Source organism: Myotis myotis, unplaced genomic scaffold, assembly GCF_014108235.1.
Source record: "Myotis myotis isolate mMyoMyo1 unplaced genomic scaffold, mMyoMyo1.p scaffold_m19_p_13, whole genome shotgun sequence".
Classification (NCBI taxonomy): domain Eukaryota; kingdom Metazoa; phylum Chordata; class Mammalia; order Chiroptera; family Vespertilionidae; genus Myotis; species Myotis myotis.
The window spans coordinates 50,732,361-50,964,000 of NW_023416317.1; the positions used below are offsets into that span (position 1 = coordinate 50,732,361).

Below are 231,640 nucleotides of genomic sequence, written 5' to 3' on the forward strand. Positions count from 1 at the left end.
TGAACCCCCCTTCCAGCCACAGATCTCGGGAGAAACTCAGCTGCCATCAGTAATGGTCATCCTTGGCCTATCTACGTTACCCCTAAAGATGTTGCTCTATCTAAGTAGATCACTTTTTCACTGTTCATGCAAGAACATTTGGAAAGCATACAGGAAAAAAATCAGCCATAATCCTAATCCCAGAGGTAACTCTAGTGATCTTTCCGAGTGCCCAGACATCAGCACCCATAGCTTTTCCCTCAGTGAGTCGTGTTACCATGACTCCTGGATGCTGAAGGCTCCCCAGCCTTACTTTGCCCTCAGGAGCTCCTAGGGAGGCTCCAAGTGTTCAGGGCAGCTCTGGACCTTCCTCTCCAGTGTTCCCTGGGGAGCAGAGCCACAGTGTGGTCCTCGCGGAGCCCCCAGGATTTACCTTTTGCCACTCTTGGTGGTGGTGGGGGGCAGTCTTTGGGTGGGGGGGTGTCTCTGAGTAACACAGTGCATCATGGGAAAAGCCTCTGTTCTCTCAGGCCAGGCTGGTGACTCAAATGTGCTCACCACGCCCCCATCTGATCTTCACACCCCTTTCACCTTCCTTCCTCCAGTGTCCACCTCCACATAAGTGACTTCCCAGAGGCCCAGATAGCTTCCTCTTCTTAATTCTGATTTCCTCTGGATTAGACAATAAGACATTAATACCATGTGACTTTGTTGGATCCTGGTTCAAGCAGACCCATTATAAAAACACCATTTTTTTCATATGTCTGATTAATATCCAGAATCCTATATAATAAAAGGCTAATATGCAAATAGATCGAATGGCAGAACAACCGGTCGCTATGACGTGCGCTGACCACCAGGGGGTGTGTGCAGAACATGGCGGGCATTGGCCACAGTGGGATGGTGGAGCAGGTGAGCAGGGGCACCAGACCAAGGCAGGTGCCAGTTGCTGTTATCGGGGCGAGCCTCTGGTGGTTACTGAAAATTCTTTTTTTTCAGGGGGGGGGGGGGTGTATTTTTTTATTTTATTTTTTTTAATTGTATTATTGCTTAAAGTATTACAAAGAGTATTACATATGTCTCCTTTTTTTCCCGCCCTTAACAATCCCCCGGCCTCCTCTACCCCCCCAGTGTCTTATGTCCATTGGTTATGCTTATATGCATGCATACAAGTCCTTCGGTTGATCTCTTACCCCCTCGCCCCCGCCTCCCGCCCCTCAACCCTCCCCGGCTTTCCCACTGTAGTTTGACAGTCTGTTCGAGGCAGCTCTGCCTCTGTATCTATTTTTGTTCATAAGTTTATAATGGTCTTTATTATCCATGAGTGAGTGAGATCATGTGGTGTTTTTCCTTCATTGACTGGCTTATTTCACTTAGCATAATGCTCTCCAGTTCCATCCATGCCATTGCAAATGGTAAGAGTTCCTTCCTTTTTACAGTAGCATAGTATTCCATCATGTAGATGTACCACAGTTTTCTAATCCATTCATCTACTGATGGGCACTTAGGCTGTTTCCAGATCTTAGCTATAGTGAATTGTGCTGCTATGAACATATGGGTGCATATATCCTTTCTGATTGGTGTTTCTGGTTTCTTGGGATATCACTGAAAATCCTTTGCTCTGGTGCACTGTGGTTCTGCCTGGCACTTGCACCTGCTGTGAGCACCAGCCCTGCTTGCACCCGTTGCTGGCAAAGCTGCCACTCATACCCACTGCCAGCGCCAGCCCCACTTGCACCTGCAGCTGGCGGCGGCGGCTCCCGGCCCTGATCGCCGCAGAGGGCTTTTCCACCTCCCCCTGCTCCCAAGGGATGATTGGAACAGCAGCCACCGTTCGCACCCGGTGCTGGTGCCGGCCCCAATCGCTCCACGCCATCAGCGAGTGAGAGTGGGGCAGCGCTGTCAGTGCGAGGGAGCAGTGGCAAGAGCGGGGCTGTAGCGGGAGGGGCCGGGCAGGGGCACGGAGCCTTGCGCCTCTTGCAGCCTTGCGGCCCTCAGTTCCTTAAAAGGTGCACGAATTTGTGCACTGGGCCCCTAGTATTATATAAAGGACTATATATAACTCAAAATCAACCCAATTAAAAAATGGACTAGGGGCCTCAATAGACATTGCTCCAAGGAAGATAAACAAATGCCTAGTAAGTATATGAAAAAAATGCTCAACATCACTACCCATTAAGGAGTGGTGTCAGAAGAAGCTTACTAAAACAGAAGATTTAAGTAAGATCCAGAGTCTCATAACATAGTACTCAAAGTGTCCAGGATTGAAAACCACTATGCTAAGAACCCGGAAAATCTCAACGTGAATGACAGCGACAATCAACGGATAATAACACCAAGATGATACAGACATTGAAATTATCTGACAAGGATTTTAAAACAGCCGATGTAAAAATGCTTCAATGAGCAATTACAAACATATTTGAAACAAATGAGAGAAAAAAACAGTCTTAGCAGAGGAATACAAGAGATGAAGAACTAAATTGAAATTTTAGAACTGAAAAACAAAAACAAAAAAGACACCTGAAATACAAAGCTCACTGGATAGAAAGGACAGAGGAAAGAATCAATGAACTTGAAGACTGAATAATATAAGTCACCCAAACTAAACTACAGAGAGAGAATCGGCTGAAAACAATAGAGTCTTGGGAATATGTAAGACTATAAGAAAGGATCTAATATTTGTGTCACTGGAGTTCTAAAAGAAGAGAAGATGGCGGGGCTTATTCAAGTAAATAAGGCTGAAGATTTTCCAAATATGGCAGACATAAACCCACAGACTCAAGAATCTGATCAAATCCAAACTAGGGTAACCCAAAGAAATCCATGCCAAGATACATCATAGTCAAACCTCTGAAAACTGAAGGCAAAGAGAAAATCTTGAAAGCAGCCAGAGAAAAATGACACCTTCTCTAGCATGGAAAAAACCATCTAAATGATATCAAATATCTCATCAGAAGGAAGTGGCACAGCATTTTTAAAGCACTCAAAGAAAACATTGTCAACTCAAAATCCTATATCCAGTGAAAACCAGGAAGAAGAAATCAAGCCCTGGCCAGGTAGCTCAGCTGGTTAGAGCATCGTCCCAATATACCAAGGTTGTGGGTTCGATCCCTGGTCAGGGCACATACAAGAATCCACCAATGAATGCATAAATAAGTGGAACAACAAATCGTTCTCTCTCTCTCAAAAAAAAAATTGTTTTTTAAAAATCAAGACATTCTCAGAATTAGAAGAACTACTGAGAATTTATCAACAGTAGACCTACCCTTAAAAAAGTAGCTAAAGGAAATTTTTGAAACAGAATATAAATGATTTTAAAAGAATCTTGGAACATCAAGAAGGAAGAACAAGAGAGTAAAAATTAAGTTAATACAATACGCTTTACTTCTCCTCTTGAGTTTTCTAAATTATGTCTGTTGATTTAAGCAGAAGATTCATGGTTGTGTGCAGGATAGAGTAGGGAAGTTGATAAGCACAGTGGTAATTTCTGCTTCCAGCAGTTGCACAAACGAAACGAAGAAATGAAGTAACTGCTGCCTGGGAGGAGGAACTCTGCAGTCCCCACGATTTCCTCTTTCCACAAAAGATCAAAGCCCATGAGGCCCAGTTCAGTGCCCCCTGTCCTGCGCCCTCATACATTTTATGTAGATAACAATATTTAAGATAGTCATAAATACGGGAGAGGAAAGGGACTTAAAGGGAAGAAAGGTTTCTATACTTGACTAAAACTGGTAATGTCGAGACAAGCAGAACTAGGTAAGTTATATACAAACAATGTTATACCTAGGGCACCTACTAAATATCTGTAGAGATACTCTCCAAACATCATAGGTAAATCAAAATGAAATTCTACATGAAATGACCAAAATTGTAGAATGGAGAATAGACTAGTGATTGTCAGAAGTTGGGGTTGGTGGAGGGGGGGCCGGGTTGTGGGGTGTGTTATGAAGAGGTAGGGGAGGGAGGTCTTGAAGGTGTTGTAATAGTTCTGCATCTCCTTTGTAGTGGTGGTTAGATCTACACAGGTTATAAAAATGGCAAAGAACTGTACAGACACATTGTACCAATGTCAAGTTCCTGGTTTTGATATTGTACTATAGTTACAGAAGATGTATCCATTGTGGGAAATACCCCTGCATTATTCCTGCAACTTCCTGTGAATATAATTATCTCAAGATAATATGTTTTTAAAAAATTTAACATAAAAATGAAAAACCAAAGCCCCTGGTTGCGTATGCAATAGTTAAACCTTAATTTTCCAATTTGTCCCCCCAGTTTTATTGAGATATAATTAACACGCAGCACTATATAAGTTTAAGCTGTAGAGCATAATGACTTTACTTACACATATTGTGAAATAATTACCACTAGTTAACATCCATCATCTCATACAGAATCGAGAGAGAGAGAGAGAGAGAAAAGAAAAAGTAATTGTTTTGCCCTGTTGATGTTTTGCCCTTAACAACTTTCAAATACACCATGCAGCAGGGTTAATTATAGTCATCATGTTGTACATTACATTCCCAATACTCATTTATCTCATAACTGGAAGTTTGTACCTTCTAACCATCTTCATTCAATCCCTCCACTTCCCACCCACATCTCCTTTTCTGAGTTTTATTTTTGTTTGTTTTTTAGATTCCACATATAAGTGAGATCATTCTATGTCTGACTTGTTTCACTTAGCATAATGTTTTCAAAGTCTATGCAGTTGGCAGGATTGCCTTTTTAATGGCTGAATAATATTCCATTGTATAAACAGCTAACCCTGCACATCTGTGGGTTCCTGATTTTGAGTTTAACCACAGATCAAAAAAATACAATTAAAAAATGTAACACTGTCGCTGACGTATACTATGTACTTAGGCCTACAATGGTTGTGTCAGGGCTAAATATCTACAGTCTTTTTTTTCTTGTCACTATTCCCAAACAATACAGTATGTATAACAACTATTTACAGAGCATTTGCATTGCGTTAGGTATAATAAGTAATCTAGAGGTGATTTAAAATACATGATAGGATGTGTGTAGGTTATATGCAAATGCTATGCCATGTTATATAAGGGACTTGAACATCTGGATTTTGGTATCTGGGTGTGTGTGTGCGCGCGCGCGTGTGTGTGTGTGTGTGTGTGTGTGTGTGTGTGTGTCCTGGAACCCATCCCCTGTGGATACTGAGGGATGACTCTATATATCACAGCTTCTTTATCCACACATCTATTGCTGAATACTTAGGCTGTTTCCACGATTTGGCGATTGTAAATAATGCTGCGATGAACATGGAGGTGCAGATATCTCTTTGACATAGTGTTTCCATTTCCTTTGTATATACACCCATACGTGGAATTGCTGGATCACATGGTAGCTCTATTTTTAAATTTTTGAGGAGCCTCCATACTGTTTTCCATAGTGGCTGTGCCCATTTACAAGCCCCCTAACAGTGCACAGGTCTGCCCCGCTTTCCACATCCTGGCCAGAATTTAGCTACTATCTTGTTTTTAAAAAAGAATACTTTTTATTATAAAAATGATCATTGATAACATTTTTATGCACTAGAAAAGTCTAACCATTTCATTTGGTTATGTTTTTTGGGGGCCAGTGTTTTATTGGTCCAGGTCAAAAGCAGAATATAAACACAAACTAAGCAGAGCTCTGCCCTCAGGGAACTTAAGGCCCAGCTGGAAAATAAAGGAACAAACGCAGAAATCTGAATAACTCAGGAATCAGACAACATAGTCCTCTACAGAGACACGCTGGCTTGCACCAAAGGCCCCTTGTAGACAGGCCCCTGTGGGCCAGAGGCAGGTAGCCTTGAGGTGGGCGTTGAATTGTGGCAGAATTGATGGAGTAGGGACTATGAGACAAAGAAGGAGACTCAAGCAGTGAAGGGATAAATGAGACAGATAGGGGAAGTGAGGGGCACCTCTGAGGGCTGGGAGACTGGTAGGACGGGACCCTCCAGGAAAGCAGGCTGTCAGCGGGTCCAGATGTCTGGGCATGGGAGGATTGGTAAACCCAGGCTGTGGAGATGAGTTTAAGTGATGATGTGCATATAGGTTAGGGAAGTTGATAAGCACAGTGATAATTTCTGCTTCCGGCAATTGCGTAAACAAGACTGAGAGATGAAGTGACTGCTGGCTGGCTGGAGGAACGCTGGGATTCCTAAATTTCTTCTTTTCTCAGATTTGACTTCACTAGGCCCATTGCAGGGCCCCCCTCCTAAGCACTCATGCACCTGTTCAACCTGCAGTTACCTAACCCTGGGGTCCTGAAGGTGGGCCAAGTCCAAGAACCCAGGAGGTGAGTGTGATGTGGTCTTCGCCATATTAGGCTCTTCTGATTGAGTATCCAGATGTGAAAAAAGTGTGTTTTTAGAATATCAGCCTCATTCACCTCAAAAGTTACCTTCTTCCCGAGCAGCATTGCGCAGGAAACGCGAGCCACATGTGCATTTACTCAACTTTATTGTTTTAATCCTCATCTGAGGACATGACTCCATTGATTTTTTTTAGAGAGAATGGAAAGGAGAGGGACACACAGGGACCAAACCTGCAACCGAGGTACATGCCCTTGACTGGAATTGAACCTGGGACCCTTCAGTCTTTTGGCCGACACTCTATCCACTGAGCCAAACTGGCTAGGGCCATACATATTTTTTAAGTTTGTAGTAGCCAGGTTGAAAAAGTAAAAACACGGGACTCTTTCCCCCTCCCCAGTTGGAGTCTGTGCTGTGAGATTCTTTCCCCTTCCCCATGTGGGTGTCTGTACTTGCTCTTCAATAAATTTCCACCTTTGCTATAACAAAAAAAGAAAGAAAGAAAAAAAAGAAAAGAAAAGAAAGGAAAAGTAACAACAGGTGAAATTATTTTTAGTATATTTTATTTAACTCAATGCATCTAAAATGCAATTTCAACATGTAATCTATTAGTATATAGAAACAATTGATGAGATTTTAATTTTTTTGTCTTCAAAATTCAGAGTGTGTTTTACGCTTACAGCACATCTCAATGTAGGCTAGTATTCAATAGCTACAGGTGGCTAGTGGCTCCTGCATGGGGCTATGAAGCTATAGGAGCTTGTTACTCAAAGCGTGGTCCCTGGACCAGTAGGATTGACCTCACCTGTTAGAATAAGGACTCTCAGGCCCCACTTCAGACCTAATTAATCAGATTCTGCACTTTAATAGGATTCCCGGGTGATTCATAGATACAGAAAGATTGAGTAGCTCTGCCCCATACATTTGGCAAGACAGGTCTAGGGTCCAGCTATGACTTGGAGCTATTGGGGTCTCTGTTCCAGACCACCAGGATAAAGTGAATATTGCAATAAAGCAAGTCATAACCTTTTTGAGCATCTTACCTCAATTTGTTAAAAACTCAATATCTGTGAAACACAGTAAAGAGAAGTTCAATAAAACGAGGTATGCCTGTACATGGGGTTTTGGCTACCAAACATCAACACTTCTCCTCCTTATCCAGGTTCCGTGCCAGGATTTCTCTCAGCCCTGCTCCAGACTCAGATCTAAATAAGCAGCAGCTGCCACCGTGATGCTGAACACTGTGATTGGTTCAGGCATGACATGTGACCCAATCTTAGTTAAGCGGACCCTGGAAATCTGTTGATAGATTCCATTGTGCTTGAATGAAAAAGGCTGTTTAAGGTCAGGACCCAGCTTGGAGCATTGTGGGAAAGCCTGCCAGGATGCGAAACTTGTGACTAGAGGGAAAAACGGGTTCGGATGGCCTCATGTGAGTCCCTGCTTCCAGCCTTACAGCTTGACTTTTCAGACTTGTGAACCAGTAAGTTCCCTTTGTTTCAACTAGTTTGGTTGTGCCCTGTGGACATGGCTCAGTGGTAGAGCGTAGACCTATGAACTTGGAGGTCGTGGTTTGATTCCAGGTCAGATCAGAGCACATGGTTGGGGGCTCCACCCCTAGTAGGGGACATGCAGAAGGCAACCAGTCAGTCAGTGATTCCCCCTCATCACGGATGTTTCCATCTCATCTCCCCCTCTAAAAACAAAACAAAACAAAACAAAACACACAAACACAAAAACTAGTTTCGGTTGTATGCTAGTGAACTACCATACTCCTCTTGTATCCAGAGTCACTGCCCGACTGTATCTCCTGCAACATTCTACCTATGCTCTCAAGGAGAACACAGTAGATCAGTTAGTGGAGGAAAAGGCAGCACAGACTTCTTTTACAGATGAAGGTACACATGACCAGCCATGAGTGGTCAACTGTCAGTAGTGAAGGGACAGCCTCCAGTGGGCAGCACTCTGCTGTTCTATTGAAGGTACAGATCTAAATTGACTAGAGGGCAGTGGCTACTAGGATGGCCAACTGGTTAAGAATTTGGAAAGAAAAGGATTAGACGATGAGTGACTAAGAGGTCTAGCGGAATGATGGCCTTCTTGCAATACGTAGAGTATAAACGTGTTCTTGTCCCCCATAATACCCGTGCAAGGGCATCTGTTTCAGATGAGATGCTCAACAATCAGGAGACAAGGTGGCCCAACCTGTGGACATGGAATGGCCTCTTCCTCAGGCACTGGTGCTTGGCCAATAGACCCATTTACAAAGAGGCCATGCTGGCAGGTAAGGAACTTGTGTGGGGGCTCAACAACATAGAGTTGCCCTCATCAAGCTGGTCAGGCTACTGCCACCATTTTCTTCGTGGGAGGAGGTTTTAGCTACAAAATAAAGATTCTTTATAGATACAAGTCAGTGCAGGTTGCCTGTCTCTTCTTAAATAGCTTTGATAATTTGTGTGTTTCAAGAAATCTGTTCATTTCATCTGAGTTGTTAAATTTATTGGCAGTAAGTTGTTCACAATATTCCCATATTGTCCCTTCAATATCTGTAAAAACTGTAACGTCACCTCTCTCACTCCTGATATTGGTCATTTATGTCTTCTCTCCTTTTTTCATGACCGGTCAAACTGTAGAGCCTTTTCTCAAAGAATCAGTTCTTGGTTTCATTGAGTTTCTCTATTGTTTTTTGTTTACTATCTTATTGATTTCCACTCTGGTAATTATTATTTCTTTTCTTCTGTTTACGTAGAGTTCACATTACCTTTTTTCTATTTCTTTTTTAAAAAATATATTTTTATTGATTTCAGGGAGGAAGGGAGAAGGAAAGAGAGATAGAAACATCAATAATGAGAAAGAATAATTGATTGGCTGCCTTCTGCATGCCCCACACTGGGGATTGAGCCCGAAACCTGATCATCTGCCCTGACCAGGAATCGAACCATGACCTCCTGGTTCATAGGTCAACAGTCAACCATTGAGCCGTGCCAGCTGGGCCTTTTTTTTCTATTTCTTAAGATGGAAGCTGAGGTTATTGACTTGCGACTGTTCTAAAGGGCTGGCTGTAACTGGACGCATTATATGCCTGCCCTATCGTTTAAAACACAAGAAAGGTTGGGGCAGGGATGCACATTTACTCACCCAACACTCAGGGGAGCAAAGACAACGTAGCTTTTTTTCTATAACCTAATCTTTCCCATGAGCCCCCACCCTGTTGAGGGAGACGGGGAGATTTAGGCTTGCCAGTAAACAATATATTAGATAATTTTGGCTCAAACAGCATCTTTGGGGTAACGTGGTCTCTCTTAAGTAAATGCTACTTCTCGGGTCTCTTCCCCTTTCATCTTTTCAAGACGGTGTCTGGGAGTGAGGCACCCAGGAGAGGAGCCGCCCACACCTGACTCTGTGGTAGGAGGGAAGGACCCCTGTGAGCAGGTTCTTGACATGCTTGGCCTGATTCTGAGTTCTTATAGTTACCTGGTGAGATGCAAGGCCCTCATTTGGCCTTTGGGGTGGAATACCAGCACCCAGAGCCGAAGTCTATCGTCCTACTTCTGCAGCCTTTTCATTCCACCTCTCTGTACAAGCCTTGTCATTAACGTCTCATGCCTTCATGGGGCACGTGGAAGCTTTCATTCTCCTGCAGACCACGTATCGGCTATCACAGACTGGACATGGCATCCTGGTGTTCATGGGCCTAGACCAGTGATGGCGAACCTATGACACGCGTGTCAGAGGTGACACACGAACTCATTTTTTTTTTGGTTGATTTTTCTTTGTTAAATGGCATTTACATATATAAAATAAATATCAAAAATATAAATCTTTGTTTTACTATGGTTGCAAATATCAAAAAATTTCTAGATGTGACACGGCACCAGAGTTAAGTTAGGGTTTTTCAAAATGCTGACGCGCCGAGCTCAAAAGGTTCCCCATCACTGGCCTAGACTCTGCCCTCCATCATTTCTACATGATTGCTCCTACAGTATGTTGGACATGATGCAAAGCCAAGTGCAAGTCTTCTCCCAGTGACTTTTAGCCGCCCCCAAGTCATCCCCGGGGAAGCGGCCGACAAGCTCTGATGTCTTTGGGTCTTCATAGCTTCCGTCTCTGTCTTGGATATTCTGTAGCTTTCCCCCTTCAAGATTAGGATGTGTTGGGAAGATGGGTAGGAGAGGTCCTTGGCACTCCTTCCTACCTGCCTCCTTCCAAATTTGCTATCCTTTGCACCTGGTTAACACATTGTACACACCCTATGCACGCACGTTAACAGGTGAAATTACCCACCTGCACACTCAGAAAACAAACGTTTGTTGTTGTTGTTTTCCAGCTGCAACATAATCTGCACAGCTTTACTTCCTGAAGACTGACTCGGTGCTTGTGCAATAGGCAGTTAGTTCCTCATCGTTTCCTGCTTTCAGGCTGTGTCCCAGGCCTAGTGGTGCATGAGAAGACTCAGTATAGCACTATTCTTTAGTACAGGGGTCCTCGAACTACGGCCCGCGGGCCACATGCAAATACAAATATTGTATTTGTTCCCGTTTTGTTTTTTTACTTCAAAATAAGATATGTGCAGTGTGCATAGGAATTTGTTCATAGTTTTTTTTTTAAACTAAAGTCCGGCCCTCCAACGGTCTGAGGGACAGTGAACTGGCCCCCTGTTTAAAAAGTTTGAGGACCCCTGCTTTAGTAGCTACCACAAAGATGCCACATCTTCCCAATTCTTTTCCTCTCTGGGATTTGGGTGGGTTAAATTCTTGGGCAGGGCGTTCTGTAGGATTCTTTTATGTGATTCTATGAAAGGAGTTAATGTGGACTTTATTATTCTCGTGTCCAACTAGATGCTCTGTGGGAAGATGGCATGGGAAGATGAGGGGCTTTTTGGGTTAGCATTTACTCAAAGACAAAGTTACTTCCAAAAGACTGAGCCAGAAGAATGTGAGAAGAGTAGAGTAACACCTTCTCTGTCTGCTGGGTGGGGTGGCACAGCGTAGACTGCTGTGAGGTCACAGAGAGCCCTCCCTCTGCTTCGAACCAGGGAAGTAACACCGATTCTGGAGCCCCGGTCCCTGTGGAAAACAGTTTCCCCTTAGACAGACTGCTCACAGCTGTGCACGTGGAGAATCACTCACAAATGTCTGTGCACTGCATTTCGTAGGGCATTTGATTGTCTTCATTGCTTGGTGTCCTGAAATTTCCAACTCAATGCCCAGGCAGTCAAGGGCCTCTCTAGTTTTGGTAGACCTGAAACCCAAATTCACTTGATCACGTTGGGTGCTAAAGGCAAACGAGGCTTCACAATCCCGCTGAGAATCAAAGAGAGAGCCTTAATTTCCTTAATCAGCTTTTGCAGTAAGACATTAGGTAGTGCTACGAGCAGCAGTGAGTCAGCAGCGGGATAATGTGAACCGAATCATGCAGATGGTTGTTGAAACCTGCTTTTCCTGAATAAGCGGACCTGAGTCAGACACACATCAGGCACTGCTGCTTAACCTCCATTCCCATAATGCTTTAGGAATGCTCTGTTCCACCAACTAATAAATAACAGCTGTCAGTTACTGAACACTTATCACAGGCCGGGTACTGAGCTAAGCATTTCCAGGAATTTCTGGAGGCAAGTTCCTCTCTCTCTCTCTCTCTCTCTCTCTCTCTCTCTCTCTCTCTCTCTCTCTCTTAAATTGATTTGAGAGAGAGAAAGGGAGAGAGAGTAATATCAGTGTGAGAGAGAAATATTGATTGGTTGCCTCCCACATGAACCCCGAGCAGGGATCAAACCTGTGACCTGGGTATGTGCCCTGACTGGGAATTGAACCTGCTACCTTTTGGTGTATGGGATGACACTTCAGCCAACTGACCCACCTGACCAGGCATCTTTTTTTTTTTTTTTTTTTTTTTTTGAGGCAAGTTTCTTAACCTTTCGAATTTGTTTCCTCATCTGTAAAACTGGCATAAAAATCTCACAAGGCTATTTCACTGACTACATGAGGATTTTGTTTTGTTTTGTTGGTGTTAATCCTCACCGGAAGATAGTTCTTCAATGGAATTTTTAGAGAGAGTGGAAGGGAGGGGGGTGGGAGAGAGAGAGAGGGAAGAGAGAGATATATTGATGAGAGAGAGACACATGGATTGGCTGCCTCCTACATGCACCCCAACTGGGGCTGGGGAACGAGTCTGAAACCCAGGTATATGCCCTTGACCAGAAAGCAAACCCCGAGACCCTTGAGTGGACTGACACTCTGACCACTGAGCAACACCAGCCAGTGCTACATGAGGTATTGATATTAGCACATTGCCTGGCCCACTACAGGCACTTATGTCTGCTATGAAAATCTTATTGGGCTTTTAATCTGAATTTACATTATGAAACTAGGTATTAAATTCCACGCTGTCCACATTGATTCAGTTCAGAGTGAGTTTAGAGAGTGAGGGATACCAAGTTATCAGAGGATAAATAGGAGTATTTCGTTCCTGAGCGCACTAGCGAGATAGCTGGTGTCTTTGAGTGTTTTTATAAATGACACCCCTGCCTCAGAGACTCTGACACTCCTGCCTAAGGTTGAGAATTAAGCCTAGCCGGTTTGGCTCAGTGGATAGAGCGTCAGCCTGCGGACTAAAAGGTCCCAGGTTCGATTCCGGTCAAGGGCATGTACGTTGGTTGCCGGTACATCCCCGATGGGGGGTGTGCAGGAGGCAGCTGATCGAGGTTTCTCTCTCATTGATGTTTCTAACTCTCTATCCCTCTCCCTTCCTCTCTGTAAAAAATCAATAAAATATTTTTTAAAAAGATTGAGAATTAAATGGTGTATACATTTTTGCAACTTTTCCTAAAAAGTAGAGAAATGTAGCTCCTCGTAAATTTTTGACCGTCATCATGCTGGCAAGGTTTATGTTGGGCAGAAAAATACCAAACCCCAAACTCTACAAAAACCCTTTACTCCCTTTTCTAGCGATAGGGTATCCCCCCCCGCCCCCCGGCCTCATGGGTGACCCACAACCTAATTTGAAATGCAGAATATTCACAGCAAGAGAAGACTGTGTACAAGGCAGCACAGGCTACGTGCCCAGAAATGAGGCGGTAAGTGTACATGACTTCCCTCAGGGCTGGAGCAATCTCAGAAAAAGCCTTCGAAGGAGGGGGAGGCGCGGGTGACCCATCAGCTGAACCCAACCCAGCCGAGCCAGTAAGACTTGGGCAGGTGCAGCAGAAGAGAAGAGGATTCCTGGAAGGAGGAAGGGCCTGAACAGTGGGACAAGGGGAGGCACAGTGAAAGCAGGTGGACGAGAGGGTTGGAGTCCCCTCAGTTTGAAAGAAGGGAAGTAAAAACCGCATTTATTGCCTGAGACATGAGAAACCACAATTTAAATTATGAAATATACTTTAACAGAGCACGTATATGAATAGTTGAGCACTTATGTACCCATCATCAGGTTAAAAACTAGACCTGAATCTTGTAAGTCTTCGTTGTGTCCTACCCTAGTCACATCACTTTCCTTTCCCCTAGAGCTAACTGCCAAACTAAATGTCTTTGTTTCTTTGCTCTTCTTAAGTTTTTAAAACAGAGAAGTTCTATTGTGACTATTTTTGACCTTTTTGTGAATGCAATCATACTGTATGCATTCTGTTACTTTGGTTTGACTAGCATTGTTTTGAGGTTCAGCTGAGTTTTTTAATGCAATTATAGTAAATACATTTCTAGTGTTGTTTAGTATCCATTGTATGAATATTTTTACATTCTGTTCAGGTGATTTCCTTTATTTAGCTATCACAGAACATGCTGATATAGGTATTCTTGTATATATTACATGGAATATATGAACAAGAGTTTGTTTAAGGTATACTAGTATATGAAGGAGTGGAAGAGCCGGGCTATAGGGGAAGCACAGGTCTTGTTTTCTAGGTAATACCAACATGCTTGCCAAGGAGGTTGCATCAACTGACATTCCAACTAGAGGACCACGGTTTTTGTCGTTCTTCATCTTGGCCAACACTTAGTATTCTCTGGCTTTTGCATTTTGCTCTATCTGGTGAGAGTAAAATGGGATTGCATTTTAGTTTGAATTTGCATTTCTTTATTAATGCAGCTGGAGTTTATGTTTATGGGCCCCCAAAATATTTTTATGGAATTGATCTTATTGAATTGCTTTAAAGAATTCACATTGTTAGTGTTATACAGTATTAGAATACTTTCTCATAGTTCAAACAATACACATAAATCAAATGTGTACTATACTTTCATGGGTCTCCCAGACCTGTTTTACAAATTTACATATATGTATGTTATAGACTAACTAGAGGCCTGGTGTACGAAAGTTGTGCACGGGTAGGGTCCCTAGGCCTGCCCGGCCATCAGGGCCAACCCGGGCCTTTTGGCTGCCAGCTGGGGCCTTCCTGTATTCTGCGTCACCCCCTGGTGGTCAGTGCACATAATAGCGAGTGATCGAACTCTTGGTCTCCTGGTCCACTCCCTGAGAGGACACTCTGCATATTAGCCTTTTATATATATAGATGTTTGTGTCTCCCACAAATTCATATATTGAAATTCTAACCCTCATCCCTCAATGTGATATTGGTAGATGGGGCTTTGGGAGGTAATTAGGCCATAAGGGTGGAGCCCTCATGAATGGGATTAGTGCCCTTATATGCAGAAGCAGAGAGCCTACTCCAGCCCTCTGCCATATGAGAATGTAATGAGAAAACAACTGTCTATAAGCCAGATCTGCCAGCAGCTAGATATTTAGACTTCCCAGACTCCAGAACTGTGAGAAAAAAATGTTTGTGGTTTAAGCCACCCAATCTATGGTAATTTGTTATGGTAGCCAAATAATGCAGAAAATCTAATTTATCTATAACTGGCTTGTTTACCTTAATTGCTTGCTCACTTAGCTTGAGCTCATCAAGTTGGCCTGGTGCCAGGCTTGGTGAACCTGAAGCTACTCTCTGGTTCAAAACAGCTTGCTGCTGAGACTCTATTTTCTGCACTTTCCTACAATAACCTGTGCACCCACCTGTTTCTTTTCTTTTTTCTTTTTTAATATATTTTATTGATTTTTTACAGAGAGGAAGGGAGAGAGACAGAGAGTCAGAAACATCGATGAGAGAGAAACATCGATCAGCTGCCTCCTGCACACCTCCCACTGGGGATGTGCCCGCAACCCAGGTACATGCCCTTGACCGGAATCAAACCTGGGACCCTTCAGTCCGCAGGCCGGTGCTCTATCCACTGAGCCAAACCGGTTTTGGCAGCCACCTGTTTCTTTTTTTTTTTTTTTTTTAAATATATTTTATTGATTTTTTACAGAGAGGAAGGGAGAGAGATAGAGAGTTAGAAACATCGATGAGAGAGAAACATCGATCAGCTGCCTCCTGCACATCTCCTACTGGGGATGTGCCCGCAACCCAGGTACATGCCCTTGACCGGAATCGAACCCGGGACCCTTCAGTCCGCAGGCCGACGCTCTATCCACTGAGCCAAACCGGTTTCGGCTTGTTTCTTATAGGCTCTGAGCATCTGTCACTTGGGACATTTATTTCCTGGGCCTCAAGGTATCAGCTTTTCACCAGGCCCCCAGACTCCTAGCTTGTTCACATCACCTCTACTTTCACACTCCAACTATTTAATCATATGTGCCTGGCACAAGGCAGGAAGCACACCTATGTGAGGCATGGGTGTCATCATAACAAAAGATGACATTACAGTCCATGTGACACGTGATAAGGGATAGATGGGGGGAACAGATTCTAGCAGTCTCCAGTGGTTCTGGCACTGACACGGAACTGCTGAGAAAATCAGCTTATGACAGAGACATCACATGTTGCTTTTCTTTATATTCAGATTTCTCATGGGGTGCATATTAATTTCCAGACTTCAAAACTTTCATTGATGGAGCCTATAAAACTTGAATGATTACAACTGTAATGACCACTTCAAGGCCTCACTAGTCTTGAAATCTGTCCTTTCTCCCAGCCCCCCCACCCTGCCTCCCCCCACCCCCTACCCTGCCAGGTGCCAAAAGCAAAGCACAGCACAGGTAAGTTGCTCAAAGGCAACAAAGGGAAGCATGACTACGCTCTCTCCTGGTTTACACACTGTAGTAGATGCTGTCTCCGCTGCTCACGTCCTTGGGCCTTATTCTGAAGTTTGCTTTCAGAGCGTTCTGGTACGGGAGGAGGACTGCCTATGGCCCTTGCCTAAGTGCCTTCTCTGACTCAGGAGTGTGCTTTCCCCAGCTGGGAGCGGAGCAGAGGTGCAGGAGCATTAACACGCTAAAGAGGGAGAGGAGTTGATGGGCAAGTGCCTCATCTTTCATGCCTGTCAGTGGGCAGCTCTGACGTGTGTTCAGTTTCTCAGACAGTTCCCAGCAGGGCTGAGCCCACATGATAAGCCCTCACCAATGTGCCCTTTAAGGACACTCCTTCCTCTCCTGTCTCACTCCTTCCGAGTGCCTCTTGGAGTCACCTCCTAGATCCATTATTGGTATCTCAATCCTGGTTCCGAGACGGATTTTTGGGAGGAACCCCAACGAAGACAAGGACTCCTTTGAAAATGTGGAAAAACAAGGTCCCTCTCCCAAGGAAAATAAACCTACTCTGAAGAAACCTAGATAAGATTTGGTGGTGTTTGTTTTTTTAAATTCTCACCCGGGGATATTTTTTCATTGCTTGTATATAGAGTGGAAGAGAGGGGGTTGGAGGGAGGAGAGAGAGAGAGAGAGAGAGAGAGAGAGAGAGAGAGAGAGAGAGAGAGAGAGAGAAATATCAATGTGAGAGAGACACACAGATTGGTTGCCTCCCACACGTGCCCCTACTGTGCCTGCAGCCAAGATATGTGCCCTTGACCTGGAATCAAACCTGCGACCCTTTGGTGCATGGGCCGATGCTCTAACCACGAGCGACCGGCCAGGGCAAGATTTGGAGGCATTTTAATATTAGGACCAGGGTTCCAGAACCACTCTAGCTTTTCTTCCCCCGCTTTCCCGAAAGATTACTGAGGGAGCCATATATAAGGGTCAGCAGCCTAACTAGTATGAGATTATTAGTAACTTTGAAGTGTCTAAAGCCCCTTTATACCCTGTTTAAAATTCTGGGTGTGTGGCTGGCTCCTCCCCCGTTTTTCTCCAAACTCCCTAACGCATGACAGAAGAAAAGGTGTCGGTAAGCAATGGCTGACACCTGTTTCTACAGCAAGGCTTCTGCTGTGCTTTCAGACCTGGCACCTCGGGCACCTTCGCCGGGACTGCAATCTCCTAAACTCTCATTTTCCACCTGTTGGAATGGTGTTATCTCTGCAGGGTCTGGTGCAAATGCCACCACCTCCATAAGTCGTTCTCCGGTTGCACCAACCAATCAGAAACCTGCTACCAGCTCCGTTCCCACAGTTCCTAGCGATGGTTTGGTTTCCGGTCAGCCACCTGCCTGCCCCCGCGGACCCGCCGCAGGGCTTCCAGCGCCCCGGGAAGGGCTTCCTTAAGGACTACAATTGGTCTGAAACGTGTTCCGCTGAGAAGAGTTTTGCACCGAGCCCAATCCATGTTGATACCTTTGAGAATAGGTTTTTATTGACTTCAGAGAGGAAGGGAGAGGGTGAGAGAGAAACATCAATGATGAGAAATCATTGATCGGCTGTGTCCAGCACGCCCCACACGGGATCCAGCCCGCAACCCGGGCAGGTGTCCTGGCCGGGAATCGAACCGTGTGCTCCTGGTTCATAGGTCCACGCCAGCCTGGGGTTGATACCTTCATTTCCATTTTACCAAGCGCGTTTAATTTTCACCTTGTGAATTTCCCCAATGGCCTAAGGCTAAGCGGTCAACCCGAGAAAACAAGTTCAGTGAGGTCACACCAAAGGCAAAGCCCTGGAAAAACGGGCCAAATCTCACTTGTTTCACGGCCTAGGATGCTTAAGGGGTGGGGGTGAACCCCAACTTTCAGAAGCCCCCCCAAGTCAGATGCTCTTTTGAACTCCAGACCCAAAGTTGAGAATGGAGAGAATTCGCTCCCGGCCCAATTAGGTGGCCGAGAGAACCGCGAGGGGTTAACGCGGCGAGAACTTCCTCCTGGAAAAAAGTGTCGTCATGGGACAAGCTTCCAGTTCCACTCCGTACGTGGCCCGGGCCTTTATCCTAGTTGGCGGTCTTCCAGCGCCCGAGGCCACCCCACCCTGCTGCTCCCTCGGGCTTCTCCACACCCAGCGGAACCGTTTGCACGTCTCGAGGGTGTGACGGTGACGCCGTGACGTCGCTCGGAGACGGGCCGCGAGCGGAGTACGTCCTAGCGATCTCGAGGGACTGGGGCCCCTGGCGCAGAGAAGCGCGCTGAGGGCACGGGGGCGGGACTAGCGTATGACTGATGTCCACACACGCCTATCGCCTTTCTGATTCCTTCTCAAACAAACCAATGAATGCGACCACAGAGACGGCAACGTGCCCCCCCGCCGCCAGAAGTGGCCCCGCCCCTCCCCTTGGCCGCCTTTGGCCGCCATGCTTAGTGTGGCCACCTCGTCTGTGCTACTTGAGGGCCTTCTCTGGCTCTCCGATGTCCTCGCTGGACCCCTTCCTAAGCAACCCTGCCATTTCACTGTCAACTTGCACCTTCTCGGGCTTCTTGCTTGCTCCCTGCTAATTCAGCCGCACTTGATATGGCGGAAGGGGGCGGGGCCGAGGCGGGGCGTGACCGGCGCGGTGACGTCAGCGCGCTGCGTGTCGGCAGGTGAAGGGAAAGTTTGGCCCGTGCGTGGGGCCGGAGTGGAGGGCGGGACAGAGGGGCCGGGCCCAGGCGAAGCTCCAGTCGCTGCTGCAGCGGAGGCCCAGGACGGGACTTGGACCGGGCCGGGGAGTGCCGGACGCAGAGGAGCAGGAGGCGAGATCCGCCGGAGCTTCGAGCCCCCGCCGCTTCGCCGCGCGGTGACCCCGCAGCACCCAGGCGCCCTGCGGACCTGGTTGTTCTCGAGGAGATTGGTGGGGTCGCGGCGGCAGCGGTTGGGGGTGGGGAAAGGCGCGGCGAGGAAAGGAGAGAGGTCAGCGAGTTGGAGGGAGGACCGAGAGCTAAGCTGCCGTCATGTCCGAGGACTCGAGTGCCCTGCCCTGGTCCATCAACAGGGACGATTACGAGCTGCAGGAGGTGATCGGTGAGAGCTGGCGCCCCTGAGTGGGGAGGCACCGCTCTGGGCAGCGGGTGACACGCGGGATCGTGGAGACCCGCGGGATCCTGGGCACTAGCGGGAGCTCGGCAGCGCAGGACGCACAGATATGAATGGGCGCTCGTGGGGCCCCCGGGTTGGTGGGGCGCGTGGGTGAGGCTCCGGGTTTGTGCCGCGCGGGAGGGGATATTGAATGACGCGCCCGTGGGGCGGGGTTGGGTGGGTTGGAGGGGCTCCGCATAGACGGACGCAGTGATAGATGTTTGAACCTGAGCGACAGACGTCTCCTGGGGAGGAAGAAAAGTGCAGGCTTGTCAAGGCTGCGCAAAGAAATGGGGTGTTGGAGTCGAGACACAGCCACCTACCTCCGTGGGGGATTGTGGGATCGGGTGCTTTATAGTTCATTCCCGCCTCGGGGGAAATGCCCCCGAAATGCCGGGCGCCGCTGGGGTGGAGCTGGGTGGGGATCCCCTCGAGAGGAAGCTGCAGGTACCGTTCTGAGCAACGTGGACACAACTTCCTACCGCTGGGGACCGACTCTCTGTCCGGGGAGACAGACGTGAAATAAGTAGACAAATGAAAACAATTACAGGCTTTTGGCAAGTGCTGGGAAATAAGATGTTCTGGATAAGGAGTGACCTGGAGACCTCCTGAGGGCGATTTCAAGGAAAAAAAGCCTTTTTCTGCGGCGTTGGAGCCGAGCAGGGAAGGATGAGGAGGAGGCTGAAGAGCCTAGGGAAGATGGTCCCTGCCCAGGGAGGAGAAACGGCAAAGGTTCCGAGGAGCAGGCCAGCTTGATGTGTGTCAGGAGCCGAGGGGCAGAAAGAAAGGAAAGGGAGAGGCGGGACCTCAGGGACCTTCGCAGCCCTGGTAAGGATTCTGGAATTTGAAGTGTTACTGGAGAGCTTCAGGCGGGGACATGGCATCGAGTGGGCCTGGCTGCTTGCTGTGTGTGGAGTGGATTTGAAAGGGGTCCAGGAATACCAGTTGGCAGGGCACAGAACTTGCGCGGAGATTGTCCTTCTCCGAGAGGCACGTGTGATGGGGGATGATGAGGGAGGTGTTTGTTGGAAAACAATACTCCAGTGACTTTAGAAATGAAAAAAGGGGTGGGTGTCCTTAAACAGAAACCCGGTCCAGCGGACACGAGCAGACCCCTGTTTATTGAAGGAAGGAGGTTGTCTCCTTTGCTACATCAGCATCCTGTCCTAAAATTAGTTCTATCGCGGAGACGGGCTGGACGCTCACTAGCTGTCATGGGGGGGTGAGTGTTTATTGTACGGTATCTGCGTTTTAGAGAAACTTGGTCATGTTTCTCTTTTCCACTTGCCTCGTGTTTCAGAACAAATCTGGGCTAAGTTTTGTCTGAAAGACATCACATCTTTTCCCTTAAGCCGCTTCATGGGCCTGTGTGCTCCTTACGTGCTGTGTCTTGACATGTGCGGGTTGGTTCGCAGGACAGCTGCTAGCTAGGGCTCTGCCTCCATAGACGGCTCCGGGCCCCTGAGAGTTTCATGCTGAAGGAAGGGACTAAGGGGGAGATCCCAAAGCAGTGTCTGAAACTAAGAAAGCGTCCCTGTGGTGGTTTTAGCAGAGGAGTTTTTTGCTTTCCTTTGGGTGGACATCTTTTTAGGGGGAAGAGGATGCTTGTGGTCATTCTTAATGCCTTTGCTATTAAGGTGGCATCAGAGTAGAAATTTGGGGACCAGTAGGGTGTCCGGGAATGGAGACAGGGGAGTCTCAGTCCTCTGGGGTAGGGTTAGTCTTGATCTCATGCTCAGAGTGGTCCATGGATAAAAGGTTGAGAATGCCAATGTTAAGATTTGACCCCTTATTTTTTAAAATAACTTTACTGAAGTATAATTTAATACCATAAAATTTACCCATTTTTAAGCATGAAGTTCAGTGATTTTTAGTAAATTTACTGTGTTGTGTACCAATCAGCATAATCCAGTTTTAGAACATTTTCATCACCTCATTGAGATCCCTTGTGCCTGTTACAGTTCATCCCTGTTCCCACTCCCAGCCCCAGGCAACCACAAATCTACTTTCTGTCTCTATAGATTTGCCTTTTTTGGATGTTTCATGTAAATGGGATCATATAACATGTGGTCTTTTGTGTTTGGCTTCTTTCATTTAGCATAGTACTTTAATTGTTGAAAATAATTGTATGGAGGTATAAGTTATATACCATAAAATCCACCTGTTTTAACTGTATTGTTCTATAGGTTTTTAGTAAATTTACAGAGTTGTTCAATCATCACTACAATCCAATTTTAGAACATTTTCATCATTCCAGAGAGATGCCTCATGTCCATTTGTAGTCACTCCCTGTCCCTACCCCCTACTTCAGGCAACCACAAATCTACTTTCTGTCTCTCCATATTTGCCTTTTCTGGATTTCCATATAAAAATAATCATATAATATGTGATTCTTTGTGTTTGGTTTTTTTTATTTGACATAATTTATTTTTGAGGTTCATTCATGTTATAGCTTGCCTTATAGTATATATTATGCCTCTCCCCTCCCCCCTTTTTTTTGGCTACCACTTGCTGGACATTGGGCTTCTGTTTTTTGGCTGTGAGCACTTCATGTGAACATATTTCATTTTTCTTGAGTGGAATTGCTGCATCAGAAGGTAAAGTGACTGTACCATTTTATATTCCCATTAGTGATGTATGAAGGTTCCTATTTCTCTGTACCCTTGCCAGCATTTGTTGTCTGTCATTTTGGTTGTAACCATTCTAATGGGTGTGAAGTAGAATCTCATTGTGGTTTTTTGCATTTCCCTGATGACTGATGATGTTGAGCATCTTTTCATGTGCTTGTTTATTAGCTTTCCATATATCTTCTTTGCTGAAATATCTATTCAGATCTTTTGTCTTTTCAGGTTGTGCTTTGGGTTGTGTTCTTTTTGAGCTATAGGGGTTTGTCTGTGTATTCATTCTGGATTTGAGGACTTCGTAAACTGACACATGATTTCGAATATTTTCTCCCAGTCTGTAGCTTGTCTTTTCAGTTTCTTTCTTTCTTTCTTTTTTTTTAGAGTACTTGATATTTGATTTTTATTTATTTTAAATTTTTAAAATTTCATTGTTTAAAGAATTACATATGTGTCTTTTCAGTTTCTTTTTTTTAAATAGTTGATGTTTTTTAAAAATATATTTTATTGATTTTTTTACAAAGAGGAAGGGAGAGAGATAGAGAGTGAGAAACATCGATGAGAGAGAAACATTGATCAGCTAGCTGCCTTCTGCACACCTCCTACTGGGGATGTGCCCGCAACCAAAGTGCATGCCCTTGACCAGAATCGAACCTGGGACCTTTCAGTCTGCAGGCCGATGCGCTATCCACTGAGCCAAACTGGTTAGGGCTCTTTTCAGTTTCTTAATGGTGTCTTTTAAAATATAAAAGTTGCCCAGCCAGTATTGTTCAGTGGATGAGAGGACCTATGAACCAGGAGGTCACAGTTCATTCCTGGTTAGGTCACATGCCTGAGTTAGAGGTTCGGTACCCAGTCAGGGTATGTGTGGGAGGCAACCAATTGCTGTTTCTCTCTTACATCGATGTTTATCTCTCTCTCTCTCCAATCAATAAAAGCATTTAAAAAATACAAAAGTTTTGAATTTTTTGTTGATAACCCTTTCTGATGTAGTATATACGATGCTGATGTTGTATATACTGTTCTTATAACGTTCTCCCTCTCATTAGTAAGTCCCTGCCACTCCACTCCTCACACACTCTCACCTATCTTCCCAACAGAGAGGAAAAAAAAGATTTTCCTTCAACTACAGCCTAGTACTGGTACAAGTAGCAAGGCGCAATAAAGCAGTGTATTCTTATTCTAATGTTTCTTCTGTACTGAAATGTTTGGAATACAGGATTTTGTAATAAGCTGTGGTCTTCAAAATAAATTCTTTGTTGTTTTCAGATTGCACTCAGTTATTTTCGGGAAACAAATGCTTGGAGTCCAAAAAAGATAACGCTTGGGGAGGGAGAGGTTAATTTGAATTTTTTATTTTCTTTTTTTATATATTTTATTGATTTTTTACAGAGGAAGGGAGAGGGATAGAGAGTTAGAAACATCGATGAGAGAGAAACATCGATCAGCTGCCACCTGCACACCTCCTACTGGGGATGTGCCTGAAACCAAGGTACATGCCCTTGACCAGAATCGAACCTGGGACCTTTCAGTCCACAGGCCGATGTTCTATCCACTGAGCCAAACCAGTTAGGGCTGAATTTTTTATTTTCAAGGGATTGTATTAAAAGGAAACTAGAGGCCCGGTGCATGAAATTTGTGTGCAGATAGGCTCTCTAGGCCTGGCCATGGGGCCTTCCGGCTGCCGGCCGGGGCCTCCCTTCATTCCGCACCTCCTCCTGGTGGTCAGCGCACATCATAGCGAGTGATAGAACTCCTGGTCTCCCAGTTGAACTCCCGTGGGGACACTTTGCATATTAGCCTTTTATAGTTATAGATGGTATAATGATGTCTTTCTGACCAAAGCACATTATATTTATTTGAACTGTAATTTTTTTTCATGTATGCTGCTTAGTACTGTATTTGTGGGGTTAATATTTCTTAATATTTCTGTTTTGTTTTCTCCTTTTCTGGCAAAATCCTATAGAGAAAAGAAAATTTCTTAATTCAAACAAAATAAAAACATACAGATTCAGAATTCAAAGGACTTCCTTTTAAAGAATTTTATTATCTTAAACATTTTTTATAAGATTTGAATTTCTTTAAGTATATTGTAACAAATATTAGTATTGGTCTCTCTATAAATCATCCATCTTTTCAGTGTTTTCGAGCTCCTTTCTAACCCCTATTATTGCGTTAGGATTCTGACCAGGTGTTCAGTAGCCACACATTTTGATGTCTATCATAGTGATTTCCAAATGCAGGTTTCAGGATCCCACTCTAGCCCCCTGCATAAGTGCGAAAGACACTTGCTCTATCAACAGTGATGCTTAAGCAATGGTTAGTGTATTTTTTCCCCATGATTGGGAGACTTAATTATGGCAGCATTTTTAATAAGGCCAGCTTTGTGCCAACAGCCTCATAGGCTTGTATCAAACAGGGATTGCATTTGGCTACATGTAATGGAAAATAAATAATAGTAGCTTAATAAAATACGTTCCCCCCATTACACATAACAAGAAAACTGGAGTGGCAGCTAGGTGCCATCCGACACCCAGGCTCCTAGTTTTCACTCCACTACACTTAGCACATGACTCTCATTCTCGAGCTAATTGCTCCACCTATATAGCCGCGAGCCTGTGTTCGGGCTGGAAGAGTATGGCAAAAGGACAAAGGCACGTGACAACTTAGTTGGCACCCTTTCATAGGACTTACTTTCCTGGAAGCTTTACTCGGTGGCTTCCATTTCTTTTATTGGCCAAAACTGTGTAATTGGGCCATTTGCAAGGGGGGGCTGTGAAATGAAGCTTTTTAGCTGGGCACATTATTACTTCAAACAAATTTAGGTGAAAGTTTTGTTGTTGAAAAATAAGGGGAAATTGTTGGATAGGCAACTAAAAACGTGGGCCTCGGTTTTTTGAAAAAATTAAAACCGTTAAATAAGACATTTCAAGTAAATAATTTAACCTGACACATAGTATTCAGTTAATAAATGTTAGCTTTAACCTAAAGGGGCAGCTGCCTACCAGTTAAGAGCATGGTGTTGAAACATCATGTAGTTCTGGTTTCTAGGTCCTACCCTGCCTCTTACTAATTTATGACCTAAGTCTTACACTTGCTTACATTGCTGTTCTTACACTGCTTTGTAAGATCAATAATACCTAACTCATGAGATTATTCTGAGGATTAGATGAAAAACAGCAGCACAAGTAAAGAAAGTGCTCAGGATAGCACTTGGCACACTGAGCAAGTGTTCAATAATGTTAGTACTCACGGTCATCGTGAGGAAAGGCCCATAATACTGGGCTGCTTTTGTGTTTGTTCTGTCCCAAGCAGGTCATTATTTTTTTCTTGAAAACGTATGCTACTACTTGATTGATTAATTTGTTCAACAAATAATGAACTCCTTATGGGTCAGGCACTGTTCTGGATGCTAGAGATAAGCAGTAAAACAGAGAGAAATCCCTGCGTTTTGGAGTTTATAATCTAGTGGTGAAGAACAGATAAAGCCGGGAAAGGGGTGGGGGCTGCCAGGGATAGAGGCAAGTTTTAAATAGATCAGGACAACTTGGGCTGCTAGGTGGAGAATGGTTTTGTAAGGGTTCAAGGTGGAAGGAGAGGTTACCCAGGGGAGAGACGCAGTTGTAGCGGGGGTGAGAAGCAGTCAGATATGACATATTTCAAAATTAGAGATGTGTGGTTGGATGGGATGTGAGAAGATGTGAAGGTTTTTGGCTGGAGCATCTGGAAGAATGAGTTACCATCTATTGAGATAGGAGATCACAGGAGTGAACAGGAGAGAAAGGGATGATTCATTGCAAAACCATCCGGCTGATTGAATACTTACTCAAAGCATCTGGCAGTGTGTCTTTATTTCCATCACTGTATGGAGAGAATAGCATGCCGTTTATGATGACTGTTCTCACAGCTGTTTCTCCAGTTCTAGGAGCTTTAATTTTCAACATGACTCTGACAAGAGGCCTTATTTAGAAAAGGGTTTACAAAATTGTAAATTCCTGTATTTTCCATGGTTCAGGTGACAATGCTTTCGTCATCTTTCATAATGAACAGTCTAAGCTAGCTCTTTAGTAAATGTAAAACCTTACTAAAAAAAATACTTAAAAACGGAATCTTTAGAATGTGTATCTGATATAGTGATGGCTGGTTAACATTTTGGGAGAAAATATCTTCAAATGATTTGGTTCATTTGATAGGAATAATATCCTTTTTTTTTTTAACTTTCTCTTTTATTTTTTTAAAAATATATTTTTATTGATTCCAGAGAGGAAGGAAGAGAGAGAGAGATAGAAACATCAATGATGAGAATCATTGATCCACTGCCTTCCTCACGCCTCCTACTGGTGATCGAGGCCCCAACCCCGGGCATGTGCCTTTGACCGGAATCGAACCCAGGACCCTTCAGTCCACAGGCTGGTGCTCCATCCACTGAGCCAAACCGGCTAGGGCTTTACTTTCTCTTTAAATACCTGGGTGTACTAAAGTGGAGGGAGACACAAAGGTTTTTAGTCCCCATCATGCTTTTGGGCATCTCCTTTTCTGTCTCAAGAGATGAAGTTACCCAATTTGAAGGATTTCAGGAGAAAGTTCATTCATATTTTTGTGCATTAATCCACTCTGTTGTATAATGTACGCTAATCCTGCAGTTAACTAACTATAGAGGACAGAAGAGTGTGAGAAGTGGGGATGAAGGGAAATGGTGCATTGAGACGCACAACAGTGTAAAATGGTGAAAGTTTGAATTAGGATGTTTATTAGAATTGTTTTATTTATACTTGCCATTTTATAATCTTCACATCGGGCTGATGCTTATTAGAAGGCATTGGCACAGTAGCTTTCACACCTTGACTAAACCACTTTTAAGAGATACATTTTCTTTTACTCTGTTCAGTGCATACTGATGTGTTCTATTTGGTTCTATTTACTCTAAGAAAAATGATGGTTGAAACCAGTAAGTTGACTTGTAGTTTAAAAAATTCCACACAAAGGGACCTACTTTAAAGAAGAGATGAAATATTTTGAAAATTCCTATCTCTAATCCTGTTCGGTGCAGCCACTGTGGAAAGCAGTGTGGAGTTATTAAAAAAATTAAAAATGGAACTGCCCATGGCCCAGCGATTCCACTTCTGGGAATATATCCGAAGAAACCTGAAACATTAATTCGAAAGAATATATGCATCCCTATGTTCATTGCAATGTTATTTACAATAGCCAAGATCTGGAAGTAGCCCAAGCGCCCATCAGCAGATGAGTAGATAAAAAAGCTGTGGTACATTTACCTAATTGACTACTACTTGGCTGTAAATAAGAAGGAAATGTAGCCCTTTGCGACAGCAGGGATGGACTGGAGGGTAGTATGCTAACTGAAATAAGACAGTCAGGGAAAGACAAGTACCATATGATTTCACTTATATATGGAACCTAATGAACAAAATAACGAAAACAAAATAGAAATGGACTCATAGATAGAGAACAGTGACGGATGTCAGAGGGGAAAGGGGCTGTGGGACTGAGTGAAAAAGGTGAAGGTATTAAGCCAAAAACACAAACAAACGCATAGTAACGGACACCAGTAGATTCACATAGTTGTGCAATCATCACCGCTCTAATTCCAGAACATGTTCGTAGCTCCAGAAAGAAACTCCATACCCATTAGCAGCACTCCTCATTCCCCTTTTCCTCTGACCCTGGCAACCACTAACCTATTCTCCATGTCTGTTAGGTTTACTGTTTCAACAGTGTTACGTAAATGGCGTAATAAAATATGTAACTTTTAAGATTGGCTTTTTTTTCCCACTCAACATAATGCCCTTGACATTCATTCAAGTAATTGTGCATTTCAGTGGTTTATTTTTATTGCTGAGTAGTATTCCTCCGTATGGATTAACCCGCATTTGTTTAACCATCTGTTGAAGGTTTTTGGGTAGTTTACAGCTTTTGGTTATAAATAAAGCTGCTATGAACATTCATAAATAAGTTTCTGTGTAAACATACGTTTTTATTTCTCTGGGATAAATATCCAACATACAAATGCTGAATTATATACAAGGCCATTTTTAGTTTTAAAAGAAATGGTGAAACAGTTTACCAGAGTGGCTGTACCAGTTTTTCTATTTCACCAATTAGTGTATGAGTGATCCAGTTTCACCATATCCTCACCAGCATTTGGTGTTCTCATTAAATGTTTTCCCCCAGCCATTCTGATAGGTTATCTCATCTCCATTGAATTGCTTTTGCACCTTTGGCAAAATCAGTGGGACACATTGGTGTGAATGGGTTTTCTATTCTGCTGTGTGTGTGTATGTGTGTGTGTGTGTGTGTGTGTGTGTGTGTGTGTGTGTGTAGCCTTCTGCCAATACTGCACGGTCTTGATTACTGTTAAATATGAGTCTTAAAATTGGGAAGTATAAATCCCTTTGTTCACATTTTTCACTATTGTGTTGGCTAGTCTAGAGTCTTCCATTTATATATACACTAGAGGCCTGGTGCACGAAATTCATGCACTGAGGCAGGGTGTGTGTGTTTCTCAGCCCGGCCTGTGCCCTCTTGCATTCCGGGAGCCCTCGCTCTTTACCACCCGCCTGCTCGCTGCTCCTTAGCACTGCTGTGGAGGCAGGAGAGGATCCTGCCACCACCGCTGCACTCGCCAGCTGTGAGCCCGGCTTCTGGCTGAGCAGCGCTCCCCCTGTGGGAGTGCACTGACCACCAGGAGGTAGCTCCTGCATTGAGCGTCTGCCCCTTGGTGGTCAGTGTGCATCATAGCGACAGGTCATTCTGGTCATTCCGCCGTAATGGTCACTTAGGCTTTTATTATATAGATTTTAGAATAAGCTTTTGTATGTGTACAAAATACATTGCCAGGATTTTGATAGAATAGCATTAAACCTATATGTAGTTAATTTGGGAGTATTGACATCTTTATTGTGTTGAGTTTTTTAAATTATTTAGTCCTTCTTTACTCTGTTTAATTGGAATTTTGTAATATCAAGTATATTTTTTCTGTTCAGATTTTTTTGAATTTGTACCTAAAGACTCATTTTTTGGGATTACTTGTTAATGTTATTGTGTTTTAAAATTTTGGTTTCCACTTGTTTGTTGTTAGTTTATAGAAGTGGAATTGGTTTTTGTGTGTTGATCTTATGTCTCGCAACCTTACTAAACTCTCTTTTTAGTTCTAGGTACTTTTCTTGTAGATTCCTTGGAATTTTCTTTATAAATAATCATGTCATGTACAAATAGGGATAGTTTTATTTTTTCTTTTCTGGCTGTCTTTTATTTATTTCTTGATTTATTCTGGTGGCTAGGACTTCCATTACTATGATAAATAAGAGTGATGAGAATGGACATCCTTGCCTTTCCCCTAGTCTTTTAGGGAGAGCATTTAATTTTTCATCATTAAGTATGTTGTTAGCTGTAAGGTTTTTTTGTTGTTGTTTGGTAAATGTTCTTTATGAAGTTGAAGAAGTTTTCCTCTATTCTTAGTTTGCTGAGAATTTTTTTATCATGGCTAATGTTGGATTTTTTTTTAAAAAAAATGTTTTTTTTGTATGTGTCAATTTATATGATCATATGATTTTCTTCCTGAACCTGTTGGTATAGTGTATTACATTGATTTTGATTTAAAAAAATATTGTACCAGCCTTGCATATCTGGAATACGTACCACTTGGTTGTGGTGTATTATCTATTGCTGAATTTGATTTGCTAATATTTTTTAAGAATTTTGCAGCTAAGTACACGAGAGATACTGGTTTGTGTATTCTTGTGATGTCTTTGTCTGGTTTTGGTCTTGGTAATTCTGGCTTCATAAAATAAATTGGGAAGTATCTTTATTCCATTTCTGGGAAACATTGTGTAAAATGGCTATTAATTCTTCTTTCAGCGTTTGGTAAGATTCTCCATTGAAACTATCTATGGCGATTCTTTTTTTTTTAATCCTCAGCTGAGGATATGTTCTTAAATTTTTTTTGTTGTTTTTTCAGAGAGAGAGGATGGAGGGAGGGAAGAGAGAGAGAGAGAGAGAGAGAGAGACATCAATTGGTTGCTTCAGGTATGCCCCAAGTGGAGATCGAACTAGCAACCTAGGCATGTGCCCTGACTGGGAATTGAACCCGAAACATTCTGGTGTTTGGGATGTCGCTCCAATCAACTGAGCCCACCCAGCCAGGGTGTGGGGTGTGTTTTTTGTTTTTTTATAGAACTTTTATATTACAAATTTGATTTTTAAAAATAGTTACAGGATTAGTCAAGTTACTTACTTTATCTTGCAGCTAAGTACACAAGAAATACTGGTTTGTGTATTCTTGTGATGTCTTTGTCTGGTTTTGGTCTTGGTAATGCTGGCTTCATAAAATAAATTGGGAAGTATCTTTGTTCCATTTCTGGGAAACATTGTGTAAAATGGCTATTAATTCTTCTTTCAGCGTTTGGTAAGAGTCTCCTTTGAAACCATCTGTTAAGATGTTTAATATCAGAATATTTTATCTTTTTTGTTTGTTTTAATTTATCTTTATTGTTGAAAGTATTACAGATGCCCCCTTTTCTCCCCCATTGAACCCTTCTAGGCGGCACCTGCCTCTCGCCCCAATGTTGAAGCATTTTTATAACAGCTGCTCTAAAATTCTCCAACATGTGATTCATTTTGGTGTTGGCATCAGTGTGAATATCTTTTCTCATATAAGTGTGGGTTTTTTTCCCCTTGGTATGACATGTTATTTTTGTTTTAATTGTATTCCGTACATTCAGGATACTAATGTTAGGAGACTCTTGGTTCTCTTTAATCTTCTGTTTTAGTAGGCAGCTACTCTATTTAGGTTTAGTGGTAGGCCCTGGCCTACTTTTGTGAGTTGTGTAATTCCTGTGATAATTAAGTTTTCAGAGCTCTTGTAATGCTAGTCTCTTCTGCTGTATGCTCGGGCACCTCAGGGACTCCTGTTTGATCTCTACACGTGTTACGTGGGCTGACTGGTGGGCGTGGGTCCCCAGTTCTGCTGCTGCTAAGGGCAGATTGGCTGGATGTTGCCCCAGGTGTGGGTTTGGGACCTAGCACCCCTGTGGTGGGTCTGGCTTACTGCTGTCTGGGTCCGGGTGGCCCCTGCTGCTGCTGACTGATGCTGTGGTCGGTTGGCTGCCTCACTGTCCTGGGTAGGGATGGGGATCTGTCTCCCTCTGGGTCTCTGCCTAGCTTCCCTTTTCACAGTCCTTTGGCCAGAAAGCAGGATCTTCTCGTTTGTCTGTCTGTCTGTCTATCCCTATTGGTGGTTTCAGGTTGCAGGCTGTCCTGGAGCCCATTCATGGATATTTGGGCGATAAATGGAAAACCCAGTGAACTCACAGTGGTGCTTTTCCTCACACTCTGAGGTCCTTAGCCAGTTCACCTTCTTTCTACATTTCATAGGCACTTTATGATTGTGGAGTTATTTCCAGGGCATTTAGTTGTATTTAGAGGCAAGGATCAGAGAAATGTGGACCTATACCATCAAATTCTAGAACTGGAACCCTAGCAATTTTTTATTTTTATTTTTGGTACTGGTATTTACTGGCAATTCTACGAAATAGTTGAGGCTTTTGCTTTTATAGACACCTAGCTTTATAGAATGTTTCTTTGCATCTATTGAGTGTAGGAACAAGATAAGGCTTAACTTCTCATTTAAATTGTGTGGGAATTTGAAATGTCATGTATTTATCTACCCATCTATTCATTTACTCTTTTATGTATTTATCTTTAGGAAGTGGAGCAACGGCTGTGGTCCAAGCAGCATATTGTGCCCCTAAAAAGGAGAAAGTGGCCATCAAACGGATAAACCTTGAGAAATGTCAAACTAGCATGGATGAGCTCCTGGTATGCACGTTTCATATTTCTTCAGTGGAGAGGTGTACTCGTGTACATTCATGTTGGAATGGGAAATAACTTGAAGTTTTTTTATTCCTTTTTTAAAAGTATGTGATTTTTTTTCATTAATAGTAATATTTATTATAAAACATATAAAAATTCAGGTAAGTAGAGAGAGAATATATAGTTACTAGAGGCCCGGTGCACGAATTTATGCACCAGTGGGGTCCCTTGGCCTGGCCTGTGGGATCGGGCTAAAACCAGCTCTCCAATATCCCCTGAGGGGTCCCAAATTGTGAGAGGGCGCAGGCCAGACCGAGGGACTGGAGAGGGATGTGGGAGGTTGGCCAGCCGGGGAGGGACCGCGGGAGGGCTCCAGGGCATGCCTGGCACGTCTTGCTCAGTCCCGATAGGCCGGACCCCAGCAGCAAGCTAACCTTCCGGTTGGAGCGTCTGCCCCCTGTTAGTCAGTGCATGTCATAGCAACTGGTCAACCGATCAACTGTCTGCCCCCTGGTGGTCAGTGCACATTATAGTGAGCATTTGAGTGGCCTTAGCATATCATTAGCATATTACGCTTTGATTGGTTTAATGGATGGCCGGACACAGCATATTAGGCTTTTTATTAATAGGCTAATCCTCTTTCTGAAATTAACACTGCTATATAATCTTTCAGACTGCACATTTAAACATCTCTTTATATTTATGATAATGTGAATCATATACTTGTTCTTTTTTATTGAAAAATTTATCACAATTTTTTGTGTCTAAATATGAATTAATATAATTTTCAATATGTGTGTAGTATCCCATTGAGTAAGTAGACCACACTTTACCCTATCCTCTGGTATTGGACCATTACCTTGCTTCTTCTTTTTTATTGTTATAAAGGATACTTGCTTATTTCTCTCTTTCCTAAAAATAGTATCTTGCAATTGTGATTCCTGGGTCAAATGGAATATCCATTGATGGGAGATGAGAGATAGAATGACCCAGGCAACACTGGCTTCCGTAAAGGCTAGGGAAAGGGAGAAGAAAGAGAGCCCCAAGGATCCACAGCCTTAAGAGATGTTCTCTGGCATTGAAAGCTAGCCGCACAGGGATTGTTTTGTACTTTTATGCACCATGACACCCAGAGTAGTTTTAAGTATGTAGTAAATGTAGTAGTTTTAAGTATTTCAGCAAGGGAAATAAGATAGCTTTTCAAATCATTCCTTTTTAAATTTTTGATTTTTTTGGCTTAAAATGGACTTTATGAGGTTTCTCCTGAAGATCAAGTGACATAGTACTTGAAAACTTTATAAACTGCCATACAATTATGAATTAATATTGTTATTTTATTAAGTAATTTCTCTGAGATCATATACAGCTAGTGATAGAGCAGGATTAGGACTAGGATGATCTGACAGTCAGAAGTTTTTTTCCAGTGTCTCAGATTAGATTTAACTTCTGGGGTAGTCAGTACAGAGTAATAGGGAATAATTGAAATAAAAGGAAGAGAGGGAATAGAATTCTATGTTGAACTTTTAGAAGATGAGACAAATGTGTTTCTTCAGGTGTTGGTAATGCATGACAGAAGCTCAGGAACTCGGTTGCTGGCATGATCTAGAGCTGTCTTTGGTGGGAGAACCCACACTTGGATGGAGATGCTGATTGAAACCCTATTTGATGAACTTGGGTTTACAAATGCCAGCAATACCTTAGAGCATCATTTGGACATTTGAACAACAGTGATCATAAAAGAAGTCTAAATTGTAAACTAAGTCTGTTAAAGAAAAACAATATTTTTAATTTATATATTAAGCCTGGAATTTGAGAAGCCCAAAATGAATTTCTACCATTTGCCAGTTAATTTACATAATACATAATGCAAAGATGAATGAAAGTTTTATTCATTACTTCATGATTACAGAAACTGAGGCTCAAAGTTTAAATAACTTGACTAAGTTCACATGAAAGTAATAGCAAACATCTTTTCAGTGGCAGGCACTGACGTGTACTTTAACCTCACAAACACCTCTGTGAGATAGGTAGTTGCTGCATTTTATTGCAAGGCAATAAATCATATGATAATGGCAGTCTGGATTAAAAATCGGGTCTTTCTGACTAAAGTCTATTTTCTACTTCATATAATACAAAATGATTATAATCTTAGTTCAAAATTAGAAAGAGCATCTCTTTTCAAATATAATTTGACATTCTTAAAAGTAATAGTTGTATTATTACAATAGGGCCTTACTTTTAGAAGAAAGGAAATTTGATATAACTTAATTAAAGGAAAAAACATCAGTTAGATCTCCATAAATTTTGGCCACATATTCCAGTAAGCTTTATGTTACAAATGTAGTATTTATGTATGTGGCAAATAAGTAAAGGTTGGGGGAAGTGACTGTTAGTAAAGCAATTTTAAGATAGTTGGCTTTTGTCGGGGAGGGGCACAAAGGTAAGATCCCACTAAGCCCTGCAGACACATGAGAAGTATCAATAATGCCGGATTTATTTGTGGCGTTCATGGTGTCAGAGCCAGCGGTCGGAGTGCCAAGGGCTCCATCTCTGAGAGATAGGAAGCCCTTCAGTTTACCTTAAAAAAACCTAGTAGGTCAACACAGTAAACCTAAGCTGTGGTGATTTCACAGTAACTTCATTATAATGCAGAAGGCGCTCTGGGCTCTCCCGCGAGTGCTGACTGCAGGGGTGCAGCATATGTGACAGTTATTACTGAGGAGGCAATATGTTCTCCTCTCTCTTGTCAAAATGTTTTCTTGTCTGATAACCTTTGCTAAGTGTGATGGGAAAATCAGCTACCAGATCTTACATTTATTTTCTCCAGACATTTTATCACAGGCTTTTCTCTAACTTTCTATTTTGAGATCATTTTAAATTTACAAAAGAGTTGCAAAAGTGGTACAGAAGTTTCCATATGTTATTCACTCAACATCTCCTAATAGTAGAATAACCACAGTACAGTTATAAAAACTGAGGAATTAGCTTTTTATCGTATTTCAGACCACCACCGTCTCACCCAGATCATGGCAACAGCTTTAAACAGAGGCTTTGCCCCTGGTCCTGCTTTTTCTCATTGATTTTTCAGAAGGTAGCCAGAGTGGGTGTTATGAAAAAAGAAATATAGTTAAACCTTTGGTTCCTTTACATTGCCCTAAGGATGGAATTTAAAATCTTGAATATAGTTAAAAGATCCTTTTTTATATGGTCCCAGGTAATTAAACAATCAAAACTGGTACAAACCTACTTATCTTTCTTATTTCAGTGTCAGTGAAGTCAGACTTGTTATAGGAAGCCTTCCCTGATGATCACTCCTATTTTTTGATAATTTGCCTCTCGGATAAAGTCATGTAGTATCTTGTACCTCCCCTATCAAACTGTTCTTCGGTCTGTGCTGTAAATTAGTATTTGTCTTACTTCTTTACCAGACTACGTTTCCTGAGGGCTCACCATAGTGACCAGGCACCTAATATGCCTGGCATACAGTTGGCACTTGGTAAATATCCGTTGAAAGCATGAAGTATTTACCCCAGACAAGTTTACTCATTGCATCCTATAATCTTCCTTGCATATTTCATCTTTTTTAAAATAATTATATGTGCATTTCACCTGTACCGCTGTGAAATCTCAGCACATATATGTGCTGTCCTATGTATTCCCTCTCATATGTACTTAGCGCTTCGAACCCTGTATAACTATGTTAGTGGGCAGGTGCTTAGTTTAGTTCCTTCTTCCTTTCCTTCATGTTTACTTAGCTTTTAGTACAGAAGATTGTGCTGGTGACTTGGGGGTTGCAGCAATACATGCAGCAGGTCCTTGCCACAAAGCAATTTCCATTCAAGTAGAGAAGATGAGGAAAGAAAAACTGGCAGTTATTGAGCACTTCTTATCAATCAGGGATTATGGGCAACTTTTACACAATTGATTTTACTAAACAAATACCAAGGTCACAGGGCAAATACATGAATCAGTAAAAAACTGTATGAAGTGCTGTGGGATTCATTCATTCAACAAATATTTATTGAAGGTGTGCCAGGCACAGTGATAAGTGCCAGAAATACAGAGTCTTAGCTCTCCTTGACTTTCCAGTTTTATGAGGGATACAGAAACATAACCAGGGCAATTACATAAAGTGTGCCAAGTTCCACGATACTTAGGAATCCACTTTTAAGTACTTGCCTTCTAGGAGCTCTCTGTCTCGCAAGGAGGGACAGACAACGAAGGCCCCGGGTACTATGATATAAGGATATATACAGGGAGCGTAGAAGCCAAGAGAAGGGATACCTAACTCAGCCTGGGGATCTGGGAGTTCAGAAGGAAGCATTGGCGGGTTTAGCTAGGCAGAAATAATGAGGGGACGGTATTTGAGGCAGAGGGAGCAATGGGGTTAAATGTCCACGGTTAGGAGAAGCTTGGCTCACTTGAAGTGACTTGGCTGGATCTTGGGACGGGGCTATGTTGGGGTGTAAGGATGCGGGAGTAGGAATGAGACTAGAGAGGTAAGCAGGGCCCTGATCACACAGGGCTTTAGCAGGCATTTATCATACAAAACCTAATCTAAATTCACTAATGGAAATTGTGTAAGCTTAGACGTTTGGCTCAGATTTCTACTTTGGATTTAGCTTACGACCTTGCCCTGTTTCAGTGTATTTCTCTTTAGAGTGAGAGTTGTTAATCATTTCACAAAAATGGGATGAAACAATATTTTGAAAGAAAACAACAACCTACAAACAAACATAGTAATTATCCTTTCTGTCTGTAAAGCCAGATTTCCCAAGATGGTTCTCCAAGGGCACCTTGCAGTAAAAATATGTGCCCCCGGGGAGGCCTCTGTGGTCCTGTGCCAGGCCAGGGCGTGGTGCATAGTCCACGTTTCCGGTTTCACAGATTACTGATGCAGTGAGTCAAGGAGAAGAGTCAGAATGGACTGAGGGTAACTAAGTGGTTCTGGTTGTAACTGTTCACGAAGAGGTCAGGGCCATGGAGATCCCAGGAAGGTCGTGGCATAATCTTGGGATTCCCAGGCTGTATTCACTAACTTGTAGTGTTGTTTCAGGCCTGCATGTAATGAGTTACCATGTTTTCTCTTCTTTGTAGAAAGAAATTCAAGCCATGAGTCAGTGCCATCATCCTAATATTGTGTCTTACTACACGTCTTTTGTAGTAAAAGATGAGCTGTGGCTAGTCATGAAGCTGCTAAGTGGAGGTGAGTAAAATGCAAGGAGGTGTTCATTTCCATAGGTTGGGAAGTTAATAAAAATGTTCTTCGTTTCTATTCTGGTTTGGTTTTCATGGATATTTGCACGTGAGGAGATACTGAGCATATAGTGTCTGTTAACAGTGCTAGTGTATGAGGTGAGACAGGTCTCACGGATTGCATGCAGTTGTCATGCCTCTTAAGTTTGTCTTCATCTAGGATGGTTCCCTCCTGCTTCCTCTCTTCCATGACATGAACTTATTGAAGGATCTGATCTAAAAGGTCTAATGGTAACTATTTGTAGAATGTTCCACATTCTGGATTTATCAAGTTGTTTCTGTATGGTGATGTTTAACTTGATTTATATTCCTCTAATCCGTGCAAATCGAAAGTTAGATCTAAAGCCTTGATTAGATTTAAGTTGAATATTTTTGACAGGTGTTTTGTAGGTGATGCGGTGTACTTCATAGTGCATCACGTCAGGAAGGATTTGTTATCTAGTGTATCTTTAAAAAAAAACACATATTTTTATTGATTTCAAAGAAGAGGTAGAGAGAGCAAGAGAGAGCGATGGAAACATCAATGATGAGAGAGAATCATTTGATTGGCTGCCTCCTGCACACCCCCTACTAGGGATTGAGCCCACAACCTGGGCATGTGCCCTGACTGAGAATCAAACCATGATTCATACGTCGACCCTCAAACCACTGAGCCACCCTGGCCGGACATCTGGTATATCTTTAATGGTGATGTTAATTTTGATTGCTTAAGATTATGATAACCAGGCTGCTCCATGGAAAGGTTAACTTTTTTTCCCTTTGTAGCTAGTAGGTAATTTGTGAGATAATATTTTGACACTCTGAGTATTTATTTCCCCATAAGTCTTTTATCTAATGATTTTAGCATTCAGTAGCAATCCTGTTTGAATCAGTTCATTTATCAGGAACAGCAGAATGGTGGTTTTTCCTTTATTGCATCCTTTCTTTTACATTTATAAACTGGCATTCTTCTGTGTAAAAGAACCTCACCTTATTAACTGGGGTTCTTTGATTAATTTGTATTGTAATCTCTATATTAAAGAGTTAATTTAATAATCAACTCCAGTGGTGCCAAATGAGAGGATCCTCCCACCCCCCATTGGTTAAGGCTGTCATTTAAAAAAATATTAATAGTTACATAGGCTCAAGGATTTTTATATAGTCAGTGTATTTCAACAAATGATAATCTTATAAGTACCGCGCGCTAACCGATTGCGCCACTGGAGCTCCGGCAACAAATGATAATCTATTCTTTTGATGCTCAGGTTGCCCAAAATTTTGTCAGTGGGAGTCCCCTCAGTCTTTCTCTTGTGTCCTTTTGACATGAATCCATCAATTTTTGATAACTTCCTTGTTTTATGGTTCAAGATTTCCCAGGCTCAGGTTTCTATTGCTTTTCTCAGACCCAGAGCCAGCCAACATTCTAAGGATCTCCGATCTTTTGTATAGGGGATGGTATTTAGAAAGCCACTTGGATGCTTGGGATGCTCTTTGCTGCTACTTTGTCATTTCTTCTAGTTGAAAGACCTTGGAAATGTATAAATAAGTCATGATTTGACATTAATGCTTCCAATTCCATTTTAATATTATAGACCAGCAGTTTTCAACCTGTGGGTCGCGACCCCTTTGGGGGTCGAACAACCCTTTCACAGGGGTCGCCTAAGACCATCGGAAAACACATATATAATTACATATTGTTTTTGTGATTAATCACTATGCTTTAATTATGTTCAATTTGTAACAATGAAATTGGGGGGTCACCACAACATGAGGAACTGTATTAAAGGGTTGCGGCAGTAGGAAGGTTGAGAACCACTGCTATAGACCTTCAAAACTTTCAAATTACACTTGAATCTCATTTCTATTATACAAAAAATCTTGGTCCCCAGCATTAATATGATTAATTATGTGCTTTATCCTGCAGTAAATATGCAGTCATTTCTGCTTTAGTCCTTAGAATAAAATGTAAGTATTGTGATTATAAACAGTGGGCCCTTGGCATGTATAGATTGGACATTTTGTTACGGTTACCTGAAGGCCCATGCATGTAGTAAAGCAGACATTTTGCTAAGGCATGGATCTGAATCCTGTGGCGGGAGTGGGGTGGAGCACCTGACTTTCCCATCACTAGCCTTCTTGGTTTTGTCTGCATATGTATTTTGTATGGGAGCATGATTTTCCATTTTAGAATGCACAGGTACAGTGGAGAGAGTCCATATTTGTTTGCAATCTTAATATGTCACCTTATTAATCACTTTACTTCCCCAGAGAAGTTATAAAGGAAAGAGCATAGGCTTAGAATGAAATTTTAACTTTCCTACTAGCAGTTATGTGTCATTGGGCAAACTATTTCAACTCTTTGAACCTATTTACTTGTTTGTTAAATGAGGATAACTGTCTGCATTTCAGGGTATTGGGGAAGAGTGAATGAGATGGTAAAGCCTCCATCACCATGCTGACATGTAGTAAGGTGCACAAGAATTAGTCATTAAGAAGAATAGTCCCTTGTTACTTGATGCTTTTCAGTGTAGCCAGAATCACCTTTTTGTTTCAATCCCATTAGTGACACTCTGGAGGAACTGGATTGCTTTGTTAAGGGCCTTGTTCATACGATGGTTGGAAGCCTTGCTAACAGCAACCACCTTTCAAGATGGTGGTCAAGCATGGTTCTTTCAGTATGGACAGATATGGGAATATTAGGTAATTCTGTATCTTTCGTTATTGCTCACTTATTGCATTATTAATTTACAAAATTGTATTATACAAAGTTTTTAATGTTTGCTAAAAAGTCCTCTGATGAATAGGAATAAATTGTCTGCTTAATTTTTTCATCCCACACTTGTATGCCAGCCTGTTCTTTCTGCTAAACTCCTAAGCAGAATTATATATATAACTCCATGTTCTCTCAGTGAGTAAATGTCCTGAACACAGAAAGGGCAGGACATGTTTCTGGGTGGTACCTTTTATTATTTTTTAATTTTTATTGATTTCAGAGAGGGAGTGGGAGAGAGAGATAGAAACATCAATGATGAGAGAGAATCATCGATCGGCTGCCTCCTGCATGCCCCCTAGTGGGGGTCAAACCTGCAACCCACGCACGTGCACTGACCTGAATCGACCCCTGACCCCCTGGTTAATAGGTTGACACTCAACCTGAGCCACACTGACCGTGTTGGGTGGTGTCTTTTAAATGTACGACCCTGTCCTTCCTGGTCCTAGGACAGTGCCCATTTTTTTAGCCTAGCACTTAGCAGATTTCCTGAAGGATAATTTTCAAACATTAACTCTTTTTTTTTAGGCATTAATTATTTTTTTTATAACTACTTACAGTTTTATGAGTCAGTGTAATCTTACATCTAAACATTTTAAAATAGTAATAATTTTGCATTTTTTTTAAAGAAAATGAAATCTTGCTTTTGTAGTTATACAGTGAATACACATTTAACCTTTAGAGATACATTGTGCAATATTAGAATATAGTAGGTAGAACTAAGCACTACTTTAATTTTTTTTTAATAGGAAGAAACTGTATCAAGATAGCTCAATTAAAATTCCATTCATCAAATACTTATTGGTCACCAATACGTTGGTGAATCAAACCGTTGGTCCTTGCTCTTATGGATCTCATAGCTAGTAAGGAAAAATTACAGTTAAATAGTTGTAAGTGTGTAGAGTGCCATGAAGAAGTATTCGGTGCCATGGGAATAAGTCAGGAGAACTTAACCTTATTGAGGGAGATGGATGTGGTGGGGTTAACAAAGACTTCCCTCAGGACGTGATATTCAGCTGAAACCAGTGGAGATGGTATCAGAGGAAGGATGGAGAAGGGATCCGGGTAGAGGGAACACTGTACAGAGAATTGTCTGGAGGCAGGATGGAGGGGTGTGGTGTGTCTTGGGAACTGATGAGGGAATCACAGCTGCAGCAGGGAGAGTAACAGGAGACCTTTTGAAAATTAAAAAATATATATAACCAGAATTGACAGAAAAGTGTATAGGCTACCTTCTTTCACATCAACCTTTTCAGCCAAAATATTAAAAACAAATGCATATTTTTGATTTGGCAATATTGTACTGTTGTAGAATTTAATAAGCTAATTAAATTGTAAAATGAATTGCAACTGTCACTCTCAAACCCATCAACCATGTGAACATCATAGTTAGAATAAGTTTCAGTGTGTCAGTATTATTATTTCATAATGTTTCCTTGTAACTGTAATATCCTTATCTTTTGCTAATTAAAACTCTGATATTGAATAATGAGATTTATTAGTATAGGACGTTATGTTTAGAAATTAGGAGCACTTTTGATCCACATAGCTATTTCTACAATTTATTAGCACCAAACTGCAATATAAGATTTTTAGAAATCAAAGCAATTAAGAAAGCTTGGGAAAGGAAAGAGAAAAGGTGCCTGTAGGCTTAGATGCTGCAACCTGCTGAGGCCAAGAAGGGGAGACCTTTCAGGACCAAAATTTTTCAGTCAAGGGTGATGATCTTAGAGTGACATCAGAGGAATGGCGGTATGAGGACACATCTTTTCCTCTTCCCCTGACATTTCAACAAGTTAACCATCTATAATTCAACAAAGAAGTCCCTGCTCAACACAGATGCACACCTGAGAGACCCGCACACTGATGCCTAAAGGTGGGCATCCGGGAATAAACGAGGAGATGGGAAAGGAGGAAAGCACAGGCTCAGCCATGCAGCTGGGAGCTTGTGGCTCAGCTGGGAGCTCGCAGGCCAGCCAGGAGAGGGGAGAAAGCCTATGGTAGTAGGCACTTCCTTCTGCCAGGAGGAATAGAGAGAGAGAGTGTGTGTGTGTGTGTGCTTGCGTGCGGGCGGGCAGCCCAGTAGGGCGAGCTGCTGTGAGTAGAGCAGCAGGGGTGAACAGTGACTAAGTCTGCAGATGCCTGACAGAGCATGGGGTTCTGCTGTGCTCCCCACTGCTGGGTCCGGCAGTGGTGTTTCAGACAAAGAAAGGAAACCACAGAGCCCTGCCACTGCTTACACTTGCCCCCCCCCCCCCCCGCCTCGTGCCCTTGGAGTTGGCTCCAGGAGCATATTATCTATAAACCAAGAGCTGTTGCAATAGAATCACTGCTTCCCCCTGTGACTGATCTCCAGGAGAGGTGCTTGGGTTGGGACCTTATGGAGGTCAGGGGTCGCCATCAAAACCCACCCCCAAACAGTACTGCAGTACTGTCCTAAGGAAGCCAAGGAGGCTCAAATCTGGGAGACTTCAGAGGTAAAAATCTTGCGATTCAGCACCATCTACTGGAACATAGTAGAAGGACCTCTTCAGAGATAAATGCAAAAGCAAAGGAGGGCAGTAGATTGAGTGAATTGTTGAGCATAGCAAACAGAACAAACCAGTTAGAGGAAAGAACTAGTGATATTAAAGATAGGAATCAAGAAATGATGCAGAGGGAAGAAGAGAGACCCGAGAATAAAGAAAAATGAAAGAGCACTACAAGACTCTATGACTCCATCAGAATCAGGCATTGTGGAGGAGGAAGAGAGGGAGCATGGAATGGAGAGTCTACTAAAACAAATGGTGGCTGAGAACTTTCCAAATCTATGGAAAGAACTAGATCCTGAATCCAAGAAGCAAACAGAACATTTAGTTACCTCAATCCAAAGAGGCCTTCTCCAAGGCACTTGGTAATGAAGCTGCCAAAAATTAATGAGAAAGAAAACAATCTCAAAGTAGCCAGGGAAAAGAAGGATGTGACTTACAAAGGCAAACCCATCAGAATTTCATCTGACTTCTCAGCAGAAACTACAAGCCAGAAGAAAGTGGACCAAATATTCAAATGTCTGAAAGAGAGAAATTACCAGCCATGAATGATACATCTGCAAAATTATCCTTTAAATATGAAGGAGAAAAAAAGACATTCCCAGGCATACAGAAACTGAAGGATTTTATCACCATAAAACTTTCATTGTAGGAAATATTCAAGGGAATTATTCTACCTGAAACAAAGAACATTAAGGTCACAACACTACAAGTAAGATCATCAAAAAACATACAGCATAAACAGGAATAATTTGTGACAACAAAAACATACAAGGGAAAGGGGGAAGGTCCAAACTGGCAAAGAAAGATGAAGATCAGATGTGCTCAAAAGGAAACTCAACACCAAACAAACAATCCAATCAAAAAGTGTGCAGAGGACCTGAAAATACACCTCTCCCAAGAAGACATACAAACAGCCAATTGATATAGGAAAAGATGTTCAACCTCCCTGGCAATCAGGGGCAGTGCAAATAAAAACTACAATGAGATCCCACCTAATGCTTGTAAAGAGTGGCCATTAACAACATGACAGACAATAACAAGTGTTGGAGAAGTCATGGAAAAACGAACCCTCATTCACAGCTGGTGGGAATGTCAACTGGAATCATCACTATGGAAAGCAGTCTGGTGATTCCTCAAAAAATTAAGAATAGAGCTACCATATGACCCAGCAATCCCACTCCTGGGTATATACCTAGAAAACTCGAAATTGTGTATTTGGAAAGATATGTTTTATATACCCCTATGTTCATTGTAGCATTATTCTCGTTGGCCAAGACATGGAAACAACCAAAGTCCCACAGTAGAGGACTGGATAAAGAAGATGTGGTACACAATGGAATAATAGTCAGCCGCAAGAAAGGATGAAATAGCTCCATTTGCAACAACATGGATGGACCTTGAGAACATTATGCTAAGTGAAATAAGTAAGAAAAAGCTAAGAACCATATGATTTCACTCATGTGGGATATAAAACTGAAACTTATGAACACAAACAGCAGAATGGTGGTTGGCAGAGGCAAGAGGGTCCTAATATAAGGTGACAGGAGAAGATTTGACTTTGGATGGTGGGCACATGGTGCAATATACAGATCTTACAACACAGAAACCCACACATGAAACCTATAGGTTCACATGTTGACCAATGTCACTCCAATCAATTTAATTAAAAAAAATAGATGATGATCTTAGTGGATTGATCATCCCTCCACTTATAAAATTATATTGCTGGAGACTGAACTAGAAAAGACATTGTTATCCCAGGGGCTTCATATGAAGCCTTGTTCAGAGTATCTGTTCTGGATGTAGCCTGGGGATGTGCATTGCTTTAACCTCCCCATTGATCATTAGATGATGTGCAATTAATAAAAATCTAAGATTCTGAAAAGGAGTTCCTCTTTCAAACTTCTTAAACTTTTTATGTGCCCTAGGGTTTCTGTTGATCCATTTCCCTGACCCATCAGCCTGAAATTCTAGAAAGTCAGCAGTCGTGCCATATATATCTCGGCATTTTCTGTGGCACCCAGTTCTAGATACTGCATGTAATATGTTTTAATTGTTGAATGAATAAATTGTGTTAACTTTTAATTCCTAGTAGAAATTTCTTCCTTTGTATTTCTAATTTAGATATTCCTTACGTTACAAACATGTAACTCAATTGGCATTTATACAGCTATCTTCTTACTAAGCATTTCTTATGTGGTCTGGATTTCTCAGAATAATGAAGTATGTGGCCTGTTAGTGTAGTCACTTTGTTTTGGGGATTAATGTGTGATTGCTTAAATTTAGCAGAACTAAAATTATCCCTTAGTCCTCCCCCTTTGTGGATGTCTGGTGAAACCCAGCATTAAAGAGAGGAAGTGAGGTAATGTATGGAGAAGTTACCGAGTATCTGGAGCCTCCCTGGTTCTTTTTCTACAGAGAGTAAACTGCTTGCCTCCTGCTGGTGATGCAGAGAGTGGCTGGCTTCCAGAGGGGGAAGGGCGGGTCTGGGGATCTTATTCTCCCTTATATGAACTTTCAACCAGTTTTCCCGTTTTCAACCCTTTCCTTCAGTTCCCCCTCTCTTCCCCTTTTGTGGTCCTTCTATTCTGAGCCTTTCTGAAACTCTAGGTAGACATCACTTTTTCCTAATTGGCATACCTTCAGTAGGCATTGAAGTTTCAGATCTCTCCACTCTGCAAAAGTAGTCAGTTACCTTTTCTTTTTCTGTTTTCCTTCTTCCAAAAAAATTATTGTCTCTCTTCTGTTATCATTCTTTTTCTATTCTTTGTTCTGGGTTTATGCCTTTTTTATTTTTTTAAACATGAAAACTGTTTGTTTGTTTGTTTTTAAATATATTTTTATTGATTTCAGAGAGGAAGGGAGAGGGAGAGAGAGATAGAAACATCAGTGATGAGAATCATTGACTGGCTGCCTCCTGCACGCCCCCAACTGGGGATCGAGCCCGCAACCCAGGCATGTGCCCTTGACCGGAATCGAACCCAGGACTCTTCAGTCCACAGACTGGCACTCTATCCACTGAGCCAAACCAGCCAGGGCTTTATGCCCTTTTTAAAAAAATCAACTTTAGCCCTGCTAGTGTGGCTCAGGGGTTGAGTGTCAACCCATGAATTGAGAGGTCACTGGTTCAGTTCTTGGTCAGAGCACAACCTGGGTTGTGGGCTCAATCCCTGGGTGGCGGTGTACAGGAGACAACCGATCGATGTTTCTATCTCTCTGTCCCTCTCTCTTACTCTAGGTAAAGACAATAAAAACATTTTTTTAAAAATCAAGTTTATCAAGTTACTGGAAATTCAAGTGGGAGCTAAAGTGAACATGGGTTCAACCCTCCCATGTTTTCATCTAGACTGCTTCTTTTCACCTATTTGGAAGGACATTTTTTTCCTTTTAAGTGAAATGTAAATACCCACCAGGGCAAGTTGTCAACAAAAGTGGCGTTTGTTTTCATTTTAGTTTTGGTCATGAAGGTCTTATGCCAAGAAATGGGCATCCAGTCTTTTCAGTGCCGTTCGTGTTGTGTTTCAGAGTTCTTGGTACAATTTCTAATATTGGAGATGGTTTTATTTTGGTTCTGTGATCTTCCTGAGCCATGTGCTGCCAGAAGTCTTACAGATCTCTAGCAAACTGTTACAAATTATAATAGTTATGGTCGTCAGCATTCTATGATTTAATTACGATATGGACACCTTCCCCCCCCCGATTTTTAGTAGGAGCATTATTCCCCACCTTGGGAAGAATGGAATTGATAATACATGTGGGCTATTATTTAAAGAGAACTACCATTTTAACTTTTCTTTGCCTTTCCTATTGTATTTCTTTTTAAAAAATTTTATTTCTATTATTTATTAATCTGAAACATAATTTTAGCTCTTAAGTCAGTTTGAATACACATACGATTTTTTCTTTCCAAGTATTTATTCTGTAATTTGACTTGCATTTCAATTTTTTTTCCTCTAGTCACATAATATTGTATATGCTAATCTGGTATTGGAACTTAAATTGGTTTGTGGTACCTTATGTTAAAGTGTTAATTGATGGGCGTGGTTAACCTAAGTATTCTTCAGAGGTGGTTAAAAGTTCTCTACTAATTCTCATAAGTCTGAAGAGGATGCTTGTTTAACACTACTGTTTGGATATTAGCAGGCTACTTTCTGTTTTAGATTAGAATTGAGAATAAATTATTAATCTTAAACTTTTGTATTTCTTTATATTTGCTGTTTTTTCCCTCTATTTCCCAGACAGTTTATCAAAAGGTTTACATATAATTTGATTTCAAAATGTCTCTGAATCATTGAATTAGTTAAAATTTTATGGAAAACTGTCTTTTGTTTTCAGGTTCTGTTCTGGACATTATTAAGCACATTGTGGCGAAGGGGGAACACAAAAGTGGAGTCCTAGACGAACCTGCCATTGCTACAATACTCAAAGAAGTGTTGGAAGGGTTGGAATACCTGCATAAAAATGGACAGATTCACAGGTACGTAAAAGGCAATTCCCTTATCTTTTGGATAAGTGCAGTGGTAGTTGTGCTATATCATTTCATTGAGGCCACTTCCTATTCTTTTGTAGAATGAATCATAATCTGAGTGTTAACATGGTTCTTTGCATTACTAGTTTTAATACATTGTGGTTAGGGTTTTAATCACACAGCTAGTATTTTAAAATACAAAAACAGGGAAAATTCCCAATTTCTTATCAGGAGGCAGTCACTGCAATCACTGATAACATTTTTGACTATTCCTTCTTAGTCTCTTTCATGTGCTAAAAAATATTTAAAATAAACCTGTATATGTAATTTTGTTTCTTTTACATCTTGAATATTTTCTCAAATTATTAAAAGCTCTTTGTAAAATAATATTTTAATTAAAACTTTAAAATAACACTTAAATAGCTGTGTAACACAGTTATACAATAATAGTAGGGGATTTTAATATGCCACTCAGGTTAGTGGCTAGATCATCCAGACCACAGAAAATTAACATGGAAATAATGACCTTAAACGTCACATTAGACCAGATGGACTTGATAGATATTTATGTAACATTTCACCCAACAAACACAGAATACACATTTTACAAGTGCATACAGAACATCCTCCAAAATGGGTCATATATTAGGCAGAAAAACAAGCCTTCATACATTCAAGAAAATTGACATCATATCAAGCATCTTTTCCAACCACTATCGCATAAAACTAGAAATCAACTACAGGAAGAAAACTGGAAAAAAACACAAATACGTGGAGACTAAATAGCATGCTATTAAACCAATGGATCAAAGAGGAAATTAAAACAGGAAATAAACTATCTTGAAACAAATGAAAACACCAACTTTTCAAAACTTGCAGCAAAAACAGTTTAAGAGGGAAATTCATAGCTATTCAGGCTTACCCCAAGAAACAAGAAAAACTCCAAATAGCTCTAACTCTACACCTAAATGAACTAGAAAAAGAACAAATAAACTCAAAGTAAACAGAAGGGAAAATAAATAGAAATAGTTATGATCAGAGCGGAAATAAATAAAATAGAAATATGTAAAAAAAAGAAAAAGAAAAATCAATAAAACTAAAGTTGGTTTATTGGAAAGATAGATAAAATTGGCATATCTTTAACCAAACTCATCAAGAAAAAAAGAGTAAGAGCCCAAATAAGTAAAATTACAAATGAAAGGAACGTTACAACTGACATCTCTGAAATACAAAGAATCATTAGAGAGTAGTACAAACAATTATATGCCAACACATTTTTGACAGTGTAGAAGAAAGGGTAAATTTGTAGAAGTATATAACCCCAGATTCAATTATGAAGAAATAGAAAATCAGAACAGACAAGTTACTAGTAAGGAGACTTAATCAGTCAAAACCTCTCAGCAAAGAAAAGTCCAGGATCAGATGTCTTCCCTCGAGAAGTCTACCCAAATTTTTAAGAAACTAACAACAATCCTTCTCAAACTCTTCCAAAAAATAGAAGAAGAGGGAACACTTCCAAACTCATTTTAAGGGCTGGCATTTCACTGATACCAAAGCTAGACAGGACACTACAAGAAAAAATTTACAGACCAATATCCCTGATGAATGTAGATGCAAAAATCCTCAACAGAATATTAGTAAACTGAATTGAACAATGCATTAGGATCATACCATGATCAATTGGGATTTATTTCAGGGATGCCAGGATGGTCCAACATTTGCAAATCAATCAATATGATATACCACATTAACAAAATGAATAATAAAAATCTTATGATTATCTCAATAGATTAAAAAAAAGCATTTGACAAAATTCAACATCCTTACATGATAAAAACTCTCAACAAACTGGCTATAGTGGTAATGTACCTAACATAATAAAGACCATATATGACCAACCCACAGCTTATGTCATACCCAACAGTGAAAAGCTGAAAGCTTTTTCTCTAAGATCAGGAACAAGACAATAATGCCTACTCTCACCATTTTTACTTACTTATTTTTATTATTTTATAAACAGGTGTTAAATTCCTATAGCATCTCATCAACATTATAATGAAATGATGTTGAATGAAAGACATTAATACAGGACCTGCTGTAGTTGATAACAATACTAGTATATTGTATTATTGCAATTTGCTAAGAGAATAGAATTTAAATGTTCTCACCAAAAAAATGTAATATGTAAGGTGATAGATGTGTTAAGTTACTCGATGGGGGTGGAGTCCTTTCTCTGTATATACCTATATCAAACCATCACATTCTTATACTCTTAAAATATCTTACAGTTTTGTCAGTTATACCTGAATTTTTAAAAATCACCTACTAAATCCCAATCCCTCAACAAACAGACAAGCAAAGGCCCAGAAAACTAACTGATTGAAGATCATCTACCAAGTTGTAAAACTGAGGTTTTAAGGATTAATTAGAATATGGAGGGAAAAAGCAAGTTTTTTTGTAGATAAGCAAGAAAGGTGCTAAGAGTTCCGAATTTCCAAAACCAATCTCAGAATTCTCCTTGTTTAGTAACATTGATTTAAAGTAGTTTTAATAATTAAATAAATATGTCAAAGTGAACTCTCCCCCCCCCCCCCCAAAAAAAGAAATGTTAAATATTTAGCTTAAGATGCCTAACTGTAGTGCATTTGCCAGCTTCTGTTTTGATTTGTTTCTTCTCTTGCCCTTTTTCAAATTTTCCATAAATTATGCTGATTGATGAGTCATAAAAATGTCATGGGGAGAAACTTGTGTTGGGTATTAATGAGAAAGTTAAGCATGTCTATGATATTCCTTTTAATTTTAAAAGGAATTTGTAACTTTGGTGCAATAGTGACATGTGAGGAATGGCATGAAGCCGAGAAAAACAGAGCTCACCTTTCTTGCTATTTAAGGGTGGATGGAGGATTTAACTCTCCCGGCTGCTGGGTTGCTTGCTATTCTTTGTGGCGAGTAACAACAGTTCTTTCATCAAGGACCATATTGACGCCAGATATTTAGTTACAAATCTTCTTCTTGAAAGGTCAGTTGTCCTGCTGTGTGTGAGTTGTCCAGGGAGCCCTTTCACTGCGTGGCATTCCTCTGCTTTCACTCCTGGAAGCTGTTCTACAGATTGCACTTGTGGTTTCAAAAGGGAACAGGAATTGATTATCTGGTGAATCACTCCGGAAAGGCGAAGGTTCTGCTGAAAACGCATGACTGTCTCTTCATTTATGAAAGACAAAAACTTAGAAAACATCATTGAAATAGGCAAAAGTTCACACTGCACAAAATGTATATGATAAAAAAACAAGTCTTCTCAATATCAACTGTGACTGAATTATGTTGATACCATGTACTCTTGACATGATGTGATGAAAATGGCACTTTGCTTCTGTGGTTTTTCTTCCAAGAACTTATAACACCAGTCTAATCACGAAGGAAACAAACAAATCCATGAGATGATCATCCTATGGAATACTAGACCCTTATTCCTCAAAATTGTGAAGGCCATCAAAAACAAGGAAAGTCTTGCCGGGTTGGCGTGGCTCAGTGGTTGAATGTTGACCTATGAACCCGGAGGTCACGGTTCGATTCCCAGTCAGGGCACATGCCCGGGTTGTGGGCTCGATCCCTGTGTGGGGCATGCAGGAGGCAGCCGATCAATGATTCTCTCTCATTATTGATGTTTCTATCTCTCTCTCCCTCTCCCTTCCCCTCTAAGATCAATAATAAAAATATATTAATAAAAAAATAAAAAAAAAGGAAAGTCAAACTGTCACAGACAAGGGGAGCCTAAGGACAAATGACAATTAAATGTAATATAGTATACTGGATGGGATCATGGGACAGAAAAAGGGTATTAGGTAAAAACTAAAAAAATCGGAATAAATGGTAGACTTTAGTTAATAGTAACACATCAATACTGGTTCATTAATGGTGGCAAAAGTGTCATACTAATGTAACATGCTAATAATAAAGGAAATTGAGTATAAGGTGTATGAGAACTCCTCTGTACTATCTTCTCTTCTCAGTTTCTATGTAAATTTAAAACTGTTCTGAAAAAAGTAAAATAGTCTTCTTCCTTCCCTGAACCTCTAGAGCAGCGGTTCTCAACCTTGGGTCGTGACCCCTTTGGGGGTCGAACGACCCTTTCGCAGGGGTCGCCTAAGACCATCGGAAAACACATATATAATTACATATTGTTTTTGTGATTAATCACTATGCTTTAATTATGTTCAATTTGTAACAATGAAATTGGGGGTCACCACAACATGAAGAACTGTATTAAAGGGTCGCAGCATTAGGAAGGTTGAGAACCACTGCTCTAGACCAAGTATGTTCAACTCAAAGGCTAACACGGGCCAAATAAATGAGATTTAAGTTTATGTGGGCCACAAAAAAACAAAAGCCTCAATTTTCATAGAAATGTAAGTTTATTTCAATAGAGACATGCTGAATACAAAGGGCTGAAATAATTGAGTAATCGTTAACATAAGATAATAGAACATTTTAATAAAAATTAATTTTTTTCTTGGAAATTATCAGACACTGAATAACTGCACAAATTAATAAGCGCAATGCAAATAAATCTATTTTTCTTGCTCTCGGAAAGCGAAATATTTTCTGTTGCGCACACCAAACAAGTCAGTACAAGACTAATGATGTGGCAATAGGCTGCTAAAATACTCGCTGCTAGTATTAGTGGAGAGAAATGGTACACCTGCGTGTAAAGCACATAAGGGAAATGAATGCAATAGGATTATAGTAATCAGTCATTAGCGAATGTTGTAGTTCGTTATTAATAATTATGTATAACAGGATATTGTAAAAATTAAGTTGTGAAATTTTTATTAAAATGTTTCTTATATACTGTTATATTGGCTGGGCCGCAAAAATATTCATTGTGGGGCGCATGCGGCCTGCAGGCCGTGAGTTTGACATGCATGCTCTAGACCAGCGGTTCTCAACCTGTGGGTCGAGACCCCTTTGGGGTTCAAACGACCCTTTCACAGGGATCACCTAAGACCATCGGAAATCACATATATAATTACATATTGTTTTTGTGATTAATCACTATGCTTTAATTATGTTCAATTTGTAACAATGAAATTGGGGGTCACCACAACATGAGGAACTGTATTAAAGGGTCGCAGCATTAGGAAAGTTGAGAACCACTGTTCTAGCCCCTGGTCTTGCCATTTTCTTGTGACTCCTTTGAGAGAGATTTTAGGCCAATATAACATAATTTATATATCCTTCTTTCTGCTTAAAAAACAAAAACAAACCCAGGCAAATGGCAACATACTACATATAATATTCTTCACTTAAGAATGTATTTGGAGCCTGGCTGGTGGTTGAGTCAACCTATGAATCAGGAGGTCACGGTTTGATTCCTGGTCAGGGCACGTGACTGGGTTGTGGGCTCGATTCCTGGGGGCATGCAGGAGGTAGCCAATCAATGATTATCTCTAATCATTGATGTTTCTATCTCTGTCTGAAATCAATCCTACATAATAAAAGCCTAATATGCAAATTGACCAAACAGCAGAATGACTGGAGGAACAACTGGTTGCTATGACGCTCACTGACCACCAGGGGGGCAGAGGCTCAATATCTTTATGCTATAATCATAGAATAATCCCTATTTTCGACCACATACTGACCATTTAAAAATTTTGATCATATGTTAGGTTTTAGAAAAAAATCAATATATTTCACAAAGTAGAATTAAGTGAGAATCACATTCTTTGGTCACTATTATTACCCAATCAAACATTTAATCACCTCAGGCTTTAAAACTCTATGTAATTCTAGCTTTCTGTTTATAATGGTTGGATTCTAGTACAAGTGACTAAAATTTTTAAAAATTTACTATTGGCCTTAATACCCTTTAATGCAAAATAGAGCACTTCAGTGGCTATGCTGTATGAATATAGTGAACAGTTTCTTAAATTATGTGACTCCAAAGAATACATGTTATTTTAATATGTAATTTTTGTTTTTCTTAAAGAGATGTGAAAGCTGGAAATATTCTTCTTGGAGAAGATGGTTCAGTACAGATTGCAGGTAATGATTAGTATTTTTTATTTTGACTTAATGCTCAGTAGAACTACATGACCCATCTTTACATTTTCTGGATCATTTCTCATCAAGCACCCTATATTGGCACATCCCTGCTGACTCTCAAGATATTCTTCACTTCTCAATATTCATTTTCAATCTTAGACGTTTTTCTGACTATTACTCATCACCTTCTAGTTATCGACTCCTTATCCCACATTAGGGTCTTTTTCTATGGTTTCTCATAGCATTCTGTACAGTTTTTTAAAGGAGAGGTAGTCAAGAAACTGCCTTATGTTTAAGAATAAATATGCTATAGAGAGGTAATCTAGAGCTGCTTCTGTACTGGGGGACATGGGGTATTTGCCAATTAGGAAGAGTCATTTGAGAGGTGGAAGTGCGCTTTTGGGAGATCAGAGCTGAAGAGTTGGAGTCCAGGGTCTGCCAAAGGTGGCTATCCTGGTGAAGTAACCCTTGCTTCAGGCCGAGACTCCAGAATGGTGGAACCACAGGCTTGTTGAGCAAGCAGATGGTCTGAGAAAACCTCAGTGTAGTCCCATGTACACTGTTGCAACAGTCTGGTGTTTGGCAGGAGGAAGATAATCACTCAAAACTTAATTCTTTCTTCATCATTAAAAGATAACTTAGGTACACATTTTCATGTCGTAAGGTAAGGGAATATTTTAACCAAGCCACATGATGTTCTAATATAAAGGAAAATATTGATAAATTTGATTCTTAAAATTAGCAACCTTTATTCATCAAAAGAGGAACCAACAGTGTATCACCTTGAATAAGTAAAAAGCAAACCACAGGGTATAGAGAAGATATTTGCAGCATGAATACTGATAAAGGGCTCAAATTTAGAATAAATAAAGGACTCATTAAGAAAAAAATCTGATTAGAAAATAGACATAAGGCTTCTCAAATGAAGACATTAAAACATAAGTATAGCCCTAACCAGTTTGGCTCAGTGGATAGAGCGTCAGCCTGCGGACTGAAAGGTCCCAGGTTCGATTCCGGTCAAGGGCATGTACCTTGGTTGCAGGCACATCCCCAGTAAGGGGTGTGCAGGAGGCAGCTGATCGATGTTTCTCTCTCAACGATGTTTCTAACTCTCTATTCCTCTCCCTTCCTCTCAGTAAAAAATCAATAAAATATATTTAAAAAAAACAAAAAACATAAATATAAAAGGTGTTCAGCCTCACTAGTAATCAATTAAAAACGAAGTAGAGTATCATTGGGATACCATGTCATACTGACTCAGTTGGCTTACAAATCTAATAATACCAGTTGTTAGTTTGGATGTAAAGCAAGGAAAAAATCTCATACTCCGATCATGAGAGTGTAAATTAAGTTAAAGATATGCATACCCTAAAACTTTGGCTTTTAGATGGCATGGCCTAGAGAAACTCATGCTTACATGTGCATGGTGCTCATAAGCATTGAGAAAGTTTAAAACATCCCCCAGCCCTTCATTAGTATACTGGATAAATAACTTGTGGTTAATTTATACATTAGAATACTATCTAGTTGAAATTGGGTAGAATTATAACTACATACAACAACATTAATAAATTATAAAGACATAGGATGAAATAAACCAGTCAAATTATATTACAGGGGCCCGCAAAAGTAGGTTTACAGTTTGTATATAGAATGTGACTCCATTATATAAGTTTAACATCAGGGACAATTGTCTATATTGCTTAGGGAAGCAAAACGAGGTGGAAGAAAAAAATAAAGGAGAGGACTGTGATAAAATAGTGAACAGAATTATTACCAGGAATCTGTCTTCCCACCTGGACGGCAATTGAACTGGCAGAATCTGATGCACAGTGGGGTTCTCGAAAACATTTTGTCCGTCATTTCATTATAATACTAGAGGCCCGATGCATGAAATTCATGCAAGGGGCTCGGCTCTCGCATCCCCAGCTTCGTCCAGAAGGTTGTTCGGCTGTCTGGTCTAATTAGCATATTACGCTTTTATTATTATAGATAGATAGATGAGATGCTGTAGGAACTTAACTCTTTCTATATCAATTAGCTTATGGTAAAATTGGCTTCGTTATACATTGTTTTACTTAAAGTCACAGAACCTGTTGATGTTAAGTGAGGACTTACTGTAACTGTTTTGGAATTCTGTGGACCATTAAAGGCTTGAAAATTCTAGGGAAGGTCTTAGATTGCAAATTGTGCTTAATTTGGTCAATTTCAGAGCCAGATTTCTCACCCATCAGCCACTGTATGCAGCTGTGCATTTTTTGGAATGGTTTGCACACAACTTGTGGGAATCATAGTGGGCAAAAATGATCTGTTCTCCAGATATCATGCATCTGTATTCTGATCAGTGATTGCTGCTTCAGATCTCAAAGGTGCAGGCAAAGAGGCAAACAGCCATTATGGTTGTTATACACCCCCTCTCCCTCCCCACAGTGATTTCCAGGCAACTTAATAGGCCAGCACCCATTTTCCTTCCCTTCATTTTTCTCGTCTTTCCCCTTTTGGAGCCAGACATTAAAGACTAGGACATTAAAAAACACCTACATTTACAGGGAAAATTGGAAAATGACTGCACATGCAGAAAAGATCTGAGAAGACCTTTAAGTTTACATCTCAGGCTGATGCTTGACATAGACACAGTCTCCAACAAACAAAAACATTTACAAAAAAAACAGCAAACCCTGGAAATGGGGTAGAATCTGATCTCCACAGTTGCCATATTATCAGATTTAAATCTCCAGTTTTCAACAACAACAAACTTACAAGGCATTTAATGAAACTGCAAAGTATGATCTATTCAAAGGGAATACATAAGTCAACAGAAACTGTCAGTGAAAAAGACCTGAAGGCAGATCTGCTATACAAAGATTTTAAAAGAGCCGTCTTAAAGGTGCTCAGAGAAGTAATGGATGCTGTACAGAAACCAAAAAAAACCATGTCTGAACAAAATGGAGCTATTAATAAAGAGAGAACACCTAAAAGAAACCAAAAAGAAATTATGGAGCAAAAAGTACAATAACTATACTGTGACATGAAAAATTCACTGGAAGACTCACTTGCAGATTTGAGTTGGCAGAAGAAAGAATTGGTGATCTTGGAGGAAGGGAAATGAAAATTAGCAATATGATGAGTAGAAAGGAAAAGGGCTGAAGAAAGTGAACAGAGCTGAGGGAGTAGTTAGACACCAGTAAGTGGACCAACATACACTTTGTGGGAAGTCCAGAAAGAGAAGAGAGAAAGGGGCAGAGAGAGTATTTGATGAAATAATGTCTGAAAACTCCCCAAATTGGATGAATATAAACATCAAAGAAGCTCATTGACCACCAAATATGAAAAACCCTAAAAGACACATTATAATCAAATTTATGAAAGCCAGGGACAAGAATCTTGAGAGCAGCAAGAAAGAAATGACTTGTCACAAGGGATACTGAATAATGTGGTCAGCAGATTTCTTAGAAACTACGGAGGCCAGAAAGCAGTGGGCCGATATATTCAAGTGCTAAAAGAAAAGAATTCTCAACCAAGAATCCATTATCTGATAAAACTTCATCAAAAGTGAGGGATAAATAAGACATTCTCAGATAAATAAAAGCTGAGGATTATGTTTCCACTTGGCCCTCCCTGCAAGAAATGCCCAAGGGAGACCTGCAAAGCGAAATGAGAAGATGCTAGACAATAACTCCAAGCAGGATGAGGAAATAAAGACCTCAATAAAGGTAAATACATGGGCAAGTATGAGAGCTGTTATTATAAGTATTACTGCAACAATGGTTTGTAGCTCTACTTTTTGTGTTTTCTACATGATTTAAGAAACTAATACGCTATTGAAAACAGTAATTGGTCTAAAAGTTAGTATTACAGTAACATTAGTTTATAACTCCATCTTGTCTACATAATTTAAGAAAGTAGTGCTTTTAAAAGAATTGTTCATTTATGGTTTTGAACACACAATGTATTAAGATGTGCTTTTGTAACATCAGTAATCAAAAAGGGTGGGAACAGGGCTATAAAGGGGAAGCGTTTTTCTGTCTTGAAGGTAAGTTGGTATAAATTCAAATTAGAGTGTTATAATTTTAGAATGGCAAGTCTAACCCCTGTGGTAGCCACAAAGAAAATAACTGTAGAATATAGACAAAAACCAACTAAACACAAAACACAAAAGTAACGTAGGAAATGAGGGACAAAACTATTAGATATCAGGAAAATAAATAATACAATGACAGAAGTTTCTTCATATCAGTAATTGCTTTCAATGTAAATGGTTAGCTCTCCAGTCAAAAGGCGGAGATTGACAGAGTGGATAAAAAAACACATGATCAAAAAACAAACAAACAAACAAAACACATGATCCAGTTATATACTGTTTATACAGGTTTTCCCACTACCTGATGTAGAGCACTTTTATGAAATCTTTCGTAAGCCAAAATGGCTTAAAGCAAAGAGAATCTCCTGCTTTCAGAATGTTAACTTTAGCCACTTGATCTCACAAAAAACCTACATTGGTATAGTAATGGCTTTTTTTTGTAAACGTGAAAACCTTCTTCAGGTTTCTTTTAGTTAGTGAAAACAGGTACTCATGTAGTCTTTCGTATTATGCAAACTAGAAAGTGGGGATACCTTTATTGTTAAAATGTCAGTACTACTCAAAGTGATCTACAGATTTAGTACAATCACTATAAAAATCCCAATGATTTCTTTTTTTTTTTTTTTTGTAGAAATAGAAAAACCTATCCTAAAATTCATATGGGATCTCAAGTAACCTCAAATAGGCAAAACAATCTTGAAAAAGAATGAACAAAGCTGGAAGAATGACATTCCCTGTTTTTAAGACTTATTGCAAAGCAACAGTAATAAAAGTAGTATGTTACGTATGCCCTGGCTGGTATGGCTCAGTGTTTGAGTCTTGACCTATGAATTAGGAGGTCACAGTTTGAATCCTGGTTAGGGCACATGCCCAGGTTGCTGGCTTAATCTCCAGTAGGGGGAGTATAGGAGGCAACCGATCAAAGATTCTCTCTCATTATTGATGTTTCTATCACTTTCTCCCTCTTCCTTCCTTTATGAAATCATTTAAGATATATATATTTTTTAAAAAATAGTATGTTATGGGCATAAAGATAGTCAGAGACAGATGAAATAGGAAAGAGAGCTCAGAAATAAACCCTCACATACAGAGTGTGGCAAGAAGAGGTTTATGGTTGTTTGTATGGAAAAATACAATAATCTATAATAATAAAAGGGTAATATGCTAATTAGACCAGACATCATTCCGGGCATCCTTCCAGATAAAACCAGGGCTGGAGCAACGCCTGGGTCCTGGGTGCCTGCTGGCGGCCGGAGGGAAGCCCCGGTTCCGGGTGCCAGAGGGAAGCTGGTGCTGGCAGCTGGGGGATGAGAGGCCTACTCTTGACAGATTTTGTGCATCGGGCCTCTAGTTAATAAATAATAGTGCAAGAATAAATTGTAGTTCTCATACTCACAACTGTAAATCTACTTTTGCCCACCCTGTATATGGTTAAATTGTTTTGACAAAGATACCAAGTCTATTCAAGGACAAATGGTGATGAGAAAACTGCATACTTTCATGAAAAAAAATTAAGTTGGACCCTTATCTAACACCATATACAAAAATTAACTCAAAATGGATCTAAGATTGAAACATAAGACCTAAACAATAAAATTCTAAGAAGAAAACATAGAAAAATAGTTTTATGACATTGGATTTGGCAATGATTTCTTAGAAATGATGCCAAAGGCATGGCTTAACAGAAGAAAAAGTAGACAAATTGGCCTTTATGAAAATTAAAAATTTTGTGCGTACACACTACCAAAAGAGTAAAAGGCAACCCATTAAATGGGAGAAAATATTTGCAAGTCATATACCTGATAAGAGGCTAATAATATCCAGAATTTACGGAGAACTCCTAAAACTTAACATCAAAAAGAGCAAGGTTTTAAAAAATGGATTTGAATAGACATTTCTCCAAAGAAGATAAACAAGGGGCCAGTAAGTACTTGAAAAGCTGCTCAACATCACTAGTCATCAGGGAAATGCAAATCAAAACTACGAGGAAATTTCACCTCACATCCACCAGGATTGACTATCAAAAGAAAACCCCCAAACCCAGAAAATAACAAGGATATGGAGAAATTTGAATCCTTGTTCACTGTTGTTGGAAATGTAAAATGGTACAGCTGCTGTGGAAAACAGTATGGCAGTTCCTGAAACATTTAAAAATACTATATGATCCAGCAGTCCACTGAAAGCAGGGACTCAAACGGATATTTGTACACTCATTTTTATAGCAGCATATTCATAGTGGCTAAATCATGGAAGCAAACCAAGTGTTCCATCAATGAAATAATCAGTACCCAAAATGGTATATACATACAATGGAATATTATTTAATTTATAAAGGAAGAATATTCTGATATCATACAATATGGATGAATCTTGAGGACATTATGCTAAGTGAAATAAGTCAGTTATAAACAGAGAAATGCTGTATTATTTCACCATATGAGGTACTTATAGTCAGAATCATAGAGACAGAAAGTAGAATGCTGATTGCCAGGGCTGTATGGAGAGGGCAGTGAGGAATTATTGTTTAACTAGAGGCCCAATGCATGAAATTCGTGCAAGAGTAGGCCTTTCTTCCCCCGGCTGCCAGCACCGGCTTCCCTCTGGCACCTGGGACCCGGGCTTCCCTCCAGCCCTGACTTTGTCTGGAAGGACGTCTGGCATGACGTCCAGTATGACTCCAGTCTAATTAGCATATTGCCCTTTTATTATTATAGATAGACTAGGGGCCCGATGCATGAAATTCATGCAAGGGGCTCTGCCCTCACAGCCGTGGCGGCTTGCCTCAGCCCTCGCAGCCCAGCTTCGCCCGGAAGGAAGTCCAGGAGGTTGTTTGGCTGTCCGGTCTAATTAGCATATTATGCTTTTATTATTGTAGATGAGTATGCAGTTTCAGTTTGGGAAGATAAAGTGAAAAGAATGGAGTGGAGCAAGGAGGAAAACCTGACTACGATGATGTGTCGGGGTGGAGAGGAATGGAATGAAGGACCTGTTCAGCTGTGTTTTAATTTGGTCCAGAAGTTCCGCAGAGGCTCAGCTTACTCTCTAGGTGGCCCAGGTCTGCTGGGACGTGTCCTTTTTGCTCCTTGTGTAGCCATGCCCGTGCCCCTGGCCTTTGTGTTTCTCTACTTGAGTAAAATTTGCTTTGTTCTCACACGCACAAAAAAGTTTAGCAAGAAGAGCAGAAGATGTCATGCTGTTTGCATATAGAACTATAACTACATTATATTATTTTCCTATTTATTTATGTTATTTACTGTACTTTTAATGCCTTGCTGTTATTTTCTCTGTTTCAGACTTTGGTGTTAGTGCTTTTTTAGCAACTGGTGGTGATATTACCCGAAATAAAGTGAGAAAGACCTTTGTTGGAACCCCTTGCTGGATGGCACCTGAAGTTATGGAACAGGTACTGTGTGTTTTACTTTTTATTTGTTTATTTATTTTAAAAATATATTTTACTGATTTTTTTACAGAGAAGAAGGGAGAGGGATAGAGAGTTAGAAACATCAATGAGAGAGAAACATCGATCAGCTGCCTCCTGCACACCCCCTACTGGGGATGTTCCTGCAACCAAGGTACATGCCCTTGACTGGAATCGAACCTGGGACCCTTCAGTCTGCAGGCCAACGCTCCATCCACTGTACCGAACCGACCAGGGTGGTACTGTGTGTTTTAAAATGGATTAGGGTTTTGTTATGAAATTGAAAAACACTGAGTAATGTTTGCTTCTGTTGGTATACTAGGTTAGGTTTGGGAAATACACAAATTTGATCTTTGGTTAAGACTTTTGTCCTCCTTTAAAAGAGAACTAAAAAAAAACAAACACAAAAACTAGAACTTTACAAAGGACATATGCAACTAGGATTTATACTAAAGACAACCTAAGGAATAATATAATGAAGACTGGTTTAGTAATATTTTTCTTAGTACAAATTATATGATCTAATCTTTTTTTTTTTTTAAATATATTTTACTGATTTTTTACAGAGAGGAAGGGAGAGGGAGAGAGAGTTAGAAACATCAGTGAAAGAGAAGCATCGATCAGCTGCCTCTTGCACATCCCCTACTGGGGATGTGCCCGCAACCAAGGTACATGCCCTTGACCGGAATCGAACCTGGGGCCCTTCAGTCCGCAGGCCGACGCTCTATCCATTGAGCCAAACCGATCAGGGCTGGTTTAGTAATATTTTTCTTAGTACAAATTATATGATCTAACCTTTTTTAAAAAATATATTGATCTCAGAGAGGGAAAGAGAGATAGAAACATCAGTGATGAGAATCATCAATTGGCTGCCTCCTGCACGCCCCCTACTGAGAATAGAGGTCGCAACCTAGGCATGTGCCCTAACCAGGAATTGAACCCTGAATTGAATCCTGGTTCATAGATCAACACTCAACCACTGAGCCACACCGGCCAGGCAGTATGACCAATTTTGTATTTTTATCACAGGTGTTTTTCATATTTTCATATGGAATTCATTAACCTTGCTTTTGTTTACCTATATAATATTTCTTTAATTGAATGTACCATATTTAACGATTTCCCATTGTTGGTGAACATTCATTCAGTTTGGTTCCTTTTTTTTTTTTCTGTTCCCAGGTATATTTAGCTTTTGCCTGCTTTAGGTTATATGATTGGTTTAAAACCTATGAACACTTCCATGGTTCTTGACACATATTGGAAGCTACTTTTTAAAAGTGCTTTTAGGGTGGTAAGGGTAATCCTGTTCATCTCTCTGTTTCCTACAGGTCCGAGGGTATGATTTCAAAGCTGATATCTGGAGTTTCGGGATCACGGCGATTGAATTGGCCACGGGGGCTGCTCCTTATCATAAGTATCCGCCAATGAAGGTGAGGCTTATACCCCAAATACTACCCCAGCTCCTGTCCCAGTTCCATTTCAGAGCCTTTCTTCATTTGACATTTTTACTCATGGAATTATGCCCTGCATTCCTTCTAACTCCTGGAGCAGTTAAAATCTGTAGTAGATATTTGGTATTTAGTATTGAATGACTGTACATTGTAGTGGTACTCTTTATATGATGACTGTCCATCTCCTGACACTAACTGGTTTGATATTAGGGTCTGATGCCTCTCATTTTAGTGTGTGTTCCTTACAGTCACCTTTAATAGGGATGAACAGCCTTACTGGGGATGGTGATCGTTTCTACTTGATAAGGTTGTTGGAAGGGTTATGAATTAATAGTAATTGTAGCTGACATTCATTGAGCACTTATTTTTCCAGGCACTGCTTTAAGTGCTTTTTGTATCTTAAATAAGATAACCCATGCAAAGTGTTCATGTGCCATACATATGTATTATTTTTAATATTTGATAAAAGTTTGCTTAGGACACTAAGCAGCTTTTATTAAAAGCCTATTATTATTTCCTAATGTAGTAGTTACCCGAAATGTAGTCATTAATCCTGTGCCTAACATTAGGAACAGAATGAGTATTTTGTGTTTAAGATGGTGCTGCCAGTACTATTGGTAACCATTTTTATCTATGTGACCCTTTAGTTGTAATATGCACATGAATTCTGTTTTGTTTGCAGTTATTGTTTATAGTTCTTCTTGCCACTTTATAAGATATTCTGTGACTGTTTGAAATGGCAGACCACCGTTGTGAATTGTTATATTGATATTATTCACACCTGTATGATTTTGGTGTAATGTAGAACCTCTAAAACAGTGGTTCTCAACCTCCTGGCCCTTTAAATACAGTTCCTCATGTTGTGACCCAACCATAAAATTATTTTCTTTTTTTTCTTTTTTTTTTTTAAATATATTTTATTGATTTTTTACAGAGAGGAAGGGAGAGAGATAGAGAGTTAGAAACATCGATGAGAGAGAAACATCGATCAGCTGCCTCCTGCACATCTCCCACTGGGGATATGCCCGCAACCCAGGTACATGCCCCTGACCAGAATCGAACCTGGGACCTTTCAGTCCGCAGGCCGATGCTCTATCCACTGAGCCAAACCGGTTTCGGCCATAAAATTATTTTCATTGCTACTTCATAACTGTAATGTTGCTACTGTTATGAATTATAATGTAAATATCTGATATGCAGGATGGTCTTAGGCGACCCCTGTGAAAGGATCGTTCGACCACCCAAAGGGGTTGCGACCCACAGGTTGAGAACCGCTGCTCTAAAAAGATGTTATTTTGTTCCCTTTAAGGATCTAACAATGTGGAGAGGTACAAAACCAGTAAAAGATTATTATGAAAAAACCTCTCTCTCTCTCCATATTCAAAACATATCCTATATAACAAAAGGGTAATATGCAAATTGACCAAATGTCGGAATGACCAGTCGCTGTGATGTGCACTGACTACCAGGGGGCAGATGCTCAATGCAGGAGCTGCCCCCTGGTGGTTGGTGTACTCCCACGGGGAGCGCTGCTCAGCCAGAAGCCGACTCACGGCTGGCGAATGCAGGGAGAGGCTCCCGCCTCCACTGGGGCTCCTGGACTGTGAGAGGGTGCAGGTCAGGCTGAGGGCCTCCCCCCCTGAGTGCACGAATTTCGTGCACTGGGCCTCTAGTACATATATATTGACCTACATGTTTGGTGGGTGCAATTTTGATTCTGTGAAAGGTAAGTGATGTTTAAGGTCATAGTTTGCCTAAAGGTTGAAGATTCCTAGGAGAAAGTGGATATTCACAAAACTTTTAAGAATTTTTTTTTTTTAATATGTAACTGTAAGGTGGTAGGCTGATTTTAAGCAAAAATATATATATATATATATCTTATTTTTATTTATTTTTAAACTAGAGGCCCAGTTCACAAATTCATGCACAGGTAGGGTCCCTAGGCCTGGCCAGCAATAGGAGTGGATCGAGGCCTTCATTTTGTGCTGCCCCCTGGTGGTCAGTGCACTTCATAGCAAGCGATCGAACTCCTGGTCTCCTAGTGAACTCCCAAGGGGACACTTTGCATATTAGCCTTTTATTTTTTAGTGTTGACTTTATGTGTAGAAAAATGGCTTATGCTTTTATAAAAATAGTCAAACAGTATAGTAAAAGAATCACCCAAAGTCCCATCACATAAAAATGACTTTCATTACTTGCATCTCTGTGCATTAAGCTAGTATGTTGCCATGAAAGTCCAGGAAGGAGCAGATGGACAGGATAGTCAAGATTGTCAGTTGCTGCGGGAAAGGCAGGAAGAATGAGAACTAAATAAAGCTCCAGCTTTGTTATCTAGGACATCATTAGTGATTTTAATGATAGAACTATCTGAGGAGTTCTGGGAAGAGAAGGCCAGATAACAAGGCATCAAGTTGAAAGAGAGCCATGAATAGGTAAAGTCAGCAAGTTCACACTCTGAATTTTGCTATGGTTTTAATTTTTTTAAAGGTAGTTTGGCAGTATAGGAGTGGGGACAGAAGACATGAAGAAAGGAGTCTAATTAAAAGATATATAGTATGGATACAGTTGAGCTCTAGTAGGCATAGCATCTGGAAACTTCCTGTAGGATATTGTTTATGTGGATAACTCTGGATTCTGAACAACTGGTCTAAATGTGAACTTTTGGAAAATAATATCTGCTCGTATGTTGGGGGTTGTCCATATTAAAATGTCTTGGCCACAGCATTTAATTTTACTTTACTGAGTCTTTAGAAGTTTTTATTATATTGAAAACTCTTACAGGTTTTGATGTTGACACTGCAAAATGATCCTCCTTGTTTGGAAACTGGTGTTCAAGATAAAGAAATGCTGAAAAAATATGGAAAATCATTTAGAAAAATGATTTCATTGTGCCTTCAAAAGGATCCAGAAAAAAGGTAAATGTCAGATAAGGCTTACTTTTCTCTTCATCTAATATGTTACTAGGAATCACATACATACATGCACAGAGAATTATTTGTGCATATGAAAGAGAGATGAACATATAGAGCAGTGGTTCTCAACCTGTGGGTTGCAACCCCTTTGGGGGTCGAACAACCCTTTCACAGGGGTCACCTAAGACCATCGGAAATCACATATATAATTACATATTGTTTTTGTGATTAATCACTATGCTTTAATTATGTTCAATTTGTAACAATGAAATTGGGGTCACCACAACATGAGGAACTGTATTAAAGTGTCGCGGCATTAGGAAGGTTGAGAACCACTGATATAGAGGATAGAATGAGAAGGTTCAGAGTGTGTGTATGTAACAGACACACACATACACATATGTATACAAATCTACATATATGTACCTATGGACTTTATAGGAAGGATTAGAAAGAATGCGGAAGATAAAATATTCAAGGAAATAATAGCTGAGAATTTTCTAGAATTGATATACCTATATCCTCCGGTTAAAGACCATCTCCCAAAATTCCAAGCAGCATTCCCCTTTTCCACTTGGACACATGGTCATGAAACTACAGGACAATGAGGCAAATAGAAACTCTTAAATGCACCCTGAGGGAACAGATTACCTCCTGAGGAATGGCAAGTAGACCATTAGCCACTTCCCCAGTAATAACAGTTGATGCCAGAATATACTGGCATAATGTTGAGAGAAAATAACTTAACCCAGAATTCTCCAACTAATCAAATTAACATTCAAGAATTAAGCATAGAATTAAGATATTTTTCAGACAAAGATTAAGTTTTTCAGTCATGTTTTAGTACTTAAAGAACTCTTATAAATTGTATTTAGAAAGAAGGAAACAATCCTAGGAGAAGGAATAAATTATAAGAAGCAATGTTGTGCAAACAAACTATGGAACCTATTGAAGACCTGAGTGAATGAAAAAATAGGACTGGTAGTGACTGTTGTCAGTGTGCGTTTATCCTGTCTATTACTCTTTATAGACATCCTGGTTCTCAAGCGTGCGTGCGCATGGGAGTCACCTGGAGAGTCTGATCAGCTAATGACCCCTGGTTCCGCTCTAATTGGTGTGGGTGCAGCCTAGGCAGCAGGATTTTTTCAGCTCCCAGATATAATGCACGGCAACATTTAAGAACCACTGTTTTTAGGGAATTGACCAGGTGATCCTGAACCTTAGAGAAGTGATTTGCTTAGAATTACATGGTAGGTGTGTGGTGTAATCAGGACCAGGCTCTTAAGTATAGAATTGCTTGTTCTTTATTCTCAGCCACACTCAGTTAAAAATTTGTAAAGTTGGTATGATGCCTTTACTCAAAGGAAATAAGACTCTGCACAGTTGAGTAAAATTGAATTTAGATTAAATTTGGGGAATATCTATTAAGTGTAGAGTATTTTTTAAGTGAAGTCTATTTTTAATATGTTAATAAGTTGAAGGCTAGCAAGCAGCCATATAGCAAGAAGCAAAGGACTTTGTGAATTTAGATTTTTTTTTTTTCTTTTAAAAATACTAGTTTGATTGTTGACACTATTATAGATGTCCCCATTTCTTCCTACTTTGCCTAGCTCCACCCAGCGCCACCCGGCCCCCTAACCCCCTGGCTGTCACCACACTGCTGTTGGTGTCTAGATGTATTTTTATGCCTTGTTAAAGTAAACATTTTCTAGCCTACTTCTTGGGAAATAATATTAAATAGCAAACGTATTGGAAGCCACTGAGAAATCATGCTTCCAAAAAGAAATTTCACCTAATGACTTTGTCAAAGAACCTGCAATAATTATTATCAGGACATTTCTACATGAGTTTTTATTCTACTTAATGTCTTATACCAAGTTTATCATAGTTTTCTCAGCTTTGAAGATAAAAACCCATATTATATTTGAATTAATTATAAAAGCTTTCTTTTCTGGTTTTAGACCAACAGCAGCAGAATTGTTGAGGAACAAATTTTTCCAAAAAGCAAAGGTAGGAATTTCTAACTTTTGATTTTTGTGTTCATTTTCTCTTCCTCAGCTACCTAAAGTAGGTTCACTGCTCAGAAGCTGTACTATGTTAATATGGTTGTGTTTAGAAGAATGGTAGTAGTAGATCAAATAATTGCAGAGGCTGCCATTTATACAGTCTTTTGTAATTTAGATACATGATTTAGAATAAGTAAATTTATTTTTCATATAAATTAATTTAAATGTCAATAGATTAAACTTATAACAGGAACAATGAATGTTAAATTTTGCCATTATAAATATAATCTCTGAAAAATACTGAACTCTCATTTCAGGGTTTACTACTAAATTACTAAACATCTCATTTCCTAAAGATTTCTGATAAGTGGGAATTTACTGTATTTGGAAGTATCGGACCATGATCCCAAAGGACATATGGTATAAAGCAAACTTTTCATAGATAATGGTTCCTAACAATACACTAAAGCTCTGTGGCACCTTATAAACCCGTGTTAGCAGTATCCGAAGGGAGCTTCAGAATAAAAAAATGGAAGCGTTTCTTGAACTTCTTTATAAAACATTTAATTTGTCACATTTTAATTTGTGTCAATAAAAACTTCTTTGTCAATCAAAACTTGTTATAAGAAAAAATACTTATTTTTCCTCTCCAGAATAAAGAATTTCTTCAAGAAAAATTATTGCAGAGAGCACCAACCATTTCTGAAAGAGCTAAAAAGGTGGGTATTTAACTCGGTTTTCCTGGGAAATTGCTTTGAGTCGATTTACTTTTGCATTTTGAAGGTAATACTTTGTTGCCCTGGCTGGTGTGGCTCAGTTGGTTGAGCGTGGTCCCATGAACCAAAAGGTCACTGGTTCGTTTCCTGGTCAGGGCACTTGCCCAGGTTGCAGGTTCGGTTCCTGATTAGGGTGCATATAGGAGGCAACCAATTGGTTTCTCTCCGTCTCTCTCTAAAAAAAAAAAATCAATAAAAAGTAATACTTTGTTAACAGTCTGAGTATTACTCATTTTCTTTCAACCCTTTCTTTAGCATTCTTTGATACGTTCATTCAGTAAATATCATTTATCTACTGAATGCCTACATGAATGAATTCTACACTGTGTTAAATCACTATTTGCAAACTAGAGTGAGTTGTGAGGTTGGGCTCTTCCTCACACCATACAAAAGTATTGAAGATACCACTTCATATCCACTAGGAGGACTAATAAAAAAGACAGACAATAACAAATATTGATAAAGGTGTGGAGAAGTTGGAACCTCACACTTTAATGGAAGTGTAAAATGGTGCAGCTCCTTTAGAAAGTAGTTTGGCAGTTCTCCCAAAGGCTAAACAAAGCTGCCATATGACTCAACAGTTCCACTTCTTGGCATGTCTAAGAGAATTGAAAACATGTACACATAAAAATATGTACACAAATGTTCATAGCAGCATTATTCATAATAACTAAAAAGTGTAAAAAACCTGAATGTCCATCTACTGATGAATGGACATCAGTATGTAACATGTCCTGTATCTGTTTAATGCCATAAGAAAGAATGATGTATTGATACATGCCATAACAAGCATGAGCCTTTAAAAAATTATGCTAAGTGAAAGAAATCAGGTACAGAAGGCCACATATTGTGAGATCCCACTTATGTGAAATGCCCAGACTGGCAAATTTATAGAGACAAAGTAAATTAGTGGTTGCCTAGGACTGGAGGGATTTTAGAGAAATAGGCAGTGACTGATAATGAGTATGGGTTTTGGAGGGTGGGGTGGGAGGAAGTGATGAAAATAACCTAAATTTCATTGTGGAGATGGGTTCACAACTCTGAATAAAATGATTAAATTATATACCTTAAATGGGTTAACTGTATGGTATAAGAATTATCTATAATAATAAAAGCATAATATGCTAATTAGACCAGATGTCCTTTCAGACGACCTTCCAGATGAAGCTGGGGCTGTGAGTCGGGTCCTAGGTGCCAGAGGGAAGTTGGTGCCGGCAGCCGGGGGAAGGAAGGCCTACTCTTGCACGAATTTCCTGCATTGGGCCTCTAGTATCTCAATAAAGCTGTTACTGAAAAAAAGCATTTAGAGAATTGCAGCACCACCAACATAAAGCTCTTAGAAATTGAAAACATTATAGAATAAATGAAAAAATTCAGTACAAAAGCTGTAGAGTCAAGTTTAGGATGTTTCCCAGAAAACAGAGCTAAAAGGTCAAGAAATAGATAACAAGAGAGAAAAGACAAGAACAGTAAAAGGATCATTTAAAAAGATTCAACAGATGAGTAAAATGAATTCCAGAAAAAGAGAACTAAAAAGGGGAAAAAAAAGAAAACAGAAGAAAGGAAATTATTGAATAAATAATTCTGGAAAAATTCTAAAACTAGAGGTCATGAATTTCCAGATTGAAAGCGCCCAAGTATCGGCACAATGAATGAAAACAGGCCAACACTGAGGCCCACCGCCATGGTCACTGAGAACACTGGAAGCAAAACGCTTGTTGGAGAAGGAGGAATGATCACAGACAGGAGCAGGAGTCAGGGTCAGGGTCAGGAGTCAGGACGACCTCAGGAGCGCTTCTGGCAACCGGATCACACTGGAGCAGTTACGCTCAACATGTTCAAAGGAAATAATTTCTGATCCAGACTTTTTCTTAACAGGCAAACTGTCAGTGAGATGCAGAGATGGAATAAAGATATGTTTTAGAAATGCATGGCCTTAGTAAGTGAGCCAGGCTAATGGTGGGGAAAGTGCCTAAACTAAGAAGAGGGAAGTCACATGATCCAGAAAGCATGGTCCTCTGGATGATGGTAGAGGGAGATCAGAAGTACTAGACGTGGTGTGAAACCTTCCTGGGGGAGCAGATGAGGAGGCTCTGGTGGGAGTCTTCCTCCAGAAGATGACGCTGATGCAGAATACCTACTGTGCATGAATGTGCTGGGAGGAGACGTACATAGCTGGGAGAGAATCGGGGGATAAATTTGACAAGTACTCAGAGATAAGCAAATATTAACTCCAGGGAAAACAAAAATGTTATGCAGGAAAGAAAAGTAATTATAATGCACAGTAAGGCTCAGCCATATCAATTATGTAATCAGGTTATGTAAACACTAAATATTGATTTAACCAAAATAATATATCTTGAGAAAAGAGTAGAGGGGTGGTAATAGGGTTAAATTCTCAACTTCCAAAGTAAGAAGTCCAATAGATAATTCCTAAAATAAGAAAATGAGTAATAATGAAACCATGTTACATAGAGAGATGAAAATACAATCCAAAAGAATAAGCTAACATGAGTTGAAAATGGTTGCTTATGATAAATAGAACGAAAGATAGGAGATTGTTGTTTTTCTTAACAAAATTTACACAGCTATAGGGCTCTTAAAATTGTACAGGTATAATTGTGATTTTTAAATAAAATTATGACTTCACATAAGGACTTGGATGATGTTCGAGTTCAGAGCATAAGTATAGGGAGAGTAGTGGTTGTGAGTAAAGAAAGAGTGGAGATTACGAGCAGGGCTGAGCCGGCGAGGGCTGGAGGGTGCTTCCAGGAGAATGATTATCTGCTGGGTTGAGGTAGTATACGGAGAGGAGAATATGATTGACTTTTCTATATAATAAATGTCAACGTTAGCATAACTTACATCTCTCTTCCAATGAGCAGGTTCGGAGAGTACCAGGCTCCAGCGGCCGTCTTCATAAGACAGAAGACGGAGGCTGGGAGTGGAGTGATGATGAGTTTGATGAAGAAAGTGAGGAAGGGAAAGCAGCAATTTCACAACTCAGGGTAAGTTTTATGAAACTGTATGCTTCAGCCAGAGCTCTATCTTTCTGTCTGAAGCCTTTGAGATAATACTGCATTCTATAATTCTGGTCACCCTACCCACCTAAAATATAAAAAACCCAAGTGACAGAATTTTCTTGAACAACTTATCAATATCAGGAGCCCAATTGATTTTACATGGAGAAGTGAACTGGCAGGTCTGTTTGAATATGATAATATTTAGGGCACGTACAAATGACCCAAGTCTAGAGATGAAAACTACAATGTCCAAGATGAACGTACACTGGGTGGGATTAATGGCTAATTATGCATTGCAAAGAAAAGATTAGTGAACTTGAAAGACTAATAGTAATAGAAACTTTGACCCTGAGGTCTGCTAAACTCCTATCTGAAGAGTAATAGTGCATCTCATCTCTTCTTATAACTATTTGATATAACCTTGTTGATGATGATGATGTGTGTATGCTAGTTTTTGCTAGAGTGAAAATAGTCTTGTTTTCATTTGTTTTATCACTGTTGCCTAAATTTAATGCCTGAAATGATTTTAGGGCTTACCCCCAAGAATAGGAAACAAACACAAAATTAAATGTATAGACTATTGTGATGTCTGAGATGGAAAATAGATCGGATGGGAATAGCAGCAGATTAGACACTGTACAAGAAAAGATTAATGAACTTGAAGGCTAGCAATAGAAACTGCTAAATGAAACTGAGGAAAGAATTTATAAAAAATGAAGAGAATCAGTGAGCTAATACAAACATTAAGCAGCATAATATACATGTTATTGGAATCTCCAATGTGTGTAGAAAATATTAATGTTTGAGGTCATTACAGCCTTGACTGGTCAGAACCTTTTGTGGGATGAGCAGTGGCTAGTGGCATATCTTTGCCTGCTTTTAAGAACGAAGGTTTCTTGGGGAAATGGCTGATTACAGGGCTTTCACAGATAATATACAAGATGAATCTGGAATACCTTCTTTTGTCAGAAAGTAAATATTTTTTATTAAAACAAAAAAATCATAATAATAGATGAGCCTGGTTCACGGATCTCCCAGTGGCCAAATCAGCAAGAATTTAATCTTTAAAACCATTAAGTGCAGTAATAAATTATAAATAATTTATTAAGTCCACAACAATAAATGGGGGAAAGGAATGGTTTTTTTCATTGTAGTGAACTGCCATGCCAGTGCTGACTGGTAAACGTTGAGGAGTGTTGTACAGGGAGAATTATCATTTTACAGCCACCATAAAGCAGTCATAAAGATTAGATCAGGCAAGGATCATCAACAGATGCTAAGTATAGGAGAATATTTTGATGAGCAAGATATTTACATGGTTTTAAAGTGTCTCTTCACAGAGTACCTTTTAGTTGCAAAATACAAAATAGTTCCTGCATACTGGAGAAATCAAAAATTGCCCTGAGTAGATGATTAACATCACTAATGAGGGGCAGACGAGCACGTGCTTCCCTAAGATATGAAACCCTAGGAAGGACACAACACTGTAGAATTCCAGCTGTGAGTTCATATAATTAGTCTAGATCAGGAGGAACCATCAGACAAACACAGATCAGGAGCATTCTATTCAAATCAAGTGTGTGGGGGGTATTCTTCAAAAATATTTATGTGCCAGATAGAAGCAACCTAAAGAGACATGACCGCTAACTGCAATACATGACCCTAGAGTTTATCCTGTACTGGAAGAAAAACAGGCTATAAAATGAGGTCTGTTGAAAAAAGTTGGATTATGGACTATAAATAAAAGTACTATTGTTAAAGTTACTGAAGTTCGTAACTTCAGTAGTGTTATGTAAGAGAATATCCATATTGCCCTGACCGGTTTGGCTCAGTGGATGGAGCGTCGGCCTGCGGACTCAAGGGTCCCGGGTTCGATTCCGGTCGGGGGCATGTGCCTTGGTTTCGGGCACATCCCCAGTAGGGAGTGTGCAGGAGGCAGCTGATTGATGTTTCTCTCTCATCGATGTTTCTGGCTCTCTGTCCCTCTCCCTTCCTCTCTGTAAAAATCAATAAAATATTAAAAAAAAAGAGAGAATATCCCTATTAAGAAATACAATAACTATTCAGTGGTAAACAGCTATTTATTAATAACTATTATTATCTATTAAAGAGAAAGTGAGCATTGAAACAATAAAGCAGATGAGGAATAAATACTATTAATAGGTGAATCTGGGTAAAGGGTACACTGGTGTTCTTTGTATTGTTCTTTTTTTTTTTTTTTTTTTAAATATATTTTATTGATTTTTTACAGAGAGGAAGGGAGAGAGATAGAGAGTTAGAAACATCGATGAGAGAGAAACATCGATCAGCTGCCTCCTGCACATCTCCTACTGGGGATGTGCCCGCAACCCAGGTACATGCCCTTGACCGGAATCGAACCTGGGACCTTTCAGTCCGCAGGCCGACGCTCTATCCACTGAGCCAAACCGGTTTTGGCTGTATTGTTCTTTATGTAAGTTTGACATTTTTTCCAAATAATAACATTTTTTGTTTTTTTTTTAACAAGGTTTGAGGTTGGCCATATACTTGCTGTGATACATTAGCTATTAGCTAAACCTTGATTCTCCTTAATAAAATGGTGATGAGAATTTTAAAACAAACCCAAACTGACGTTTTAATTAGTCTAAATCCATATTTGGTAATTTACCATAAATTGGTATTTGTTTAGAGATGAAGTTTTTGGGTTTTTTTTGTTCCCCAGTAGTATCCAGAATTACTACTAACTGTTTTGATTTATTAAATAACTTTAGCTTAGATTTTCATATGGTAGGTTATAATTGGTTTTTCAATTTTGGCTCTAGAGTTTTCTTCATTAAAGCCCATAATCATAATTACCCTGTGTTGAGAATTATTAAATATTAGCTTGAAGGTTGGCATTTGGTCTGGTTTATTACACACATAATATGTTCATAATTAGTAGAAAGTTGTGCTTTGAAAAATGTGATCTTCCTGCTGTCTGAGAACTCAGTCTCGTTATGTTTGTTTATAAACTTCAAGTTGTGAGCTCTTCAGGTACCATCAGTACAGGCCACCTGGACAAAGATTGCAATAGTCACGACAGTTTTCTTTTTCCTGAAAACTTTCACGAGAGTTGCCGGTGAGTGAATGTGTGGATCGGAAGAAATGGAGTTCACTTGCGGTTCAGCTTTCTGTGCAGTTTGGAACTGACCAAGGAACCCGAGTTTTGAGTTAACAAGGCTTCTTTTTCTGTATTTCTTTTAGTCTCCCCGAGTGAAAGAATTATCAAATTCTGAGGTAAGTAGTTGTGATTATTGAATTGTTAAAGAATATAGGCTTTTGTTTGGGTTTGGTTTTAATGTTAAGCACATCCTATATAATAAAGAGCTAACATGCTAATGAGACCAAACAGCAGAACAACCATCCCGAAGACCGTCCAGACAACCTTCTGGATGAAGCCTGGGCTGTGAGGGCCGAGGCAGCCGGCGCTGAGTGTTCATATATTAACATGTATCAGAATTTACTTCCTTCCTTTTAAAGGCTGAATAATATTCCATTGTATGTATATACCACATTTGTTTATCCATTCATCTGTTGGTGACACTTGGATTGCTTCCATCTTTTGACTATCCTCCTGTATAATAAAAGCCTAATATGCTAAGTGTCCGGTCAGCCATTCAACCAATCAAAGTGTAATATGCTAATGATATGATAAGGCTGCTCAACTGCTCGCTATGACGTGCACTGACCACCAGGGGGCAGACAGTCAACTGGGTCACTATGATGTGCCACCAGGGGGCAGATGCTCCAACTGGTAGGTTAGCCTGCTGCTGGGGTCTGGCCGATCGGGGATTGAGCGAGATGGGCCGGACACGCCCTGGAGCCCTCTCCAACTGGCCAACCTCCCGTGTCCCTCCCTGGCCCCAGTCGGGCACTGGTGGGGTCCCTCGGCCTGGCCTGTGCCCTCTCGCAATCTGGGCTAAGGAACTCCCTCCCCACCTCACCCCGAGTTCATGGATTTCGTGCACCGGACTACTAGTTGTTAATAAAATTCCTATGAAAATGGCTGCACAAATACCTGTTGAAGTCCCTGCTTTCAGTTCTTTCAGGCCTGTACCCAGAAGGGAATTGCTGAATCCTACGATAATTCTGTTATTAAGTTTTTGAGGAACCACCATACTGTTTTGCAATGCACAAACTTACAGTTTCTCCACATCCTCTCATTACTCTGTTCCTGTGTTTATTTTTGGCAAACATGTATGTGCATGCTTCATTTTAAAAAGTGTTAATAATTATATTAAGATTTTGAAAACTAATCTTAAAGTTCTGTTTTTCTATCAAAATCCAGAACCAATGAGTAACTTTTAATTTCCTCTATATGAAACTAAATGAACACAAAATTTTACTTCCTGATCTCCTTGATTTTGCTTATATATTATGAGCTGTTAGACCTCTCTTCTTGTCCTTCTAATTTTTTTTCTCTTTTAACTCTAAATTTGATTTCTTTTCACTAACTTTTCTTCTCCAAGTTACATAATTAAAATGTAGAAATATTTCAAACATGCAAAATAACATATATAATGTCTATGTTAGTCATAAAGTTTCATATCCATTTTGAAAAGCATTTCAGCTATACTAAGGAATTACTGGCTGATTGTCTTTCTTTATAAGTAATGGAAAGTCCCTAGACATAGAAAAAGGTAGCTTGTATAATTTTGTATTGCATACTTAAATTTGTATTTTGAACATGCTATTTTGCTGGGCAAAGGGTGCAGAATAGATGTGGTTAAAAGTAAGTATGATACAATGAACTGCTATATTGAAGAAGAAGAAAAAAGTGAACTACTAATATATGCTGCAGCATCACTGAACAAACTATGCTATGAAAGAAGCCAGACACAAAAGAATGCATTGTTTTTTGAGGTCCAGCCAACCTTGCTCAATGGCGGTGAATGAAACATTATTCAAGGATATTCATTCTGTTACAGCTGTTTCCAACAACAGATCCCGTGGGTACTTTACTTCAAGTTCCAGAAGAGATTTCTGCTCATCTACCTCAGCCAGCTGGGCAGACGCCTGCACAGCCAACTCAAGTCTCTCTCCCACCCCCCGCAGAGCCAGCAAAAACAGCTCAGGTAAAGCAGGGGCATGCATTAGTGGTTAGCCTCTGGGAAGACGTAAAAAGCAGAGAGGAATGTGCTCATATAATAAGGTGACCTTATTATATTAGGTGGTAGATTTTGAAACAAGTTTGAATTCTTTTCCCCCAGTTTTAAATGTATGCAGATAAGAGAGTTTTATAAGGATCACAGAGATTTTTAAGCAAAAAAAAAAAAAAAAATGTTAACAATGGAAACATTTCAAACATCAAAACTTGGGGGTTAATGTTGTCAGCCATTTATTAGATCCTTATTATGTTTAACTTCAGAATGCAGCTGACAGTTATCTTGACACTAGGAAAATTGTCGACTGTTCTCTTTTTGTTCACTTACGTTTGTGTTATTTATTAATACTGTCTACAATCCATGATTTTCCAGTATTCCTCTTTTTAAGATATTGGTCAGTTTTATGGGGGTTGACTTTATTAAAATGAGGGAATGTCATCTGTAAATCCACATACTCCGGAGCACACAGACTTATGAAAGCAGCGGGGGGAAGTTGCTGCCTTGGAGTGCGTGTCCTCCCACAGCAGGGAACGTCCTCGGGACCAGGATGGCCTCACCTGGCGATGGAGAAGCTTGCTGCCAAGTGGACGGTTCCTCTGCAGATGAGCAGCAGTCACCTCCATGCGTAGCAGTCCTGGCAGTGACCCTCTACCTTTCAATGCTTTTTAGGCTCTGTCTCCAGGAGCAGGTTCACAAGAAACCAAGATCCCCATCAGCCTAGTACTAAGATTAAGGTCAGTCGACGTTTTGTTTTGTTTTGTCTTCTGAATACTCTGAACACGCTCTTTTCTCTTCGAAAGTTACTCCTTGTTCCAATGGTCTGTGCCCAAGAGTAACCAGATAGGCTTGCGTGTCCTGGCACCGGGTGCATTTGCTTGCAGGTGTATTATTTCACTCTGAAATAATAGGAGCAGCGTGAGGCCTTGGATGTTGACAGCCACCTGGTACATACTCTTCATTGTTTCTCCACTAATTGTGCATTTGCAATGTAGGTCGTTCAGATTAGGAATATGGTCTTTAACCGAGGAACGGTTTTAGGGGAGTAGCACTAAGTGGGCTTATCTGAAAATTAGTCTTGTAATTGTGACCATATCAATAGCATGGACTCTGAGACCAACTAACCCAAGAGCGGAGTGCTTTCTGACTGTGAGAGAGCAAGTAAAGGCCTGCTCCTTAAAAGTGGAGGGGACTTCTACGTGTGTAGTTTTGTCTGTTTCTCTGTTGTACAGCAAGTGCTCTCATGGATGCTTCTTGGTGGGGCTGCAACAGATTGCTCGCAGGAAGTCCATGGTGGCGATCTGTTCATTTTAACCCTCTCCCTTTGCAGGTAGTTGGGTTAGGATTCCAGAGCATTCTTATCAGAATAGCTGTGAATGTTGTATTGCTATAAAGTCTCATTCTACTCATAAATGAACTTTAAAAATGTATTTATGCCCTAACTGGTTTGGCTCAGTGAATAGAGTGTCGGCCTGTGGACTCAAGGGTCCCGGGTTCGATTCCGGTCAAGGGCATGTACCTTGGTTGAGGGCACCTGCCCAGTGGGGAGTGTGCAGGAGGCAGCTGATCGATGTTTCTCTCTCTTCGATGTTTCTAACTCTCTATCCCTCTCCCTTCCTCTCTGTAAAAAAAATCAATAAAATATATATATTTTTAAAAATCAATAAAATATATTTTTTTTAAAATAAAAATTTATTTACTGATTTGGGGAGGGAGGGGAGAGAAGAGAAAGAGAGAGAGGTTTTTTGTTCCACTTATTTATGCATTCATTAGTTGATTCCTGTATGTACCCTGACTGGAGATTGAACCTGCAACCTGGTGTATCAGGATTAGGATGACACTCTAACCCAGTGATGGCGAACCTATGACACGCGTGTCAGAGGTGACACGTGAGCTCATTTTTTGGTTGATTTTTCTTTGTTAAATGGCATTTAAATATATAAAATAAATATCAAAAATATAAGTCTTTGTTTTACTATGGTTGCAAATATAAAAAAATTTCTATATGTGACACGGCACCAGAGTTAAGTTGGGGTTTTTCAAAATGCTGACACGCCCAGCTCAAAAGGTTCACCATCACTGCTCTAACCAACTGAGCTACCTGGCCAGGGCAGAAAACAATTTAGTTTTAGAAGCATCACATGAGATGGTTCAGGCCTTCTTAAACTGTACTAACACTTTTAAAAGGCTTTCACTAAATTATATTGACTCATTCCTCCTTCCACATATGAATTCCTAGTCATCCTCTTGCTATGACCATAATTAGAGATAGACGTAGCAAGAGCTGTTTGGAGAATGCTTTGATTTTACCACTAGGAGCAATAAAATTATGCCATAAATGTGAGGAAAGCAGATCTGGTTACCTTTTCTTTACAAAAGCCTCCTCAGTGTACCCTATCTCATCTCAAGTAGTTCGGAATTAATAGAGTGTCTTAGTAATCTCATCCTATTTTAATTGTACTTAGAGAATACCACTTGTCTCTTTTTGAAAATTTGTTATGCTGCCTTCTAGCAGTCAGTAGACAGTACAAAACTTCTACTTGACGTGTGCTCCAGGAAGGTGGAAAAGGTACTTGGAAGGGATGCAGTTAGCTTTCTAGAGGGTGGTTTCTTAATGGACTGTGTTGCAATCCTGTTTATGGAGGAGGGGGCTAGATTCTTCTCGCTGATGAAAACTTTGAGGTTAAATGATGAGGTTAAAGACAATATTATTGTCTTTAAAGGTGTTGGTGCTTGACATGTCAGTTAAATCACTAGTGATGCTAAATGTTGGACCTACTTTTAATCAGCTTTCAGAAAGAATAGATTGAACAATTATACAGTCAACAGATTATATATATATATATATATATATATATATATATATATATATATCACTCTTAGCTACTAAGGAAGAATATGGAAAAAAGAGAAAATGAAATGCCTCACTTGATAATCAAGTCTGGGTTGGAAGTTGATTTGGATTATGTACTAATAGCTAAAATCAAATTTCAGGCAGTATACATGCAGAAGTACAAGTTTGGATGCAGGGCGCAGAGAAGGCGGTGCAAGGGTTGAATCACGTGGGGGCAGGTTGTGTTGGAGATGGGTAGCTGTATTTTAAGCACAGTAACAGGAACCTCCTCAAGTATTTGCCAATAGTCCTAAGCCCTCTGCATTGTTTAGATAAAATGGATTTGGGTTCTAAGTGATCAGACATGTCTGCCGTTAGACATAATGTTCTAATTTCTCCACCTTTAACCAGAACCTCCAGGGAGCCTGGTTAATTTCAGTACGGTCTATGTGGTATATGTAACTTTTCCTTGCCCGTCACGTATGAGGATCTGTGGAGTCAAATGTTAACTCTTTGCCGATATGGGCCCAGTTGTTTTCCCATCTCCTTGGACTGCCCAAATCCTACCCATCCATTAAAACTTACTTCTGATTTTTTTTTCTCATCTCATTAGGATTAATGATATGATCTTTGGGAATAAGACAGTCTTGAGGCACAGCTTTCCTAATATATGTTGGCAGAGTCTGTGTGGGTAAATTCAGAAGTTGATTTTATACATCCTCTTTTTTTCATAGGAATTCCAAAAAAGAACTAAATGATATTCGATTCGAATTTACTCCTGGGAGAGGTAAGTCATCAAAAAAACTGGAGCTAAAGTAACTGCTGCTTTGTTTAGTGAGAGGTGTTGTGAAGGTTTGTCCTTGAAATATGTTACGTAAAGGATGATAAAAATGTTCCAGATTGGGGGCATATGAATAAAATAATGCGCTTCGTTACTACTAACCTCATTCAGAAAATCTAGTGCCGGTGACCCTTGAATAGCATGGGTTTGAACTGCGTGGGTGCTTATACACAGATTTCCCAATGAATACTGTAAATGTATTTTGTCTTCCTTGTAATTTTCTTAATAACGTTTTCCTTTCTCTATTATTAGACTGCAGCATATAATACATGTAACATACAAAATATATATTACTTCTCTGTTTATGTTATTGGTAAGGCTTCCAGTCAACAGTAGGCTATTAGTAGTTAAGTTGTGGGGATAGTCCAGAATTTCCCAATGCACTGCTGGTCAGAGCCCCTACCTGCCCCTCATGTTGTTCAGTGGTCATCTGTATAATACAAACAGTAATTAATACAGTTACTGTTGGCCAGGCTTGTGCTCTGATAATGTACACTATCTCATTAAATTCTCAAAACAACCCACTACATAAAGATTACCCACATTGTATGGATGATGAAATCAAGAGACAGGTGAAGTAACTTGGCTGGGAAGAGGCGTAGCTGGAATTCAAACCCATATCTGTCAGAGGCAAAGTTCTTGCTCTTATCACTGGACATGGTTATCCTCATGACAATAAAGAAGAAAAAAACGAGGCTTCCAGACTCGTCTCTCCCAAGGCTAAAATTGAGCCTGTCGTGCAGTTTCTGGCCATGAACTTCTCCCTGGAACATGGCTTATTGCCTTCGTTACTCAGTGTTCAGATCTGGGGAGTGGCCAGCAGCAAACAGATACCTGTCCTTTGTGCCATGCTTAATCTTCTTGCTGCCTTATATCATCAGCAACTGACTATGGAAGAGAGTAGATGCAGATGTACAGAGGGGTAGTCGCTCTACTTTTTAAAAACCAGGCAGGGTCACATACTTAAGAACTAATTCAAATTGCTGGTTGTCTGCACAAGTGTGTGCATGTCCCCTCTGAGGGGCTCAGGGTTCAGCCCTTGTCGGGGAGCATCATTGACTCAGTTGGGGGTGAGGGTAACTGGGGATACTCTGTCTTCATCTTTTTAGTTTCTCATTACAATTGCTCAGATTATAGCACCCAACATAATTAGCTATGAAGAAAAGCCCATCATCATCATCATAAAAGATTTCAGCAAAAAGTTGGGAGTGTGATCCCAAAAACAATAGATTGCATTTTATTTTTTCAAGATTTAATTGAGAGAGAAAATAAATCACTGTTTTATTAGCCCTGGGGATGTGGCAGGTTTGCCATCATGTCTCAGAGCTCATGAGGCACAGGCCAGGGCTGCCCTTGGACCAGGCGTCTCCTCAGCAGCATCCCTGGCAGGTGCTCTCCCACTGAAATGACACCATTATTGAGACAATTATCTTTACCTTGAGCTCACATTTGCTGTCTGGTTGTATTGCTTTTGCCCTCCGGCTAGACCTGTGAGAATTCCTCAGTTGAGATAATCCCAGGGCTTAAACCTACGTGTGTGGGAGGAAGACCTCCCCCTGCCTCCTTGGTTCGGTAGATTTAGTAGCTGAAGCCTGGCAGTGCCAACGCCTGCTCGGAGGGTTAGCAGTGACGTGCCGCGCAAGAAATGGAACACCTCTGCTTTGTCCTTGCAGATACCGCAGAGGGCGTCTCTCAGGAGCTCATCTCTGCTGGCCTGGTGGATGGAAGGGATTTAGTCATAGGTAACTCCACTCTGCTCTACCCTTCCCCCCGTCTCTGTCTGTGTACTTAGGACCAAGAAAACCAGGCTTTGATGCCACTGAGCGCATATCAGTGGTTCTTGGAATGGTCCTTGGCTTGGCTGAAATAACAAGTATTGGGCACAGTTCCTTACAAAAAAAGAAAATGTCACTCCTGAGTTTGTTTTGTGACCTTTGGTGATAGTGAAAAGCCCACCCAGATCGCTGGGAGACTGGTAGAAGTGATGACAAAAATTACAAGTTAAAGTAAGCGTGGCCATGTCCAATCCATTTTGGAGGATGAGCGCTACCCTTGTGGAGCTAAGAGGTAAACAGAAATCTTTAGAGTTAGTCCTAGAAAAAGCAGGCAGTAAGATAATGCACAGTCAGCTTTGGGGAGTGATGAAACTTTCTGCTTCCATTTTAATTGTACATAGGAGATTAAAAACTACCATTTAAATTCTTAAAATATGGCTGAAAATGGATCGACTAAGCTCATTACTTTTTCTGTTTGATTGCAGTGGCAGCTAATTTGCAGAAAATTGTGGAAGAACCTCAGTCGAATCGATCTGTCACTTTCAAACTGGTATTCGTCTCCTCCTCCTTATTAAACCATCTTCCTTTTTACACACCAGTAGCCCCTGCATACCAGCTTCCATATTCTCTGGGTGATGAGAATTTTACTTTTATTTATTTATTTAAATATGTTTTTATTGATTTTAGAGAGAGGAAGGGGAGAGAGAGGAGAGAGAAACATCAATCAGCTGCCTCCTGCACACATCCTGACCGGGGATGGTGCTCTCGACCTGGGCATGTGCCCTGACTGGGAATTGAACCTGCGACCTTTCTGAGCCACACTGGCCAGGGCTAGGTGATGAAAATTTTAAAATATCGTGGATTGTGTTCACTTAGCCACTCCCCAAGGTCCTGGGCTGAAGTCTCCCTTTGAGTGGCCCTCTCTTTCTCTGCCCTCCCAGGAAACCTCCTACCCCAGGCCCTTGACTGTGCTCAGGAGAGATTGTGAGCTAATTTGACTCCAGCCCCATCCCTTCTGGAAGAGATCCCTTCATCTGCCTTCTGTTTCTATCCCAGGGACCTCTCCCCTACTGCCTGCATTCCCACAATCCCCATATCAGTTTTAATTGCTACCTGTGATTTGTTTATAAATAGCCACAGCTTCTCGTTTTGTTTGATTCTTAGGCATCTGGTGTCGAAGGCTCAGATATTCCGGATGATGGTAAACTAATAGGATTTGCCCAGCTCAGCATCAGCTAAATCACAGCCCTGGACGAGGAGGCCTCAGAAGATTCCACACATGCGTATCTCTGTTACTTCTGTGGCCTAAACCCACTACTGCCAAAGAACCCAGCAACAAACTTCCCAGCTAGGAGTTTTAGAGGTCTTTCCTCATGTTCGTCCTGCCATCATCCCCCCCGTTTCCCACAGGGAAAGAAAAGTTGGATCACCAGTGGCCAGCATCCCCTTACAGAGTTCCGTTAGTCAACTTCCATGTCTCTATCTTCCTCCATCTGCGAAGTGGCCCGCGTGCCTCAGCCCAGGAGGAGATCTTTCAGCTCATCTTGCCTTACTCCATTGATGGCGCTGGGTGGAAAGTAGCAGCTGTGTCGGGCTTCCTCGTGCCGCCTCTTCTCCCACACCTGACAGGATGTGGGCACCTTGGGATGTCTCTTCACCCCACAGGAGTAGCAATTAAAAGTTGATTGTCCAGCTGGAGCCCAGAGAATTTAATTTAGGGATTTTTTTTTTAATCTGATGTGAATTCTAGCAACCTTTGTTAGGAAAAAGCACAGCCTCAGATGGAGGCAGCCTAAACCGTCTTCGAGTTTTGTTCATGATGTTTCTAAGCGTTTTGCTGAAGCTGCTCTCAGGCACCCTCTTCATTATTCCCTCCAGAAAGGGTTGCTAGCCTTAACTTCAGCTGGTGCAAAACATCTGACTGTAGTCGAACTTCAGCCATCGGATCCTTCGAAGTGGAACTTGGAACTGTTTTTAGAGAAAATACCAAGTATCGGCTTGTTAAAGTGAATTTTCCCAGCAGTGGTTTTTGGACAGAAAAAAAAAAAAATCATAACTCATATCATTGTGGAAGTTATTTATTTTCAGAATTTAAAAAATTAAATTGAAAAACTGCTCCTCAATCCTCCCCTGAAAATCAGTTTGCCTGGCCTCCAAGTCACGAGGAAATGCAAGGCTGAGATTTCTGCAGCAATAACGGAGACGCCACTGCGCTGGAGAGGCCTGCCTCCGCCCCTCGCCTGCACTGACCTTCGGAGGGGGTCCATCCTGCGGTGCACTGACCCTGGCCCGAGGCAGAGAGTGAAACCACATGTGCCGTGACTTAGGGTTTCTGACAGACAGTATTCATTTGATTTTCTACAGAAATAATGTAAATTATTCTTTAGGTTTTAAAAAAGAGCACTCATAATGCAATTTGTGAATAATCAATGGGGTTGATTTTTTTTTTTCCTACTGTTTCACAGTCAGCCTTTGTCTAATTGCAAAGAGCCCTCACGCGTTTTGTATATGTAAGGGATCCTCAATCTGGCCTTACACCACACACAGAGGGGCTCTGGCCCCAGGAAGCGGGGAGAGCTGAGCTGCCTCTTAGGGAGTGGCTCCAGCACGTCCAGCATTGTTGGTCTGTGAATAGCAAGATTGCTTTACCTGGTTTTCTCGGAGTGTCTCAAGGCTCTCCCTACAGGTGACATGTCACAGCTCTTGTTTCATCCGGAGCTTGTAGTTTTAGTCACGGGCTTTCTTAGCCTACCCTGGATGCAAAAGCATGTTGGGAAAGGGGTGGATGTTGGGGAGTAGGAGAGAGGATGGGTTTGAGACGGAGGTTGGGAAGAAAGTAGATTACGGATCAGACACCAAAGCCCATGGTCCAAGCAGGATTGTTAATGGGAGAGAGCTTGCTGAGCCTAGGAAGAGGAAAGAAGGTTGATCAGCTTGCTGGGAAAATATTTACCTTTTCCTTTCTTTTTTAAGAAAATGTATTTATTTTTTTTAGAGGCAGGTAGAGGGAATAAAGATAGGGAGGTAGGAATAAGTTTGAAAAAGAGATAGTGTCCTCTTTGGCACAAGACTAGTAGCTTACCTAGAGTCTGTGTTTGGGTGTCCAATAAGCCCATCATCATCTACTTGTTTATGAGTCCAAAGGGTGTGGCCTCACTGTCGTGGCTTTCTGTTTGTAGGCGATTAAAGCCCAGCCGGGGGGAAGCAGCAGCCCATCCTCCTGCTCAGCGTCTCCAGCCAGCCATTACCTTTGGACGGCAGTGGGACAAGCACGGCAATGGAAGTGGCTGGGGCTTTCTCTTTGCTCCCAGTTCATTGTTTGCCTGCTGGGAACGAGGAGTCACCAGGCTGCAGGCCAGCGTTCGCTCTCGTGCATGCGATATGGTGGACTCCCTTTGCTGCCTCGCGCAGTGATGCTGAGAAAATAAGTGAACAGAAACTTCCAGGTGGGACAGCACGTGACCTAGTGAGAGACCTCGCTCCTTTCCAGGAGTGGTGGGTGGTTCAGGGTACACCCTTTTCCCACGGTCCCCAGGACCCCTGTGGTAGGGACTGACTTCAGCACAAGGTAACCTGTGCCAATGCTGTTTGTGAAATGTATGGTGTTTCTAAATGACTATTGGATTTGTTTGTTTTTTTTGCTTACGTTTTGAACCAAATCCTAGAGCCAGCTAATACTATTTAATAATCTGGAGGATAGAATAATAGTGTATCAATAAACGGAGGTTCCTCCTTACGACGTGTGCTAGATTATGGAAGATGTAAAATATTTGACTCACCCCCACCCCTTTTTTGACTTTGTATTTTGCTGCATGTTTCCTTCATTTTTAATCAATAAAGAGTAAATTGTCTGTGGTGGTGTAAGGAATCTTTACTTTAGTAGCGGTGAGTGGGGAGGAATGGGGAGTGGGTCAGAGAGTCTCTACTATAATTTTTCTTAAAAATGCGGAAAAGCGAAAGTGCACATAAACTTTAAACAATGTATATGACCTACAGAATCTTTGTACACATGGGAAAGCTGGAATCCCAAAGGGGAAAGAGAGAGGATCCACCCGAAGAAGTCTGGCAGAATGGGATAGAGAACGCCGTACATTGATCTTTTCTGACTTGATCCTACTTGTGGATGTGGGCAGGGGAGGGATGCTTGAGTCAAGCTCGTGAGAGTTCCTTTAGGAAAGTTAGAGCAGGGCTGAACTTGTCTCCATTTGGCTTTGAGATTGCAATGGTGGGGTTTCATAGAAGATTCTAGGCCCCTCTATTCCTCCACCTCCTGGAGAAGTAATCTCCCTGAGCATAATCCCTTCCAGGAAGGTGGCCTTTGACCAATGATAGGACTGCTTGTGGGTCTTGGTCATCCAGAGCTCAAGTCCTGGAATTGGCAGTATCAGAGCTGATTGAGTTTGCTTTTAAGATAAGCAGGTCATAAAAGTGGACTCTGACTATTGTGGGGAACAGAGAGGGGGTGCTGGTTATTCAAAAGTGACCCTGGTGTCTTGGGGACGGGCACAGCAGGAACAGCACCCCTCCACTTGGCAATTCTCTCGAACACGGTCAGATCTTGTCGAGAGAGAGTGGTGATGCTCAGTGCAGCAGTTTACTGGTCCTTTCTTCGGGCCACCTCATCTACCCCTTTATTTTATAGAGAAGTTTTAGTTTCATAGCAAAATGGAACAGAAAGTATAGAGTTTCCATCTACTCCCTGAATCCATACGTGCACAAACTTCCCCGCTATCAACATCCTGCACCAGAGTAGTACATTTACTGCAGTCGATGAACCTACATTAATCAGTTACTATCACTCAAAGTCCAGATTCACTCTTTCTGTTGTGCATTCAATGGATTTGGACAAATATATAATGACATGTATCATCGTTACAGTATCGTACAGAATAGTTTCACTGCCCTGAAATCCTCTGTATTCTGCCTGTTCATTCTTCTCTCCCCTCTAGTTCCTGGCAACTGGTGATCTCTTTACTGTTTCCATACTTTTGCCTTTTCCAGAATGTCATATAGTTAAGATCACACAGTATTTAGCCTTTTCTGAATGACTTCCTTCACCTCGTCCTATGCATTTAAGGTTTCTCCATGTCTTTTCATGGCTTGTTAGCCCATTTCTTTTTAGCACTAAATAATGTTCCCTGTCTGGATGTATCACAGTTTATTAATCCATTCACCTGCTGGTTGCTTCTAAGTCTGGGCAGTTATGGGTAAAACTGCAATGAACATTCATTTTGTGTGGATATAAATTTTCAACTCTTTTGGGTAAATATCAAGGAACCCAGTTGTGGACTGTATAATAAGAAAGAGTATGTCTGGTTTTATGAGAAGTCACCAGCTGTCTTCCCAAGTGGCTATACCATTTTATATTCTCACCAGTGAAAATAGATTTGTCTGTACTCATGTGTGTGTGTAATGGTATCACTTTTTAATTTGCAATTCCCTAATGACAATCTTGAACATCTTTTCATTTGCTTATTTGCTATTTGGCAATATATATATATATATATTTGATTTCAGAGAGGGAAAGAGAGAGAAATGCCAATGATGAGAGAGAATCATCGATCGGCTGCCTCCTGCAGGCCCCCTACTGGGGATCGGGCCCATGACTGAACTAGACTCCTTCCAAGACCTGGGTCTTTCATCTGGTAAGACTTCTCCCCGGGGTAAAAGATGGGAGGATGGGCGCCTTTATCTTTGGGAGAGTCCTCTTTGAAGTCCTGCCTTTGTTCGTCTCACAGCTGAGGCCTGTGATAGAGAGACTTGGTCCTGTGCTCTTTGGTTGTCACTGAGCTTGCCTAGGGTCGCTGGGGCTACTCTGGGCAGCTGCATTTGTTTTTCATCTTGGCTTGTGTTTGTGATTGATTCCTTGATTAGAGATCAAAATATAGCTCTTGGCTCCTCTGTAATTGCTTTGTATTCTTGAATTGTCTTCATTGCTGAAAATGAAAAGCTTTTATGCCCTTGATGTGTCCCCTGACCTCCGTGCTGCCTTGGGATTGACTGGTGTTACACACCACCAGTACCAGGACCCACAGGAGAAAGATGAGATGATCATGAGTCAAGAGGCTAGGTTGGTCCATGGACAGATGTAATAAATCTGCAGGCTGGGTCCTTGCAGCTCTCCTGACTTACCCTGCTCTGCTAGCGTGGGCTGGTTGCTAGAGGGACTTCTGTGTCCCTTTGGGTATCGCAACTACTCTCAGAATGTGGATTCTATTGTGATGAGGGGTTTGAACTGGGTATGGGTTGTTTAGGATGTGGCTGTTGGCGGGGGTGTAGGGGGGCGCTGGATACTATATAATGTTTGGGTAAAGCTCTGTCCTGCGTGCTGGGCCTGGGAGGTTTCCAGTGTCTAATAAAACATCGTCTGATTCTGCAAGCCCGAGTGGACTAGTATTTTCATCATCCTCCATCCTTGACAGGGAGCTGAGGTGTGAAGGTGCAGCTGAGTGCGGCTGGGTTAAACATTAATGCCGCCGTTATCACAGCCAAGAGGAGCAGGGAACCCTGGGCCAAGGTGCACAGCTCTCTGCCGGCCTCAGGCGGAGGACGTGGTGGCCAATAGACATGGCTCAGTTTTCCGAGGTCTTGGCTGAAATAGGCGACTTTGGTCGCTTTCAGGTGCAGCTGCTGCTGCTGCTGAGTGTGCCCAACTTCCTGACCGCCTTCTATATGTTCGGCCAGGTCTTCATGGCCCTGGAGGAGCCCCACCACTGCTCAGTGGCCTGGGTCAAGAACCTCACCTTGAACCTGAGTGCTGCCGAGCAGCTGAACCTGAGCGTGCCCCTGGATGCTGCGGGCAATCCCGAGCCCTGCCGCATGTTCCGGCCGCCCCCCGACGGTGCCAGCCTGGAGGACATCCTCAGCCACCGCTTCAATGAGACACAGCCTTGCGAGGCGGGCTGGGAGTATCCCGAAGACAGGCCCCTGTCCCTAAAGAATGAGGTAGGCTGCCTTTGGGGCTGGCTGGCCACTTGTTTGGGGTCTGTCACTTCCTCTGCCATACGCCTTGCCCTCAGTCACTGGTGTTGCTGCCTTTGTCTTGCCCCTATGCCTGAATGATTAACCACTGATATGCCTGTTTGTCTTTTTGCCAATTCCCCTGTTTTTCTCTCTGTCCTCTGCCTCTAGGCCTGTCTACCTCTCCATCTGTTTCCTCTGTCTGGTCTCTCTGCCCATCTGCCTGTCCCTTTTTGCCTATTCTTTTGTCTGCCCTGCCTGTCTGCCCAATCGCCTGCCTTTCTTCCTGTTCCCTCCTGCTTTTCTGTCTTTATCCTTTTCCCTCCCGTGTTCTCAGTCCGCGCCTGCGTGTACACCTGCGTGCCCATCTTCCTGTGTTTTCCCAGTGCTAATCTCTTTCCCTGTCAGCTCATCTGCCTTTCTGCTCATTTGCCTTGGCTTCCTACCTGTTAGCTTCTCTCTCCCGGTCTCCTCCTGCCGACCCCTGGGATGCTGGAGGACGCCCGTGACTCTAGGACTTGTCCTGTTGAGTACAGGTCATTGTTCTTGCTCAGTTCATTCTCCCGGAGGGACCCAGGCAGAGAACAGAAAGATCCCCACTCCAGCCGCCTCCGATTAAGAGGACCCCTCGGCAAGCATCCTGGCCCACGCTGTTTCTTCCTAGATGGCGGGGTGGGTCTCAGAGTGGGGGTGGGACTGGCCATGGAGCTGGGACCCACGCGGCTCCAGCTGTCCAGTGCCCTGCAGGAGCGGGACCGGGGGCGGAGGGGGCGGGCACGCCTGAGAGGATCAGCACAGCTCTCACCTTCAGGTGGAGGACGCAATCTGGAATTCAGAGATTCAACATTTATTTTCCCCCAATGGGTAAAAAAGATTTCTTTCTTAGAAGCTCTCAGAGGCGAGTGTTTTACCCAAACTTCCCTTTAATATGTGACCCTAAACCTGCCCAGAGCCCTGGCGCCCGAGGATGTGTTTTTCGGTCTTCGTTGGCCACCCCCCTCACCCCGCCCAGAGGGAGAAGACAGCCAGGCGCTCCCCCGCCTCTGGATCGCGTCCAGCTAGCCCCGTCCACCCCTCACTGGCCTCCCGTCTCCCCAGCATCACCCATCCCAGGTTCCGCCTTCACTGCCTCAGATGCTGGGGGGTGTGCCTGCCTCTCCACGTGCCCATGAACTCTGCCGGGCGGCCAAACAGCGCCATCCTAAATGCCCAGGCAAACATCCAGGTGGCTGGAAGCCCTGCTCGCCCTTGCCCACAGCCTGTGCAGGACTGTGCTTGGAGTTTTATTCAACCAAAGACCCCTGAGTATGCACCGTGGGGAACAGTCAGCGGGGGAGGCACCCTGCTCCCTTCTGCCATTGCCCCGATGCTCAGGGGGAGACCTGGCTCCTCACTCAGAGAGAAAGGGCGCTGGGCCGGAGGCTAGAAGTTGCTTCCTCCGAATGAGGGAATGGGAGCTTCCGGAAGAGCTGCTGTGTGAGCTGGGCCCCCAGGTACCAGGAGGGTGAAGTGGAGTCAAGCTGTGTGCAGGGGGCACAGAACTCCCCGAGGGGCCCTCACATCAGTGGGGTGAGGGGTGATCACATGGACTTCCTGGGTGGGCACGTGCAATAGACATGTGTTCAGAGTTACATGGACATGCATGTTATTCCTGGGGGTTCCAGTCTGTCTGTCTGTCGGGTTCTCTCTGTGTGTCTCCGGTGCATTGCCTCCACCTCCTCCCCCACCATGTATGCGTGGACGGGCTCTCCTCCATCCTAACCTCCCCCCGCCCCTTAGTATTCTGACTGCCTGTGAATGAGGACAGCTTCGGGGGGGGGGGAGGTGTTGTGCTGGATTTTGCTTCTGGATGAGAGGACTTGGGAAGCCCGGGAGGGTCACAGGGGTTTCTTGGCTGTGAGGAAGAGGCCCGCTTTGTGGGGGAGCACCAATTAGTGCTTCTGTCAGAGTTCCCCAAACTCTGCATCCTTAGCGTGTTGGTAATTTTTCTTGGCATCTCTAGATACCAAGAAATACATAACTCTGCAAACAACTCAAGCATTTATGTTCTAACAATTTAATAACTGTTCTTAAAAATTAAGACACAGATTAAAAGGACACCTTTTTATTTCATTCTTAAAGAAACACAATTACTTACTAATAGGATGTTTGGGCCTATTGCAGTGATGGTGAACCTTTTGAGCTCAGCGTGTCAGCATTTTGAAAAATCCTAACTTAACTCTGGTGCCATGTCACATATAGAAATTTTTTGATATTTGCAGCCATAGTAAAACAAAGACTTATATTTTTGATATTTATTTTATATATTTAAATGCCATTTAACAAAGAAAAATCAACCAAAAAAATGAGTTCGCGTGTCACCTCTGACACGCATGTCATAGGTTCGCCATCACTGGCCTATTGGGAATGGCACACTTTTTCAATCCTTGAACACCGCCACCCTCATTTTCGGATCCACATAGATTTTCTCACGGTGATTGCTTTTTCTCATAGCAATGGACAAAAACACAACTTCCCATGGATATGAGCCACTGAGAGGAATGTAACGTGACCTCGTGTTGAAACAACCATCCTGAGCTAGTAGTTTATGTGATATCAGAGAGATGTTACGTATTGCTGTATTTTCCTTCACTAGTTTAAATATCATGCTACACTCATGTTCCCGGGGGTACCCTGACACACAGTTTGGGAACCGAGGGCACCTGCCGTGAGCCTCCGTAGTGGGCGGCCTAGATGATAAAGGACTTGTCCCCAGCTGCCGCTGGAGTCATATCTGCCTGTGTCTGCCTCAGTTCAACTTGGTTTGTGATCAGAAGCACCTGAAGGAGACCTCGCAGTCAGTGTACATGGCCGGCCTCCTCATCGGCGCTCTCATCTTTGGGCCCCTCTGTGACTGGTAAGAACCTTGATGAACCCATCCCTTCCCAAGCCTATCCCTTCCCTCGCTCACCCTTCCCTAGCCCACCCCTTCCCTAGCCCACCCCTTCCTTAGCTCATCCCTTCCCTAGCCCATCCCTTCCCAAGTCTATCCCTTCCCTAGCTCACCCCTTCCCTAGCTCACCCCTTCCCTAGCTCACCCCTTCCCTAGCCCATCCTTCCCTAACTTATCCCTTCCCTAGCCCACCCCTTCCCTAGCCCACCCCTTCCTTAGCTCATCCCTTCCTTAGCTCATCCCTTCCCAAGCCTATCCCTTCCCTAGCTCACCCCTTCCCTAGCTCACCCCTTCCCTAGCTCACCCCTTCCCTAGCCCATCCCTTCCCTAGCCCATCCCTTCCCAAGTCTATCCCTTCCCTAGCTCACCCCTTCCCTAGCTCACCCCTTCCCTAGCTCACCCCTTCCCTAGCCCATCCTTCCCTAACTTATCCCTTCCCTCACTCACCCCTTCCCTAGCCCACCCCCTCCCTAGCTCACCCCTTCCCTAGCTCACCCCTTCCCTAGCTCACCCCTTCCCTAGCTCACCCCTTCCCTAGCCCATCCTTCCCTAACTTATCCCTTCCCTCACTCACCCCTTCCCTAGCCCACCCCCTCCCTAGCTCACCCCTTCCCTAGCTCACCCCTTCCCTAACTTATCCCTTCCCTCACTCACCCCTTCCCTAGCCCACCCCCTCCCTAGCTCACCCCTTCCCTAGCTCACCCCTTCCCTAGCCCATCCCTTCCCTAGCTCACCCCTTCCCTAGCCCACCCCTTCCCTAGCCCACCCCTTCCCTAGCCCACCCCCTCCCTAGCTCACCCCTTCCCTAGCCCATCTCTTCCCTAGCCCATCCCTTGCCTAGCCCATCCCTTCCCTAGCCCGTCCCTTCCCTAGCCCGTCCCTTCCCTAGCCCATCCCTTCCCTAGCCCACCCCCTCCCTAGCTCACCCCTTCCCTAGCTCACCCCTTCCCTAGCCCATCCCTTCCCTAGCTCACCCCTTCCCTAGCCCACCCCTTCCCTAGCCCACCCCTTCCCTAGCCCACCCCTTCCCTAGCTCACCCCTTCCCTAGCCCATCTCTTCCCTAGCCCATCCCTTGCCTAGCCCATCCCTTGCCTAGCCCATCCCTTCCCTAGCCCATCTCTTCCCTAGCCCACCCCTTCCCTAGCCCACCCCTTCCCTAGCTCACCCCTTTCCTAGCCCATCTCTTCCCTAGCCCATCCCTTGCCTAGCCCATCCCTTGCCTAGCCCATCCCTTGCCTAGCCCACCCCTTCCCTAGCCCATCCCTTCCCTAGCTCACCCCTTCCCTAGCTCACCCCTTCCTTAGCTCATCTCTTCCCAAGCCAATCCCTTCCCTAGCCCATCCCTTCCCTAGCTCACCCCTTCCCTAGCTCACCCCTTCCCTAACCCACCCCTTCCTTAGCCCATCCCTTTCCTCACTCACCCCTTCCCTAGCTCACCCCTTCCCTAGAGAACCTTTGGCACCAGCACAAGGGCCTCAGGGTGGGACCGTGTATCCTCCACACACAGAGAGCCCAGGGCAGGGCTGAGTCTCCCTCTCTCCCCTCCCCTCCGAGATTCCCTCCCGGACCTGTCCCCTCTGTACCGTAGGATTGGTCGCAAAGCCTGCATCCTGATCCAGCTGCTTCTCTTCGCCATCATCGGCCTGGCCACGGCGTTTGTGCCCACCTTTGAACTCTACATGGTCCTGCGCTTTGCTGTGGCTACAGCCGTCTCTGGCTACACCTTGACAAATGTCACCCTGCGTGAGTATCTGGCCTGCAGCCTGAGCCACAGGCGGAGGCCCTGGGGACAGGCCTCATCCCCACACTGCCTCAGGGGGCCTTGCCAGGGACCACACCTACAGGGTCACACCTGTGCTTCCGGGGCTGGGACTGAGGCCCCTACGCTGACAGGGTGGCTTCTGGGGAGATGGGGGGTGTGAGGGCAGGGCCTGGCCCAGTCTCCGCGTCTCCGTTCACAGTTGCAGAGTGGGTGGGGCCCTCGAGGAGGACTCAGGCCGTGGTCCTGGCCCAGTGCAGCTTCTCCGTGGGGCAGATGGCCCTGGCCGGGCTTGCCTATGGCGTCCGTAACTGGAGGCTCTTTCAGATCGCAGGCGCCGCGCCCGTCCTGCTGCTCTTCTTCTACTTCTGGTGAGGAGGTGCTTCCCAGAGCAAGCACCCTCGGTCAGCCGTGCTCCACGGGCTTAGAGTGTAGACTCGCATTCCTCCCATGGGCCGCTCAGGGACACGTCTGGGAGAGCGGCCTGCCCAGGGCATGGGGCTCAGTGTGCACTGGAACGGCCAGGGAGGCTCTCGGGTACTGGGGGGCTCTAGGACTTCGTGCCCCATACTCACACCCGTTCTTGACCTGCAGGGCTCTGCCAGAATCTGCCCGCTGGCTCCTGGCCCGGGGGAGGGTCGAGGAGGCTAAACATGCCATCCAGAAGGCGGCCTCAGCCAACCGGCGGAAACTCTCCCCAGAGCTGCTGAGCCAGGTACTCAAGGCAGGGCGCTGCCTGCCCCTGATCTGACCCACAGACCGTTCTGCCGGCCTCACTCGGCGTCTTCCCCACAGCTGGCCCCAGAGAAGACAGGCCCCTCGGGGAACGCCCTGGATCTGTTCAAACACCCCCAGCTCCGGAAGGTGACCCTGATTCTCTTTGCCGTCTGGTGAGGGCACTGGGGCCATGCCCCTCCCTGGTGTGTGACAGAGGGTGTGGGACAGTGGCTCTCTGGCTGGGATGGGCTGCTCGGGAATGACTGGGCCTCTCCCTGTCTGGCTAGCCCAGGGGTTCTCAACCTGAGGGTCGCGACCCCTTTGGCGGTCGAACGACCCTTTCACAGGGGTCACCTAAGACCGCCCTGCATATCAGATATTTACATTACGATTCATAACAGTAGCAACATCCCTGCCCAAGGCATAGCCGGCGACGGCAGAAGTCTACCTGACGGGGACTTCTGACCAAGTCAGGCCCCCTCTCTGAGTGTGATGGTGTCTCGTCACTGAGAAGTGAGAGAGGGACCCTTGGATACTTTGCAGGTTTGTGGACAGTCTGGGGTACTTCGGCCTGAGCCTCCAGGTGGGGGACTTTGGCCTGGACATCTACCTGACGCAGCTGATCTTCGGAGCCGTGGAGGTGCCCGCCCGCTACTCCAGCATCTTCATGATGCAGCGCTTCGGCCGCAGGTGGAGCCAGATGGGGACTCTGGTTCTGGGTGGCCTCATGTGTATCAGCATCATCTTCGTCCCGGCAGGTACCTGCACTGGCTCTCCCCTGGCCCCGCCCACCCTCCCTCACCTGTGGCCAGAGGCCCATGGCTTCTCTTTCTGGAGCGAGGGCTTCCTTGGGGTTAAGTGTCTGGGTGCGTGGGGCAGGGAGCAGGGCCCAGGGGATGGGCTGTCTGCCCTCCGTGTGGCTGACCAGCCTCCTTCACCAGACCTGCCCGTAGTGGGCACCGTGCTGGCCATCGTGGGGAAGTTCGCCACAGCTGCTGGGTTTACCATCTCCTACGTCTACTCCGCTGAGCTCTTCCCCACCATCATCAGGTAAGGGCTGCTGGCACCGTTCCCCTCCTCCGCTCCGAGACCCTGATGTTGGCCATCCCTCCTCCGCCCTCGCCGCCATCCACATACAGCTTTCGGGATGGCTCTGGGCAGCCGTGCTGGGTGGGGGCCAGGGCATCTACAAATGTCATCCAAATCCAAGTTGTCCCAGGCTGGTAGCAAAGTAAGCCACGCCCCGGCTGCGTCGGGACTGTGCCATGGGATACATCTAAGAATGAATGGCTCCGAAGAAGGAACCGTCATGTGGGGGGAGGGGTACTCAGGAGGGGCAGCCTTCGCCCTGAAACTGGACAGCTGGGCAGGAGCGCAGCGGCTGACAGAGAGGCCTGGAGGTGGCAGCAGCCTTGAACTCTCAGTAGAGGAAGACGGGGGCGGGGGGGGGGGGGGGGGGGGCTGGATGCGCCTGGAGGGCCTGCAGGCCTGGGGGGCCATACAGAGATCTGGGCCCTCCCAAGGAAGTACGCTGAGCTGGCGCTGCAGCCTGGCGTTGAGGCCAGGTCCCCAGCTGGCACGGGCTTCCCCGCAGGCAGACGGGCATGGGGCTGGTGGCCATCTTCTCGAGGATCGCGGGTATCCTCACGCCCCTGGTGATGCTGCTGGGCGACTACCACGAGGCCCTCCCGATGGTCATCTACGGCAGCCTCCCCATCGGGGCGGGCTTGCTCTGTGCGCTGCTGCCCGAGACACGCGGCCAGACCATGAAGGACACCATCCAGGACCTGGACCAGGGCCCCCAGCCGCGGTGAGCAGCCCGCTTTCTCTGCAGCCCGGGACCCTGGCTTCCCATCAGTGCCCTACCTCAGCAGCCCACACCTCTGCCTCACCACCCGTCCATGGCCGCCTACAGACCAATGAGGGGGTTTAGGAACCACAGACATCTGACTGGCCTTGGGGTTAGATCCCCCTACTTCGGGGAGGGACACTGCTATGGAGTCACTTCTGGGTCAGCCAGTGACGGCTTTTTGCTCCCTCTAGGACTAAGAAGTTAGCGCCCGCAGAAAATGAAACGGGGGCCTCAGGAAGAACTCCCAGTCCAGGGGAGGCCTCTGTGAGAAGCACGTCCTTCTGACCTCATTCCCTGGACACCGCAGGACCTGAGAGCAAGGCCGGCTTTGCTGATGGAGGCAACACACCAGGACCCGACTCCAGCACCAGCACCCCCCTGGGACGGGGCCTCTCCCCTTCTTATCCCTTGAGCCCCACCCCAACACCCTCTTCTGGGTCAGGGTCTTCGTTGTAACTTGCCCTCTGATAGTCTTGTGGGGGTACAGCTCCCCTGACCCCTCCATCTCTATGGCGCCTAGAGGTGGTGGTAGGTGCTGGGCCCGTTTTCCTCTGTGTAAACCCAGCGTGGACGCATCCAGCAATCCTCTCGGATACCTGGACAGTTGTCACTCATGGTTCTCAGCTATGAAGCGACGGACAGTTCTGTTTTGCTTCCTACTTGGTTACCCCCATGGAGTCAGTCCCAAGCCAAAGCCTTCTCTTGGGGACACTGCACCGTCTTTCTTGGCACAGCGTGGCACCGGGCAGAGCCGGGAACGGGCCAGTTCAAAGTGGAAGGCGGTTTTCAGCTCTAAGATGCGGGCCCTTGCACCCCTTTGAGGCGCACTGATCTTTCCTGAAAGAGACTTACATGGACCCTCTATTGGCACAAGCAAGATGCAAAATTCACCTATTGCCTCCCGACAGGTCTTCGGAGACTCATTTCTGTAGGGACTGGGGGCCCCCGGGGAGAAAGGTTTTTCCCCCTGGGTGTATTACAGCGTGCCCCGTGGCTTCCTCTGGCCCATGGGTAGATGCCCCGTGGCTTCCTCTGGCCCATGGGTAGATGCTCGTCTTTGGGCGCTTGCTGGTGTGAGATCAGCAGCTGAGACCCCCGAGAAGACATGCAGCCTGATGTGGACTGTGGGCGGCCTGGGCTGGGCTGGGCTGTTCTGCCTTGGCTGGGGAGCCCAAAACAGCCCAGATTCGGGGTGGTGCTAGCAGTGGGCCCACTGCTCATGCTATAGCCAGCTTTGTGGAAGTGAGCGCAGAGCTCCCATCTCAGGCTTGGGTGCAGGAGCCCTCCTATGCTGGGCCTCGGGCTTCCCATTTTCAAATGGATGATTTTTTAGGTCCCTTAACACTAATCAGCAAGGACTCGTCTTTGGCGGCCCTGCCTGGCAGTGTCCTGGGTGTGAAAGGCAGAGGGCTTCACAGTCTGCCCCCAGGGTCCAAGGAGATAGGAAAGGAGGGCCACCCTCCACCCTCAGGACACTGCCAGGCACTGGGCTGGACTGAGTCCTCAAGTGTGGCCCTGACTCAGCCACCCTGGACATTGCCTCACTCACTGCCCACTCACCCACTCATCTGTCAGGGAGGGGTTAGCGTCTCGGTTTCCTTGGCTTCTGCCCAGGAGGAGCCCCCTGGCCACCAGGCTTAGTGCCTGCCCTCCTCAGAGAGACCCCTGAGATTGAGCCCTGTGCTGTGCATCTTGTGTTTCCTATGTCACTGTCAAAGGCTAAGGCACCCGCACTTCCCCTGCCACCTCCTCTACTTTGACACTGTCCTCACCGAGTCCAACCCACCGACCTGGCCTTAAGTTTACCCAGTGCCATAGGTGGGTGGCTTTCAACAGTAATTTATTTTCTCACAGTCCTGGAGGCTGGAAGTCCAAGATCAGGGTGCCAGCAGCGGCAGGTTCTGATGAGGGCCCTCTTCTTGGCTTGCAGGCAGCCACCTTCTTGTGCTGCCTTCACATGGTCTGTCCTCTGTGTGTGGATGGAGGGTGCGAGATCTCTCTCCTTCCTAGAAAGCCACTAATCTCATCAGGAAGGCCCGCCTTCATGACCTCATCTAACCCAAATTACCTCCCCAAGGCCCATCTTTTTTTTTTTTTTATATATATTTTATTGATTTTTTTACAGAGAGGAAGGGAGAGGGATAGAGAGAAACATCGATGAGAGAGAAACACCGATCAGCTGCCTCCTGCACACTCCCTACTGGGGATGTGCCCGCAACCCAGGTACATGTCCTTGACCAGAATCGAACCTGGGACCCTTGAGTCTGCAGGCCGATGCTCTGTCCACTGAGCCAAACCTGTTAGGGCCCCAAGGCCCATCTTTACCTATCACTGGGGTTTAGGGCTTCAACATGGAAATGTGGGGGACTGGGGGAGGACACATTGTCTATAACACCATCCACTGGGCCCTGTGGTCTGTAGACCTTGTTCTGCCTCCCCACCTCTGTCCTCAGATTTGAGGATGTAAGCCATCATTTTCATTTCTATGGAGAGATAGACATCATTTCTCTCTGTTGCCAGCATCCTGTACGTTATCCTTTTCACCCTTTAGTTGTGCCCCAATTTGCAAAACCACAGCAGCTAAAGAGCCCAAACATCTGCCTTTTCTCTCCCTGCACCCTAGACTGCTGGGCACTGCAGGGCACTGCAGGGCACTGCCGCCACGTCTTTTCGGTGAATGAGCTGCTAGTCATCAGCCTCAACTGGGCCTTTTACTGCACCCAGCTTTCCCACCAGCTTTTTCTAATCAGCTTGTTTTCCAACTCTCACCAGTGGCTTTTTCTTTTCATATATATATATATATATATATATATATATATATATATACACACACACACTAGAGGCCCAATGCATGAAATTCATGCAAGAGTAGGCCTTCCTTCCCCCAGCTTCTGGCACCAGCTTCCCTCTGGTACCCAGGACCTGGGCTTCCCTCACAGAGGGAGACCCTACCCACCTGCCACAGCCCACTGGTCAGTGACCTGGGCCTCCCTCTTTGGGGCGATCATGGAGCCCCCCAATTGATTGCCCTGCCAGCCTGTGGCCTGGGCCTCTCTCTGTGGGGCAATGGCCGGGCCCCCGACCAATCGCATCGCACCCGCCTTGGCTGGCCTGGCACCAGTGGGTGTCATAGCATGGTCCCGGATGGTTGTCCAGATAGCCGTTCCACTGTTTGGCCGTTTGGTCGATTTGCATATTACACTTTTATTATATATATATATATATATATATATATATTAGAGGCCTGTTGCATGAAGAGATTTGTGCAATAGGCCTTCCTTCCCCTGGCTGCCAGCACCAGTTTTCCTCTGGCACCCGGGACCCAGGCCTTTGCTCCAGCCGCAGTGGAGAAGCCACGCCTCTTCAGTCTTCAGTTGTCTTCAGTCTTCAGTCTTCGCTCCTCGTGCCTGCATATGCAAATTAACTGCCATCTTTGTTGGGTTAATTTGCATACTCATCCTGATTGGCTGGTGGGCATAGCGGAGTGACACCAATTTGCATGTTTCTCTTTTATTAGTGTAGATACTAGAGGCCTGATGCATGAAATTCGTGCATGGGTAGGGTCCCTAGGCCTGACCAGCAGATCAGGGCTGATCTGTGGAGCAATCTGTGTGGCAATTGGGGCGGGGGGGAGCCCCACTGGCACCTGCCTTGGCCAGCCTGGCGCCACCTGCTTGCCAGCCAGCCCCGCCCCACAATCTCCCTGCTGCCGCTGCCTGTCACCTCCTTCTGCCAGGGCAACCAGAGGGGCAATTGGGGGCCCCACTGGCACCTGCCTTGGCTGGCCTGGGGCCAGCAGGCTGGGGGCAGCTCCTGCATTGAGCGCCTGCCCCCTCATGGTCAGTACGCCTCATTGCGACCAGTAGTTTCACAGTTTGGTCAATTTGCATATTAAGCTTTTATTATTTATTGATTTTAGAGAGGAAAGAAAAGGGAGAGATAGAAACATCAATGATGAGAAACATTGATCAGCTGTCTCCTGCACACCCCCTACTGGGGATTGAGCCTGCAACCGGGGCATGTGCCCTGACCCGGAATTGAACCGTGACCTACTGGTTCATAGGTCAACGCTCAACCACTGAGCCGTGCCGGCCGGGCTCACCAATGGCTTTTTCTAACCTCCCATCTGCATCCCTTCATTCTGCCTCCTAACAGCCTCTCCTCCTTCCAGAGAAGGAGAAGCCATCCTATGGCAGCTCCCAGACTTCTCACCACCAGTCTTCCACCTCCGCGCTCTCCCCTCCCTCCGGTGGCAGTGGAAGAACTGCCCTGCACAGAGCTGCTAGGGGGCCAGGCCCGAGGCTCGGCGCTCACCGCTGCCCCCAGATCTGGGAGCAGCTGAAGGGGGTCCTATCCCCCCTCTGCCTCTCCTCCCTCCCCCACCGTAGGCCTGGGGACTGAGGACAGGTGAGTTGTGTCTGGACAGATGGAAGATCTTCCCTCAGTGGAGGTGGGACCTTTAAGGGGAGGGCAGGGGCTCCAGGAGCCGGGAACAGTCTGCACAAAGGCCTGGAGCTGGCTCATGTGGAGACTTTCCCACCTGCCTTGCCCCAGTCTCTCCCTGGGGTCTGTGGCCAGCTATGCCCCTGGAGTAGAATGCCGCTCCTCACCATGCCTACCCCACCCCCTGCCCCATTGTGACACTACTTCCTGGCCACCATTGGAACCCAAAGGTTCTGCTGCCAACCACCTGGCTAGGCCTGGAGTATGCTGAGGTGGGTCCTGGCTTTGGTTTGTGGTTCCGTCTCCAGGGAGGCGGGACGGGGAGGGTGGCAGTTTTGATGACACCTGGCAAGTGTGGGCCCGTATTCTCAGCACAGATGTGGACAGGAGCCTGCCAGGACCGCTCGACTGTGTGGAGTCTGTGAAAGGAGCAGGCTGCCCTCACGGGAAGTGTGGGTTTGGGGTGGCATCTGGCCATTTCCTGCCTCAGATGGAGCATTGCTTCTGGCTATATGTTTATTTCCCAGGCCTCAGTTTCCCCTTTTTCTGTTGTTACTCCTCACCCAAGGATATTTTTTCTATTGATTTTTTGTGTGTGTGTGTTTTTTTTTAGAGAGAGTAGGAGGGAAGGAGGGAAGAGGGCGGGGAGAGAGAGAGAGCATTGATGTGAGAGAGAGTCATAGATTGGTTGCTTCCTGCATGCACCCTGAAATGGGGCTGGGGATCAAACCTGCAACCCAGGTAGGTGCCCTTGACCGGGAATCGAACCTGAGACCCTTCAGTGTTTGGGCCGATCCTCTAACCACTGAGAACACTGGCCAGGGCTCACTTTCCTCTTTTGTACATTGAGAATCAATTACCTTGGGCCTGTCCACCTGGCAGGCGACCTGTGGGGTCAGTAGAGGGAGCAAGTGCTCCAGGGCCTTGCTGACTGTCAAGAGCCCCATGGGCATTCAGGTGATGCTGGGGGACACTGAAGGGAACCCCGAGGGCAAGGTGGGGACAGCTGGCTCCTCAAAGCCAGAGATCTGTGGGCAAAGCAAAGTGCCCTCCCTGGGAAGCCTCCTCCATCCACCTCTGCCCCCCTCCAACCTTACACATGTATGCACCGTATTAGTTTCCTTATGCTGCTGTAACAAATGACCACAAATTTAGTGGCTCAAAACAACACACATGTATTACATCGCAGCTCTGGAAGGCGGAAGTCCAAAATGGGCCTCACTGGGCATGGGGCATGGCGTCAGTCAGCAGGACTGCGTTCTTTCCTGGAGGCTCCTGGGGAGCATTCGTTCTCCTACCCTTTCCAGCTGCTAGAGCTGCCTGCATTCCTTGGCTGCCCTTTTACATTCCCAGCGGCACTGTACAAGGGTTCCAATTTCTCCACTTCCTCAATAACACTTGCTGTTTTCTGGTGTGTTTTTTTTAAAAGTATTAGCCACCCTAATGGGTATCTTTGCACATATTAAAATATATTTTTATTGATTTCAGAGAGGAAGGGAGAGGGAGATAGAAACATCCTATATAGTAAAAGGCTAATATGCAAATTGACCAAACAGGAGAACAACCAGTGGCTATGATATGCACTGACCACCAGGGGGCAGACACTCAATGCAGGAGCTGCCCCCTGGTGGTCAGTGCGCTCCCACAGGGGCAGCGCCGCTCAGTCAGAAGCTGGGCTCATGGCTGGCGAGCACAGCAGCGGTGGCTGCAGCGCTAAGGACCCCTCAGGGGATGTCTGACTGCTGGCTTAGGCCCACTCCCTGAGGTCCCGGACTGCTAGAGGGTGCAGGCTGGGCTGAGGGACACCCCCCAACCCCAGTACCCAAATGTCGTGCACTGGGCCTCTAGTTAATGATGAGAAAGAATCATTCATTGGCTGCCTCCTACACTCCTCGAACCCACAACCCAGGCATGTGCCCTGACTGGGAATTGAACCGTGACCTCCTGGTTCATAGGTCAACTCTCAACCACTGAGTCACGCTGGCTGGGCTCACCCTGCTATTTTGGTGCCTCACTGCATCAGCTCCATCTCTGTGGCCTTAGTTCCTGGCCACTCCTGATCCAGATTTGGGAGGTGTTTTTGGTGCTGTTTTCTTGAAACAATGTTCCCTGGAGAACTCTACTTTTGCAAGACTGGTAGTGCCTTGGTGTGTGTGTGTGTGTAAACTAAGTTTCAGCAGCAGGGAAATTGTCGGAGAACTCAGCACTTAGCAGGACATTGTCTAAAACATTCAAGAAATAGGAATGGGCGGGCCAGTGGGGGACAAATTAACTAAGAAACTTCAGAAGCAAAGGGGGGAGCTACAGAGAACATCAAGGTTGGAATCCAAATTGTTCTAAGACAGGCCAATTTCAAGTCAGTGGCTCCACGCCAGCCCCTGACTTCTGGTTGGTAGACACTGAGCTGCATCCTTTCTCTGAACAGATGACACATGAAGACAATTCAGTGGAGCTCCAACCCCGGTCCTCTTACAGGGACTTACCCCAGCATATGGCAGCAGAACAACCCCGTTCCTGGTCTCTGGACTTGTTGTTACGCAGGTTGAGGTCCATAGAGAGCAACCAGGGTGACAAGTTTGCCAGTATCATGGAAGCGATGGGGAAGTTTGGCCCCTTCCAGCGAAGGCTGGTGGCCCTGTCCTTCATCCCCAACCTCCTGGCGGTCGTGTTCATGTACGCTGACCTCCTCGTGGCCGCAGAGCAGAAGGCCTATTGCAACACCAGCTGGATTCTGGCCGTGGGCCCTAACCTGTCAGAGGCTGAGCAGCTGAATCTGACCCTGCCCCGGGACATAAATGGCAGCTTCCTGACCTGCCGCATGTTCCTGCCTGTGAACTGGGATTTGGATTCCATCATCAAGTATGGCCTCAACTACACACAGTCGTGCAGCCAGGGGTGGGTCTATCCTGAGAGCAAGACGCGATCAGTGATCAATGAGGTGCGACTTGTCCTGAGTTGCCGGTAGCATGGGCCCAGAGATGTGCCCCACCCCTCCCCAAACAAGTGGAGAAACTGAGTCTCAGGGAAGGGAAGCAGTTGGCCCAAGGTCACCGTGCAGAGGAAGGGCCGAGGCAGAAACTTTGAATTCTTGCTTCCCAGCTCTAGCCTCGCCCATCTTAGCCAGAAAGCTAGAGTGGATTTGGGGGTAGGGACAGAGGCAGGGTTTGCCATCTGTCCAAGGAGTTGCTTCTGCAGTTGTGGCTCTGCCCTCTGAACTCACAGAAGGTAGGGAACTGGAGAAAAAAAGCAGTCTCAGATGCAACCTGGGCCCTTCAGAGCACAGACCTGCCAACCTGAACCTCTGGGCTGGAGCCCAGCATCTGCATTTGGGGAAGGGTCTTTAGTGATGTTGGCCTTTAAACAGGGACCTCTCCATCTACCCCCTATCTTGGCTCCGCCCCTGGTCCCTCTCTTCAGGCCTAACTCCCAGAGTGTGCCAGATGCAGGATGGACGGCAGGGGTGACAGCTGAGGCCTGCTGCCTGTCCCTGTCCCAGGCCCCTTCTGCCTAAACGCCCACCCTGGGAGGAGACTCCGTCTCGGGAACCAGACGGCTGGCCCTAGGCGGAGGCCTGTGGCCAACCCCTGCGTGTAATCCCCAGTTTGATCTGGTGTGCGGTGAGGAATTTTCCCCGGAAGCCGTGCAGTCCATGTTCCTGACAGGCCTCTTGACGGGGGCGCTCATCTTCGGGTTCATAAGTGACAAGTGAGTCTCCCAGAGTTTCTTCTGGTCCCTAGGGCGCCCCTGCCTCCTCCTCATGGGCACGCAGAGCTGAGTCTCAGACTGAGGGAGGCAAGGGTGGGGACACTCTGGAGGCCCATGGATGGTTCAGGACCTGGCCCGAGTGTTGGGCTGTGGCCAGACTCGGAGGTTCATGCGCTTGACACAGCCTTCCTTCGATGCCCCCAGGCTTGGCCGCTACCCCTCCATCCTGCTGTCGAACGTGGGGATCATCGTCTTTGGCTTTGGGACAGCTTTCGTCAACAGCTTTCACCAGTACCTGTTCTTCCGCTTCGGGGTGTCCCAGGCCCTGGTGGGCCACAGCATCACCAGCATGGCTTTAAGTGAGGCCAGGCTGCACGGACGGGGTGCATGGAGGGGAGTGTGCACCGGGAGGGCGGGATTTGAGATGATGGGGGTGGGGGGGAGGGGCCACGAGCCTGCAGGACCGAGTTGCCATCCAATGGCACATGGAGCGGAGGAAGCAGCCTCCGCCTCAGGCTGCCTAGAGGGACAGAGAATGTGTGCTCAGTCTGAACTGTCCCACGCGGGGCTGGGCGTCTCAGAAGGCTGGCTGCAGGAGCCGCCCCAGGGACCCCGCGCCAACCCGGGTGTGTCCTCTTGGCTTCCGCACAGCTGTCGAGTGGCTAGTGGGCGAGCACCGGGCCCACGCCATCATCCTGAGCCAGTGCTTCTATTCCCTGGGGCTCATTTTCCTGAGTGCGTTTGCCTACAGCTTTTCCAACTGGCGGTTGCTGTTTCTGTTGGGCACGGCCCCCGTGTTATTCCTCGTCTCCTTTATCTGGTAAGCCGTGGGCCCGGGGCAGGCCCGGGGCAGGCCCGGGGCAGGCCCGGGGCCGGGGCCGACGGACTTGGAGATTGAGGGTTGGGAAGGATCCTCGAAGGGACGGAGTGAGTGGATGAGATGAGAGAGAGCCAGGGCAGAGCCTCTGGAACCCCAGCATTAACCCTCCTCAGAAGAGACCCTTAAAGGGACGCCGGAGCCGGTCAGAAAACCAAAAGGCAAGATTCAAGGACAGGAGTGGTCAGGGTTGAGGGCAAACAAAAAAGAGTCTCGTCAAGTTGGTCTTGATAACCTTGAGTTGACTTCCCTGGAGCAACAGGGAGTTGAGGAATGAGGAGGGACTGAAAAATGGAGCCACTTAGGGGACAACTTTTTCACAGTGTTGGGCTGAACTCCCAGCGATGTGGATGGGCTCTAATAAAGGGTGTGGGCATGGAAGACAGTGCCCTCCGTGTGCCTGGGTAGGTGAGGATGACCCTGGAGATAGAAAGTAGTTGAGCTCTTCAAGGTGGCTGAGAGGAAAGACACTGCCAGGCAGGGGAAATAATGGCCAGGGTGGCACCGAGCAGCTGCGGGACCTGTGTGTGGCTTAGGAAGGGGAAGGGACGAACTTCCAAGGAGGGACGGAGGACATCTTGAGGTTGACGGTCACCTTCAAGGCCTCCGTTATCTGAATGACCTCATGCTGGGACAGGATGGCCACCCCTGAGGCAGAGATGGGGCCCACTTGGGTGTCTGGGGCATCTTGGAGTGATGAATAAAGGAGGGTGTGCCATGCAGGATTCTCCCAGAGTCCCCTCGGTGGCTGTTGGTGAAGGGGAAGGTGGAGGAGGCCAAGCACGTACTGCGCTATGCAGCGGACATGAACAAGAGGACCATTCCTTTAAGCCTGTTGGACAAGGTAAGAGGCCTCGGGCCCAGTGTAGGGCAGGGCTGGGGGTTGTGGAAGGGCCTCTTCCCGCCTCATCCTTTCAGGTGGGGCCTTGGCCCAGAGGGTGTCTCTAGCCCACTGCTTGAAGGGAACAGTGACAGCAAAATCAAATCCCGTCAGGGGAAGACCAGAGACCAGGCTGGCACTGTGGGGGCAGGGCCTTGTGGGTCTTGTAGGGGTGGGAGCAAGCTGGGGTCCCCGCCCTGCCTCTGGCTGGTCCTGTTTGTCCTGTAGCTACAGGTGCCTGGAAAGAATGTGACCAATGCCTCCATCCTGGACTTCTATAACAATAGTCAACTGCGCAAGGTGACCTTGGTGATGGGCTGTGTGTGGTGAGTCCCCAAGGCTGGCCAGCAGGGACTGCAAACAGAAGTGCATGCCAGGAGCTCTGGTGAAGGAATGGGGCATGGCCTGGCTGCAAGGGAGCAAGGCCTAAGGACCGGGCGTGGCCGGTAGATTCCAGATCTGTGTGTATTTCTCCCTTCCATTCCCACCCTGCACCCCCTCCTTCACTTCTGTCTTCATTTTGCCCCGTCTGCATGAGGGTATCTGTGTGTGTTCTCTCTCTCGTTCTCTCTGAGTAGTTATCTTCCGGTCTCATTCCAGGTTTAGTGTTGGTCACAGCTATTCTACACTGACCTTGAAGATGAGGGATTTTGGTGTGAAGTACCAGATGAGCGCGATAATTCCTGGCATGATGGGGATGCCTGCCCGGCTGTGCAGCCTCTTTCTCTTTGAGCATTTTGGGAGGAAGTGGACTATGGCTGGGTCTCTCTTCCAAGGCAGCTTCCTGAACTTGCTCATTCTTTTCATCCCCTCAGGTACACCCCCTCCCCCCTCCCCATGCCTTCTGTCAAATCCCTCCCTCGTGCCTCTTGCCCTGTCTCTCCAACAAGACAGCCTGGGAGTCAGCATCCTACACCTACAACCTACCTTCTCTGCAGGGGCCCAGGTACCTCCAGAGCAGGCACTAATCGCTAGAGCACTGCCCTCCCTAGGCAGTGGGGTCCCCAACACCAGGCACTCACAGCTCTCAGAGGCCTGGGAGAGGGTGAGCTGTCTGGAGTAATCGTCCCTGTGTGGGCAGGAGAGTGGGCAGCCTTCTTCCACTTGATTTCAATCCACATTAGATCAGGTGATGCATCCCTGGGTGTGCACAGATGCATCAGTGCACCGGAAGGTTGCTGGTTCGATTCCTGGTCAGAATATGTGGGATCAACCCCCCATAGAAGGTGTGCAGGAAGCAGTTGATTGATGTTTTGTTCTCATATCATTGTTTCTCTCTCTCTCTCAAAAAATCTATTTTTTAAAAATCTTTAAAAAAACCATGTGAACAGTTCTGGCCTGTTTGGCTCAGTGGATAGACTAAGTGTCAGCCCATAGGCTGGAGGGTCATGGGTTCATTTCTGGTCAAGGGCACATACCTTGGTTGCAGGCTCAATCCCCAGCCCCAATGGAGGCAACCAATCGATGTGTCTCTCACCTCGATATTTCTCTCTCTGTGTCTCTCTCTCCATCCCTTCCACTCTCTCTAAGAATCAGTGGGCAAATATCCTCAGGTGAGGATTAACAAGCAAACAAAGGGGGAAAAAAAGTGAACAGATGCAGCAAAAATAATCTTTCCACTGCTACCCAAGGCGTGGCCTCTCATCTGTAGCCTCTGATTGGAAAATGCCTGTTAGCTGTAACTTTACCAGGAAAGCAGAACCTGCCCGCTGAACCCAGGGGCACAGCATCCTGGTGTCCCATAGGCTCAGAACTAAAGAAGGAAAGCCAGGGGTTTGGGAAGCTGGCAATATTTTCAAAATTTCAAAGAGCCCTAGGGCAAATGAGTAAACCCCCCCTCCACCACCACCTCCAGGTCAGCTCACAGGGCTAGAGAGTGACAGGGCTGAGGATGTGGACATTAAGATGTCAGTTTTCGCCCAGTCAGAATTGCTGCCCACAAGGACCCCCTCAGCTGCTGGGGCTTGGACTAGGGCCACTGTGTCCAGGGTCTGCCTCAAGGGGGCTCCCTCTCTTTCTCTGAGGGTTGGAATTGTGAGCCTCTTGACTGGGTGGGACCTTCGTTCTCTGAGACGTTGGTAGTGTGGACTGGCTAAAACAAAATGGTGAGACAAATTCCTTTTTCAATTTCTATTGCTTGGTGTTGTTTTTGTTTTTGTTTTTTTAAGTGAGTCTATAATGCGTCAAGCAGAAATGTTTAAAATTCTCCAACCAGTGAGAGAAACTAGGACTGAATCCCCGCTAGATATGTCTGCTCTCATCCCAGGGCCAAGAAAAGCTGGGCTCAGAGTGGGGAGTGGGGCCGACAGGACCAGGATCCAGCAGAGGCTGACGAGGAGGGGTAGTGAGCCCTCAGCTCCAAGTGGCTTCCCCTGCCTGAGGCATGGCGTTTCCTGGTTCCTTTCTCCCTCTGCAAAGGCACCTAAGGATGGGGGTGTTTCTGGGGGAGGATGTGGAAGACAGGAGACTGCCTGGAGGCACAGGTGTGGGGGCCGAGCCCAGCAAAGTAGATGCTGTGACCTCCCATCCTACCGGCAACTCCCCCACTGCTGGCTGGGCCTCCGCAGACGGACCCTCTCCTCTGACCACACACCTGAGTGGGCTGGCCAGGCGGTGGGATGGACTGTTGAGATGCCTTCTGAGAGGGGTTCAGGGAGAGCTGATGGGCAGGCCTCCCCTACCTGGCCTGATGGGAAGATTGCCCCAAACTCAGGTGGTCACATTGTCTGGCTACAGAGTTGAAAACCACGCTGATGTTGTTGATCCTGGTGGGACAAATCAGCCTGACCGCCTTGATCACCTTGTTCTTCGCCTACGGTGCCGAGCTCCTGCCTACCATCCTCAGGTACGGGCCTGGTGGGAGCAGGCCATGGGGGTGAGAAGGCGGGACAATGACAAGATGAACAGCAGCGGCTAAGCTTGGGCATTCACCCGGTGACAGGCAGCTTACATGGATTATTCCATCAAGCCCTCACAAAAACAGCTCCCAAACACCATCCTTAGCCTACGTAAGACAACAGAATCCAAGAGGTAAAGGCACTGGCTCAAGGTCAGACAGAGCGAGTGGCAGAACTAGCACTGGCCCCAGGCAGTCTGTCCCGGTGTCTGCCTCGCACGGACCGGCTGGGCCGTGGCTGAGTCTCAGGCCCTTCACCGCGGGAGAGCTCGCTGATGGCCCAGTGTCCTCCTACCCACGCTCTCCCTGCACACCCCCTCAGGGTTGCGTGGGTCTTACTTCTCCCACTCCTGACCCCACGAGGTAGGCCCAGAGGAATGACTACCTGCTTTGACCAGCAGAGAACTACACTCTCCCAGGTCACGCTGGGTGTGGGGACAGGGTGGAGACTGGAGGTTGTGGATGGGGGGAGCTGATTCTTCCAGCCTTTGGGCCTCCGAGGCCCCTTAGACAAGCTCTGATCTTTCCTTCCAGGACGACGGGTCTGGGGCTGGTGACTCTGGCCTGGGCATCTGGATCCTTCGTGTCCCTGGCATTCATCACCTGGAGTCCCCCCAGCATCACCAATTATATTGGCTGCATCTCAGCCATTCTGTCCTTGTCCCTCTTCTATATGCTTCCAGAGACGCAACATCTGCCCCATTCCGATACTCTGGATCACTTTCCCTTGTACAGAAGGAGGTAGGTGTGTGTGAGGGCTTTGGCCAACACAGGGCCTGGTTCTCAAGCTCTGAAAGTATGTCAAGTGCTGTCCATTCCTGCCCCTGTGCCCAAAGGGCCTGTGACGTAAGAGCCACCGTGTCCACAGCTTCTTCCCGCTCTCCTGATGCTGCCACCCAACTCTACCCATCCCAGCCCCTGCTCTCCCGCCCAGCCTGGGCCAGGTCCTTTCCTCTCTGTACCTCCTGGAAGCCTGCCTGGCCTTGAGCGCTACCTTATAGATGCCCTGGGCTCCCTGCCCTCCCAGGGCGAAGGGCACCGGCTGAGATCAGCTCTCTCGGCCTCAGCAGCTCAGGTCCCTGTTTAAGAACTAGGATCTACCCCATCCCCTTCGTGGGCACCCTGGTCTCCTAAGTGCCCGCTGGAGAAGACTTGTGATTGGCAGAACCATCATTTCTGGGATTTGGGCCAACAGAGTGCATCACTCTCTGCAAGCAATAGTGCGGGGTCCTCCGCTCATACCACAGGGGTCACTGCCTCTCTCGTTCTCCTGTCTTCCTCCCCACCATTCTCCTCAGACGCTCATTGGCATCACCAGGGTTGGGCTGTCAGTGGTAAGAGCCAGCGATAGTTTATGGCAGTGGTCGGCAAACTCATGAGTCAACAGAGCCAAATATCAACAGTACAACGATTGAAATTTCTTTTGAGAGCCAAATGTTTTAAACTTAAACTATATAGGTAGGTACATTGTTATTAACTTAATTAGGGCACTCCTAAGGCTTAGGAAGAGCCACACTCAAGGGGCCAAAGAGCCGCATGTGGCTCGCGAGCCGCAGTTTGCCGACCACGGGTTTATGGGGAGATAGACATGCAAAGAGTTATCACGAATGGTCTCTGACAGAGGGATGTCAGGACCTCTAGGAGCCCCAGGAGAGAGGAACGTTCATGTGGGGAGGTGAGGCAGGCTCCCCAAGGAGGTGACATGTGAGTTGGGCTTTGAAGGATGAATAGGAGTTTGCCCCATTAGACAAGGGGAGTGCAGGGCAGCAGAGCGACCGCACAGTCGCTAAGAACACAGGCTTTGGAGCCGAGGGCCTGGATTGCTATCTCTGCTACCACCTCCTAGATGTGCACAGGGAAGTTACCGAAGACCGCTGAGATTCTTCCTGTACCTTGAGTTTCTTCGTTTGCAAAATGCAATGATAACATAGTAATCACAATAGCTAACAGGCATTGAACATGTATCACGTGTCAGGTCCTGTCCTACACATGCCTTTTCACACTTTGTCCTAACCACCACTGCATACATGGTAGGTCCTGTCACTATCCCCCGTTTTACAGGTGAGGAAACTGAGGCACAGACAGGTTAAAAACATATGTAGCCCAGCCTTCCTCTCTCTCAGGGTTTTAGGGAGGCTGAAACCCACATAGAGCTTGGCACTGTGTCTAGCATGCGGCAAGCGCTCAGCAAATGGTGGTGGTGAAGATGGTGGGTAGGACCCCAAAGGCACAGGAGAGGGAAGGGTCCGGCTAGTGTCAGGAGATGGAAGTGGCCCGATGCTAGAGGCTAGAGGCCAGGGTCCAGCGCAGGCTCACGACCTGCAGGTGTGGGAAAGCCCCACCTCTCAGGAAGGCAGAGCCAGTCATCCCACTGCTGTGGGGAGGGGGGGCCGCCCCCGAGTTGCTGCTTTTTTTAGCTCCAAAGCGTATGACTCATGACTTGTTCTCCAATGGCTTGTTCAGGGGCATGAGCAGCAATTTGAACAAAGATGACTTGTTGGCTGAGGCTAAATTATATGGTGGAGTGAGTGAGGAAGTGGCAAAGAACACCCTTCTCAATGCCATGATGGAACCGGACCCAGCCTTGTTCAGCACACCTTCGAGGAGCAGAGAAGCGAGCACAAGCAGTCAGGATGCCTGAGGGCCAGGCCCTCGGACGATCTTGGATGGAGTTGAGTGGCTGAGTGTGGGGCCGTGAATTTCAGGCCACAAATTCTGGGCCAAGTTCAGCCCGGGGACAGGGTCAGCCCTGCTCGGAGGTTAGCCCTGGAGATCCAAAAATAGCTCCTCTGGGGGGAGCTAAGGCGTGATTACTTCTAATAAAGGTACCACGTTAGACTTGAGATGGCTCGGTCCAGTTGGTGTTGGAGAACCTGGAGACCCAGGCCCAGAGGACGGCTCATCCAGAGTCCCTGTTGTCTTTAGTTACTCCCTGGGGACAGCAAGGAGCTCCCTGGAGGGAGGGTGCGGTGGGCTGAGTCTGTGAGGGCCAGGAGTAGGCAAGGGCAAGGCTGCACCTCCACATTGCCATGTCCTCTAGCCCAGGCATCTGCTGGTGTGGGTGCACTTGCCGCTCCAGTGCAGGCTGAGGACACATTTCAGTCCCACTGGGTACACCTGTCAAGACGGGGCCGGGAGGTGAAGGAATGAGAACTCCCATCTGTACTATTGCATTGGGCTTTCCCTCCCCCTCCCTCCCTCCCTCCCTCCCTCCCTCCCTCCCTCCCTCCCTCCCTCCCTCCCTCCCTTCCTTCCTTCCTTCCTTCCTTCCTTCCTTCCTTCCTTCCTTCCTTTTCTTTTTTGTAGAGCCAGATCCAAAGTCAGTCTGACTCCAGAGGCTGCTCTTTTTTTTATATATAATATATTTTTACAAGAGGCCCGGTGCATGACATTCATGCACTGGGGGGTGGGGGGGGTGTCCCTCAGCCAGGCCTGCGTCCTCTCGCAGTCTGGGACCCCCAAGGGGTCCTTAGCGCTGCCGTGGAGGCGGGAGAGGCCCCTGCCCCTGGACTCACCAGTCGTGAGCCCGGCTTCTGGCTGAGTGGTGCTCCCCCTGTGGGAGTGCACTGACCACCAGGGGGCAGCTCCTGCATTGAGTGTGAGCCCCCTGGTGGTCAGTGTGCATCATAGCGATCGGTCTTTCTGTTGTTCGCATATTAGGGTTTTATTATATAGGATTGATTTCAGAGAGAAAGATAGAAACATCAATGATGAGAAAGAATCATGGATCGGCTGCCTCCTGCATGCCCCCCACTGGGGTTGGAGCCCACTACCTAGGCATGTGCCCTGAACAGGAATGGAACTGTGACCTCTTGGTTCGTAGGTCAACACTCAATCACTGAGCCACACTGTCAATTTTTTTTTATATTGTATTGATTTTTTACAGAGAGGAAGGGAGAGGGATAGAGAGTTAGAAACATCGATGAGAGAGAAACATCAATAAGCTGCCTTCTGCACACTCCCTACTGGGGATGTGCCGCAACCAAGGTACATGCCCTTGACTGGAATCGAACCTGGGACCTTTCAGTCCCCAGGCCAACGCTCTATCCACTGAGCCAAACCGGTTACGGCCAATTTTTCTTTTGATTTTCCCAAATAAGCATGGCCTTGGGGATTACCCATCTCAGCCTCCTTTAGGGGGTACCTTTCCTGATGGCACCAGCTTGGCTGACCTCTGACCTCCATCACCCTGGGAATAAGTCCCAGACCCTAGCTCACAGTCCCCACTGCCGTGAGGGTGAGTCTGCCCTTCCCAGCGTGGGGACCCCCTAGGCAAAGCCCAGGAATCCTTACCATTAGCCAGATGGAAACCTTTGGGTCAGGTCCTAGGCTTTACCTCCTGTCTCCCTGGAAGGGGTGAGGGGGGTGGTTCCTGAGGACAAGGCTTGGCTCTCCCCCTCCTCTCTCTGCCAGTTTATTGGCAGATCAACTTGCAAGGGAGGAGCTAACTCCCAGGAGCTTCTGAGAGCACAGAGAAGGGAGCGGGCAGGGGGGCCTCAGGTCTCCTGGGTGGCTTCTGGCACCCAGTCCTAAGCTTGCTGCTTTGAGCGTGTGCTCCCCAACGTTGGAACAGCGAGAAGCGGGTGCCCTTGCCTTCTCTTTCAGTGTCATTTTCTGGTCTCTCCATTGTTTCCCAAGTTTCCCAGGATTGCCCAGACAAAAGGTCTCGTAAAGTGTTCAGAGGACGACAGGATGTTTTCAAGGCCCCCCTTTTCTTTTTCCGGGGGACTTCTCTGTGAGCTGTGAGGGCAAAACATTAGCCACGTTAAGCACCTCACTTCAAATTACTTTGCTGGAAGGATTCAGCCAGCGCTGCAGGGAACAGGAGCAGGAGATGGGCTAGGATGGAAAACTGACGGGGCTGTGTTGGGGGCTGCAGGACGAGGCTGCTGGCCAGACCTCGCACCCCTGTGTGACTCAGATTTTCCGTACGAGCCAGGGTTATCAATCATTTCCAGACAGGACCTACCTAGTTTATCCAATCCACATAGATTAGGACCTGGAGTTTGACATTATAGATATTTTTTAATTAATTAAAATTTTGGTTTACAAACAACAGAAATTTATTTCTCATGGTTCTGGAGGCTAGTAGTCCAAGACCAGGGTGCCAACACAGTGGGTGGGAGCCCTCTTCCCGATTCACAGCCAGCGCCTTCTTGCTGTGTCCTCACATTACAGAAGGTGCAACATCATATATTTTAACAGGCTAGACCAGTGATGGCGAACCTTTTGAGCTCGGCGTGTCAGCATTTTGAAAAACTCCAACTTAACTCTGGTGCCGTGTCACATATAGAAATTTTTTTATATTTGCAACCATAGTAAAACAAAGACTTATATTTTTGATATTTATTTTAGATATTTAAATGCCATTTAACAAAGAAAAATCAACCAAGAAAATGAGTTCGCGTGTCACCTCTGACACGCGTGTCATAGGTTCGCCATCACTGCGCTAGACCCATGCTGTCCCATACAATAGCTCCTAGCCCAGTGGTTCTCAACCTTCCTAATGCCGCGGCCCTTTAATACAGTTCCTCATGTTGTGTTGACCCCCAACCATAAAATTATTTTTGTTGCTACTTCGTAACTGTAATTTTGCTACCTACTGTTATGAATCGTCATGTAAATATCTGATATGCAGGATGTATTTTCATTGTTACAAATTGAACATCATTAAAGCATAGTGATTAATCACAAAAACAATATGTAATTATATATGTGTTTTCCGATGGTCTTAAGCCACCCCTGTGAAAAGGTCGTTCAACCCCCAAAGGGATTGCGACCCACAGGTTGAGAACCGCTGTCCTAGTCAGATACAGCTACAGGGGCTTGAAAGGTGGAGAGTTGGAATTGTGTTGTACTATAAGTACAGAAAACACTGGATTTCAGTGACAGTACAAAAACAAAACAGGAAATATCAGTATTTTTTATATTGCTTATCCTATATCATAAAGAGCTAATATGCTAATTAGACCAGATGGCAGAATAACCTTCTGGAACGAACTTCTGGAACGACCAGTGGGTGGGGGGCGGGTGGGGCCACCGGGCCGCAAGGCAGCCCAGGCTGGGAAGGCCAGCTCTTGCATGAATTTCGTGCATTGGGCCTCTAGTCTATATATATAAAAGGCTAGTATTCAAAGTGTCCCTTTGGGAGTTTGATCAGGAGACTGGGAGTTTGATCGCTCGCTATGATGTGTGCTGTCCATGAGGGGGCAGTGCAGAACATGGTGGGCCACCGGTGTGGTGGGGCATTGAGGGAATGAGGGAAGGAGGGGGTGGGAAGGGAAGGAGGTGGGGAACCTGATCAGCCCTGATCACTGGCCAGGCCTAGGGGACCCTATCCATGCAAACATTTCAGGCACTGGGCCTCTAGTATGTAAGAATGATAACCTTTGGGATATATTGGGTTAATAAGATATTAACATTGATTGCACCTATAAAAAAAAAAAAAACTTTTAAAAATGGGATTGGCAGAAAATTTAAAACTACTTACGTGATTTGTATTTGTGGCCCACATTCTATTTCTACTAGATAGTACTAGCCTAGAACCTTCCTTTTATTGGTCTCACACATCATTCAAATCACACTGGTTTGTAGGTGTAATACTGAAAGGGAAATGTCAAAATTGCATGAAGTGTCACTGGTTGATAAAGTGTCCCACAGGCCCTGGCCGGGTAGCTCAGTTGGTTAGAGTATCATCCCCCCAACACCGGTGTTGTGGGTTCGAGCTCCAGTCAGGGCCCATACAAGATGCAACCAATGAATCCATAAATAAGTGGAACAAATCGATGCTTCTTTCTCTCTCCCTTCCTCTCTCTCTTTAGAGTCAAAAAGAATTCCTTTCAGTCTCTAATAAAAATGTGTGAGAATGTGCACTTACCTCTGAGTACATCCCAAAGATTGTGATAAGGATGTTCTCATCCTCCTGCTTCCTATATAGTGTGTTGTTTTTGATTTCCCCTTGGACCCCTGATTCCTTAAGAGACTGGTTTAAAAGTCCTAAGCACCTTGTGACCCCCCATTATTACTGCTTGGTTGGCTGGTTTTCTTTTCTTTTAGCAGAAAAGTTAAACGTTCATCAATACAGAGTTAATTAAAATGCAGAGGTCCCCTGCTAACCACCAATTTCTAAACCCCTCTCACAGACAGTTGTTAATAACTTAGAGTACGACTTTCCAGAACTTTCTTTTGTGTATACAGGGCTACTGGATTTAATTATCGGCCTCACACACTCATGTACTGGGGGAAAGACAGGTGCCAAGGGAGGAATGCTATAAAACCATAAAAATGGCCCTGGCTGGTATGGCTCGGTTGATTGGAGCATCATACCATACTCCAGAAGGTAGTGGGTTCGATTCCTGATCAGGCCACATGCCCAAGTTGTGGGTTTGATCTCCAATCTCTAGTCAGAGGCAACTGTCCACTCAATGTTTCTCTCACATCTATGTTTCTCTCTCTCTCTCTCCCTGTTTCTCTCCTCCCCCGTTCCTCTCTCCCAGATTAATGAAAATAATAAATAAAATCAGAAAAATGGAAGATATCTACAACAATATTTAATTTTCCTAAAGTCAAATTAGCTTCTGAGGTGAGTACAAAGACATATACAACAGAAGTATTCACACTTGTTAGAAATAAGCACTTCCCCCCACACACACACAGAACTCTTTGGAATCTGTTTTCCTTAAACATCAAAGTCCATCAAATTTGTCTTCAGGTTTAAAAACAAATTCAGCTTTAAAAAAATCTTAACCTCAGTTGCATGAGTGACTTATTTAACTGGAGACAGGACCCAGCCCTCACCCTCCAACTTGGACAAACAACTCTGTGTGATGTTGGCCCTGGGGCTATAGTTCAAACATCTATTTTCAACTCATAACAGCTTCCCACTGTCCTGACGAAGATAGAATGGAAAGAAGATTTACTTATTTCTGACATATTCCAAGATGAAATCTTTTATAAAATTTCAGACAGATATGTATAATAAATTAGTGAGCCTAAATTATAATTGTCTACTTTATTTCCTAATTTCTGATTATTTTTGACTTAGTGATTTTTATCTTAGAAGTGTAAGGGATAGAGATTAAAGCTACCAATATACTTCTAACTTTTCTCTCTTTTTAAAAAAAATACGTTTTTATTTATTTTAGAGAGAGGAAGGGAGAAGGATAGAGAGACAGAGACATCGTGGATCCGCTGTCCCCTACCCCCTCTGTGGTCCCCCTACTGGGGATCAAGTTCACAACCTGGGCATGTGCTCTGACTGGGAATCGAACCCACAGCTTCTTGGTTCATGGGTTGACACTCAACCATTGAGCCACACTAGCCTGGTGTAACTTTTCTCCCTTAAAACTACTCATTTAGAAAACTATATATAAGTCTGATGTCCACCCAAGTGTCACAGAGAGCCTGCATAGTAAAATGTGGAGTGAACACACCATTGACTATGACAGAGCACTTAGATACATCCAACTAGATCCGGTTTCCCAAATGGCTGGACTTCATGACACTCTTAGAATCTCAACAATTATTTCACGTACTCCTAGGACAACAGAAATGCGAACGGTTCTGTTTATTAGGTAGTTAGGTGCAAACAGGTTAATACATCTAAATGCCCTAACAAGTTGGTAGCTGCTTGAAGAAAATAATACACGTAAACTGGAGGAGAAAATATTTCATTTTTAATCAAAATGACTTCCCAAGGGGACGTGTGAGCCTGTGGGGCGCTATGCAGCGTCTCAGATATTGGGATCAGATGGGATACCCATCCTTGTTTTCTGTTTCACCTTGATTTCCCCGCAGTACTAGTTCCTCACTGCAGCCGCGGAGAGCGCAGTGTGGCCAACACAGGGGGGAACAGCCCAGAGAGGCGTGCAGCGCAATCTAATGCTGGGCTGGGAGCTGCCTCCCGCTAGCAGTGCACGGGTGCCTGCCAGACGCTGAGTATCGCTGTGTCTGCTTGGAAGAGTAAAAATATCCCGCAGCACCCTTATGGGTTCCCTGCAGCTTCTCAGGCACGCGGTCTGGGAACCACAGGATTAGATATACATATAACAACAGAAACAAAGCCTAAAAGCAGTGCTGCATAAAAAAGATCGTACAAACTATGGCCTGTGGGGCACCCCGGGTCTGCTCTTGCAAGGTTTCCATGGCCCGCCTCCTCACTGCTGAACGGGGGACAGGCTTCCTGCAGCGCCTAACCCTGTTGCACGTCAGCTCCCAGGAAGGTCCTTCCATGGGCTTCCGTCGGCCCCCTCCCTCATGGTCTCTTCTTGTGCCTTGACGTGTCCTTTGCAGGTGCCTCTGGGGGTCTCCGGCTGTCCCACCCTGCATCCTTTCTACACAGTCTAGGTCACTCCCTTCGGGACCTGCTGCTCATTTCCAACCCATTGTCTTCAGCCACACATCCAACGGCTTGTTCATCATCTCAGACATCCACAGGCATCACCAACCTTCCGGGTCCTGACTAAACTCACCTTCTTCCCTCCGGCCTGCTTCTGCATCCATGTCTCCTAACTCCGAGAATAGAGCCACCCTCATCTGGGCGTGGCCTGTGGTCGATGGCATTGGTGGCCATGGTTCTCCCTCCTCCCCGTGTCCCACCTTTGCCAGGTCTCATTCCCACCACTTGCCCGTGGGGGTCAGAGAGGCAGAAGTGCAGATGCCATTTCCAAGCCTAGACCTGCAGAGGTCTCACACGTTTGCCCTCGCCCTCTTACGCTCTGCTGCTTTAGGAGAGGGGCATGCTGGGAGTACTCTGCTGGTCCCAGGAAGAGAAAGATGAGAGACACGCAGCAGAGCCACCCCAACTGGCCCTAGTCTAGGTCAGCTCACCCTCTGCTGACCCGCTGACGTGTGAGGAACAACAAAAGATTGTTGTTCTAGCCACCAAGTTTGAGGGTGTTTTTATGCATCAACAGTTAACCAACCAGGTCACCTAGACCAGAAAACTGGGCGTTGTCCTTGACTTCTCTCCCTCTCTCAGTCCACAGAGTCCCGGAGCTTCCTAAATATCTCTTGAGTCCACCTACTTCTCTCCATCCATTAGCACCTCTGGCCTGGGCCAGGCCTCCTGCAACCACTTTGGAACCAACTTTCCCTTCCTTCCCTTGGCCCCCATTCTCCGAGTAGTATCTTCTGTGCTCTTCCTAGTATGCAAATGGTCACGTGACTCCTCTTCTGTGGCTGGGCTTTGCCCATTTAGAGCCTGGGTAAGAGACAGAGCCCTGCCGGAGACTAAGAAACGGTGATATAAGAGACGTCCAAGCCAGCGGCTTCCCAGAATCCCTCTACCGCTGGGTGCCCCTTTTCAGGACATCAACAAGGAAGACAATAGGAGAGGCACTGACAATTTGGAATTAAGATATCTGTCTTCATTCCTTGCTAATGATCAGATCTTATGTAAGTAAATGGGCTTTCAGACCCCCAGTCTTCTCTGTGGCCACAGTGAAAGGGCTATTATATCAGGAGAAAGGACGAGTCACCAGAAAGGCAGAGGTGCCACAGCCCAAGAGGAAGGCACCCTGAGCAAGACAATGCCTCCCTGTGAGGCCTTGAGAAAGGAGCCTGAGAAAGCCTTCCTGGGACGTTTGTGTATTGCCACCGGCCTTCTCGCAAGGCTGCCCAGCAAACTGTCCTGTTTAGTGGTTAAATGTGGATTCTGGAGTCCAACTCACTGGCTCTGGGCCCAGCTCTGCTGTGATCTTGGGACTTTGGGTCAAGAGGAGGATCTGGGCTCCAGGCAGTTCAGAAAGAGAGAGCTAGGTAACTAGACCATTGCATCTGGGGGCTGGGAAGCTCCGGAGAGGACCACCTCTCCTAGGTGGGTGTTGGCAGGACTTGGGAAGAAGGCAGTCCTAGGGACAGAAGGACATGGCCCGGTGGAATGAGGGGGAGGGAAGGTGTTCCAGCTCCAGGAGGAAAGGGAGTGCCTCTACTGTAATCTCGGCTCTCTCTCCCCCTTCACCATGCTCTGGCGCCTCAGGAGTTCTGGTTTTGGATACAGAGGTGGAATGTGGCACATGGGGAGACACTCAGATTGGCTGGGTCAGGACAGGGCCTGCTGGAGCCCACTGCCTCCAGCCCAGGGCACCTTTCCCTGTGACCCCAGAGTCACCCCCATGCGTGGGCATCTGTTCCAGTACCCAAGGTCTCCAGGCCGAGGGCCACCAGACATAGGCAGGGGCAAGCTGGCTTAAAGCTGGATGGGGAGGAGGGACAGGGTAGGGGCTTGGTGCGAGCGGGTTGCGTGCCGGGAGCCGGTCCATCCTTGCTGTTTCAAAGGACCTGGCATATATGGCATACTGTTCTTAAAATGTTTGCTCACCTTCTTGGCACTATGTGTTTTAACCAAGGTCTCTTCTCTGAGAAAGGTTGTTTCCCCAGGTAGGGATTTTCCCCTGAAGTTAGGGAGGGAATAAAACCCCTCAACTAAGTGCCAGGCGGGTAATTAATCACTTTAACTACGAACAATCATGCTTAAGCTACATAATCTTTACTCCCTGGATTGGAGATAAGAAACGCCCTAACCTTTGGAATAGAGATTGATAGGATTGAATCAACTGGTATAAATACAGTTGTAACAAGACAACAGTAGACAGAACTCAGAAGACAGAACGAAGAAGACAGAACCTACACAGAACTAGAGACAGAAGAACTTCGCTGGAGAGAACATGGCAAAAGATCCTGGACTGAACCTGACTACAGAAATGGGCAAGAGAACCTGACTAGAACCTGGTGACTGAACCTGGCTGGAGAACCTGGACTGAACCTGGCTGGAGAACCTAGCAAGAGAACATGGACACAGAACCTGGCTGGAGATCTGAAGCAGAACTTCGCTGGAGATCCAGACCAGAACTTGGCTGGAGATCCTGGCTGGAGATCCTGGCTGGAGATCCTGGCTAGGCTGCTGATCACCTGAACACTGTCTCCGTGTCCTTCCTTCTTCGCCGACTCCGTCTACACCTTTGGGGACCCCTGGACCCGCTGGGGTTGGGCCCCGGCAGTTGCGGTTGCTCAGAGCGCGCCTGTCCAGTGCCCTGGTTCAAAGTCCCAGCGTCCCAGGCCGGGACCGGCGCGTCCGCGCCCCCGTCGCCCGGCAGGTGGAGCCAGAGCACAGCCGGCGGGTGACTCGGTCCAGGAGTCCGGCCGGGCGGGGCGAGGGGCGGCCCCTGCGTCTCTGGGCGTCGGAGCGCGGCGACAGTCACGCCGCGGGAAGGACGGACGGGCGCGCGCCGGAGCCTCCGTGGCCATGGCCGAGCCCGCCGCTCGCCTCTGCTGCCTGGGCTGGGACTTCAGCACGCAGCAGGTACTGTCGCGGGGCCGGGGCCGGGGCCGGGGCCGGGCCGCCGCCTCCGCTTCGCCCGGCGGGTTGGTGGGGACCCCGGTGCGGGGACACCCAGGCCAAGCCGTGGGCGCACCTCCCTCTCGGACTTCTCGGGGACCCGGCGCCCCTGCGCGACGACGCCTTTCCCGTGATACCCCTCCCACCCCCACTCCCGCTCGCAAGACGCGGCAGCGATCCGGCCCGTACCCCGCCCCTCCCGGAAACGGCGGCCCCCCTCCCCCCCGCGGCGGGATCCTGGGGGCGCGCGGTGGGGAAGTGCCCAGGGGGGCCGGGAGGCGCGGCCACCGAGTGATGGGACCCCCGAAGCTACTCAGCCAGTGCAAGAGGGGGGGACAGGCGGACGGGTAGGTGAGCACACAGGCATAACCGGTGGCCTGGAACCAGATTACCGCTTGAATTTTTTTTTTTTGGTGAAATGGAACAAAGTATCCTGAACTTTGTTCCATCCTGGGTTGGCACCAGCCCGCCGGGGTCAGCATGCCCAGCAGTGGTGACAGAGGACGGGCTGTGCAGTCCCCAGGACGCCATGGACAGGCAAGCAGTTAAAATTGGCCAAAGGCGCCCCTTCTTAACTTGGGGAATCAGCACAGTTGTAGTCAAACCTCTCTTCTCAGATGGGCTAGGGAAGGCAGACCAGTCCTCGAGCAGAAAGTCTTATGGGACCCTGGGTAAGGCTGGTTGCATTAAGACCTCAGTTTCCCCATATGTCTGGGAAAGGAATTGTACCCCTGGGTTTGGAGGTCTGCTGCTTTGCGACACAGTCTGTCTCCGGACCATGGCCATGCCCTGTGGGAACAGCCCAGGGGCCTTGCCTGGCTCTCAGATCCCTGCAGACATGGTCCCCCAGAGGCATCTCCAAACCCTAGCCTGCCATTCCTTCGCCTCTAGGGCTTTCTCAGGCCTCCTGGCCAGGAATCAGTTCATCTGTGAACATTTTTCTCTAAGAGGGTCTTGGCTTTGGGTGTTTGGTGGACAGAGATTCCTTGAGCTACAAAGGTGTTTCAACGCAGTCTCAGCTTCATTGTACTAAATCTTGGGGCATGTCCCCAGGTGAGGCTCGGTTGCCACGGTTACAACAATGCACCCCAGCCTTCCAGAAGGTCTCCAGGTTGAACCCCTCACTTCACCTGATGAAGTTTGTCCCTGGCCCTGCGTAGCAGCTGAGGGAAATTCTCTGCCCCATCGTCTCGAATGCTTTGCAGGTGAAAGTGGTTGCTGTTGATGCAGCGATGAATGTCTTCTATGAGGACAGCGTGCATTTTGACAGAGACCTTCCAGAATTTGGGTATGTACCTCGTGTGCATGTTTCTCTGTGTGTGGGGTATTGGTTTGGGGGAGCCCCCACTCAACCTTTAACATCCATAAACATACTATTCTGGCTTCATCCAACTGCAGGAGTTGTGGTCTTCAGCACCCCTTTTTCTATGCCTGTAATGCTCCCTCCTCCATTCCTTTGCAGTTCCATTCATTCATCCATTCATTCATGCATATAAGCAGTAGGTACCAATCAAGACTTTGCATCAGATACTGTGCTGGGTCTGAGAATTTTATATAAAAGGAGTCATATACTCTTTTTTTAATCTGACATTTTAATCTACACTAATAAAAGAGAAAGATGCAAATTGACCATACCTTTGTGATGCCCGCCAGCCAATCAGGCGTGAGTATGCAAATTAACCTGCCATATTTGTTTGGGTTAATTTGCATACATAAGCCTGAGTGGCTGGTGGGGGGCGGGCGGGATGCAGGCATTCCACACTGTCCTAGCCGCTCCGGGCCTCTGGGCAGCGTGGGAAGGCGGAAAGGTGGCTCTGGGCCGGACCAAAGGCAGTGCCAGCAGCAAGGGGAAGGAAGGCCCATTCTTGCATGAATCTTCATGCATCGGGCCTCTAGTTCAATACAATCATTTTGAGATTCATCCATGTTTATCAGTAGTTTGTTCTTTTTATTGCTCAGTAGTATTCATTGTATGAATGGATCACAACTAGTTTATCCATTCACCTGATGAGAGACATTTGGGTTGTTTCCAGTTTTTTATTATTATAAATAAGGAGGCTGTGAAATTCACATACAAGTCTTGGTGTTGACATAAGCTTTCATTTCTCTTGGAAATGAAATACCCAGAAACGGCTAAGTTGTATGGTAGGTGTATGTCTAACTTTTTAAGAAATTGCCAGTTCTCTTCCAAAGCGGTTGTTTTAATAAAAATGTTCTGTTAATAGGCATTGCATGTAGTTGGTACATCATTCAGAAGAAACAAAAGGCCTACATTGAAAAGTTTTAAACCCTCTATGATCTCATCTCTTCCCTCCTGGCCTCTTCTACTTCTTTCGTTAGTTTTTGGTGTATCCTTCCAGAGTGTCATATGGAAATATCAGCAGATAAGAATATTCTTATTTTCTTCCTTTCTTCCACAGAAAAAAGCATACCATATATAGCATTTTGCACTTTGCTTTATTCATTTCACAGTCACTTGCCTGTGTTTTCCATGTCAATACGTAGAACTGCTTTGTTCTTTTTATAGATGCATTAGAGGCCCAGTGCAAGAAATTGTGCAAGACCCAGACCCGCCCTGCGCGAGCCACGGGCTCCGCCTCTGCCATGCAAGCCGAGGGCCCGCCTCCACCGCCCCAGCCCCACCAGCCCTGTGCGAGCCCGGCCTGCGGGAGGTGCTCCATGCACCTCCTGATGACCAGTTGTTTGCTTGTTCCGCGGTTACAGCGTGATGACCACAGGCCTTTTATGATATAGATAATATTCCATTGGGTAAATTTACCATCTCCTGTGTAAGGATATTGGGTTGTTAGCAATGAAAAATGATGTAGTGAATTACCTACAGATGCTATTACAGATATGTACTAGTGTATCTGTAAGACAAAATTTTGGAAATAGGATTGCTGGATCAAAGAGCAAATAGATTTATAATTTCGGAAGATGTAGCCAAATTGCTTCCCGTAGGGATTGTATTGATTTGCAACCCATAAGCAGTGCATGAGAGTGTTTCCCACAGCACTGCCAATTCGGGGTGGCCATAAAAGAGATTGTGAATGAAGCTGAGTGTCTTTTCATCTGTTGAAGACCTACTCGAATTTCTTTTTTTCATGAATTTATTTGTCATGTCCTTTGCCCATTTTTCTGTTGGATTGGTTATCTATTTCTTATCAATTTCTAGGAGCTCTTCACATATTAGAGGAATTATCTCTCTTGTTACATGAATCACAAATATGTTTCTCAGATTTTTGTTTGTTTTGACTTGTGTATGGGTTGTTGCTGTTGTTGCCATACATGGGTCTTTGTTTTCTATGCCATTGAATTTCTCCATCTCTTCCTATTCTAGATTTTTAGTCATACTTTAAAAAGCCTCCCTTACTCAAGATTATGAAGGAATTCACTTATATTTGCATCTAGTTCTTATAAGATTTCTGTTTTCCAATATAAAAGTATTTGGGAGTTTCTTTAGGTACATGGCATGACATTTCTACATACACTTAATTTTTTCCCAGATGACTCTTCAGTGGTTTAACATAATTTTTTTAGAAGCCCATCATTACCTCACTGATTTGAGATACCAGCCTTATCATATGCTAAATTTCTCTGTGTGTTTAGGTCTATTTCTGGGCATTTTCTTTTCCTTGATTGGTTAGTGTGTCTGCTCATGAGCCAGTAACACATCGTTTTAATTATTCCAGCTTTAGAATAGGATTTAATATCTGGAATTGTTGGTCCTCTCTGATTGTTCTTCTTTTTCAGTTTCCATGGCTACTCTTTCTCGTCCTTAATTGATGCTTACTTTAGAATCAGCATTTAATGTTCCAGAAAGCAAAGTTATTAATATTTTTATTGAGATCACATTACATTTATAAATTAACTTGGAATTGACAAGAGGTCAAGTCTTCCTGCCTAAGCTCAGACTGTGTTTTCCCATTTGCTCAATTCTTCTTTTGAGCACTTCATGTATATCTTAATATGCTTAACATAGGGATTTTGCACATTGCGGTATATTGCAGAAATGACCATAATCCTCCATGCCTCCCTGTACCGTGCCCTTTGCTATGTGACTTTGCAGCTCCTTTCATTAAGAGATGGAGTCCTTTCTCCACCTGTTGATTTTAATCAGTAGAACATGGGGGAAGTAACATTGTGCCAATTCTAACCCCAGCCCTCGATTGGCTTTGCATGCATCTACTCTCATTCTTGGAATCCTGTACAGCCACCACATGAACAAGCTCAGGCTAGACTGCTGGAGATTGAGGGACCTGTGGCCTCATTGCCCCCATATCCCCAGCTAAGAGAAGCAGAATTCAGCCCCCAGAAGCAGAGCCCTCTAGCTACAGTTAACTGATGACAGATGCATGAGTGAGACCAGAAGAACCAACCAGCTGAGCTCAGCCCAGTGACTGACCAACAGAAGTGTGAGCTAAGAAGTTTCAAGCCATTACGTTTTGAAGTGGTTTGTAATGAGGCAAAAAGTACCCAGTGCACATAGTTATTTTAAATCTTATTTCTAATTAGATTGTCATTTTGGATGAGGGTCTTGCAGGGGTGAGGAGGAGCGGGAGAGGGTTTCAGGTAACCTTCCACAGATTGTAATCCAAGGACTCAGTCTGATAGCCAAGAACTTTTCTCACAGGTGCAGCTCCTCCTGTAGCCACACCTTCCCCTCTCCAAATGCAATGGATTTGGGAGGGCTTCTCCTCCAACCCCGTGCTCCCCCAGTCCCTTCTTGATCATTGCACCAAGTGACACCAGTGCCTGCCTTCCAAGGCTTGCTTTTGCTGGTGCTTTCTGAGAATTGCCACTCTGAGCAATTTCCATGGTTTCTCTTTCCATCTCACTCAGCATTCATGCCTGTTCAATCTAGCGTCCCCTCTTAAGGTTGGAGGAGGGGGAGTTTCTGCCTCCACTGGAGTTACCCAGGATCTGCTACCGCTGGGCCCCTGCCCCAGCTCTGTCCCTCATCCTCTCTTGTTCTCCTTGTAGGACTCAGGGTGGAGTTCATGTTCACCAGGATGGTCTGACAGTGACTTCTCCAGTCCTGATGTGGGTCCAGGTGAGCACAGGGATCCCTGTCCCTCTCCTGTCCCCCGTCTGCCTTACCAGCAGACCTGGTGACTTGCTAGGAAGCCCAAAGGTGAGAGCATCTGTTGAGGCCAAGTCCTCATGGGAAACTAGAGGCTGTGTGGTTCCTAGGGCCAGGCCCGGCCTCAGCTGGTGTCAGTACTGAGCTGAGAGGACTCGCAAAGGGCTTCTGGGTTTGGGAACCATGGCAGCTGGAAAGTCCAGCCAGTCTCCACCTTCCAGATACCACAGAGCCGACCTTTCCCAAATACTCAGGCCTGTGACCACCCTAATGCCCTGAGATCACACACAGCCTTGGGTTCTTACTGCTTGGTCCCCAGACCCGTCTTCTTCCAGAATGGTGGCTGGTGACCTGCCCCATCAGGTTCACGCAGGCCTGCCCACTCAAGACCAATGAGAAAGGAAGATGCCTGTTGCCAGATCCAGGTGACCCATGGGGCCACAGGACCGAGGGTGTGGACCGCACAGGCAGGACCGGGCTGGGAGCTGCCTGATACGCCCTATGGGACGCAAAGCCCTGAAACTGGAGGCCAGCCAAAGGCAGCACTGAATGTGTCTGCCCAAAGCTTTTTCAATCCTCCAATACCCGTCTAACCAAATTCCTGTAGGAAATTCTTTCTGTTGAGATAACTAGTCTGATTTCTTATTTATCAGCCTGACCCTGACTCACACTGGAGGACGGGGGTCAAGGATGACTTTCCACCAGGCAGGCTGGCCAGAATGTGCTTCAGGGGGCTGAGCCAGACCGAGGGGCAGTGGTGGAGGGGTTGGAGGTGACAGGCAAGAGTTGGTGTCTAGAGGTCCCAGTGATGAGGTCCAGGCCTTGATTTGGGGGTGAGCAGTGGGTAGAGAGCCAGGCTTGGGGTTGGGGATGGTTTGGGGGTGGTTTGTAATTACGAGCAGCCTCTAGGATTGGACAAGCTCTAGTTTTGCCCATCCTTGCCCCAGCTGCATCACACTCCCTGCAGGGGGTTGGCAGGCAGAGTTAGAGTTGACAGCCACAGCCAGGATTGTGAAAGGAGCCCTCCCTGCCCTGGGTGGGATGGCGGGGTCAGCCTGGAGCTCAGGTGGCTTCTCTGCCCACAAGGAAACCCCTGCCTGTGGTGACTCTCTAATTCTTGCTAGGAAATCTTAGGGGAAGTGTCGAGCTCTGCTGGGCACTGCCATCTGTGCCCCCCGGGGGGTCTTGCGAGGAAGAAGATGCCAACTGGATGGAGGATGGTGGAGGGGTTGGGATAAACGGCCACCCCCTGCCTACTGCCCCTCCCGCCTGGACATGGGGACTGTGGGCCTGGAGCCCCCTTCTGGTGGGAGCCCTCTGCTTTGCTTTTCACTTCTCCATGGCAGTGAAGTGACATCATCAGTATGGTGATGTCACAGATCAACGAAACCAACATTTGAGCTGCCGTGCTTTCTCTCTTCCCGAGTGCTTGGACGTCACACATTGCAGAAGCAGAAGTTAAGGATTAGTGGTTAGCGCTTCCGTTTTTTCAAAATAGCTTTGGCATAGCCCTGGCCAGATGGCTCAGTGGGTTGGAACATCATGCTGTACATCAAAAGGTTGCGGGTTTGATTCCAGGTCAAGGCACACACATACCTAGGTTACAGGTTTGATCCCCGGTCGGGGTGCTTACCAGTCCCTGTGTCTCTCACATCCATGGTTCTCTCTCATTCATTGTATCCGTTCCTTCTTCGTCACCTCCGCTGTACTGGCAAGCCCTTCCGTGTCAGTTTTGAGGCTTGTGTGGTTGTCTGGTTCCATGGATCGCTACAGTCACGGTGCATTGTGTTTTTCTTCCCAGGCTTTGGATATCCTCTTGGAGAAGATGAGGGCTTCGGGCTTCGACTTCTCTCGAGTCCTCGCCTTGTCTGGGGCAGGCCAGGTCAGTCTGCAGCAGCCCGCACGGGCCACGCGAGGGCAGCTGTCTTGGGCAGGGGAGCCGGTGCCGAGGTGCCCGCTCCCCGAGAGGGAGGGTGCTCGTCCTTGAGACCCACTGACACATTTCATTGTTGTAAAAGCCCCTATAGCCCTTGGAGGGTATAGGGCTTGGCTCCTTGCAGAAGGATCTGAGACAGTTCTTACGATTGCGCGTCGCATGAAATAGGACAGTGGGTGAGGAGGAACGAGGGGATGGAGGGAATGGCATGAATTTGTGATGACTGGGGCACTAAAATGGCATTTCTATTTCCTGGAGGTAAAACCAAAGGCAGAAATTATACTAACAATGGTAGCAGTTTCAGTAGTAGAGGTGCTACTACTACTACTAACAATGAATGTGTGCTGGCCGCAGTGCTGAACCTATGATATAAGTTATCTGAGTCCTCATACCATTTCTACAAGGTGGGATCCCGGAGTGGTCAGCACAGGGGTTCTGGGTTGATCCCCAGCTCTGCCATTTTCGGCGGTGACCTGGGACACACCACCCAGCTCTCTGCTGCCTCCTCACCCTCATCTGTCATAGGCTCAATGTGAGTGTTAAATGCGTAAAATTTAACAGTGCCTAAGTATGTAAAATCCTAAGCTTTAGCTACTACTTTTATTGTCATTGCCATTGACATGGGGAGGAGTGGGGGAGTGGGCCACAGAGAGGCAACGTCACTTGTCTAAGGTCACTTCGCCCCCTGCTGGATTAGCCCTCATTAGGGAGTGCTCACTAATTTTTCAGAAGACGCCTCTTCCCCCTGACCGGACAGGAATTGATTGCTCTTGTCCTTGTTAAACTAAGCAGATTCCCTGGGTGCTCTTGTCTGCTCCTCACCTGATCCCGGGCCTAGACACCCTCTCCCTGCTGGGCATCCCCTTCACCCCCATGGCCGGGTGCCCTATGACCACCGCAGACGTACCACGACCCAGACTGAGCACCCATCTGTCCCCATACGTCTTCCTCGGGCTCCCTGCTTCAGGTGTCATCTTCCCACCCCCACATCCAAGGGTCCCCACGTTGCTTTGTACACGACTCCTGAATCTACCACCTCTTCTCCAACTCTGCTTCTGTTGCCCAGGCCTAGTGCCATCATTTTCCTCTGGGCTTCGGCTCCAGCCTCCCTACCTGCAGCCAACCTTCTCCAAGGTTCCCACGGGCCCGTTCATACATTCGGCCCTGCCACATCCCGCTAAGCCAGAGTCCCCACACCTCCAGGACGAACCCCAACCTTCTGAGCATGGGCATCGAGGCCCTGATGCTGCCGCCTTCCCCTCCAGCCCCATCACCCACCTCCTGCCCCAGCTTCAGGCCCACTGCTTAGAATGCCGCCCTTCCCTCCACCTGGCCCTCCTGTCTGTTCCCACAGCCCTGCCTGTACCACCAGGGTTTTCTGATTGTACATGTGTATCTTCTTTCCTGACTCAACCTCAGTGTCCTGCAGAATAGGGACAGTACTGTCTGATGCATCTGTCCTATGCCTGGTATGATCTAGGTGCTCAGTGTTTGTGGAATGAATGGATGGGTAAGGAGGGGTGGGAAACGTCTGGCCCGCAGACCATAGAAGACCTGCAAAATCATTGGGTCGGGCCCTGCCAAGGCATTAGGGGCGAGCTAACTAAATGTTCGACCAAATAGAGCAGGCTCATTTTTAAGTTGATAATTTTGTGTGGTCCGAGAATGAAGTTATAAATATCCAAGTGGCCCTTGGTGGGAAAAAGGTTCCCCACCCCTGGAAATGAATGGATGAGTGAATTTCAGATAATACTATGCGCATATACTTAAATCCAGTTTTACAAAAGCACCAATATCCAGACTGACCGTTCCTTCTTGGAGTCTTCCTACAAGTTGTGAGGTGGACGGGGCAGAGTTCCTCCCCATTGTATAGACAGGAAAACTGAGGCTCCCGAAGAGGATGAGCTCTGTGGAGCCCAGTTCTTTGCGTGTGGTCTCGGGTCTTTCTGTGCTTTCTGTGTCTCCTGAAGGCTGTGACACGTGTGGCCTAATGAGCGTGTATTTGGCTTTCCCTGGACAGCAACATGGAAGTATATACTGGAAAGCTGGGGCCAGTCGGGTGCTGACAAGCCTGTCACCAGACCTCCCGTTACACGAGCAGCTGCAGGTAACTGGCCAGGATGGGGGAGTCCAAGAAACTTCTCTAGAGGGGAAAGGAAGGCCCTGAGGTGTGAGGCTTTGAGCATTGTCGGGGGGTAGGAAGGTGTTTGGGTGGTAGTCCTGTGAGTCGGGTCTGCCCTGCCCCCCTGCAGTGGGCATACCTGGTGTCTGGACAAAGGGTCAGGTGCTAGCAGCCCTCATCACACGGTCCCTCCTGCCCAGCCCGACTCCGGCTCATGGTCCCTTGGGAATCTCCTCATGGGGCCGGATGCCTCCTGATGCTGGAAGCCGGCTCTGGCTTCTCCTCTCCTCCCAGGCTCCAGGTGCCCCGGCAGAGTGGCACGAATCCTTTCCCGCCCACATCTAGCATCGCCTGGGGCACTTGGGCATCCTCCCCAGAACCTTCCACCTTGAGCTTTCTGGGAGAGATCCCAGTGGGCCAGGCTGAGGTGTGGGCATGGTGGGTTTGCCCTTAAGCCTCCCAAGGTCATATCCAGGAAAGAGGCGCCCACACCTGCTCAGAGGTGCCTGCACCAGCGGGCAGAGCGCAAGCCTGAGCCCTGGCCCCTTCTCTCCAGGCCTGTTTCTCCATCCACGACTGCCCGGTGTGGATGGACTCCAGCACCACAGCCCAGTGCCGCCAGCTGGAGGCCGCCGTGGGCGGGGCCCAGGCTCTCAGCTGCCTCACCGGCTCCCGTGCCTACGAGGTGAGCAGGGCTTGCCTTGGGCTGGGTTGGGCTGGGGCTGGGACCGGGAGGAAGGTCTGGTAGTTGGCTCCAGTCCCTTTTTTCTGGGTGTCTGGGAGGACACAGCTCGTGGCCGGTCCCTGTGGGGATCACATGAGGCCGGGTGGGGTCACAGAGGAGCCAGGACTAGGCACTCTGGTCCCGGGTTCCGATCAAGGCCGTCCTGCCTCCTTGTGCTGCCCGTCAGGCAAGGGCAGGCCTCCCCTGTGTGTGCCCAGGTGTGAACACGGCTGTGCTCCTCACGTCAGCCGGGGTGACGATGGTGCCTTGCTTTCAGCCTCTCTCACTCAGGTTTTGGGTAGTTTTGAAGCTAAAAGGACTCAGTGTTTGTAAGACAATACAGTTCCTGGCAAAATGAAAAAATAAAAAGAGTGCCTGTTTCCTGCTGGCCTCAGCGAAGGCCCCACCCCACCCACGGGTGGCTGTCACCGGCCCAGCCCCAGTGGGGTCATGCAACCCTCGCTGGAGCACAGGTTTTGGGGACAGGGCCAACCCCACTGGGGCCACCTGAGGTCAGAAGGATGTGGGTGGGGAAGGGACCCCCGAGTCCCCTGCACGGGTGCTGTGATCAGAGCAGGCCTCGCTGCTTGTCAGTCCCGAGTGAGGCTTGGTCACTCAGATGGCCAGCTGGTGCCAAGCATTGCTGAGGCCTTTTGAAAGTCTTCACGTACTAACGGATTTCCAGAGCATGGAGCTGCTCATTCCACGTAGGATTTGGGTTTTTAAGAGTTTGCCGTCTTTTTTTCAGCGATTTACAGGAAACCAAATTGCAAAGATTTACCAGCAGAACCCCGAGGCCTACTCACACACGGAGGTTGGTTAAACGTTCCTACTTGATTGAAAGTCACAGTTGAATTCCTTTTCTAATACTTATCTTTACCAGAAATACATCTCCTGTGCATTGATGGGAAAAAACACAGACATTGATTAGCGGACATTAAAAATGATACATTCACTTTGCTTCTTTTTCTCATTTGGAAAACAATTTGCTTGTTTCTGTGGCTGGGCCCAACGGGCCTTTTTAATCTTGGAAGTTAACATCCAATTTACATTATAATGATTCAGGATTACTTTGCAGCATTAGCCATGTAGGCTGTGGGCAGGGGTGGAAAGCCCGCTCTGAATTCTGTGGGAAACACAGGACAGAGGTGGCTGATGGGGGCAGGAGGTGTGGGCGTTCTCTGCCCTGGTCCAGGGGCCCGTGGTTCCCTTGTGGAAGCAAAGACCCCCCCAGCTGACATCTAAAATCTGTTATCCGTTCCTGCAGCTCCTGTCTGGGCCAATCGAAAGCTTCCTAGGGGCCGGCTTTCACTGATTCTTGCTCTGAACCCTCAAGCGTCTTTTTGGGGTCTGAGTCCTGCGATCACACATCCCACTTCCCTTGTGACTAGATACAGCAGTGGTTCTCAACCTCCTGGCCCTTTAAATACAGTTCCTCATGTTGTGGTGACCCAGCCATAAAATTATTTTCGTTGCTACTTCATAACTGTAATGTTGCTACTGTTATGAATCGTAGTGTAAATATCTGATATGCAGGATGGTCTTAGACGACCCCTGTGAAAGGGTCGTTCGACCGCCAAAGGGGTCGTGACCCACAGGTTGAGACCCGCTGAGATACAGCGACCACAGAAGAGGAGGCAGGAAGTCGGCACCACACTCCCTGGATGCCGGGTGGAAAACCCGCTCCCCTGAGTGTGCCTTTCTCTGTTCAACTTGACAGTTGTATGGACTGTCAGAACCTGTGGGGTGAGATGCCACAGCCATTACTGGGGCATCTTGCTCACAATATAAAGCTCTTCGTGTGTGTGTGTGTGTGTGTGTGTGTGTGTGTGTGTGTTGTGTGAGAGAGTATTCAGTTGCTTAGAGCAGTGGTCGCCAACCGGTGGTCCGCAGATCCACTGGTGGTCTGTGAGGTCCGAAAGGTTGGCGACCGCTGGCTTAGAATATATGGAAGTGAGTCATATCTCAGTTTCCTTCCCTTACAGAGAATTTCCTTGGTCAGCAGTTTCGCCGCTTCCCTGTTCCTGGGGTCCTACTGCCCTATTGACTACAGTGACGGTGAGTGGGCCTGCGGAGTCCTGGGCGTGTGCCCGTGCAGGGGGCGCGCAGGCAGCGGGAGCCTCGTCCACCTGGCCGGTGCCAGTCTTTCAGGCCTATTATCTGCTGCCAGGCAGGGAGGGTGTTAGTTACCTTGCTGTTGGCAGCGACCCGAGCACTTCGCTGCTGCAGGTCACAAATGTTTCTTTGCCCAGGGTCTCTGAAGGTCAGGAATGTGGGGGCAGCTTAGCCGGGTGGTTCTGGCTCAGGAGCTCTCGTGAGGGGGCGTCCAGCTGGCGTGATGGGCTGGAGGATCCAGGTTCACACACAGGCCTGTTGGTCAGAGGCCTCGGTTCCTGGGGGGCTGTTAATGACAACACGGCTGGATTCCCCCAGGAAGGACTGACACCCTAATCTGGGAATTGAGGTGCCATCACTTCTGCCCCTGCCTACGGTCGCACAGACCCACCCAGGTGTGGGGAGGCGAGGACCTCCCAGGCGTGAACACCAGGACTCGGGTGTGAGCCGGGGCCAATCTTGATATTGACGTTTTTGTTCACATTTGGGAAACTCCTGGGAGTTGTGAGCTTCTGGAATGAAAACCTGAACAAAACCCAGACAGCATGGCTCAGGTGGTTGAGAGTCATCCCGTGCACCAGGAGGTCGCCGGTTCAATTCCCAGTCAGGGCACATGCCCAGGTTGCAGGCTCGGTCCTCAGTTGGGGGTGGGGGGAGGGCGTGCAGGAGGTAGCGGATCTACGTTTCTCTTTCATCGATGTTTCTATCCCTCTTTCCCTCTCCCTTCCTCTCTCTGAAATCAGTAAAAGCATATTTTAGAAAAATAAAATAAAAAGCCTGAACAAAACTAAATGGAAATGGTAGCAGGGAGGGAGGAAGGCTGGGAGGAGGTACGGAAGGAACTCTTGGGTGGGCCTAGGCTGCAGGCGTGACCAGAAGCAGAGGAGGATGTAGAGCAGGAGCCCAGACCCGGGAAAGTGGCTTCAGAACAGAGTGAGTGCTCTCAGCCCCCGGGAATCCAGCTGAAGTTTTCGAGTGCTGTCGTGTTCCAGACGTTATTCGAGTTTTCAGGGTGGAAAAATGGGGCGGCTAAGGAGTGCCCCCCACCCCCCAGCTTCACTCACAGTCTGGAGAAGTAAAGGCCCCTGCAGCTAATGGTGTAGAACTCAGATCAGCAGAACTTACACGTGGACGAGCGGGGTGTGCACTGTGCTCCCCACCTCTCCCTGAGGCAGAGTGCCTCTGGGGCAGGTCACAAGCTGCTCACTGCTCCCGTAGGCACGTGGGCACGCCGGAGGGCCGCGATCTTCAGCCTCCGCTGGGCCTTCCGCTCCCTCACCCGAGGAATCACCCCCTAACTCACCAGCTGCCTCTCATGGGCAGGTGACTCCATCCCTGCCCCAGCCCCCTGTCTGCCTCCACCTGTGCTCCCGGTTCCATCCCCTTCCCCATCCCGAGGAAAGCCTTGGGAGAAATAGATCGTGGTAGCCAAGACGAGGTGAGCTCAGGGAGGAGCAGGAGGAAGGGGAGGGGTGTCTGAGCGCTCTCCCCGAAGTTCGATGTGGTTGGGAAGTCCCTGAGGGCTGGCCCACATCAGCAGTGGGCTACCTCTGAGGAGACAGCTTGAACTTCAGGGGACACAGAGCAGTTCCTTGTCAACATATTCTCCTCCCCTGGCCAGGCCGCGGCCAGGTCTGGGAGCAGCAGCTTTCCAGGTAGCCGTGGTGTCTGAGCTGTTGAGGAAGTATTTGGAAGAAGCGGTGGTGGGGCGGGGCCTGTGTTTCCCGGGGCCCTGCTGGCGGCTGGCTGGCTGGGTCCAGCGTGACCCAGGCACATGGTACACCTTCCGCTGGTCCAAGTTTGCTGCGAGAGCATGATCCGCCCTCCCAGATCTGTGCATTTTTGCAAGATGTTTCTAATTCTTGTTTCCTGCCGTCCATAGGTTCTGGAATGAACTTGTTGCAGATCCAGGACAAAGTCTGGGCCCAGGCTTGCCTTGGTGCCTGTGCACCCCATTTAGAGGAGAAGCTGGGCCCCCCGGTACCGTCATGCTCAGTTGTGGTAGGTCCTCTTTCCAGGGACGTGGCTCCTTTAAGAGCTGGAGGGAACAAACCTTTCTTCCCAGACACCAGGAAATCTTACCATGTATTTTAAACTTTCAGGACTAAAGTAAAGTCAGGGGAAGGGGGAAAAACGCTTGCTTTTCCTGACTGTGCTTTCTAAAGATTACGCATCTGTCTAGAGGGGTCCCTGCCCTCTGGTCCCACAGCAGCTCGTGGAGGCGCCCGAGGGCCCTGGTTCCTGGGGGACCCCCTCCCAGCACTGCCTTTTGGGTTTATTTTATTTAGACCGTTGACATCTGCGTTCATGTGTCCAGTTATTTTTTTTTAATGTTTATTAATTTTAAAGAGAGAGGCAGGGAGAGAGAAACATCTGTTTGCTGCTGCTCTTACGAATGCATTCATTGGTGGTTATTGTATGTGCCCTGACCGGGGATGGAACCCCCAACCTTGGCGTAGGGGGACGATGCTCGAACCAACAGAGCTCCCCGGCCAGGGCTGCCCAGTGGTTCTTAATCCGATGGCTGGGCCCGGTAATTCATTTGCTTAGTTTTCATGCTACATCCAGAATTTGAAGCTCTCGTGACATGTCCAAGTTGCAGATGGGCTTGCTCTGGTGACCTTGGCTCTCAACATCAAGTGGTCTTCGAGGTGGTGGGATGACCTGTCCGGGGCTCCTCTGGCCTTTTGTGAACAGGAGGGACATCCCGGTTTGCCACAGGGAGTGATGCGGCTCCGGGCTGTGACCTGGAGCCGGTCCCAGTCCCGTGGCCTGCGGGTGGACGCTGTGCTGGGAAGGCGGGCTTGGCCTCAGCAGAGGGTCCCGGCTTTTCCTCCTCAGGGGCCCGTTTCTTCCTACTACGTCCAGCGCTACGGATTTCCTTCGGGATGTAAAGTGGTGGCCTTCACTGGGGACAACCCAGGTGAGTTCCTGGCGGGTATCGCTCCCCAGGGAGCCTGCCTTGGTCCATAGCCTGGCCTCTGTGAAGCCCCCTGGGGTGGAGCCCTGCCCTTCCTGGCTGCAGGCTCCACTCCTGAAAGCTGGCCCCCTGGACTTGCCCCACCGTGGCCCTGCCTGTCCTCAGGAGCCACAAGGCCGCCTCCCCGCCCAGGAGAAAACTGACAGTGATCAAGGAAGGCAGTCCTGCCCACCGCTCCTAGACCTGCCGTTTCTGGTCCAAGCTAAACCTCCCACTCCCTCTAACCCTTCCTCTGGGACCTGGCTTTGAGTCCCTAACCTGTCATTTGATCTACGGGCTTATTCCTCATGCACACACCTTGTTTTCCTTTCAAAGTGAAAATAAGTTCATTGAGTCTCCTTAGGACAGTGATGGCGAACCTTTTGAGCTCGGCGTGTCAGCATTTTGAAAAACCCCAACTTAACTCTGGTGCTGTGTCACATATAGAAATTTTTTGATCTTTGCAACCACAGTAAAACAGAGACTTATATTTTTGATATTTATTTTCTATATTTAAATGCCATTTAACAAAGAAAAATCAACCAAAAAAGTGAGTTCACGTGTCACCCCTGACACGCGTGCCATAGGTTCGCTGTCACTGCCTTAGGAGCATGTGTTAGTTCTTACTCCTCTCCCAACGAGAAGAACGCCCGCCCGGGAGGATACTGGGCTTGCTTCTAACCCCTGAAGTGTCCACTTCTGGGCACGTGTGAGCTGAAATGGCAAAGAAGCAGCTTTCTATCCTTTTCTTGGACTTTGGTTTCAGGCCAGTCCCTCCCTGAGTCTCATCTTCAGGCTGCTGTTGCTTTAAATAATACATTTTTTGCACCTTCATTAAAACAACAATAACAGGCAGACGAACAAAAGCTTATGCTGTTGTTTTATTCACAAGGGATGCCTCTTCATTGCAGAAAAAAAATGAAATACTGACAAACCAAAGGAAGGATGTAAAAATCATCCATAAACAGTTAAAATTGGGCTGGAACCAGCCACTTCCCTAAAGCAGTCCAAACTCCCCACCCACTGAAGGCCTGACAGTAGAAGTGATGGCTGTCCTTCCGACCTTCTTTTTATGTCCAACCCACCAGGACAGGCTTGTGTCCAACATTTTCATGGTTGTCTCGGTGCAATTGTCCCAGCATTGATTTCCCCAGTCCGCTGTGGTGGAGGTTGGTGTGGCTTCCGGTGCAAATGCTGAGGTGCACATCCTGTGTTGAGTCTTGTCCCTGGACTCTGGGGCCTAGAGGATACGCTCTCGGGGGGATTCCTGGACCCAAGGCTCTGACACACACTGCTGCTTGCACCTCATCAGCAATATCTGAGTCCACCTCTTCCCACACTTCTCCTTTCACTCATTCATTCATTCTCCCGATGTTTAGTGAGCATCTACTACGTGACAGGCCTTCTTTCAGTTGTCAGTGAACAAGGCAGATCGAGATTGCTGTGTAGGCCACATAACCCGGCCCTTTCCCTACCCCTGGGCCAGGGAAAGCCCCTCACTGCCGCCTCACGTCTGTCTTTTTCTGCCGTATGTGCCCTGGTGTCTTGATCTGGCCCCCTCTGTTTTCGGCGCTCCTGGGAGCCCCTGACGGTGGCTGGGGAGTGTGGACTGCCTTAGGGAAGAGGTCCCAGCCCAAATCAAAGGCCCTGATCACAGAGCCTCCACTCTCTCCCCCCTGGGACTTCCTTTGGGGACCTCCTGAGCCCTCAGCTCACCCTGTTCCTGCCTCTACCCTTAGCATGTGGGTTCAGGGAGGGGGGTGGCGGCTGTGCTCCCATCTGGGGGGCGATTGTCGTTTGCTCCCTGGCTCCGAAGTGTCTAACCAGAGGCTCCCCTCCCATCCTCAGCATCGCTGGCCGGCATGAGGCTGGAGGAAGGTGACATTGCGGTAAGGTGACTGCTCACGCCCACAGGTGGAGCCAGCTCTGTCTGCCCTGGGGTTCATCGTAGTTGCCTATCAGAGGGCCTGCTGGTTCCAAAAGGCAGCGGAGGGAGGGGACAGGGAGACCCAGGGCCTGCCCACATCTTCTCTCTTAGAAGGCCATCTGCCTTGGCTGAGTCCTCTGCCCGCCTTGACAGTGGCCAGTCCTGGCGGGCACAGTGGCAGAAGGTGTGAGGATGTGAGCTCCCCAGTGAGAAAGGCAGACACCACCCAAGCCCTCCTGGGTGTAGTGGGCAGTCGCTTGGGGAACTAGTCATCCATCACCCACACCATTAGTTAGACGCAGTTGTGGTGAGTTCTAGAAGGTCAGCCCATAGGATCCGGGACAGCCTGTATCTGGGGAGCTGACCTTGGGCTCCTGTGGTGTGGGAGGGTCAGAAGAGGTTTCTCCCCGGAAGTGGCCTTTACTCCGCGGTCTGCAGCACAAGGAGGGAAGCGTTGGGGTCAGGGCGGTGGAGCTGGGCAAGGACGGGGTACCTCACCCTGCCCATCTCTCCTCAGATCAGCCTGGGCACCAGCGACACCCTGTTCCTCTGGCTCCAGGAGCCCACGCCCGCCCTGGAAGGCCACATCTTCTGCAGCCCGGTCGACCCCCGGCACTACATGGCGCTGCTGTGGTAGGTTGGGTGGGGAGGAAGGCCGTCTGCCCCCATCGGGAGCACCCCAGGTTGTCCCACTGAGCAGGCTCCTGTGGGCAGCTGAGACCCCGGACGCACTGGGTCCTGCTGACACAGAGCTGGGTGGGAGCAACTCAGGACCTGGAGTCCCCCAAACCCAGGTCCCAATTCCAGCCCTAGCACCCACACCCTGGGTGCTCAGCCTGTGTGTGGCCTGGGGCAGACGCCCTAGCACAGTGGTTGGCAAACTCATTAGTCAACAGAGCCAAATATCAACAGTACTTCTTCAAAATAGACTCGCCCAGGCCGAAAACCGACTTCTGCGCATGCGCCACGAAGTTTCAATCGCACTGTACGCGCGCCCGCACGTGGTATTTTGTGGAAGAGCCACACTCAAGGGGCCAAAGAGCCGCATGTGGCTCGCGAGCCGCCGTTTGCCGACCACGGCCCTAGCATGTCTGGGCCACGCTTTGTTCATAACCCGAGGAGAAGGGGAGCGTTTACTTTGTACTGTGATGACGTGTTTGGCACATGGTCGATTCCGTTCCTACAGGAAGGGGGTGCGCTGAGCACAGGCCTTCAGACACTTGCTGAAAACTACTGAGGGAGGTTTCTGAGCCTCTATGCCCCAGGAACTGCTGGGGAATATGTGGGTCTAGCAGATCTAGCCAGCCCCTCCCCGTTGTGCAGGTGGTACCGCGTGCAGAACCCCAGCTCCCTGCCCCTCTTGGGGCTCCTCTGTGGCAGCCTCCTCTGTAAACGGCCCGAGACAAGTGCGTTTCCAGGTGATTCCTGGGACCTGAGCTGGGCCTGGTACTTGAGGGAGAGCCGCAGATCCCTGCCACGCAGTGGCTGGGGGTTGTGGTCCAGCCTGACCTGCAGCTCCTCTTCTTGGCAACACGTGTGTCCAGTCAGCGAGCACTGGGGCGCTCCCTCAGGGTTGTGTGCACTTCTGCAGCTTTAAGAATGGCTCGCTCATGAGAGAGAAGATCCGCGACGAGTCGGCTTCCGGTTCCTGGAGCGAGTTCTCGAAGGCACTGCGGTCCACGGAGATGGGGAATGGCGGAAACTTGGGTAGGCTGGTGGGTGCTGCGCAGGCCCGGGGAGGGGCAGCAGCTGCCTGTGGAAGGGGCAGGGCCTGGCGCCCCGTGAGTAGGGGGAGAGGAGGGCCAGGGAGAGGCCCAGGAGAGCCCTGTGTGTCTACACTTGTGCTCCATGGGCCTGACAGCTGGTCTGAGACCCTGTGTTCTGAGTGGAAGATGGGGCCATCGCTGCATCTCCTGCCCACTTGGAGCGCCTGGTGGCAGCCTCAGCGGTGGCAGCCACAGTGCCTGCTCCCTCCTGGTGCATCCTGTGCACAGCTTTCTGCTGCAGGCACCAGGTCCTGTTAGGAAAAGTGCCCAGCGTCTGGAACAGGCCTCTGAGCAGGGAGGGGGCGTGGGCAGGTATTTCAGGGCTAGTGGGGCAGCTGCCCGTGGCCTGGCTGCCAGGTGAGCATAGGGAGAGCTGTCTAAGGAAACTTGCCGAGGCCTTTCCAGATGCCCTCTGTCCTGCCGGAGGGCAAGGGACTGAGAGTATTCGTAGATGTCCTCCCGTGGGTGAGTGGGGCCCAGCGACAGAGATGTGGGGTCGCTGCACCCCGCCCTTTTTCTAAGTCTTGAGACGCCCACCTTTTGCTTTTGATCGCTGACGGCTAATCTCTTCCTGGTCTGTTTCAGGTTTTTATTTTGACGTCAAGGAGATCACCCCTGAAATGATCGGGCGTCATAGGTTTAGTCCAGAAAACCGGGAGGTATGTGCTACGTGTATTGGAGCTGCGTCGGCTCCAGTTCTGAGTGTTACATTTAACAGTTGCCTATGGAATGATGCTCCTTTTAGGGGCTCCATTCATTCACTCATCCCTGATAAAACAAACGTTTTTGAGCCTCTGGCCGGGTAGCTCAGTTGGTTAGAGAGTCGTCCCAATACGCCAAGGTTTCGGGTTTGATCCCTGGTCGGGGCACATACAAGAACCAACCAATGAATGCATGGATAACTGAAACGACAAATCGAGGTCTCTCTCTCTCTCTCTCCTCTTCCTCCCCTCCCCCCCCTTGCTCTTCCCCCCTCTTCCTCCCTTACTCTCTCTCAAATCAATTAAAATAATTTATTTTGATGTGCCAGGGTGCATGCTTAATGTGGGGAGTCAGCAGCTATGCCTGAGATCCACTGGAGGCCTGAGTCATGCATTCTGAGCCGGGGTCATTGGTTAACATGCTAACACACACATGAGTGGACAGTGAGAGCTCCTCACTCCGTGCTCGCTGTCTCCTGGACACAGGTCCCAGCGTTCCCTGCGGATGTGGAGATCCGAGCACTGATTGAAGGACAGTTCCTGGCCAAGAGGATTCATGCCGAGGGCCTGGGCTATCGAGTCCGTAAGTGAGCGGTGGCGGGCTGTGTTCTGGGGCGGGAGCCGGGGTCTCGCTCGCACCGCGGGGCTTGAGGTCCTGTTCGGCCGTCAGACGTGGCCTGGCGGGGTCTGTCTGTTAAGGCTCCATCGCAGGGGCCTCAGGCGGGAGAGAAGAGGAGCCTGACCCTGGTGGGGCCTGAAAATGAGGTGACTGGCTCTTGTGGGCAACCCACACGAGGGGACAGGTGTTCCTGTTTGCCCGCTCTGTCCCCTGTAGCCTCATCTCCAGGCCAGGAGCTATAGGACTTGACAATCTTTCTTTCTTTTTTTAAAATATATTTTTTTCTTTCTTTTTTTAAATATATTTGTATTGATTTCAGAGAGGAAGGGAGGGGAGGAGAGAGATAGAAACATTAATGATGAGAGAGAATCATTGATTGGCTGCCTCCTGCACGACGCCCACTGGCGATTGGGCCCGCAACCAGGGTAGTGACCTGACCGGGAATTGAACCGTGACTTCCTGGTTCATAGATAGACGCTCAGTCACTGAGCCACACCAGCCGGGCTCGGCAATCTTTCTGTAACCCTAAGCTCCAACCTGCAAACTGAATGTCTCAAGACCTGGGCCCTGAGGACATGGGCACGCAGGTGGGATAGGTCTGGGCTGATGCCATGGCTGGACCTTGACCTCCATCTCGCCTGCCAGGTCCCACCTCCCTGGGGGCACAGTTCTGGGCATTTCAGTTCGGATAGGGAGGAGGGGGATGTGGAGCCACTGTCCACACTGAGAGGTCTGGGACAGAGCGGCAGAACCAGGGCTCGGGGAGCCCATGGGGGAGAAGGGGGTTCCTCAGAACTCGAGCTATGGAATGGGCGGCTTTAGGAGGTGAGTGAGTCCCCCGTACTGATGGCGTTGGTATGGTCTGGGGTTTTGCAAGGAAACCAGGTTTCTAACATGTATTTGTCCCTCTGGGCAGCAGCGGTTGTCACTAGAGAAGGTAGAAAACTGAAGCCCCTTCGCTTGGCCTCCTCTGGGCACTTTCATGGGCAGTCTAAGTTCTAGGCAGCATGTGTTATGCTTTTGAACCCACCAAGTAAGCAGATATTAAAAAATAAGCATCAGGGAGACCTTTTGAAGACCTGTTAGGCAGCACCTACTAAGCTGCAGGCACAGCCCTCGGCGAACGTGTGTCAGAAGTATGTAAGCGTGTTCTCCAAAGACGTGCCGGAGACCATGCATCAGGGCTCTGTGCTTGACGCCTCACATGGGGAACAACCCAATACCCGTTGATGACAGCCAGGATCCGTGCCTTGTGGGCGTTCACACAACGTGATAGTACACAGAAGTGAAAAGGGCCTGGCCTCAACCGCATGGGACAGAATCGATCTCACCAATGGAAGTCTGAGCAAAAGAAGCCAAAACCAAATACATGTGGCAGGATCCCGTGTACACCAAATTCGAGAGCAGACACAGCTGTTTGCTGTGGTTGGAAGGGTTCTCTAGCTGTCAGGAGGGGCAGCTGGGCGTGCAGGGAGAGGCAGCGAGGGCAGGGAGTTCCTCCTGGGCTCAGGAAGGTAATGCGATCAAGCCATCATTCCCAGCCTCTAAAGCATTTCCTGTGCAAAACAGCATAAAGTTACTTATCCTCTTAACGAGCCTAAAAGCACAATCAAACCTGTTCGCCAGCTCTGCTGGGTTCCTCTCCAACAGGATCATGTAAATGAATGAGCTTGCTCCCCCTACACACACACCTACACTCCCCCCCACACCCTCCCAACGCCCCCCGCAGCACTAAGAGGCGTCATCTTCCTGCTGCTATGTGGATGGACCCGCTTGGGTTCCTTCTTGATCAGCCCTAATCTTGTTAAATAGTGTTTAAAGAGAATAAAGAGGCACTTGATGTAGGGCTGGTTAATAGCTCCTAACATTTATTAAGCACCTACTGTGTGCCCAGCCTGGTTCTAAGCACTCATTCCTTATTAACAGCAGCGCTCCGAGGTAGGTGCTGGTATTACTCCCACTTCCCAAAGTAGGAAACGGGTTAGGTCGCTTGCTTAGCACCTTGAGGCTGGCAGAGCTGCTGAACCAAGCTTCTGGCTCCAGACTCTTGGTTCTTTTTTTTTAAATTTTTATTGATTTCAGAGAGGAAGGGAGAGGGAGAGAGAGAGAAAAACATCAGTGATGAGAGAGAGTCATTGATCGCTGCCTCCTGCATGCCCCCCTACTGGGGACTGAGCCCACAACCCGGTCATGTGCCCTTGACTGGAATCGAACCTGGGACCCTTCAGTTCGTAGGCCGATGCTCTATCCACTGAGCCAAACCAGCTAGGGCCAGACTCTGAGTTCTTAGCTACTGGCTACAGATGCTTTATTTAAAGAACCATCGCTCTCTTGATGTTTAGACACTGACAGACATGTACCCATCTGCACTGGGCTAACACCGTGGTCCCTTTCAGCTTATGTTTCTGTGTATATATTCATTTTGTTGAGGTTGGTTTGTAAAAGCAATAAAACCTTATCTTAGCAAGTTTGGAAAGTAAAGAAAACGACTTAGAATCTCCTCTTCCAGCCCCTTGCACCAGCTGGAAGTTCTTCCAGTCTTCTTTATGGGCTTATTTCTATCTTGCTATAGTCCTGCTAGTGTTTCCTTTGTGCATGCAATCCCTGAAGTTTATCAAAAGCCTTCTTCATGGTGCTTTCCCTGCAGTCAGGCAGAGAGGCTATTTTTGTTTCATTTTTAATATATTTCTGTTGATTTCAGAGAGGGAGGGAGAGAGAGAAACACCGATGATGAGGGAGAATCCATCAGTTAGCATGAGCCCTGACCAGGAATCAAACTGTTCATGGTTCATGGGTCGATGATGCTCAATCACTGAGCCACACCGGCCAGGCAGCACACAAGTCTTAAAGAGAATGCTTCTAGATGTTTCTGTTAAGAATGATGTGTGTTGTACATTTTGGACATATGGCCTTCATCCATTTAATTAAGGTCCCTTCTTCCCTGTTTTGTTGAGAGATTTTTAGTAATTAAAAGAAAAAGATGATGTTAAGAGGTGGGTAGGCAGCAGCCGCACAAGCTGATTATAGGGGACAGAACCAGCTTGGGGTCTCTCCCCCCATCCTCTGTGATAAGCAAGAAGCAATGGCCGACACAAGCCCTTTGTGGCTGAAGAACCCGGGGAACGGCCAGTCATTTTTTTCTTTCTCCTTGCAGTGCCCAAGACAAAGATTTTGGCCACTGGAGGGGCATCTCACAACGGAGACATACTACAAGTAAGTGTTGAAAGGATCTCTCCCATATCTGTTCATTCTTTTTAAAAAATTGTTTTGTTTTGTTTTTTAAAAATTGATTTCAGATAAGAAGGGAGAGAGAGAGAAACATCAATGATGAGAGAGAATCATTGATTGGCTGCCTCTTGCATGCCCCCTTACTGGGGCCCGCAACCCAGGCATGTGCCCTGACTGGGAATCGAACCGTGACCTCCTGGTTCATAGGTTGACGCTCAGCCATCCAGCCACACTGGCCGGGCCCATGTCTGCTACTTCCAAGAGCCAGGCATTCAGCAGGAGGAATGCCTGTTCCCACTCCTCCCCTCCCAGGAAGCCAGATCCGCTGCCTTGCAGCTTACACTGTGAGCAGGTTGTCTTAGACTCGGGAAATCCGCTCCCTGTCTAACTCCACTCTCTGATCCCAGCACCGGCCTCTGTAGTCACATGGAAAGTGCCTGTCCCACACGTCAAACCTGACATCGCATGCCAGTGTTCTTGCCTTCCTAAAAGCTTCTGCCTTCCAGTGTAAAGATCTCTGATTTCTCAACCATTCCTCTTGTAATACAGTTGCCGGACTTGGTCCCGGTCTTTCTGATCCTCCACGATGCTAGAAATATGTGACCAAAATTGGATCAACCTGCAGATGTCTGACAATCAGGCTGTTACATCTTGGGGCTGAGTATTTTGGGATGTAGCCTGAGGCTGCCTTAGCTGTTTGAATAACTGCATTGACTCTTGACTTGTAATATACCTGCCTTAGGTAAGATTCTCTAGAAGCAGAGTCTGAAATGGGCATTTCCTATAAAGTGATGTGTTGAGAGAGTTCTCCTGGGAGAGGGGGTGGGAGATGCAGGCAGGGCAGAAGGGCAAGCAAGGATGTGCTTTTGGCTGGCGTCGGCTTCAGCTCCATCCCGTGGGGAGATCTGGAACAGGAACTCTACCACAGACTTGTTTTTGTTTTGGGGTAAGGGGGCCTACTGGCCATCCTGGGAAAGTGGAAATAACCTCCTGTGAGAGGCAGCCTCTGTTCAGCAGGGAGTAGTTCTTTTTTTTCTTTTAAATATATTTTATTGATTTTTTACAGAGAGGAAGGGAGAGGAATAGAGAGTTAGAAACATCGATGAGAGAGAAACATCGATCAGCTGCCTCCTGCACACCCCCTACTGGGGATGTGCCCGCAACCAAGGTACATGCCTTGACTGGACTCGAACCTGGGACCCTTCAGTCCACAGGTTGATGCTCTATCCACTGAGCCAAACTGGTTAGGGCAAGGGAGTAGTTCTTTTAAGTAGGGACAGTTGTGAGCCATTAGTAGCCAATATTCATAGCATCTGGAGAGGGGTGCACAGTAGGCCAGTCAGGGGATACATATGGGGTATCAGTGGCATCTACTACAATATCTCTTTTCAATTAAGACCCTCAAGTCTTGCCCTAGCCAGTTTGGCTCAGTGGATTAAGCGTCGGCCCACAGACTGAAGGGTCCTGGGCTCAATTCTGGTCAAGGGCACGTACCTCAATCGCAGGCTCGATCCCAGGGTGCCTGTGGGAGGCAACCAATCGATATGTCCCTCTCACATCGATGTTTCTCTCTCTGTCATTCCCCCTCCCTTCCACTCTCTCTATAAATCAATGGAAAAATGTCCTCTGATGAGGATTAACAACAAAAAAGACCCCCACGTCTTTTCCATGTGAGCTCCTCTTAGCACATGCCTCCCATTCTGTGTGTATGCAATTTATTAGGAGGATCTGAATGGAAAACTTTGTATTTATTCCTATAAAACATGCCCTTTTTCATTGGGTTTGGGCTTGTGAATATTAGTCTGATACCCAGCCGTCTCCACCTTGACCATTTGCTAAGCATACTTCCTAAATCTTCCTCCTTGTCTTTGATGCCATGGTTAGACAGTGCGGGGACAGCCTGGAGAGCTGTGGTCCTCCACTCGAGGCTTCCTGCAGGTCATCCGGACCCTTTTATCACGGGCACGTGGCCAAGTGCACTTCCTTTAAGGCAGTAGAGGTGTCCTGGGAGGCATCAGAAGATGGATGAGGGAAGAGCCGGAAAATGTGTGCCAGGCTCCCCGTGTTCCCTCTGAGGAGTGACTCGCCACAGTCAGAGCCTCTGTCCTCTCCAGGTGCTTGCGGATGTGTTTGGCGCCCCGGTATATGTCATAGACACCGCCAACTCAGCCTGCGTGGGCTCCGCTTACCGAGCTTTCCACGGTAGGTCGATGGATGGGGGAGAGTGGGTGGGCACTCACTGGGCTGAGGAGGGTGGAAAGGGGAGACTGGGATGTACCCAGTCTTTTGGGACATTGGAGTCTTGTCGGCTGTACCTTCATTTTTCTCCCTCCCAGAAGGCGAGAACCAACCCCAATTTTCAGTCCCTTTATCCTCTACGTAAAGTGGGGAAGGAGTAGCAGGGTCCTGAGTGAGGCCTGGTCAGGATCAGGCTCAGCACAGGCTCATTGGGAATGGACGTAGGCATACTGAGGGCACGAGTGTCTGGGTGTGGACAGCTGGTGGGCAGGAGATGTGGATGAAGCCCAGAGTCTTTTCAGCAAGAGCCGGGCGTTGAGTCAACCGCGACGGCTTAGGAGCCAGGCGCTTCAGGACCTTGGACAGCGCCCTGTGCGTCTTGGCTCTCATGGAGGCCTCTCTCACACCCCTGGTAGTAAAGGAATCCCCCCACCTGGGGGCGTTGCGGCAGGAGCAGCACGTGCCCACAAGAGCGTTCTTCCTTCCATTTGGTCAGTTTTCTCTGCCCCCTGATGGCTCAGGCTGCTCCTCTGGCTGCCCATGTACCTTAAGGGCTTTGTCTTTTCCCTCTAGAGCAGCGGTTCTCAACCTGTGGGTCGCCAACCTGTGGGTCGCGACCCCTTTGGAGGTCGAACGACCCTTTCACAGGGGTCGCCTAAGACCATCGGAAAACACGTATATAATTACATATTGTTTTTGTGATGAATCACTATGCTTTAATTATGTTCAATTTGTAACAATGAAAATACATCCTGCATATCAGATATTTACATGATGATTCATAACAGTAGCAACATTACAGTTAAAAGTAGCAACGAAAATAATTTTATGGTTGGGGGCCACCACAACATGAGGAACTGTATTAAAGGGTCGCGGCATTTGGAAGGTTGAGAACCACTGCTCTAGAGGTTCCATTCTTCACACGTTTACTTTTAACTTTTTAACACACCTTTAAAACATATAATATGTAATACATTTATTTTTTTAGAGAGTGGAAGGGAGAGAGAAATAGAAACATCAATGATGAGAATCATTGACCAGCTGCCTCCTGCACACCCCCTACCAGGGATCAAGCCCGCTGTGTGCCCTGACCAGGAACTGAACCATGACCTCCTGGTTCATGGGTTGACGCTCAACCACTGAGCCCCTCCGGCCAGGCTTAACACACCTTTTAAAACACACATTTCCTACTGACACTGAGGGTTAATTCGGGACCATGTCCTCCTCTTAATAATGACCTCTTTTATTCCCTTCCCCCCACACCCATCCGCCTCACAGCACTTCACACCGGCTCCTGCCTCATGATCAGTGGACACTTTATTTCCAGATAGTTATGTTTTCGGTTAAAATTTACATCGTATTGGGTTTTACTTGCACTTACCTATGAGGTTTTTTTCTTTTTTTTTTAACTCACTGCAGTTTCTCCGTTGAGTCTATGCTAGTTTTTTTGTTGAAATATACAACCTAAATACGTTTTTAAGAGGGAATTCAGTAGGTGATAATTTTCTGAGGCCTCACATGGCCAGCAAGAGCTTTGCTTTGTCCTCCCAAAGAATGTGACCTTGGCTGGGCAGAGGACTCTAAGTTCAAAATACTTCGCTTCAGGACTTTGAAAACACGTCCACAATCGTCCAGCCTTCAGTGTTGCCCACGAGAAGCCTGGGTCTCCCTCCTCCTCCTCCTCCTCCTCCTCCTCCTCCTGCCAAAGCAGGGAAAGAACTCCTTTTTGGGGAGGACTCTGCCGCTCTGCTGCATGCGTTTCTCGCCCATCTTTCCTTTTCTGTGCCTACTTAGTTGCCAAAGGTTATCTGGGGCATTGCCCTACTCTGCCCCCAAAACCAAAACCTGAACTAAGACCTAGCACAGGGGGGGGGAATGTCCGCCCCGCGGGCCACATGAGGCCTGTGAAATCATTCGGTCTGGCCGGGCCAAGGCATTAGGGATGAGTTAATTAAATGTTAGACCAAATATAGCAGGCTAATTTTTTTTAAAATATATTTTATTGATTTTTTACAGAGAGGAAGGGAGAGAGAGATAGAGAGTTAGAAACATCGATGAGAGAGAAACATCGACCAGCCTCCTGCACATCTCCTACTGGGGATGTGCCCGCAACCAAGGTACATGCCCTTGACCGGAATCGAACCTGGGACCTTTCAGTCCACAGGCCGACGCTCTATCCACTGAGCCAAACCGGTTTTGGCATAATTTTTAAGTGGATAATTCTGCATGGCCCGCGAGTGATGTTATCAATATCCAAATGGCCCTTGGCAGAGAAAGGGTCCCCACCCCTGTCCTAACATATCAGTTCCCACCCCGAGGTGCCTCAGCCACTTCATCTAGAGACCTCTTCTCCCCGGCTGGGTCCGGGGATGAGTTTCACACGCAGCAGCCCGTGAAGGGGTGGAAAGGGAGCTAGATCTTTTGATGAGTCTCGCCGCTGGCCACCGCACCACTCATCCTCTTCGCTCATCCACACAGCTCCTAGTGGGCGTCCTCCAGCCCTCGGATAGAAAACGCCTCGCCTCTTCCGTGGGCTCCTTCACTCCTGGTGGGGTTGTTTCCCTGTCAGTCCGATGCTCCTCCTTAAATGGCCTGCAGACCCCTCACTGTCTCTTGCCCACCTGCGGCAACCTTCCCTCTTTTCCAGCACTGCCACGCGTTTGCTTGGTGAGTATGGAGTGCCTCCTGTATGCAGGTGGTGTGCGAGGCCCCAGGCGCCAGTGGAGACCCAGGCCCTGGCCTCACAGAGCAAGGCAGGGACCGCCATCACACCTGTGGCCGGAAACTGTGAGAAGTGCCCTGAGGGAGCCGATGGTGCTGAGAGGCGGAGGGGCCGGGGAGGGAGCCTCCCAAGCCAGTGCGGTTCTTGGCCGCCGCTTATCCGAGGACAAAAGAATAAGTACATGGAGAGAGAAGAACATTCCACCCAGTGAAAAGGCTCTGAGGCAGGAGGGATTGAAAGCCACGGGCTGGCTCGAATGTAGTGAGTGATGGAGGCGATGGGAGGGATGAGTAATGTGAGGAGGAGAGGCAGGCGGCCCTCCCCTCTGTTAGATGCCAGGGCTCAGCCGAGGACCGACAGGTCTGTCAGTGAGCAAGACAAACCAGGCCCTGCTGAGGAGGCCTGCACTTGAGATTTCTCTCTCCTCTCTCTCTCTCTGTGTTAATGGTTTTTTCAGGGCACGATCATATGACATAAGAATGACCCAGTTGTAAGTATACAACTCAGTGATTTTTAATAAATTTACTGAGGGGTGCAGCCATCGCCCTAATCCCGTTTTAGAGCATTTTGTCGCCCCAGAGAGAAAATGCTATTTCCGGTTAGTGTCCTGGTTTGCAACATACACTGACGTGAACTGAGCTTTCCTTTTCTAGGCCTCGCAGCTGGGACAGGCGTGCCCTTCTCGGAGGTTGTGAAGTTCGCCCCAAGCCCCAGATTAGCTGCTACCCCGAGCCCAGGAGCTGCTCAGGTGAGAGGCCATCAGAACTTGCTTATAGCATTTGCACTGTGAAAACCAACCGGGTTCTCCCCTTGCCCTCTCAAAAGGTAAGTTTTTCTTTGTCACCTACGTTCAAGTGGGTGTGCTCAATGAAAGGGTTTTGTTTTTTTTTTTAGTTGTCAAGGAACCAGAGTAAAAGAAGCCGGGTTGTCAGCTGAGATTCACAGATACCAGTGACTGCTGATTTTACAGCCTCAGGGGTCAGATAGATTGCTGGGCACATCTTCATGGTTCCGTGTGCCTCAGGGCAGGCCCTTCCGTTTCACCAGTCACAGAAGCCACAGAAAGACTGTCGCTGAAGCACAAGGCTGTCTAGCACTCAGATCTGAAGTCTGGATCCTAGACAGCCAGCCGTGCAGTCCCTCAGGCCAGGAAATCCCTGTGTGTTGGCCCCCACGGTTACAGGTTAGGTTCCCGGGAAAGCAAACTGTCAGATGTTGATTAAGGATGCAGGGGACTTAGGAGGGGCTACTCTTGGGACTCTAGTCTGTGGAAGGGAAAGGAGGAGGTGAGCTGCAGGGCAGTCCCAGTGGAGCCCTCAGCCATCCCTACAGGAACTTCTGAAGCTGGGATGACCCTTTAGAGTTTTACCCAGTTGGGGTACGGGGCCAGGCCTTTATACTCCATGTCAGCCAGTCATTGCATGCAGGCTGCAGGCCATCCCAGGATGGGGTAAGGCAGCCCTCCATGGCTGAAGCCACCCCCAAAGGGGGCTGTCTGCTGAGGGCTGGGGAGTAAGCTCTCCGTTCCTGAAGGGCAGTCTGGGTGGTCTGCCACAGCATGGGCCCCACCACTGTCCTGTTTGCAGAAGGTCCTTGCAGCCGAGGGTCAGGGCGGTGCAGGCAGAGGGCTTTATTATTCACGGGGGTCCAGCGGGCAGCGTGAGCTTCATGTTTGCTTCATCCTGAAGTGTCCTGGGGTGATGCGGAGTGGGCCCAGGTGGATACTGTGCCCGCACTGTGTCTGTGTCACAACGGAGGGACCCTGAGCTTAGAAACCTGTAACCTTATAAAGGAGTGGCAAGCAATGCTGTCCAACCTTTGCCCCCAAAGGAGTCACTATCTTTGTTATCCCAGACGGCAAAAAAATGTTCCCTGTGCCCCCAGAGGGTGACACTCTCTGTGTCTTCAAGGCTGCTGTATAAACGTCCTTGGAAAGATGGTGGGGAACAAAAGCTGTGACATGTAGAAACACCACTGAGAATTGTTCCCAGCATAGTTTGGAAGCAGAAGCTCATACTTTCCAGGTGACAGGGTAACCCACACACATAGGTGTACCCAAGATTTTATTTACTACTAGAGGCCCGGTGCATGAAATTCATGCGGGGGGGGGCGGGGGGGGGGGTGGCATCCATCAGCCCGGCCTGCACCCTCTCCAATCTGGGACCCCTCGGGCGATGTCTGACTGCTGGCAGTCGGACATCCCTCTTGCAATCCAGGACCGCTGGCTCCTAACTGCTCGCCTGCCTGCCTGCCTGCCTGCCTCATCGCCCCTAACCACTCTGCCTGCCTGCCTGCCTGCCTGCCTCATCGTCCCTAACTGCTCGCCTGCCTGCCTGATCACCCCTAACTGCCTCTGCCTCAGCCTCTGCCAGGGCAACTTCATCCAGAAGGACGTCTGGAATGATGTCTGGAAGGTTGTTCAGCACATTACGCTTTTGTTATTATAGATTGTGTGCCCTTGTGTTTAAGAGACAGCTCAGTGCAGTAGAAAGATCCTACATTGAGATAAAGGAGCTTTGGGTTCTGAACTTATTCTGCCTCTCCCCACCATCTGACCTTCATGTGACCTTGAGCAGCACTCCTCCTCTCTGAACCTCTGTTTCTTCATCTGTGAATCGGGGGCGACATCTGTCCTGCCTACTTTTAAGCTGCCAATTGTGAGGCTTAAGGAGCAGCCTTGACAATCGTGGCTTTATTATATAGCAGGAGGTCTGAAGGTCATTGCCAGTGTTGGTTCAATGGCTCAGCAGTGCCAGGGCTCCGCGCCATGATCCCTGAAGTTCTCCAGATCAGCAGTGGACAATGGGAACCTCATGAGAGCCACCTAGGTCATCTCAAAATTTCCAGTAGTCTCATTTTTTAAAAAGGTATAAAGAAAGAAATGACAACTTTTAATAATATTTTATTTAATCCAATAAGTCCAAAATATTGTCCTTTCAACACGTAATCATTAAGAAGAAGTGCTAATGTGATATTTTGCTCCTTTTTTGTCTGGAGCTTCTGACATCTGGCGTGTGCTTAGAGCACTAGCTGCATCTCAAGTGCGCACAGGCCCAGATGGCTGGTGGCTCCCGTATTGGATCCTGCAGCTCTAGACGTGTCCCAGATGGTGGCGGGGTGTCTGCAGCTGCTCCAAGCATCGTGTCCCCCACCACCGCACTCACTGGGCAGAGTCTCTCCTCACACACTTCTCAAGACATCCTGGTCTGTTCCCCTCAACTCCCCGACAGGCTACAACTTGGTCACATGGCCAGCCGTGGTTGTAAGAAAGGCTGTTGCAGGGTCTGGCTCTTTCATCCTCTCTAGGATGCCAGGAAGCAGGTAGTTGGGGAAAGCTAAGGAAGCAGGTAGTAAATACTTGCGTGCAGCCACGCCCCCTGGCTTGAGCATGGCCGGTCACTAATAGCTCGTGGAACTCTTTACCCCTAAAGCCAAGTGCAACCTCAGAGTCCTTCTCAGCACCAGGTTGCAAGCAGTGACAGGTCTCTGACTGTTGGCAGAAGTGACGTATTTGCAGGCTGGATTATAAGTTCCTGGAGAACAGGGTGGCAGCCCGTTTTCTCTCTGCGCCTCAGAAGGGCTGTGCTGTAGTGGAAATTCAAAACAGTAGCAGTGTTGAGTGTTTTCTCTCTGGGCTTAGCTGAATGTTGCCATTTCTTTCCTGGAGAGGAAATCGGGGAGTCCTCACGTCCTCTTGTGTTTGCAGACAGAGCTGCTCTAGCTGCACCAAGAGTAGGTCCTTATTGCACAGTCAGTTACCGAAGTGCTTGACTTGGAGCTGATGAAGCCAAATGAAGCGGGACTGGGGCTGGCTGGAACTGGTGGGGTGTGTGAGTCCCAAGGAAACTGGTCCTTTGGTCTTAAGCGTTGCTTGTCTGTAAGGTAGCGTGCGCTCATATGGAGCGCGCCGTTTCTCAGACCGGGCTTGTGGAGCCACAGGAGAAAACAGCTTTAAAAAAAAATGAATAAAGGGTAAGATGATGGGGTTTATTTCTTTGTGGTCCTTTTTCCCTGGTTGGTTTTTAGGTTTGGGTTTATTATACAGCATACTGTACACATAATTTTATATATATAGTATAATAATTATATAAGACATATGTATATGTCACATAGTAATCATATATATACACACACACACACACACACACACTATATAAAATTCTGCATCACCACATAGGTATTTACATTCTTAAAAATGCACATACATGTTATCTTTAACGACTGCATAATATTATCTCTGGCTAATGAGCCATAATTTACTTGAGCATTTTTCATGTCTTAGAGCAGTTGCTTCTGATTTTTCAAACATTATCATCAACTCTATGTGGGTAAAGGGTTAACAAAACCTTTTTTCTATTCTGTTAGCTTTCTAGCTCTGTTTCCTTTGAGGCTCAATAAACTGGAATGAATACAGTGTGGTGACTTCTCCTGGGCATGTCTCTTGCCTAGGGCGTTGTTGCAAGAAATGCCTCTGTGGGACGTGAAGCTTGAAAGCCCAGGTGGTACTTGCACCGGCTCAGTGTGCATTCCATCTCTTTGCACCTGAGCTATAACCTGGAGGGAAAGGAAGGCAGAAGGCAGGGAGGCTAAGAGACCCTTGTCTGGGAACCTGTGCGAACTGCATGCCCCTATATGGCCTCCCATTGAAGAGGGCACCTGCGGTCACTGTGCCAGCAGCTGTGTTTCCCCTGTATCCTCTTGAGAGCCGACGTGTGGCCCATGCTAGTCGTATGAGTCTGAATGTTCCGTGGTGTCTAAGGAGACCTTTGGTGGGCCTGTCACGCTACATTTAGGATTATTGCCTTAGGAGAGCTTTGCAGAAGTAGAATCACTGGGTCAAAGGCTTACGGGCATTTTCAAGCTCCTTGAAACAGGCATCAAGTCAAGTTGATTCCCAAAAGGGTTGCACCAGCAGCTTCCACCAACATGTGCAAGGAGACAGCCATGTCCCAGTCTCTTCACCCGAATTTGTTTTTTTAATTTTGTAGATTTGATAACAGAAATCGGCTTCTTGTCATAGTTTGCATTTAAAAAACATTTTAAACTCCAGGTTTGAGAAGCAGTAGCATGTCCTTTCTTTTTTTTTTAATGGTTTGACGCTTCCTTTCTTTTGCCCGGCAAGAAAATTAAATGGCAAGTAAATGGGATGTAAAGATTTTAAATTTCAAGATGCAAAGAGATGGAAGAGGCCCCTCCCCTTTCTCTTCTAAACTGCTCTTTCTGCCCCTGCAGGTCTATGCTGCCCTCCTGCCAAGGTACGCCCAGCTCGAGCAGAGAATCCTGTCCCAGTCCCAGGGGCTCCCGGAGTGAGTCCTGCAGGCCCAGGCGCCTGTGGACCCTGCCGGCTCCCACTCGCTGACCCCACTGGGAGACGTGGCCCTGGACAGCAGGGACCCTCTTCCCTGTTCTGGGTGCCTGGCCCCTGGCCCCTGATGTGCTCCAGCCCTGTCCGGGGCCACCTGGAAGCCTGTCTCGCACATCTTCCTAACATCAGCAGGCTGCTTGTGTCCCTGTGTGCTGTGCTCAGGGCAGGAGAGCATCCCTTTCCTGTCTTCATTTCAGGAGGCAGGATAACACGGAGCCTGCGATATCTCCAATAAAGACTGAATTTTCCTTTCCTTTTTTTTAAAAAATATATTTTTATTGATTTCAGAGAAGAAGGGAGAGGGAGAGAGAGAGATAGAAACACGAACGAAGAGAGAGAATCATTGATCGGCTGCTTCCTGCATGCCCGCTACTGGGGATCGAGCCCACAGCCGCAACCTGGGCACATGCCCTGACTGGGAATAGAACTGTGACCTCCTGGTTCATAGGTCGACGCTCAACCACTGAGCCACAGTCAGCTGGGCTGACAATTTCCTTTTCAAAGGCAGAAGTAAATCTAATCCAAGGAACTAAATCAGCAAAATAGGGAAGAGAATGCCATCCCACAAACCCTGACCCCAGCCCATCCTCTTCTCCAGTCCTGGCTCTCTGGCCACTTGGAAAATTGTCTCAGAACGACCAACTACAAAGTATCCTAGCTAACTATTACACGTTAAAGGTGAGGGGGGTGGGGTATCTCTAAGCCAAAAGACCTAGTTTTTTACAAGAAAAGATCAGGTTGGTATCAGACATCTCAAAGAGTAAGTAGCAGTGGAACAACATTTTTAAGAAACTCAAACTAAAAATATGAAATAAGTGTGTAATACCAACTAAGCTGCCCAAGTATCAAGGATAATTTTTAAGAAGTTTTATTCATGCAAGAGCTCAGAAAGTAACCCCTTGGGATTCTACTAACTGACAAGCTTCATCCAACGAGGAGATGATTGGTGAAACTAAAGCACAAAGACTGGTAATGATCATTGAGTATCTTTAATTTGGGATAAAAGACCAAAATGAAAGTGGGGATAAGGGTGGAAGAATAGCATCAAATGGTATATGGTTTGACAAGGTAGAAGTAACACAGCTAAGTGAATGAAAAAGGAGAGAGGGAGAGGACCGTACGAAGAGCTCTTCGTTGCAAAGGCAATATGTGTGAGTCAGTATCAGTTAAAGTTGACAGGCCAAATAGTTATATATAGTTATATATAGTGAGCATTATATAAAGACAATGTGTATGGTATTAAAGGTAATCAGTAGGATGAAAATAGGCATCTCCTTCAATGCCCACACACACAATAATACAGGGGACAGAGCACATAGTGAGTCATAAAGATCACACATTAACCAGCAAAGAAAACAGTATTTTGAGTATTTGAAAAAAATCAAAATAGGTAAACTACTAGGTAATAAAAGGGGGAGAAAGCAGTAACACAAAATAAAAATAGTGAAAAATAAACGTTGAAACAAAATTTTTAATTTTAAGGACTACTTTGCACAATTTCACAAATACATTTGAAAACCTAGAAAAAATGGTAAACACCTAGGAAAATAGGTAATTTACTAAAATGACTCCAGTAGTGACAAAAAGTTTAAGCAGACTAATTTTCATAAAAGAAATGGGAAAGATTATAAAAGAACTACCCTATAAAAAAAGGCACTAGGTTAGATGGGGTCACAGGGGAATTTTACTTCATAGACCAGTTAATCCCTGTGCGACAGGATGATCCCAGAACCCTGGAAAAGAAAAAACTCTTCCAGATCATTTTTTATGAAGCGAATATAACATTGACCTCTATACTAAGTTGCAAACGCCCCAATTCTTCACTTCTCTCTATAGCCATGTATTTTGCTATGGAATTTTGTTACGCTCTCCTCTCTGACTGAGCTCAGCTCTGCGGGTTTGGACAAGGGGATTTTCACAAGCATGATGTAAGCCAGGGCTTGGAAAACCCTTATGCATTGCTCTCGCTCTGCTCTCTGCCTTTTTCATGAAAGTCTCGTGCCTAAGCTAGCCTGACCAAACCCCTCCTGAATCAGCCAGGGGGTGACTGACTACCCCAACATGTGAGTCCAGATGAAACCTGAAGAAATGCCCAGCAAGCCCAATGTACATCACCAGCTTACAGATTCATGAGCTAAATAAATACGATTTTAAAGTGTGGAGATTACAGTGATTTATTACACAGCAATAGATAACTGATATAAAAATTGGTGCCAACACAAAAAGGAAATAAATGTGACCTTGAGACTGGGCTGTGGTGGAGAGAGGAAAAACGGTGAAAAAATCCTTACAGGAGTCTGAAAAAAACGCAAGGTAACTGAGTACTCAGGTAACGTGGAAGATAGAAAGTTGACCTACTGGACATTGGGCTTGAGAAAAGAAATTTCTAAGCAGAATGTTAAAAGTGTCAAACTAGCCAGATTCAAAGTAGAATTTAGAGGGGATCTACAGATGCTAGAATGAAGAAAATAACTTTCTCATCTTTGCCCCTTTAAGCCAAAAGAGATTATCAAATATAAGATATGGCTTCAAAAAAAAAAAAAATCAAGGACTCAAAGATACTTTGCTGAGCCCTCTGAAAGACTCAAGGCCCTGTCTTAGAACCTTTCCAGCTGATTAAAGCGACTTTCAGGAATCATAAGTTCTTGTCCCACAGCATTCTCTCATACCTAAAGTATCAGGGGTTAAGTTGAGAGAGAGAGAGAGAGAGAGGGAGAGAAAGATCTCAACAATAATTCTGGGTGTGGCTTTTGGTGCATAGAGCAAGTTCAAATCAGACACATAAAATCCACAGAACATAAAAGTGATGTCAGTCTAGACAAGAAGGGACCAAATGTGAAAAGATTTGGGCCCCCAACTATCTATGGGCAGGAAGCAGGCTGAGGGTGTTGCTCTAAAGGCCTATGTCCCAATTCCCTCTTTAGTGATGCTCAAGGAGGGCAATGCAAAGTGAAAGCTGTGGTGGGCGAAGCCAAGAACCGGGGAGCACAGCGGATGCCACCTTCAGTGTGGCAGACAAACTCTCATGGCCTGCATGGTCCCTGCCTTCTGGCAGTCACGCCCTGGTGTACTTCCCTCTTGAGTGTAAGCAGGACCTGTAACTTGCTTGCAATAAATAGGATATGACAAAGGTGACGGATGGTATGTCATTTCTGTAATTCTAGCACATAAGACCGTAACGTCCATCTTCCTAGCAGACAGGAGTATTCCGCAGTGGCAGTGGCGATTGTGAGGGGCTCGAGGCAGAAACAACCTTACAAACAACCTTACTGTATCTGAGGACAGAAAGCAGCAGTGCGTCCTGAATGATAACGGTGAGATGGGAGAGGAGAAAGGGTCAATTCTGTAGAGCTTTGTTAGCCATCATAACGGGAAGCCCTAGGAGGATTTTAAGCAAGAAGTAATGTAAGTTCCACTTTTAAAATTGGTATTATTGATTTGGGAGAGAGAAAAACAAACACATCAATTTGTTGTTCCACTTATCCATGCATTTATTGGTTAACTCTTGTATATACCCTGACCAGAGATCGAACCCTCAACTTTGGCATATCAGGATGACACTCTAACCAACTGAGTTACTGGCCAGGGCATGAGTTCCAGTTTTGTTTTTTTTTTAAATATATTTTATTGATTTTTTACAGGGAGGAAGGAAGAGAGATAGTTAGAAACATCGATGAGAGGGAAACATCGATCAGCTGCCCCCTGCACATCCCCTACTGGGGATATGCCCGCAACCCAGGCACATGCCCTTGACCAGAATTGAACCGGGGACCACTCAGTCCGCAGGCCAAAGCTCTATTCACTGAGCCAAACCGGTTTCGGCATGAGTTCCAGTTTTAATAGATCATTTCAGTTTCTGCAAGTAAAATGTCTCATAGCCAGGCAAGAATGGAAACAGGTGACCAGTTACCCATTTCAGTTCACTGCTGTTGCAATGGGCCAGCTGCCAGGTGTTGGGTGTTGATGGTATACACTTGTATGTGCTGGATCGTGGAAGCCAACCTGCTGATGGACAATATGAGAGGAATCAAGAATGACTCACAAAGTTTTGATTTGAGAAATTAGTTGGTTATGCCATTGAGTTAAATAGGGGCAAAGGGGGAGGAGTGGACTGATGGGGAAAATGAAGACTTCTGCTTCGGTTAGGTTAAGCTTGGGATGCCCGAGAGGTTGCCAAATAGAGATGGCAAGTAGACAGTTGGATATACGAACTTGGAGCTCCCAGAGACATCAGGATGGAAGACACAGATGTGCTGTCAGCTTGGACCACTAGGAGTTCTTACTGTGGTACCCTACCTAGTGTGGAATAGAAAAGAGGAACCAACCAATCTAATTGTTGGCAAAAGGATTATAGTTGACTAGTGGCCCAGTGCACAAAATTCATGCACATTGAAAGGGAATTAGAGGAAATATTTCAATATTGCTATTTGCCCTTTATAATAGAAGTGTCAGAGATGAAAGAAAATTAGTAAAATGTATATGAAAATAATATACAAATTTATTAATAAATAAACAACAACAGTGTCACATCCCCAGCGGGCACCAGGTGGGGGACGCAGCCTTACATCCCCCAGCCTCACCGCGTACGCAGCCCCACCCACCCGTGCCTGCTGCGTACACAGCCTCCTGCTGATTGGTTGTTATGGCGTGAGGGCATCACGACAATTTGCATATTAGCCTTTTATTATATAGGATCGCTTCCAGTAGAGGCAGTGATTTATCTTCCTTAGAAAAGACATTACAGCAGGTTCTTATATAATAGCATTTTGTTCAGTGTCATTTTGTTAGAATGTTGATAAGAAAAAAAAGTTCGATTCCCAGCAGGGACCACTGTCTGTGTGAAGTTTGCATGTTCTCCCCATGTTTTTGTGGATTTTCTCTGAGTACTCAGGTTTCCTCCCACACCCCAAAGATGTGCACGTTAGGATGAATTGGGGTCTCTGCATTGTCCCAGTCTGAGTGAGTGTGGAGGTATGTGTGTGGTCCTGAAATGGAAGGGTGTTTGCCCAAGGCTGGTTTCCACCTTGTGCCCTGAGCTGCTGGGATAGGCTCTGGCCATCTGTGACCCTGAACTGAAGCAAGCAGGTAGGAAAATAATCGTACTTGTTTTTTTAAAAATATATTTTATTGATTTTTCACAGAGAGGAAGGGAGAGGGATAGAGAGTTAGAAACATCCATGAGAGAGAAACATTGATCAGCCGCCTCCTGCACACTCCCCACTGGGGATGTGCCTGCAACCCAAGTACATGCCCTTGACCGAATTGAACCTGGGACCCTTCAGTCTGCAGGCTGACGTTCTATCCACTGAGCCAAACCAGTTAGGGCAATCGTATTTGTTTTTATTAATCTTTCTTAAATGTATGTGTAGCTCACATTATCTCAAATTCTGGTATTAGAACTATTTTGGGGGAGTCTTTATTTAAAAGCTTTGGTGATGTTTTTGTGACCAGAAATATACCATAGGAACTGAACTCCTGTGTATATCAACTAGCCTCTGGTAAAACTGGGTCCATTATACCTTGTTTTGCTTTAAATCCTTGTTTCCAAGAACCTTTCTTTGATGGTAAGTGAGGCCTTACCGGATTCAGGAGATGGAGTTGCTGCCCTGTGTCTGTCAGCATAGCCTCCGGTGGGATCACCAACCCCCCAGTACACTGCTCCTTGCTTGGCTGCAGCCCATTCAATCCTGCCTTACAAGCTGTCATTTCCACACAGAACTTTCCGGGACCGGAAGGGACCTTTAGGAACCCAGCAATCTTTCTGGGAAGTGACTCTCAAGTGTGGCCCCGGGTGCTTTGGAACCTGGAGGTGGGGGACCCTCATCCCAACTCCAATAAGGTGATGTACGTGGTGGACTCTAACATCAGATTGTGTCTGAGTAAGGTTTCGGCTGCGTAAAAACCGCCAAGCACGGAGGGAGTCTCACCGCTTCACTTTCTGCGGCAGCAAACAAGATCCGAGAAGTGAAATAACACCGGCTTCCCCGCACCGCCTCCCTCCCGGCCGCTCTTGCCCCGCTCCTGCCCGAACTGAAGGCCATGACAAGTCAGGAGAAGAGGGAGGACAATTTCTGTACCCAAGGGTCCTCACCCCTTCCCCGAGCTGTGACGGGCTTTCCCTCTTTAGCCGGGAGCCACGCCGTGACCTCTCCAGCTCGGGTGGAGGGATAAGGAGGGCGGAATCTGAGCTGGGGAACGACCGCCCCAGGGAGGAACCCGGGGGAGGTGCAGAGGGCAGCGAAGCCGGTCTCCGGAGACGAGATCTCCAACCGCGGGACCGGACGCAACTGTGAACGGTTCCCGTGGGGCAGATTGGCGCGCGGGCGGGTGGGGGTGGGGGTGAGAGTGCCGGGGACCCTTGGAGTTAAGGGTCGGGAGGCAAGTCGCAAAGGCCCTTTTGGGTCCGCTGCTGCTCTGCGTGAGGAGCTCCGCGCCCTCCCTCACTTGCGTGGGTCCAGCTCCAGGATCCCCCAGCTGTGCCTTTGTGTGTGTGTGTGTGTGTGTGTGTGTGTGTGTGTGTGTATGTGCGTGTGGGGGGGTGATGGTGGTGGCGGGGGGACCTGGGGTGCAGACGTGGGTGCCCACTCATTTCAAAGAAGACAGCCTTATTCTGCTGATTAGTTCGCACGACTCTCCAATGGTTCACTGTGCCTCTCCTAATTCAGGGGGGTAACCAGGCCCGGAGGGGAAGCCAGGCTAGAGTTCGGGGCTTCCCCCCCCATTCCGGGTCCCCGGGCAGCGTGCGCTCGGGAGCCTGGGCTCCAGCGCGCGGAGCAAGAATTCCACGTGCGGTGGCCACGAGGTTCCGTGGCTCCGGGGCCAAGCGGTCCAGGGTCCAACCGCGTCACCTCTGCACGCGCGCCCCGCCCGGCGCTCGGGTCCCGGGGTTCCCGCGCCGCCCCCGGGAGCGCGCGGGCTGGGGGCGGGGCCTCTTTGTTGTTGTTTCTCTGGGCCCCGCCCCCAAGGGGGGCGCGGACCACGCGGCCGGAGGACCCGCCTCCCCTCCCCCTCCCCGCCCAGCTCGCCGCCTCTTTGTATCCAACATCCGGGTTTCCCCGCTGGCTGGTCTCCGCGGCCGCGGCTCAGGAGCCATTTTGGACGCGGTTCAGCTCCCCTCCCCCCGCCCCTCCCCCCGTCCATGGCCCCTCCGGACTCGGCCCCTGCGCCCGGGGCCCGGGCCCAGCCCCGCCACGCCATGCCCGAGCCCGGCGCCCCCCGGCCCGCGCCCCGCCGCCGTCCCCCGGCCCCCGCGTCGCCCCGGAGTCCGGGCCGCAGCCTGTGCCGCCCGCAGCGGCCCTGAGCCCGGCCCCGCCGCCCGGCTCTCGGAGCCCTCACGCTGCCCGGGACGAAGGCGTAGGAAGCGCGCGGGGAACGAGCCCACAGGAGGGAGCGGGAAGGAGAGCGCGGCCGCCGCCGGGCCCCGTGCGCCCTGGGAGCGCCGCGCGGCCCTGCCCGTGGGCTCCGGGTGTCCGCGGGGCGGCGCCGCGGAACATGACGGCGCCCTGGGCGGCCCTCGCCCTCCTCTGGGGATCGCTGTGCGCGGGTAAGAGCGGGCGCGGCGTGGGGGGCGCGGGGAGGGCGCGCGGGCCGGCGCGCGGTGTGTACCCACAAAGGGCGGGCCGCGGCCTCCTCCGCGCCACCTGCACCAGCTCGCACCTCCCCGGGCGGGGACTCGGGGCGCGCGCCCCGCTAGCTGATGTTGGGGGACCGTGTTATCTGTGCGGCGGTTCGCGCAGGCGACCCCACGGTGGGGGCCGGGACCCGGAGTCCCAGGGTCGGGGTTCGGCGACGCGGGCGCAGGGAACCCCGGGAGAGGAAAACCGGAGTGTGGGAAGGGCGCCAAGCGGGGCGGGCAGATCTGATCCGGGGGTGGCGGGGTTGTGGGTGCAGCAGCGGCTGTGGGAAGCGCTACGCGACCCTCGCAGCCACCAGGCGTAGCGAAGGGGTTGCTGTGCGCAGCTCGGAGTCCTCTGCACCCCATCCCACCAGAGTCTCGGGTTCCGCGCATGGCGGGCCTCTGGCACCGGCTCCCACCTGCGCGAGGTGCAGCCACCCCGCGGGACCGCTTTGTTGTGGGCGCCGGGGAGGGGTGGGGAGGTGGGGCGCGAAGGAAAACCAACAGGTCTCCGTTCCTTCTGGCCTCGAGGAAGCACGTGGCGGGGGTGGATGGCCCGCGCGGCTAGTTTGACTTGCGCGCGCGTGGTTGAGAGTGTGCGGGTTCTGTTGGGGAAGCGATTTGTCCCTTACGGCCCGAGCACCGGGTCCCCTCCTTTAGCGCTGCTGGGGCCCGCCCGAGCGGGGTGTGCGCGCAGGGATCGGCCCCGCGTTCGGGTTGGCTCAGGGTCGCCCTGGAAAGCTGGAGGAGCCGTGCACTGAAGCTCCAGGGGGAAGCTCGGGCCGTCGGGCGGCTGATGGGCCGCTGTCGGGGCGCCGGGCCCCGCGCGCCTTTGTTCCCAGCCCCCATTACGCATGCAGCGCGGGCCCCTCGCCGCCGAGGTGGCCGCAGCGCGGAGTCTGGGAAACCCGCGGAGGGCGGGGCCGGTCGTGCAGGGGCGGGGCTGGGAACCCCGCGCGGCTGCGGGGGTGGGGACACGGGATCCCCCATCCCGCCCGCCCTCCCTCTGTCAGTCTCTTGTGGCGATGTTGCTTGAAGTAGCTGTCTACTTCAAAGCAAGCAAGTTCTCTTTGCGGGGCTCGGTGCTGCGTAGCCTGGGTGTAGACCAGAGGATAGAGACCTCATTGGTACCCGGGCACTCTTTTTAAAAAAAATATATTTTATTGATTTTTTTACAGAAAGGAAGGGAGAGGGATAGAGAGTTAGAAACATCGATGAGAGAGAAACATCGATCAGCTGCCTCCTGCACACCTCCCACTGGGGATGTGCCCGCAACCAAGGTACATGCCCTTGACCGGAATCGAACCTGGGACCTTTCAGTCCGCAGGCCGACGCTCTATCCACTGAGCCAAACTGGTGAGGGCCAGGGCGCTCTTAAAGGGAGTCTCATGGCTCTCTTGGAGCAGTTTCCTGTGTGGTAGAAGCAAAGTGGTGGTGTTGAATGTGTCCCCCTTTCTGCCCCTGATCCCTTTTAAGTGCTGCTCTGAGATGCTTTTTCCCAAGAAAAGGAAGGTTTTGGCCTGTAGAGGGGAGGGTGGCAGCCAGCCGACTCAATAGGCACGCACAGCTCACCTGTCTGGCTCTAGAATCTTCCTGGACATCCCTGGGATCTGTCTCCTAAATTGTCTCACGGTGGTCTCACGGTGGTCTCACCGGTCCTCACCCTCCTCACAGGTTAGGTAGGGCAGGGTGGGTCCTGTCCTCCCCCACCCAACACTGTATTTCCCTCCTCTTCCCTCTGGGTCTCCCACCTGGCGTGGGCAGCGCCCTGCAAGGTGGGGCAGCTGGAGTTAGACGGAAAAACAACCACCTGTGTTCCTGCCCTGGGAGGAAGGTGGGGGTCACACCTACCCGTCCTGTCTGCCCTCTGGTGGCCACTGTCCTGACCTTTGAGGACCGTGGGGAGAGCTGCCCCATGCCCAGGGGAATGCCACAGGAGCTCCCGGCGTCTGCCTCTGTCCGTACTGTACCTGGGCCAGACCAGGGCCCGTGGGACCAGGTGGAGAGTGTTCTGAGTGGAATGTCAGGAGCCGCTGGCTGGAAGGGAATCTGACTCCTGTCTGTGCTGTCAGGAAGTGCAGGCCTCGACTGCCCTAGTCTGCCCTCAGTTCGGCCACTCTCTGACCCAAACATGTCCATTTCCTGGGGAGAGAAGTGTGTGTGTGTGTGTGTGTGTGTGTGTGTGTGTGTGTGTGTGTGAAGTGATGCTCGGGCCCAGGGCATTGGTAGCTGTCAAGAGCACAGACCACAGAGCCACAGGCCTTGAGCGCCCTCCACAGGGAAGGGTGTCCTTTGGGAGGAGGGGGCACCCGTCTCAGCAATTAGAGTGCCCATCTGCCCAGGCCCTACATCTGGGTGCAAACAAGACCTGGAACTCCCTGGTCTCTGGTGTAATACCTTCGGGGTCTTTCTGGGCATGGAGATCCCCAGTTAGCACTGGACTTCCCCTGGCATCTCACCTAAGGAATTCCTTTTCAGGGACACCCATGAAGAGGGCCCCGTGCTACACCGTGGTCCTTTGTATCATGTGCTCCTCTGGGAATCTGATGGAGGAGGTGTAGACCCTTTCCCTAGGAAAATTCAAATGTGTATGTAGGTGTGTACACATGCACTGAAACATACATGCAACTCGCTGTTTTGCACCGATGCCGGGAAACTTGGGCTCCCTGGGTTGAATTCTGTGAAGTCCTGGCTGCCCTGCACATACCCACTATACCAGTTCCGTGCTGTCCTTGGGGGATACTGGGCACGTCCCCACCTTGCTGCTTCGATTTACCCTGTTCTGGCCACTGGATCTCTGCTTTTTGTTCAGACTCTGCCCAATGTTCAAATTCCAGCCCTGGCCTTCCCCTTCCTCCTCCTCCTCCTCCTCCTCCTCCTCCTCCTCCTCCTCCTCCTCCTCCTCCTCCTCCTCCTCCTCTTCCTCTTCCTCTTCCTCTTCCTCCTCTTCTGGGAAGCCCTCCCCTGAGTGCCAATACATTTAGCTCCCTGCCTGGGAGCTCAGGGTAGTGCAAGTGGGAACCACGGGACCTCAGATGGGAGTTAGGATCCACTTGCAGTTTCTAGCCTGTTACCATAGCCTGGGACCTGTCGGTCTGGGGAACACCTACGCCAATGGCACTGGATAGACAGCCCTCAGGCAGGTCCTGGCTGGGTGGGCCTCATTCTAGAACAGGGCTTCTCAGCCTTGACACTGTTGACATTTGAAGCTGATGACTCTTTGGTGTGTATGGGGAGGGGGTGCTCTCTTGTGCATTGTAGGATGTTTAGCAGCACCCTGGCCTCTACCAGTAACTGCTAGTAGCACTTCTAATCGTGGCAGCTGAAACCGTCTCCAGGCATGGCCAAAAGCCTGGGCAGAGGGGGTGCAAAACCACCTCAGGCTGAGAATCGCTGATCTAGAATGTCCTCATGCTTTTAAAGAGACAGTTTTGGGAGATGGGGTTCATGGCTGATGCCTCCCCCGGCTCCACCCCATCGGATTCAGGCTAGGAGATCCGTGCCTCCTCGCTAAACCTGCTCAGCGGGGGAGAGTTTGGTTGGAGATGTGGTTCTGGAGTACCGCTGGCCACCGAAGAGAATCCTGGCGTCCTTGAGTTTTCCCACAAGTGGTTCAGGTTTCAGGGAGGCGGTGGTTGTGGGTGGCCGGGCAGCCTGCCCGCCCGCACCCGCCCACCGGCCTCTGACGGTCGCCTTGAGGTTTGCACTCGTGCCTCTCCCTCCCACACGCGCAGAATGTCAGGAAGGGCCTGTCGCTGGGGCCTGGGAGCCGCCGGAGCGGAGGCTGTGTGCGTGGGCCCAGAGGAGCGCCGGGGGCTGTAGCCTGCCGCTGGCATGCCCTTTCCCCTGAGCGGGCCAGCTGCGTGGCGCCCCGATGAGCCGCAGCGGCTGTGGGCCTGGAGCTCCGAGCCTGGGGACGCCAGGGCCAGGGGTCAGCCTCTCCCTAAAGGTATGGGTACAGGTCTCTACCCTGGCCTCAGGGAGTTGGAGGGCAGGGCCAGGCTTCCTCCTGTGGACCCGGGAGGTGTGGATAGAGCTGCCCTGACCCCAGGGGTTGGGGGCGCCTGCTGGTTGGGCTTGGCAGCCCCTGTGTGCTTCCCACTCCTCCCCGCCCTGCTCCTGGGTCTGCTCGGAAGGGTTTTCTGGGGGCTCTGCTGTGATCTCAGCGAGATACAGCTCGCTGCACTGGGAGCTGCTCAGGGACTGGGACTGGGATCCGCCGGTGGTGGAAGCAGCGTCAGTTGCCAGGTGCTCCGCATCCCTGGGGTGGGAAGGGGTGGACTTCCTAGTTCCATCTCTTTTGCTGTGTTTCCAAAGGAACCTGGTTGCCTTCTCAGAATTTTTTATCTTCTATTTCTTCCCTCTCACTCTCATCACCAATTCTTTGTTCCAGAATAGACACCCCTCTGCCCCCCCCCCCCCCCCCCCCCGGTGTAGGGCCTCCTTTTTGGTTTGTCTTTGTCTACCAGACTCACAGGGCATCCCAGCCTGCGTGGTGCTTGCTCCTTGAGGTCCTGGTGGTGCCACTTCCGGAGTGTGGGGTGGGGGTGGCAGAGAGGAGATGCTCCTGCCTTCTGAGTCTTTGCTTTTTAAGTTTCTCAGTGATGTCTTCGTTTGAGACAATGGTGGGTGCTTGAAATCAACTGATGATTCAGGCTGGTACTGTTGGGGGTCATCCATGCCTCTCCCTGAACCAAGATCAATATCATGCTTCTCACCTTGAGCCACTTGCTTTGCCCTGCTTTTTGCAGCCTTGCTCTGCACCTGTAAGTGCCTTTTCCAGACTCTCTCAGGGGCTGGCAGCCTGACCCGACCCGGGTGTTTCCATTCATGCGCACGTGACCGCTGGGAGCTGGTCCTGGGAGAAGCCTGCTCCGCTGGCAGGTGTGTGTCCCTCCTCCCAAGGGCCCTGCTCTGGGGGCCTGGCTTGCTGCACAGTGGGTCTTCTCTCAGGCCAGTTTCTGGGCCCGAGAGGAGATGTTTTGTGAGGTGAGCTCCTGCTCTTGTTTGCATACGTTCCTCTGCCCCACTATTTCGGTTCTACTCTGACAACCAAGGAGGCTAAAATTAGTTCTGGGGAAGGAAAAGGAAGGCTGGTTGGAAACCCAAGCCCTTGGCTGGGGGATGCAGGAGGCTGCTTCCCGGGTTTTGTGGCCGAGCATTGCAGGAGATGTGATCAGACCAGCTGTTGTCTGTCCGTCTCAGGAGCGGGAGGGGCCCTGTTTGCCTCCTAGACCTGAACCAATGAAAGCAGGAGGCTGACTGGGAAGCTGACTCTGAGCATTGATGCTGGGGTGATTTTTCCTTCTGGCTTGTATGGTGGTGCGCGTTGTTTTCAGGTATGAGGGCAGTGCCTTTACCTGTCCGAGTGTCATTGACAGCCCTCTTCCTCTGCCCCCGCCCACTGATTCAGAGCATGCAGGAGTTCTCAGAGCCCCGGACTGGTAGCCCGGGGCGGAGAAACCCTTATTTGATGTGCTTTTTGGGAATTTTCTTCTCACCAAGTTTTGACGTTCTCATCACAAACCAGGCAGACTGGGAACTGCTGGCTTCTTCGGAGTGTGAGTTAGAGGGGAGCCCTGTGGCCCAGGTCTCATAAGGAGGCCCAGCTTCTCTGTGCCCCGAAGATGCAGGGCATCAGCCTTCATCTGCTCCCGGCTTAGAGAATAGAGCAGCAGGGAAGTTAGATGAATTGTTTTGATTTCACACCTGGTGTGGGTCCTCCTCTGAACCCTCCACCTGAGAGTGGGTCCTGGAGCGTCACTTGCGGGGGGAGAAGGAAGCCAGAGCAATGCAGTCCTGTCTTCCCTACAGTGAAAAGTGCACCCCGACCTCTCGCCCACACCTCTCCTGGTTAGCTACCCTGGGGCGTCGCTTGGAGGAGTAGAGGTCACTTGGGCCATGACTTCTCTTCCCATTGTAAGTTTTGTTAATTTTTGTTTTCCAAATAATAGACTTACATTTAATGGCAAGAATTTAGTTGTTACAGATAAAACTAGGTTCTCCCAGCTAAGTCTCCCTCCAGAAGTGAGCCATCTCAGGTTGTTGTACATTCTTCTAGACATCTTACTTGTGCACCTAGAGCTGCACATGTGCTTAGAGAAATAGAGAGGGTGGTTCTTTAACCTAACATGCTGTTACCTTTTTAAAACATCTACTTGAACTGTAAAATACATATATAAGTGTAATTGTCATAGGTGACAGCTTCGTGCATTTTTCACAAACGGAACACATCTATGTAGTGAGTGTCCAAGTCAAGAATCAGAAATTTACCAGCCTCGTCCCCGACCAAGCCCCCTGGCTGCATTCCACTCTCCATCCCTCACCCCTAAGGGTAACTACTGTTCTAACAGCATAAGTTAGTTTTACCTGTTTTGTTCTTTGTATGGGTGGAATCGTGCAGAATGAACTGTTTTGTGTTCATCTTTTGCTTATCATGTCTGTGACTTGCATCTGTGTTGTTGCACATCATGGCTTTTTAAACTCAGAGATACATTTTGGCAATCGTTTTAATACATACGGATCTACCTCGGTCTTTCTAAGACTTTGTATGAAATTTCAAAGTTTGGCCGTATAGACTCCATTTTATCTTGTCTCTCACTGATGGACTTTCTGATTGTGTACAATTTATGCAGGTTGTTTCTCGAGGGTAGAGGACAAGAGGAAGAATTTCTGGGTGGTAGGACATGCATATTTAAAATCTTAATAAGTGCTGAGAAATGGCTCTGTGCTGTTTTTTCCCCGAGGCTACCCAGGTGGTGGCAGTGGGGTGAGGTGCAGGTGTCCCTCTGCAGTCAGTGACCTGTGAGCACCCTCCCCTGCAGAAACTAGATCACAGAGGTAGGAAATAGCCCACTGCGTGAAGGATGCCTGGACAGGGGCGTGTTCCCTTCCACTGGCTAGTGTCTCCGGAGAGCCAGGGGTGCTGGTCCCTGTGTCTGAGTCTGCTGGTGGCTGTGCTGACGGAGCCTGGGGAACGAGAGGATGGAAGGTCGGGGGCAGTGGACTAGCAGGATCTGGGTTTGCTTGTGTGTGTCTGTGTGTGCTCACTCGCTGGGCTCCGTGCTGCTTCCAGCCGCCAGAGAGACGGAGCCGCTTGCTAAAGGTTGCTGAGGAGTTGTGGGTCATAGGGCATTAGTGGTGACCCCGGTGAAGATCCGGCGTTCACATGTGGTGATCACCGTGGAAGGGGGTGTGGGAGAAACCTGTAGGAGAATTAGTTTAGTCTCCTGAGAAGTTGCTCATGAAAGAAGGGGCCCTGGTGAGCCTTCATTTCCTGGCGGAGAGTGTCTGCCTTGTTCCCTTGCACAGCCTTCTGCCTCGGCTTGACGGAAGAAGTAGGGAAGACGATTTGCGATGACTTGCTCTTCAAAGCGCTTGCTTTCCCAGCCTCCTCCTTCAGCATGGTGTCTGCCGTTTCACGAGTTGTACTGCGATTCCGGTGTGAGCCCACTGGTCAGGCCCTGCTTGTGGGTGTAGGTGACACCGGATGTGAGGTACTGTTTCTAGGCAGAAAGCTTTCCCACGCTGTCCAGGTGGTGCGCACTGTCTGTGTGTCAGTCTGCTAGGACGGCCGAAACAGAACATTTATTTTCTCACAGTCCTGGAGGCTGGACGCCCAAAACCTAGGTGCTGGCAGGGTTGGTTTCTGATGAGGCCTTTCTCCTTGGCGTGCAGGTAGCGGCCGTCTTGTTGTCCTCTCACATGGCCTTTTCTCTGCCTACATACACTCCTGGTGCCCCTTCCGCTTATAAGGGCACCAGTTCTGTTGTATTACAGCCCCACCCTTGTGACCTCATTTGACTTAATTGATTCCTTAAAGGCCTACCTCCCAATATGTTACATTGGAGGTTTGGGATTTAACCTATGAGTTTTGAGGGGGCAGGGGTGTACATAACAGTCTGAAATAGTAAAGTTGGTTGAAAGTGAATTCTCTTTTCTTCTTGAGTTGCAGTTTGGAATGGAAATTGCATTTTTCATGACTCTGCCCTAGGGTCTGTGTTCTTAACACTTTCCATGGGCAGTCTTATCTGTACTGGTGATCTCTGTCCGTGTGTGTAGATCTATCTCTCTGGGTATAATGTGATCCTGAAGATATGTCTAAAAGCTGGGTAAAGGCAAACATGGAGACTTCCTCTCTGACAGTCAGAAACAGCTTTCTGAAGGCATCTGGAAAAGCTGGTCCGATTCAGCAGACGTCTCTGGTTGAAAGCATTGCAGAGCTAAGAAGCTGGCCAAGACCTCGCAGGCCAGGGTCTGTGGGAAGAGAGGCCCGGGGTGGTGTCTTTGACATTTGAGTCTGTATTCAGTCCTTCCTGTGGGCAACTGAGAGGCTGAGAATTGCATTTGATAGCCTTGTGGGGCTAAGAAGACAGGAATTAGAGTTATGAACAGAGAGTGGGTATAGTGCTCACTATACCTTCTTCTGGGTTCACACTGCAAAGACATAGGGGTGAGAGGGAGCCAAAAGAAGACAAACTCTGAAGTTAGATTAAGATGTTTTAGAATTTAGGTGCCCTTAGCTGCTTTCCAGAAGCACATATAGCATCATTCAAGGAATATAACATCATTCTAGGCTTCAGATTATTTCCACAAACAATTTTGCACATATAATGACTAGCTGGTCATCCTATATAACAGGGGTCCTCAGACTACGGCCCGCGGGCCACATGCAAATACAAATATTGTATTTGTTCCCATTTTGTTTTTTCACTTCAAAATAAGATATGTGCAGTGTGCATAGGAATTTGTTCATAGTTTTTTTTTTAAAATTATAGTCCAGCCCTTCAACGGTCTGAGGGACATGAACTGGCCCCCTGTTTAAAAAGTTTGAGGACCCCTGCTATATAATAAAACCCTAATATGCAAATTGACCAAATGGCGGAATGACTGGTTACTATGACATGCACTGACCACCAGGGGGCAGACGCTCAACGCAGGAGCTGCCCCCTGGTGGTCAGTGTGTTCCCACAGGGGGAGCGCCGCTCAGCCAGAAGCCGAGCTCACAGCTGGTGTTTGCTGCCCAGTGGTGGGAGCCACTCCTGCCTCTGCTGCAGGCGGGTGGTAAGGAGGGAGGGGTCCCAGACTGCAAGAGGGATGTCTGACTGCCGGCTTAGGGCCCTAGGGATCGGGCCTAAGCCGGCAGGTAAACATCCCCCGAGGGGTCCCAGACTGTGAGAGGGTGCAGGCCAGGCTGAGGGACTCCCCAACCCCCAGTGCACAAATGTGCCCCGGGCCTCTAGTTTTAAATAAATAGTCAGCAGGCACTTTGCGGTTGAAGCAGACCTGGATGAGCTCCCAATGGACTTAACATGCACATCTTTACCTGGGTCGTGGGGAAGATGGTGGCGATGCCACTGTGTGGATTGAAGTAGTGGAGTCATGAACACAGGCACTGGGTGGCTCCTCCGGGCACCAGCAAACTGCAGGGCTGCCTTCCGACGGGGCAGGGCAGGGAGCCTAAGGCAGGAGCCCCCCGGAAAGGCAGCCTGGCCACTGTCTGTCGGGGGTCAGCTGCCTGTCCTGTCTGGGCAGACCTGGAGCTGGACAGTGAGGAGACCATGGGCTGCCTGAGTCCTTTTTGGCCACCTCTCAGGCATGGTGGCTTCTGGGAGGGTGCACCTTGGCTGATGGGTCCCCAAGCGCACAGGGCTGGGTCCCACCTTGGTGCTGGGTCCATCCTTTCTCACCTGCGTGGGTGGGGCTGGGACCCTGCTCTCTGGGGGGCCTCCAGGAGCCAAGGGTAGAGTGCAGCGGGGCCGGCTGGGGTCCACAGTTCCTCGGGGAGGCGTCAGCTGGCTGGACACACCCCAAGCCTGGAGTTCATAGAACCCCAGGGGGCACATGACCACTTCAGCTTCAAACCTTCCCACCAAGGCTCTGTCTTGATCGCCCCTCCCTTCTCCATCTGTCCTTCATTCTTCCCTGTCCCCAGTGCCCTTTGAGTCCTTCACAGCGGGATCCTGGTAGGATTTCTCCCGTTTCTCCCCTGCGCATAGTGGGTGCAGCCAAGGCCTCCTGGACTGGGGACACAGACCTCCCAGCACTTTTCCTCGCCTGTCAGAGCTGGTCCACTGAGGTCTTGCTCCCCTGCAGGCTGTTCAGAGTGGGATCTGCGTGTGTTCTGGTGGTTTGTTTGCTTGTGTTTTTTGGAGGTGCTGTGTGTCCGGGAGTGGTGTGTCCCCGCCTGCCTGGACTAGGGCTTGGTGAGCGTGGGGGCTTCTTTCACCAGTGTGTAGGCCCCTGGGAACATAGGGGCTACCCATGGGGACAGTGCCACTTGTATACCTGGTTCCTTTGGAGGCCAGCGGTTGGGTTGGCTGTAGCTCAGGGATACAGTGAGCCCCTTCCTCACCCGGGTGCGTGGGGAGCATGTGCCTCCCGTCGGGGCCAGCAAGTATCAGGGGGCACCACAGGCGCCCCAGTCCCGGGAGCACAGCTTCCTCTCCTGCAGGATGGGTGGGTGAGCTGGAGGTCGGGAGCCTCCTGTGCATGGGTGCCCTGGCTCCGCGAGTGGGGGCTGTGCCTATTAAAAGCAGAGGCGGCCTTGTGGTTGGAGTGTTGCCAGAGGCTATAAATAGCTGAGTGTGTGCAGAAGCAGAGCTTGCCAGGGAGGAGGGAGGCAGGGGGAGGCCCCTGGGTCTCCAGCTGGCAGCAGAGCCTGGGCGTGGTGTGGGAGGGGCCTGGGTCTGCCATCAGGTCCCCCTTGGGCTCTGAATGCCAAGCTCTTGCAGGCGTGGGTGTGCACACTTCCCGCTTGGTGGGCTGGGGGCCCTGGGGGGCTCATGTTGTGAGGGGTTGTCCTGGGCAGCAGGGGCGGGTATGGCTCTAATATGCCAGCTAACACGCCCGTGCCGGGCACTGTCCTGACCACTCTGAAAGTGCACGAACTCATCTCTTGGAGCCGAGCTAGAAGTATGTGCCGTTAGTACCCCCTTTTCACGAGCAGGAGCTGGGTGGCTTGGTAACTTGCCCAGGGTCATACTGCTCAGAAGCATCAGAGCCAGGAATTGACCGAAGACTGACAGCTCATGGTTGCATTTTTTGGCCACGTGTAGGAGGGTCTGGTCAGAGGGGGGTTTGGTGGCATCCCACATCTGTGTGTCCTCCCCTGGGGCTTGAGATTTGGAGTTCCCAGCCCTGTGCGCTTGGGTCCTGCCCACGGTAGTGGCCATTGGGGGTCCCCGCCCGATCCGGGGCCTGGGAGAGGGGCTGGACCACTCTCGGTATCTGTGGGCCTCCCTTGTTCTGGCTCCTAGCCTTGCACAGGGGGCTTGTTGCTTGTTGTCAGAGTGGAGATGGAAACTCCTCAGAGGACTCGAGAGTTTGGGCAGCAGGCCACCCCTTCTGTTGTCCCCTCCCTTGGAAACCCTGCCCTAGCCAGGAACTAACTATGTCTTTCTGTCCGTTCCTTGGTCCTTCTATCCATCCATCTCTCGTGTCCAGAACTGGTCCTAGCACTCAAGACAGCCAAGGCTTCTGCCTACATCAACTTTGCAGTCTCGCCGGGGAAGCCTGACATTTAAAAAGCAGTTGTCGAGCACATTCTAATATTCTACTTCTTCTATGAGCTTTCATGATGTGACTTCCTCCTGGGGATTAGCTTTGGTGACATCATTTTTGCTCTCTTTGAATGTCTGAAATACTCCCTTAACAGCAGTCCAGGGTGATGAGCTGGATTTTGGAGGAAGCATGAAGGCCTGTGGCAGCAGCGTTGACCTGGTCTCCAGGGAGAGGGACGAGCTGAAATGTAAAGGGGAGAGTGGGGAGCATGTTGCAGCCAGAGGTGGTCGCTTGCACTCAGCCCAGGAGCCCAGCATGGTCAAGGCCTGGTCGTGTGGTGGCTGCGGTGAGGAGCAGGTGGGCAGTGCCCAGCTTCCCTGTCTCCTCATGAGTCTCAGTCCCTGGGGACCCCTACGGAATTGCTGCTGGGAGTGCAGTGGGCCCCCAGGCTGGGGGAGGAGGCCCCGTGCCCTCTGGACTGGGGGGGGGCGGGGGCTTTGCATAGCCGGGCGCCCAGATGCTGTAACTGGTGGGTAAGGGTCTGTATGCATTGTGGAAGCCAACCTGGGTCCTGGTCCTGGTGTGCTCCCTCAGCCTGTGGTCCTCCGCCCACCCTGCTCCCTCAAGTTCTCCTCTCGGACCTTAGGTCCCTTCAGCTGGACGCAGGGCCTGGCTGGCGGGGCACCAGTGTGCACCCTGCAGAGCCCCTTTGTGGGCCCTGTGGACCAGGCTGGGTCCCAGCTGCCTGGGAGTCAGGAACCCACTCTTCTTTCTTGTGTCTGAGTCTAGGCCCCATGGATTCGGGGCGTTTGTGCCCCCCCCGCCCCCCCCCTCACCGGGGGTTAGGGTGAGGTCTTCTGTTGCTGTTCCAGCCAGCCTTTCAGGCTGAGTAATGGTGAGGCAGGGGGTGCCATGGACCGCTCCTCCCGCCTTCCTGGGGCTGTAGGGGAGTCCAGCAGGGGTGGTGGCAGGTCACCAGCTGGCAGTAGGAAGGTGGAGAGGCTAGGAGGGAGCTTGGTGCCGGTGTTAGGCAGTGAGGTTGTAAGGGCTGAGGTTTAAGGGTACCTCTTAAAGACGATGGCAGGGCACTCCCAACCCGAGGCCTGGGAGCATTTCAGCCTAGACATTGCCGGGGGGTGGTTAGACCTGGGAGCCAGCCTCCTTTGGCCTCTCCTCCTCCTTCCTGTCACAGGGCTGTGGGGGGTGGGGCAGTGGGGCAGATCTGGGGGCTGGGACTGGGGTTGTTTGGAGGGGATGGGTGAGAAGGTTGGATTTGGTGAGTTCCAGGCCACGTTTGAAGGAGCAATTGAGGATCAAAGTTTCGGCCTGGATGGCACTTGAGCAGGGGGCGCAGGAGCGGGTGGGCAGGGGGCTGTGGGGGATACACCAGCAGTGTCTCCCTGGGGGACTGTGGTGAGCGTGGCTTGAGGCAGAGACAGCAGCAGCCGGGGCTGAGGTCTATAACAGGGTCAGCTGAGACAGGGGTGATCGAAAACTTGGATTTGCCCCAGTTCCAGTTGGATAGGTCTGGGCTGAACCCCCAAACCCCGCCTGCACACGCAGTGCTGCTGATGTGCACGAGGCTTTGAGGGCCCCTCTAGTCATTGCTGCTGTAGGGGAGCAGCCCCCACCCAGGAGCCTCAGGCTTCGGCGGAGCCCCCTTTGTTGCATCTGGCCGTCAGTCTGGGTGTCTGTTTCTCCGAGCTGTGTTGTTAGGTGTGTGGCCGCCTCCCTCTTGATTGGGCCAGGGGGCCGTTGCAGGAGGGAATGGGATGGTGGAGGCGGGTGCTGGCTGGCACATTAAACGAATTGGTGTCGAATGGGTGGGTGGCGTGGGGCTTGGCACCCACCCCCAGCCTCCCTCAGGGTGGCCTGGGTCCAGGACAGGGAGCCGAGGCGGGTGGAGTGCTCAGCAGGTCTCCCTCGGGGTGCCACGCAGGTTCCGGGCGCAGCGAGGCCGAGACGCGGGAGTGCATCTACTACAACGCCAACTGGGAGCTGGAGCGCACCAACCAGAGCGGCCTGGAGCGCTGCGAGGGCGAGCAGGACAAGCGGCTGCACTGCTACGCCTCCTGGCGCAACAGCTCGGGCACCATCGAGCTCGTCAAGAAGGGCTGCTGGCTGGACGACTTCAACTGCTACGACAGGTACCCTGCAGCTCCCCTCCCCGGCCACCCCCTCTCAGCCTCGCCAGAGCCGCCTGCCGGCACCCTGCCCGCTGACCGCACGGGTCTCAGGGTGTGTGAGACTGCGCCTGGCATTTAGGGCCGGGCGGGGGGGTGGGGGGGGGAAGGACAGGGGCTCTCGAGAGCTGGGACACGCGGGGTGCTGCAGGGTCCTGGCCCTGAGGAGCTCTGAGTGACTGTCCACCTTGCTGCCCCTCCCAGACTCTCGGTCCCACTTGCCGGGAGGTGGGTGTACACTGTCCCCCTGGGGTTCCCCGTGAGGCTCTCTGTCGGTGGGGTGGGGTTTGGCTGGGCCTCCGCTGAGGGGTGTGTGGGAAACTGTGCCCCCAGGCAGGAGTGTGTGGCCACCGAGGAGAACCCCCAGGTGTACTTCTGCTGCTGTGAAGGCAACTTCTGCAACGAGCGCTTCACCCACCTGCCCGAGGCGGGGGGCCCGGAAGGTGAGGGCCGAGGGAGAAGCAGGCTCGGGCCGCTCCTTGGCCCGGGAGGAGCGCTCGGCTCCGGAGTTGGGTGGGGCGTGGCTGCAGGCCTCTCTGGCCCTAGAGGTGCAGGGGTGGGCGGGCTGTGTGACGTAGGGCTCCGTGTGTCCCCCAGTCACGTACGAGCCACCCCCGACAGCCCCCACCCTGCTCACGGTGCTGGCCTACTCACTGCTGCCCATCGGGGGCCTCTCCCTCATCGTCCTGCTGGCCTTCTGGATGTACCGGCACCGCAAAGCCCCCTACGGCCACGTGGACATCCACGAGGTGAGGCGCGGGCTCCGGGCAGGGCAGGGTCGAGGTGGCGAGGCCAGGACAGACGCTTTAAGCCCTGATCTCCCCCAGGACCCTGGACCTCCACCCCCATCCCCTCTGGTGGGCCTCAAGCCACTGCAGCTGCTGGAGATCAAGGCTCGGGGGCGCTTTGGCTGTGTGTGGAAGGCACAGCTCATGAACGACTTCGTGGCTGTCAAGATCTTTCCACTCCAGGTGAGCATTGGAGGGGCTCCAGGCCGTCCGGCTGTGCTGTGGCCTGAGCTCTCCTGTCCCCGGCAGTGCAGGCCCCTTGTCGGTGGGGCGAGAGAGACGTGGGCCCCCTTGGGCGCGGTGACATTCACTGTGCGGCTAGGTAGGGCTCTGCAGAGCCACTCTGGTTCTCAGGGCTTTGTTTTCGACATCAGGATCTGCTTAGAGCTCCTGGACACCAGGCTCCCCAAGCAGTGTCCTGAGACCCTTAGCAAAGCCGGGCCCAGCCGTGTCTCTCGTGTGTGGGGTGATACGGGGCCACCCGCTCCCCTCTCTGGACCTCAGTGCGCCCGCTTGTGAATCAGGCGCTGAGCCTTAGTGACCTCGGGGATCACGCCTGGCCTCTGCTCCCGGGCCCGGCTCGGTGCGGGTCTCTGCCTGCCTCCCTTCCAGGTGCTGAGGCTGGGGGCGTGGGGAACGGGGTGAGGGCGGTGGCTGCAGGGGGGTTCAGCCGTGTCCCTGCCTCAGGACAAGCAGTCGTGGCAGAGCGAGCGGGAGATCTTCAGCACGCCCGGCATGAAGCACGAGAACCTGCTGCAGTTCATCGCGGCCGAGAAGCGCGGCTCCAACCTGGAGGTGGAGCTGTGGCTCATCACGGCCTTCCACGACAAGGTGAGCTGATGAGCCGCGGCCCGCGGAGGTGGACGCCCAGGCTGGGTGAGCTCGACCGCGGCCCCTCCCCTGCCGGCCTTCCACAGGGAGGGACCCTGCCATAGGTACGGACACGAGTGCCTACAATAAGAAGCCCTAACTCTGGGGTACATTCTTATGAATGAGAGTAGTGGCTTCATAACTAAAACCTCTGACCACGCCCCCCCCCCCCCCTTACTGGCCTCATATATCTTCTGTATCAACTTCAGCCCCCCAGGGGGCGACCCCAGCCGTCAGGCCCCTGAGACAGCCTCCCAGGCTGGGCTGGTCCTGCCCTGTCCCCAGCACCTGTCCCCATGTTCTGTGTGTCTCCTCTAGGGCTCCCTCACGGATTACCTCAAGGGGAACATCATCACGTGGAACGAACTGTGTCACGTGGCAGAGACCATGTCCAGAGGCCTGTCGTACCTGCACGAGGACGTGCCCTGGTGCCGTGGAGAGGGCCACAAGCCGTCTATCGCCCACAGGTACCTGGGTTAGCAGTGGACCCTCCTGGGCTCGGCCTGGGGCTGCAGAGAAGGTTGGAGGGCGAGAACAGGGCCTGGGGTGGGAGGGGGCGTTGTGTGTGTCCTCAACTTCAGAAACACGCCTGGCTACTCTGTGGTGTGTCAGAAGTGACTGGGCGCAAAGACCAGGGCCCACCTGCTGCCGCCGCTGCTGCTGCCTGCTGGCCACCCCTGTTCCGGGCCTGGCCTGGCCTCCAAGCCGGTTTCCCGGTGCCCTCCAGTGGCCACATGAGGAAATGCCCACTCCACTATGGAGAGCTGGCTCAGAAGTTGTGTTTTTGGTTCCAGTCTGTACTGTGAAAACACTTCTGTGTATGTGGCTTATGTCTGTTGATGTTTGCTGTATTAAAGCACCCACATCCCACCAGCTGTCAGAGTGATGACATCACATGTACGTGGTCTCTGGGAAACTACTCTTGAGAGAATGAGCTTAAGAAAGCCAAATAATAGATGGCTGTGAGCATAGTTTTGTCCTTGCAGATCCCCCGAAACAGTCTCAGGGACCCTCTGGGAGCCGCTGTGTTTGCTCCTCATCTTAGTGGGGTGCCTGGCAGCCAGTGCCCCAAACACTTAGAAGTACCCGCCCGTTTTACCCGCTGTGCCGCCGGGAGGTGGCTTTTCTCCGCCCCGGCTCACAGAGGAGGGAGCAGCAGTACAGAGAAGCCGAGTAGCTTAGCCGTATCTAGTTTAGTGCGGTTCTGTGGCTATGAGGGAGGGGAATGCGAGGGCCCCTAATGGTACTAACAGTGATGTCATAAAAGGTTGACTGTATGAAATTGCCATTTTTGTAGGTCAAAACGGTTGAATGTCGACTCTTCCATATGGTTCAACCTAACAGTAGTGCCTAGTAAGTGTGCCAGGGGCGTCCCCGAGCATGTAGTCCTCACACCAAGGCAGAGACAGGCACTGGGGAGACTGAGGACCAGAAGTAGCTGCTTGTGCCAGGTGGGCTGAGCGCGCACAGCAGCACCCTGCTCCGCGCCTGCCTCCGTGGCGGGCGTGGGCCCCTCGGGCCTGAACGGCAGCCCAGGCAAGCTCAGCGTCTGTGCTCACTCACATCCTAAACACTATAGACCCTTCTCAGGAAACACGAATCCAGGTCAGGGTGCCGCCCTCAACTCCCTGCGAATGCAGGCCTGACCTCTGACACGGGACTGGGATGGAGTTGGCCCGGCCACTGAGGGCAGGTGTCGCTCTGACAGCTCCGGGGGAAGTGCAGTTATGGATGCTCGTGCCAGCGTAGCGGGGGGGGTGTCCTAAAACCGCCCGCCTGCAGCTTCGTGGAACTCCGCCCTGGTGCTGACCCTGCTCCCAGCCAGGGGGGCGGCCTGCTCCGGGGTCTCTGGCGGCTGTAGGGCAGGGCACCGGCTCTGGAGCCTTGAGAGCCAGGACGGGAGCCCAGGAACAGGTAGGCTGGACCGGGTGCTCGTCTTCATCTCAGCCCACTTGTCTCCCCAGGGACTTTAAAAGCAAGAATGTCCTGCTGAAGAACGACCTCACGGCCGTGCTGGCCGACTTCGGCCTGGCTGTCCGGTTTGAGCCGGGGAAACCTCCCGGGGACACCCACGGGCAGGTAACGGACTCGGGGTGCCAGAGGGGGTGGCATTGCCCTTGTGGTGCTCAGCTGGCAAGGCGCAGGAGCCAGGGTGGCTGCGTGAGCCCAGAGCGCCCCCAGACCCGCGAGAACAGGGCTCATGCACCGCCAGGGAGAGCATGGCCTGGGCGGCGGCGAGGGAGCCGGGCCCGGCAGCTGGGACGCGCCGAGGATTCCTGGTGGGGGTTTTGGCCGCTTGTCCTTGTCGCCTCGGTTTTACTCTCCCTTTTTCTTTTTAGTTATAATTATTAAGCAAGATAACACAGAAATAAATAAACTAAAAACCCCAACCCAACAACGTAGAACAAATAAGTAAAAAATTAAATCATTCTAAAACAGTCCCTGTTTGTTTATTTATACACACACACACACACACACTTTGGTTCTAGAGAAATCAGGTGCTTTCTTTTTCCCCCCTGTTCATATTTTTAAGTATCGTCCTCCCCCTTTTGTTTTTGGTGTTAATCTCAGTGAAACACATCTGTGTGGCCCGCGGTGTTGACGGGGTCGAGGCGGCAGTCCCAGGTTAGCTTGCTGCCGTCTCGGGTGTGTGACGTGTTAAGCGATCGCTGCGGAACAGGTTACACCGGGACCTTTCGTGACCCTCTCGGGAATGTGGTGCTCCGTGCCTGGCCGTCACTGTCGGCGCCTGCTCTGAATTCTGCCGCCGTGGCCCATCCGGTGCACAAGGGATGTAGCTCCCTGTCCGGTTGTGAGCGCATCGAGCGTGGCTGTGACTGTTGGCCCTCCCCGTCCTGTGTAGGTGGGCACGCGGCGGTACATGGCCCCCGAGGTGCTCGAGGGGGCCATCAACTTCCAGCGAGACGCCTTCCTGCGCATCGACATGTATGCCATGGGGCTGGTGCTGTGGGAGCTCGTCTCCCGCTGCAAGGCCGCCGACGGTGAGTCCGCCGGCCCCAGCATCCTGTGGGTGGGTGGGTGGGTGGGGAGCAGCGGGGCTGGGGTGACCCGCCCGGCTCGTTCTCACCCCCAGGACCGGTGGACGAGTACATGCTGCCCTTTGAGGAAGAGATCGGCCAGCACCCCTCGCTGGAGGAGCTGCAGGAGGTGGTCGTGCACAAGAAGATGCGGCCCGCCATTAAGGATCACTGGCTGAAGCATCCGGTGAGGGCCTGGGTGGCAGGAACCCGAGATCAGAGGGGCATGGGGCAGAGAGAGAGGACGCCTCAGGCAGGACAGCCCCCCTCTTCCACCTGCCAGGCCAGAGGCCACTCAGTGCCTTTCCCCTCCCGCCAGGGAGCGTTAGGTTCCGTGCTCTGCAGGGAGGCGGCTCTGGTTTGCTGGGGCAGAACCCAGGTTGCCCTGTGTGGGTCAGCTGTGCCGTGGAGCCTGATGGCCCTGAGCCTGCCCAGCTGGGTTTGAGTCCTGGATTTGCCCATGAGTGGCTGGGCGACTTCGGGCCAATGGCTTTATTTCTCTGAGCCTCTGTCTCCCCAGGGTAGTAATAGATTTAATGAGTTATCATTAGAAATCTCTTGGCAGGACACCTGCATTGTATAAGCATTGAGTATGGGTTTGCTCTGGTTAAATATTCTCTGTTTTCTGCCGTCATCATTTTCTGGGCATGGGCTGAGCAGCGTGGCATCTGGGCTCCTCCACTCTGGGCACAAAGACTCCAGCTGTGTCAACCATCTCCTCTCTTGGCAGGATACTTGCCTTCAGCTCCATTGAGCCCCATCCCCCTGCTCACTCCAGGGTTAATTCAGAAAAAGGACAGGCTTGGGATCACTGGGGCTAGCACTGTACCACCCACACCATCCGGGGTCAAGCTGCCCAGGCCACGTTCAGCTGCCACGCTGCTCCCTGGAACCCAGGGCTGCAAGTGGGGAAGATGGGAGGCTGGGCCGGAGCCTGCCTCTGCCTCAGACTTTCTCAGTCTCCCAAGGCGGAGGTGCTGGGGCAGCCGGTCCCGGTCCTTGGCGAGGAGTCCAAGGTCCAGTGAGGCCGCGGTGTGGCCAAGCAGGCCAGAGAGCTCCTGGATGTGGGCATTCTGTCCATAGTCTGCCTTTCCCAGCTCCGCCCAGTTGGGTCCTGCATAGGGTGTCATGCCACCACGTCCTCGAACTCGGGGAGCGGCCCCAGGGGCTGCGGGGCGTGGGGTGGGACAGTGCCCTCTGGTCTCCACTGTGACCACCGCTTTTTGGGCCCTTGCATGACTTGTGCTTCCTGTAAGATTTTGTCTGAACGTCACTGTGTCTGCCCCAGGAGGGTCCTGGTTCCCCCGCTTCCTACATTGAGGTTCAGGGGACCTTCCTGTGCGGGAGGCCGTGGGCTCAGGATGGTGCCTTCTGCTGATGGGCAGCTTCTGGGGTTGGGATACCCGTGGGCTCTGCCTGACCCTGGGCAGCATCACCAAGCTGGCTGTCCCCCAGGCGTGTCCTCCCGCGGGGCGCTGACGGGGCTGTTTCCCTCTCCCCCACCCCCGTGGTGCAGGGCCTGGCCCAGCTCTGTGTGACCATCGAGGAGTGCTGGGACCACGACGCGGAGGCTCGCCTGTCCGCGGGCTGCGTGGAGGAGCGGGTGTCCCTGATCCGGAGGTCGGTCAATGGCACTACCTCGGACTGTCTGGTCTCCCTGGTGACCTCCGTCACCAACGTGGACCTGCCCCCTAAGGAGTCGAGCATCTAAGCCCAGGACGCGAGAGGCTCTCCAGACTCGACGGATCTGAAGAGGAAAGGAAAGAAAAGAAGTGTTTTGTTCCGCAAGTCCCACACCACCAACAAACACATAAAATGCAGCTGCTATTTTACCTTGACTTTTTATTATAATTATTATAATTATTATTATTAATGTTATTTTTGGGATCGGATCAGTTCTACCAGCACATTGCTCTACTGTATCGCCAACAGCGGCCGCGCCGGCCGCGCCGAGGTGCTGAGCCGTGAGTGCGGAGCCAGCGCCGAGCCCGGAGCCTCGGCCACCCCGTCCCCGGGGTTCGCTTCTCCCGCCTTCTCTGTGTTCGTCGTCTCAGCACCTGTGACACCAAGACCCCATCTCCTGGGAGTCTTAGGAAACTTAATGCTGCAAACTCTTCGGAGAGGAACCTTTGAAGACTGTTACATCAGAACACACCTTCCTCCAGAGGAGTCCCCCCTCCCTCCCTCCCTCCCTCCCCCTCCCTCCCTCCCTCCCTCCCTCCCTCCCAGTGTGTTTTTTCTCCTTTTTAGACAGCGAGTTTAAGAACAGCAGATGTGTCTTTCACGGATTAACGGGTGTCGTCCTGACCGAGGCCAAGCTGGGAGGAGGAGGAGGAGGAGGAGGAGGAGGAGGAGGAGGAGGAGGAGGGTGGGCGGGCGAGTTGGAGGGGGCAGTGCGGTGGGGGACGGTCTGGAACAAGCTACACTGGACACGACACATCCGCAGCAGCACCCTCTGCCGTGAGGCTACTTCTCAGGTAACCAGGAGTGAGGGCAAGGGCCGCGCGGGGGCCGGGCATGACCGCCCAGGGCGGGATTTGGAGGAAGTCTGGCGGCGGGCGCAGCTGGCCCGTCGCGGGCCCTGGCCAGGTTCTTTCCACCCGCTTGGACTTGGGCCTCAGACAGGACGCTCCTTTCTGCCCGTGTTTTCCGGGTAGGTAGGCGGGAGTCACGGCTCAGTGCGGACACTCTCCGTGAGGCGTGATGCTGTAAATGTCCTGCAAGGAGGAGAAGCGGGAACACTTCGCTTCCTCCTGGAGCAGTTCAGGGAAATGCCCGCAGGGCGCGCCCTCACGGCCAGGGCCAGAGGCATGGGCCGGAGCCCGCTGAGGCCTGCCCCTCCGGAGACCCTGAGGTTGGGGCGCCGGCGCCACCCCGAGTGGGGCCGGGACTGTCCCCTCCGTGTGGCTCGTGGATGCGCTTTGTCCAGACCCTTCACGCGGTGCATATCCCCAACCCGTTCTCTCTGACGCCACCACCTGGCTCTGGTCCGCGGAGGTTCCTAACGCTGCTGTTTCAGCATTTGACTTCTTTTTTTAATTTATGAGACTTGCAGAATCAAAAAACAAACATGAAACACACACACACACACACGCACGCTTTGCTATGTGGCTTCCGAGGTTTAAATTGAAAAAGAAAACTTCACGACCACAGACCACCTCAAACCAGAAATACCTCAGAATTTTCTACTTGTGTACGTTTTATTATATATTTTATTAGTTGTGTTGTCTTGTAATAAGTATATTTTAATGTAAGTTGGCTTTTATGACGAGAAAGTTTAAAAGAAATAGAGAAAAAGAAAAAAAGTTGGCGCCTCCTAGCTAGTGCTACGTGTACATAGTCGTCGCCACCTGTAGGCCGGCCGGCCGGTTGTGCGGGCCGAGCCGGCCTCCATCACGCGTGTTTGTCACGGCTCTTCCTTCTGGTTTCTGTAGGCCATTTTCTCTAAAGCGATCTCTTCATCTTGGGGTGCGGGGAGGGGGGGAGTTGGAGGGCGATGGGGAGAGACTGACCTGGGGAGCCTGGGAGGGGCACCTCGGGGGTATTTGGGGGTTCAGAGGTGTCCCTCCAGCTGATGGGTTGATGTTCAGAAGGACAGGTAACCCCACTGTAACTTGGTAAAACGGTGGCCCTCAGAGACCCGCATGCGGTCATTTTACTTGAGACTTCATTGCTTGAGGACGTGGGCAGCTGTGATCTCAGAAGAGCCCGGAGTTGTCCCTGAATAATCCCACTGTGACTCGGGGTGGTGTGTGCCGGGGGTGGGGGGGTGTCTGGAGTTCCCACCCGAGCTCGGGCATGCTGGGGGTGGCCGTGCCCTCTCCTCCCCCTGTTTGCACGGGGGCGTGGGAGGCGAGTGCTTCCCTCCCAGAGCTCAGTGTTTGCTTCGTGGGTCACGGTGGGAGCCGGCTGAGCTGGCTGCAGGGACAGGTCTTCTTGTTGTTTTGTTGTTGTTTGGGGAAGCTATGTTGTTGTTTACTTCTAAAAAAAACCCTATTTTGTGCTGTGGTATTTTTTCCCCCTTGGAATCATTTTTTTAAACAGCAAAGCAGGTCTTACAGCAGTTGCTTTTCTTTTTCACTGATTTCTTTAAGAAGCTTTAAACTATTTATTGAAAAGTGCCATATCTCATTTCCGTAGCGTTCTGCTCAGGCAGGGCCGGGCGTCCCTCCTTCCCACCCTCGGAAACCAGGGGACCGCCCGCTCATGTAGCTGCCGCCCCCGGGATGACGGGCCTGTTTCTGCTGGGGCGTCGCCCGGCCTCTCCTCGAGTGGCCACTTCAGATGCCCTCTGGGGGCTGTTCCTTTTGTGCGCTGGCCGGCTTCGTGGGAGAACAGTTCGGGCCTGGCTGTGGCGGGCTGAGCCACGGCCCTGCGTGGGGACCTGCTGGTCAGGATGCCTTCCTGGCGGCCTGCGTGCCTTTTATCCCGGGTTCGGGGGGGGGGGGGGGCTCCCTCCTTGCTGACCCTGCGCTCAGCCACCGTGGCATCGCTCTGGGGCCTTGGCACCAGGATGACGTGTCAGGAGATGGTCCTGTTGGGTGTGGCCGGGGAGAGGGGAGCGGCCAGGGGTCTGCGCCAGCTCTGTGGGCTTCAGGCTGCCTCTCCCCCTCATGCTGTATTCCCGGCGGCTGCTGCTGGAGCAGGCGGGTGGCCTCTCCCTGGGCGAGGCTCGGCGAGCCTGCGTCTACCTGCTGCCTCAGATCAGGGGCTTGTCTGCTGGCCGAGTGCTCTTTGTGGAGCGTGCCATCTCGAGCCCCGTTTGTGTTTATGGGGTTACAGGGCCTCTGGCTTTTCTCTTCCCCACCGAGGTTTCAGGTGACGTTCACTTCCCGGAGCTCAGGTGGCTCTGGACGACGGTGGGAACGGAGTCTGCGTCCCTGTCCCTCCCACGGGGGGGAGGCGGGGGGGCTGACCCACCTGCAGTGGGAGGCGGCACGTCCGGGGAGACGAGGGGCCGAGCACCCTCGCCCTCTCCTTTCTGGTGTCCCGTCTCCAAGCTGGTGTCCAGGCGCCTGGTTGTGTGGGACGGGCTTTAGGGAAGAATGTGTTCTGTCTGCAAACACCCACGATCCCTGTGGGAAGACATCTTCAGCCAGAGAAGTCCAGCCATGAGCAAGGGAGAGGAACCGGTGGGGACAGAGGCACGGTTCACAGCGTCCTGAGGGGGCTCTTCACGAGGGCAGTGGGCGGGGAAGGTCGGGAAGGGAGCCATTAGCCATCCTGAGGCCGGCGCAAGCGGGATTTTCTCCCGGGGCCGCTGGTCCCCATCAGGGGTCCTTTGAGCGAGTTCCTCAGGGCAAGGGCTGTAGATGGACGTTCTCAGGAGGAAGGGAGACCTGGCCACGAGGGAAGGTGGGAGCGTCACCAACCTTTGTTCCTCAGCACGGCCTTCCTGGCGTGCTGGCTTCAGCCCTGCCCGTGGAGGGCTTCCCTGTGCACCAGCCGCTGCGGACTCAGGATCCCTCCTGTCCAGATGTGGCCATGGGTGTCCAGCCTTGAGCATCTTTGGGAGGCTCCAACCCCCCCCTCCCCCCCAACACACACACACATCTTTTCAAGCAAGGGAAGGGTCTCATCTCCAGGCCACTGAGATAGTTCTTCTGTGGCCCCTAGGGGCCAGGCTAACTCTTGTCATGTCATGTTTGGGAAGCAAAGCAGGTGATCCTATCACCGTTCTCTCCAGTTGGCCGAGTTCTTGCTCCCTGCTGCTGCCCTGCCACCGTGGGTGTGGTGTTTCCTTGGTGACATGCCCAGCTGAGTCTTGAATGTCCACCACGTGCTGCGTGTGGCTCAGAAGGCCAGTCAGGTGGTCCCTGTGCTCTGAGCCACGAGGGCAGGGAGGTGGCTGTGCCGTGTAGGGTGGGAGGGCTGGCCGGCACGCTTGCAAATGGAATTTTGCTCTTTTCAGAATGCCGGGTGGCATCCCCGGCACCCACTGGTAATACAAGGTTAGAGTAAGCGTACGTCGGTCAGTTTTAAGAATCGGTACTAAAAGCCCAAGAGCCAGGCTTTATTCCTGAGGACTTGACTCGCTAGAAAAATACCTGGTTTGTAAAGCATTTTCCACAACTTAACTCCGTGTGATTGTCAGTGTCGGTCGGCTGTTTCCGTCTCCTATCGGGTCCTTCACGGCTTCTGTTTGGAGAGGGAGCCAGGCACGGTTCACATTTCAGGGCCACGGACCGCCTTCCTAAGCAGCACAGCGAGCTGACTCCTCCCCCCTCCCGCGGGCGAGCAGTCAGAGAGGAGACGGGTGGCGGCTCTTCCTCCTCCGGGCGATGTGAATTCTCCTTGGTCAGTGGCTGCTTACACAAGCTGTGAACTAGTAAGATACTCAGCAGCGCATGTGTTCAACCCAGTCATGACGGGTTCACGTCTCGGCGAACTGTGATGTTTCCGGTAAAGAAACGGGCCCGGTAATTCAGTTGATGACGTTTTTCATCTCCTCTGTCTAGATGTGTGCGTGTTTAACGAATTCAGGGTCATACCCATAGTTCTTGTAGTAAGCTTCCTTGGTCGTTGACTTGTAACCAGCAATTCACCTATGAATGTATCCCAAACCCTTAGGAGGCTTGGAGAAGTTTTTTAAGATAATGATTTAGTTTTGTAGGAAAAATACACTGAAGTTTACAACACCCATTTTCCCCTGGAAATTCAGTTGACTCAGCCACATTGTCACAAGCAGTCATCCAATGACAGTCCAGACGATCTAGTGGGATGCTTTTAATATTCCTTCTTATACTCATTTTGGGTCTACTGTAATCTTCGGTTCGGACAGGAGTTTGAATCTAAAGGATTTACCACTGTCTGTGTTGTTACCAAGCTTTTGCGTTTTGTGAGGGTGTCTTCCAGGTATGAATGAAGCAGGACTTCTGACCGTGGCACTCCCTGGGTCCCTGTAGTGCCAAAACCAGCGATACTTGATTTGCTCCTTCGGCAGCTTGTAGAGGTAACACTAGTGGCTTTTCCTCGTGAATGAAAATGCCCATTTTCTAAACGCCAGTGTTTGGCGACGGCCCTGGCGTGTCTCCGGGTTGCCTGGGGTCTGGGCAATTCCGAGAACTGCAAGCCCACTACAGGACACTAAAGAAATAGACGCATGGACATACGTGTGTTTGCAGTACGTTATACAGATGTGGGCTCTTCTGGACACCGGTGGAAAAGTGTCACATCTTCAAAGTTTACATTTTGGGCTCGGCGTTACGAGACACAGGGCCCGTTGGCTCCTGCCGTCCAGGCAGGCGAGGACGGGTGATGTTGCAGGTGGCGTCCTGCTGTCATCTGCTGTCGGTTGGGCGGGGCCCCTGCCCTGTCCGTCCCCATCACGTGGGCATCGGAATGTGGTTAGCTAGCACTGTAAATAAGAGAGTAGGTTCTATAATAGACGACACTTGAAATTTTACTTTAAAAAACCTATAGCTCTACATATGTATTTAGTTATATCACCCGACAGACCCTTCCGCGCAGCGTGGAGATTGTTTTATACCAGATTATTTTTATAAAGCCTCATGAGTTTGAGGAAGAATGATGTAGTAACCACAGTGATGAGCTTTACCTCTTGGCATAAATGTACACTGGAGCAGGGGTGGCGTGGAGCTCTGACTGGGCCCCCAGCTGGATTCTCGGGAGACACTGGCGGGTGGGAGTCCAGTGATGGGTCTTGTTGGGCCAGAACTCCACTGCGGTTGCGTGATGCCTGGCGGGGCTGCTTGCAGAGGGAGGAGGGGCCCGGGCAGAGGCGAGAGGAGCCTTGCGGTGTTTCACATTGGCGCTTCCTCCCGACATTTCTTCTGAACAAAGGGGTTCTGAGGTTAAAAACCAGTTTGTAAGCTCCTGCCATAGGCTGCGGTCGTGTGAGGGTGTTTGGGGGAACAGAAATTGAATGGGGGTGCAGATTGGGGCAGGTTGGGACTAGATTTGGTGATAGGAGTAATTCACCAAACTGGGTGATCTAGGACCAAATTATCCCGTTTTGCAGGATAAAATTGCCAGTTGAGTATTTATTTGGAAAGAGGGGGAGGGTGGAGCGGGTGGTCTGTGGGTTCAGTGGTCAGATGGGATGGTGAGCTGCCAGGCACAGCCTGTCCTCTCTGGTCAGGGCGGTGGGGAGGTGAGAGGGGGGTAACTCGCTACTTTAGTCCAGCGAGTCAGCCGGGAGCCCGTGGGGAAGCTCCGCTCGCACCAGCAGGGCGTCCTTCTAATGTCTGCTCAGGGCCCTGCTCTTCCCACCGAGCTCAGCATCCCTGCTGCCACGCGAGGCGTCTTCATGTCCGCCTTTTTATTTTGGGCTAGAAAGTGGGTGGTTATTTGGGTGAGCCTCGCTGATGGGGAAATAGGGGGAGTGAAGAAGGAAGCTGATTCTTTGTCTCCGTAACTGGCAGCGGAGGGCCTGTTCCCGGCCCTGGCTCAGAGGCGCCCCGCGTGGGCCGGTTTGTCAGGGAGGCCCTCCTGCGTCACCGTAAGCCAGCTGTGCTTCTCATCATTCTGGCGCAGACTGAAGTTGTACACTGTGCCTGTCCTGTACTTGGAAAGCGTTTTACTCCAGCAGATCAGTAGCACCCCGGGAACCCACCATCGTTCCTCTCCGTGTCCCCGTTCCTGCGCCCTCCTGCCCCGTCTCTGGGAATGTAATTCTGTTGTGCCTTTGTTTTCGTCACCTGCCTCCCCCTAAAAGCAACTGCTGTAAGCTTTTTTCCTACTTGTCTTTTCTAGCCCAAGCCCCACCTTTTTCCTTTTTTCCCGGCTGTCATCTCTGGGTGCAGTTTCTGTGCTCCAGGTACTTTAAGAACCAGTTACCTCAGACCTCATGTCGAACAGTGTCACCCTCCAGGCCCTCGATAGCGCAGGCTTGTCACAGACCCAGGCAGGAACCCTGCCTCGTGTGGGCACTTCTGTGTTGTGAAGGGAGCTCTGTGTTGTGAGGGGGGCGTCTGGCAAGCTCCCCTGCGGTCGGGGGTCTGGAGTGGCATCTGCACGGTGCTTCCTGAGTTCCTCTTCGAATTCTGCCATTTTCAGTATTCTCGCGTCTGGACGGGCAAAGGGATCCCACGGACTGGGCTTGCACACCCATTAGTTCCAAAGATGAGCTCTTGGTAACACATTTCCAGTCGCTGAAGCTCAAACGCCGAACATTCCTTTCAGTGGCAGGCGTCAAACCCACCCTCCACCGCAGTGCATTTGGGGAAGATGTCTGTGGCATATGTTGCTGTGAAATTAGGCCTTTGTGGGATTGGCTGTTTGTCATTTTGATGTATTTTAAATAAATATATATATTTTTTAAAGAGTCTTTTTTACCAGTTCAAAAAGTTTAATTAACCAGCAGTCACCACATCTGAATTTTCGTCTCTGGGGCATGGACAGCAGACCAAGATCAAACGCGGTAACAGCCGAATGACTGTGGGCGTATGACTGTGGGCGGCCTGCAGGTGTGGGGCCCCGAGGCCAGTGTTCCCACTGGGTCCCGACTCCGCCCTCACGGTGTGTGGTCTCTGCCCTGCTCCGCGGACTGTCGCGGACTGTCGACTTGAGTCCCTGCAAGTGCTTTAGCCCAGATGGGGTTTTCTCCCAGCACTGCCGCGAGTCGTGTGTACGTTTAGCCAAATAATTTCTCCTTAAGGGAAAAACGCGCTCGTCCGAATTCTACCAGCAACGACAGAGATGAGTGTAGGAAAGATTAGGCAACAGTTGGGTTTTGATTTGGGAAGCATCCATGTCGCTGTCCCATGCCATCTGAGAGCCGGTGATCATACAGATTCCTGGGCGATCTCAGCTGAAAGTGTTGAGACCGTCTGCGGGGGGAGGATTGTGAAAATGCCAGCGGCTTTCCCCCCCTGTCCTCCCCCCCTTAGAATTCTGTAAAAAGGCAAAGGCCATTGAGTGGTACTTGAGATTTGAGGGTGAGGGTTACCGCAGATCAGAAACGTATTTCTAGATTTCACTTCCACACCACAAATCAACACAATGCCATTTTCAACTGTAGAAAAGAATCTGCTTATGCATTTGACATGATCTTAAGGGCAGCGTCAAAGGCCGAATTTTTCACCTGTTAATGTTTCTCCACATTTGTCCTTGAATCTGAGTCACTCTACAGTACTGTAAACTTAACTTCGCTCGAGTTTGAAGTCAATTCTTGTGAAAAGAGCTCCTGCATGTAACAGATCCGGAAGGCAACATAGCGGCAGGGTACAGAATTTGCTGGACCAATTCTGGAACCAACAGAAAGTGTCACCTCTCATTTGCCATCTTATATATCAGTTTTACCAGCGACTTCTAAATTTGTACATTATTTGTAAGGAGAAGGAAAACCCTAAGACCTGTCTAACTTAGTGGAGAATGTGTGTGTTGGGTTTAGGATGATAGCGAAGTCTTATTGAGCTGTGTTATCTAACTTGTATATAAAAACATTGTAATTATAAAAGTTTGGATTCACCTGTTTCTTGCAGTTTTAAAACCAGTAATTGCAGACTCTGGAAATGTGACTCGTCTATGATTTAAGGCTGTTAGAAGCGAGGAAGCTCTTCAAGTGCTAAAACGAAAGACTTCTAGTTTTTGGCTCAAATTCAGTTAAGTACTGTTCGTATACCAGGATATGTGAGATGTAAATGTAATAGGTCACTTTCACCCTCGTAGCTATAAAATGAAATTTTTGTAGGACAGAAATAGCTTGTACTACTGAATTAACAAAAGTCTTACTGAAATATCATGTTGTTAAAACTATATCTATATATATATATACAGAATTAAGTTTGTTGCTGTTACCCTGTCTGGATTTCAAACCGTGTGCTGATATATATGTTACACACACACATATATATATCATATGCACGCACACATCGAAAATGGCCTAAAGCAGACATCCATGTAATTACAGTTGCAAAATGAAGACGTTTTGGAAAGAACATTGTATCATAGTTCATTCATTTGCAGTGGCTCTTTGTTCCTCTTTCCTGTGGTAATTTTAGAAGTGAGTGTCAAGTTTGAAATTAGCTCTACATTGGGGTTTTGCTGCTTGAACTCTGCACTGGGTCCTCAAACCGATGTGAATGTAGTCCCTCCCTCCCCCCTCAAGGTGTGAAGAAGCAGCCACACCCCAACAGAATAGGAGGACAAATTTAGAACTATTTCAAGTTTTATCTTTTTTTTTTGTATATGAAAATGAAATAAAATAATAATAATAATTTAAAAATCCTGTTGTCTCAATCACTTGGCAGGGGATTGAAGTTTCTTTTCATGGGGATTCGGAATAATTAAAAGGGTGCCCTCCCACTTACAGGGCCGACTCGGACACCTGTGAGTTCCTACTCGGTACATGTGGGGTGGTGGGTGGTTGCGTGCCTAGTCTATCGTGGTCCTGTGGGGAGGAGCTAAGCGGGGTCTCCATCTCCACCTTTTCGAAGCCCAGGGCCCAGGTGGAGACACTGGGCTTCTAAATGAACTGTCTTGGGACTTTGGCTAAGTTCCTTAGGGCAGGGGTATGTTTTCCAAATCTCCCAAGATCCCCCCACCTATATGCCAGTCTTATACTTTACAGGCAGTCCTGAGCCATATTTTTGTAAGCAGAGCGGAGTGCCTAGAAAATGGGTTTCATGCAGGACCGCTGCCGAATACACGCTCTGTCACTCCTAGCCGTGGCTGAGGACCAGGCTCACTTGCTGCGCTATTCAACCACAGAGTTTTGGGGCACCACCCCAGATCTGAATTGGCAAGCCAGCTCTCACGTTTTGGAGTGCCTGACTTCTCTCACTAAGTGAAACGTAGCCTCTACTACCTAACAAAACAAAAACACGGAAAGCCCCAGAAATCACCCCACTGCTTTCTGCAGTGACATTAAAAAATTTTTTTTGGCCGGCGACTAAAACTTGGTAAGGGGAGAAACACCAGCTTTGAATCCTGGTGGGGGTTGATGCCTTTTTGTTTGCCCCTTTATAAGGACTAAATAACCTGCTTGGAATTCTTGGGGACTAATTTCTAATAAAGGAGCCCTTTACTTAGGGAGCAGTTGTCCAGCGTTTGGTTGATGTTCGCTTTTTCAGGTTTAGGAAGTTCACCTTTTATGAGTGAGTGGCCCCAGTGCTGAGCACAGAGGAGAGGAAGGCAAGTTTTTGAATGAGGACCTTGGAGCTGGAAATGCTGGAAGGTTGGTCTGTAGGAGTCCTACGGTCAAGTTTTCCCTCCAACAAAGGAACTTTTTCACTAAAAAAAATTGGACACAGAAGGTGGTTTGGGGGTGGGAGGGAGGGAGGCATCCATACCGCTGCACTCTGATTCAGGATCCTGAGCCTAAATGTTGTACCAAAATTAAAGGAATTGAAGCCCCGGCCGGTGGGCTCAGTGGTTAGAGTGCTGGCCATGCAGTGAAGGGTTCTTGGGTTTGATTCCCGGTCATGGAGTACTGTCTTGTCAAGGAAATCCTTAGGAGGTGCGAAGCTATTTTTATTTTTTTAAAAAAATATATTTCTTTATTGATTTCAGAGAGGAAGGGAGAGGGAGAGAGAGATAGAAACATCAACAATGAGAGAGAATCACCGATCAGCTGCCTCCTGCACACCCCAACCCGGCATGTGCCCTTGGCCGGAATCGAACCCAGGACCCTTCAGACCGCAGGCGGACACTCCATCCACTGGGCCAAACCAGCTAGGGCGCGAAGCTATTTTTGGAAGTTATGATCTGTATGCCGTGGCTTCAAAGCCAGGTGTCCCGAAGACATCCAAGGTGGCACAGGCTTTGGAGTCAGACCTGGGTTAGAATCTCGCTCTGAGGACCTTCGTGTAGCCATGCGCAAGGGGCTTACTCATCTATTAGGTGGGGCTGGGCTAAAGGTATTTTTTTCCCCTCGGGACTGGGTATACACATGACTGAGTTCAAGACCTTCAAGTGGAACCAGGGATGGAGGGGGATGCGGTTGGGCCTCCCGGTGTGTCACCAGGGGGCGCGCGAGGCCCTCCGCGGAGAGGGCGCGCGCGCGCGTGCGCATTCCGGGCCTCTCGGGTCTCCGGAGAGCCTCAGGTTGCGCACGCGCGTCTGGGTCCCGCGGTTGGGATTGGCTTTCAGGCGGCAAAGCCGTGTGCGCGTGCGTGCAGCCCCGGGCCGCGGCAACGATGGCTGCCAAAAGTTTTGCAGCCCGGCTCGCTCGCTCTCGGCGCTTTTTCAGCGGCTTCGTGGCCGGAGCTGTGGTGGGCGCCGCGGGAGCCGGGCTCACGGCCTGGCAGTTCCTCCGGAGTCAGGGCACTGAGGCTGCGTTGGCGGCGAGGGAGCCGGGAGGTGAGCGGGGCCTGCGTCCCCTTCCCCTTCCCCGACCCAGGTGTCTGTCGGGCGCGAGTCCATGTCTCCCTCCTCCCCGCGCGGCTCCCTGCTCGGCCTCCGCTCCCCGCGTCCCCCTAGCCTAGGCTGCCTCTCCCACCCACTTCCTTCCCCCGGGATTCCATCTCTCCTTGCCCTCACCGTGTTCGTCACCGTGTGCGTGAGTTCCTGTCTGCCCGCCCCGGGTTGCTGGCTCCGGAGAGGCGGTCGAGGCTCTGTCCCTCCTCACTCCGGCCGCTGGCGGGTAACGTGATGGGCGTTCACTGAGTGCGGAGGACGGGTGAGCGCCCACGCCGTGCTGCTCTCAGCGTACGGTTCGCAGGAGGAAGGCCAGCGAGCCCGTCTTCAGAGTCTGTCCGAACCCACGCCCGCAGGTGGGCCCGGTCTTACCCTTTCCCCCGCGAGCTCATTGAACGTGCTCCTCTGAGACTCGGGTTAGCAAGAGAGCTAGTCCGTGTATGCAAAAAGCCAGCGACCTCGGTGCCTGAATGATGCCTGAATGACCGGTCCTGTGGTGCCCACTGCAGCCCACCAACCAGGCGGATCAGGGGCGGGCGGCCAACCTCCCCTGTCCCTTCCCCGCCACCGGCCAGGCCCTGATCAGCCCCCATTGGGGCAGCCGGCCAGACCTGACCGTGCATGAATATTTGTTGAAAGACTGGAGAAGGCACCCAGGCAGGTTTATTTTGAAACTGAACTCCCTGTTGAACGCGTGCGGGGTTTCTCCCACTAGGAAAAATACCAGGTTTACTACTGTCTTGCTGCAGCAATACCAGAACCATGAGGCATAATGTCAGTGAATGAAGACCTTTAAAAAAATTGAAGCCCAGGTCGATGTGCTCAGTGGTTAGAGTGTTGACCATGCACTGAAGGGTCTTGGGTTCGATTTCCGGTTAAGGGCAGGTACCTGGGTTGCAGGTTGGATCCCCACCCTGGTTGGGGTGCATGTGGGAGGCAACCAATCAATGTGTCTCTCTTTCTCTCCCCCCATCCCTCCCTATACACTTCCTCCCTCCCTCTCTCTAAAAAGCAATGGAAAAAATATCCTCAGATGAGGATTAACAAATACATAAATAAATTTAAAACGGCCGTGCTTTGGTCCTCACATTAACTCTCTTAAAAAAATGTATTTTTATTGATTTCCGAGAGAAAGGCAGAGGGAGAGAGAAACATCAGTGATGAGAGAGAATCACAGATTGGCTGCCCCTACTGGGGACCCAGCTGGCAGCCTGGGCCTGTGCCCTGACTGGGAATCCAACCGGGACCTCCCTGGTTCATAGGTTCCTGCCCAACCACTGAGCCACGCCAGCCAGGCCCCATTAACTCTTAAGACATCATGAGTAGGGCGGCTCATTCCCATTCAGTCATGCCGGTGACTAGTAATGACAAGAGTTGTTCCTCTGCTGCTTTTGTATACACAGTACTTTGTGGGGCAGCGATTTGCAACTTCGATGTGAAAGACCAGTCAGATCAGGTCCTTATTTGAAAGTGAAGGAGAGAGCTGCAGTTTATCTTGCTATAACTACACAACTGGATATAGGCAAGACCTGCCTTTTGTCTCCAGTCTCTTGTCTGTGTTACAAGTAATTGCAAAAACAAGATCTCTTGGTTGATTAACTTTTGAGCCGGTCCTTTGTAAGTCTTGCCCCTCTTCCTTTACTTACAATTTTTTGTTCCTAATAAGAGTCACTAACTGGGTTATTTTTGTTTTTCGTTTTTAGGTTCTGCAGAAAAGGCTCTCTTGGGACAGTTTGGGTTTCCTCTAACTGGAACGGAGACGAGGTGTTACACTAACCATGCCTTGTCTTACGACCAGTCGAAGCGGGTGCCTAGATGGGTTCTTGAGCATATATCCAAAAGCAAGATCATGGGTAGGTGGTTAGAAGTGAAGGCATCCCTGGAAGGTGTTTCCAGATGTGGAACACGGGGCATTAGCGATCAGCTCAACCTTTTTCACGTGACAGCACGTTTAGAAGATGGTGTTTGTGTAGCTCACTGGATAAACGGACCCTGTCTGGCAGTCAGGGAGCCCCCGACCCTTCCCAGCTGCCTCAGGGGCTGAGAGGATCCATATGTTGACACATAAATATGCCATCAGTATTGCTGCAATAAGCAACATCCATTCGTTATCTCCACAGCTACTTTTAGTGTGTCTGACACGGCTAAATCTTGGGGATAGAGGAGTGACCATGGCACTTTGAGGTGGAGTGGGTGTGGGTTGACTTACCAAACAATCATGAATGTGTAATTACAGTTGGTGATAACTTTTCGGAGGGAAACGTGATTGTAGTTTGGGTTTGTATAATCAAAGAACAGTGGAGAGTACAAGGGATCATAACAGGGGAACCTGATTTTGATTAGCGAGGCTTCTCTAACCAAGTGGCCTAAAGGGGGGATGGCAGAGGAGTCGGGGGGCCATGCGATATGGAGAAGAGCATTCCAGGCAGAAAGAAAAGCACAGTTGCATCTTTCAAGGCCCCAGTATGAAGAGTTGTGTTCGTTTGGGAACTAAAAGAAGGCCAGAGTGGCTGCAGCAAGGGAGGCCACGATGTGACATGAGACTGGAGAGGTAGGTAGGTGTGTGAAGTCTGTTCATGTGTCCTTAAGTCTTGGGAGATTCCTGTAATTAAGACGGCCAGGTCTTGATATTCAATGTCAAATTGATTTCTGGGTAGATTATTTCAATTTACACTCCTGCCATCACTATTTGTCCTCTCTCAACCCTCACCCATAATGGGCATTATTGGGCTTTACCGGTTTGATAGCTGGTTTTACTTGCACTTATTGGTTGCCAGTGAGGGTTAGTATTTTGTGAATTATCCTTTACTATTTTCAGTTGGGATACTCTTTTTTTAAAAAAAATATTTTATTGATTTTTTACAGAGAGGAAGGGAGAGGGATAGAGAGTTAGAAACATCGATCAGCTGCCTCCTGCGCGCCCCCTACTGGGGATGTGTCCGCAACCAAGTTACATGCCCTTGACTGGAATCGAACCTGGGACCCTTCAGTCCGCAGGCTGACGCTCTATCCACTGAGCCAAACCGGTCAGGGCGGGATACTCTTTTTTGAATTGATTAGTAGTAGTTCTCATATATTACGGATATTGCCTTTTGTCATAGTTTTATTCTTATTTGTATTTTGCCTTTTAATTTGCTATGTGGCCCACAAGTTATATCTCCTTTGCTTTGCAGCATGTGCCATCTTTATGTATATAAAAATGCTGCTATTAAAATGAGTGTGTGCCTCCATAGAGTGCACACCAACCAGCATAACAGCAGGAGGCTTGGAATGTGTTTGCCGCCGGAGAGAAGCTGATGAGCAGTTATCATAGCAGTTGAGACTTGATTATAAATTTGCATCAAGGGAAACTCATTTGATTTAGTCTTAAGCCTAATGAGTTTCCTTTAAATGCAAAAATTTTCCTAAGATAATAAGGTATTTTGGCTTGTACTAATTTTATTCTGCCATTAAGTTATTTCTTTCAGGGGCATGTAAGAAAAGCATTGAGTTTCATATAATAAACCCATGAGCTGTGTAAGGTTTGAGGAGGTAAAATAGAGCCAATTACTTATATTTGAAAACAGGAAGGAATGTACCTGTGATTTACTTTAGTTTAATGTAAAGTGTCTTGTTTTTAGTAATGATGAAGTTAATCAGACTAACTCTCCTGCTAAAAACAAGAATGTTATTAGAGGTATGTAAGAAGTATATTTTAAAAAATCACACACTCATGAAAATGCAGAGTCAACAGGATAGTGGAGAATTGCCAGGCTATATATCTAGAATATAGTTTGCATTTCAGATTTGCCAAATTGTTCCAGTTATGTTCTTTACACAGCTTCTTTTGGATCCAGTATCCAATTATGAATCACATAATACATTTAGTTGTCATATGTCTCCAGTCTCCTTTAATTTAGGATAATTTCTCTGCCAAAAAGGAATAGAAATGTCTTTTATGACATTGACATTGACTGCATGAATTATTGGTGATTTTCATCATTAAGATGGCGGTTCCCAACTTATATTTGGGAAAAAGCCAGAATCCAGAGAGGTAAGGGCAGTCCTGGCAAACCAAAGGCAATGTGCCTTTGGTTCTGCAGCCTTATAGGGTGAGGTGGCCTGAAGGCAAGACCTAGGGTTCACCCAAGGTAGACTGTCTTATCGGAGACCCTCCCAACATTAACCTAGAACCCCAGAGGGCTGCACCCTTAGGGAAGGGTAAACCAGAACTAACTTGCCTGCCCACCATGGGGGGCTACATGGCAGGTTGTCTTGCCCTGAGCAGAGAAAGGCTAACAAGTAGAATAAAAAGCTTCTTCTGGGGAAGTTGAGGCCGAAGACTGCCTGAGCAGACCTGTAGCCTGAAGCCATGTAGCCTGGATTGCTCAAGGAAGCTTAAGTCCTGAGCTTGGTTTGAAATGGTCCTCCACTGCTGATGCCTCCAGACACCTGCTAGAAGAAATGAATTTATATGCATGCTCCAGAAGGCATCTTCATCCTAGGCCTTTAGAAATTCCCACAAATGATTTTTCAAGGGCAGTGAGCATCAGGCATGCAAGGAAGCGATTTCAGTGGTAGTGACACTTGGAGAAGTTTACTAATAATTCTTCTGTATACCCAGTAACTTTTTCTTTATGAAGATTCTAAAAAGCTAGGTATTAGATACTTTACTCTGAACCTTGGAATCTAATAATTTAAAAATTATTCCTGGCTGAATGAAATGACATTGCAGTCAGTAACTTTATTGATCTCCATTTTACTTTTTTTTTTTTTTTAGTAGCAGTCTGAGTATATTCCATCTATCCTCATAATTGTTGTAATTTAATAAGCTCTGTCCTAATGATAGAAAATGTAGAGTTAGGATTTGCTGATGTCCACTGTGGCACACTATTCCAGAGGTATCAGAATATAAGTAAAACTGAGATTTCTTCTCTCCCATGTGGTACTTAGATGTTTTATTTCTGGAATTTTTTGGATTGAGCTCATAACTTAAATACTTGTTTTGTCATGGCTTAAGAGGCAGTAAGCAAGATATCAGAGACACTCTCCCCCTCAGCTAGGCTGTGCCTGCCCAGAACAAATTGTTTTGTGTCTATATATATCCTTTATTTCAGTCCATGTAAACTTGTCAAATACAGTCGTACAAAATACAATATATGGCGTCTTTTTAAAAAGCAAGAATTTATTTAGTAGCTAAGCTTTTTATTTAGACAGCTCAGCTATTTAATTGGTTATTGTTTTTATGTAAATACTATTCAGGAAATATTTCCCCCTTTAACTTGAAAGGCTAGAAACAAAAGTATATGAGATAACGACACTGTATGAAAAGCATTCTTCCCTAGACTAGTCCTTGCTCAATTCAGATGAAGTATCTGAACTATCCCAGGAACTTGAGACATGCATGCGGTCACTAACTACTAGCTGCTCAGAGAGAGACTGGCCAGAGCAGCCAGCTTGCCTTGCTTAGAGAATTGTGAGGGACATTGGTCCACTGATAACGTAGTCATTTGTGTGGTTTTCTTCAGGTGCTGCAGACAGAAGGAACTGTAAATTCAAGCCTGATCCCAACATCCCTCCAGCCTTCAGTGCCTTGAACAAGGACTACATTGGAAGTGGGTGGTCACGAGGACACATGGCTCCAGCGGGAAATAACAAGTTTTCATCTGTAAGCATGTTGAGGGGGTGGGATGGGAATGTGGGGCTGGCATTGTACTGGGGGACGTGGAGATTAACCATCAAGCAGCCAAACCTTAAAACTTGAGATTTTCTATACTTTTTTTTTCCCTCCCTGACTTTATTTCTTGCTCAGATGCTGAGACATTTTTAAACAGGTTGAGGAAAACTAAAGCCATGTAAAAGGGAACTGGAAAGCCAAAAGGAGCTAAAGCTACTCGTTTTTATTTTGAAAAATGTCAGACCTGTAGGAAAGTTGAAAAGAGAGTACAGCAAACACATTTTGATATTTACTTTACGTGTGTGTGTGTATAAAATTTTAGCCGTCAACAGACATCATAACACTTCATTTCAAAATATATGGCTTAGGAGATTGTATCATTTAAGAAAGAATATTTGTAGATATGACAAGAGTGTCATTATACCCAAAAATGTGTGCATATGTGTTTTTGTATATTTGTACAATAATTTCTCATATACAGTTTGCATTTCAGATTTGCCAAATTGTTCTAATTATGTTTCTTACAGCTTTTTTTGGATCCAGTATCCAATTATGAATCACATAATACATTTAGTTGTCATATGTCTCCAGTCTCCTTTAATTTAGGATAATTTCTCTGCTAAAAAAGAAGATAAATGCCTTTTATGACACTGACATTTACTGCATGAATTGTTGGTGATTTTCATCATTAAGATAGTGGTTCTCAACTCGAGGTACTGATTGTAGTCACCTAGGGGAGTTTTAAAAATTCCTGATGCCCAGGGCTGTAACCCAGAGCAGGTAAGTCAGAAACTCTGGTGGTGGAATGCAGGCATCCTCACTTGAGGACATACTTAGAAGAAGGGAGAGAGAGAGAGAGAGAGAGAGAGAGAGAGAGAGAGAGAGAGAGAGAGAGAGAAAGAGAAACATCAACTTGTTGCCCTCTGTATGTACCCCAACCAAACCCACAACACAGGTCTGTTCCCTGACTGGGAACCTAACCAGTAATCGTTCCGTGCACAGGATGGATGCTCAACCAGCTGAGCCGCTGGCCGGGCCAGGCATCCATGTTTTTAAAGTTCCCTGGTTTATTCCAATGTGCAGCCAAGGGTGAGAGCCACTGCTGGAAGAGGAGGTAACTGGCTTTGGCAGTTAGTGTAGCTCAACGAAAGGAAATATACTTACAGAGCTCTGTGTCTATGGGTCAGAAGTGCAAAATGAATGACACGTAGTGGCCAGAACAAGAATGTTTCTCTGCACCTTTGAACTGATAAGTTGTACTGTGCTACTTAAATAAAATTCCTAAAAGTTGACCTTTGAAAAATTGTCAGAGGCTTAAAACCAGAATTTAGGGTAAAACTCTTCAGCTTCATATTGGAAACTTTTAGTTCTTAGAATCTACACTATAGGTTTGAATTTTATAAATTATGAAGAAAGCTAGCACACCAATCTTATTTTGAATAATCATTATTGAACTTTGTGTCCCGGCATACCTCTGGCTTTCCTTTATCTAAATAAGTTAATTGCTTAGAGCTAACACATGAATAAGGAGCTGGTGTTCTCTGCTTTGTAAAGTCTCCGGGGGAGAAGGCATTTCAGTACAAGTGACTCTTGTTATTTCTTTTCACAGAAAGCCATGGCTGAAACCTTCTACCTTTCTAATATTGTGCCTCAGAATTTTGATAATAATGCTGGATATTGGAACAGGTGAGGTGAGAGTTTTAAAGGTGTGATTCTGTGGGAGATGAATGATGTGAGGAGAATTTGCTAGTTGCTTATCAGCTGTTTCTGTCTTTGTTTATCAAAAGGTATTTCTACTGGAAGTACTTTCATGAAGTACTTTGGACTAGTTTTCTTTGCTGTATTTCAGGAGTATAGTTTTCTATGGGAGAACAGACTTCAAAACATAGCCAGTCATTTTCATTCTTTTTATTTTATTTATTTTTTTACAGAGAGGAAGGGAGAGGGATAGAGAATTAGAAACATCGATGAGAGAGAAACATCGATCAGCTGCCTCCTGCACACTCCCCACTGGGGATGTGTCCGCAACCAAGGTACATGCCCTTGACCGGAATTGAACCTGGGACCCTTGAGTCCGCAGGCTGACGCTTTATCCACTGAGCCAAACTGGTTAGGGCCATAGCCAGTCATTTTGATCATGTTTGCCATTGGTAAGAAGTCAAATTCTGGAAGGAAATACTATTGCTAAGGCATAAAGTATTTTTTTAATATGTCCAGAAAACACTATGTTTTTCTCTACTTGTATTTCAAGAGTTGCTAGCTTAAAAAAAAAAAAATTGGTACAGTTAAATATAACCATTAACCAGTTTTAAGTCTGTTCTGTCAGGGTATCTCTTTAAGCATTTAAAACTAGCACTGAATGAGACTGTTTCCAGTTGCTGTGTTTTCCCCAAGTAGTACTTTTGTGGAATAAAATGAAGTAACTAAGAGAGCACCTGCACACTACAGCTGACTGCAGTGGTTATCAGTTGGGGCCGCATCTGTGTCATCTACGTACCTCCCCCCCTACCCCCCCCCCCCCACTTACTCTACTCAGATTAGTGTAAGCAGGTCACAGATATGTTATTTTACTATTTCACTATATATTTTTAAAAGATAAAGATTCTTTTAAAATATAACTATGGTACTATTATTGCCACCAAAAATTAATAGTAATTCCTTATTACCAATTTTACAGTTGGTGTTCAAATTTTCCTGATTGTCTTTAATTTGTTGTTGATTGGTTTGAATCAGGCTTTAAACAAGGTCTACATGTAGATTTGGGTGATATTTTTCTTCACTCCCTTATAATTATAAGTTTCCCTTTCCCCCTTTTTTTCTTGTAAATTATTTGTTGAAAATCTGGGATATTTGTCCTACGGTTTCCTTTTCATATTCTGTCTGATTACAAACATATGGAAGTGTTTAACATCCTAAGAGATATATTTTGGGGAGGAAAACTCTACTTTGTTATTGGGCATACATGCTGTGACTTTACTTTTTAGATAATGAAACAGGAATGTGAGATGCATTGTTTTCTCATGAAGCTCAACTGCAGTATAAGAAGTGCATATTGAAACCACTGGCCATTTTTATCCAGGAAATGAGCAAAAACAGTTTTTAAGTGACACATCCCAGTGGTAAAGATTGCTGTAGAACTGCTGTGTCATTTTGCAGTTTATAGAGTAAAGTGGAACAATTCCATTAAAAATATTAGTAGGACATATATATCAAGTGTCATTAAAATACTCAGTAAAGTAATTTTGGCCCTTGAAGTTTATCCTAAGGAATTAATATAATGTTGCATTACATAACAAGTGTTAGGATAAACCCAATTGCCCCACAATAGGAAATTATATATATATAAGCCTAAGCGACCATTACAACCAGTCGACTGAAAGACTGGTCACTATGATGTGCACTGACCACCAGGGACAGATGCTCAATGCAGGAGCTGCCCCCTGGTGGTCAGTGTGCTCCCACAGCCAACCGCCTGCAGCCAGCCAACCTCCCGCAGTCCCTCCCCCCGGCCAGCCAGCCCCAGTCGGCCCTGATCGCCCACCAGGTCAAGGAACCCCACCCATGCATGCACGAATTCGTGCATTGGGCCTCTAGTACTTAAATAAAAAGATCAACTTAGTTGGAATGACACTACATTCTTGTGAAAGTTTAAGAACTACAGCATAGAAAAATAAGGAAGAAAACAGAACAAAATTTCAGTTCTAAAATGAACACAGTGCACACAGAGTAAAATTTAGATAATTGTATTCATGTGTGTGATTTTTAAGTTTTTTTGTGTGGTAAACAAACTGGGAACAGCATTGCTTACATGCTTACAATGTTTTGTGCCATATCTTGTTTATATTAATGTCTCTAATTAAGTATCCTTGGCATCTTTCCTAGGGACTTGGTATGGTTTGCTTCTTTTCTACGTTTAAGCCTGTGAGAATATCATACATTTTTTTGGCATTGTTTTTCAGAATAGAAATGTACTGTCGAGAACTGACAGAGAGGTTTGACGATGTTTGGATTGTATCTGGACCGTTGACCTTACCTCAGACTGGAAGTGATGGAAAGAAGATAGTTAGTTACCAGGTAGGGACATGTTTTAACATTCAGGCTTATGCTCTTTGTATGAGATTATAATCTCCTGGTTTTCATTTCACTTATTGAACAGAATTAACAGTTATGTTTGCTAGCTATAATTTAGTCCAAGCTTTGCCTGTATCAGAGGTTATAAGCTGAGGCTTTATTTGGTTTGCATAGGATGTTGTTTTGAACTAGTTGATAATGTTTAATAATTGGGAGTTGTCACATAAATCCAGATTTCAGCTTCCCCTAAACACGTCAGCTGACTCGGTCACACGTGGCATGGATTCCCACAGGCACGCTCACTAGATGAGAGCAGCCGCTTGCTCCTGGGGCTGGGCGCATGCTCTTCGGTTCACCGTAGTCCACCCGGCCCGTTTCACCATTTACATTTTCCCTTTAGCCCTTGGCCATTGAGTTTATAATCCTGGGCCTATCGAAAATATAAAACCAGCATTTATAGTATCATGAATGTGTAAGTAGTTTGTTTGGACTTGTAAAGAAGTAGATATAATCCTGTATCATTACGGCTATGCCACTTGAGATGAGTATTGCCACAAGCAAAAAACTGAGAAGTGGAAAGTAAGGTGGCAGTGTACAGTATTATAATTACTGTTCTTAAAAATGTAATACTATGCTTTTACTTTCTAATTCAGAGCATTTAACCTTATCACTATTTTTTTTAAAAAAAAGGTAAATCAGTTTCTTCTTGAGACATTATTCTTGGAGCCCCTGACTTCCTTTCTAATTTAGACTACTTGTTAACTCCCTCCTTCCCTCCCTCCCTCTCTCTATCCCTCCGCTCTCCCTCCCTTTTATTCAACAAATATTTCCTAAGCTTCCAAGATATACCTGGTGCTGTTCTGTGTGCTTCTGATACAGCAATAAGCAAGGCTGTATGTCACATGGAGGTTACAGTATAGTGGAGGAGGTACACCATCAACAAAATGCCCAGGAAAAATAAGACCTGTGGAGAGTTATAGTCGGGGAGGGAAGGAAAGGCTGGGCCACTCGGGGAAGTGAGGCTGAGCGGAAATCTCAGGGACATGACGGAGCAACCCATGTGAAGAGTTGCCAAGCAGGTGCAAGACACGGGCGCGATTTAGCTCAGTGTGTTCAGGAACAGCTAGAATGCCAGTGTGGCTGGAGCCGAGAGCGCACTGAGGGGAAGGGGTAAGTCACGGAGGGAGGCACTGGGAGGAAGTCTGGGTTGTGTTAAGTGAGGTAGGACACTTGTAAGGTTTCCATCAGGACAGTGGCATAATCTCGTTTACATTTTTAAAGCCCAGGCTGGCTGCTGCACGTGAAGAACAGGAAACGAGGTGGAAATAGGGGACCAATTAGGCGAATGGAATGGTCTAAATGAGGAATAATGACTTGAGTAGGGAGGTGGTGGTAGAAATGGTGAGAAGTGGTCTGATGTAGGATGTGCCTTGCAGGTAGAACCCGTGGGGCTTCCTAGTGGATTAGTAGTAGAATAAGGGGGAAAGAGGCAAGGATAGCACCTAGGTTTTCAGTCTGAGATCATGAAGACCAGAGTGGGGCAGGTTTAGGGGCTAGATAGAAGTTGGGTTGTGTTTTGGCTGTATGCATTTGAGATTGCTGATGTGCACATGGAGACTGAATAGTTAGGCTGTGAGTTTGGATTTCAGAGGAGAGGCTGTTGGGACTGGTCAGCACACAGATGGTATTTAAAGCTCTAATGAGATCATGTGAATGAGTATAGATAAAAGAGGACAGATCTGAGGTCCGGACCACAGAAAACTCAGGCCTTTAGAGCAGCGGTTCTCAACCTGTGGGTCGCGACCCCTTTGGCGGTCGAAGGACCCTTTCACAGGGGTCGCGTAAGACCATCCTGCATATCAGATATTTACATGACGATTCATAACAGTAGCAACATTACAGTTACGAAGTAGCAACGAAAATAATGTTATGGTTGGGTCACAACATGAGGAACTGTATTTAAAGGGCCAGGAGATTGAGAACCACTGCCTTAGAGGTTGAGAGGAGGAGGATCGCCCAGCAAGGGAGACAGAAGGAGCAACCTCTGAGGCAGGAGAAGAATCAGTGGGGTCCCACATGGCAAGTGACGGAAGCACTTCAAGGAAGGAATGATCCGTGGAGAACTGATGCAGGATGCAATCCAGGATGATGCATTTAATCTGAAACAGTTAGTCCTGCAGCCTTTTTGTCTTTAATGACGTTGACATTTGAAGAATACAGGCCAGTTTTGCAGTATGTTCTCAAATTGGGTCTATCTGTTGTTTCCTGGTGGTTTGGTTCAGTCATGTTTCTGGCAGAACACCACGGCGGTGCTCCTGTGTGCGCCTCAGTGCGTCGTTTCAGGATGCATGTGATTTGTTTGTCCTGCTATTGACGATAATAGCCTCGGTCACGTGGTTAAGGTGGTCTCCTGCAGATTCAGTCACTGCTCAGTTACCATTTTCCCCTTTGAAATGAAGTAGTGATCTCTGGAAATACTTTGAGACCATGTAAATTTTCTTCCCTTCACCTGCTAGTTTTAGCACCTGTTAATGATTCTTCCCTGAATCAGTTATTACTATAATAGTTGCCAAATGACGATTTTCTAATTCTTATTCCTTCTGCATTTTTAAAAAATCTTCACCAGAGCATATGTTTATTGATATTAGAGAGAGAGGAAGGGAGAGAGAGAGAGAGAAACATCTATTGGTTGCCTGCCACACTCCCTGACTGAGAATCGAACCCGCAACCTTTTGGTGCCTGAGACAGCGCTCCAACCACCTGAGCCACCCCGTCTGCTTTATTAGTTGACCTTCTACTGAGGAGGAGCTTAGCCTTCATATTATCAGCGTGAACTCATGGGCTCTTAGTTTATTCAGTGAGTTTTAATCAGTTTACTGTGTATTCATTTTGATGCTCAGGTTTTCCCATATTGGGCAGTGGAGCTCCTCCCAGCTGTCGCCTGTGTCCTTTTGACACATTCTAATCATTTTAGCATTTCCTGCTTTCTGGGGTAACGTGATTTCCCAAGCTCATCTTGGCCAAACTCTGGGATTATCCGTTTTTCCGAGAAGCCCTCGTTCCTTTTAATGGAGGTTGGTATTTAGAAACCAAGATCTGGATGACAAGTTGATTCTTGAGTGCTCGGTCGGCTGTTTGGCTTGTCATGTGTGTTCACCACATTTATTTTTAGCCTTTTATAATAGGCGGGGAGAGCCTTAAGAAAGAAGCATGTGAATTCTGTTGCTTTAGTGGCTCGCTATTGGGAGCCTTTTTTCTCCATTTTCCATTTTTCTCTGGTTTTTGAGAATGAGATTTATAGTTCCTGGTCATAAAGAAAGCATACTGTGTGTGTGTGTGTGTGTGTGTGTGTGAGAGAGAGAGAGAGAGAGAGAGAGAGAGAGGGAGGGAGGGAGAGAGAGAGAGGCGGGGAGGTGGATGTGAATGTAAAGTTGAATGTTAATAGGAATCTATATTTCTAGTGAGGCATATAGTTTTTCATTCTTTCTTGGAATTATATCAAAGTAAAATATACCTTTATATATTTTACTTTTTACTAACAATTTCTCTGTAATCAACTAACAGCTTTTGTTAGATTTAGCATTATTTTTCAAATGGAACTTGCTTTCAGGTGAAATTTTAAACTTAAAATCTTTAGCATATCAGCATATATCTATGTCTATATCTAAAGCAAAATATAATCCCTGAGTAAATTGGAAAAATTGTCTCAGAGCTTGGCACTTTAATTGGGCTAGAAATTTTTTATGTGTGTATGGACAAAAAATTTGGTTAAGGAAAACAGACATGGGAGGAAAACAGAAGACAGAGAAAAAGGTAGGATGTGTGCTGAGAAGCAGCGAGCTCCTGACATTTGGGTTGGAGCGTTCATATTAGGAAAGAGACAGAAATAGAAGGAAAGGTGGCTGGGGCCAGGTGTTAAAAACCTTGAGTGCCCAGGTTAAAAGTTCAGCTGTTTGCTAGCAATTCACGTAAAATAGTTGTGGGCAAAACCATGTCCGTTAGCGATGCTGAGAGAGAGGGCCCAGCATTGCCCAGCCCGAGATGGCGGTCTGTTCCTCCAAGGAGTAAATACTTGAATTGTGAATTCTTGTTTCCCAGGGAATTCCCAGTGCCCAGAAGCATTTTGTTTTCTCAGATCCCGCCTTTTAATATTTACTGCTTATTTACAAGTATTCTCTGAACCGTATCTTAGGAGAATGTACCTAATAAAAGTAAGGGTATTTATTTAGATTTCTATGTAGCATGAAGCATACATGTGTATACTTTGGAGGAAATGCAGCACATGAACTGGTATTTATTGAGGGCCATATAGACCACACTATAAGTAGCTCTATACATCTCTCTCATTCAGTCCTCACAAACAGCCCTCACATCCAAGTAGTCATCTTCTGTAGGTAAGGAAATTGAGGTTTCGAGGGGTCAAGTCCAAGTCGCATAGCTAGTAATTGTCGAAGGCGAGATGCAGGCGTGGGTCTGCCTGCTTGTGTGAGAATTGCCAGTTATTCGGAGCACTGTTCTCTGAAGCTCTCAGAAGTCTCCCGAGGGGTTGCTGCGCTCTTCATATACAGAAGCTGGAGGCCAGGAGGTAAAAGATAGTGTGGCTGGAGAGCAGTTAGGAGTGATTTTTGCTAGCGCACAAAAATAGCAGAAAATGGGCCAAGAGGAGGATTCCTGACAGGCAGGCAGAAATGTCCCGAAGAATATGTAGGGAAGGATCACAGCATCATAGGACTTGCGTGAATGTGAGCCTCAGGGGATGTAAGTAGCAGTGATTTTACCAGAAGTGAGTCACCTGACAGCTCTAATCAGAATCACCCCCTTTATTATAGCTGAGGCCATCCATGTGCTCGCTCTGATGTGCGTGTTTCCAGAAGAGACCGATTCCACACAAGACAAACACACCGGAGGATTCTGGCCTGAGCATTCTAATTGATCTGACAACAGAGTGAGCTTCAGGTTTTATGACCCGGTGGTGCTGGTAACAGGTGCTCAACAGTCTGTGTTCCCTCTGCAGCATTACTTACCAGCTGTCACCCACTCCTGGAGCGCAGGGCGTGGAACACATGCCCAGGGATCTTAAGGCATCACTTGAAGTGATCAGGGAGTAATTTAAAAAAAAATTCCTTTTTTATCTTTAGGCAAACCTTTTCATTTTTGTATCTGTTTTAATTGAAAAATTATCTTACTGGTTAATATTCAAGTAGAATTGACATCTGGGAAGACAGGGTTTGTTTTACGGTGATGTGGCAGTCCCGGTGTCTTGCCCAGAGCAGGTACCCCAGTGGGAGAGGCCTGTCTCCCAGGGTTTGCACAGCTGCAGCACCTGCAGAGACTTTACAGATGGCACACGGGCTGGCCACGTTCCTGCTGACTTTCCACACTTATGTGAGTCCCTCTTTTCTTGTCCTCTGTCCTCTCAGGTATGGAGTCCCGATTTATGGCATGACTAGAGGCCCAATGCACAAAATTCGTGCAAGGGGCTCGGCCCTCGCAGCCCTGGCTTTGTCCGGAAAGTCATCCGGACAGTCGTTCTGCTGTTCGGTCTAATTAGCATATTAGCTCTTTATTATATAGGGTCATGGTTTCTTTCACTTGATTGGCATGACTTTTTTAAGGGCTTGGTCTCTCGATGTGTCCAAGAGTTTTATTTTTGAAACCCCAGTATCTTATGTCTGTCTGGTTCTAGCAGGTACAGATGTTTTTCTCACGATCCCACTTAGTAGTTCACCTGAGGCCTAGTTGATGTGAAGAAGGGCAGACTTAGACTGGGTATTATTTGCTGCTGGTGTCTTTGGTCACTGATACATCACGAAGGCCCAGCTCTGTGTGTGTGGATTTGGGGGTGGGGATGGAGGTGGGGGAAAGCAGCAGATGGTCATTTCTGTCTCTTACACGGAAGGAAACACACCCAGGCCAGCACAGACTAAAACTAACTTCAAGTCCCGAGTGAGTGCCAGCGTATAGTTGTATCTCTAGTCACTCCCAGCTGATTTCCAGTTTTTGTTACCATCTGATAACAGTTCAGTGCTTTTTGGTATTTGGACAGCAGCAAGGATTTCTTTGTAAAGTATTTTTATACCGAAGTCGTCTGTGGAAAGGGTTTCGTTTGTGTTAAGTCTTCGAGTCCTCTGCTTAGGGCATCATTTGCATCCATGCTTTCTCCTCCTGAAACCTAGTGGCTCCCTTAACTGGTCTCATCTCGCTCGACCCAGGTTTCCCCTCGGTCCCTCTGCAGAACTATCTTTTGTACCAATTGTGTTCTTGTCTTTTGAATGATATGCACTACAAAAATAGCTTGTTTATTGAAGTCTTGCAGATTTAAAAGTCTCCTTTTTCTAATGAACATGTCTGTGTGTCTTCATAACTATCCTCTGAAATAGGCAGTTGGGGTTATTACCTATTTTATGAATCAGTGAAGACGATCCTGGTGGGCGAGTCTTACAGCTTCAGAAAGCCAGGACTGAGCAGGTCTCTGGGATTTAGTACCCTACCACTAACTCTGCTTCAGTACCCTCGTAGTGTCCAGAAACACTTTCTGAAAGTCTTCCAGTTTCCTCAAAAGTGGAAAAATTTATTATGTAGGTTGAATTGTCTACAAAGAAGATGGTAGCTCTAAAATACTTCAGGATTGTTTTTAAGTCTTAAATTCAAGAAAGAAACAATGGGCTTTCTCAATTTCCAAATAGGACTGGTTTCTGTATTGTCTTAAAGATGTTTACTTCCTGAGAACAAAGCGGACTGAATCAAAAAGGATAGTGAGTGGCTAGGTTTTCATTTTTCTCTTTATTTCCAGGGATAGTGTTTCCCCTCTTTGTTGAAATAGTGTGAGAAGGTCGTGGTGGGAGAATCACGCCTTGTGCGTAGCAGGAACTTCTTGGTCTCTGAGGTTCCTCGAAAGCAGTGCTAGAGGTCCTCTGGGTGTTGTGAGAGTTTTTGAAAACCTAATAGAAATGTTATATTTCCTTGAGGTAAAACGATGGCTCTTAAAATGTCAAACTTACTTGCTTTGGGCTGGAATTTAATGAACTGGATTAGAAGCCCTGGTTGGCAGCAGATGAACCTGACCAATTAATTGTTTTTGAAAATCGCCATTTGTTTGTAGACAGAGAGCCCCTGAGGAGAGAAAACAATCAAATGGTGTCCAAGGTTCCTTTCGGTTGGTCTGAGAGCTGTACTGTAGTGAGGGAGGATGTCCACCAGGTGGCACCAAGGATTTGCTCAACCTCAGGCTCCCCAGCTAGTGCCTGGAACGCTTGATGCCCGTATAAACTCCCCCTGGTTCAGCTGCAGCTGTGCGGGCCGTCCTGGTCCCTGACTTCCCTGCACCGGCCCCTCAGGGCTGTTGCTTGTGCTCTGTAGTGGTGTCTCACCTCATCCTACCTGCAGTGAAAGCTGTGTGTGGATTCCTCCTAGAGATGGGAAGCTTCTGGAGAGCAGGTATTTACTTTAAAGCTTTATCCCTGTGTTTCCAGCAGTGCCAGGCACAGGACCCTGGGGTTGCACAGTTGAATTAACATCTGCTGGTGATCTCTGGGCTCATTGTAGACCTCCATGGAGTTTGCCTTCAGTGTGTTTTTGCCTTGAAGTGTTTTCCTCCCAGCTGCATACATGACTTGTTGGAGGGGGTGGGGGTTTTGTGTCTATAGATTGTATAATTTCATAGACTTTAAACTGCTCCCTGATCAGCCATTTTCACTAACTTCAGAGGCAGTTAGTTATAGAAATCTTTCCTGGGATGGGTCTTCCCTGCGGCTCTGCACGTGGTGTTGGCAGTGGGACCTCCGTACGTGCCAGACAGCAGATGGCCACGGAGCTCTCAGGCTGCGTGCCATGTAGGTAGGAGCCTGGGGAAAGCAGAGAGAGCCCTCTGCGGCTCTCGGCCCTCTGCCTCATCTGGCCCCGCAGGGCCCCCGCACCAGCAGGGTTGCTCGGGCAGGAGGCCTGAGAAGGGCAGGGGGCTCCGAGCACAGTGGTGCTGGATTGTGTTGTTGTACGAGAGGCCATTAAGGAAATGCATGTGCAGGTTTCTTTCTGAGAAAACAGATGTGGCTTCTAAACCCACTGGAAGGAGATTTGAAGGTCTCATCACAGTGTTATTTTATCACGATAGCCAAGCTTCACGAGCAGCCATGTTGTTTCCAGGCCTGGCCCAGGCCCTCTTGCTGTGTGGACACCTTTGCAAAGGGTTTGATTTGATGACCTGCAGAAGCTGTGTCTGGCCCCAGCGTGTGCAAGCCTCCCAGCATGCAGCGTTTACATTTACTTCATTTTAAAGTAAAGGCTGTTTGTTGAGCTCCCTTGTGAATTTGATAAACTAAGAGCATCTTTTGATTTCTAGAGCGGGAGTTCCAAGCTGGCAGTTTGACCTTTAAATGTTTAGAGACCAGAAGTTCTGATTGTGAGATGAAGTGACAATTACAGCCTTTCCTGTCCATTGAAAACCGAGGACTCTGGCATCCCTTTGTCCTACAAACAGAGCAGGGCTGTGACCCGGCTCTGGGGTGGCGTTATCTCTAAGACTGTGATCAGACACTGCCTACTAAATGCTCATCTTCCTTGTGAGTCTGTATTTTGGTTTATTTTTACCTTTGGCAGTTGAATGTAAGTTCATTGTGATGGGGTATCTTGTCAGTGCATTTTTAGAAATGCATCTCACGTTTTCACAGGAAACATTTGGGAACTGCTAGCATCGATTAGCATCACTAATAGGGCTGCCTTGTTTTTAGGTGATCGGTGAGGACAACGTGGCGGTCCCCTCACACCTTTATAAGGTGATCCTGGCTCGCAGAAGCCCAGAGTCGACGGAACCGCTGGCACTAGGGGCCTTCGTGGTGCCCAATGAAGCCATTGGCTTCCAACCTCAACTCAGTGAATTCCAAGTGAGCCTTCAGGACCTGGAGAGATTGTCGGGACTGGTGTTTTTCCCTCATTTGGACAGAACGAATGGTATCAGGAATATCTGTTCTGTGGATACCTGCAAGCTCCTGGATTTCCAGGAGTTCACTCTGTACCTGAGCACAAGAAAGGTTGAGGGAGCCCGATCGGTCCCCAGACTGGAAAAGATCATGGAGAACCTGAAGAACGCAGGGATTGAGCCCGATGATTATTTCATGACCTGCTATGAGAGGAAACTGGAAGAACTCAAAGCTAAGGAGCAGGCAGGACTCCCGGAGAGAAAGCCGTCCTAGTGTTCACCTCGGAGTGTGGTGTTACTGCAGTGAGACACATGCCCTCTTCAGGCTCATGTATTTGAGAGGCTTGCTTCTTTGAAAAAATGATGGAATCCTAAATTTAGGACTAAACTCCCTAAAAGACGAAAGAGCTAAACCTTTTTGGTTAGTATTTTATTTGATGTGGAACTAACTTAAAGGAACTGCAACACCTGTTGATCCGGGTCAGCCGGAGGACTGTGTGTGAGATGGCGAGATCGTGCCCCTCGGAGTGTTCTGTATGGGAAGCATCTTACCTTCTCGTCTCCGGGTCCACAGTCTCTCATGCATCAGCTCGGCGCTCTTGGAACCCAGCGTTGTGCTGCGTTTTCCTTCTTAGGACCTGAGTGGGTCTTAGAGAAGCTGTTGGAGTGCCTCTGTGTTACCCTGTCGACAGGATGACGCTGGGCAGGGCAGAAGCAGATTTACGGTTGTTCATACAATAATGTAATAATAATACAGATAAACTTTCGCATACTCACAACTGTAGGCCTGCTTTAGGTCACCCGTGTATTTGTTTCTGGTTGCTCTTCTCATGGGCCTGCGATTTCTGCCGTAGGCCCTCTGAGGTAAATACCACTCTCCTCGTTTGACTCGTGAGGAAATATGTGGGTAAATCCAGGGTTTACCTTTCTGAGGAAGTGACCCCCCAGGAATGAGGCACAAGGACTAAGAAGGAGCCACGAGGTCCGTTCAAAGCTTCCCCTACACACAGGCTTTGGACTCAAATACGGGATTTGCTGGGTAAGAGGCGTCTGGTTTCTTGTCTGTCCTCAAGCCAAAGGGGCTTCACTGTCCCCTGGCTCCCGCCCTCTTTAGCTCTTTGGGAAGAGAGAGTCACCGGGATTGGAAGGTTGGAGGACGTCTTTGTGGGTTTAGCAGAGTCCCTGCTGGCCTGCGGAAATGCAGCTCCTTTCAGGCTCCATGGTGCCCAGTGCGTGCGCTCCTTGCTTTCCAGCTGAGCCTTTTGTTCCACAGATTAAGGGACCCAGGAAGGCTCTGTGCACCGACTCACCTGCTCATGCTTTGTGCCTGTGTCTGCCTGGGTAGCGCAGGGCAGGTGGTGTTTGCGCCAGTGGCCCAAAGGCAGTTATCGCTGGGGGAACGTGTTTGCTGAGCCAGATCCCTAGACTGGGGTTTGCGAGGCATCTGTCATGGGCGTCCTAAGGATAGGCAGTGAGATGTCAAATCAGGACCCAGGAACTTGTCTGAACGTGCTACATCACTGCTGCCGTTCCAAGTGGTGTCACCAGAACAGAAATGTCTCTCACGAAAATGCCAAGGCTTTAAGGTAAAGGCAAGATGACAGGGATGAACCGTGTTCTGCTTTTTTTTGTGGCTAAAGAAGAAGTGGGGGGCCGACAGAACAGGGTAGTCTGATTAATACCGTCCTCTTAGCACACTGTTCCCCATTAGCTGTGCCAGCCTCTCCCCAGGGGTAGAGAGCCAGCATGTCACTGTGACCAAAACAGCTGCTACTTTCCTTGCTGGCGAGGTGACAGAGGGTCCCAGTGTTTCTCCAGGAGCCTGAGCAGGGCTCTGGGGAAGAGGTCCTGGTGCCCGCCGCCCGCCCTGCCACCGTGCTGTTCGGACCTGAATATCCACAGCCGCCGAGCTTCTGTCCTTGCTGTGCAGGGACTCATGACTTTTAAGTCAATATAGTATCTTAAGTGTTTACTCACTTTGTAAAATACTACCTGATCATTGTGAAAAACAGAGATAACTGGTTTAGAAAGTGCAGTGGCCCTATCATTTTACATGTAGACGTTTTGTTGGTATACAGTGGTGATGTTTGAATGGCCTCAATGTTTCAATTAAAAGTCCCAGCAAAACAAACTTTAAAATGGAAATACTGGGCAGAGCTTAGAATTGCTCTGGATCAGCCCATTTCAGCCTCCCCCAGTGGGACTGGGATTATCTGAACCCAGATGCACAGACCCCCTGGGCCTCTCCATGGCATAGTGGCCTCGGACGCACAGACCCCCTGGGCCTCCCTGTGGCCTCGGACGCACAGACCCCCTGGGCCTCTCCATAGTATAGTGGCCTTGGGTCCCCACAGACTCCCTGGGCCTCCCTGTGGCCTCAGATGCACAGACCCCCTGGGCCTCTCCATAGTAGAGTGGCCTTGGGTCCCCACAGACCCCCTGGGCCTCCCTGTGGCCTCAAATGCACAGATCCCCTGGGCCCCTCCATGGCATAGCGGCCTTGGACGCACAGACCCCCTGGGCCTCTCCCCTGCATGACGTGTGTCCATCTGATCAAAGGAGCGCCTCACATGGAACCCAAGCGTATCACCATCCAGTCGTCCCTTCCTGAGTTCTGCCATATTCTCAGGCTGAGCCTGGGACCCTGCCTTCTGCTTCATGTACACCCAGGGATTCTTTTCTCAGGGGAGGCTGCAGGGGGGAAGGGCCAGTCCCGTCTGGTGGGCTCTGCTGCTGGAAGCGTCTGGGTGAGGGGCTCACTCCCTAATCAATGTCTATCCCTCGCGACATTTTTATTTCGGTCTCTGGATTGAGACTGTGACACCAATATGTACACATAACGCAATTACAGGGATGTGAGGGAAATGAGCTTCTCCCGTGTAACTTGCTAGAATTCATTTCAGTGGAGCTGGTCAGGGGAGGCCTCGTGACAAGCACGGACCTCCTGCTCCCGCTGCCTCCATGCCCAGCCTCGGTCTGGCCTGCTTTTCTGGATGTCCTCATGGAGATCATCGAGGAGTCCAGCACTGACTGCTCCAGGCCAGCCCCACCTCCAGGGACCCACCCCGGGGTTAGAGAGGGCCGAGCAGGACGAACGGCGCTGTGACATGGCTGTGTGTGACTGGATGTGCTGGATGGCTTCTCCTGTGAGTTCCTGAGTTTGCCAACACGGCCCAGGGACTGGTCGGCCCCTGAGTGCACAGCACCTTATGGGGCGCTGTGGCCTCTATCGCACCCAGAGACTCCAGACCAGAGCCTCAGCCGCGAACACCGCCCCAACACAGCCTCAGGCTCTGCAAGCCACTAGCCAGCCTCATGGCGCTGCAGGCTCCCGGGCCACACGGGACCGCAAGGCTGTCTTGTCTGTGGGCCTCACGGGCTCCCATCAGAGCCCAGGTAGCTTACCTCCCCCCACCCCATTTTTTGAAAAATTTCAAGCGTATGAAAAGTTGAAAGAAGAGTACAATGAATGCGCTCGGCCTCAATATTTTCTCCTTTGCTTTTTAAAAATTCATTCATTGTTTTAAAAAAAGTTGTAGACATGCACTTCTCTCTCTAATACTTTGACCTGTATCACCTCGGAACAAAGCCACTCCCTATATTTCCAAAATACTATTAGTATCACATGTAAGAACATTACCAAGAATTCAGTATTATCTAATAAACAACCTCTCTTAGAATTTGCCCGGGTGTTCCCAGAATGTCTTCATATTTTTTAAGACATCTAGGCCTCAGTCGTTTCATACGTTGTATTTTGTCTAGTCTCAATCTAGAACCGCCTGCCTGGCGAGCTTTTCCAATCCCACGCTTGGAGATTTTGATTCAGTAGATCTGGTGTGAGGCCAGAGTCTATATTTTTAAACAAGCAGTACTGGCGGTTCTAATGACCGACCGGATTTGGAACCAGACCATGCCCTGCATTGCCCCCCCCCCCCCCCCCCAGACACACATTCCCCAGGCAGGAGTCCTGTGGCAAGCAGGTGGTCTTGTGAGCTTGTGAAATATCAAGGAGAACTTCCCCCCATCCCTTTTGTCCCCCAGGTACCCAATTCGCTGTGTGGTAGAGCTTCATCACATTAAGCCGAACCCCGCCCCCCCGCCCTGTATAACTCCTACCCGTCAGTTACAAGTCCCGGGGGCCGTTCCAGGCTCACAACTAGCTGGCACTTGCTTTCACCTGATAGTCCTTTAGAGCTAGGAAGCTCCTGAAGACATCAGGCCTTCTCATTCCATGCTCAGGCATCCTGGATTTCAGACCCTAACCTTGGCTGCACATTAGAATCACCTGGGAATCTTTTTAAAATCCTGATTTCTGGGCCTCATCCTCTGGGAATTCTGTTTCTCTGTTGCTAATGTTGTGGCCTCACCCCATAACAAAGAAACAGAATTTCCGGAGGATGAGGCCCAGAAATCAGGATTTAAAAAAGATTCCCAGGTGATTCTAACATGCAGCCAGGGTTGAGAACCACTGCCCTACACCATCCTGATTAAGGCCCTGGTGGCGTGGCCATCACGTCTGGGCAGAGCATTCAGGCTGCGGTGAGAGTGCTGACCGAGGGGATGACCTCCCTCGTGAGGCCACCATCTTCTCACTTTACCCTTGGTTCGCTGGGAACCTGCGCCTGCTAACCAACCGCCTCGGGTCTTTGTCACATGATCTACTTTCAAATCACTTTCCCATCAGGCACTTACATAGACAGTTTTTGGAACACAAATACGGGATTATGTGTATGCCCCGCTGTTAAGATTTCATTTTATTGCAGTTTCTACTCATCGTCAAGCACGTTCACATTCCTGATGACCCCGATTTGGCCATCTGACTGTTAGCTATGCCTCCCAGCTTTGAGATGGCAGATTGGGTAAACAAGCCTTCCACGTGTCCGTTAAAAACATGGAACGAGCCAGAGCCAAGGAAGATCCCTTTGGTAAAAAAATTCATTTTACCGAGCGACCTGCTTTGCACACCCAGCAGCCTTCACGGGATAATAATGTGCTCTGATATTTTCTTTGAGTTCAGTTCTCTCCTATTTCTTGGGAAAGAAAAACACTAAATTGATTGCACGATGCAGAAATAGGTCTCCATCAGTTTACCTGTGAGCCACTGTGGGGCAGAGCGCGCGCCTGCCGCATCTCTGGGAACACAGCGAGGCGGGCCAGCGCCTGGACGCCTGTGGCCTGTGGGGAGGCACAGGCACCAGCGGGGCGGCCTTTGGCAACGGACTCCATCGGAGTCGAGCTCCTCATCTGGGGACAGGTGAGGACTAAGAGGACAGGGAGTCCGGCAAGCCCCCTGCTAAGTGGGAGCCGGTTGTTGTGAATTCTTTTTTTAATATATATATATACATACATACATACATATATATTATTGATTTTTTACAGAGAGGAAGGGAGAAGGATAGAGAGTTAGAAACATCGATGACAGAGAAACATCAATCAGCTGCCTCCTGCACACCCCCTACTGGGGATGTGCCCGCAACCAAGGTACATGCCCTTGACCGGAATCGAACCTGGGACCCTTCAGTCCGCAGGCCAAACCGGTCAGGGCTATTGTGAATTCTTGGGAATGATGACCAGTTACTACCATAGACCATGTGTCCCCCCCAAAAAAAATTTGTATGTTGAAACCTAATCCCCAATGCGATGGTCTGGGGAGGTGGAGCCTTTGGGAAGTGAGTAGCTCTGCTCTCATGAATGGGATTAGTGCTCTTATGGAACAGGCACCCAGGGAGCCCCTCTGCCCCTTCCATCATATGAGGGGACACGGCGGGAGGACAGCAGAACCAGAAAGCAGGTCCTCACCAGACACCAAATCTGCCAGCACCTTGATTTTGGCTTCTCCACATGCAGAACGGAGAGAAAGACACTTCTGTTGATAAGCCACCCCGTCTATGCTATTTTGTTACAGCAGCTCGCGTGGACTAAGACAGCCTGATGGAGGTCATCTTGTCCTGTGAGGGCAGGACAGAGCCTGACCTTGGTATGGGGTGAAGCCCTGGACCAGGCGGAAGCAATTCTGTCTGCCCCCGAGCCTAGGACTACAGTGTGTTGCTGCCAACCTTGGGCCACCAGAGTTTATTCAGTCTCCCACTCAGGCAGCTGCTCGTCCCCCCGTTTCACAATGAAGACACCCCAGGATTGCATGCCTCAGGAAGGTTCCCCGACTCCCACGCTAATGCGTGCCCTCCACCCCGCAAGGTTGTTGCTATTTTAATTTGCTTTGTAACTCCGTCATTCGTGCATTTACTCATCTTACCCCCACCAGGCCCTGCCAGCTCCTGGAGGCCGGCAAATAACGGAGTGGACTCCTTTCTGGGGCCTCCACAGGGCTCTGTAAATAGCTCACAAAATGTTTGGCAATGAGCAACACGTCAGAAACAGCGAGCTTAACCTGCGTGAGTCCCACTGTGCTCAGAGGACCCGGGAAGGGCAGGGACTGCAGGCGCCGGTTAGCAGCCGGGACAGAGTGAGAAGGGCTGTGGGGGAGGCGGCTCAGGAGGCAGAAGGCAGGTGCACCGGTGCGTAGGTCTCCGGTCAGGGCGCCGGCTATGAGCTTGTAGGCAGGCAGGTGTCCGTAGAGGGGCGCAGGGGCCCTGTGTCTGAGATAACCCCTGAGCGTAGCATCCTGAGGGCTCGAGTTCCCTGGGCACTTTTCCCAGGGCCCTTCATGGAGTCTGAGCAGCCCACCCTGCCCTGGTGGGAAGATGGGAGCCAGGAGGCAGCTGAGTGTGCTGAGCAGGACGGGGCTTGTGTGTTGGGTTCTGGAGGAAGAGACAGAATTAGGTCTTCCAGCTGTGTGCAGGTGTGGAGCCCTGCCCCTTCCCTGCCCCCAGCCTGGATGTTGGAATTATTCATTCTCTCCCTCCCTCCCCCAGGCCCCCACAGGCCCGAGGTGCTCCGTCCTGCCTCTGGTGATGCCAGGGCCCGTTCCCACCAGAACGTCCTCTGAGGCTGCAGGCGGGACAGTGGCGGCAGGGGCCCATCTGCCAAGCCTCCCAGCACCTCTGAGGCTTTGGGACAGAGCCTCCCTCCTTGGCCACCAGACGTGACAAATGCTTTGGTTCGCTATCACCACCCAGGATGGGCCCGACCGCCCCTCGGCCTCCTAATGTATAAGCCCCTCTCACCTCTGCGCCCCTATCCACCACTACACAGGGGCCTTCAACCCCTGGCCATCCATTGCCACTTGGACTGTACCCAGGATGGCCGCCCCCTGCCAAGCTGACTCCTGCTGGAACGGAGTCCGGGACGGGATGACGCGTTTGTGCCCTCTCCCCACCGGAGGCTGACATTTGCAGAGGCTGGTGCTTCCCAGGGATAAAGGTGCCCCTTGCTCCCCCTGTGGCCCTGGGACCCGGCCTCAGGGGCCCCCAGGCTGAGGCTCAGACGCCTAGCGTCTGGGCCGGGCGCGAGCCTAGCGTCCTCGCAGGATGTGCTAGGTGAGTGGCATCTCCTCCTTTGGGGCGTGACTCCCTGGACAGTGAGGGTCAGGCTGGGCGGCCCCGGGGTCCCTCCCCGTGTGGTGCGCGGGCAGAGCGCTCCTTCCAGAAAGGCAGCGGGGTGGCTGCGGCAGGCATGCTGGGAGCTGGAGGCCGCGGGGATAAGTGGGCTGAGGGGCCTCTGAGGAGGTGTGAATGAGGGAGGCAGAGCAGGCCGGTGCAGACAGCCCTGTCCCAGCCCTATCTCCCGTCTGCGACACCCTCTCCACACCCCGGCCCCGATAAGCGGGTGTGAGACACGCTGCCTTGTGACAGGCCCTTCAGCAGGGAGGGGCTGCGGGGGTCCATCTACTTCTGCATTCAGACGTCAGCACCTGCCTCCCCGCACCCATTTCCCGGCCAGACCGACCGGCAGGCCCACGCAGGCAGGCATCCACCGCCCCTCCGCCCTGCCTCCCCGGGGTGGTAGGGGACAGACCTTCTTCCAGGAGGAGGGCCTCCCCCGCCAAGCTTGCTCCTGCTGGCAGGGTGCTGGGGCTGGCACACCCGTGCGTAGCCCTGGGCCCACCTCGAGGCTGGTCATGTCTCCCCTCCTCCAGTGTCCGCTGCCATCAGCTTTCAGTCATCCGCCCTCAGTTCTGGCTTTGGGGCCACTGCTCCACCCGGGACCCCTTCTTTCCTTCTTTCCTCGAAGGCCCAGCCACCGTGCCCCAGAAGGCCAAGGCCAGAAATACCTTAATTTTTCGTTTGTGGGCAAAGGGTGAGGGAAGCGAGAAGGCTGGGAGGAAGAGAGACAGAGCTGGGAGCCCCAGGGAAGGGCAGGGGGGCCCACAGGACTGGGTGGGTCTGCAGGGGGCCTCCTCCTGAGGGAGGGGCTTTGTCCAGGCGCTGAATTGGGACTTCCTCCCACTTTCTCAAAGGCTCTCTTCTGCGTCCCGATCTCAAGGTTACTTTGGCTCTCAGGCCGCCACCATTCTGCGCCAGGCGGCCCATCCGTGCGTGTTTGGGTCTAAGCCTGTGCTCATCCTCCGTGTGAGTTCCCATCCACGGTTCCGCTCTCAGCCCTGCTCGGCCGTCTGAGGCCGCGGAGCACCTGGCCAGGAGCACAGACTCGGGAGCCGGGCAGCCGGGCCTGGAGTCGTGTGCCAGCTCGGCATGCTGTCAGGCTGGGTGGGGGTCTGGGCAAGTTGCTTAACTGCTCTGCGTCCCAGTTTCCCCGTCCGTAAACTGACGGTGACAGCACGGATGCCAGTGATATTACCGAGTAGGGCAGTTGCAAGTAGCCAGTGACTTGATGCATGTGAAGTATTGTGAGCAGTGGCTGGCACAGAGTTAGCCCACATGAGTTTTGGCCATTATTATTCTTCTTCTTCTTGTAAATTTTATTTTCATGTAACTCCAAACTTATAGAAAAGTTGTAAGCAATTCCCACCTATCCTTTACGCAGATTCGCCAATTATTTATATTTTATAATTCTCTCTGTCCACGTGTGTGTATGATATACCCTGTGCCCTATGTTATATAGGTTCTGTCCGTAGTCTGGGATTATGGGCTCAGTCCTCAGTAGGACTGTCCCTCTCCCTCTCTCTCTAAAAAAAATATCAATAAAACCATATTTTTAAAAAAGTAACGGTGGGGAAATGCTATGTTCCTCATCGAAGTTGTGCGCCCACTAGTTTTCATCTGTTGGTGGTTTTCTGCTCCGTCTCTCCTTCCACACGTACTCACTGGCTCGTTTAAACCGGCTCCCGTGTCTTCGCCCGCCTCTACCCGTCCCTGAGCACTCGCTCGCTCTCTGGCACAACAAGCTGTCCCAGGCTCCTCTTGTGTTTGCTCTGGCATTGGGTCAGCCACTCCACCAAGGAGCCCGGAAGCTTTTCCTGGAGAATGGTGTTTAGAAACCACGGTCTGCGTGCTGCGCGTGCTCATGGATACCGGGGCTCTATTGCTTCTTGTTGACCATCCTTCTTATCTGTCCACGCGGGTGTGGTGCTGGGGGGAGCACGGAGACCCGGCAGCGTAGAGACGGGAGGGGAGAGGAGCGAGGTGGCCTGGAGGTCTTTCCCGCCTTCTCGCTCCTTCCTCTCCCTCTTCCTCATGACCTCATCTCCTCTTTCTTGGCCAGAATTCCTCTGCAGATTCCAGCTGTGGGAACCTCGGAGACCATTTCCCAGCTCCGTGCGCGATATCGGAGGCAGAGAACTATGTGACCTTCGTGTGTGAGCAGCCAAAGGCAAAGATAATTTACGAGAAAGTTTTTGCTGAGAGCAGTCTGGTGACAAGGTGCTTGGGGAAGACGCATTTGGAAGATTTCCACCTGGAAGCGTTCCTCTTCCTGCAGGAGCAGCACTCAGCCCAGAGCCGGTGCCGAGGCCTGAGGCCGGGGCTGGGGAGCCGCTGGGGCCTGCTCTCCGGGTCAGCCTCGGGGCTCGGGGACCAGCAGGGAGGAGGAGGTGCCCGGGACGGCCCTCTTGCCGGGTCCACAGGAAGCACGAACAGTTAGACTCGGGGCCTCTCCCTGAGAGCCTGGTGCACAACGCTGGCCCCATTTACAGATCAGGAGCCCAGAGCCTCTGGGAGGGGAAATGAAGGCCCTGGGCCAGAGGCTTCTGAAATGAAATTATCTCGAGAAAAGCAGGAGTCTGGTGGCGACCGAGGTCTACAACAGGGGCTGCCTGTGTTTTCCTGCAGTTGGGTGACTTTAGCATGGCTTTAGCATGGCTTTGGCATGGCTTTAGCGTGGCTTTGGAGTGGCTTTGGCATGGCTTTAGAATAGCTTTGGTGTGGCATTGGCATGACTTTAGCATGGCTTCGGCATAGCTTTGGCATGGCTTTAGCATGGCCTTAGTGTGGCCTTGGCATGGCTTTAGCGTGGTTTTGGCATGGCTTTAGCATGGTGTTGGTATGGCTTTAGCATGGCTTTGGCATGGCTTTAGTGTGGCTTTGGAGTGTCTATGGCATGGCTTTGGCATGGCTTTAGCGTGGCTTTAGTGTGGCTTTAGCGTGGCTTTGGCATGGCTTTAGAATAGCTTTGGTGTGGCATTGGCATGACTTTAGCATGGCTTCGGCATATCTTTGGCATGGCTTTAGCATGGCCTTAGTGTGGCCTTGGCATGGCTTTAGCATGGTTTTGGCATGGCTTTAGCATGGCGTTGGTATGGCTTTAGCATGGCTTTGGCATGGCTTTAGTGTGGCGTTGGCATGGCTTTAGCATGGCGTTGGTATGGCTTTAGCATGGCTTTAGTGTGGCCTTGGCATGGCTTTAGCATGGTTTTGGCATGCCTTTAGCATGGCGTTGGTATGGCTTTAGCATGGCTTTGGCATGGCTTTAGTGTGGCCTTGGCATGGCTTTAGCATGGAGTGAGGCTGCTGTTGGGATTCTGGAGACTGCCTTGCTGAGATGGTGCTTGTGCTCTGGGCAGGGGACTGTGCTTATTCATCCACAGGACTGTCACCCGCAGATGAGGCAAAGTGGGGACCCCTAGGGGCTCCCCTGGACTTTGAGGAACGGTGCTGGGACCTGGGAGGCATCGAAGGGTCCTCAGCAGTGACGTGGCAGTGCTGTTCGGACCCTGGATGCCGGCCCCTATTCTGTTTTCTAACAATTCCAGCAGAAGGTGGCTCTCCCTCAAGGGAGGTACTGGATAGGTCAGGGGAACTCCTGGGTGGTGAAGAGAAGTTAAGCAGGACTCGAGGCCACCATGGAGGCTCCGTGCTCAGGGACAGAGCCCGCAGCTGCACGCACAGCCACGAGAGGCCGGCAGTCCCCGTCTCCAGCGAGGTCCTGGGGCTGCTATCTGTAGGCGCTTGTGCTGCTCATGGCAGATGTAGGACCTGGGGCTGCTATCTGTAGTTGCTTGTGCTGCTCATGGCAGATGTAGGCGGCAGCGTCAGGGGACAGGGGCCCTGGAGTTAGTTCTTGGATAGAGGAGCCCCATTGAATCATCCACCCTTGAATCACTGAATCATTGCCAAGTGCCCACTAAGGCAGATGTCGGGGGCCAGAGGGCCAGCCCGGAGGGGACCTGAGGAGGCCTCTGTGGCACCTGCCCCCCTGCCCCAGCCCGAGGCCAGAGGATCCGCCTCACCTCTGGGTGCCCTGCCTCCCACGTTCATATCCTAAACAGCTCCCGATGGCCTCACTGTCCCCATCCGGGTCCCGGCACCGTCATCTGTCCCTACAGAGGCCTGTGTCCCTTTCTTCATTCTTGTCCCCACAAGCCTTCCCCTCAGAGCAGGAGGTGGGATCTTTCTAAAGCACAAAGCCAGTCAGCACACGCCCTCCCCAAAGCATAAGCACCCACAACAATGAGCCCCTCCAACAGCTCCACGGCCTTAGGGCCACTCTCCTGGGCCTCGCAGGGCTGGGTCAGCCACGGGGGAGCCCCCTTTCCCTTGGGGGCTGGGCCACGCCCCTCCCACCTCAGGACCCTTCCATCTGCTCTTCCCTGTGCCTGGACACACCCCCTCAGACCAACAAACGTGTTGTGTCTTCCATCGAGGCCTTCCCTGCCCGTGGCCTGGGGATTCCCACTCACTACATGTGACACCCACAGCACTTGGCCCCCACAGTTTTGTAACTGGAAACAGCCTTCGTTTGTGGATTCTGAGGCTAATAGCTGTTTCCAGAACCTGACTGTGAGTTACATGAGGGCAGGGCCTTATCTGTTTTGGCTCATCAGTATAACCCAGTTACTGATGAATGAACAGGTGCCTTCGTTTCCGCGCTGGTCCCATCACCTAGTGGGCGTGAGCGAGGAAGGGGACCGCTGGCTCCGGGTCTGCTGCCACCTGCCATCGGTCCTGGGTGCACCGCAGGCATCGGCCCTGCTGGCCGGGCTTTGGCCCCACTGCTCAGCGTTCATTTCTCCTGCAAACGTCAGGGCCTCCATAGGAGAGAGGGGGGCTGGGCCATGCGGCAGGGGGTGGGTGGCGGCAGATGCGGGCTTCCTGTGGGGCTACCCTTGGGGCCGGGTGGTCCTCAGCTGGGGCTCAGGAGCAGAGAAATGGACTTGGGGGCTCTGTGGCTGGGGCCTGGCAGCAGGTGGGTGGTGAGGGTGGTGGCTGCCCCTAAGGAGAAGAGGACATGGGCGGCCAGGGTGCCAAGGGCTGGTGGCAGGGCAGGCTGGACGGGGCTGCCCACAGCTGAGGAGGTGACAAGGAGCGTGAAGTACATGCTTATGGGCGTGAAGGGCTGGGGGGTGGGAGGGCTCCAGCTTCACGTCCCCCACCCTCCACCTCCCGACCCAGCCAGGCTCCTTGTTCTGACCTTCCTCACCCTCCTGCTCTCTGCCCCTCAGTGCCTCCCATTCTCCCTGCTCTGGACTTCTGGAACCCCCGGCTTCTAGCCTCTGTTACCCCCTGAGCTCTCCCAGCCTCCAGGCCCTCAGCTCCCCAGTCCCCACCCTGGCCCGTCCTGCCAGTGGCCTGGGCCCCGCTGGCCTGCCCTTCTCTCATCACCTCCTCCTCACTCCCTGTGGCACCCTGGCCCCGGCCCAGATCTGTGTGGACTGATTGCCCAACACTCCTGCCCTCCTCCCGCCTCACTCCCCGAGGGAGGGGCTCCCTGGGGATCCAGCTTTCCTCCAGAGGTCAGGCGGGGTGAGGGTGGGGATGATAGGGGTCTGGCCCACCTCGAGCTGTGGAGCTGAGCTGGAAAGCGGGGAAGGGGCGGTGGCGGGTGGGGAGGTGAGGAGGACATACTGAGACACTGTGGGGCAGGGGGTGTCCCTACAAAGGCTGTACTTCCTTTCTCAGCCTCCCGGGTCTATCCATCTGCCTGGTGTCGCCTGCCCTCCCCAGTTCTTCCTCCGTTTCCCCAGTCCTTCTGGCTTCTCATGGTCCCTCTCGCTGGTGACTGAGGAGCTGGGCCTGGGCCGTTCTGTGGGCCAGGAGTTCGGGAAGCTTTCCAATGCTGTGTAACTAGTGTCTGTCAGGGGGTGCCCCTGGGTGGCTGTGGAAGATGCCCCTGGTGGAGGGAGAGACAGACCTGTAAGGAGTGTGTCAGTAAATGGAGGGCGATGCTGGACCCCAGTGGGTGTCACTGTAGAAGGGACTTAGAGACTGTCCCCAACAACGAACAGATGGAAACACTGGGCTCTGAAGAGGGAACTGGACATTCACTACGTGCTCATCACGTACCGGGGTTACTGTAAATTCTCTGCATTACTGCAAACAATGTCTCACTTTCTACAGTGCTCACACTACCCTAGGAGGTAAGTGTGGTTATGCCCATTCTACAGACGGGGAAACGGAGACTAGCACGGTGACGGCAGTTTCTTTAGCTCACACAGAAGGCCCACGGGCAATGGAATGCTGTCCCACTGCACGGGGAGCCTTGCTCCTTCCAGTGCTGAGCTAAGTATGGAAAGCACTTGCTTAGAGCTCCTTAAGAACAGGGGCGGACATTCCACCAAAGAAGATGTAAGAATGGCCAATAATCGCATGAGAAGGTTCTCGACACCCTCAGTCATCGGGGAAAGGCAAATTAAAATGACATTATACACCCATTCATGTGGCTAAAATTAAGGAATAAATGAAAAGATCGATAACACCAATCATTGGCGTGGATATGGCACAACTGGGACCCTCATCGCGGGTGGGAATAAAAACCAACCAACCACTTTGGAAAACATTTTACAACGTCTTATAAAGTTAAACACACCCTCATCAGATGACCCTGAGATTCAACTCCCAGTATTTACCCAGCAGATGAGAACATATGTCCATGCACCTACCTGAACACAGATGGCCACAGCAGCTATATTCATGACAGCAAAGCCTATCCCTCAACTATTACATGGAAAATAAATCGCGGTACAGCCATACAATGGGACACCACGCCGCAATGAGAAGGAACAAACCAACACACACAACATGGATGCGTCTCAAGTGCCTTGTGCAGAGCGGCAGCAGCCAGACCCAAAAGGGCTGCGTGCATATTCACTCATTTATATGAACTCTCCAGAAAAAGCAACTCCCGGGGCACAGAGCACAGCTCCGCGGCTGCCAGGGCATGGGGCTGGGGGAGGGGGTGCCTCTAAGGCAGCGGTTCTCAACCTGTGGGTCGCGACCCCTTTGGTGGTCGAACGACCCTTTCACAGGGGTCGCCTAAGACCATCCTGCATATCAGATATTTACATGACGATTCATAACAGTGGCAACATTACAGTGATGAAGTAGCAACGAAAATAATTTTATGGTTGGGTCACACCATGAGGAACTGTATGTAAAGAGCCAGAAGGTTGAGAACCACTGCCCAGGAACGTGAAGGAACTTCTTGGCGTGATGGAAATGTCTGCTATCATGACTTTGGTGTGGCTGTACTGCTTATACGTTTGTCAAAACTCATCACACGTGCATTTAAAAAGGGTGGGTTTTATTTTAAGTAAATTCTACCTCACTGAGCCTGCTTGCAGTACAGAAACAGTGGGTTGGAGAGGGTCGAAAATTGGATGGTCATGGTTGTCTCATTGCCAAGGTGACATTTGAGAGAAATGGAGGCGTTCATCTCTGGGAAGAGTGTGTCCAGCAAAGGGAATAGTGGGTGCTGAAGTCCCAAGGCCGGTGGGGCTCAGTCTGGGCGGGGACCAGTTAAGAGCTGGTGGGGCTGAGGGGGTGTACCAGATGGCGGCAGGACTGGGGGCTGCGGCCGATCATGGGACCAATTCTGAGCAGAGCAGTGACATGACCCCCTTGCCTTTGAACAGACCACCGGCTGCTGTGTTGGAAACAGTCTGGGCAGGGCCTGTTAAGAGGCCTTTGCAAGAATCCAGGCAAGAGATGATGGTGGCTCAGACCAGCATGGAGGCAGAGAGGTGTTGAGGAGTGGCTGGACTTGGAATATATTTTGAAGGCAAAGCCAACAGGATTTCCTGCCGGATTGGATGTGGGGTGTGAGAGAGAGAGAGGAGGCAGGGATGACGCCAAGGTCTTCAGCCTGAGCCGCTGGAAACGCAGCCAGGCACCCCCGAGGGGGCTGTGGACCCGTCTTACTGTCCCTGGGGGTCTGTGGCCGAAGGCAGGACAGAGTCAGAAGGGAGGGGCTCAGCCTTCGCCTGGCTCTGGGGCTCAGGAGATGGGCTGCATATGCTGGTTATTCCATTACCTTTTATTTATTGGGCTTATTGGCTTTGGTCATTTCCTCATTGTCTCCTGTCCGGAGAGGAGGCTATAAATGTGATGGATTGACACAGGATGTGGGAGGCCCGATTATCGCCGTGAAGCCGGCCCTTCTTTTTGGTCCAGCCTCCCATCACTCCACCGTCCCCGTGCTCCTCCCCCAGCCTCGCACCGAGCAGCAGCCCCGTCCCTGGCCTTCCAGGAAGAGGGAGTGCAACCTGAGAGGGTGAGTGGCAGACAGCTGGTTCCCCAGGAGACACAGCTCCAAGGACAACTCCTGGAGGCAGGCTCAGCCCCCTGGCCGGCCACACCTAAAATCCCCGCACCTGCTCTCCCAGGTGCTGGCCCCAGAGGCGGGCACTGAGCAGGGTGGGAGGCAGGACATACCGCCTGCCGGTCAGCCCACATCGGGGCGAGGGGCTCTGCTTGGACCGGTACCACACATGTCTGGAATCCTAGCCGGCCTGTCTCTCCACAAGGCGGGGATGACGGGCTCTTCTCTCCGGCAGCAGGTGCCTGGCCGCTGCCCAGGGATGCCAGCTCTGTGAGCTGGCCCGGGAGGAAGTGCTTGTCAGGGTGGGCATGACACGTGCTGGGCTCAGGCTGGCCCGGCCCCACCTCTGCCTTGGGACACGGCAAGGGAGTGGTGCCCCCAGAAGGGCTCCCAGGGTCCCACTGATAGAGCTGCCCCTCACCCCAGAGCTTGGCGGCTGCCAGCCTCTGAGTGCCATTTCTGAATCAAGTCCCTTCTGGCCTGTCCGCCTGCCTCTGTCCCTGGGAATGTCCTGAGGACCCTGGTCCAAGGGGGGTTGGGAAAGGAAGCTTGAGGTACATGGCTGGGGTTTCAGGCATGTCCCTTACTGGGGACCCTCACTCCTGAGCCTTGAGTGTGTACACGCATGCGAATCCGAGCCTGTCTCCATGTAGTGAGGATCTCAAATAGCCCCGTGTCTGACCTCCTTCCAGAAGAAAGAAGTGTGGGAGGTGGGACTGCTGGTGAGAAAAGGGGCAGGGCCTCTGAGGACAGGAGGGATCATGTGGAGGAGAGGATTTGGGGGCCCCCATGCAATGCCGTGGGCTCAGAGCCCTTAGGTGTGGAGGTGCTGCTGGCACAGATGCTCCAGGAGGCGGCTGGGGTGTCGGCCCCAGGCCTGGGCTCCCTGAGCCATCAGCAGGGCTTTGCTCTGCGTGGCTGCCCATCCCATGTCTGCCTGTAGGAGCGCCTGTGCCCTGCCCCTCCTGTCCTCCGCTGAGTCTCGTGGCTCAGGGCTGGCGGGCGGATGAGCTGCTGGCACGGGGTTAGGGAGCTGCCAGTGCCGCAGCCCCAGGGTGACAGCTGACGTCTGTCCAGGAGCATCTATCTCCCTGCCAAGGGCTGAGCGGCCTGGCTGCATGCCTTCCTGCTGACACAGGACCCACGTCCATCCCTCAGGGCTGCCCGCCGCCTGGACCCCGGCCTCACCCCGGAGCGGCCGGCGACAGCTGTGGCATTGCTCCCAGCACAAGGCCCCGCTCCTGCCTCCCTTCAGATGAGCCCGCCACATCCCAGGCCAGGGGCAGACCCCACAGAACACAGAGAACCCCAGGCGTCAATCCTCGGCTCCCAGAACGATCGGGAAGCCACCACGCTGGCCCTGACCAGGGCCGCCGTGTCCCGGAGCTTGTGAGAGAAGAGGCCTGACCCCCTCACAGCTCATGGTGGGCGCAGCCTCCTTCCAGCCCCTCACACACTCCCCGCAGAGCTCCCGAGTCCCGGCGGCAACCGGGAGCGGAACAGACACGCCCCTGTCCTCATGTTGCTTTCACTCTTTCACCGGGATTTCTAGTAAGAAACAGATTTCCCATCACCATCCAGGCGCACACAGGCACTCCCCAGGGTTTATATGCGGCCGAAGCAACGGTTTCACAGGCCTGGGGGCACAGGGAAGGGTCACAGGGGCCCCCGGAAAGGAGAGCATCTCCTGGGCTGAGAGACGTGCAGGGGGTCACCCAGGAGGGAGATGCCCTCCGGCCTCCGCCCGGCCTGGGAGGAGAAGCTGCCCTGCCCGCAGCCGGGGCTGCTCGGCCTGGACGCCCCCAGGAAGAGGCTGAGACGAGTTACAAGGCCAGGGCGGGGTGTAGGCTGCTGTTCTTTTACCCAAGACGGAGCCAAAGGCCACAGGCCAGCCCGGCTCATCCAGGGCCGGGAAGATGGCCTGCGCCGAACCAAACAAAGAGGGGCCGAGGGACAGAAGCAAGGGCTGGCTTCCAGGACGCTGGGACTCATGATTATTCACTGCGGGCTTTGCAGGTGTTCCCAATGGGAAGGGAGAGAGCGGTGACAAGGGCAGCACCAGGAGCGGGGGCGGGGGTTGGGTGCTGGTCCCGGAGGGAGGGTTCCTGGAGGTGGAGACATTGAGATGAGGCCTCGTGGAGACATTCTGGCAAAGTCTGAAGCCTGAGCCAGGACAGGCCATTCATAGGAGAAGAGCTGCAGCAAACAGCTTGGGTGGGGCTGCAAACTGGGTGGTGCAGGGGCCTCCGGGGATCCCCAGGGCGGAGCAAACGGGTGCTCCGGGCTGGTTCACACTCAGACTGGCTGCCCGTCAGCCCTGCAACAGGGGAGGTCCCCGCACAGGAACAGTCGCCCTGGCGAGCACCCCTGTCTGGGAGAAAGCTGCCCCCGCGTTCCGGCTCCGATGCCAGACAATCTAGTTCCTCACCTTATTGTATCTGGGTCCCCGGCGCTGGAGCTCAGAAGACGTGGGACCGTGTAAGTGTGTGTGCAGGCCCTTTAAGAGGAACACCTGGGATTCCAGCAGCCTCCGTGTCACTCAGCCAAAATCCCGCAGGTTTTTGCTGGGACCCTTTGCTCGGCCCGTTTTATGCCTCTGCTCTTCTACTGTTCTCAGCGTGCTTTCTCCTTCACCTCTCTAGTTGCAGGACTTCCATCCAGCCAGCTTTCAGGCGGTTCTGAACGATGGTTGTTCTGTATTTTAGTTATAATTTTGATGTGGTTGTGAGAGGCGGCGAGTACAGGCGTTTGCCTACGCCGCCATCTTCCCAATTCAGTCTCTCAAACAAGCTCCAGCTGGTGACAGCATGTCCCAAACCGATCAATAAAAGGCCTGAGACCCGGCTCTAGCACCAGCTGGCCTTGCTTCACAGCTGGTCCTCACAGCCAATTGGCCTGGAGGTCAACTCCTCCTAGAGACGCCAACAGCAATCAAGGATCAGCTACAAGACTGTGCACACAGCCCACAGAGGGGTGCAGCTAGAGGGCCCAGCTCAGGCGACTGGGGAGGCTGAGCCACTGGGCCCTGCAGGACACCTACTACACAAGGCCACTCGACCAATTCCAGGAGACGTAGCTGCTCTACCCAATACACAGAAACAGACACAGGGAAGCCGCCAAAATGCCAAGACAAGGACACATGTCACAAATGAAAGAAATGGAAGCAAGCAAACTACTGGATACGGAGTTCAAAACCACGGTTAAAAGGTTACTCAGGGATCTTCAGGAGACTTTCAAAGATCGTAGTGAGAATGCCAAAGACATGAAAAAGGACCAATCAGACATTAAGCATTCAAATCCATATCTATCAACAATCGGATCTAAAAATCAAAATAGATAAACAAGAAATCTAATGAACAAAATAAACTGGTAAATAAAACAGAATCAGGGGCATGAAAGCATGGGGCAGACTGACAGTCTCAGAGGGAAGAGGCGAAGGGGGCGGGAAGAGATGAACAAAGATCTCACCTATGGACACAGACAGTAGGGTGGTGAAGGCCTGGGGTGGGGCGGGAACCAGGTGGAGGGGAGCACTGGGGGGGAAAAGAGGGACCTCTATATTACTCTGGACAATAAAGATTAAAAAACAAAGCAAAAAAACCCATGCGGCCTTCAGGAGAACAGTGTTCGGGAACTGGGGAGGCTGAGCCACTGGCCCTATGGGACACAAGGCCACTCTACCAATTCCAGGAGACATGGCAGCTCTACCTAATACACAGAAACAAACACAGGGAAGCCGCCTGTGGGAGCTGGAGAGGCTGAGAAGACGGACAGAGAA

At 48.5% G+C, this 231,640-nt stretch overlaps 6 protein-coding genes across 16 annotated transcripts; all 6 read left to right on the forward strand.

The window, feature by feature from the left end:
* Nucleotides 1-19,010: 19,010 nt before the first annotated feature.
* On the forward strand, nucleotides 19,011-85,061 carry OXSR1 (oxidative stress responsive kinase 1). 6 transcript variants are annotated; one of them, XR_004971633.1, is made up of 19 exons: nucleotides 19,012-19,419; nucleotides 31,819-31,931; nucleotides 37,023-37,131; nucleotides 46,797-46,938; nucleotides 52,919-52,974; nucleotides 60,349-60,458; nucleotides 61,802-61,903; nucleotides 64,706-64,839; nucleotides 66,798-66,846; nucleotides 67,496-67,561; nucleotides 70,504-70,626; nucleotides 73,864-73,896; nucleotides 75,588-75,734; nucleotides 76,434-76,498; nucleotides 79,329-79,381; nucleotides 81,109-81,177; nucleotides 81,696-81,842; nucleotides 82,375-83,581; nucleotides 84,390-85,061. XR_004971633.1 is itself a non-coding variant. In XM_036333173.1 (18 exons), the coding sequence occupies exons 1-18, from the start codon at nucleotides 19,350-19,352 to the stop codon at nucleotides 82,407-82,409; spliced, it is 1,623 nt and encodes a 540-aa protein (XP_036189066.1). In that variant the 5' UTR covers nucleotides 19,012-19,349; the 3' UTR covers nucleotides 82,410-85,061. The 6 variants fall into 6 exon arrangements, 5 of the variants coding, with proteins under 5 accessions (XP_036189068.1, XP_036189066.1, XP_036189069.1 ...); XM_036333173.1 differs by having other exon boundaries at nucleotides 82,375-85,061; XM_036333174.1 differs by having other exon boundaries at nucleotides 19,014-19,419; nucleotides 81,696-81,760; nucleotides 82,375-85,061.
* A 2,697-nt stretch (nucleotides 85,062-87,758) lies between these two features.
* Nucleotides 87,759-97,504, forward strand: SLC22A13 (solute carrier family 22 member 13). The gene is made up of 10 exons (XM_036333178.1): nucleotides 87,759-88,155; nucleotides 90,963-91,066; nucleotides 92,692-92,846; nucleotides 93,065-93,233; nucleotides 93,457-93,577; nucleotides 93,658-93,752; nucleotides 94,123-94,337; nucleotides 94,521-94,629; nucleotides 95,174-95,389; nucleotides 95,623-97,504. Exons 1-10 carry the CDS (start codon nucleotides 87,778-87,780, stop codon nucleotides 95,714-95,716), a joined length of 1,656 nt encoding a protein of 551 aa, XP_036189071.1. The 5' UTR covers nucleotides 87,759-87,777; the 3' UTR covers nucleotides 95,717-97,504.
* Nucleotides 97,505-102,016: 4,512 nt separating this feature from the next.
* SLC22A14 (solute carrier family 22 member 14) lies at nucleotides 102,017-109,610 on the forward strand. Its single transcript, XM_036333844.1, has 9 exons — nucleotides 102,017-102,812; nucleotides 103,476-103,579; nucleotides 103,784-103,938; nucleotides 104,231-104,399; nucleotides 105,180-105,300; nucleotides 105,565-105,662; nucleotides 105,937-106,151; nucleotides 108,073-108,181; nucleotides 108,767-109,610. The coding sequence occupies exons 1-9, from the start codon at nucleotides 102,300-102,302 to the stop codon at nucleotides 108,975-108,977; spliced, it is 1,695 nt and encodes a 564-aa protein (XP_036189737.1). The 5' UTR covers nucleotides 102,017-102,299; the 3' UTR covers nucleotides 108,978-109,610.
* Nucleotides 109,611-118,451: 8,841 nt separating this feature from the next.
* XYLB (xylulokinase) lies at nucleotides 118,452-154,327 on the forward strand. 3 transcript variants are annotated; one of them, XM_036333182.1, is made up of 19 exons: nucleotides 120,296-120,533; nucleotides 121,775-121,857; nucleotides 125,553-125,622; nucleotides 127,454-127,534; nucleotides 129,609-129,695; nucleotides 130,267-130,395; nucleotides 131,183-131,248; nucleotides 132,420-132,492; nucleotides 134,432-134,550; nucleotides 135,391-135,472; nucleotides 137,357-137,397; nucleotides 137,953-138,068; nucleotides 139,027-139,142; nucleotides 139,787-139,860; nucleotides 140,389-140,485; nucleotides 143,676-143,734; nucleotides 145,864-145,951; nucleotides 149,363-149,457; nucleotides 153,942-154,327. In XM_036333182.1, exons 1-19 carry the CDS (start codon nucleotides 120,477-120,479, stop codon nucleotides 154,017-154,019), a joined length of 1,611 nt encoding a protein of 536 aa, XP_036189075.1. In that variant the 5' UTR covers nucleotides 120,296-120,476; the 3' UTR covers nucleotides 154,020-154,327. The 3 variants fall into 3 exon arrangements, with proteins under 3 accessions (XP_036189074.1, XP_036189073.1, XP_036189075.1); XM_036333181.1 differs by lacking the exons at nucleotides 120,296-120,533; nucleotides 149,363-149,457; nucleotides 153,942-154,327 and adding exons at nucleotides 118,452-118,627; nucleotides 148,635-149,355; XM_036333180.1 differs by lacking the exons at nucleotides 149,363-149,457; nucleotides 153,942-154,327 and adding an exon at nucleotides 148,635-149,355 and having other exon boundaries at nucleotides 120,244-120,533.
* Nucleotides 154,328-161,327: 7,000 nt separating this feature from the next.
* On the forward strand, nucleotides 161,328-182,208 carry ACVR2B (activin A receptor type 2B). Of its 3 annotated transcripts, none has more exons than XM_036333184.1 (11): nucleotides 161,328-161,617; nucleotides 175,131-175,338; nucleotides 175,708-175,817; nucleotides 175,972-176,123; nucleotides 176,202-176,345; nucleotides 176,850-176,993; nucleotides 177,351-177,499; nucleotides 178,997-179,111; nucleotides 179,896-180,034; nucleotides 180,127-180,257; nucleotides 181,587-182,207. In XM_036333184.1, the coding sequence occupies exons 1-11, from the start codon at nucleotides 161,566-161,568 to the stop codon at nucleotides 181,779-181,781; spliced, it is 1,539 nt and encodes a 512-aa protein (XP_036189077.1). In that variant the 5' UTR covers nucleotides 161,328-161,565; the 3' UTR covers nucleotides 181,782-182,207. The 3 variants fall into 3 exon arrangements, with proteins under 3 accessions (XP_036189077.1, XP_036189078.1, XP_036189076.1); XM_036333185.1 differs by having other exon boundaries at nucleotides 175,996-176,123; XM_036333183.1 differs by having other exon boundaries at nucleotides 175,972-176,345; nucleotides 181,587-182,208.
* Nucleotides 182,209-193,128: 10,920 nt separating this feature from the next.
* EXOG (exo/endonuclease G) lies at nucleotides 193,129-212,810 on the forward strand. Of its 2 annotated transcripts, XM_036333186.1 has the most exons (6): nucleotides 193,129-193,333; nucleotides 195,094-195,243; nucleotides 198,898-199,037; nucleotides 200,656-200,732; nucleotides 203,006-203,120; nucleotides 211,844-212,810. In XM_036333186.1, the coding sequence occupies exons 1-6, from the start codon at nucleotides 193,171-193,173 to the stop codon at nucleotides 212,303-212,305; spliced, it is 1,107 nt and encodes a 368-aa protein (XP_036189079.1). In that variant the 5' UTR covers nucleotides 193,129-193,170; the 3' UTR covers nucleotides 212,306-212,810. The 2 variants fall into 2 exon arrangements, with proteins under 2 accessions (XP_036189079.1, XP_036189080.1); XM_036333187.1 differs by lacking the exon at nucleotides 195,094-195,243.
* Nucleotides 212,811-231,640: the final 18,830 nt, after the last annotated feature.

Bases quoted from the DNA above. Each gene is read 5' to 3' on its own strand.
- SLC22A13 (XM_036333178.1), top strand. From the start codon at position 87,778: ATGGCTCAGTTTTCCGAGGTCTTGGCTGAAATAGGCGACTTTGGTCGC. The intron at 88,156-90,962 runs GTAGGCTGCCTT...TGTCTGCCTCAG, and splicing joins CCCTGTCCCTAAAGAATGAG to TTCAACTTGGTTTGTGATCA. The intron at 93,753-94,122 runs GTGAGGGCACTG...GATACTTTGCAG, and splicing joins CTGATTCTCTTTGCCGTCTG to GTTTGTGGACAGTCTGGGGT.
- EXOG (XM_036333186.1), top strand. From the start codon at position 193,171: ATGGCTGCCAAAAGTTTTGCAGCCCGGCTCGCTCGCTCTCGGCGCTTT. The intron at 193,334-195,093 runs GTGAGCGGGGCC...TTTCGTTTTTAG, and splicing joins GGCGGCGAGGGAGCCGGGAG to GTTCTGCAGAAAAGGCTCTC. The intron at 203,121-211,843 runs GTAGGGACATGT...CCTTGTTTTTAG, and splicing joins AGAAGATAGTTAGTTACCAG to GTGATCGGTGAGGACAACGT.
- ACVR2B (XM_036333183.1), top strand. From the start codon at position 161,566: ATGACGGCGCCCTGGGCGGCCCTCGCCCTCCTCTGGGGATCGCTGTGC. The intron at 175,339-175,707 runs GTACCCTGCAGC...CTGTGCCCCCAG, and splicing joins GACTTCAACTGCTACGACAG to GCAGGAGTGTGTGGCCACCG. The intron at 179,112-179,895 runs GTAACGGACTCG...CGTCCTGTGTAG, and splicing joins CCGGGGACACCCACGGGCAG to GTGGGCACGCGGCGGTACAT.
- XYLB (XM_036333180.1), top strand. From the start codon at position 120,477: ATGGCCGAGCCCGCCGCTCGCCTCTGCTGCCTGGGCTGGGACTTCAGC. The intron at 132,493-134,431 runs GTGAGTGGGCCT...TGCCGTCCATAG, and splicing joins CCCTATTGACTACAGTGACG to GTTCTGGAATGAACTTGTTG. The intron at 137,398-137,952 runs GTAAGGTGACTG...ATCTCTCCTCAG, and splicing joins TGGAGGAAGGTGACATTGCG to ATCAGCCTGGGCACCAGCGA.
- SLC22A14 (XM_036333844.1), top strand. From the start codon at position 102,300: ATGACACATGAAGACAATTCAGTGGAGCTCCAACCCCGGTCCTCTTAC. The intron at 102,813-103,475 runs GTGCGACTTGTC...TGTAATCCCCAG, and splicing joins CGCGATCAGTGATCAATGAG to TTTGATCTGGTGTGCGGTGA. The intron at 104,400-105,179 runs GTAAGCCGTGGG...TGTGCCATGCAG, and splicing joins TTCCTCGTCTCCTTTATCTG to GATTCTCCCAGAGTCCCCTC.
- OXSR1 (XM_036333173.1), top strand. From the start codon at position 19,350: ATGTCCGAGGACTCGAGTGCCCTGCCCTGGTCCATCAACAGGGACGAT. The intron at 70,627-73,863 runs GTAAGTTTTATG...TATTTCTTTTAG, and splicing joins CAGCAATTTCACAACTCAGG to TCTCCCCGAGTGAAAGAATT. The intron at 81,843-82,374 runs GTGATGAGAATT...TTTGATTCTTAG, and splicing joins CCAGCTTCCATATTCTCTGG to GCATCTGGTGTCGAAGGCTC.